We start from the raw sequence: 288,358 nt of genomic DNA, 5'->3' as shown, positions 1-288,358 counted from the left end.
GCCTGATACAGGGGGAGCCAGAGGGGTGGCCCTCTATGCCAGCTGCTCCTCTAACGCCCCCTGCATGGGCTGGGGCAACTTCTGATTGGACGCGGGGTGGGCTGTTCCCTGCTGTTGGTTGTCTGAGCTTTGCCTGAGCTCGCAGGTGCCCGCATTTGGGATAAAAAGCATTTAAAACATGCCGCAGTTGAGCGGACATCGGGTGGGCTGTTCCCTGCTGTTGATATTCTGAACTTTGCCTGAGCTCACTGGTGCGATGTTTGGGGGGAAAAAGCATGCAAAACGTGACCCAGCAGAGCAGACGTATGGCGGGCTGTTTCCTGCTGTTGATAAGCTGAGCTTTGCCTGAACTTGCAGGAGCTGGCGTTTGAGGAAAAAAACGTAATTGTGGTGTTAATTGTGTCACCTGTGCTGGATACTGCTCTCCTTGGCGGTCAATCTCCAGCCCGTGGAAGGTCGATGAGGGGCTCCTATTATTACCCCATTGTGAACACTTGGGACCGGCCTGAATAAATCTCGGCTTGGGTCAACGCCAAGTGCTTTGTCTGCAGTTTGCCAGTTGGGCAGGCGAGCAGTCGTTTGTCCACATACTTTTTCAAGCTTATTTAGCTTAACTTGTGTATTTGGCTCCTGGCCTGCATCTTGCCTACATCTCGTAGACGGGTTTGTTATACTGGGCTATGAGCCAGCACCTGCTCTTGTGCGCCCGTGCTCTGGCCTATAGTAAAAGGGAACCGGTGAGTGCTTGAGGTCTGTGCAGCTGAAAGTGGATTTGACCACTAGAGCTAGGCCAGGATAACGTGTGAGGAATCTGTGACCAGGTAAGAGGGGGTGGGACAGACTTGTGCAGCAGCCCCTTCAGCCAATTGGGGGTGCCCCCTTACCGGCAGAGTCTCATTTCTTCGGCTTCAGCTATATCGACCTGCCCACGGTCCTAGGGTACTGTGCGATGTAACTCCCGTTTTACCTGTGCTGAGCGGTCTTTCTGTGCAAACTGTGAAAAGGGACAACACCTGAATGATAAATGTTAGCTTTGCTATTGTTACTGACAGTGTTGTTCTTGGAGTTTTTGTCTGTTTATTAATGAACTAATACTGAGACACCTGGACTTGCTGGTGCTTTTACTCTCTCTCATTCCTAGCGGCTTTTCTATACCCCATTACGACTCAACTTGTTACAGCTTTTAACCACGTTATTTATATTGTTAGTATTATTAGCGCACATGCAACTGTTTTAACCTTCTAATCTGCATTACCTTTGTGATGAACTGATTACTATTTGAATGTAACCTGCATCAACGCACTTTAAGCATTTTTAAACATTTTAGGGTGGCATGCTTATTTGTACCATCTAATAGCAAACACCCTGGCCCTCATTACGACCCTGGCGGAGAGGGGTTTACGCCAGCGTAATGCATGGCGTACCTCTCCGCCTTACTACGACTTCCCGTAGCGCCATGGTGATTTTTACGCCCGGATTTTCCGGGCGGAAAAATCCATGGCGCTACGGGACCTCTTGTTAATTACGCCACCGTAATTTACGGTGGCGTAATTAACGCCTTCCCCACTCCCATTATACCCTATGGGGCAAAAATGGGAATGGGGAAGGGTAAATGGGGATTGGGGACTAACCGCCCCGCCAACCTCGGAATGGGGCGGTAAGTCCGCCAACCCCCATTGCGGAGTTGGCAGCTCTGCGCCATGGTCCATGGTGCAAATTGCACCATGGATCTCCGCCAGGGTCATAATGAGGGCCCCTGAGTATTAAGCATAAGCACAGTTTATTAGCATGTCTTCCCTTTTGCTCTCATTAAAATGTCTAAAAGGAAAGCCCTAACATCGATTTCACCCAAAGATATGTAAAAAAAATCTATAAAATGTTAGAGCCTATGTTAGAGCCTATAAATGACGTCAATATGCTAATTTCTGAGATCAAGGGCCCTATGCAAGATATTGATGGTTTAAATGACAATGGGACTGTCTGGATGATCACGTGATGGCTCAAATTGTGTGGCAATAGGAGGGTACCAAGGTCAGTGAGATCCCAGGTTGATTAGAGCTCCGCTGTGAATTGCAACATCCCCGGACAACGCCCATAATGCAAGACAACCTAAGGACCCTCTGTTATAATCTGAAGTTGAGAAAAGGCTGGGGCAAGAAGGGGGTAGGAACTTTATCCTGCCAACCACTTCAGCTGGAGCTACCAAAACCGCCACAAACAAAATCAATGACATCTACCCTCAACTGAAGGGGGATAGTTCCCCCAATTAAAATGTATTACCTGATATGGTGGGACCTCTGTCATCACCTAAGAGGAAACCAAATGAAAAACCATCTGTAGAGCAGGATGTGGTAGACCCCTCTGTACCATCATCTAATCGGTTTTCCCCCTACGTAATTTAAATAAACCTAGTCAGGGACTAAACAAGAAAAAGGGTTCTGCTGTAAAACAAATAAAAAATAAACAAGGAAGTTGCCCTTAAATCTAAAAGTACACAGTTGATTACTCCTAATGGGGATGGAGAAACACAAAATCCCAATATTTGTAAATGCCAGTGTAAGGCATTATACCAAGACTTGCTGGACGAATTTAGGCTATGGACGCAAAAGGTCAACTGAGTAACTTCTACCAAGATCTGATAAGTGAGATTAGATCCACCCAGAATGGGCTTTGCATCGGGATCTTTTGAAAGAACTAAGATCATTCAAAGATGCACAATCCGGTAGCTCCAACAAGTAAATAATAGACAAGAGACGATATCCTGCAAAGGAAGTTAGTGTGCCCTTGGGTGAGGGGGGTGCGAAGGGACAGCGAGGTAGTAATAGCCCCTTAGAAATCCGCCCATTGGGGAATATGGCCCCCATTGCTAGGTCTGAGGGGGACAAAAAAGATGAGAATCCTCAGTCGTGGCTAAATCCAATCCTTGCAACTATTAAACAGCATGTGGCTAATTACCGCCTAGCGTTTTGAACAGAAAGCCCCAATCTATGGGCCGGTGCCTGATGGAAAGCAGAATGTTTGGGGGGGCCTAGTAGTACTGGGAGAGGGCCCCAAAAGGTAGAATAATTGTTGACAATGTATAATGCGCAGACGATGCCACCACGTGTATACCAAACTCATGACTCCCTAAATAATAAATGCATCCACTGGATAAGATCGGTCAAGGGACATGTTTCATTTATCAGGGAGCACATTATTAGATGTGTGCAAAATAGTATGCCTAATATCTCTGAGGGCTGTATCGAAATCTTCTTCAGTAGCAAGTATGTAGCAGAGGGTCTTCTGTCTATTGACTATCATACATACCCACCTCAAGGGTCGGTAATTACTTTAAGAGCACTACCACCAAATCAGGAGCATATAGTAGTCTCCTGTGGACAGGGATTGAGAAGGGGGCCTAAAATATCTGGGTCAGCTTGCCCACCCACTGCATTCCCTCTACCCTCACCTCAGAAAAAAGTAGGGCAGATTTGATCCTCTGACAACATCAATGGGTTAGAGGGTGCTGATTGACCATTGAAGGAGGCTAGAGTGTATACCTCTCTAGATTGTAAATTATTGTCATGGAGTATAGCTGGTATTTAGAAAAATCAAGAAGAACCTATTTGGTGTGATTTTATGAGGGTTATCAGCAGGGCCATCTTAAGGTTTTTTGGGGGCCCTGGGCATGGACATCTTCGGGGCCCCCCTCAATCAAACCAAAGGAATGAAGTGATCAAGTATATCTGGTGGCACCCTCCCACCCCCCACCGTGAGCAAAACCCATAGGTAGGCATGCCGCCTCCTAGCATTCAAAATAAGCATGTGTACTCCCTTTAAATCCCCTTACCCTCTTCATTCTTGCTCTGATCAGATTGATAAACAAGTAGCATTTGAAGGCCAACATTAGCAATCTACGAAGAGGTTACTTCTCTTCTAGTAAAGAAACAGGATACTTTTATCAATATCATCCGGGAAGGTATGCAGTCTGTAGTATCAATGAAGTACTGTATGTAAAAGGTACATGCAACCCAGAATAGGCAGAGAGCACACATTAGCTGACTCAGAGAATGCAAAAGTGCTCAAGCATGGATAGAGTAGACCAATTGTAAGGAAGGGGAAAGCTACACGTACCATATCATGGATAGTGGAGGCAGATTAGAAGCTACCAGGATGGTGCCTCTATCCAGACAGACTGAGATTAGAAGTGGGACATGGTTTTCAAATAGTGTTGCCATTAGAGCTTAGGGGTACAAGTGCCTGTGGTGTGCAGTGTATCAATGTTCACTGTTATAGTGGAGGCAACCCTATAGCCAGTGAAACCATGAGTGAGGCATACCCTGAGAAGGAAATCACACTGAGGGGCTGACAATTTTGAAAGGTTTAGGGACTGGCAACACTGAGAGGTTAGGCAATACAAGATTAAATGAGATGCCCAGGATCACATATTGCTTTACGGGGTGAAGCTGGGATTTGTGCCAACTCTGCAATTTCTGCATATGAACACTTTCTTTTCCAGCTCTTACCATGTACTAAAACTATCTCATTTTATAAAACTGACTTGCAAAGTACATAAATCACATTTCTAAACCTGACAATTTCTAAAACCAAAATATTACGGAAGGGTTTTACGCAAAAATGGGAATGATTCTAGCTACATTCTCTCCATTATCCAATCGATGTGATATAACAGATTTAATCTAGGTATGTCTTTTGTACTTTTAAGCTTTAAATTCTTCCAAAACAATGGCTTGTGAAATTATCATCCATAAACGTGCAGAAAAACCATTGACCTTTATACAAAAAGCAAAAAGTTGTTTGTGTCAAATGAACAGACCTTAAAATATGCTTGCCCAATGCCTACAACATCTGGTCCGCTCTCTCTCTCTCGTGTCTACCATCCCTTCCACTCAAATGGCCTACATAAGAAGAAAGATCAAGTAATGAGCTAAACGATGCCACCAGCATGCAAGAAGGCAAACCTCACAGAAGACAGCACAGTAATGAAAGAGATATATGATTTGACCAGGATCATTATCGTCTGCTGGCAAAGCCTGGATACAAGCATGAACACTTTGGTCCCACAGTCTTTTATTCACCCTTTGGACTAATAGTTTATGCTTATCTTTGGAGGGGATTGCCTAGGTTTTAGAATGCCCCATCTGAACAAACCAATTTCTAGACCATCACCATACAAATGACATGTTAGTTGTTATAGCAACCCCTATCTGGTGCAGGAGCATTGCTGATAATAGCACCTCTTATGTTGCAAAACCAAGTACATATGCAAGTAGGTTCATAAAATTCAGACATATGAAAGGTTCAGCCAGCCTTGCTGGAATGTGCTCTTCTAATCTTTCATATGAACACACATCTCTGCAATGTGTGCTTAGCACACTGAGCTAACGTCTGAACCATTGTGGCACTCAATTTATCAATATGGATTTCAACTTTGGCTATTGCACATGAACGACATAATTACCACAAGAAGGAAAGAATGCTACAGAAGTTGTGCCTTATGAAACACACAAATTTTGTATTCCGGCAGTGAACATAGAAAGCATTACATGATTAATTGATCAAGGCAGAATGTACTTGTCAAAACAGACAGACAATAGGTAAGCGCCTCAGCAGCATGCCAAAAAATATCCTGGCGTGTGCTATTTAAGTCTGGTGAACAATGGAATCTTACTTTAGATCAGGCAGCCTTGTGGAGGGCCCCTCCAAGGTGGGGGCCCTGGGCAAGTGCCCCTTTTGCCCTCCCATAAAGACGTCTCTGGTTATCAGTTAATCTTATTCCAAGAAACATGGGCCATAGAGAAGGTTAAAATCCAAGGGTTTCAGTCCTACCAGATTATGGCCCAGAAGGGATTGAGAGGCATACCTAGTGGTGGCCTTTTAACAGTGATGGGCCCCACTTTGAATTGGAGTATAGTGAACAGACCAACAGAAATACCAGAGTTACATTATTCAGTGGTGTTTATGCTGGAAGGGCATCACATCTTATTGTTCAACGTCTATAATAGGCCAAGCTCTGCTTCACCCATGTGCATTATAAATAAGATCAATGACTTTTACTTCTTTCCTGGGCAAAGATGAATGTAAACAACACCCACCTCATCATTTCTGGGGATTTTAATCTCCAACTAGAACCATTGAGAGAGCTACAAGGGATATGGGAGGACCAGGATGAGGCCTTTGAAGTGCATTTGTTGGTTGCACATTTTCCAAAAAGGACAGACAGATATGTTCTAGATACGTCTCGTGTACTTTAAACTTTGGAACTGAGGGCCTGTAATGGACGGTATGCCAAAGATCAACCTGATGGCAAGACGTTTTGGGGGCTAGATAGTTCTTGCCACATCAATTATATCTTGGTGCCAGTTAGAGACTGGAAAATGGTTATTAATTTTGAGGTCATTGAGTGGTGTGAAAGCCACCACAAGCCATTGACCATCTCCTTTAATTGCTGGTGCATCTCAAATTCCTTAGGGGCTGGTAGTAGTAATACACAGACTACATCTGTGGTGGGCCACCGACGTAGATCTGTAAAATGGCTAAGATCTTAGAAAGGGATCAAAAACCTAGGGTCTATGGAGCCATTTTGCCTTGCATCGACAACATTTGTATAAAAGGGACTTCTGATATGCAGATTTTGAATGTATTTGGTGGCATGGTTAAAGGTAGTTTTCCTCACGTTACGGATTCATGGTCGGCTGTAAAAAAAAAAGCAAGCTCTTGTTAAAACTAAATGGTTTGATCATGATATATGGGGTTATGGAACTAGTATCAAACACTGAGAAAACAAAGACCATGGTTTTTAGACCCAAATGTACCAAACATCATGATCTTGATATCAGAATAACGGGCGGCAGGTTAGGGCAAGTTGTGTTTTGCGATTATTTAAGGATCAAATTCTATGAGAAGCGTTTCTGGTCTGAGCAGCTCGATACAGCTTGTGTTACCCTTCAGAGTTATAGTGGACAGTGGGGGGGTTTCTTTAACCGACATCGTTGGCTATTTCACCAGCCCTGCAAATGTATAAAAACCAAGCTAGTACCTGTTCAATGTTCGGGACTGAAATTTGGGGTAATGCTGATGCTACAAACATATCAAAAGTATAGAATACATTTTTTTAAGTCTGCTTTTGCTACCCCAGGGATCACCAAATGCCCCCGTTCATATGGAAACAGATGTGTCTCCTATAGGGGAGGCTGTGGCTTTCAGACCGGTATTGACGGGTTGAGGCTCTGCTATACCCCGGGCTTAGAGAACTATTGAAAATCATTGTCGCGTGTATTATCACTGAATGGAAGAATGAGCATTCCCTGGTGAAACATGTGAAAAATACACTAAGCATCTTGAATGAGCTTGCATTATTGTCGTCCCCCATGAACATTGACAAAATGATCGCCAATCGGGCTAAGAGGGCTATTTTTATTTACTCTAGGACTAAAAAAGGAATGAGAAAGTAATAAACTGTTATTGGGCCCAGGCTACTTACAAATAAAATATACCTCGGGTTTGAAAGGTTTCTTGATATTGTCAATCCTCCCTATGCACCAGCATTATACCTGGGGTTCAGGATGGGCATGTTAAGGCTTGCAACACTTGCCAAATCATGGACCAATGCAGAGACAGGTACCTGCCCTTTGTGGCAGGTACCTGTCCCTGCATTGGTCCATGATTTGGCGAGTGCTAATGGCTTGGCAGGCTGAAAAACGATGGTCTGGAGGGTTGCCCAGAGCTTTGCCAGTGGTTATGATTTATTCAAAACCTTCCAGCCATCACCTTTCTGTTTTGCGCAAGCCTTAAAAGGCCCATGAGGAGACTATTGTTCATTTCATGTTTCTTTGTGCTAGGCTAAGTTCATTGAGAAACTATTATTTGAAACCAATCCTGAGAGTAGAAGGCTCCCAGGCTGTACAGGCTGTGGGGTTATTTAAGAATGTCAATGCCTTCTCACTTGTCTGTACTATAACGAAATACATTCATCGGGCCTGGATGCTAAGAATGAAACTGCTAAATACCGAGATATGTGACAAATGAGTAGTCTTGAAGTAGCCTGTTTGCCCGCCATTTTTATTATCCTCTATCTGCTCTCAGTTATGTAAATTGAAGTTTATTCCCCAGTGACTATGGTCTCTTTTCTATGTTCATGTATTAGTGACATGGCAACTGTATGTTCAAGAGGTGGCGAGCATTCTCTTCCCTGAACACTCATTTTCCTTTTATCTAACTTTCAGTTTTTAGATTTGAGAATATGAGTATATTGATGTGGTTTTGTATTTTATTAAAAGTACATTTTGTATTGCATTGATGTTCTTGTCTTTTATGGTACTTCGCCGAATAAAAGTAATTGATTGATTGAAAAAAAACAAAAAATGACTTTGCATTTTCCAACCATTCATAGATTTGTTTCTTAAAGTTAATTATTTTTTTAAACAGGTGAGTTAAAATAATAATTAAAATGGTTTCCTATACGGCAGCAGTCTGCATGACCACACAGCCGAGATGCAGCGCATGCAGTGATACTGTGAAAGTTTGTCTAAAAAGAAGAACGTTTAAAATGTATTTATGGGAGGTGGGTATGGAAGGGGAAGCAATGCAAGTTTGTTTGAAGTAGGTGCATTTTTGTTTTAGTTGTGTGTAGCACAGAACATCCTTGTTTTAAAGGCAAACAAAGGTTATTGTAGGAAAAGTGAAATGCATGAATGATAGAAGATGGGGTAAGTAGAGTTACGCAAGATCAGTGGGAATGAAGGGGCAGAGATTTATGGAATTTCGCACAGAAATCAAACAAGGGCCACGCGCCATGAAGGACACTGTGCGAGCCTGGGCGCAGAAAATAAAATGCATGCCACACATATTCATGGAATTGACAGCGCAAAATAAACGCATTCGCAAGTCACGCCCAGAACTCCACCATCACGCCCACACGCAAAGCATTAACAGCTACCTTTGCACGCTTCCCGAGCGTGAATAACCGCACCCTTCAAACAGTGTTTGGGGTCCCTCTTCAGCAGGCCTGTGACTCAGGACCGTGCACGGGGTGCCCCGTAACAATATCTGCCACCCCGACAAACATGCGTATAAAAAATCGCAACTCAGCAATAACTTGGGAAATCTGCATGTGAACCCACGTAAAACATACCTGCACCCAGCGACACTGCTTACACACACCCATACGTTACATCGGAACCCCGATTGAGTACATGCATCCCCCAGAATCTGACATGCGAGCCCACCTGCATGCTGGAAATCCTACGCGCAATGACTGGTGGATCGTATGAAGGACTTGCGTGGCCATTTTCCAGCTGAAATGTTGCTCGATCGAATCCATGAATATGTCTTGTACCACGCACACACAATAGTGGGCGTGCGAGGAACGCCCACCTTTTTTTCCCCGTTTTTTATATTCCGCCCCCTTCCCAGCTGTCTACGCAAGTCACACCTACACTCTGCTTGGAGTCTCACGCAAGGCCTTTGACGGCTCGCACAGACGTGCCAAGCCAGCGCGGACTCCACCAAAGTCCAGGGAAAGTACTGTGCATTCGATTTCCATGAATCGACAAAGAGGGATTTGCATGCAGTTGCACGCCTATGTACCCTATTTTCTGCGCCGATAATTCCATGAATCTGCCCCGAAATGTCTCCTTCCAATTCCCTTTCCTGAGAAAAAGACAAACGTTTATTCAAAAAAATGTATTTTTTATTTTTATCATTTCGTTTTTTTCTTCACTGTTTCATTTCGGCAGGTTTACTCCACCAATGCAAATGGATTTTTTACTCATATACTTTTATCCCACGGTTTGGCCCTAGTTTTTTTCTGCCTTTTGGTGAGTACTAAAACACCCTGCTACCACCCACCCCAGCTTCTCTGGGCGATGTTGGGCTGTTAGGGAGAATTCTCATAAATGTGCTAATTCCCTCTACCTTAGAGCCCTCCAGCTCTTTTGCTAAACATTGGGGCTTTGAACTTTTTTATTCTGTTTGTTTTCTATGTTTATGTCTTTTGGTTATGGAGTTTTAGATAACTCCATAGGCATCATCTTTTCATGTATGTTACACAGTACCTTCAGTGCTGTGACACAGGAATGTCTTTGAGACTTCCCAAAGGTTTAAATACCTTCTCTGGGATAAACTACTGTTTTCCCAGAGGATGTAAAGTGAAATTGACTTTACTAGTCTTTCCAAATTCATAGACCCAGCACACACCATCTTACTTTGGAGTGCTGTAGGGGTTACATAGTATCCCCTGTGTCTAAATAATCATTTAGCAGTCAAATGCTACCCTTTCCTATTGAAAAGGCTGGTGGCAGTGGTTTTACAACAGACTATCATGATTTTTCCCGACCGCGAACACCGGTAGCTAAAAATCCCAATCAACTCGTAAGACACCTGGATACCATTCTCAAGGCTGGTTAGGATTAACCAGCGAGAGGGACACCAGCTGGTGTTCTTGAATCTACAGCTACTAGAACTGAAGTGACTGCATCTTGTTTGCTTTCTTCCATTATCCCGTGCAGTGCAGGAGTCCCCCGACGTCCTCCCTCTTGTCCCGAAGACTGAGGCTCAGGAACAGTGAGATCTGCAGGAACTGCCAGGAACCAACAACTTCAGTAGCATTTGTTTCTTCAAATTAAGGTACTGTGCCAACCCGATTGAGAGAGCGCCACTCTTGCGGTGAAAGTTTGTGAAACTGTCCCAACTTGCGGGCCTAATCAGCATGTGACCATAAATATGATTCTTTTTTCGTCTAAACTACTTCTGCGAACTTTTGCAAAGACTTTACCGTTTGATACCAGAACTGCTCTTTCCTATCCAGAACACCTGCCGATTGACTTTGGCCTAGGCCTATTGACTTGGATTGAACTCTTCTAGTGAACCGAAACAATTTGGACTGTCTAACATGTACATGGGATCTATTCTACTTACCTTGTCCCTTTGCTCACTTCTAAGTAATCGAACTGCTATTTTGCTCCTACTTCGGGGGAGCTCAAACTGTCTCAAATCTTAGAGTCTTTTATTGAAGTGTATTGGTGTATGATATTAAGTTGCCTGCTTCTAGTGTAATGTTTTATAAATGATTGTGTAATAAATTAATAAGTGTTTTACCAAGAACCCTTGAGTATAAGTGTCTACTTGAACCACTGTGATTGAAAGACCTCTGTGTAACCTCTTGTACTGCTCACATGCACTCTTGAGATAAGCCTGAATGCTCAGCTCACTCCCAAAAACTGTGTGGTACAGACTTATACCAAAGGTTGGTTTGACTTGCACCTGTAATCCTAATTGTATGTGTTGGTCCTAGAGGGTACTGCATGCAATTCTGCCTATCACTGGTGTACAGCGGTGAGGATACAGTATAGTTGTTACATTGAGAGTGCTGCTCTTACTTTTGTTCAAATAACCTTCACAAGGCCAAGCACCACTAGAAAAGCAATTGTTTTATAATGCCAAATATGGATAATTTCAAGCAGGAAGCCCTGATCATTCTTACAGTAGGTAAACTGAAAGATATGTGCAAAGTCAGGTCTCTCCCTGCTAAAGGCAAGAAACATGAATTGATTGAGAAATTGTTGAATCATCAAAGACTGGGAGGTAGAGCTATAACCCCTACCCCCTCAGCAAATACGGATAGAGTTGATGAGGATGATAATGATTCAGAGTCCAACTCTAATGTTATTGGTGAGCTAGAAAAGTTAGAGGAGTCTCAAGATGTGCACCCCACTGCCCCTCTACCTGCTTTAGGCCCTCAACCTGCAGCCACAGGGACCCTACCAGGTCCAGTACTGAGTACAGAATGTGTCTCTCTTGAAAAAAATAGACTTGAGTTAGAGTTCAAAAGGGTCCACATGCAAACTGAAAGTAAACATCAAGAAATCAAACTCAGAGGAAAGGAAATGCACAATGCTCTTGAAATGAAGAAATTGTCTCTTGAAAATGGTTCTATCCCAGAGTCTTCTAGGTCTTCCAGTCCTATGTATGAGGTGAGACTTGATATTTTGGATTGGTTGGCTGCTTTTTCAGGGTTTCACAGGGAATAAGTTGATTCCTTGGCTTTTGTCTAGGCTCCCCCAGGTTGCAACTGATGCTGTAATGGAGGTGGGGGAACTTGAAAGATTGGAGTATGAACATTTCAAGCTAGCTTTGATAGATTTGGGAAAACTCCTTCCCAGTACCTTAAGAGGTTTAGGATCCTCAAAAAGACTGAGTGTACCCCTTGGGCTACCTGGGTGTGTGAATGTTTGAAGATCTTAGATGGTTGGGTTAAGGTTTACAGAGTAAACACTTTTGAAGGAATGAGAAATTTGTTTTTATTGGACACTATTTTTGGATGCCTGCTGTCCTGAGCTGAGACAGCACTTGGCTGACTCAAAAGAGATGGATCCCAAGAAGTTAGCAAGAGCAGCCAACAGGGCCACTCGTAAGGGTTCTGGGGCTACTCACAAAAAGGATGAGGGGAAGCAGCACAAAGATGAGAATAAAGATAATTCTAATTCCAACCAACCAGAAGAGGCCCCCAAACCACATAAGGGTAGATCCCATGGGAAACCTGGTAGATCTAATGAATCCTCTGGTGTCCAACAAGAGGGAGGTCAGCAGAAACCCCCATTCCAGAGAGCATTTGGTAAATGCTATGTATGTGGGTCTGTAGACCACTTGAAAGGAGATCCCAGATGCCAGGGTAAACCTGCATGGGCCAGCACTGCCTCCTTAGCCTTCTCCCCAGAGGAAGAAATACAAATGGCTAGTGCCCACTTTCACTTATTGGCTGAAGAACCCCTGGGTTTTCAGGCCACTGTATCCTTAGAGTCCATGGGTCTGTGTAAGAAACAGAATATGGATTTGTACAACTACATTCCAGAGCACTCTAGAAGGTATTATCTGGACAGTGTTCTTGTAAATGGCCAGGACACCCTTGCCATGAGAGACACTGGGGCCAACAGAACAGTTGTGGTTGAAAGCTTGTTCAGGCCTGAGGATGTTGCTAAGGCACCCAAGGCTCCCACTAGATTTGCTGGAGGCCATGTACAACTGGTTCCAATTCTACCATCTCTCATTCAGTGTACAAATATGACAGTGAGTGAAAGAGCAAAGAAATATCGAGGCTGAGTACCATAAAGGAAATACACCAATCACGGGCTAAAAAGATTTACAGATCTTTTATTACTGTACAGTTTACAAAACAAAACAGATATCTATCTAGCTCCCAACACCTTGCAGTGTGTACCAGCCGACAAAGAGAGGTGAGAGAGTGCTGAACATCTAAACACGCGCGTATTTATATATTTCATGCAATATTGTCCAGCCTCTCTTCATGTTAATAATTCGTGGTCTAGAGTTCGTGGCTAGTTCAAATACAGATTTTAAAATATCATGTTAAAGATTATATGAGTTTGTATTTCCATAAAGACACAATGGTGATGTATGTTCTCGGATCCCGCGGTAAGCCTTATTCCAAGTTTCTTCATAATGTAGTTCAGCTAAAGCAAGGTTGTCCAACATACAGCCCGCGGGCCACAATGCGGCCCTCCGAGCCATTTCATGTGGCCCGCGAGGCTCAACAGACAAGTTTAAGACAGTTACAGTACAGGCCCTGTGATTTTCTTTTTATGAATGTCAGGTCCGTAGACCCGAATTCTGGGCCGTGGCGGGGAACTGTTACTGCCTGGTTTAATTATTTATTTGTGTGATGTTTGGTCGGGTCCGTGGGCCCGATTAATTTATTTATTTATGCAATGTTGAGTCCGACCAACATTGAGGAAATAAATAAATTAATCGGGTCCACAGACAGATCCGACAAACATTCAACAAATAAATAAATATACCGGGCCGTGAATGGCAGAGCTGTGTATTTACAGGCCCAGTGCATTCTTTTTTTTTTTATGAATGTCAGGTCCGTAGACCCGAATTCTGGACCGTGGTGGCGGACTGTTACTGCCTCTGGTGCCCCCCTGGTTTATTTATTTATTTGTTTGATGTTTGTCGGGTCTGTGGACCTGATTAATTTATTTATTTATGCAATGTTGGGCTCAACCAACATTGCGGAAATAAATAAATTAATCGGGTCCACAGACCCGACAAACATCAAACAAATAAATAAATAAACCAGGCCGTTTCAGAGTTACTGCCTCTTTGGTGCCTGGAAGGGGGCACCAAAGGCAGTTACAGGCCCGGTGCATTTTTAGACTTTGCCAACTTTGCACCAGACCTGCAGATTAACTGAACTGGTCTGCTGTTAAATCTCAGTTACCAGTTTAATGATATCCACTACACTACAGAATAATTTCTCATTTTACTATAGCCAATATGATAGCTCAGTGGGTTGAGCGCTCACTGCTGCGATGTGTGTGTGATCTGCATTTTCGAATCCCTGCAAGGCCATCTCAGCCTTTCATCCTTCTTAGGTTGATAAATGAGTACCAACAAAGGTTGGGTGATATTGTATGCAAATTTGTTCTATAAAAAAGAGCTTTAGTGTAAGTGCCATACAATAACATATTATCATTTGGCCTTGGACGTCTGTTTGCATTCACGGTAATTTGACAATATTGATCTATACACACAGATATTAATGATTCATATGGTGTTCCATTATTTTATTAAATGTGTTCAATGTTTGTCGGGTCCGTGGACTCGAGTAATTTTATTTCTGGGCATTGGAGGAGGACTGTTGCTGCCTCTGGTGCCCCCTGGACCAATCACTTATGGTAGCAGACATGCAGGCTGCAATGTATCTAGTTGCAGCTCACTCATTGTGCTCCCTGCTCCTCATGAACCACCTAGTTGGTCAATCTAGTGGTGTCATCAGGAATCAAATTTAGGAGGGTCATAGACGGGGCCAAAGGCAAAAGAAGGGGACATGGTCAACATAGATACAGAATATTTACTTGGCAACACTGGTCAAAACTATTATCTGTATAGTGAAGTACCTAATCACCAGTGCCATGGTATGCTCAGGCAGCATCAATCATGCTTTGTACAGGACAATGCTGGTCTAAATTTGGAACAACCAGCATAGACATGTTGCTACAGAGGCATATTTTGGGCACAACCAGCATGCCAATGTGTTACATCAGTGACAGTACTGTTTTACAACACTGTGGACACATTGATCATTAAAACGTGTTGTGTTCTACAATGTTCTTGCCTGCTGTTGGTGACATGGAATGTACGTATAGCTCCCTCGCTATGCTTGGTCGCCCCCACTGTTTCAGAAAAATATAAACACATACACACTGGTGGAAGAAATCACAAGAAACTAACCTTTGATCACTGTCCCTGACACCAAAAGCTATCTTTGGGACTGCAGGGCTATCACTGCCTGTGATGCTATTGTGTCAAAGGTCACACACCATCGATTTTGAATATACTGCCTTGGGTAAGGGTGTTGACTTTTGGCTCACGGGCCCACCGGGTAACAAAAAGTTAATGCATTGGCCCCACATTCAAAAAGGTTGAACAAGCCTGAGCTAAAGCATACGCTCAAGGTTTGTTCTTCATCGTCCCAATGTTTATACAAAGATGAGGCTTGTGAGCGCAGACAACACTTGAATGACAGTTCATATGAAGCACAAGGACTCTTTGCTCAGTCTAAACAGTCGGCTCTCGGACAACCTAAACATTAACAGAACTCAAAGTCGGAAGGCTTGGCTGCAAGTCGAAAACATAGTCCACCATTTTAGAACGTAGAACACACGAGTGAAAATCAAAATGGCAAATGAATCTTAAAATGACAGCGAAGTTAACCCAAAAATCGGAACTTTGCAACGCGGTTTTCCGTGTAGCGCGAATAGGCTTAGGCCAATATAAATACTAAGGAGGTACTATATAATAACTGTTTAACAAACCCTTCTTTTGGCCTAAGCCAAGAGCCTTACTAAAAATATTCACTTTACTTGTAACTCCACGTTTCAGTGTCTGTACATCCTGAATCACATTCATCAGATATATCGATTGCTATCAAATCTTTGACAGTAATATCCTCCATTACAAAAACATTAGTCATTTTCTTGGGTGCGTGTATTTTCGGTCCTAATGTTCCTACAGTTTGCATACAACATCCTCCTAAACATCAAACATATGGCAGGAAGAAATTGTATGAAACAGCAACAGAACAACAGAATACCAAGGATTACCATTAAGACTGAAAAGAGTTTCCATCCCCAAGAACCAAGTACCAAGATCCCAGTTTCCGTCGGGAACATGTACTTCTGTACTTAGGACGTGCAGATTTTGTATTGCCTTGAATATGGTAGGGGAGGAGTCAGGTACGAAAACGCATCAAGCAGATCCCACCAATTTACATACTCCAGCACGCTCAGCCAGGATGACGTCTAACACCATCCGGTTCTGTAGAGCCACTAATCTAATTGCTTTTTTTTATAACGTCATGTTGTAGAATATATTGGTGGTTCGGTTGATGGTTCTCTCCAATACTCTTGCCAGTCTCCTAATATCCTCGGAATTCATGATCTGCCCCTAAAATGGCACAAAGGATTTCACTACATCACCCATGACTTGTGAAGGAGTATCACCATTCTCGTCCCGCCTTGGACGAGCCCTAGAGACCTCAGGGGTGCTAGCTACATATACCCCTGGTAGCAAGATACCCAAATAACAAGTACCCTGCCAATCCCTAGGTAGCCAAGGACAAGCTTCATTGCCACAAATGAAATAAACAGGATCACCTACATACAAGTGTCTGCCCTCACTAGTCAAATTCGCAATATTGGTACAACCCTCAAAAGTACCCATTGACTGAGAACCATTCCTTTGTATGCAGAAGGAAACAAAGTTGGAGCTGTGATTGATAGTGTAGGAAGGAGGCGTAGCATCCCGGTTGCCTACGGGAACAATCTTGAAAGAAATTAGCGATTGGAAAGGTCTAGAAAGTCTATCGGAAGGCCTAATAGAATAATAGAAGCAACATTAAGCTTGCTCCTATTTGCGAAAAGGGAGCATCCCAGAGTCGTCAGGACTCACCTTTCAAATTCATTTAAATTAGTCCCGTCAAAGTTCCCTGAGATGCTATAATTCCAACGATCAAAGAATAATGCCCTTAGAGAGGCATAGCATGCAGTAGTTAGAGGCAAAGGACGAATATACCAGCCCAACCCTTTTTCCCCGTGTTGTGGCAGATGCGAACATATCCACCAATTATTTCTGTTTAAGATTGCATGGGTCGCATTAATAATTAACAAAAGCGTATTGTTGTGATAACTCTGTCTGTGTTGGGAATCCCTAGGAGATAGAGTGTGCAGATGCATGAAATGAGAAGACATAGTGGGAACACTCTCAGTGGGCATAAAGTTTCAAGTGTACGCACCCCCTCAATGTACCAAAGCCCAAGAGCAATTACTACTGTCAGACCAGTTAACATAATTCCACGAAAACAGTACATCCTCAAGGACCATGTATTTTTCTGTCCAATGTCTTTGTTAGCCACACAATCGATCGGTTGCTCTGTACGAGTGGAGATAGCGAAAGGCATTTTTCCTCAATGCTCTTTCCCGGAAAGTCTCTGTGATAGACTCCGTAAATTCGGTTGTTGGTGATCTCCTGACCACGTGATTTATCTTGATTGAGGATAGCTTTTGCCGGTCCCAGCCACTCACTTATGTCTCAGCAAAAGAGTGGCAAAGGATGAGCTCAACAGTCGTTTCCTGTGCGAACAGCCATGCTGTGCTGTAAGTCTAGTGCCGTGGACGCAGATCGTACCTTAAGACTCCAGGCACTGCGTGATCTGCAAACAGTGTGTCGTTGCTTCCTGATGGAAGTGGTGAAACAGAGGCAAGGTCGCTCAAGCGTACAGAAAGATGTGAATAAGAATTCAGAGACAAAGCAGAAGTCTCCCCAGGCCCCACGGGCTCAGGAAGAGTCTCTGAAATACCCTTGATGTTAGTTTCCTTCTTTTCATCTCCGTCATGTGGCAAAGGGAAAGGTATCCTCTTCATGTGTGTAGCATGTATCCAGTGTCGTCGGCCAGCTACTCGTACAACAGTCTGTGCGGCTAACAGGACCTGAAACGGTCCTCTCCAGCATGGTGCAAGGCTGGATGCTCTCTCAAATGACTCTGTGAGCACCCAGTCACTGGGTCGAATTTTGTGACCTGGCCCCTCTTATTTAACTGGGAGGGCTTCTCGCACCTGTTGATAAATCAATTACAAGTTTTGAGTTAACTGGTCACAGTATTCAGCAAGAATCAAATGCTCCACATCTTTCAGTTTCTTAGGTTTTGGCAGGTTCCAAATGTTACCTGGCCTCCCCATTATAATTTTGTATGGGGAGAGTCCAGTTCTACTCGGTGGGGTTGTCCGCATGGACAGTAGCACTATAGGTAAGGCGTCTGGCCATTTCAGATTACTACTAGCACAGACCTTTGCAAGTTTATTCTTCAGGATAACATTATGGCGCCCTACAAGTCCAGCATTCCGAGCGCGTCTAGCCAAATGGAACCGTTTATCGACCTGTACTCCCGCGCATACTTGCAGAATAACAGCAGCGATAAAATATGGACCATTATCCGACCAGATGACCCTCGGCAAACCAAACATAGGAAAATATTCCTTAAGCATGGCTTTTGCTGTTGTCATTGCTGTAGCATCTTTCAGAGGGAAGGCTTCAACCCACTTGCTAAAGGCACAAATGACTACCAAGACATATGTGTAGTTATAACAGCGCTCCATCTCGATGAAGTCAAAATGAATCATCTCAAAAGGCACAAAGGGGGGACCAAAACTACCCCTCAGTGCCGTCATACTCTTCCGCGCATTATGCTGTAAGCAAACCATACAATTCTGGACAAAACGCTCAGCAGTTTTTGAGATGTTGACATTTACCCAGACGGATTCTAGTACTTTACAGAGTTTCCTAGAACATATGTGAGTGGGACCATGAGCCATTGTGACCATGGCGATGACATATGCATCGGGTAGCATCCATCTTCTTTTTCAACTGTCTACTCAACACCCTTCCTCATTCAAACTTGCTAAACCCTCAGCCCAGTGTTTAAGTTCGTCTGGAGTGGCATCAGCTTGAATATTCTTTATCGAGTCAATCCCTTGATCTACTGTACAAGTTTTTGTGGCTTCCTTCGTAACATACATTTCTGAATATAAATCAGTAGCAATCTGTTTAGCTATCCTGTCAGCCAAAGGGTTCCCTCTCCCTACATCATCTACTACCTTCTGATGTGCTGCGCACTTCATGATTGCTAGTAAAGTAGGAAGCGCAAGTGCTGAGAGTAGCTGAACTATCAAGGTGCCATGTTGGATTTTCGTTCCGTGTGAGGTCAAGAAACCTCATTCTGCCCATAATCTACCGAAGTTGTGGACCACCACAAAGGCATAATGGCAGTCGTTACATATATTCACTCTAAGCCCTTCGTAAAGTTCACAAGCTCAAATCAGTGCGATAATCTCTACGGCCTGCGTGGAGTTAGGCGAAATTCTCTTGGTTTCCACAATCGTGCTTAGTGTAGTGATGGCATAAGCAGCAGTGGATGTACCATCCGGAAGTTTGAAGCAGGAGCCATCACAAAACAGCTCCCCTTGTGGATCATTCAGAGGTGTATCATTTAAATCAATCCTGCCTTTAGTTTCTTGCTCTGTGATATGAAGGCATTCATGTGACATTTCGTCATTGCAAGCAATTTCTTGCGGAAGAGGTAACAATTCAGCCGGATTCAATATGCAACACCTCTTAATTTGGATATGCAGTGCAAATAGGATCAGTTCATATCTTGTTAATCGTGCGGAAGTAAGGTGTTGTGGTTGCGTTCTATTTAATAGAACGTCTACAGAGTGAGGTACCATCACGGTTAAAGTATGTCCTCGTACCATGCCCTCACTTTGTTTTACAGACGCAGCAGCAGCGTCAGCTCTCAAACATCTCGGCAAAGCGCATGCAACTGGATCAAGTGTGGAGGAAAAATAACTGCACGGTCTATTTTTCCCCCCATGTTCCTGCGTTAACACAGCCAAAGCACATCCATCCTGTTCATGCACATACAACTCGAAGGCCTTATCATAATTTGGTGTGCCCAAAACCGGTGCTGAACACAGTGCAGTCTTGAGCAAATCAAAAGCTTTCTGGTGTTCCAAGTTCCACGGTAGTGGCAAAGAAATGCCCTTCTTTGTCAATGCCAACATGGGTTTTATCACTAGTGAAACGTTTGGGATCCACTATCTACAGTAAGAAGCCATTCCTATGAAGGCTCTGACTTCCTTCTGTGTATTTGGGAGACATGGTAGAAATGCTTTTAATTCATTCAGGTGTCAATCTTCTTCCCTCCTTTGACAGGAGATAGCCTAAATAGGCGACCTCCTGTCGACAGTAATGAAACTTTTTCAATGAAGCTTTCTGCCCATGCTTTGCTAGATAAATAAGCAATAACACAGTGCCTTCCTTGCAAGTACTTTCTGAGTCTGCAGCTAAGAGAAGGTTGTTGACATATTGTAGCAATGTACAAGTAGAAGGCAAGTCAAGTGTATTGAGCTGCTCCTTCAAAGCCCTACTAGAAATGCTCAGACTCTCCGTGTACCCTTGTGATGCACGTGTGAATGTAAACGAGCGCCCCTCCTTGGGTGAACGCGAACAAATATTTACTATCCACGTGTATAGGAATGCTAAAGAAGGCATTCTTAAGATCCACCACACTGAAATGAGTAGCAGAAGCTGGAATCATTGTTAGTATTGTCGTTACATCAGGCACTATTGGAAATTGTGGAGCAACAATCTTATTGATAGCGCGCAAATCGATAATGAAACGGAAAGGAATCGCATTATCCCCTTTTTTATACACTGGTAAAATCGGGCTATTGCACAAACTGCCTGCAACTTCGTTGATTACTCCACGATGGACAAAATCTGAAACTATACACTTCAAAGCTTGCTCACCATCAACTAAAATCTTATATTGTGGAATTCATGGCAACTTAACTCCTGGTTTCAAAACAATTTTAACAGGCTCAATTTGCAAAATACCAACATCATTATCGTCAACTGCCCATAAAAACGCTGGAACTTCACTAAATTCTGGCAGCAAAGGTCTATTCAAAAACTGTGAGGCAAAAAATTGCTGAGGTGAAATCGCCAAACGTACTCCATCCAAAGAATAATGAATTAACGCATTTAATTCCTTCAACAGATTCAACCCCAACAAATTCTCTCCACAGTTTGTTGTCAGAAGAAACGGACAGTGATCGGTAAATGGCCCCAGTGAAATCGGTACCGCCAGAGAAACCGGACTAACCACTGGCATGCCAGAAAACCCTACAGAAACATTATTCTGCCCTGACAGTGGAATGTCTGGAACTCGTGAATGATCAATGGAACACTTCTGTGCTCCTGTGTCTATCAAAAATAGATGCTTCCTATTCCCCACCATCATCTCAACGTAGTGACCTTTCTGATTAACGGGAATAGGTGTCGGTTCTAGACCCTGCTTCAGGCTGTCCTAACGAAACAATATATCATCAAAGACAAGATCTTCAGAAAGATAGGCAGTTGAAGGATTATCAAAAATATTTCTGCTATCTACACTAGGTTGCTGATTATCTTGTGAGAATGACTGACAATTTTGAGCAAACTGACTTCTACCAGGACCCCCTACCCCAGGGCAGCCTCTGGATCATCTACCCATGACACCATATGTGTAATTTGCTGAAGGATCGGGCATTGTGCTCGCCAATGATCCTCTTGTCTGCAATAAGCACATTGTTTCACATGTACAGGACCCAACAGCGCATTACTTTGTGGAAGGAAATGACCTTGAAACTGTGTACTGCCACCTCTAGGCCCTCTGACCATCTGTTGCAATAATACCTTGGTATTTAGATCTCCCCTTTTCTTTTCGATCCTTTCTTTTTCATTATTGACTCTATTCGCGTAATACTGAACCGTATGCAATTCTTTGGACTGTGATTTAGCTTGCAAGCGCTCTCGGAAGTCATAATTTGTGACTGGATATCAGGCAACAATCCACGCACAAACCTATCCACAAAGAATCTTTTCCCTGACGCGGTAAATCCTGTCTGCTAAAATCTGAGAATACTTGTTCGAACCGATTAAAGAATTTGGTAGCATCTTCAGATTTTCCTTGGGTACAAGCAGTGAGTTTGTCCAAGACAATCCTCTCTAGAATCAAGTCTTCAATTTTGTTACTATTCTATCGGGCAAAGTCAGTATCACTTGCGGTGGTCTTTCACCAGCTTTCCTTTCTCCATCTAAGCTAACTAAGTTAACCCACGTGTCACCTAACCCTGCTGTATCATCTACAGTCCTAATCTGTTTCCGTAAATCAGCAGGTGGGATCACAGGAAGCAACAAATCTATATCACCCAAAGTGAACACTGACGAATGCAGGATAGATTCTATTTCTTTGTAAAACCCTGTTGTATTTTTCCTTAGGTCTGGAATCGACTGTCTAATAGTATTCACTTCCTGTCTTGAGAACGGGACGTGAACAAACTGCGTTACATAATGAGCTTCAATATCAATGGCTGCTGCACCCGTTGCAACATTAGCCAGAATCTCAACTGTAGGAACGAATGTCAGAGGAGCCTCTCTCATAGGTAGCTGAGAAGCAGGCAACTCCGAACGTTTACTAAGCAAGAGAGCCAAATCGAGCGCTAAAGTGGTGGAAGCAGTATCAGACGCAAAAGCTCTCTTATAAATATTCAATAATTCTGTGGGACAACAAACCTCTTTCTTTATACATTCATCCTCCAGGTATTCTACCATTACCTGTAATAATTTCCTCTGCATTTCTGGAGTATACTGACTATACGTATCATATACTTCTATGGGAGAAATCGACATATCTGAAATCCATCTAAGCACATCCCTCGTGCAAATTCGCGTTTCTTCACTCATTGACTTACAAGGAGGAAGGAACCGTTTCTGCACGTAAATAGAGTCCAAACTATCACCATTTATTTCATCATTCTGTAACCGTTCTAAATCCCTTCTAAACTCAAAAACCCTCTCGACATGTTCATGTACTTTCTCTGCAGTATCCCTTGAATAAGCTAAAATCTTTCAAATCCCTCAACCCTTGTGGGACATCTGTGTCTGTCAATCTATTCCACATTACAGCCAAATGTATCCTCATCCCCTCAATAAAGACATTCTGATCGGGAATACTTTCTAGATTAAGGAGTGTAGCTAACACAGTAGATTTATCACCTTTCTCTATACATTGCGTAGCCCATGCATTCATATCTCTCCTCGTGTCTTTGGAAACTGTGTTCCGCGTTAGAACTTTTGATTCAGCACTCGCCCCTTTATCAGCTACACATGGAGCAGAACCACTTGGGAAAGAGAGAGTAGACAAATCCTGTACAACAGGTAGTGGAGACACTACCACTAGCAACAAAGACGGATTTACTGAAACAGTAACAGTCAGTAAAGGTGAAGGTACAGGCGGAGGAACAACAACAGGAAGCAGAGCAATAACTGGCAGCGGAGGAGCAACAGGAAGAACTGGAATTGCTACGGGAGGAGGAACGACAGCAGGAAGAGGTAAGACAGCAGGAATAGGTACATACGGAGGTGGCACCAGATGTACGTTCATTTAAGAGTTTATCAATTAGCTCATCTGAGGCATGAAAATCTTTAGATGGATATATTTTCTGTATACCAAGTTGAAATTCCCAATCCATGTTTCTAACAGACTCTAACTGTTTTTGTTGATCGTACAATAATGCCTTTTCAGAATTTGATGTATGACAGTGTGCATGCTTCTCTTTACACTTAAGTTTCTGCATATCTTTCTTTTTCAAATTCTGTGTTACATCAAATGCTGCAGGTCTTGCTTTTTTATTTAAGAATATGGATTCTAAATACTCTATTCGGGCAATCTCAAAACTACCGGCCACTGAAGTTCGGAAGCATGTCTAGTTTGTCTGTGCCAAATATCGTTGAATACTATACTACCAATGTCGTACTTACAGTGCATAGTACATGCCGGCGACCCCTCCTGTGGTGCCGGTCGGCCAAATTCCAAAGATTGTCTGTCTCTGCCGAATAACGCCCTGAAACAGGCACACAATTTCCCAGGTATGTCAGATTACTGGTGTTACCTGGCAATGTTTGTGCTTGTGAGTACAAATCTACAACCAAATATCAGGATACTTAGGAATCGGGGCACGACTCACCTGATTCAAAGGACAAAAGGAGGTCCGATCGGATTACAAAGGACAAAGGACCCTCGTGGTTGGTGATTTTGGCAAAACTGCCCGCCTCGATATATATGGACCCTCGTCAAGATGCCGTCTCGGACCACATGCTCACCGTCCAGGGATCGGAGTGTGCAGTACTGTTGAGGTGTTGCGTCTCATCAAAAAGGGGTCCCCTTTTTCTCAATGTCCGATCCCGGTCCGATAGCCGCGTCTGCTATTCAACGAGGTGGCATCAATATTGAGAGTCCCTATTCGGGCGCCATCTGAAAGAACAAAGAAATATCGAGGCTGAGTACCACAAAGGAAATATACCAATCACGTGCTAAAAAGATTCACAGATCTTTTATTACTGTACAGTTTACAAAGCAAAACAGATAGCTATCTGGTTCCCAACACCTCGCAGTGTGTAGCAGCCGACAAAGAGAGGTGAGAGAGTGCTGAACATCTAAACACTTGCGTATTTATACATTTCATGCAATATTGTCCAGCCTCTCTTCATGTTAATAATTCGTGGTCTAGAGTTTGTGTCAAGTTCACATACAGATTTTACAATATCATGCAAAGGATTACATGAGTTTGTATTTCCATGCAGACACAATGGTGATGTATGTTCTCGGATCCCGCGGTAAGCATTATTCCAAGTTAATTCACAATGTAGTTCAGCTAATGCATACGCTCGAGGTTTGTTCTTCATTGTCCCAATGTTTATACAAGGATGAGGCTTGTGAGCGCAGACAACACTTGAATGACATTTCATATGAAGCACAAGGTCTCTTTGCTCAGTCTAAACAGTCGGCTCTCGGACAACCTAAACATTAACAGAACACAAAGGTCGAAAGGCTTGGCTACAAGTCGAAAACATAGTCCACCATTTTAGAACGTAGAACACACGAATGAAAATCAAAATGGTGAATGAATCTTAAAATGGTGGTGAAGTTAACCCAAAAATCGGAACTTTGCAACGCGGTTTTCCGTGTAGCGCGAATAGGCTCAGGCCAATATAAATAATAAGGAGGTGCTATATAATTACCGTTTAACATGAGGATGCCTGTCAGTATTCAGATTGAGGTGCCTGGGAGAGTCCTGTTGGGGAATTACTTAAAAGCTCTATGAGTAGTGTCCTGTTCCCCCAGGCCTCCCAGTAAGAGGAAACAGAACCAAACCAAATTGGCTAGAGGGGCAACCTTAAGAGACCACTCTGAGCCTGTGGGAACCTCTACAGACACCCCCACTGTAAGCCCTTGTTTTAGTAAGTTGACCTCTAACTAAGGCAAATCTAAGGCTAGAATAATAAGGAAATGGGAGTCTGACCAAGCTCCATCATTGCCCATCCAGTTGTAAAGTCTCTGACCCCCCCCCCCCGCTTCTGATGAAGAGGTGGATAGACAAATTGGAACCCTCTCTAGGCCTGTGATAACTGGTAATTCTCAAAGCTGGTGGAAAACAAGGAAAAATAGGTCTAAGGCTAAACACCTTAAGACTGTTGGATCTTCTACTGAAGACTCCAGTATAAACCCTAGTATTAGGAGGGAAACTTCTAAGCCAGGTAAAACCAGATCGCAGAGGAAGTGGAAGCATGTACCTTGCTTGACCACAGCCCCTCCAACCAAGATGCCTGAGATCCAACCTGCTCTTGTGAGAGAGGTGGTGAGGAACCATGGAGGCCCCTGTAGGTCTAAGGGATTCCTTTCTAAGGCCCCATGAAAATGCCTATTGTAGGTTCAGAGGTTGTAACAACTTCTGAGGGACTGTTAGATCAGATCCCATATACCTTAAATAAGAAAGATGTACCAAACAATGTTTGTAGGTCATATAGTTTGCAAATGAAAACACCTGATAGAAAGTGTCATAGCAAGGGTTACAAAAGGTTGCTGGTGAACTCAGCAGGCCATTTAACCGATTGCAACTTTTGAATTCTGTTTGTTTTCTGTGTTTATTTCTTTTCGGTATGGAGTTTTAGATAAGTCAATAGGCATCATCGTTTCATGTGTGTTACACAGCACCTTCAGTGCAGTGACACAGGGATGTCTTTGAGACTTCCCAAAGGTATAAATACCTTCTCTGGGATAAACTACTGTTTCCCAGAGGATTGAAAGTGAAATTGTCTTTACTAGTCTTTCCAAATGCATAGTCCTAGCACACACCATCTTACAATGAAGTGCTGGAGGGGTTACATAGTATCCGCTGTGTCTAAATACTCATGTAGCAGTCAAATGCTACGCTTTCCTATTGAAAAGGCAACAAACTACCATGATTTTTCCAGACGGCGAACACTGGTAGCTAAAAATCACAGGAGCCATGTTTTTCAAGTTGGCGCCTTAAGCCCCTTTCTTTAAACAGGCCCTGTCTTCTTTTTTCCCTGTTTCTTTTTGGAAAGGTCCTTCTAGTGTTTGTCTCTGTGCGCCAAACGAGGTTTGGTACCTTTATTCATGTGCCTTTGGCAGGCTTCAGGAGTGAAGACCGCCTCTGGCGTCTGAGTGTCTGGGGTGGGCAGGAAGTGAGGGAGGTTGCCGAAACTCCCTGTGCTTAGTCTCCTAGGAGACCCAAATGCACTCTGACGTGATTGGCCGGCTGACTGGCCGGCAAGGATAGCCACTGTGCTGTGTGAGTGACAACTAGGCTGTAATGAAAGGGCGAGAACTGTTTAAACGGTGAGTCGCTTGGACTGGAAAGCAGAGTCGACCACTGGAATGTAAGAATCAAAGAAGAGCTGGAAGAGGACGGCTGCTGCAACTCCTGGACCGTTGGTTTGCCCGGTGAAGCCCTGCTTCAGGACTGAATTGCCAAACTGCATTCGACAGAGAAGTTCCTTCATGGACGGCTTCTACCTTTGAGTAGGTGGGACCAATCAACTCATGAGACACCTGGATACCATTCTCAAGGCTGGTTAGAATTAACCAGTGAGAGGGACACCATCTTGTGTTCTTGAATCTACAGCTACTGAAACTGAAGTGACTCCATCTTGTTTGCTTTCTTCAATGCTCCCATGCAGTGCAGGAGTCCCCCGACGTCCTCCCTCGTGTCCCCACAACTGAGGCTCAGGAACAGTGAGATCTGCGGGAACTGCCAGGAACAAACAACTTCAGCAGCATTTGTTTCTTCAAATTAAGGTACTGTTCCAACCCGATTGAGAGAACGCCACTGTTGCAGTGAAAGTTTGTGAAATGTTCTCAACTTGCAGGCCTAATCAGCTTGTGGCCCTACATATGATTCTTTTTCGTCTAAACTACTTCTGAGAACTTTTGCAAAGACTTTACCGTTTGATACCAGAACTGCTCTTTCCTATCCAGAAGACTCGCCCATTGACTTTGGCCTAGGCCTATTGACTTGAATTTAACTCTTCTGGTGAACTGAAACTATTTGCACTGTTTAACAAGTATATGGGATCTATTCTACTTACCTTGTCCCTTTTGGTCACTTCTAAGTAATTGAACTGCTATTTTGCTCCTACTTCAGGGGAGCTCAAGCTGTCTCAAATCTTAGATTCTTATATTGAAGTGTATTAGTGTATGATATTAAGTTGCCTCCTTCTAGTGCAGTGTTTTATAAATGATTGTGTAATAAATTAATAAGTGTTTTACCAAGAAACCTTGAGTATAAGTGTCTACTTGGACCACTGTGATTGAAAGACCTCTGTGTAACCTCTTGTACTGCTCACATTCACTCTTCAGATAAGCCTGGCTGCTCAGCTCGCTACCAAAATCTGTGTGGTACAGACTTATACCAAAGGTTGGTTTGACTTGCACCTGTAGTCCTAATTGCATGTGGTGGTCCCAGAGGGTACTGCATGCAATTCTGCCTATCACTGGGTTTAATAGCAAACCCTGTAAAAATGTATGCATAATCTATAGCTTTTAAACTAATGTGAGGTGGGGCACACTGATCGTGAGAGTTGTTTGTCTATTAACCCACCCGGTGACTGCCCATCGCTGTGATCATTCCTATGGCCATTCCCACCCACTACCTGCCCTACCCCACCGAAACCACATCCACTGGGATCACTTGGTGCTACTCTACGAAGCAGTAACATCAATCCTTGGCTGGCCAGTGTTATTTTTAAGAAGTGAGTGGAGACTTAATAGTTTAGTTGCAGCTGTTCCTGTAATAACAATATTTTAACCAAGTGGGTCATCCCCTACTTCATTTATATCTTTTCTTTGCACTGAAGTACTCTTAAAAAAAACCATTGACAGAGCAAGTAGTTTTGGCGTGTTTATAGCTATTAGATGCACATGTTCAAGGTATGTCTATAATTGCCCCAGTAATCACACCATTCCCCACTTGTTGTCATCTTGTGGCCAGGCAGTTCAATAAGGGCAAATGCCTACCCAGTGCCTTCGCAAAAGCCTAAGCTGTTGGCTTTGCCAATACTTGTTTTTAAACAGATTCCTATCTAGAAAGTGGAAGAGAGTGGGGAATCGACTGCACACATTCCTCACTCTATGCAAAGAAGCCACCAGAATGTCCACACGCATCTGATCGTGATGGGGCAGACAGACTTGAACTCCTATGGGTTGCCACTTGTAAAACAGTCGTAATCCATAGGAATCCAAGATGGCTGCTATGTTTGCACATGTCAGTGGCCATTAGTGATCAATGCTGTGCGAGAATGCGTGCATAGGAGATGTAGGAACATGCTCCACCTTGTAAAGAGGTAAGGCACAGGAAACCAAAATCCTCCCTCGCCAAAGATGTACGTGCAGTTACCACCTGAAGGGGTGCATGCAGTCTTGAGCAATACATGGTCTGCTCCACCGTATTTAATGGCTAATATAAAGTATAGGTGTAAAGCTACTCTGTCAATTAAAAATCTACTCCGAAATGTTTGATTTAATCAATCAGTAGTTTTCATTTTTCTCTATTTTCTTATTTTAATAAACAAGCAATTGATCTCTTTTTAATGGTTTTCATCACAATAAAAAGAATGTATTATCTTAAAAAGTGAGCACCGCATTAAGATAATTGTGTGCTCTACTTCTGAAGGGACAATGGCCCTCATTACGACCCTGGCGGAGATCGCGGTGCAATATGCACCATGGAGCACGGCGGAAAGCTGCCGATACCGCCATGGGGGTTGGCGGATTTTCCACCCCATTCCGACCTTGGCGGGGCGGTAAATCCCCAATCCCCATTTTACCCTTCCCCATTCCCATTTTTGCCCCATAGGGTATAATGGGAGTGGGGAAGGCGTTAATTACGCCACCGCAAAGTACGGTGGCGTAATTAACAACAAGGTCCCGTAGCGCCATGGATTTCTCCGCCCGGAAAAACCAGGCGGGAAAGGCTCCATGGCGCTGCGGGAACTCGTAGTAGGGCGGACGGGTCCGCCACGAATACCGCTGGCGTAAACCCACTCCGCCAGGGTCGTAATGAGGGCCAATATGTTGATTGAATATGGTTGATGGTGTAGCTTAATTTTTAGCGACATGCGTTGTCTCTGCGGTATTTTCATGCATTATGTCCCCGAGAGAAATCACCACGATTTTCTGTATTGCTAACTTGTCTGTCAATTAAGAGAGCAAATATATCTGTAATTTAAAACAACAATGTGCAACTCGATGCATGTGAATTTGAAGACAATCAAATATGTGTTGTTGCAATTTCAAAAGGAGGCAGTATCATGCACCCCCTTTCAACCGTCTCGGGAAGATAACTCAGGGGCAATGTGCTCGCCTTGCAAGCAAGACCAGACGGAGCAACCAGGTTCGATCCCCAGGTCCGTAGTTTAGAAACATCTGGGTATTAAGCACCTTATAGATAACCTATCATATCATAACTCGACCCCACCCCACGATATTCTGATATTGATTTCCACATTTTGCGGCACAAAAAGGAAAGACTGCAGCAGACATATGTACATTCTCTGGCATTTCTTCTTAATGAAAACAGTGATAGGTTGGTACTAAAAACGTAAACAAATCTATTTTTAAAGTCCTTATTGTGCCAGAGGATTACAATCAATCTATCACAAATGAATTTGCTTCATATAAGTGATGTGCAGGGCTTGTAGCCACTTTTGTTGTGGGCACTGGAGACTCGAAATTGACATGGATTTGCCGATCAGACTGATTATAATAAGTGGCAGATGGGTAAAAGACTATGGGCACAATTCATGGAAAAGTGCGAATTTCTCCCACAATTACTGCGCGCCAAGAACAACACTGCGTGCAGAGAAAAAAATGTGCAACCCCTGCATATTCATGGAATTTAAATGCGCAAAGTAACCGCATTCACAAGTCGCTCCCGGAACGCCCCGACACGCCACCATGCAAAGCATAAACAGCCAGAACAGCTACCTTTGTGTGCTCCCCCAGGCAAGAATACACGGACCCTTCAAAAAGTGTGTCGGGTCTCCCACAAGCAGGCGTGCATTGGGATGACCCTGCGCAGGGCCCCCGTAACTGCAGCCAGCACCCGGACAGTATGCGTATGATACTTCATAACTTGTGTTAAACTCAGAAAATCTGTGTACGAAACCCCGTAAACTGTTCCCACAGCCCTCTACCCTGCATAGGTGCACAGCTAATTTAGATCGGAACCCCGGTTGCATACACGCACCCCTATATTCGACATGCAAACCCACTTCTGTGCTTTGATTCCTATGTGACATAGTGATCGAGGGATTTGGGTGGCCATTTCTATGCCGAGATGCTGCGTGGGTGGTTCCATGAATACGTGTCGTTTGGCGCAATTGTGGGCGTGGGAGGGACTGACTGCCGGCCGTCCCTCGGAACACCATCTTTTTCACATTTTCTTCCCCATTTTCTGTGTTCCACCCCCTTCCCAGCCCTCTGTGCAAGCCACACCCATGCTCTGAGTGGTGTATCGCGCAAGGCGCTCGACAGCTCGCAGAGACTTGCCAAGATTGCACAAACTCCATGCAAGTCCTGGAAAAGTCCCGCATATTCGATTCCATGAATCAGCTAAAGGGATTTTGCACGCAGTGTGGTGCGCATGTTCCCTATTTCCCACGCAAATAATTCCATGAATGAGGCCCTGTATATTGCGACTTTTTAGTGGCATTACAATGGCATTTCAAAAAGGTTGCAGCACATTTAAAAAAGACTGTTTGTATTTTGTGCGGGTGCAAAATTATTAGAAACTGTATGGTTCATTATAGCCTACCTTTAAGGTTGGTGAGAATGATGTTAAAAAGAGTTAACAGAAGCAGTTTTGTGGGCTTCATTCTGAATTTGGTAGTACTTCCTCTGAAATAATACAGCATACGGGAAGCATGTAGAAGTGGGAAAGGTTGCCATGATTCAAAGTAATGTGGACCATTCACTTTTTCTCCATTTTGGAGTATTGCTAGATATGGAAATATTACATGTGGTAATGCTTTTGAGTCTAGGAAATTTCATATACACAAAAGCAGGTGGTTTTTGCGAATTTCATGTATAAAACTCGTATTTTGATGTTGTGGTAAAACATGTGCTATTCGGAAATACTACATATTTTACCACTATTGACAACTTTAATGAGGATCTGTGATTTGAATTGCATTATTATTAGTATTATTAGTAGTATTAGTATTATTATCATTACTGCTACTACGGTTACTATTACTAGTGTTGTAGAAGTAATTCATGATAGTAGTTGTAGCAACAGAATTAATAGTAGCAGCAGTAAAAGTATATTGTGAAACCATACAACCATTTATTATGTGAAGTGCACGACAATAATACAGGAATCTGAGTAGAGAGCTATTCTGAAGTCTCTATAATGCAAAACGCACACAGTTGCATGAAACAGACGTCTTTTCTTTACCTTGATCTTTTTAATGAAATTTAAATCGGTCGAAATGCTCTATTAGGAATTTGGTAAAACAGTGGAATGTAAATGGTGAACCTTGGAGTAGGAGCATTCATCTGAGCTCTTACTCATTTTAATTACTAATAACTATGGAGATTGTTTTTGCTGTGCCATTCATCATCCATTTTGAATGGTTCCTCGTTGCCTCGTACAATATGTCACAGTGGATAATGAGTAATGGCTGACAATTTCACAAGTGCAACTCATTTAACTTTTATAATTTAAATGTCACGGCCAGATGGAAGATGTCTCTGTCATGCTGGTATGGGTGCTAGTCCATGTTGAAAGCATTTCATTCTGATGAAATATATACGAATAAATATTATCTCTCTGTGGATATGAATATGATTTAGGTGTTAAATATGGGTATATTATGCACCGAAAGCTTTTTAGGAAAGTTACAGGGACTTGAATGTGCAAAACGAAAATGTATTCTTGACTTTACTGGGTTCTTCAATTAACGGGTAACCCCAAGGTTCATAATTCCATGCACCCCACATTTTAAACCAATCACGAAAAGCATTGAAGTTTTTTAAGGTTTTGAATGAACACAAAATGGGCAATTTTTGTTTCTCCTTGTACGTTTATCACAGAGGACGGGGATTCTATGAATGGCAGGGAAGTGAGTGCTGTGCAAGATAACACATTTCTTTTAATGCAGCCAGAAGAAATTACATCACATAGAAGATAAAACGATCATTGCCATAATCCATGTAGTCCCCCCCATGAGCCTTATTGCCTGTAAACAGTCTATCTACTATCCACACTTCCTCTTTTCACGAGTGACTGCCCCTATCCGCAGCCACCAGTTAGGGAAGAAAACAGGAATTAAAAACACATTCCACAGCTGTCTCGTCCTTGGTGACCAAAGACTTCCCCTCATTTTCATCCAGAACAGAACTGCGAGACTTGTCCTTGGCCTCAAGCCCAGGGACCGTATCTCTCCAGGACTGAAATCTCTACACTGGCTCCCAGTGGCTGCGAGGATAAAGTTCAAAACCCTCTGCATTGTCCACAAGGCCTTCTGGGGCCTTGGTCCTAAATACCTTCAACTCTCTCTTCCCAAATATCTTCCTTCCCGAGCCCTTCGCTCATCCGCCTCCAACTCCCTCAGGGTCAGCCGCTTCTCGAAGCAACGAGCTGGGGGTAGATCTCTCTCCGCGGCAGGGGCCTCCCTCTGGAACAGCCTTCCTGCCTCCCTGAAACTTGAGGAGAACCATCTCCGGTTCCGGAAGCACCTCAAAACCTTCCTCTTTGCTTCTGCTTTCTCTCTCCCTCTCCCCTGCTGAACAGCTAATATTCTTCACTGAAACTGCACTGATTCTGCAACTGGACCACTCTTAACGGCCTCGGTCCTGGGCCCAGCCACTCTCCACTTGCACTGATGCCCTAGAATCCCCTCTGCACTGCGGGACTGTCTCTGTATCCCTACAGCCCCCCCCCTTTTCCAGCACTTGTTCTGCACTTACCTTGCACTTGCCACCAGCTGGCCCTATTTATTTATTACCTTACGCCACTTACCTTGTACTGCACTTCCCCCCTCCCCTTCCCCCTGCACTTTTCCCCCTCCCCCACCCCTGCACTTGCGCGATCTGAATGACACCTGGCCTAGTAGGATCGTTGTCTGTCTCCCCTTGTTTCCTCCCCTCCCTGCCTCGTCGCGCCTTGAAACACCTGTGTATAGGCGCGTTACAAATGCCATATCATATCATATCATATCATACTGCTTAGAAGAACTGTTGGCCTCCACAAGTCAATGGTGATGAAAAAAGGTGACAGAACACAAGTGTCAGGATTGGATGGGTGGGGTAATACTCAGATGCCTGCTATTAAAAGATCCTCCATTCTCTGTCATAGAATTACTAGGACCACTTACATTCTACTTCATGGCACATAGGCTTCCCATTCTGCAATTTTAAAGCATGAAAACCACCCATGTGGCATGTACAACAGAACTGCAATCACATTTCTAGAAGACATGTTCGTGAGACCTGCTGGCTGCCCTAAGGGTATCATCAAGTCTGGTAGACAACCAAAAGGTTTTAGATACCATGGCTCCTAAAGCAGAATGATCCCCAAATTTGCAAAACATTGACAACGGGATATTCAAACAAAATTAACAGTTGGTTCCTCTTTGAGGAACTGTGTGGGTCTCAGTACCAGAACGTTGTGTTGTGTTGCCCATTATTTGAAGGTATATGACACAAAGGATTCCCATTCAATCCACCCAGACCCCTCTCTTAGTCCTACAACAAATACAGAACTGACCCCCATCTGGACGAAAGGTTCTTGCGACTAAATCTGAAGCTCTTAGTTTAGAAATCCAAATAAAGACACTAAACACTTTACTCTGATATGTTTTGCTGACAATTCCTGCAAAGAAAGTTGTGCATTATATGGCCATGATCAAAAAACATATGAAGGCCGGGTCATGGTAGTGATATTGGCAAAGGTTGGTGGTTATAATGTGCAGATTCTATATGATAAATAGATTCTGGGCTGAGTGCTGAGAAAACTAAATATGGAACTGCAAGCTGGGAGGCTGGACCTTTTTTTTGTCTTTTTACTCTTTCTCTTGGCTTTTGGACCTGTTGCCCATGAGAGGCAGGTCCTGACTTTCTTGCGGTCTTTGGCCTGTTTGCTGTGTACATGGGAGGGCCTTTTTGGCATTGCTGATTTCACACTGAACCAGGAATCAGGCTAGTTTTCAAAGGTAAATATTTTTTTTATGTATTTAAAATGTTATCACAATATATTTTAATAGGTAAACAACAATCACCAATGGGTTGACAGACACTGAGTAATATCATTAATACAATAGGAATCAAGGAATGAGCATAAAACAAATGCAGCACAGAAAATAATACTTTTCTGTTGGTTTGGTATAGATGGCACTATGGTTAGGGTTTCCCCCTGCAACACCGCTCAACCCACCAATAGGCAATGTAAAGAGATGGAAGGGGAGAGCATGTATTCAGGAATAGCACCAATCAAATATAATATCACTCCCACCTTCCCCCTTCAAATACAAAAGAAAACGGAATTGACTTTTCAATTGTCAGGATGGCTTTGAAATTGTCTTTGGAATTGGCTGAGCAAAAACACCAAATGTGGTCAAAAATACTTAAATTACTATATATTCCTATGGGAGCCACTTTGAACAGTTGCACACAATCACAAACAATGATTTAGTCAAAAGAAAACATTTGAAATCTCAAATTCCAAGTAGGAAACAATTTAAAGCTATTTCACACGTGTAAAACCTTTCAGAAGTTCAAATCGTGGCAAACTTTTCCGTGCGTTATTTTTGCTATAACGGGTGACTCGCACTGTTTTGCACTGCGGTTTTGGGATCTATGGATAGCTAAGGATGTTAGGTACAAGTAGGAGTTTCTATCATAAACGCTGAGGGAGTTAAAGAGGTTTTAGTGAGAGGTGTTCTTGCAAAATAGGCGGGAGAATGGAAAACAGAAATGCACTTTGAAAATGACAGATGGGTTTGATTACACTATATTATGACTATAAGAAAGAGGATGCCACACATGAATCTCCACAGTTACGTGGCCAGTGTAACCCTTCATGTGGTGGATACTCAATTTCTTTCTTGGATTTCCTTTAGTTATTCAAAATCACTAATAACCTATGATTTTATAAAACAAATGAGAGAAAATCAGTGCAAGAAAGGTTCCGACAATACTATGTTTCTGAATTTAAAGATAGGATGGGTTGAGATTGGGATAAGACAATGCAAATATACTATGGGTCACTGTTCTTCCTATTAATACTTACAGTACCTTGAGATTAAATTGGACCATCAAGTTCTGGTCATGGATTGGATCTGTCACATCAGGCGCGAGACTGGATCAGCTAGGCCGCTCACCGGATTTGCACAGGATCTGCCCTTCTTGTTTGTGGGTAGTTCAATCAGCTGGATGGCGAGTTCCTCAGGTAAGACTTGCGGTAGCAAGCCAGAGAGTTTCAGGATACTAGTTCAAAAGGCCTTCTCACCCCACAGCGCTTCACTGGGTGTTGAGAACAAGTTTGAGGATTTGGCCCTTGCTGAAAATCAATAGTTCTCTATTGCTGGCAAGAGTCTTGGCATCCGGATCTGGAAGGATGTTAAAGGTTGGATGTAGAATGCTGGATCAGAGTGCTTCGCCGGAATCAGGAAAGTGAGTGAATCAGTGAGTCCCTTTGTGTTGTCAGCTGTCTCTATTTATCCTTTCAAATGACATCACACAATGAATATATGGGCCTGCTTAACTAAGCTTGCCCCTGTGAGCTGAGATTGGATCAAAACCTCATCTCCGCCTTGCAACTGAGTGATTGGATCAAGGCCGGATGATGTCACATTTTATGGTTTGCTTTACAGTTCTTAGAAACCTACCGTTAGCTACTGGTCTCAAAATCGGATTTCGTCCTAAATACATATTTCTACATTGGTCACTTTTACACAAATCACACACAAAGATGACATATTTTATGTAGTAGCTGTTCCTCACAATCCCGCAGCTGTGGGATCTTGTTTCACCTTTTTACAGAATGTTGTCCTTTTCACCATGAACACATTTCACAAATTTTCACAATTCTAATATTAATACATTTCACATAAAACCACATATATTGCCATTCCTGTCCAGAACATGTTACACGGTTCTGCCGCCTTTTGAAACGTGCAGCCAAACATTAGACTAACAGATATGTCCTTGGTATATTTTTCACCACTTTGAATCACAAGTTATGAGTCTTTCAAAATTGTTCATTGTTCATGCTTAACAGCAAATGGTACGCCCTTTTATCTCTCCCTGGAGTCCAGGAGCATCCCCCTCCTCGGGGAAGTTCCTTCCAGGAGCCATTCACGACCCTCTCACACCTCAGTTTCCTGAGCTGAAGGGTCTGCTATTGTTAATTCTCTTTCTGTAGACAAAAGTCTGGGCTAACCCACAATTAGATTCCCCAGTGAGTTTCTGCTGAGAGGATTTTCCCTCCCCCTGGAAGAAACCTGTTGTTCCACTTCCAAAAGGTTGCAGCTCAGCCATGCTAATTTAGTCTTAATTAAAAATCCAGAAAAAAACAAACGTGTTGCATCAAACATAAATACATTACTTTCTTAGCTTCAAGTCTGTGGGATCACAAACACAACTGAAATCTGTATTCATTTTAGCCACAATCCTTTTATGTTTGCTGATCCGACAGATTTTTTGTTTAGATCACTTTGAAGTTTCATCAGGCGAGCTCATCTGACAGCTTTCATTCACAGGTGGCCCAAGGTACTGCACCCAGATTCTGACAGGGGCTGTCAGTTTATAGACAATCCAGTTTGTCTGAGGAATGTTTTGCTCTTCACATTAGGACTTTATATATTCACCATGCTTCATTGGATTACATGACTTTTAGTGCCAAGCAAGATTTTGAATGTTGTGAAGTGTTGTGTTATAGGCATTTTGGAGTTTTTAGCAACAAAGCAAATGTCATTTAGAGGCACATTTTGGAATTTCATTTGCAAAGCACTGCTTCTCTCCCTGCACTCTGTTAGCTGGTCATAGAGCCCACTGGCACATTTTCTGCAGTGTGCTCTATTCCACCACACATGGACCATGGGTGGCAGGTTGTGCATCCATTCTTTTGTGTGTTGCAGGATGCGGTTTTTGTAGGTTTTTGGTGCGTACAAGAGTTTTGCCGCCATTGTTGCTGCTTCTTGCACCATAACTATCAGAGTGATGCCGCATAGCACAGCAAAGTGGGTCAATACTTCCCAAAGGGGACAGACAGGAGGTCTGTGTGCCTGGGTTCGCAACGCAACATTCCTTTAAGCTGCAGTGTTTTCCGAGGCCAAGAAGTGGGGGCTGCTGCTAGCCAATGCTGAGATGGGCACCAGGCCGGGCAACAGGGGAGGGCTCCAAAACTCTGCTGTTCTTTTTCTTTTGCTGTGCCTGCCAGCAACCAGTTCCAACTGGGAGGCTCGCTGTCCTTACAGCCACTACCCACAGTTTGAATGGGCATGGGTGCTGGTTGACTGGGTTCCTGCATAAGAGGCAATAATCCTGAGGCTGAAGACAAGTTGACCCCTGTAACAGAACAGTTCATGAGGAGGAAGAGGAGAGATGTCCGCAGCCACTTCTAGGTGACCGAAGATGCCTTCTGAGTAATCGCTGCTGTCCGACCCCTTGTTTCAAGCATTGGGAGAGCCCCGAAAAGGACAACTCTCTCCCTTAGACTCATGGATTTAATCAGCTTGGGGACAACCTGTATTTTGAGCCATCTGACGATGAGGTGTGATCTTCACAGGCTGCTAACACCCTGGGACCTGTGGCCACTGTGCAGTGCATCACCTTCCGAAGCTTGAATTCTCCCAAAACTTTGGTGCACTCCTTACAGACCTTCATAGGCAAGATTCCACTACTTGAAGTCCCCTCAACAGAGTTCTGGACCGAGAAAATGGGAGTAAAGAACTGGGCGGTATTTGTTCTTCACCAGTGTCTTGAAAATCACAGAAACATGAAGAATCCTTTGTCTGAAACATCATCACTTGACTGCTGCTATGAGATCTATTCCAGTGCCCCTTCTTTTGCCTGCCTGACCAAGAATCCAATTACCGGGTCTGCTGCTGCCACATCATACTGCATCCCCTTTTTCACTTTTTAGGTACTGTGAGACTCTTGGTAGAACTTACCTAGAGTTGCTTTGCTGCTGAGGAGTTGCTGGAGTGCTGATTAAAGTGTTTTGGAGTTTGCCCCTAGATGTTCACCCAGAGCTAATGCCTGTGTGCCTTCGGGGATCCTTCTCCGAAGTCCCTGAACCTTTTCCCCAACAAAAAGTGTTACTTACATGCTACTGAAGACTTCCTCTGGGTCCTTTGAACTTTCTACAGCTTATGCGTTGCCTGTTTTGCTCTCCAATCTGACTCTGAGACCCTCCTAAATAGAAAGGAATGGAATCCTAAAGCCTAAGGCCTCTATGAAATGTATTAATTTATTTCATTTATAAAGCACACAGCAACCCAAAGGCATCGAGGCGCTGTTACGGTAACCAGTTACTTGCAGAAAGATCTGAAATTACAGGGGAGCGTAAAACATTTCAAGCAATCAAAACAGTAAAGGCATGAAGTAACAATAGGTGGGATTTTTGGATTAGTCAAACAGCCAGGTTTTGAGGGATCTCCGGAATACCCAGTATGAGGGATCAGCTCCCAGGGTAAGCAGCAGAGAGTTCCCCTGTGACAAGTATTTACCTGCTTTATGTTGGTTTTGTTTCATCCATTTGCACCTGAAACAGATATTCTGAAAGTTATTTCAAATATGTTACTTACCTTTGAATTGCATATTTTAATTATTTGCATTTATTCATTACAAAACGTTTGCAAAATTACCAAGTCCTCCAAACAGTATAGAAAGACACTAAATCCTGACAGTCAGTAAACACCAATTTGGTTAAGATGACTGCTACTTTGATTCTTATTTAATATATAAGCAGCAAGTATTAAACACACAATCGATAAACATGGGATACTCAACAATTAGCTCTGCATACATCAGCAAATAATTTAGTTTGACACAGTGTGTTGGTATTTTACCTTCTGCAGGCGGTTGGCAGTGGAGTGTGGTGGTTTCCAACAATCCATGCATTTGTGTCGACAGACCTCAGTTTGTGACAGCTTGGACTGTATTAAATTACTAAATGGCAGAAAGTGTCTCGCTTTATTTTTCAAGATGACATGATCGTCTTCACTAGGTGATGGCCTAATTGTTTTCCTGATCAGAGCAGCACTAAAGTTAGCTAGTTCAAGATTTAACACCATTTCAAGGATTTCTGCAGTGAAATTGTGAGGTTCTCAGTGGATGTGCTTGCAAACCAGAGACTGGTATGGCATGCACCAAAATCACATCTTCAGCATTGAGTAATTATCAAGACTTAGCGAGATACTTGGGCATGAGAATTCTCCATCAAAGCATAAGCTCTTTGAGAAGTGCAACTGCATGCAAAATCATTCACAGTCTGGATTCGGGTGGGGGTAGTGTGCAGTTAGAAGAGCAGTGACAAGCTTGTAGTCAGTGTCTGACCAAGTTTGGCAGCAATAAGACATTTTGTTTGTACATCAGCCCGAACCAAAATCAGTATCTTGGATTGCTTTATCACTTGCTCATCTTCACGTGTGGCTCAAAACATTTCTATACTTGGCATAGCAACCAAGACAGCCAGATGCCTTTTGACAAGGCACTCACGCCAGCACAAAAGGGAGCAGGTTGCACCTGAGGAACACTCTTAACCTTGACATTCATCATGAAAGAATTGGCTGCTGCAAGGGCAGAGGCAGTGATTTCTAGGAGGCTCAGGAGACCTTATTTGAACTCAGCCAGAAGAGATCAGTTCACATGAAGTTGGGGGAAATGTTTGGGGGGTAGCATAATGGGCTCCTCTATGCTCATAGTCTTGCTTGGCAATTACACTGTATTTTGAATGTAGGCTTAATTGTCTTCCAGATTCTGCTCCACTCCACCAGCTCTGTGCAACCATAGGTGACAGGTGAAAAACTGACAGTATGGCTTTGCTTAGGTGTGAAGTTAACACTTGTTTTTTTAGTATCTGGGATTTTTAAGAAAATAAAAACAAGTAGATTGAAAAAGGGGGACTCGAGGAATAAAAAAGGTGTTATGCATGACAACCATTGTTTTGAAAAAACAAATGTTAGATCATACATAAAAACATCTCGGTCGAATGACCACCAGCAGTCTAGGCACTGATAAAAATACATGGACCCGTCACCATGTCTTTTGACTTTTATAATACTGCACAAGCTCATCTCTTTTCCTAACATTCCCTATTCTCCTGAACTAAATTGGAATTGCCCCGAACAGACAGCGACCCAACGTGCAACACCCATCACACGTGACCTGCGCTCTGCTGATCTCTTTTTACTGTTCCCCCACCTCCTTGTGCCTCTTCTCGTTTCTGCTACTTTCAGCTCCTTGCCCCCCACATTGGAATTCCCTTCCTTTCACTATCTGCTCCATGTCCACCTATACCTCCTTACCTTCCTCCTTAAATTCACTCCTTCACCCCCCTCCCTGACTCCTCTCCCCTTCCACCTCTTCTTTCTCCTCCCAACACCATCTTCCTGTTTCTTTATCTTTCCCTGTCTCCCCTATGATCTCCACCCTCCCTACTGCTCTCTTTACTCCCTTTCCCCTTTCCCTTTTCTCCTTCCCATATCTCTCTCTTTCTCTTCCTTCTCAAATGCAAATTGTTCCACATGCTGTTTTTCTGGTTTGATTTGTGTATATTATTATTGCTTCTATGTTCCATGTTTGATGTTTTCTTGTTGTTAAACTGTAAAGCGCTTTGGAGGAAAGCGCTATATAAGCAATAAAATACAAATACAAATATGTGACCAAAGACCTCTCACCCCCCACTTGAACTATTTTCTAGGACCCTATCCTCCAACTGCAATATGTTGCTGTGATACCCGTATAACTCATCTGTACATGATACTCCTGTTCTGGGTACAACTCATACTACTGTCTTAACTTTCATGTGCAACTGGACTTTACAGCTTAGTGAGCCATGGAAGATCATGGTATATGAAAGCAGATAAATAGATACGATTTCTCCCTGACCATTGCATCACTTGCCTTTTGTGTTATATTTTGTAATCAGACTGATGAGTAGTCTCTCCTATCATTTGTGATGTTTGTGAATACCTTGCTTGATGCTAGCATTTTACCTACAATTCTGGATTCAATGTTTGAGGACTGGTTTCTGTCCTCCATTGAACCATTCTCCGTAAAGTTGCATTACTAGAACTGTATGTTAGATATATTATAGGACATATTTGTGTTTTCAACATGACCCGGTTTGTGGTCTGTTTCCTTTTTGTTCCTGTCCTTATAGAATATGCAGAAATCATAGTCCACACTGACCCATATAATCAATACTTTAAAGAAAACTAGTCACAGCTGCCCTCAAATGAGGCATCGGCAGACCATGTGGCAATTCACGAAAGAAGTCCATGACCCAATTATCCAGAACAACTCGCCAGCCTCCATACGGATTTCTAGCTCAACAAGGAAATAGTTGTTGGCAATGTCCACCTTGACATTCATTGCTTTCCAATCCTTTAGAACGAAGCTTGTACTCAAGGCATTTAAACAACCTTCCACAAAATATAGGACCCGTCTTTGAAGCAGTAATTATAAACAAGATATGTCAGTTTTTCTACATCCCAAAACCCTGTCCTGTGACTTCTCAGGAATAATGGGAATCGTGGTAACCTGATCTCGCCCTCCTGTCAAAATCATAGGGGTGCTTTATTAACTCTACCACTCCTATGCAGGTGACACAAAATTCTGGTGGCTGGTGAGTTGTTTTTTCGGAGGGTGTCAATATTTGCCACAAGTATGCGATTGTGACCGAGCGTAGGGAGGGAGCTCGAACTAAAGAAAATGAGTTTGGGGGGTCAGGAGTGATTCCTCTCCCTCCTCTGAGAAACTTTTTGAATAATGGGTTCAAATGGTACCATACACAGCACACTTTCTGTGAAAATGTTGGTAATGGCCAACAATTTGGGTAAAAGGCCAACAATCGGTTTTGTAGAGGGTAGGGTAAATCATGAAAAAAGTACAATAGATGCAAGTCACCAAAAGTGCACAAGGCATTTCCGATGCATTATCCTGCCAGTCCATGCAATATATGCCAGTAAAAAATATTTTCATGCTGGCTGTGCCCATATATTTCCATGCTGTCTCCACCAACATATGCAAGTATTACTATATAAGACCATACTCATGTTTCCTTTAAGATGTTTTTTATAGTATCATTACTGGCACTAGGCACAAAACTGCCTATGCCAATATATGCCAGTACTCCTATGTAAGAACATAATCCGGTTGGTTTAGCCATTAAAAGTGACATGCCACAATATGAAAACCTGTGCCAATGTAAGCCAGTCTGGACCCATAAGAACACTTATCATGCTTGGTTCATCATAGATGCTCAGTTAATAAAAAGTCATGCTACAGGAAACAAATATACTGGCTGCTACACCAAAACATCAGTCTAGCAAGATAACACTACTTATCATGCTTGCTTTTTTAAAGATGCTGAGTAATAAATGTCATGCCACAGTAAGCAATGGCTAGACTGACTGCACCAAAATGAAAGTCTAGCCAGGTAATTACACACAAGACCTTGGCTCTGCCCAAAAATACCTGTAAAACATGCAAAGTGAATAAAGGATGTGACAAAAATGTTCCAGTGATCCCCAGTCTCCCGGGGCCTTACACACATGCTTTCACCCACCGGTCACTCACCCGTACATCCCCTCTCACATTCATTCACACTGCATTCACCACACAGGCACACACCCAACACATTCAAACACACACTACAACATGAATACTCATTCAACCACTAGTCACTCACTCACACCCACTCATTGCATTCTCATCATCATCATCATCATTATAACTTTATTTCGATCTGACAGCTCATAAAAGTCACATACATAATCATCAAAACATTAGTAACAGTTTGTGACAAATTATAGAAATCAGCAGATCCTTCAAAACTATTTTTGATTGAATTAAATTGGTCATAAAACAGATGATACAGCCGGCAAAGTTAAGACGTCCTTCCTCGAACTAGTATAAAAATGTGCTGTAAGAGGATTCAATTCAACACTACAGCTAAGTCAACGCCTAGTCTATAATACTGAATGAAAACCCTTATTGATATATCTTTAGTCCAGTTCATGCGTTCTGGATGACTACCCCTATATAACACCCCTCTCTTGGAATCCCCCTGACCCCACTGAGCCAAGAAGTAGTTCTGTTTTGCAAGTTTAAAAGGTTTATTTGATAATTTAAAATATATATATATATCACACTTTATAATAAATTAATAATTGAATATCACACTTAATCTGATATGATAAAGATTAACAACGGAGAATCTGGCACTAACACGCTTCTCTATAATCAATAAGGAGTTGACATGAAATGGATAAGGTAGCACAGTGGTAAATAGGTACAGAAGTATAATGTGGTAGAGAATGCTTTATAGAGTTCAAATGGATGGAATGTTGAATGAATGAAATGCAGTATAGAAAATACTCAATATGATTTCAACAAAACAATGTAATCACTTTTCTCTGGCAATCCCCTCCCCCCCTTGATGCAATGCAAGGAAATGGAAGGAAGCACACAGTTCTCAGAAATGCAATCAACTGTAATTCAGTTCACCCCAGCAAGCTTACACTACAGAAAACAGATAGGAGTTTTGAAAACACAGGCAAATGCTTTGATATGTGCTAGCAATGGATGAGAAATATGCTGGAAATGCTTTTAATTCCCTTTCAGAGGTTCAGGGTGAGTGGTATCTAGTTAATATTAGTCCAGGCTCACACTAGCAATGAGGCAGGGATAGTTAGCAGGTTAAACGAATTTCTGGCAAATGGAAGGCAAGCAGCAGCTGATTTTACATGTGGAGAAATTTGCAAATCGCGGTAAAATTTGCGAATGCGTGTTCCGCGATTGCGGTAAATCTATAAGGGGTAGGAATGCGGTTCTAGGTTCGTAGGAAAGCCACGATTCTAAGCTTTCAGATAAAAGTTATTGCAAGTCTCTAGCACAAACGGTTGCGGAGATATGAGCGATTTTGTGAAGGTCGTTTTTCAGATTTGAAATTTTAAAGTTCAAAAAGACAAGTGCAGCTTGCAACTAGGAAATGACAAGTGACAGCTTTACAAATGACAGGTGACAGTTTCGGAGGCAGTTCTACTTAGATTAAAATAGCTTGAATTATATTATTTTAACTAAGAGATTGGTTCTGCACAGTTTTGCTATGTACTCACACTATATTCTTGAGCGAAATAGGCCTCATCACGGATCTGGTCAGGGTTTTAGACTCGCCTCTGGTCTCTGCACTTCACAGTGATCTGGGTCAGCTCTCTCTGGTTCTGCTAACAGGTCAGCTCTGCTCTGCTTCTGGTCTGGCCTGATGGATTTGAAGTCTCTATGTTGCTCTCTGAAGGTTGATGGAGGTAAGTATGGATTTTTCCGGCAGAGCGTCCCGCTGCAGATGGAATTGAAGGTCCCTATCTGTCCTGTCTGTCTGCTTTTATGTGTTTAGAATGTGGGTGTGTTCTAGCATCACTGACCCTACCTCTCTCTCAGCTTCTAATTGGTCAAACTTCCATTTATCATTTGATTGGGGAATGAACTGTGAGTCAGAGGGATGTCATTTTATGGCTTGCAGATAGGACACTCCTCTGTCAGATTGCACACATTCTATATTTGATAATAAAAGACATATTTCACAGTTACACAGTTGCTTGAAATTACATATACATGGTGTGGCTGAATTTAGCCATGTCTCTGTCCAAATCTGCTGTTTCTAAGAGCTTGCATTCAGAAATGGCACATAATTGACTTTTTAACTGATTTTTCAATTTCTGACATTGACCCAACTTTACATACATGTGCGCAGGGAGTATGGACATTAACTGATGAAGTTTCAGATTTTTAACATGCATACATTTAGAGTAATATCCACTTTTCCGCTAAAACCCCCCTGAACATGCCACCGGGTCGAAAAACCTCTTAAAACGTGGGCAGAAAAATCACAAGAATTATGGTGTCATTTATAAAATTTTCACATGTCCGTACTATGAGTGATCCATCTTTTTAAAGTTATGTTCTGGCTCCAAAGGGGTGTGGTTTCCTCTCAGCACAAGGTAGAAATACTGGTTTATCCAGTTCTGCCAAGCCAGCTTGCTCTCACAGGCAGTGCTCCTCCCAGCTTCTGCCAAGAGGAAGCTACATTTTACGACTGCTGTAATAAAACCTTTGCCTGAGTCAGGAGAGGCTCATTGTTCAAGAGGAAGCCATTTATGATCCTCTCAATAAACCCTCTGCCTGGGTGAAGGGAGTTGCATTGTTCACTCTCCTGCAGAGCACAGGTAATTCAATTATCAGATAGATGGCATATCCTTAGTGTGAGCAGCAAAAGGGCAGCTAGGCCTGGGAACACAGCTGTGACTCAAGTTTCACTCCTGATGGGGGTAGTTGCCAGGCAAATTGGAATCTCTTTAAGCTGTCATTTCTGTTCCCCAGTTTCTGCATTCAAATAAAACTAAACATTTTCACATATGCAGCTAGAAGGCTGATTCTAAGTTTAAAACTATGACATTTAAACAATTGCAACCTATGTGACACTCAAAAGTAGGTCACTCAGTCAATTTAAACATTTAGATTTTTTTTTAGTGTCTTCCAGTCCAAATTTACTTAAACTGCTGAAATCCACAGGTCAGCCAGTCTTGTTATAAACCTTCAAGTCACTTCAGAATATAACTTTACATTGGATCCACCTCTCAGTAAGTCTTTCTTTGGCATGTTTTGGGTTCATTTATTCAGTTTTGCAAAAAGTAAAATCTGGTGTTGTTTTAAAATGCCGGCTTTTGGATAGTGGTGAGTACTGGTACTGCACCCATTTTTGGGATTTAAGAAAATGAATTCCCAACAGTTATGGGTTTGCTTTTGGCAATCAGCATTGCCATTCCCAATGGTTTCAGACTACTGTGTGGGTAGTCCAATGGTGGTTTTAGGCAGTGTCCTTCTGTGCCCATAACATCGGCAAAAATGAGTGGCAGCCTATTCTTCATGCATTTCCCTGTGCATTTTCTGGGAAGCTCTGGCCATCATGATGTTTTCCATGTCAGTACTGCACAGTTTTGAGGTATGGCTCGGATGCATGGGTAAATACATCCCACAAGCCCCCCTCTTGCGATGGCCATTCTATTTCACGAATGGGACTCGCAAGACCTGGGATGTTTCCTCATCTTCTTCCAATAGATGGCACAGTTCAGCATCTTCTTCTCCATCCGGTACTGATCGATCGGTTCTCCTCGCCGGTCCTGATGGGAATATTGGGCGGTCCACTGGGCCCATTGGATCTTCGTTCCTGGTCTCCGGATCGCCCTCCTTGGCCCGTCTCCAGGTTTTCTTTCTCCTAGGACGACAAAGGAAGAGCGGCAATACCTACTCATAGACGTTTTTCCACCACTGTTGAGATAGTGGGGCAGCATATGCATTTCATCATAACGAAACATTACATTCTTATTTTGAAAAAAAAACAGTATAACTAAGAGACAGTTTCATGCAAATCACAATATTTTAGAGACTAGATGTGGTATGTTTTATGATTGGAACAGAATTAGTCTGAGACAGTACCCGCTAGGATTCCAGAGGATTCCTCCAGTTGTTGCAGAGCGTGCCTGGGATGGCAACATTTCAACTGGTTTATGTGGACCCACTTGTCTTCCCCCTCTGCCAAAGGACCTTTGGGGATGTGGATTTTGTAGGCCACAGGGGAGATCTTGTCTATGATCTCGAATGGTCCCTTCCATGTAGGCAAAAATTTGCGCTGCTTGGCCTGGTTCCTTTGGAAGTTGTATAGATAGACCCGGTCCCCCACCTGATATTCCTTCCTGGAAGTTTTCAGGTCATAATGGGTCTTCATGCTATCAGCTGATCTTTCTAGATTCCGCTGAGCATACGCAAAAGCATGTTGGAGGTGTTTCCTTAAATTCTCTACATACTCATGAGTTGTGGAGGCATTTATCAGTGTCTGCTCTTGGGTCCTATAGAGCAAATGCTGAGGAAGCACCATCTTGCGCCCAGTCATCAACTCAAATGGTGACATTTTGGTTGCAGAAGAAGGGGTAGATCTGATAGCCATTAGGACCAGAGGTAATCGGATATCCCAACTTGGCCCAGAATCTGCCACAAACTTCTTTAATATGCTCACAATTGTCCGGTTATATCTCTCTACTGCCCCAGAAGAAGCTGGTCTATAAGCAATATGCAGCTTTCTCTTGACCCCCAATATCTCCCACATCTTTGTCATTACTTCACTGGTGAAGTGGCTACCTCTGTCTGACTCAATCCTTTGAGGTAGACCAAAACGGGAAAAGATGTGGTTGATCATCAAGGCAGCTGCAGTTTCCGCCTTGCAATTTGGGGCTGGGAGACATTCCACCCACTTGGTAAACAAGCATGTCACAGTCAACATGTACTTATTCCCCCTAGCCGAGCGAATCACAGGGCCTACAAAGTCGATTTGTAAATCTGACCATGGCAGGGTCATCCCCCTCTTTTGTAAAGGCGCCCGGTGTGTGAGGGATGTCGGCTGAAATTGTGCACACACAAGACAACCCTTCAAATATTGGTTGAGGTCCTGGCCCATGTGTGGCCAGTATGCAACCTCTCTTAAGATTTCCAATGTTGTGTGAAACCCCCTATGACCGGCGGTGGCCGCATCATGGGCGTGACTTAACATCAGGCTTCGGAATGAGGTAGGAACCACCCACTGATCGTGGCCAGCTTTGGATTTCCTTACCAGCAAACCGTCTTGGATTCGGAACATTTTTGGACATTTCATCAACACTCTTAGGTCCTCTTTCCCAATGTAATCGGTATCCGTCAGGGGAAAGTTCTCAGGGTCCTCAAGGTGCTGGTAAAATTTACCAATTATTGGATCCCCCTTCTGAGCTGTAATCAAATCAGCATCAGGGGTCTCCTTACTCCATTGTGCAATTGAAAGGTCGTTGTGAGCATTTGTCTGGGACCTAGTGATAGCAGTGACCTGGATTTCCCCCAACAGGGACTCAATCTCAATTAGATCCCCTTGGATGGCCCCGGTTTTGGCCAGCTGATCAGCTAAGTCATTTCCAGTTTTGTCTGGTCCCTCTACTTTGGAATGACCCTTGATCTTTTTCCAATAGATGGTCATCTCATTCGATGTGACCAGATCATCAATGTTTTGGATCAACTTCCCATGTTTCAAGGGTTTGTTGTTAGCACATAACATGCCTCTGGTTTTCCAATTAACCAGGTGCTCCACGAACCCGTTCAGTACATAATCCGAATCTGTGATTATGACCAGTTCGTGGAGTTGATGCTGGATAGCCGTGAGGATGGCCTGATGCACAGCCATCAATTCTGCCACCTGACTACTTCGGGGACCAATTTTGTATCCAGCGGAGGGTTCTGGGGACTCATTCACCCATGCATTCCCTACGCCGGCCACCAGTTCTTTCTCCCCGTTGTTGTCAACATGGTAAGAGCATCCATCCACATAGACAGTGGGCATTCCCTCACACTTGTCCTCTTCAAAGACTTTGTGGGGGGAATTAAGGTATGCCTCCATGTTGTCCTTTATTTTTAGACTTTCGTCCTCGAGACAGTTTTCTCTGGCACAATCATGCAAGTCAGCCAGACCTTGCGCGAGGGGACTCTTCTTGTTTTGGCCATATCTGACCTCCACAGGAAAGCCTTGCATTGACAGAATCCAGGAAGTAATTCGGGAATTACTCACATTTCCGGCCCGGATTCTGTCACTTTGGAGATATTGCAGAGGCTGGTGTGGAGTCTCCGCTATAATGTGTTCCCCCTGGATAAACGGGCGGTAATTCTTCAATGCCCACACCGTTGCCAGGAGTGCCTTCTCACAATCGTTGAATTTTTCCTCCACAGAGGATAAAGTTTTGCTCGCATAGGAGATTACTTTATTGACCTTGTCATGCTTTTGGTATAATACTGCCGTCAAGCACGTATTAGAGAACCCTGTCTCCAGGAAGAACTCCTTGTTTCTGACAGGGTAAGCTAGGCAAGGCGCTTGTGAGAGGCTTCTTTTGGGTTGTTTTACTGCCTCGGTTTGTTCTGGACCCCATTCCCACTTGACCCCCCCCCCTTCAGGAGATGAATCAGGGGTCTGGTGATCTCTGCGTAGCCCTCAATGAACTTTCTGCTGTAATTAGTCAGTCCAAGGAGGCTCCTTAGTTCCCGCAGAGTTGTGGGGTCTTTCAGTTTCTGAAGTGCTTCCACTTTCTTTTCCTGGGGACAGAGACCCTGAGGAGTAATCTCATGCCCCAAGAAATTAACACGGGTTCTACACCACTGTGCTTTCTGAAAGGAAAGTTTTGCTCCGGCGGCTCTCAACTGGGTCAGAACATAACGGATCTCCGCTATGTGTTCCTCCACAGATGAACTTTTGATGAGGACATCATCTACATAAGCCAGGTTACCCCTTGCACCCAGGTCGGGCATGGCCTTATGTAGGAAAATGTTGAATTCATTGCCGGAGTTGAGGTATCCGAAGGGAGTCCGGGTCCATGTGTACTGCTGGCCCCCAAAGGTAAAAGCCAGTTTGTATTGGTCCTCCCTACTGACAGGCACGGTCCAGTATCCATTGGTCAGGTCTATTGCAGTGAATACCTGTGACCCCTGGATCTGGGCCAGCCCTTGGTCAATGTAGGGGAGAGGCCATCGGGAAGTATGGACCCGTTTGTTGAGCTCCCTAAGGTCGGCGCAGAGTCTCCACTGGCCGTTTGGCTTCAATATTCCCAGCACCGGATTATTGAAGGTGCTGTGGACTGGACGGATTATTCCCCAGGACTCAAGGTTCTTAATTATTTCAGTAAGGGACTCCATTGATGCGAGAGGCAAGCGATATTGCTTCACAAACACAGGAGTCATGCCAGGGTCCGTGGGGATTGTTGTTGTGTGGATGTCAGTGCGACCACAGTCATATGAGTCTACCGCAAAGAGATCTTGGAAATCCAAGAAAACTTGTTTCAACTTTTGCTTTTGTTCCAGAGTCACACAGGCATCAGCTAGGTTGACTCTCTCTTCCACCATCTGCCTGAAGCCTGGAAAGACTTCTGGTTTGGCTATCTCCGCGGCCTCCTCCAGCTGGGTGGAGAAGTCCCTGGTCAGAGTGCTGATTTGGACCGGAGGCTTCAGGTGGGAAAGGCAGCCCTCATGTACCTGGAAAATCACCTCATCCCTCCTGAAGTCACACGTCACATCTTCCTTACCATAGGGGCAGGAAGTGTACACCAGGAAGTTCCCCCCATGCCGGGTAAAAATCCTGTCTGGTGTTGTATTGTCATCACTGTCACTGTCAAAACAGTCCTTGGGGATTGGTCCTAACAGTTCATTTAATAAGTCGATGGAAAAATGTCGGTCATCAACCGCCATTCCAATAATGGTGCCTGCGGCTAGAGTAATACTCTTTAAGTCGCTGTTATCCACCTCTATTAGAATGGTGTCATGTTCTATGTTGACTAATGGAGTTGGGTTTACCCCCAACCCTTGCTGTTGGAGAGAAGCATTTAGATGTATGTAAGCATCAGGGTTTTTCAACTCTTGTCCCCTTTTAACTTTCACTTCCAGGGAGAATTGTCGGGTCCTTTCTGGGATGGTGACTTCCTCTTTAACCTGAATTTCGACTGCATAAGGTAGCAATTGAGCTGACCTAAATGCTTTTTCTGGATCAACAAAGCCCATGGGATTATCCGCTAATCGGGACCAAGCTTTGAAGTTTATTAGGTCCAAACTAATGGCAAAGCGATTGAGAATGTCACTGCCTAAGTAAAAGGCGGCAGGGACGTCTCGCACGACCCAACAATTGTGGACTATGCTCTTGTTGCCAATGGAGATTTTGAGCATACACCTGCTTGGCAGGAGATGTTTGGAATTAGGTGCTTCCAGGTCCATTTCCCATTTGTCTATCAGTTTGAAGGTGGGAATGGCTGGATCTTTTGGGAGTTGGTGAAACATGGCTTCGCTGATGAAGCTCTTACCGTTGTTCACACACACTCGAGCGAGAACAGAGTCCTTCCCATCATTTAACTGAACAGGGATGAACAACTGCTCTCCAATTTGCTGAATATCAGCCAGGCTCTGAGCTGATTTCACATCTTTCTGGACTATAGGAGTGGGAGTTTCTGATTGTGGATTAGTATAGAATCTCAGAGTGTTTCCTTCCAGCGTGGAGTACCACTTTAGACTGGAAGGAAGGTTGATTTTCAGAAATAGAGAGGACCCCCCATCACCAGTCTGTTGTCCTACTGCTATTACTGTCACGTCTGGAATTTGGCTATTCTGGAAGTGAAATTCTACTTGGTCAGATTTTTGTTCAACCATGTGGCAGGTGCCGTTTAAACTAACATGGTTGACACTCTGTTTTAATTTTATTGGTCGGCTAGTCTGGGTCCAGAGGACCTTGTTTACACAATCTATTAGGGGTGACAACCTTCTCAGGAGGTCATTCCCTAGTAAACAAGGGGTGCCCTCTGGGGTCACAACTATGACCGGGTGTTTCAACTTGTGTCGCCCGATCTTAATGTCCAAGTCTGCAGTCCCCTCAACGGGAATTTCCTTCCCGTCAAAGTTCTGCAGTTGTCCAGGAAGAGAGGTGAGAGGAATTTGGTAATCCTCTCCCCTTCCTGCATTCAGTTCATCAAAGGCCCTTCTGGACAGAAGGGTAGCTTGAGATCCAGTGTCCACCAGTGCCGAGATTGTACCCTGCCCCTGTACTTGTACCGGGGCATAATATCTTCCCTCCTTCTCCTCAAGGGGGCACAGGTAATGTACATTTTTGGACAACTGGTGGGCTAACTTTCTGGTTTTGGACATTGCTAGCGAAGAGATTTGGGCAGAATTCTGTGGAGAGTCCTGGGAATCTGAAAGAAAAATTTGGCAACTGGAGATCAGAGCCATTGTGGGTTCCCCTGGTTCCAGTTCTGGGCCGCCCCCCCCTTTTTGGAGGCAGTCCCCAGTATGGGTTTGAACCCGGGGATTTTCTTGCTGTTGGTTCTGGGATGAGATAGTGGGTGGCGGTAGCATCCCTAGGGACCCATTTTTCTTTGGGAGGAGTTCCCCCCTCTCTGAAGGAGAAGATCCTTTTCCCAGGATCTTCTGAGGATCCCTCTCCCTCAAATTGGAAGATCTGTACCTCCTCCTCAAACTGAGTCTGTTTGGGTCTTTTGTTTCTCCTACCCCCCCTCTGCTCCTTAGGAGGCAGACTTTCAGGGGCAAGAGATTTTGTTTCCGGTTCCTGGGTTTCCAGGGGCTGTTTACAAGTGAGGAAGGAAGCTTCCTCCAAGGCTTTACACCCCCCTTCCCCTTGTGCCTCCTCCCTGGGAACCGGTGAGTTATCGGGGTGCTGCCCCCGTCATTGTTCTGGAGCACCAGGTCCAGAGTTGGGTGCGTTCTGCGCCGGCACGCCCATCTGAGGGTTCTGCTGAGCCCTCAGTATGTGACCCAGATCCCGCGCCATGTTTTGAACCTGGCGCTCTAACTGGGAAACCCGCTCAGGCTGATACGGGGCCCTGTTTTCTCCCCTGGGCTGATCCCGGGAAGGGTAGCTGTCCCTCCTCTGGTAATACCCCGGGTTGGGAAGATTTGGGTACCCCTCCACCCTTGGCCTCCCCTCTCCCGGATTCAGTGGTCTGGGCTCAGGGAATTGGGGAAAGAAGGATGGATGGTTTTGGGGCTGAAAGTCGGGTGGATATCTGGGGAAAAAGTTCTGCCCAGGGTTTGGTAAATTTCTGCCCTCCTGTGGGAAGTTTGGAGGGAAGTTCCCTGGGTTAGGTGCTTGGCTGGATCCCCCCCCTTGGGCTGGAGGAGTCCACACATAACCCAGGATGGGTCGATTTCCCTTGTAACGGGGACTTACATAATCAGGAGAGCGAGGGACCCCATTTGTGGGGCTGCCTCCTTGGCTCCCTGTCTGTGACTGACCCGAGGACCTCCTGGGCCTAGCATTATTAGGTGCAGGTAGGTTTTTAGGCCCCCCCATCTCCAAATCCAAAACGGGGGTGACCTTTACCTCTGCCACCTTGGCAGCAGCAGGGGTGCTGTTGGCTTTGGGGTTTTTCTGGGCATTACTTTTGCTATCTATCGGTTTCTGCACCTCATAGATCCGGGTAGCCTGTTCAATGACCCAGTCTAAAGATCTTTTCTCGTGAAAATCCCTCACGAGCTGGGTCATGATATATTTGGGCAAGGCATGGAAAAACGTATTAATAAATTCCCTGCTATCCGTGCGCACCCTTCTTGTGGTCTGTGCAAAAGCACGCTTTAACTCCTGCACAAATTCTTGTGGGGCCTGATCCTCCCCACATTGCAAATTGTAGGCTGCCTTGCGAGCCTCTTGAGGATTTCTGTGAACAGAAAAATGTTTCAAGATGGCCGCCTTATAGGTGGACCATCTTAAATGATTTTGGTCCTTCAGCCCCGCAAAGAAACTGGAGTATTCCGGGGAGAAGGTCCACTTTACATATTGAATACAGCTTTGGCTGTCCTTCAAATGGAAAGTCTCCATCATTTGTTCAAACAACTCTAAGTGCTCCCAAACAGAATACTTAGCGTTCTTATGGTAAGGCGTGATGACGCTCCTGATCGCCTTAATCTGCTTTAAGGGGTCCTTAAGCAAGGCCCTTTTTGCCTTATTGGCCTTTTTGGTTCGGGTAACCCTTGTCCATTCATCCTCGGACTCAGAGGCACTGCTCCCAGAGGTTCCCGTCTGTTCTTCCAGGTTTTCCCGGATTCTGCGAGCCTGGGAATGGCTGGCAGAATGTGGGGACCTGGTCTCCTGTGTCCTGCGCAGTTCAGAGGAGTCTTCAGATTCCTCCTTGCTGCCAGGATTTGATGGGTACCCCCTCCACTGACCTAATTGGGCAGAGGTTTTCAGGATGCCCTTAATGGGCCTACTCTCCTGGGGTTCCCCACTGAACTGTACTGTACTTGGGTGCCCATACCCGGATGCCCACCCCTCCATTCCTGGGTGGTACTGGCCTATGAGCCCCATGCTTCTGGCTGGATAGTAATCTGCTATCCCTGTGGTCCTGTGCTCACGTGCGCCAGGGGACATGGGGGTGGCAGAGTCCAGGGACTGAGAGGTATGAGGGCCTCTGGTACTAGGGCTCCTGAGGTTATGCTCCGGAGTTTCCATTTCCCAGCGAACCTCATCTCTATCCGCCCCTGCTCCCTGTTGCAATGCAAGAGCCTGCATTTGTGCTTTCAGTTCCTCTGTTAAGGCCTTACTCGACTCTATCAGTCTCTCCTGCATCGCTACCTGTTGTTGGAGCCTATCATTGTGTTGGCAGAGAGCCTCATTCTCTCTCTGTGCTTCCTGATTGGTCCTGGAGTACTGGGCCAGTCTTTGCTGCAGGAGGGTTACCTCCTGGGCAATGTCCCTATTGGCCTGCTCCTTTCTTGCCAGAGCCTCTTCCACCCTCCTGGTGTGCTCTAACAAGTTCTGGTTTTCTTTTTGGAGGTCACCCAGCCCCTGGAGGGACAGGTGATTTTCTTCCATTTTCCTTTTTAAATGGCAGACTTCCTGGCCTATGGCGTCTCTTTCCTGACTAAGAGCCTGCATTTGTGCCGCCAGGTCGTCCCTCTGCCTTTGGAAGGTACCAGCTTTCTGGCGCTCCTGGTCAAACTCTGTCTGGGTATCCAGGTCTTTCAGAATTAGTTTATTGCTCTCTGCCTTCTCTCTATCTAGGTGGCTTTGCAGGGTGACTACCTGCTCAGCACATGCCCTATTGAAGTCTAGCTGTTGCTCCAGCTTTTTCTGGCTTTGCAGTAGGGAGTCCAAACCTTCTTGGTGTTCCTTCTGCAAGGCCAGAAATCTGGTATCCTGTTCTGACTTTTCCTTTTGCAGCACATCCATATCCTCCTTTATTTTAGTGATGTACAGTCTGCTGTCATTTTCTGACTCCTGGCTCCTCTGCAGCCTCTGCTCAGAAGAGACCAGGTCAGATTGGACCTTCTCTAACACCATCTGTTGCCTATTTGCCAGATTTTGGCTTTCAGCACATCTATCCTGCATGTCTCCCATATATAGGTACAGGTATGCTGCTATCCTGGCAATCTTATTGTGTTCCTCTTTGGCTTTAGGAGCCATATATAGTTCACTCAGGGCCACATGTAATGGACCCTGATCTCTCCATAGTCTGACCCTGTTTCAGTGACCTGTCGCGTGATGGCCTGCAACCAGGCATCCTGGCCCTGCTCAGCCCATTCACCTCTCACAAATAGTTTATGTAAGAAGTGCTCTCTGGCTATTTTCATATCTACCAAGGTCGTCATTCTAGAGATTGGTCTCTGTCCTGACTTACAGAAGTTAGTATTTTATTTTTGCAGAACAGAACTTTTCTTGGAGTGTCCCTTTTGAGGAATGCTTCACAGCGTAATGCAGCGTGGTGATCCGACCGGATGTATGTATCCCGTCAGTTAGCACACTGTATTAAGCTGCACAAGTGGTAAATCTAACCCAACATCCCGGACGAGCCCCCAATTTGTAAGAGGATTCAATTCAACACTACAGCTAAGTCAACGCCTAGTCTATAATACTGAATGAAAACCCTTATTGATATATCTTTAGTCCAGTTCATGCGTTCTGGATGACTACCCCTATATAACACCCCTCTCTTGGAATCCCCCTGACCCCACTGAGCCAAGAAGTAGTTCTGTTTTGCAAGTTTAAAAGGTTTATTTGATAATTTAAAATATATATATATATCACACTTTATAATAAATTAATAATTGAATATCACACTTAATCTGATATGATAAAGATTAACAACGGAGAATCTGGCACTAACACGCTTCTCTATAATCAATAAGGAGTTGACATGAAATGGATAAGGTAGCACAGTGGTAAATAGGGACAGAAGTATAATGTGGTAGAGAATGCTTTATAGAGTTCAAATGGATGGAATGTTGAATGAATGAAATGCAGTATAGAAAATACTCAATATGATTTCAACAAAACAATGTAATCACTTTTCTCTGGCAATCCCCTCCCCCCCTTGATGCAATGCAAGGAAATGGAAGGAAGCACACAGTTCTCAGAAATGCAATCAACTGTAATTCAGTTCACCCCAGCAAGCTTACACTACAGAAAACAGATAGGAGTTTTGAAAACACAGGCAAATGCTTTGATATGTGCTAGCAATGGATGAGAAATATGCTGGAAATGCTTTTAATTCCCTTTCAGAGGTTCAGGGTGAGTGGTATCTAGTTAATATTAGTCCAGGCTCACACTAGCAATGAGGCAGGGATAGTTAGCAGGTTAAACGAATTTCTGGCAAATGGAAGGCAAGCAGCAGCTGATTTTACATGTGGAGAAATTTGCAAATCGCGGTAAAATTTGCGAATGCGTGTTCCGCGATTGCGGTAAAACTATAAGGGGTAGGAATGCGGTTCTAGGTTCGTAGGAAAGCCACGATTCTAAGCTTTCAGATAAAAGTTATTGCAAGTCTCTAGCACAAACGGTTGCGGAGATATGAGCGATTTTGTGAAGGTCGTTTTTCAGATTTGAAATTTTAAAGTTCAAAAAGACAAGTGCAGCTTGCAACTAGGAAATGACAAGTGACAGCTTTACAAATGACAGGTGACAGTTTCGGAGGCAGTTCTACTTAGATTAAAATAGCTTGAATTATATTATTTTAACTAAGAGATTGGTTCTGCACAGTTTTGCTATGTACTCACACTATATTCTTGAGCGAAATAGGCCTCATCACGGATCTGGTCAGGGTTTTAGACTCGCCTCTGGTCTCTGCACTTCACAGTGATCTGGGTCAGCTCTCTCTGGTTCTGCTAACAGGTCAGCTCTACTCTGCTTCTGGTCTGGCCTGATGGATTTGAAGTCTCTATGTTGCTCTCTGAAGGTTGATGGAGGTAAGTATGGATTTTTCCGGCAGAGCGTCCCGCTGCAGATGGAATTGAAGGTCCCTATCTGTCCTGTCTGTCTGCTTTTATGTGTTTAGAATGTGGGTGTGTTCTAGCATCACTGACCCTACCTCTCTCTCAGCTTCTAATTGGTCAAACTTCCATTTATCATTTGATTGGGGAATGAACTGTGAGTCAGAGGGATGTCATTTTATGGCTTGCAGATAGGACACTCCTCTGTCAGATTGCACACATTCTATATTTGATAATAAAAGACATATTTCACAGTTACACAGTTGCTTGAAATTACATATACATGGTGTGGCTGAATTTAGCCATGTCTCTGTCCAAATCTGCTGTTTCTAAGAGCTTGCATTCAGAAATGGCACATAATTGACTTTTTAACTGATTTTTCAATTTCTGACATTGACCCAACTTTACATACATGTGCGCAGGGAGTATGGACATTAACTGATGAAGTTTCAGATTTTTAACATGCATACATTTAGAGTAATATCCACTTTTCCGCTAAAACCCCCCTGAACATGCCACCGGGTCGAAAAACCTCTTAAAACGTGGGCAGAAAAATCACAAGAATTATGGTGTCATTTATAAAATTTTCACATGTCCGTACTATGAGTGATCCATCTTTTTAAAGTTATGTTCTGGCTCCAAAGGGGTGTGGTTTCCTCTCAGCACAAGGTAGAAATACTGGTTTATCCAGTTCTGCCAAGCCAGCTTGCTCTCACAGGCAGTGCTCCTCCCAGCTTCTGCCAAGAGGAAGCTACATTTTACGACTGCTGTAATAAAACCTTTGCCTGAGTCAGGAGAGGCTCATTGTTCAAGAGGAAGCCATTTATGATCCTCTCAATAAACCCTCTGCCTGGGTGAAGGGAGTTGCATTGTTCACTCTCCTGCAGAGCACAGGTAATTCAATTATCAGATAGATGGCATATCCTTAGTGTGAGCAGCAAAAGGGCAGCTAGGCCTGGGAACACAGCTGTGACTCAAGTTTCACTCCTGATGGGGGTAGTTGCCAGGCAAATTGGAATCTCTTTAAGCTGTCATTTCTGTTCCCCAGTTTCTGCATTCAAATAAAACTAAACATTTTCACATATGCAGCTAGAAGGCTGATTCTAAGTTTAAAACTATGACATTTAAACAATTGCAACCTATTTGACACTCAAAAGTAGGTCACTCAGTCAATTTAAACATTTAGATTTTTTTTTAGTGTCTTCCAGTCCAAATTTACTTAAACTGCTGAAATCCACAGGTCAGCCAGTCTTGTTATAAACCTTCAAGTCACTTCAGAATATAACTTTACATTGGATCCACCTCTCAGTAAGTCTTTCTTTGTCATGTTTTGGGTTCATTTATTCAGTTTTGCAAAAAGTAAAATCTGGTGTTGTTTTAAAATGCCGGCTTTTGGATAGTGGTGAGTACTGGTACTGCACCCATTTTTGGGATTTAAGAAAATGAATTCCCAACAGTTATGGGTTTGCTTTTGGCAATCAGCATTGCCATTCCCAATGGTTTCAGACTACTGTGTGGGTAGTCCAATGGTGGTTTTAGGCAGTGTCCTTCTGTGCCCATAACATCGGCAAAAATGAGTGGCAGCCTATTCTTCATGCATTTCCCTGTGCATTTTCTGGGAAGCTCTGGCCATCATGATGTTTTCCATGTCAGTACTGCACAGTTTTGAGGTATGGCTCGGATGCATGGGTAAATACATCCCACAGTGCTCTCTTCCTCCATGATCGGTAAAGAAAATTCCCCATACAGTGAGTAACCAATTCACATTGCCCTTTCAAACATAAATGTAAAGCCTCATTCAGCCCTTGCACACAGAATTTTTTAGAAAGGGGAAACAAATATTTCTTTCTGATGAGGCTATATTCTGGACAGAAAAGATAAATGGCCAGATTCATGTAATATGGCACAGAAATGGCGCAAGGGCCGCACGCATAGAAAGATACTGCGCGAGCCGTGGCACAGAAAAAATATTGCGCACCACGTGTATTAATGGATTTCAAGGCGCATTACAAACCGTTGAACAAGTAACAACAACCTTTGTGAGGAACACCCACAACACACCCCCACGCACACTAAAAAGCAAGCTAAAGGACTAACACTGCACAAGCCTCCACGCCACTCATGGCCCAGCATCCAGGACCCCAGCGAAATCAAGCGCCTCACCTTGCAAGCCCAGTCCGTACCTCAGCAAAATCGCCCGCCTCACCTCGCAATCCCAGGCTGCACCCCAGAGAAAACACGTGCCCTCCCTCACAAGCCCAGGCCGCACCCCAGCGAAATTCTGTGCCTCACCTCAGAATCCTAGGCCGCACCCAATGGGGAAACCCTGTGCCCTACCTCGTAAGACCAGGCCGCACCCCAGCGAAATCGCGTGCCTCACCTCACAATCCCAGGTCGCACCCCAGAGAAAACACGTGCCCTCCCTCGCAAGCCCAGCTGCACCCCTGCAAAATTGCGTACCCTCCCACGCAAACCCAGGCTGCATCCTTGCGAAATCGTTTATGTTCCGCAACGTGAAACTTTTTTCCAACATCAAATGTAACCTCATGACTTGATCGGTAGTGCATTCTCTGGTACAACGTTTATTCATCGCCTGTTTTTTTCACAGCATTTTTGCATTTTTGGCCGAAAATGTTTGCCCGTAAAAAAACGATTGAAAAATATTGGGGCAGGGGTAAGAGCATATAAGGGGTAAGGCCGGTGGGAAATAGGGAATAAATAATAGGGAATAAATAATAGTGGAGTTGTCTTGGGAGGACCCCCCAAATAAAATAAAAAATTTACATTTTGATTTTTTCGGGCAAACAATTTTGTTTGAAAATGCTGTGGAAAATTAGCTGAGATAAATTAACATAGAACTGCATTCTCTACACAGGTACATACTTCCACCCCCCAGAACATTCAAAAACACACCATCACATTCATATTCATTCACCCACCAGTCAATCACGCCTTCTCTTATATCCACTCATTGCATGCTCTACACAGGCACACACCCACCCACAAATTTCAAAAACACACCATCACATTCACACTTATTTCATACGCCAGTCATTCACTCACACCTTCTCTTATATCCACTCATTGCATTCTCTACACAGGCACACAACCACCCACCCAGCCAGAACATTCAAAAACACACATCACATCACATTACATTACTTCTAACTCACCCACCAGTCACATACATACATCTGAAACGCACTTCACGCATGCAAAATACACATCATATTTAAAATAATACCTTCTTACATTTTTCTTGCAGCTCCGGTCCTTCCTTCCAGGACACCCCTGGCACCTCCATGCTGCTCACAAACTGGAACCAGGAAGCCGAGGGAGAAGGGGTTGGAGCTGAACATGGCATGTGAGCTCCAACACTAACCCCTACTGAGCACCACCCCAGCCCAGCCTTCACCCTAATGGGTGAGGACTTGGCCGGGGACGCAACATACCTGGTGTGGTGGGGGCCCCTGCACCACAGGGGCTGCCGCTACACCAGGAGCTTGTTTTTATTTCTTTTTTAAATGTGGGGTAGCAAGGGAGTCCCCAGGGGTTCCAAATGCCGCCCCCAGGTGTCACAGCTGCGACCCCCAAATGACATCCCTCACTGAGGAGTTCATATTCAAACGTCTCATAATGCACGCAGAGGGGACCTGTTATATTTACACTTTGGCGTACACAAATTCCTTCTGCATAATTTTCATCTTTTGAATGGATGTGTGCACAAAGGGTGTGTAAGATGCAGGCATACTCACTTTTGCATTACATTTTGGCACTCCGTCATGCAAAATTAGTAAATGCGGTCTGCCATTTATGCATAGCAGACAGCCTTTAAAATGAATTCCTCTGGAATCCACCAACTTTTTTGCTTGTGTAAAAAGTAGTTGGATTCTACGGGAATCCACAGCATTTAATATAGCATGAAAATGTCATGCTGGCATAAATTCTGGAGTATTTGTATGGTGGAGAGGAAGGGGACAGGGGCACAGTAATTTACAATATGTGACTCATTTCCAACAAACAAATGAATAAAAATTAGGTCTAATGTCAATTTAATAGATACAAATCTTATGCATTACTTTTATGCATTGAATTAGCATTTTTTTTGTTTTCTTTTTTATTGTGTAATAATGGTTTCTTCCAAACCTTTCACACTCCTTTAGGCGCTGCACAGGGATAATCGCGCGTGTGTGCCTTACAGTGAGAAGGGCCAATGCACACAGTATTTTGATGTTAAAAAGGGAGTGCATGAAGGCTGTGTTTTAGCCCCAGTTTGGTTCACTCTCTATATTAATGGATTAGAAAAAGCCCTTCTAGATTCTAATACGGATTAACCAGAGACTACGAGACAGGGCCTTCCCTATCCTGGCCTATGCGGATGATACCGTCTTAATAGCTTGCACTTCAAAAGCTGATAACTACCTACACCCAGTTCATGAATGATCTGGACCTAAAAGCCTCAATATATATTATGCTTAACTGGACATAAGCTCATGAAAGCAGAGTAAAAACTGAAATCTTTATCGTAGCACACCACCATTTGCCCATAAGAAAGTATTGCCCCCCACAATAGACTAATAATGTTTCTTTGCACAGAGGTAGTGGATTTGCGATTGTTGATTTTCTCTTACCAGAGCCTCTGATAACCAATGTAGGAAGTATAAATCACCAGATGCTTGGCTTCAAAGGGTCCCACTTTGCTGCCTGAGCTCTTATCTGGGTTTCTGGGAACACCTGGAAAAAGACCTGAGATATCACTGGGGCCTCACATGAAAGAAGGCTCTGGTTGGTGCTGAGCATAACTGTAAATCTGCATAGCCACAGATTATTGGCTCCCTGGAGTATTGATGCTCTGAGTTTTCAGTTTGCCCAACATGGTCTATTGTCATTTCTAGATCATTTATCTGATTAAGCGGCCGGCCAGCCGGACTGGGCTACCTAGGATACTGATATCGTATCTCTGTCCACAGTCCAACCATATTTCGATTCCCCCCTGCAGTTGTTTAAAGCATTGTACTGCACATTTTGGTCAAAAGACTTCCCTCATATCTTTGAACATGATCTGTTCAAACTCTGGACCCCTCAAGGTTTGGTACTCGTAACTCTGTAACTGTGCCATTTGGAAATGTCGCTCTAGTCCTCAAATACTGAGACCAATTTACTTCAAGGCCTGTGCTAAGTGTATACGTCTATAATAGGTAATTGGCTTTCTGCCTACATGCAGTCCCTGCCAGATATCCTGGACTTATGTCAATGGCAATGATATGCAGATGACCTGCAACTTCACATCCAGCTAAATACTAACCCAGACATACTAGATTCAATCACTCATTATATCAACTAGATTTGTGACTGGATGAGAGAGAATTGTCTCTGACTGAATGGGCAAAACAGAAGTCGCCATCTTCTTCTCAAATGTCAATAGGGACCTATCATTCCCATTGCCCACTGTACTGGTCCCCTCAGCCCTCAGCGCTAACCACACAAACAAAAATCCTGCAAATCATCTTTGACTGCTCTGTGTCCTTCAAAGCCCATGTCAATGCTATCAGCAGAAGAAAAAAAACGTTTACCTCCACATGCTTAAAAACATCACCTCACTCCTGGAGTTTGCCCAGAGGAATAATTCAACCCCACCTAGAATACTCCAACAGTCTTCTCTTAGGCACTCATCAATATCTTATCAATAAACTGCAGCTGGTCCGAAATAAAATGGAAATTATAAGAACCTGGCCCAGAGTATCTGAATAAGCTGATCCGATAGGACAAAGAAGGAAAGAGAGAAAGAAAGAGAGAAGTAGGGGTGGCCAGGTCTATCCGGAGCAGAAAGTGAGACACTGAGAGAATTAACAGGAGCCGAATGTAAGTGAACACACAGGTGTAGTGGGAGAGATATGACACTGGGGTTAGATAAATAAAGAGAGCGAGAGAGCGAGAGAGATCTCACATGTGTATCTTGAGATATCTGATGTGGTGGAGAGAAATATTACAGGTTAAAAGAAAACAGGACATTTGACAAGCAGCAATATTGGCTTGATAACGGGAGAAAGATCTGAAAGGAGCAGAGAGACATCTGCCGGATGCAGAGAGAGAAATCTGATTGAAAAACAGTGAGATGCATCTTCAGGGAAATAGCAAAGAGACACATCACAAGCACCCACTCTCCTTTCACCCATAAGAGAGACCATTTTCAAACTAATAACACTTTGTGTCTCTGCCAAGAAGAAAGCTTCAGAATGTGTCAATGATGTTAAGGTTTAGTGACATTGTATTGTGAAATGATACCTGACCCCGCCTCCCCCGCATCACATGAGAATTATTCTCAAATAGTGAACGGAGGAATGCCAGCTCCAAAGCCAACACAGCGATTCTGCCTCTTATTGCCATCAAATAGGAGCAAGTCTTCCTGTCATCTTGTTTTAGCTAATGTTAAGCCACTATTCTTTGGTAGAGAGGCAGGGATTGTGATGTGCCCCTTCCCTAAACCATCTTGCTTTTACATCGAAACAGGAAGTGTGGAACTTAAAGTGGATGGACCAGAGTGGACTCCACAAGTTTTAAGGAATACTTAAGCTGTCTAAACATCCGGAGGAATATTACACTGTTGCAACATACCCTGAGCCTATTTTATTTCTTCACCTCTTGGTCTACCAGTCTCACAACTCAACAGCCCACAACCCAGACATCCAAATGAGATTCCCCCGCTACCACTCTCCCGGAATCTTCCTCTGATCCTCAGCATCTGACCGCACCTCAGACATTCTGTGTAAGCTGCAGTCTCTGCTCCATAGTGTGAGCAGGGAGGCATTACTACTTTGACCTTACCTCAGAGTCTGCTTTTGCAGCATGCCACTTGATGGTTTGAGTGCATTCCTGAGTGCATAGCTGATTCACAGAGGGATGTGCCCAGGAAGGAACTTCCAGCCACTCCAGACATTCTCTGTGCACGATCTAATCTGCTCAAAAAGCTGGGAGTCTTTTCAGACCTCTAGTTGCCCTGCCTTACCCATACAAAACCTGGTTAAGCAGACAATGACAAGCGCTAAAGGACAACACAGACCAAAAGAAACACACCAAGGAACGCGGTCAAAGATGATAACGGTGAAACCAAGGAGGACCAGAATACCCCACTGCCCACCTTTCCTGCCTCCCCAGTCATGCTCCACAGCTAGCGATAAATGCAAATCCAGAGACAGATCCAGGGAAAGACAATGCATGCACAATTCACACACTCAGGAAAGCCCAGACAGGTAATGCATTAATTGAAGCATCACCCTAATATTTACTCAACACATAACTAGCATCACCCGGTAGATCACCATATAATACCAGCTGTGCACCAATTTTAGCTGTTAGATGAACAACAGGCCAATACACAACTACCCACACTAATCCCAGCCGAAGAACTAGGAACACACTGGGTATAACCAAACCATGTCCTCAACCCATAGGGGAAGTCAGCCCGATGTTTGGAGAGGAGGCGGGGCAGACCAACGGACCCTGACCAAGAACGTGGGAAGGTACCATCAAGCGGCAACCAAATACACACTTTAGAGGCACTGTCAAACTAACTGATGTACTAACCAATCCCCCCTTCCTGCTCCTCCAACATAACCAACACCACTATACATGACTAGGAGCTAGCCACACTACACATAGATACACTGAGAACTAATCCAATCCTCAAACTCAACAAACAGCTCTGAGATTCTGGAAGTAACCTTAGAGGAACACAACCATGCACATAGCCCATAAATCCACCGACACTGCACGTAGGAACACCAACATAATACAATAAAACACTGAACAGTCATCTGTGAATGTGGACCCCCTTATGGATGCAACTAACCAGTGCGTTAGAGTACAACCCCGCTCCAAAACCCAACACAAACACTAGCACACATCCGAGGCACTGAGCCCTACCCTTACAACAGGCAGGGCCTCTCGAATCAAACCAACTGCCACACGCAAAGCAACACACACAGACGTCAGTTCCTCCTGGCTCTGAACCTATTCTATCATCATATCCTCACTTACATACCCAGCCCTCTTCTCTTGCAGAGCTACGCGAGCGTCTGGAGAATGCCCTCAGGTGATAGCGGTGCACAGTATAAATCAACATAACATAACATAGGATAGTAAAATAACAGTGATGCACAGGATGAGCATTTCTGTTTTGTTTTACATTTACACCCCTGGAATAGGGAAAGGCATTTAGAACCAGTCTTTTATGGTGCCTGAAACATTAAGCCTCATCACCCGAAATACGCACCCAATACCCACCAGGGTGAAGGGCTGCTGACCTGATGATGTCATAATGCCACCAGTGCCCAACAAGTATGCGTGCTCTGAGGCATGGAAGGCAGGTCTGCGCGGCACTATTCCTGCAGTCCAGTCCTCCCAGTATATGGAGGAATCCTGAATGCACCATAGGACCTGCATTTAGGTATACGAGGTGCAAGGTAAAATTATCAATGTGATCATCGCCTCCTGCGTACAGTAGGAATTGTACATTGGCTGTGGTATGTGCGTACCACCACAATAAACAAGCTAATGTTAGTGATGCTTTAATGGCACTTAAAATATTTCTTTCTCAAAATCACTAGACAGGCTCCTGTGGAGACTGTAGTATATCATTGACTTAAGACCAACAACAGGCCTTCAACAAAAACCATCCTCTCGGCAGAAAGCGATATTTATTTCTCATGACAATGCACACACACACACACACACTTGATTAATCTAGCCAGACTGTTGCACAGGCTCCCTTTTGCTGACCATAAAGATCGTTTTATTGGTTATGTAGCGAGCTGATGAGAAATTATGTGCAGTAAATATTTCCACCAATTGAGTTGGCATGTCCCCGAAATAAATCTCCTTTAAAAATACATTGTTCCGAGTTCACTTGCTGCTATGTTGTGGGACTTGTCTATTAGAGAAAGATATTGCCTCGCAAACAAATGGGAGTGAATGAACTAAACGCTAAAACGCCACCGAGTCCGCGGTGGGCGACGTCATTGCGTAAATCACGGCTAATGATTTAAAAGGAAAGAGTTCTGCTGCGTCTCACGGCCCATCTTCATTATACATGTTTTAAGTTAGGGCTCGCGTGTGCGTCCTGATTTGTCGGAGTCGCCTAGCGCGTTCCTTTCTTAAAACACCCACGTATCTCGTCTGCATGTATTGTACACTGCGGTTTTTATCCTGTCAGATGTTGACGAGTCCTGATATGCGTTCTTCCTGTTTCCCACATGAATGACACATCATATGTAATTGAAAATTAGCAACGTGCTAACACCAGACCGGAGGTAACTAACTGCAGTGCTTATCATGAATGTGTAAATTGGAAAACAAATTAGTATTTAATGGAGTGCTAATTCGCTGCTTTAATAAGAGTAGAAAGAAAAAAAAACGTATGAAGCTCTTCTGAGGAGAACCTGGAGAGGTCAAAAGTCTAAGCATGTCTTCTGTCAACAAACAGAATTTGTTGAAGAGCCCTTGCCTGTTCCCAGGAACGCCACAATTGGACTATCTTAGGGGACTCACTGGGTTATCCAAAGGGCTCTTATCTTCTAACATTCGAATTTTCCCCACCTGAGGCGTTCACCCATCCTGGAATTAAATGAATCTGTACCTCAAAAAAGAAAATAACTGTGCATGGGCGAATAAAGTGAGTTATGGCTGTTGCCACGGACGTGGAACTGTCACTCCTCATTTAAGTCCAAAGCTTCAAGAGGTACAAATAGTACTGACTGGTCCTCTGTTTTTATATGGACTGAAGCCCACCCTTAACCTGTGGGTATTAACAACCAACAAAGCGCTATGCGCCCCTCCCAGCCCCCAAAGCGAATAGTGGCATAGTCATTATGGATTACATTGGTCACATGTAATAAAATAGGTCGTCATGGTGCTTTGCACTTCACGCCCTGACCTGGATTTCCATACTGGGGCTGTGAGGGAAGTCCTTGCAAGAGATCCGGCTGGCTGGCTCCTCCTTGATGAATTTAGCACTCAGCGTACAGGCAGGGCATCCCCCGCATGTTGACGTGGCATGATTGTACTGTTTTTGACAAGATGCACTTCACCAAGTTGCACCTGGAAACAAGTGAAGGTGGCGCACAGAAAAGGAGTGGCCGTTCACAGCTTGATGTATCGCAGGGACCCTGCATGCTATGTGCCAGGGGCCTAGATCCTTTGGGTTTGCAGATTGTATGGACTGCAACTTCAATGAGCTCTAGACCGCTTCGTGACAGGTTAGGGATCTTGGGAGTCGTAGCTGGAAACATTTGGAGAGCTGCAGGCTGCAGACCCCTGCCATGTGCTTTCCCTCTGACCTTCTGCTATGAGCTCTGCTCCGGCAGTGTTAAATCATAGGTGGTGTTATTGAAATTCTGTATGGGGTATAGGATTTCTCAGCAAAACAGATGTTGGATGATTTGGAGTCTATGCTTTTGGTCTGGTGCATTCTGTTGAATGTGTAACCCATGGTTAATCTTTTCTATGACTAACTCAGAGATTTTGGTGTATTAATTTATGGTTGATATATCCTCATATACTGTATTTCTGGTTTGGTTCTGCAGTTTTCTGGTCATTTTGAGCAAGATCATTTTAAGGGAAGAAATACAGATCCACTGGCAGATGAGAAGCCACTATCAGCTTATTTATATTCTGAAACTGTGGTTGAGGAATGTCAGAGTGGAACCTCTTTCTTTCTTGTGTTTTGTGAATGAAAGTTAAAACCAGATAATTGTCTCCACATTCTAAATCGGAGATCTGCAAGTGATTTGGGCTGCAGCTTGCAGGAGCCCTCACCATTAACTATAATGTACGATATGATATGTCATTCATAACGATCTTACTAGGCCTTGTGTCATTCAGATCGTGCAAGTGGCAAAGCAAAGTGCAGGGGGGAGGGAGAGTGGAAGTGCCAGGTAGAGGGAAGGGGGAAGTGCAATCAGGGCAGCAATGATCTAAGTGCAGCCAGGGCAGCACAGCTCTGGATAAGTGCTGGGAGCCAGCAGACTGTAGGGGTTACAGTTACATCCCCTAAATGCACTATAGGCCAGGAGGCAGTGCAGGGGGGACTGATCATGGAGGAGCCTTGTACCCAGTGTGACTCTAAGGGTAGCCAAGCAATCAGTCGGCACAGCAGACAGGTAGGTCAGCAGGGAAGGGAGAGAGAGAAAGCAGAGGAGAAGAGGAATGTCTTGAGCAGCTTCCTGAACTTCAGGTGGTCAGGCTCAAACTTGAGAGTTGCAGGGAGGCAGTCCTTGAGGGAGGCACCTGCAGAGAAGCGAGATCTACCCCTGGAGAAGCGTCTGGCCCTCAGAGAGTTGGAGGTGGCTGAGCTAAGCACTCGAGAAGAAGGTATTTCAGAAGAGAGAGTTGGATGTAGTGCGTGCCCCGACCCCAGAAAGCCCTGTGGACGATGCAGAGGGTCTTGAACTTGATCCTTGCAGTCAGAAGAGATATGGACCCTGGGCTTGAGGCCAAGGATAAGTCTTGCAGTCCTAATCTGGATTAGTTGCAGAGGGCGGAAAGTAGTGGAAGGCATATTGAAAAAGAGGCTGTTGCTGTAGTCCAGTTTAGAGAGAACCAAGGCTACGGAGACAGTGAGCTTCTGGTGGAAAGTGAGAAAAGGAAGAATACCTCGGAGGAAGGGCAGCTGGTAGTGGGCCTTCTTGGCAAGGTCTGCAATAAACAGAACTGATAGGGGTTGTGGTCTAACATCCAGAGAGTCAAAGGTTGTCAGACCTCCATTCTAAATGATAGCTGAGTTGGAAATATTTATGGCAGGAGCAATGCTTTATCGGATGAAAATGTAGCTGAGTATGCATTGGGCTCTAGAGTAGGACCCTCTCTGGGGAGTTCGGAGGCCCCTGGTAAATTCTAGAAGAAAATATTTCACAGGGGTGTTTCAATAATTGTCTTTTGCTGGATAATCATGTTAGAGAACCAGGGCACACCAAGCCTACCTTGGTTTCTTCTATATTCATCTCCATCGTTTCCTCATTATCCTAGTATTCCACAGTAGTCCCCACCTGATAGGACAGGATTCAGATTCCCATTTACCACCTTGTACAAAATATCCTGTCAGAGATGGACTTTTGGGTGAAACAACTGTGTGGATATTAGAGAAGCCCAGTCATTGCTGAAAGGATGTTCATGTTAGAAGTGAGTATTTGCCCAAAAACACATTTCAATGAAAATCAATTGCAAAATAAGGACATCTGGGAAATGCACATAAAGTACAATGTAAAACGTATCAAAATTTAATAAATGTATATTACCAAAGTGTCTTAAAATCAAAACTAAATTGTAAATATGTCAATAATATACAGTGCAGGGGATAAGGGAAAAACCCAAACAATAAAGACCAGCGAAGTAAAGGGGAGGAAGAGGTCAGTATGGCCAAAATGTAGGTTACCCTAAACTGCAACATAGAAGGTTAAAATAGAACAAAAAAAGAGTATTATCCCTGCCTCTCCTTTACTTACTCTGCTTTTTTTCCTCATCCTGTTTTCTGAATTTTGTCTTCCATTTTTCTGTCCCTCTTATTATGAGAAAATATAACAAGGTAATTTAGCTGCATTGCTGTATATCAATACGAGTTGACCTCTATTTGTCAAAATGTGCCCCCCTCCTCATTTGCATGCATTCCTGATGCATTTAGAGACATTTCATAACAACGCTTGGAAACATTTGTTTTTAAAAAACGAACATTTAAAGAGGAAACATACTCAGAAGAAATGAGCTGGCTTGAGGTAAAATGGCCAAAATCAGCACTTCATTGACGACTGCATTGAGGAATGAAGCTTAGGATAAGATGGCTCTCAAGGACCTGTCAGATATCTCAGCATGTGTCTATTAGGACCACTTAGATGGGTACTTACTCCCCCAAAATGGATTCTTGCACAATTCTATCTGTAACTTATCAGAAGGCTTCCAGTGTGTTGCCCTTAATTAAATTTGGGTTGGCTTATCCGTTCACATTACTACAAGCTTTCCATGAAATGATAGCCCACATCTCCTGAAGAATACTTTCTGAACGTGCAGGTCAACACATCATATTTGCTGTTAAAAGAAAGACGTTGGTTGGTGGATGAGAGTGGGGCTGCTGGGATTCCTCATCTTGGTTACAGGATCAGCCAGGCATGTGGCTGAACCATGGCTGAGGCTGCAGTTATGAGATATCGACACCTGATAAGCTGCCGCTTCCCAACAGCTCACACTTATACATCCAGAAAGACCATGACATGTACCAATTTAGCATGATCGTCAACAAATGGCTGACTACACTAAGAAGGCTTTAGTGAATGGGGGAGAGGAGAAGCAACCATCACAAGTCCTGGTGCAATGCAAATTCATTGCATTATCCCCAAATAAGGAGCAAAGCAAACGTGCCACCTTTGTTGCTTATGCTTATGGCACTTGCAGTAAGTAATCTGATCAGGTTTCAGCGGTGATATCATCTCTGCCAGGTCCCTGGCGAGGGTACAATTGTTCGGTTGCACCAGCTGGCACCTGAAATGCAAACTGATTCCCTTGTGCTTTTAGATGCATTGTAACAAACCCTTTCTGTAACTTCATACATTTTCTCTCATAATTGTGGATTTTTCTGGTGAGAATAGAGATTTCTTTTCTCAGCGTGCAAGTCTGTGGTTAAGCACTGTCGGCATAGACTGGCCACGTCCCCCAAAGGGGTAACATGATATGCCAAATACGTATCTGCTTTCATTATTGTTTTCAGCTTGAAATTGTCATGTGTGGTTTATTTGTAATTTGGGGTGATGTGTAAAAACCACAGGCAACATTATCTCAGAAGCAAGAAAAGGTAAAGTCTTGACAAACATGCAATACTAAACATGCCATAACATCTTGCGTTATCACTGTAGTTTGTGGTACATTTTATCTGCATTCGTAGATTGGTAAATTACACTAATTGTGCTATTGTGTTTCTTTCTTCATAATGCCACTATAAAACAGAGTGATTGTTTTTTTTCTTCAGAAGCATGTTCTGGCAAATGCAGGGTAGAAGCTGCTACAGCCAGTACAGATCCCGACTGCTCGCTATGGATCCATTTCTGTGGTACAGGATTATGGGGCTCCAGAAGTGGTCTGCTTAGTTGTTTATCAGGACTTCAGGTCAATGCACAACATCCGCTGCAGAGAGAAACACCTATGTTGGAGAATGAGGTGAAAGCTGCCTGGATGTGTGAGCTTGGTTGCAATATTAGCCAACTACTTGGATAAATGAGGACTGGCGGTTGGACATCTTGAAGTAGTCACACCCGAGCAGCTGTTCCCTTCTGAGCACCTTGCACTAAGGCAGGTTCCAGGCAATTACACTCCTCGCCACTTTAATTGGTAGGCCTAAGCAAGCAAAATCATTATTTGATTTTGACTTGCAGTTATTGAATTCACAAAAATTACAAACTGTGCTGAGAGACAACCTCTCAAGAATACAAGGGGAAGTTATGTACAATAATTAAGCAGAAACAATGTCAACCCTGACATTGAAAGAGGAAAATAAAGTTTGTTTTGGGGCAACAGCTAGAAGAAAATCGAAGCATTTACACATGCTAAATAAAAAGTAAACAAAACTAGGACCAATAAAAGTTGGTTCAGAACTGAATGTATTATATTGCTTTTTTCATGAAACCTTCCTCTAATGTTAAGGAGGGCGCAAACTGGCAATAGCATAAAAAACAATTCTCAGTAATGCAGTGCTCGAAGTGCATGGAAAAACCCAGCTTTTTTCAAACCACAGATTCTCGGCCGGGATAGTTTACAAGAAGCTCTCAGTTATTACAATGAGTGTGAGCAGTTTTTAAATAACGCGTCATCAATGATGTCCTACTACAATATTGATTACGAAACGTATGAGTATTTTGGATTGGTTAGTATCCCAACCTACATACAGAGTATATAGGTGTTAGTTCCTTCATTGGCTAAAACATTTCTGATGGCCCCTACTGAGTCCAGCCCATTACAGATAGTACTTTCATGACAGCATTACAACTGCACTTGATTTGTTGGCTCTGTTCATTTTAGACGATGTGGCAAGAGGGATTTGCATTGGTTGGCCATTCATTCACCAACCTTGGACACTTGACGAACATCAAGCTATGCGGGAGACATATGGTGGGGGGAGAGAAGTCATGGTCTGCAATAATACAAATTAAAAGTACTTCCCTTTGTTCCCAGGCCATGTGCTCTATCTGCTTCCTTTGTGTTTGCCCTTGTGTCATTTTGTGTCTGTGTGTGTGCTAGGGAGTTCTGCAGGTGTCTTATCTGTACTTATCTCATAATGAATAACCAGTGTTCTTCATGTCTTGATCACGTGTTAGGGCACCGTGTTGGAGATTGATTTTCTTCCTATTTACTGAGTTTTTAGCTAGTTCTAACATGCATGCTGTATTCATTGTGACCACTTGGGACACCCTTTGTGTATTCTCTATGAAATCCTTTGGTATACTATTCTCATGCACCTGGACATAAATGGCTGTCTGTGCTCCTATTCATTCAATCAACTTGGAACGCTTCTGTTTTACATCCTGGGAAATGTTATCTCGTCCCTGTGTTCTGCACACTCACTACTCCCTTCCATGAATCTGTTCTTGGTGTGTGCCACAAACTGCTGTCTGGGCAGCTTCAGGCTTCTAGAATAAATGTGTTTTATGTATTTAGCATCTCTTCTGAGGCATTGCTAACTTCTATGCCTGCTGTTGCCTCTGTGCTGAGAAAATGGCTCTACTCCTGTACATCTCGCCTCCATTTTGGCAACCTTTATTCATGTCTTGGTCATGTTGCATTAACTTGGTGTATCTGCCATACATTGGTTTCCCTGCCCGTGTATGCTGCATCTAACCTGCTTGTGATTGCTTCTGCCCTATCAGTGTAGTGAGTCCCTCTCTTGGTATTACAGAATCCTCCTCCCTTCTATGCTATATACAGCACACTACTTGTGCTTTCTGCTATTTAACTGTGATCCCTACTAGTGTTGCGCAACTTAACAAATTCTTTATGGCAGAAGCATATACATTGATTGTTTAAAACATTGTTTCTTGGAATCTTTCTTAGTTTGTCTTTCGCCCCTAGACTCATGGAGGGTAGAGCTGCCTCAGCTGGTATTTTCTTTCACCTGTACAGTACTGGTGAGTGTAGGGGCAAGAGTTTCTACTTGCCTATTTATCAGAGATGGGGCAGTAGGTGATACCTGCATATTCATCGGCCCAATTACACTAACATTTGGCTGGGAAAATGCACTACATAAAAAAAAAACCTGCGCATGGTAAACTTAGTGTGTGGGACTACTGCATACAAACTAACGATGCAAAGTTACACTAGCAGCTCTCCAGGTGCAACATCTTCAACATGTGTGGCACCTTTTATCTTAGAGCCCTTTCTTTTTAGTCAGCAACACCATTGTGGAAATGTATTGTAAAGATATGTGTCTTGGGGTGGTCTACGTTCCATTGTGCTATCGTTAATAGGGAATGTTCATGCACTACATTGGTCCATCACACTTCCGTGCAACCTAAGACAGTGACATTCTTGAGCAACTATTTTTGCAACTATTTACTATCACAGAACAGCGACATCTAACGTATGTCCTCAGTTAATCACGCATAAGCCGGGTGCTACATATGATCAGATGTTTTCTGCAGCCCGCCACATGCAAATAGAGAACATAAGGGTGCAATAGGATTGTGTCCTGCACTATTTACAGAACTGCCCCTAAAGAATATTCATAATGATGGTGAATAGAATCATGTTGAGTACAAGTGACTGAGTGCAATAGGATATCCGCAGCACCCCACAGGGTATCAAAATCTGAAAATAACTGGATATTTGCGGGTTTCCGTAAGAGTTTTAAATGTTGGTTGCATCACTTATGTCAATGAGTGTAGTGATGGATTTGGAAAAATTATGAATTTTAAAATGTATTGGTGTTATTGAACTTATTTGTGGTGGGTGTTAAATAAATTAATATAACACACGTTTTAGGTGTGTTTGTTTTAATATATTTATCTAGTTTTGATTAATATTAGCTTTGCATTTTTCAATTTATGTATGAATAAATGCTTTATTTAAAGTGGTGTGTATTGATTGATACCTTCATATTTGGAAGGGATTTGTTGTGTTTTCTAGTAAAAAGAGTGTTCATCTTTTCAAATACACCCTTAATACTGAAGTTACCCATCTATGTGTTTTCTTTTTCATTATGATGTTTCCACAAAAGGATGGTGCATATCACACACAAGCTCTGGCCATATGTGGCTAGCCACAGAGGAATCACTGATAACCATGGTTTATTAACTAACATAGAAATCTACCAGACAGAGTCTCCTGTGTTTAGGTAAAAAATGCTTTAATGATATAAGTCCCACCTTACAATATTCAAAGTAGGACTGCTTGAAAGTGACATGCATGATATGAGGCGACTTGACAGCTCTGCACCTCTTTTAATGTATATATATCTTCATAAGGAACCTCGGAAATATGAAAATAATGTCCCAAGGAATGCAGTCATAAGGGTAAGGGACTGGGCTTTACAAATGTTAAGTGCGATCTCCATGTTATAGAAGAATTGGCAGTTCTCCAGCTGTAGCAAATGCATCATGTGCAATCACTCATCCATACACTCACTATCCATCTCATTCTTCCTTCTCTGTTACTAGCACTCAGCAATATGAACACGTTTAACAGTGGCATACATTGGTCAGGCAAGCATTATGGTGATCTCTGGCCCCAAGCAGCATAACAATGATTTGCAATGGCTTATATTGTTGAGACAAACCCCATATGGTCTTGAGCACAAGCTGCATGAAAATGCTTTATAGTGGCAGTGCTGGTATATATTATTTGGATGGGATTCCAAACATTCTTTGAGCACTCCTAACTGAAAAGGAGGCCTGCGCTGGCATATAGCCTCAGGTTTGTCTATGCAACTTGTACATGTTTTATAGAGGCCATGCCTGCATGTATAATTTGGACAGGACCTAGAATTTTCTGTGGGTACACCTAACTTAAAAGGGGGTACTGCTGGCTTATATTGGTAGGGAAAGTCCCACACTTGACAGCGTTCTAGAGCATCGGGGCTACTAAAGGAAACAGGTTGTTCTAACTACCAGAAGTAAACATACTGTAAGTAAAGAGATTTAGAAACTGCTTCGTATGTCCATTCTCTTACATTATTGACTACATCTGTTTCGGGAACATTATAAAATATAAGCATTTAAAAATGGTGTCTTTTGCTCCACCCCAAAGGGTTAGAGGCCCGGGCCCCAATTCCATGACTCCACCCCCTTGGTGTTACACCTTTCCAAATTGTCGAGAGCGGCCAGTGCAAAGTTATACACTACACACTCAAGATGCTGCTGCGAGTCGAGGCTATTAACTTTAAAAGTGCAACCACCGATTAGTGAAGGGAATTGGGGGCAGGGAGAGACATGACCGACCCTCACAAGGTCCTCACTAGTGCGAATCTATATGTGGTACAATGCGGTTTAAGAAAGAAGGAGCTACTTAGAGCCAACAGACTTTATTAACTGAAAATATACAAGTGTCCGTCCGGTCAAGGAAGGCACAGCAGGACCCTCATCCCTGGAATACATTGGATGTTAACTTGTGATTAATCCCCAGTCTTCCAACCAGACTTCTAGGGAGCAGGAGCCCCTAACACTGCCGGAGCAGTGCAACGCCGCTGCACGATGAGAAGCAGGAGCTTCTCCCACCTGAGGAGGTAAGCCCGTGGGCTCACCAGCAATATTTTCGACATCGCCACCTCGCCACCTGAAAGCGCTACTTTATCGTGTTTTGCGCTGCATTCAACAAGCGTGTCACTTTTCCATCCACAACGCTTCATATCAAGTGATGTTTCGTGATTTTTGATTGAGTCCCATGTCTCATCTGATCGCCGCTGCCATTCCAAGATGGCCACTCGATACCATCAGCTATTCACCTCTCCTTAACAGGAGTACCCCACGCTGTTGCCGCGTCTGATTGGCTCTCTTGCCCCCTAAATCAGCCAATCAACAAGCCGGGAGGCGTAGCCGGCCTTGCACTAAGGCACTCTCCCCTGTCCCAGCCTGTCCTTGCCTTTCCGGCCGTCGGCCAGAAACTCTGCAGCCTGGAGCCTTTGCAGTTACCGCAACAGGTACCACTCTACTGGCTAACGGCAAGGGAACGCTCATCAAGCACTACATTACGCCTGCTCCATCCCGCGTGCTGCCTTTAACGTGGACTATTAACGTGAACTAATCTTACTAGCTGTACGACAGAATAAACTATATCCGCCTGCTACCGCCGCACCTGCCCACTTGTATAATCAGACCGCATATTATAAATGTGCTCCTACAATTTGGCTCTCCATGAGTTTCCATACGTTACATACTACTGTCCTGCCATCATCTGCTTCGCCCTACCGCATTGCATGTTAGCATACATAGTTAACTGTGTAGCCTCAATCTGCTGCCTATGTATCGATTGCAACACCATGGTCTGTTTATCGTTCCTTTAAATATCTCGTGGCCTTTTTAACAAAACACTGTATCTTAAGGTCTCTTAGCAGAATAGTACCTAGTTAAACCCTTAGCAAACACTGTATTCCAGGTTTCTGAATACATCAAGTCATACATGCCTACTTTCGACCCTAACAGACTCTGAGATAGGCACTCTACGCAAGACATGCTTGACCCTAATACCGTTACATGTAAACCCATGTGATTTTAGCTCTTCGTGTGATTTTCGTATTTAGGTGAATCTCTGCCCCACCTTAGTCAACGCAATCTAGTGTGATTCTAACTGCTTATGTGATTTTCAAACTTAGGTGAAACGTTTATGTGATTTCTAAACTGAAGTGAAACTCTGCCCCACCTTAGTCAATGCAATCTGATTCTAGCTGTTTATGATACTTTCAAACTTAAGTGAAACTCTTCCCCACCATAGTCAATGCAATCTGAGTTTAGCTGTTTATGTAACTTTCAAACTTAGGTGAAACGCTGCCCCACCTTAGTCAATGCAACCTGATTTTAGCTGTTTATGTGACTTTCAAACTTAGGTGAAACGTTTATGTGATTTTCAAACTTAGGTGAAATGCTACCCCACTTTAGTCAATGCAATCTGATTTTAGCTGTTTATGTGATTCTCAAACTGTAGTGCAACTCTGCCCCACCTTAGTCAATGTAATCTAGTGTGATCTTAGCTGTTTAGGTGATTCTGAAGCTTACTGCCCAAACCTCATGTAGGCCCTTCTAGGAACCAGCAGATAGTAGACACATGTCCATTGCTCCTCACCTCTGCCCAACAAAATGTACCTACCAGGTATCTACTCAGTATTGCTGAGAGTCATTCTCTACCTTATCCACATATCTAGTCATCTCAGCCCCCTCCCCTGCCCGACGCACATGGTTACCACCTCCACACTTACCATGTACCTTTCTACTCCATGCAGCCTCTCTGCCAGAAACTCCAAACTACGCACCAGACTACCCAAAATATATGAGCCCAGAGCAAGGGATACTAACCAGACCAAACTGACCAACTGGTCCCAGTCACCAGTTGTGGCTAACCCTACCAACAACCGCACAGACTTACCAAAGCCTAGCCGAACTAATACTACAACCAAGCACAAAGCTCGCAGATTAACCACTACACCTACTGTTAGTAAAACTACCACTATGCCCATAAGAGGCGCTCTAATCAATGTGAGATCTGTAGTAGCTCATGCTACAGACATTGCAGACCTCATCCTGACTGAAGAACTAGACTTCACAGCCTTCACCGAGTCCTGGCTTCATGCAGCCGCTGGCCCAGCTCTCGCGCTAGCCATCCCTGAAAATGTCTCCATCCTCCGAGCGGACACAATAAAATCCAGAGGCGGAGGCCTCGCCATAATCGCCAAAACCCACCTCAACCTCAAACTTGACACCACCAACCGCTACCCATCATGTGAATTTCTTACAGCTAAACTCCCCACCGCTAACTCCCAAACCATCACCATCCACCTACTATACAGACCCCCGGGACTCGTAGGCTCTTTCGAGGAAGACCTCAACTCCATCCTCTCTAACAACTTAAAAAATACTTCCCAAAGCCTTCTCCTAGGAGATTTTAACCTTGGCTATAATGACCGCAAAGACCCCCTAGCAACAGACATTAACAACACATTGTCAGAATTAGGCTACACCCAAAGAGTGTCTACCCCCACTCATAACAAAGGGACAACCCTTGATTGGATAGCAGATCATAACTGTGTGATTTCCATCACTGCCATTACCCCGCAACCTTGGTCTGACCACCACCTCCTCTCTTTTACACTTGAAGCTTCAAGCCCCATTTCCAGGAACTCACTAGCCACAGCTATCCAGACGAGAAGTAAGAAAAACATAACCGTGGAAAAACTCATCCCCCTCATTCTGCCAGCCCTGAACCAACTCTCAGCCAACTCCAACCCCCACCACCTTGTTGAAAGCTACAACAATAGCATGTGCTCAGCCTTAGACGCTATCGCACCACTAAAACTGAGAAAATGCAAGCCGATAAAACACCTGAACACCTGGTTCACGGCCCACCTAAAAGCCCTTAGATTAGAGAAACGTAAAAAGGAACACATTTGGAGACAATCTCCCACAGACAGTAATAAACTGATCCTCAACAAAATAGTTTCCACTTACAAAAAAGAAATCCTCCTTGCCAAACAAGAATCGTACAACCAGAGAATACTCCATGCCAAATCCAGTACTAAAGAACTGTTTACCATCTTAAAAGAGCTAGAAACTCTTATCCCAGCCCCAGACACCTGCATGAAAGATAAACAATGGTGCACCAGCATCCAAAATGCCCTTTCCAATAAAGTTGCAGGCCTTCAAATCAAAATTAATAATAAGAAAGAGGCATTAACCAACTCTTTCAAATCTAACAACACCACCCCGCGCACCCCTCCTCAGTACCCTACCCCAGCCCTCACCCGCTTTAGTTTTTCCAAAGTTTCCACGTTAGAAGTGGAAAAAAACATACTTAGCCTCAAACCATCTAACTGCCAAGGTGACCTCTGCCTACCTCAAATCATCAAAGACACAGCAAGAGACCTCTCACCATTCATTACCAAACTCATCAACGCCTCTTTTTCATCAGGTACTATCCCTAACAACCTTAAAGAATCCTGGGTCTTCCCCTTACTAAAAAAACCCTCACTAGACCCAGCCGTACACACGAACTACAGACCCATCACCACCATCCCCTTCTTGCTTAAAATCCTAGACAAGACAGCCTATCAACAAATACAAACATTTCTTGAACAAAATCATCTACTAGGCGTCCATCTAATCAGGCTTTAGACCCCAACACAGCACAAAAACTGCTCTCATTGACCTTAAGGCCCAAATTGACACTCTGAGAGATAATGGGAAAACTGCCTTATTGCTTCTCCTAGACCTTTCGGCAGCATTTGATCTTGTTGATCACAAAATCTTATGCAACCACTTAGACTCGGCTGCCCACTTCTCCCAAGTAGCCATTCGCTGGATTAAATCATTCTTGAGTAATAGATCCATGCGCGTCTTTTCCACCTCGGCTTCCGCTGACCCCATCCCCATCACATGTGGGGTCCATCAGGGGTCATGTGTCTCCCCTACACTGTACAACATGTTCACTAATTCCCTGTTTGATGATCTCGACGGTCTGGGTATCACCTACACTAACTATGCCGATGATACTCAGATCCTCATACCGCTGACGGGAGACTACAACACGGATTTGGCCTTGGTGAACAAGGTGTACCTCGTCATCCAGGCATGGATGGCCTCCCATAGTCTATGCCTGAATGATGACAAGACTGAACTTATCATCCTGGGTTCCGCCACGAACCTAAACAAATTGGACCACAACTACAGCAGTTTCACCATAGACGGCAACTCTATAAAGGTAGCCAAGGAAGTGAAAACCCTCGGTATTTACCTCGATTCTACCCTCTCCTTCCACAAACAGGTCAGCTCCATGGCCTCCACCAAAGCTTACACATGCAAGCTTATGTGATCAGCCAAACCCTTCCTCTCTACCCAAAGCTGCATTATTCTAGCCAGAGCCCTCATTTTATCTAAACTGGACTATTGTAACTCTCTCTATGTAGGTGCTAATAAACATGTTATCATCAAAATCCAGATCCTACAAAACAATGCTCTTAGAGCAGCGCTTAGCTTCCCTAAAAGAGAACACATCTCTAATACTAGGAGAACCCACAATTGGCTCACCACCTCTGACAAAATCCTGCTTAAGGTTGCCTCCCTTACTCACAAATGCCTTAACAACGCAGCTCCCCGTTACCTAGCCCACAGAATAACTATATACACGGCCAATAGACACACTAGAAATAGCAATGCAAACCTGCTCTCGGTTCCTAGATTCAAGCTTATGAAAATGGGAGGCAATAGCTTCCAGCTGAAAGCAGCCCAACACTGGAACACCTTACCACCCTCCGTAAGAGCACCACAAACTTACCACCAATTTAGATGCAACTACATCCAGTGGCTAAAGAACAAAGGCCAATAACTGACATCTCTGTTGTAAATATTGTAAAAATGCATAATTTGTAACTGTACCTCATTGTCCCCTTGGAAACTGCATTAACCCATGTACACAATGTAAACTATTGTACAGCACTGTAACCGTAACTAAGCTGAGAATATACGTGTAATGTTTGCGCCCTCATACCTTCTGGTCCGGTGCGCCATATAAATGAATAAATAAACAAACAAACAAACAAACCATCAAAAAGAAAATGTAAACATGATTGTTCAAAAGACCATACCACAAATGTGCTCTGCCCTCCCCAAAACACTATTGTGATCCATCTGTTGCAACATACACCCATTTATCAACCATAACTCTTTAAGATAGCTTTTACACGATCCACATCCGCAACACTATGTATGTGTGATGCTACTTGTTGGCACTGTGCATATCACCTAAATAAATAAACCATTTAAATTGCTACCACTTCATGCTAAAAGGTTTGCTGTTGCCCAGACAACCGTACACGTTATACTAATTTTAAGTAAAGAACATAGAAAAGCATAATGGACCACAGCAGGCTGCTTATGAGTCACAGAATGGAAACGACACATTCTTCATGGCACTTACCATAGAAGGGAACACACGAATTGGAGGCTTGCCAAGGCATCCTTAAACATTTAAAGAGGTTGAATAGTTCAAGATATTTACAAGAATATGCGTGCTCTCTAAAGGAAAGTCGTCTGAGTTCTCTCTGAAGCGAGGGCAAAGAGCGTCTCTGTTTCAAAAAGAAAAATGAGACCCCACAGGGCACCTGGTAGCAATTCTAACAATCCCAATACGTGTCAATTCGCTTTCAAAGGGAAGTAAGCGAGGAGCTTGGTGCTGAAAAAAAGGTCATAGGGTCAGGGACATCCACTCGCTGATAGCATTAAGGATCTACAAATCACTGCACTGCTCTCAAGATCCAGCAATCCCTTTTAACAGCTCAGAAGTGCATTCAGACAGGCTGCTTCTTCCCACAGCCTTTTTATGTCTAAATAGATTATCTGCTGCATTACCTTTTAAAAGAAGGAAGGAGGGCTAATCTTCGTGGATATGTCTCACCGAATCCCCAAAGCTTTTCCAGTGCACTGGAATTAAGAGCTAAGAAAGTGACAGAAAAGCAATGTTGCTTTCCTTTTATTCAGAGTAGCCTTAAATTGCACTTCATGTTAAAAAGAAGTCCTCGAAAAATATCCTCTCCCACTTGCCTGTCAGGACCATTGAAGTGGGAGGACCGCTCTCAACCTTTGCTCTTTCCTTGGATGCTATCAGACACCACATAAATAAGACCAGCAGAGGAGCGGGCATTTCAAATGCTATAATACCTTCCTAGCAGCAAAAGTAGCTGCTGATGCCAAGGGAGGGACCCACTGAGCTAACTGGTCGGCGGATACATTGCTGAGGCACAATCTTTGTAGCTGATGAGTTCTATTTTTATTTATTTTTGATTTTAGAAGGGGGGGCAGGGGTTGGGAACTCAGGGGGGGCATGCAGTATCATAAGAAAACAACAAGAGCAAAGAAACTGTTATATTGGCCTTGTGACAATCCACCATGCAAGTGCATGACGAGATGATAAGTGCAAGGAGGAACAGGGAGAAGTGCAAGAGTGGGGAAAAACATTTTTGTTACAAGTCAAATCCCGGGCAAATCTGCACCCTTTTCTTCCCACATGGAGGTTGTCATAATGCCACCAAGGATTCCTAGTTTGATTTTGGGGGGTGGGAGACAATAACAAAAAAATGACCAAATAGTGTGTTTTTCAGAAAATGGCAATACAATGAAGTACAAAGAAGCCTAAGCTAAGCTGTAAGATCTAGGAACAAATGGTTTGCTGTTCTGAATTCACCACTTTCAAAGCTTTCAAGAACAGGTTCACTGGAAACGATAGAAACCTATGTTTTATAAGGTTACCATCAGTTTTGTGAGAGGTAGGCGATTTTTCCCATTTTATTCAGTAGCACATGCTTGGACGGAATGGAAGAGGAAGGTAGGAAAGCTGAATGAGAAGACAGAAAGGCATATATTTCTGAAACTAAATGGTTAAACAATTGAAAATGGTAGCAGGGATAACCAGTATGAGGAAATTAAATATGTTTGAACATTCTGAGAGTTAATAAATAGAATGTAGATGCTCACTTGTATATGCTGCTAAGCGGACAAACCTACACGTTTATATTAATTTGACTCGCAAACTACGATGCGTTGCTATGGTTACTTGCCGATAGACGGAAAACAAAATGGTGGGGGTTGCCATGACAACCCGATGCTAATATGTGTTGCAACAGCTCGTATTTAGTCATTAGGAAAACAACAGTAGTATTAATTGATAGATTTCTAATAGGGACTGGTGCCGGTTTTTATCAATAGCAGTACAAGAGTCAGGCAAGGGACTCGAGGACCTGGGACGCCTCTTTGTCATGGAGACCGTATAACAAAGGCTCCCAAGATGGCGCTGGCGTTCCAGGAAATGAGAAGACAGCCAACGCGGATGACATAGCGGATCGAGGTAAGCTGTGTCAATTTAACAATATGCTATTCCCTGGCAAAGGGGACTCTAATATTGGTAATCTGAGTTAATGAATGCAGTTAATAGAGTTAGAAACAAGGCTATTCGTTATGGAGCTACGGAACTTTCATTAAACAGTTTCTTTTAGTACGATCAGTCCGCAACACCGCAGCAAGCTACAAATATACAGGTTATTACTAACCGGGAAGTGCAGCGGACTATTTGACTAATTCAAACAAATATGTCTATTTAGACTTAACTTAGAATTCGGATTCACGTATTGCTAAAAAATATTTACTGATGTGAAAAATTTCTGTGATTTATCCCGTGACATAGTCGAGCAATTTTAATTATTATGTCTAAGCAGACTGAATTGGAAAAATTCAGATTCATATATTGCGAATACATTATTGACAGGATGAATTCTGGCATATATCCCGAGATTAAGGAGCACCATAATTAATAAAGAGGACAAATTCAATGAACAAATTGGGTAAGTCACACACATTAATCTCTCTTAGTTGAAAAAGGAGCTAAGTAATATGACTAGTACTCTTAGAAAGTATTGGTCTATTTATTAGTGGGAAGGTAGTTAACTAATTATACTTTATCTTTATTGTTTTCTGTTTTCTCCTCCTTTTCTACTCTTTACATATATGATTTATATCTCCTTGCAAATACCTGTATTCTAACTCTACACAATCCTCCCCATTTCCAAACCTGAATATCTGTCTTGTTAATTGTACAATGTATGTACTGTAATGTGAATATGGGGATGGTTCAATGGATTGTGGGGTATTAACTGTAGAAAATATTAATATGATGAGATATTTGTGTTTGTAATAATCAGCCCAGATTTGAGGAAGGCTTGGAAGTGCCGAAACACGTGTAATCAAGGGCTTTACCATTAAGGGTGTCAACCTTAAATAAAGAGAACAGGTTTTTGAACATGTGGCGCAGAGTCAAGGAGTCTTCTCTCATTCTGTTTCCTAATTGACCAGTGGGTTAGGCTTTATACCGCTGTCTCCATTTGGAAATCATTAATAATTCGACATTTTGGTTAACCAATCACAAGGTGATAAAGGGAGTCGCCTAATAGGCTAACTTTAACAAAAAAGAAAGATTCTTATGTTTAAATGTAGGTCACATTTGGGAAATGAGAGGGTTGTGTAAAAAAGTGCAGTAGAAAATGTATGAAAACGTTATCATAACCAAGAGAAGACAACAGATATCCTACCTTCCCATATTCCCAGGGGTGCCCCAATAAAAATGTTACCTCACATGTGTCGGTGCACTGACCTGGGCACAAAGGGAAAAGGCTAAACAACTGGCACATCAAATGCCCTGGGGAATACAGGATTTGGACGTCTGGACAACCCAAGGTTTTGGCACCGGGGTGTTGCAGAAACAAAGGGAAACAGAGAACCCCATGCATTTTTTAAAAGACAACATCCGTGGGAATTCAAAGAGGTCTGACACTCGCGCACGCACTACAATGTATTTCCCACAAGGCCCGGGAAAGTCAAACATGTAGGGAACAAACAAAATGTTAAGATATTTGCCACCAGGAAGCTACCGAAACACGCCAGCAACAACACATGTCCTACTTTCCTAAGTTCCCACAGGTGTCCCGACATAAATGATACATCACATGTGTGGGTGCACTTGCCTGGGCGCAAAGGGAAGAGGCTAAACCATTGGTTTACCAAAGGGCCTTGGAAGACAACATTTGTATGGTATTTGGTCTTGTGGACAACCCACAAATGTGGCCCTGGATAAGAAAGAACCCCATGCATTTTTTAAAAGAAGACATCCATGGGAATCTGTTCAGGAGAGGGCAGGAGCCCCCACAGCCCCTACATTCGACCAGATTTCCAAGCAAAGCCTGATGACCTCGACCCGAGCACGGCTGAACACGTGCGACTGCAGAAAAGATCGCCAGTGAAATCCATTGAAATCTGCCCCCGGCCCTGCCTGGGACTTTACCTGTGCCACCTTTGAGGAGCCTACCCTCTTGCCAGGCCAGAATTTGCTACAGGTCCGCACGTGCCGACATTTGAAAAATCCAAAATGTCGGGCGCGATGTGGCCTGAAAACGAGGCTAGGCTTCTGCCTCGTTGCTAAGCAACATGTGTGTATCCCTATTTAAATACACACTTCCGCCGGCAGGCGGAACAGCCGGCAGCCTCCTCCAAGGCCTTTATAAGGCCTGCTCCCCTTTTTGCCCAGCTCAGCACATCACCTCCATTGTGGAGAGGACAGGAGCCCCCACAGCCCCTACAGCCGACCAGATTTCCAAGCGAAGCCTGATGACCTTGACCCGAGCACGGCTGAAAACGTGCGACTGCAGCAACGATCACCAGTGAAATCCATTGAAATCTGCCCCCGGCCCTGCCTGGGCCTTTCCCTGTGCCACCTTTGAGGAGCCTATCCTCTTGCCAGGCCAGAATTTGCTACACGTCCGCACGCGCGACATTTGAAAATTCCAAAATGTCAAGCGCGATGCGGCCTGAAAGCGAGGCTAGGCTTCTGCCTCGTTGCTAAGCAATGTGTGTGTATCCCTATTTAAATACACACTTCCGCCGGGAGGCGGAACAGCCGGCAGCCTCCTCCAAGGCCCCTATAAGGCCTGCTGCCCTGTTTGCCCCAGTTCATACCAGGAGAACTTTCATCAGCCCCCCTGAAACTTATCATGAACGCTACGTTGGACATACCCTATGCTAGAGGAACATTACTACGCAATAGACGTGGACGATTGACCTAAAAACTGGACCGCAAAACCATGTGAGTACAGTCACTGGCTGCTATAATGTTGCACCGCTGATATCGAGCTGATCACCACGAACATGTTTACTATTCCACACCAGTTTAAGATAATTCCAAGGTACCTCTCGTTTGTCGCTCATTAGTATTGAATTGTCAAGCAGGCAACTAGTACTTATTGATGGTGGCTTATGCTCTGAAGTACGTTGCAAGTACCACATACTGATTTATCACACTTTCCAGCTTGGCTTGTACTACTATGCAGGCAGGTCACCAATTGTCTGAGCCTTGAGCCCATATGTCCATATGTGGTGCGCCCACCCTTTTGGTCATAAGTTGCTTGCTATTTTTGAATATAAATATGCCGATAAACCTAGCCCATTTCTAACACCCTATGTAACTGACATTGTGTTACAGTGCACCTACCTAGACAAAACGCAACTATCTTTTCCTTACCCCTTCTATTAGTGGTGACTAGGTGTAGAATTTGGATAAAGCCGATCCTTTTCAACTGTTTTATTGACTACTATGTGCCTCATTTAGCCTAAAGTGAACTAGCCCATCCTTTCAACTGTATTGATGGTTATTGTGCCTTATTTAGGAAAAGTGAAATTGGCCTATACCTATTAAATGTATTAGTGGTTACTATGTGCTTCATTTAACCTAAAGTGAACTAGCCCATCCTCTCAATTGTATTGATGGTTATTGTGCCTTATTTAGGAAAAGTGGAAATAGCCTATCCCTATTAAATGTAATAGTGATTACTATAGGATTCATCTAATCATAGTGGCATTAGCATCTGCTCTAAGAACTACTTTTGTGGTGCCCTTATTTAGTGCAAGGTATAACCTAAGCCATATCATAGCATGCGCACCATAGTATACTGCTTTGGCACCCCTATAACTTTACTGCTAATTACCCTCCTATCGCTTCTCACCAGCATTATAACAGCCAAAGAGCGTTCCACAATAAATTCTTCCAACAGACCTCGCGACAATCGTCCACTATGGAGCACCCTGCACTGGGTTTACCGAGCCTACCTCAAAGCACTCCTTGCAGCCTGACCTCCAGAAATTCTAGACTTCGATCGAGATTAACTAGACTGTTTGAACCTCTTACTAGATCACTATCTACAGCCAACAAAAGAACTATTCTCCAAAAGGTTATGCCCATCAATCACAATAGTGCTAAATTACTACCCCTAAATACCAAAACGAAACCCATGCATACCCTGACCACATCAGTGGAGCCCCACCTCAAAGGAGAACCATGAGAATTACACCTTCACCAACCACCGACTCTTGTGAAGCACTCACAGTTAAACTTCCGCCACTCAACTCCCAGACCATTACTATCCAGATCATCTACAGACCCACGGGACCCTTTGGCAAATTTGAAGAGGATATCAACACCTTACTCTCCAATAACCTTAAATTACATCTCAATTACTTCTCTTAGGGGATTTCAACCTGTGTTTTAATGATCCTTTAGATAAACATGCCACCTCCATTGCCAGTACCCTTGACGAACTCGGCATAACCCCAAAAATTACTAAGCCCACACACACCAAAGGGAGAATCCTGGATTGGGTAGCAGACTATAATTGCACTGCCAACATCACCAATATCTCCCCGCAACTTTGGACTGACCACTTCCTTCTAGCCTTTGTACTGGTCACTACCAGACCTCTCCCCCTAGCCCCTATTATTGCCCCACCATGTTTAGCTAGGAATAAAAAGAGTATCACTGTGGACAAAGTGATCCCGGCTATCCTACCCACCCTTAACCAGCTTGCCGACCACCTAGACCCAGAAGCGCTTGTCAAGGAGTCATTATGCTATCCACACTCGACAACATTCCCCCTATGAAACTTAGAGCAAGTAAACCCAAATCACCCAAATCACACCTAAATTAGTGGTTCACCCCACAATTAAAGGACCTTCGACTCCTGAAAAGAACTTGTGAAACCTCATGGAGATTACACCCTTCAGATGACAGCAGAACTAAATTAAGGGAAATATCATCCCAGTATAAAAGGAAATTTACCTGGCCAAGCGCAACTCCTACAACAAACGCATTTCCAATGCCAATTCCAGTATGAGGGAATTGTTCGCCATCCCCAAGGAATTAGAATCTCCCATCCCCATTCCGGACACATGTACAAAAGATAAAGAATGGTGCTCAGATATTCAACAGGCACTGCACAATAAAATTTCCACCTTGCAAAATAAAATTGCCCAAAAAAAAAGCTACACTTAAAGTACCCTATTCTAACAACAATACCTGGACTATCCCTTGAATGAAAACAACTCCACAGCACGCCTCAAGTTTACTAAAACCACCAATCTTGAAGTAGAGAAAGTCATCCGTTCACTCAAGCCATTTAACTGCCACAGTGACCTCTGCCCAACCCAGCTCTTAAAAGATGCGGCTAGAGATCTCTCTCCATTTGTTTCTAAACTTATCAATGCCTCATTTGTATCAGGTTCTGTTCCCACAAATCTTAAACAATCTTGGGTGTTGCCCCTCTTAAAAAAGCAAACTTTAGACCCACTGATACCCACAAACTATCGGCCAATTACGACAGTGCCATTCTTGCTAAAAATTCTGGACAAAATCACCTATAATCAGATAAAAGCATTCCTGGAACTCCATAAGCTTCTAGGAGCGCGACAATCAGGATTCCAGCCGCAACGCAGTACCGAGACCGCCCTTATTGATCTGAAGGGACAAATAGATGAGCTACGAGACAAAGGGAAAACAGCCCTCCTCTTATTGCTTGATCTCTCAGCTGCATTCGACCTTGTTAACCACAAGGTATTATGCAGCCACCTAGATTCTGCAGCCCACTTCTCCAAAGAGGCCATAACATGGATTGAGTCCTTCTTAAGTGATAGGACTGTGAGGGTGTTCTCCACATCAGCCGCAGCAGACCCAATCCCCATTACCTCCGGTGTCCCACAGGGCTCCTGTGTCTCCCCCACCCTATACAATATATTTACTAAGCCCCTCTTTGACGATCTGAACCTTCTGGGTATCACCTACACTAACTATGCGGATGATACTCAGTTTCTCCTCCCACTTTCTGGGGATTACAACGAGGATTTGGCCTTGGTAAATAGAGTGTATCTCATCATCCAGGCATGGATGGCAACACACGGTCTATGTCTGAATGATGATAAAATGGAGTTTATCATCCTAGGCACCCACCCCAATCTGAAGAAACTAGGCCAAGATTATTCTTCATGTGTAATAGATGGCAATCTCATTCAGGTGGCTAAGGAGGTAAAGACACTTGGCTTCAACCTTGATGACACCCTTTCCTTCTCCAAACAGGTGAAGCCTATGGCCTCAGCTACAGCCTATACCTGTAAGCTCATCAGATCCGGCAAACACTTACTCTCGGAAGATAACTGCACCATTCTGGCTAGAGCCCTTATTCTTTCTAGGCTTGATTACTGTAATGCCCTATACATTGGTGCCAACAAATCTACTATCCAGAGGATTCAAATCCTCCAGAATAATGCCCTGAGAGCGGCTCTCTGTATGCCAAAAAGATCACACATATCCTTAATATTGCGCCAAAACAATTGGCTATATACTCAAAACAAAATTCATAAAAAAATTGCATCCCTTACTCACAAAGCGCTGAATAATGCAGCCCCTAGTAATCTGACAGACATATTCTAAAGCAGAATCTCCTCTAGACCTTTAAGATCAACAAACAACAACAGCCTCATTGTACCGAGATTTAGGTTGTCTAAGTCAGGGGGTGCCAGCTTCCCAGTCAGAGCGGCACAACACTGGAACGCCTTACCACACATTCTAAGAGAAGACCAGCCCTACCTCAAATTTAGAGTTAATTATATTAGCTGGTTGAAATCTGAGGATATTTAGCCCTACCTAAGTGTAACTAACTCTCCCTGAGTTACCTTATGTGTGCCACCTGTCTCCTGATTAACATGCATGCTCTTCTATATGCAGTACTTCCCTGTCTCATCGCTGTTATGCCCTATATTGCTATGTAACATGTAACCCTAAGCCTTGCATACTCTGTACTGTTTGCGCCCTGATACCCTTGGGTCTGGTGCACATCATAAATAAATAAATAAACAAACAAACAAACAATCCAGGAAGGTCTGACTTTTGTGCATTGCCCTAGAATGTTGAACCTGTAGGCCCTTTTAATGAGGTAATGCTTAATTGGATGGATGGGGATGCTGAATTTGCTCTTACACCAATAATAAGACAGACTTAGGACGTTGACAAAACATAACTGTTTTATTGTCACTTGTCTAAAACAGGGAGTACAACGGACATCAACTGACGTCTCACAGCATATCTCTCCAAGTTTTACATAAACAAATACACTTTTATAGCAAAAACTCGTCACACTGCGTGGCAAACTAAGAAAAACTGTCTGGGATTGTGGTTGGTCTATGGGGTACATCTAGGTATACTTTCTATGGGGGATAGGATTATGATTGGGTCTCTATAGTCAGGTGTATAACTATGCCCACCCCCAGCACAGGTCATCTTCATTGTCATCAAATACACAATATTTCATTAGCTCTCAAACTATAGGGCTCTTCGCTACGTGGTCCTCTATAATTGGTTGGCACGCTTGTACCCTTCTGGAATATTCCACTCTCAAGCAGCACCCAAGCTGGTACCCCATGTGCTTGTGGGTGGACTTGACTGTGCCTCCCCACCCAATTAGCCCACCATCCATCAGCACTCCAGCTGTCTGCCATTCGAATTTTCTTTGAACTCGGCCTTGCAAAGTATCACTGCACCTAAAAATAGAAGGGAGTGTGAGTATGTTCTTATCTTCAATTTCGATGTAGCTTGCCCAAAGTCTTTTTCCATTTACCCCATGTGACAGGAGACCATGTTTTAGCTCTTTCTTTGCATTTAATACTATTAAATGAATAACATTTGCCACTCATAGTGTTTTTCCATTGCAACTCAACTGGAGTTCTCCTCGCTAATCGCATTCATTGTATCTTCTTGAATAGAACCAGTTTCTTGGCTGCCTCAACCCTTGACACTGGGCCAGACTAGCCTTCTCGATTCTTCCTCCATCTTCAGCTGCTTTCTCTGTTGCGCCACACTTTCAGCCCTTTTGCTACTGAGGTCCTGGTTTGCTAAAATGCAACGTGGAACATCCAGATTCCATACATATATATATTTTAGTGGCACAGCCTACAATCTATTCACTACGTATATCCAGTCTTCATGATTACTTAGTCTACTTGCGTTGCAGCATCTGTACAGTTATAAAGCGACTTATATTTTCTTCAGTGTTCTGCTCACGTGCAATCGTCATTCCGCACATGAAATGTTACTCGACTCTTTATTTCGTCATCAGATTCTATAAAGTCCATTCGCCTTCTCTCTTGGCATCGCTTCTTGGTGCGTCGTCTTTGCTTCATGTAACGTCACCAATCTCCTCTTTCATTCATCTTTACACTTCCGTAAAGCTCTCTGAGGATACATGAAGAACAGTTTTCTCAATGGATACCTTGTCTCAAAGGCTTTTCATGTTGTAGGCATCATTACTGGTGTTTTGCATGTCAGAATTTCCGGTTCCCAACATATAGGCAAGAAAGGGGCGGGTTTTCCGGTAAGGGCATTTTGTTCCTCCTCTACAATGTATTACCCACAAGGCCTGTCAAAGTCCAAAATGTATGAAAAAACTAAATTTTCTGACATTTGCAGCAGGAAACCTCTGAAACACGCCAGCAACAACACATGTCCTACCTTCCTACGTTCCAACAGGTGTCCTGACAAAAACAATACCTCAGATGTGTGGGTGCACTTACCTGGGCGCAAAGGGAAAATGCTAAATCACTGGCTGGGAAGACGAAAGAGTCCCTATCCCTACCTGGAGGGAAAAGCTATAATGCAATGCATCCAGAGCTCTAGGATGGTCTGGGTGATGTCACCGGCCATGGGCACCTGTCTCTGATGTGGGATGACCATCCCCAAGTCCAACAGCGGCCCCAGGGAGCCCTGGCAGGGTCCCTGTCCTTTCCCAGAGGGAAAAGCTGTAACACAGCGCCGCCAGAGCTCCACGGCGGTCGTGAGTTATGTCCTTGTCCATGGGCGCCTATCTCCCATGTGGGTCGATTGTCCCGAAGTTCAGCTTCGGTCCCATGGAGCCCAGGCAGGGTCCCCATCCCTCACTGGAGAGACAAGCTGTAACACAGCCCAGCCAGAGGTCCAGGATGGCTGGGGGTGCTGCCCCTACCATTGGCATCTGCCTTGCAAGTGTGTTGTCTGCCCCCCAGCCCAACGGTGGACATGCAGTGATTCAGCAGGGTTCTGGTCCCTCCCAGGAGGGAAAGGCTGTAACTTAACCCGGCCAGAGCCCCAGGACAGCTGAGGCTGCTGTCCCCGGACTTGAGCTCCTGCCTCCCATGTGGGTTGACCGCTCCCAAGTCTAGCTGTGGTCCCTTGGGAGCCCCGGCAGGGTCCTCATTAAAGCTTTAATGCGGCTTGGCCAGATCTCCAGGACAGTCAAGGGTGCTGCACCCTCCTTGGGTGCCTGTCTCCCTTGTGGGTCAACCATCCACAAGTCCAGCCACAATCCCAGGGAGCCCTGACAGGTGCCCATCACTACCCGGATGGAAAAGCTGTAATACAGCCAAGTCAGATCTCCAGGATGGCCGAGGGTGCTGACTTCGGCCTTGGGCGCCTGTCTCCCATGTGAGTCGACTGTCTCAAAGTCCAGCGGCAGTCATGGGGCAACCCGGCGGTGTCCCCCTCCCTCCTTGGAGTGAAAAGCTGTAACGAGGCATGGCCAGAGCTCCAGGATAGCAGGGGTGCTGCTCCCAACCTTTGGTGCCTGTCTCCCATGTGGGACAACTTCCACAAGCCTATCGTAGGTCCCTGAAAACCCCAACAGGGTCCCCATCCCTCACTGGAGGGAAAAGCTGTAATGCAGCCCAGCCACAGTTCCTGGACAGCCGGGGGTACTGCACCTGGCCTTGGAAGCCTGTCTCTGATGTGGGATGACCATCCCCAAGTCCAACAGCGGTCCCAGGGAGCCCTGGCAGGGTCCCTGTCCTTTCCCAGAGGGAAAAGCTGTAACACAGCGCCGCCAGAGCTCCACGGCGGTCGTGAGTTATGTCCTTGTCCATGGGCGCCTATCTCCCATGTGGGTCGATTGTCCCGAAGTTCAGCTTCGGTCCCAGGGAGCCCAGGCAGGGTCCCCATCCCTCACTGGAGAGAACAGCTGTAACGTAGCACAGCCAGAGTTCCGGGATTGCTGGGGTGCTGCCCCTGGACTTGGGTGACTGTCATCCATGTGGGTTGACCATCCCCAGGCCCAGCGGCAGTCCCAGAAAGCCTCAACAGGGTCCCCATCCCTCACTGGAGCGAAAAGCTGTAACACAGCCCAGCCAGAGGTCCAGGATGGCTGGGGGTGCTGCCCCTGGACTTGGGTGGCTGTCACCCATGTGGGTCAATCGTACCCAAGTCCAGTGGCAGTCCTAAGGAGCCCTGGCAGTGTCCCATCCCTACCGGAAGGGGAAAGCTCTAATGCAGTGCAGCCAGAGCTCCAGGATGGTCAGGGGTGATGTCCCCTACCATTGGCATCTGCCTTGCAAGTGTGTCGTCTGCCCCCCAGCCCAAAGGTGGACATGCAGTGACTCAGCAGGGTTCTGGTCCCTCCCAGGGAAAAGCTGTAACTCAACCCGGCCAGAGCCCCAGGACAGCTGAGGCTGCTGTCCCCGGACTTGAGCTCCTGCCTCCCATGTGGGTTGACCACTCCCAAGTCTAGCAGTGGTCCCTTGGGAGCCCCGGCAGGGTCCTCATCAAAGCTTTAATGCGGCTTGGCCAGATCTCCAGGACAGTCAAGGGTGCTGCACCCTCCTTGGGTGCCTGTCTCCCTTGTGGGTCAACCATCCACAAATCCAGCCACAATCCCAGGGAGCCCCGACAGGTGCCCATCACTCCCGGATGGAAAAGCTGTAATACAGCCAAGTCAGATCTCCAGGATGGCCGAGGGTGCTGACTTCGGCCTTGGGCGCCTGTCTCCCATGTGGGTCGACTGTCTCAAAGTCCAGCGGCAGTCATGGGGCAACCCGGCGGTGTCCCCCTCCCTCCTTGGAGTGAAAAGCTGTAATGAGGCATGGCCAGAGCTCCAGGACAGCGGGGGTGCTGCTCCCAACCGTTGGCGCCTGTCTCCCATGTGGGACAACGTCCACAAGCCCATCGTAGGTCCCTGAAAACCCCAACAGGGTCCCCATCCCTCACTGGAGGGAAAAGCTGTAATGCAGCCCAGCCACAGTTCCAGGACAGCCGGGGGTACTGCACCTGGCCTTGGAAGCCTGTCTCCCAAGTGGGTTGACCATCCCCAAGTCCAGCAGCAGTCCCATGGACCCCTGGCAGGGTCGCCATCCCTCCCCGCAGAGAAAATCTGTAAAAGGCACAGCATGAGCCCCAGGTTGGCAAGGGGTGATGTTCCCGGCCATGGGCGCCTGTCTTCCATGTGGGTCAATCGTCCTCAAATCCAGCAGCAATCCCAGTGAGCACCGGCAGGGTCCCCATCAGAGAAAAGCTCTAATGCAGCGCAGCCAGAGTTCCAGGATGATTGAGGGTGATGTCCTTGGCCCTGGGCACCTGCCTCGTATGTGTGTTGACTGCCCCCAGCCCAGCAGTGGTCATGGGGTAACTCAGCTGGGTTACTGTCCCTCTCAGGAGAGAAAAGCTGTAATACGACCTGGCCAGATCTCCAGGACGGCCAGGGATGCTGCCTCCAAAATTAGGCTCCTGCCACCCATGTGGGTTGACGTCACCAAGCCCAGCATCAGTCCCTTGGGAGCCCTGGTGTAGTCCCCATCCTTCTCTGGAGGGAAAAGCTTTAACACAGCCTGCCCAAATCTCCAGGACAGCCAGCGGCACGTCCCCCAGCTTTGGGCATCTGTCTCCCATGTGGGTCGACCGTCCACAAGTCCAGCCACGATCCCAGGGAGCCCCAACAGGGTCCCCATCACTCCCCAGAGAGAAACGCTGTAATGCAGCCCAGCCAGGGAACCAGGACGGCCGAGAGTGCTGCCTCCGGCCTTGGGCGCCTGTCTCCCATGAGGGTCGACCATCCCAAAGTCCAGCAGCATTCATGGGGTCACGCGGCAGGGTCCCTGTCCATCCCCGGAGTCAAAAGCTTTAATGCGGCATGGACAAAGCTCCAGGACGGCCGGGAGTGCTGCACCTAGCCTTGGACGCCCATCTCCCATGTGCGTTGACCATCCCCAAGCCCACTGGTGATCCCAGGGAGCCCCGTCAAGGTCCACATCCCTCACCGTACAGAAAAGCTGTAACACAGCCCAGCCAGAGCTCCAGGACAGCCGAGGGTGCTGCCCCCAGCCTTGGGCGCCTGTCTCTAATGTGGGTCAACTGACCACAAGTACAGCGGCAGTCACATGGAGCCCTGGCAGGGTCCCCATCCCTCCCTGGAGGCTAAACCTGTAATGCAGCCAGGCCAGAACACCATGATGGTCGGGGTGATGTCCCTGGCCTTGGGTGCCTGTCTCCATTTGTGTTGACCGTCCCCAAGTCCAGCGCAGTCCCAGTGATCCCCGGCATTATCCACATCCCTCACCGTGGAAAAAGGTGTAACATAGCCCAGCCAGAGCTCCAGGATGCCTGGGGGTGCTTCCCCCTGCCTTGGGCACCTGTCTTGAATGTGGGTCAGTAGTCCACAAGTCCAGCGGCAGTACTAGGGATCCCTGTCAGGGTCCCCATCCATTCCTGGAGGGAAGACATGTAACATCGCCAGGCCAGAGCTCCAGGATGTCCGGGGATGATGTCCCCGTCCTTGGATGCCTGTCTCCCATGTAGGTCGACCGTCCCCAGGTCCAGATGAAATCTCAGGGAGCCCCAGCAGAGTCACCATTCCTCCCTGGAGGGAAAAGCTGTAATGCAGCACAGCCACAGCTCCAGGACAGTTGGGGATGGTGCCCCCGGCCTTGGGCGCCTATCTCTAGGGTGGGTCGACAAATCCACAAGTCCAGCGACAGTCCCTGGGAACCCCGGCAGATTCCCCATCCGTCCCCAGATTGAAAATCTGTAATGCAGCCCAGCCAGAGCTATAGGACAGCTAGGGTGCTGGCTTTGGCCGTCGTCTGCCTTGCATTTGGGTAGAACGCCCCCCAAGCCCAGCGGCAGTCAATGATAACCTGTCGGCATCCCTGTCTCTTCCTGAAGGGAAAAGCTGTAACATGGCAAGGCCAGAGCTCCAGGACAGCTGAGGGTACTGCCCTTGGACACCTGTCTCCCATGAGGGTCGCACGTCCACAGGCCCAGTTGTGGTCCCAGGGAGGCCCGGAAGGAAAAGCTGTAATGCAGCATGACCAGAGTTCCAGGACAGTGAACGGTACAGCTCCCAGCCTTGGGCTCCTGTCTCCTATGTGAGTCATCATTCCCCAGGTCCAGCGGCATTCCCAGAGAGCCCTGGCATGGTCCCCATTCCTCCCTGCAGGGAAAAGCTGTAACGCAGCCCAGCCAAAGCTCTAGGATGACCGGCAGTTGTGCCTCCAGACTTGGGTGTCTGCCTCACATGTGGATCAACTGCCCCCCAGCCCACTGGCAGTCATGGGACATCCCGGCAGGGTTCCCATCCCTCCCTGGAGGGAAAAGCTGTAACACGGCATGGCCTGAGTTTCGGGAGTGTCAGGCTGCTTCCGCCGGGCTTGGGCGCCTGTCTCCCATGTGGATCAACCTTCCCAATGCCCAGCAGTGGTCCCAGGGATCCCCAGCAGGATCCCCATCTTTCCACAGAGGGAAAAGCTGTAACTCAGCACAGCAAGAGCTCTAGGACGGCCATGGTAGCTTCACCTGGCTGTGGCCTCAAGCCTTGCAGATGGATCGACCGCCCCCAGCCCAGTGAGAGTTCCAGGGAGCCCCTGCAGGGTCCTCATCCCTCCCAGAGGGAAAAGCTCTATCATGTTCCGGCCAGAGACCAGGACTGCTGGGGTTACTGGGATGGGCAATGGGCGAAACAGCCCCCAACCTCAGAATCTTTTCCCTGGTGGCTTAGTGCTCCATACTGCTTCCCAGGGTTGGCAAAATTGGACCAGACCCTCAATTCCCCCCCCCACAGGGAAGCAGAAAAGATAGGCCCCTCCATGAGGGAATTCCTGAGGGAGGTGTCGCTACAGGCATAGGGCCAGCCACCTGATGCCCCAAAATGTGCCTCTGGCAAAATTGCCCTGTGTTGTTTTGCCTTCTTTGGGGGCAAATTGGTGCTAAATCAGCATTAATTTGCCCTAAATAAGGCAAAACAACATTATGCAATCTTGTTGGCATATTTTGGGTATGGGGTGGTGGCAGATTGGCCTGGGCCCCCCCACCCAAGATCATATTCCTGGTGGCCTAGTGGCCTAGACCCTCAATTCTGCCCCCCCTGGGAAGTAGCAAGAAAATGCCCCTACCTGGGTGGATTTCTGAGGGTTGTTCGCCCACAGGCACAGGGCCAGCCCCCTAATGCCCCCAAGTGTGCATTTTTGGTGGCAGATTTTTTTTTGCCTTCCTTTGTGGCAAATGGGTGTGACGCATAGTGCCCCATTTTTTTTTTTTTGGGTGGGGGGGTCTGTTTGGCTTGGGTGGCCCAACCCCAAAATCAATTCCCTGGTGGTCCGGTGGTGATTGGTGGTCGAGTATTGAATGATCCTCCACCAGCAATCTACTTAAGTGAGGGCCTGTTGTAAAGGGGAGAGTCTCTTCTTTTCAATGAGCCCCCGCCCAAGTAAATCAGGATAGAAATGCCCGAGCAGCATGCAAAAGCGTAGCTGCCATATTTACATGCTGTAGCCTTTCAGCTTCAGGGTAATTCTCACTTGTACATTTTGGTGATGTTATTTTTTGCATGTACAAAACAGATGGTGTCAGCTATGGTGGATTCGGGTGCAACTGGAAACTTTATTGATATCAGTTTTGTCAAACGATTGGGGTTACCGTTGAGAGAGAAGACACAGGTGGAAGGGGTGCAGTCGGTGGATGGTTCCCCATTAATTTCCGGGCCCATTTGTCAGCAAACTCAACCCATAACAATGAGGTGTTAGTCAGGGCATGTGGAAGCGATAGTACTGGATTTGATAGCTGCACCTCAGTTTGGGCTCATTTTAGGAATCCCTTGGTTAACACAACATAATCCAAGAATTGATTGATGACTAGAGAAGTTTTTTTTGAGGGTCAGGAATGTATGGGTCACATGGAGGAGGAGTTGGGCCCCGCTTGTTTTTTGGCAGATCAGACATCGTCATCGCAAATAGTGGGGGCGGCGGGACTGAAAGTTCCTGATCAGTATCAAGATTTTGTGAGCATGTTTGATAAAGGGGGAGCAGAAAGATTGCCGCCCCACAGACCATATGACTGTGTAATTGAACTTGAACCAGGGGCCAAGTTGCCCTGTAGCAGGATATATGCTTTGACAGAGACAGAATATCAGCACCTTCGAGAATATCTAGATGATATGCTGAAAAGGGGGTTTATTAGACATTCCACCTCACCAGTCTCATCTCCATTGTTTTATGTTCCAAAAAAAGAAGGAACACTTAGGATATGTATCGATTATCGTGCTTTGAACAAGGTGACGATAAATAATAGGTATCCATTGCCTCTAATTTCAGGACTGTTAGATCAAGTCAAGACAGCAGTGGTATATACCAAACTTGACTTACGAGGAGCATAGCATTTCATTCGTGTAAAAGAAGGAGATGAGTGAAAACTGCCTCCCAGACAAAATTTGAGTTATTTGAGTATTTGGTTATGCCTTTTGGTTTATGTAATGCTCCTGCGGCCTTTAGGTATTTTATGCAGGAGGTTTTGAGTGAATGTTTGGACATTTTTGTTATTGTATATGTTGATGACATATTGATTTACTCCACTTCAAAAGATCAGTATGAAGGCCATGTGAGAGCTGTGTTGAAAATAATTGCACGAGTATCAGTTATATGTAAAATTAGAAAAATGTGCCTTTCACGTCACACAGGTGGAGTTTTTGGGGTTTATTCTGACTCCGGAAGGAAAAATTATGGACAAAAGTAAGGTACAGGCAGTGCTTGATTGGCCCACCCCCCAATGTGTTAAAGATATTCAGAGCCTCATTCCGAGTAGGGCTGTAAGGGTTAACGGTCACCGGTAACGAGACCGGTGCTGTTAAACCCTTACCGCCCTACTACGAGTTCCCTTTGCGGGCGTTAAGGATGGGATCCGCAAAGGGACTCTGGGGTCAATAACGGTACCGTAATTTACGGTACCGTTATTGCCGCCTCCCCCTTCCCATTGAGCCCTATGGGGGCCAAATGGGAATGGAGAATGGCCCTGGTGAATGGGGAATTACCGGTCCCTCCGACCTCAGAATGGACCGGTAATTACTCCATTCACCAGGCCTGAGTTTGGACGTGTTCGGAGGCAGCCATGCCGCAAATCGCGGCGTGGTTACCTTCGAACCTGGAATGAGGCCCTCAGTCTTTTTTGGGTTTTGCTAACTTGTATAGGATGTTTATTGCTAATTTTTCACAGATTGTTACACCTATAACAAGGTTGTTAAGAAAAGCAATGAGTTTTTGTTGGAATCAGGAAGCTGAAGAGGCTTTCCAAGAGTTAAAGCAGGCATTTACGTCAGCACCAGTATTAAGACATCCTGATCCAGAGAAAATGTTCCAAGTAGAGACTGATGCATCAAATGTGGCGGTGGGGGCTGTGTTGTCCCAAAAAGATCAAGAAGGGGTTTGGCATCCAGTGGCTTACTATTCACAGAAACTCACTAACTGTGAGCAAAATTATTCAATCACTGATAAAGAGCTGCTAGCTATTCGGGCGGCGTTTCTGGAGTGGAGGCATTACTTATTGGGAGCTAAGCACCAAGTATTGGTTGTTACTGATCATAAAAACTTACAGTACTTTAAAACCGCTCATACGTTGAGTCCCCGGCAATTGCGTTGGTCACAATATTTCAATGAGTTTGATTTCTTGGTGACATTCAGGACAGGAAAGAGAAATGGGAAAGCGGATGCTTTATCCCGTCAGCAGAATTTAGAGAATATGGTGACTGAAGTTCGGCCCATAATTCAAGCTGAGAACGTGGTAGGAGCGGTGATGACAAAATTATTGAAGCAAGTGAGACAAGAAATGAAAAACAAAGAAATCTGGACTGGGGAGTGAAGGATCATTTGGAAACCTTTAGAAACAAGCTTCCTTATTATGATGGATGATTATATTTGCCCACACTTGAGTTACAAAAGAAAGCAATGCATTGGTGTCATAATTCGCCTTTGGCAGGTCATGCGGGCAGTAAAAAGACACAGAATTTGTTAGAAAGCTATTCTTGGTGGTCAAGTTTGAGTCAGGATGTCATAAAGTATGTGAAAAGATGTGAAACCTGTGTAAGAAGTAAAACTGATCATACTAAGAAAGCAGCGCTACTCAAACCTCTGCCCACGCCGGAGAAAGTGTGAACTCATATATCTATGGATTTTATCACAGATTTGCCTCCGGATGATCAGTATGATACTATATGGGTTGTGGTGGACTACTTGTCTAAACAAGCTCATTTTGTGCCTTGTAGAGGAATTCCAGGAGCAGGAAAGTTGGCAGAACTATTTTTGCAACATGTGGTCAGGTTACACGGATTACCTCGCAGTATTGTATCAGATAGGGGTCCGCAATTTACATCTAGATTCTGGCGTGCCTTCTGTCAGATGTTAGGAATCAATTGTGCCTTGTCCACCAGTTATCATCCTCAGACGGATGGACAGACTGAAAGAGTCAACAAATGCCTGAACAGTACTTGCACTGTTATTTACATGAAGGCATGGAGTCATGGGTTCAAGCATTATGGTTAGCTGAGTTCACGTACAATAATACGGAGCATGCATCATTGGGTATGGCTCCTAATGAATGTTTGTATGGGCAGGTACAAGAGATGTTGCCTGAGCAGTTACCTGAGGTGACAAACCTTCCAGTGCTACAAGACAGAAAACAATTGCTTCTGACCATCAGACAGAAGTCTTGAGACAATTTAGAACAGGCTAAGGAACAATATAAGATATATGCAGATAAAAGGAGAAGGAAGATCCCTAACTACAGGTTGGGGGATAAAGTATGGTTGTCCACATGAAATTTGTCCTTAATTGGATCTCGCAAATTTGCCCCCAAATTTATTGGACCCTACGAAATTATGAAATGTGTGTCGGAAGTTGCCGTGAAATTACGTTTGCCTCAAACTTTAAAGATACATCCAGTATTCCATGTGTGTTTGCTTAAACCCGCAGTGCCTGGAACACGGGTGCAGAGACCTCCAGCTATCCACAAGAAGGGTCAGACAGAGTATTAAGTGAAGAAAATGTTGGATTCGAGGAGAAGATGGCAAGGTTTGTGGTATCTGTTCCAATGCAGATTTGGTAAGCTTCAAACATTCATTTGAGCCAATTCTCATTTTATTCAATTCTTATATCAATTGATTTTTAGTGATGATTCATCTCAATCCTTGCTGCATCAGGCTCCACCCTGAAGTTGGGCTTTGCGTCTAGAAATTCTGCCTTTGATGAATTCCTCCCACATTCACTTTGGGTAAGGTTCCCCTCTTAGGTAGTTCACAATCAGTAGTCTGATTAAATTTACAATTGTTTGGCCTGTACGGTTAGGGCCCTAACACTTAATAAACCCATGTCATGTGTTTGAGAGACACATAGCAAGTCACAGTGTCATTTCTGTATATTATTCTATGTACATATTCATTATGTGATGGATTGTTTTGTCTGCTTCCCGGAGGGAATATCATCAATTACTCAGCCCCGAGGAAGGCGGTTCTTTAAAAAGGCCTTACAGGTGGCCCGCCGAAACGTAACAGTGGTCTCATCTTGTAGAAATTCATTTCCTTGTCTGATTTCTTAAAGACATAATTTGTGTTTGAGACCCTGAATCCTGCACTAGAACAAAGTGTAATGTTTACGTAGGCAGACCTGTATTATGTATTTACATTATTTCTGCACAATTGGCAGACCTGCACTACCAGGAAGTTGTACCTGGTTGTTTTTATGCACTCGTTCCAGGCATACTTAAGTTTTTGTTCTAAGCACAATATTTGGCAGACCTGTATTATGTATTTACATTATTTCTTCACAATTGGCAGACCTGCACTACCAGGAATTTGCACCTGGTTGTTTTTATGCACTCGTTCCAGGCATACTTAAGTATTTGTTCTAAGCACAATATTTTCTGCATATTTCTGCATGGTAAACTTTTGTTCTAATCATAACATTTCCTGCATATTTTACATGGTAAACTAGGATATTTACCATAAAAGCTGATCCCTCTTTTCTTTCTGCATCTGTTGCAAATACTTCTATCACATTCTTGTCAAAAGTATAGGAATTTGTGTATTTGTTATATGTATTTACTTTTGTCAAATAGAAAATGGTAACATATATATTTTTCCCAATAAGTTGTGTGTGATGTGATTTTGCATTGCTTTGTGTCTCTCTTGGACAGTCTGGGTAGTTTTAAGTTAGGATATCCATTTGTTGGCTACCAAGCTAACTAAAATCAGTAGCTTTCTTCAAATGTATTCTCTACAGCTTTTTTGTTGCGAACGGAGTATCTGATCCAATGGGCAGGCTATGGAATGAAAGACTGCTCCTGGGAACCTGCTAGTTCGGTGAATGCTCCGCACCTGGTAAGACTGTTTCATTTATGCCATCCTGAAAAAGCAGGGCCTGGGAAGAGCCCTGGGAGAGGAGGTACTGTCAGGAGCCTGGGTTGGGGCAGAAAGAGGTGATTTGTGTGCCCGTGAGTATGGGAACTACATTTCCCAGTAGGCAAAGGGAATTGGGCGTAGTTCCCTATGCACGCCACTAAGCAGCTGCAGTTAATTGCAAGATGTGTTTATAACGGCAGTCCGCCCGTGCTCCGGTGCTGATGATTATTATTGGTGAGCATGGGTGGCGGTGGCGACGGCAGCAGCGGCGGCGGTGACAGCAGCGGTGCGGTCCTCATACGGGAGAGACGGTGAGGCGGGCAGGCGGGCACATATAACGAACTACGGCGGGAATGCTGAAGTAGCATTCCCAGTTGCTTGATTGGAGTCGTGCATGAAAGGACCCGGCTTGCGGCGGTGAAAGGAGCCTGCAACGCTGCCATTCCGCATCATGTCTTCAGGTCCGGGTGCTTTACGAGACGCCCAGACATCCAGTGAAGTGGTTTTCTGTATCTGATTCCTTTGTTGCCATGCCTGGTGCGAGTAAAACTCTACTTCACTACTTCGGACTCGGACGGCCTTAGACGGCATCCAAGCATGCATTACGTGCCTCCTGGTTATCATTTGTCTTTACAGATTCTCTATGCATAAGGGGCTTTTAGTGTACTACTGAAAGACATTCTAGATGTAAACAAACATTGAACAGAATTGATTTTGTTCAGGGAGGTGTTGGAGGTGTTTGGACAAACATGGAAAATTGCCAATAGTGCTTTCACCCAAACAATGGTTACGTTCATGTCATGTACAGCTCTATGTTTCTTGTTTCTTGCTTCTGCTTGCCCATTTAGGGCCATGTGTCTCTGTCACAGTCATTACAGGGAACTCCCTGTGTTTGTGCCATCCTGGTTATGCAATATAACGGTCCGTGTATGAGAAGTTGGTTATTGGTGTTATATGTGTTTTAAGTCAAGATCACTAACCTCTATGTTTCATGTGCTTTTGTAAGTCTATTATGAGTACCAAATATTCAAGTGGAGAGTAGGATTGAGGAGGTAATAAGTCAGGAGTATGTTTTTGGCAGGCAGGTCCTAGGAGTAGTTTGGTTTTCTATTTATGTATGCTTGTTTTTCTTCCCTACCTTACCTTTGTTATTCCATCCCCTTTCCCTAACTCTGTCTTCCCCCCATTGGCTGCCACGTGGTTCCCTATATTATTTATATTCAGGCGCCCATGCCAACCACGGTGGGAGGATCGATCTATTCGGCTTCTGTGGTTTGGGAGAGGGGATTGATTTCCCACTCCTTATGCATTATTGACCTAGAGGGCTTGTTGGAGCGACAGGTTTGGCCGGGAGCCCCTAGTCCAGTTGCACTGACCGCTGAGTCTCCTACACTTGTGAGAGTGGGGCCAGTAGCCACTTAGGACCCTACTTTGGTAGCAGGGTACTCAGTGAGTTCAGAGTTGCCTGGTGCAATGCAGGAATTTGAGGTGCAGGACCAGGTGAGCTTAGATCTCAAGAGCCTGCCCAAGCTGGATGAGTTTGCATCAGCTGGGGGCCCAGATCAGACTGACGTATTTAAAGCTCAGAAAGAGTGTCCCACTCTGGCGAGCCTGCAGAAGCAGACAGAGGAGCATGCTAACCGTGAGTCCCTTGGACTGTTCAAAGTGTACTGGGAGGATGGAATCCTGTACAGTTAGGCAAAAGACTCTGAGGGTGAGGGTGCCAGAAGGTTGGTGATTCCCCAATGCCACATGAAGTTCCTTTTGGATTTGGCTTGGCAAATTCCTTAAGCGGGTCACTTGGGAATGCCTAAGATATCAGACTGTTTGTGCACTTTTACTGGCTGCAGTTCGGTGTAAAGGTTAAAGAATATGTCCGGTCCTGCCCGACTTGTCAAGCTTCTGCCAAGTCAGGTGGTGCCACAAAGGCCCCCTAATTTCCACTACACGTGGTTGGGTGGCCTTTCGAGAGAATAGGCATGGACAATGTGCATCCTTTGGATCCTCAAACCAGCTCAGGAAACAGATACATCTTGGTGGTGGTAGACCACGCCACAAGGTGCACAGAAGCTGTCCCTCAGAGGAGCTTCAAAGGCCCTGTAGTTACAAAGGCTCTGATTTGGATATTCACCTGTATTGAATTCCCCAACAAAGTCATTTCTGACAGGGGATCAAACTTTACATCAGCATATGTGAAGGCTATGTGGAAAGAGTGTGGAGCCACCTACCAGTTCCCTACATACTTCCATTCCCAAAGTAACAAGCTTGTTGAGCAGTTCAACAAGACCCTGAAAGGTCTGATAGGTGGCTTGGAAGAGCACCTGAGGAGAAAATTGGATATTATCCTGCCATGCCTACTGTTTGCCTAGAGAGAGGTGCCACAGAACGTAGTAGGGTTTAGCCCCATTGAGCTTCTGTTTGGACACCCTGTAAGAGGTCCCCTCAGTCTAGTGAAAGAGGGATAGATGGGCAACCCCTCCTCCCCTACACGAGATGTAGTGGACTATGTACTTCGCCTTTGGTCTAGAATGGCAATATACATGGAACAGTCAATGTAAAATCTAAAGGCCAGTCAGGAGATGATGAAGCACTGGCACGACCAGAAAGCCACGGTGACAATGCATGACCAGAAAGCCACAGTGACAGTTTATTCTCCAAGCCAGAGGGTGTGGATTATGGAGTCTGTCAATCCCAGTGCCTTTCAGGACAAGTGGATTGGGCCTTAGTATGTGCCGGAAAAGGTCAGTCAGGTGAATTATCTCATTGACATGAAAGGACCTAAACAGATGTGCAGAGTCTATCACTTCAATTGGCTAAAACCCCATTGTAGCCAGAATGTCTTGGTTATGGCATTAGTGAGTGATGAAGAGACTGAGGAGGAGACTGATCCCCTCCTAGACCTCCTGCACACTGAAGCGACAGATGGGTCAACTGAAGGCGTCAACCTTGCAATAGACCTGTCAGAACAGCAACTGACAGACTGTCGCCATTTATTGGGATAGTTTGCGGGCCTGTATTCACTAACTCCAGGTCGCACAGATTGGGGCACCCATGATATGGACACTGCAGACAGTAAGCCGGTGAAGAGTAGGATTCACTAGGATGTCCGATAAGGTCAAGGATACCATCAAGGTGGATGTTTCTAAGATGTTGTCCATAGGAGTGATAGAGCCATTCCACAGCCCTTGGGCTAGCCCAGTGGTACTGGTCCCTAAAAAGACCAGTGTTGCGAAGAATGAAGTTCGCTTTTGTGTGGAGTGGAGAGAGGATAATTCTGTCATGAAGACAAATGCTCACCCCATTCCTCAGGCAGATGATCTCATTGACAAGCTTGTTGCTGCCAAGTACATCAGTACTTGGTAAAATGAAAATGCAGACAAAAGTCAACCTAATTGGTGAATCTGTTTGTTGTTAATTTGTAATCCACTGTCGTGAAAGAATGTCCCAATATTGCGGCTGCCCAATTTTCACAAAGGAAAATGTTTACAAGGGGGTAATTCAAATTGCACCCGCTTATGTGATTCAAATGATCACTATAGATTCAGAAGGGTGAACTACATAGTCTTTAATTGAATTCATTGATTATGATGAAATAATACATATTTTACACCATTGTCTAAATTGTCAGTACACATGAGTAAAGTTGCTCCAACTGTTTTTATCCAGTGTACACAAAATCAATCACTTTTCAAAAAACAGATACTCAATCACTATTCAAAAAATATAAATTTGTTTCTTCACTGATTTATAGTCTCAGCTTCTTATTTATTTTAATCATAGGAAAAATGAAGAGTTTCATGAAAATAAATGTATTTTTCACTAATTGGTAACCTCTTTCAATCATTTACAACCTCAACACATGTGTCTCCACTTTATCTCCAGTGGGTCATCAGGAGGTTATTGTGCTCAGAGTTCTTAATGTATCAAGAAAATGTATATTCTCAGAAATGACAGTCCTGATTTGACAGGGTCTAAAGGAAAAAACAAAAGACAGAAAAGAGAAGAGAAAAAAGATGTTTATTTTATGGTAGCTATTCACATATTATATGTTTAAAATATCAAATAGTACATAAGCACTCACCCCTGTTGTGCTTATTTGTGGTTCAAAGCAAGAAAGTTGTCTCATCAACTGTCTTCTTAATAAGATTTGATAGTCTGAAAATGTTTAAAATAATGCTTTTAGTGATGTCTTGTTGGCTTGTCCCAAAGAATAAATATGCTGCACCCTGGGATGCACATACTAAATAGTGCCAAATTCAGCTAATTTACCTGTTATCAGATGAATGATCACTAGGATCCGATTGTCCTCAGGAAATGCTGATCCGCATAAGGCATCAGCATTTCAAAATGGCCGCTATTTGTTTAGGTGCATGCAGACATCATCACGCTCGTGTGTGTGATGACGTTATCACGCAATTGTATCCTGTGGTCACCTAGAAGTAAAACAAATTGTGTTTTCACATAGATCTAATGCAGTGACAAAAATACAAGTAAATAAAATGAGTGTTACCAAACATGATCTAAACAGCCTATACATTCCTCTCACAAGTCCAGTAAACCATGTTCTATTAATAAACAATAAATCTGTGTAAAAGATACTTAACTGAGTTCTCTCCAGATATTCAGGGAGATATACAACTGTTAAACCCTTATGTACACATAGTGAGTCTGCTCATATCCCAAATGGGAATTTTATCTATGATGAGTTACAGCTAATTCAACCATGTTTCAAATCACAATCGGTGCATGAGTACCTTTGACCTCACGGCAGGGTACTGGCAGGTAGCCTTGACAGATGGAGCGAGAGGGAGTTCAGAAATCTGAACCACAGAAGGACATTATCAGTTCACTTTCAAGCCCTTCAGATTGAAGAATGCCCCTGCCACTTTTCAGAGGATGGTTAACCAGGTTTTGGCTGGACTGTAAAACCTCATTGTCGCCTATTTAGACGACATTGCTGTGTTCAGCCAAACCTGGGAACATCCCTTATTCCACCTAAAATAAGTGCTTGAAACCCTGCAGAGTGCAGGTCTCACTATCAAGGCCACAAAGTACCAGATCATGCAGGGCACAATGACTTAGCTAGGCCGCCTGGTCGGTGGAGGTAAGAAACAACCTTTTGAAGCGAAGGTACAGGCTGGGAAGGATTGGGAAATCCCCACTACACAGACACAGGTGAGAGCCTTTCTAGGTCTCATTTGGTTTCCAATGGTTATTCCACTGGTCATTTCACTGGTTATTCAGGGGTATGGGACCATTGCCCCTGAATGATGTAACTTCCAAGAAAATGCCAAAGAAGTTAACTTAGAACCCTGCCTGTGAAAACTCCTTTCAGGATTTAAAGGATGGATTGTGCAGGGCCTCAATTCTGAAAGTGCCAGACTATGGCCAGGAATTCATTATCCAGGCAGAAGCCTGTGATTTTGGGGTTGGAGCAGTGTAAACGCAGCTGAACTCTCAAGGGGTAGAGCAGCCTGTTGCCTACATTAGCAGGTGATAGACAAAAACTGCAAAGGAACTGGGCCGTCATTGAAAAAGAGGCTTACGCAGTCATGTGGGCAGTAAAGAAGCTGAAACCCTACATCTTTGGGTCACACTTCACTATCCAATGGTTAATGGTCATGCAATGGGAGAACCCTAAGCTTTTGCATTGGGCCATATCCCTACAGGGATTAGATATGGATATCCAGCACAAGCATGACTTCCAGCATGAAAATGCAGATGGCCTCAGCTGGTAATGTCACTTTGATGATGAACCAGACCCTCAGTAGGGTGGTGGGTTCACATGTTGAGGCTGGGGGCACGCAAGGAATTCAACCATCCGCACAATGGGTGTGGGCTTGTCTGGGCTTTTTTGAAATTGTAAATTAAATTGAAAGATGGTAGATCATCATCTGGAAAAAAATGTGTGGGGCTAATCCTAACCCCTTTTTTCTATGCCTACCACGTGACATACGCATACACCTGTGTACTCTGGGTGGACACAGCCTACAGATGCAGTCCCCCCTTCATATTTAGTTGGGATATGGCAGGAGGAGTACACGATGCATCTTCAGAAGGGGGAGGGCCAAACCTTCCCATTGCCATGGCCAGCCTAATTAACAAAAAAAGGCTCTGTGGGTGGATCTGCCCTGCTCTTTTGTTCAGCCCTGCAGCTTGTGGCAGCAATTAACATACAAATAGAATGTACTTCAAACAGGCCCAAATGGGGCCTGGCTGCGGGGGTTAAAAAAGGAGACCGGAAACCCCAACTACATTTCATATGCAACTGTGTCAACCTGAAGCCAGCTTCTATCCTCAGTATCAATTGACAGTGAGCTGTCGTGTCTGGGACTGCCTATTTACAGCAGTCAACCCTGCAGGGGGACCCCATTCATAAGGTCTGAGTATGTGGTTTAGCAGAGCCAGAGAGTCTATTCTCACTGCAGGTTCAAGGGAGACCTGCTGCTTTAATCAGGAACCACATAGAGCCCCATTAACTAGAGAGACCCTTTGATCCACAACAGACAGGAAGATAGGTGGGACTTGGTATTACATGTTTTCACCCCTTTATCTTTTCTGTTGCAAAGCACTTTGGTTATGACCTCACGCATGCAGGAGATTGTTGGTGGGGGCCCAGGATTGGTTCATTAAGATACTACACCAATCCCTGTGGGCCATTTCGCTTTAAAATAGGCCTGAGCCCCTCTTTTGGCAGATCATCTGAAGACTTCACTAAAAGCAGAAGGAAGAATTCATCATTGGACCCTGTCTGAAGGTACAGTCTGCCTTACATCTTCCGCTAGTGTAGAAAGTCCAGGACCTTCAAGAAAGAGGAAAGCAAGATCCCTCCCCTATACATCTCCCAGGGAACAGACGAGGTACCGAATCCAGGGTGCCCTCCAGCAGCTCCAAAACCGGTACACAGCCAGCGCACAGCATGCCCTGCTAGCCTCTGCAGAAAGCTTCCTAAGTGAGAAGTGTCATAGAGTCTTTGAACCCGAAACCAAGGACAAGGCAGCTGCCTGCAACACACTCCTCAACTTTGGGCCGTCCACCTTAAAGAATGACACAAGCCCAGTGAAGAAGCTAAGAGAAATGCCTCAACGAGCATCTACCAACATCTGCCTAAAGAACACTTTTGAGTCAGTTGAGTTCCTCGAGCTGCAACCGACTGCAACACTGATCGTTGTTGCACTGTAGTTGCTTAAATACATCGGAGACATCTCCACCAGTGCTTATGAAATGGTGACCAGTACTGAGACAATTCCTGACCTGAGCCGTCTTGTAGGCCAGCCTGCAGATGATATGATAGGTTATTTATAACACACTTAATACCCAGAGGTTTCTAAGCACGGACCCGGGGATCGAACCTGTGTTGCTCCGTGTCGTCTTGCTTCCAAGGCGAGCACACTGCCGCTGAGCTATCCTCCTGAGTTCATTCAGCTTCACTCATTGAACTGTCTTGTCACCTGATACCTGCAGCTGTCTCGCATCTTGAACTCTGGCGCAAAAGCCTGCAAAGTGCCCTGAAGCCAACTCAACCCTGTTGAGCACCAAGAACACCTACAGCACAAGATACCCTGTGGTTATGTCCCTCTGGTCCTTCCGGGAAAGCCCCTGGAAACATCTTAAGACCCATTGCTCCCTTTGTGCTAAAGCCAAGTAACCATTGAACTGTTGCGATTATTTAACATAGTGACTACCCTCCTGTCATTATCCAGAGTGCATCGATTTTCCTTCTTTGAAACTGTCTGACCTCTGCATTTCTTTACAGGGTGGGTCATATTGTGCATTGTTGCTAGAACTGTCTATTGTGATAATAAAGATCATCCTGCTTTCTGCGCAGGGAGTATTAATTCTATTAAAGACTAGGAGGCGAGCATTATGCTTCATCTTCATTTATTCTACTCTTCAGCAGTTTCAACAAAACACATATAAAAAACCATGAAAAGTGTATAACAAAACTTTTCTCCTTTCAAAACTACAAAATCCATAAGTCTCTGTAGTCCATGCTCTTTCCACTAGTCACAACCCACTTCCTGTGCTTGGACTCCTCCTCTGCTTTTACTCGCTCTGACAGTCTCTCATGATCTTTAACTGATCCTCACCAACGGTGTGAAGGCTCTCCTGAACTTTACAACTCAACTCAACTGCCGGTGTGCTCCTGATCTCCCGACACTCTCAGCCATGGTACTGGCTTCAGCTATTCTTCTGATCTTCCCCTACGAAAAACAACAATAGAAGAATTTAGGGTGGTGCGTACGTATTGTACTTACTCATATAATGCATTGACATTTTAAACATATACAATACTCGGGTGGGAATTTAATGCTCGCCTCCTAGTCTTTAATAGAATTAATACTCCCTACGCAGAAAGCAGGGGTAATCTTTATTCTATGACAAGACTGGAGGCAAGCATTATGCTTGTTCAAAGCTTCCCTAACACCGTACTAGCTAAACTCTCTGCTGGCTTAAAGTAAAATTCTTTAAATGTGTGATCGCTTGACCAGTCTGCTGCCAGCATAATGTCACTCAAGGGAACTCCCGCTCTCGCGGCTGACGAGGTCATTGCCCCTCTCACAGAATGGGCTCCATACGTTCACATTCACACCTGCTGCTTGCATGACCTCCTTGACCCATCTTGCGATAGTAGCTGATGCCACTGCGTGATAAGGCTTCCTGCGCGTCAATATCAACTATCAATAGCTGAGTAGTATTTGCTGCTCTATTCTCTGCTGTTCTATTCTCGTACTCCTTAATGCATCGTGCTACGCACCATTTCGCATTGTTCGAGAAATATGGATAATGCACCGTAGAGGTCCCTGTCTTGGTCCTTCTGACAATGGAAAATGTGACGCCCACCGGTCCGAAAGACCGTCTGTTAATCTCCAGAGCTCTGACGTCTGATACCCTTTTGCAGGAAATTAAGCATAGTAGCATAGCTAGCTTGCCTGATAATTGTTTAAGCGAAAGGTACTTATCTGACTGCCAACTTGCTAATAAGCGCAGTACTGCCGCCACGTCCCACATTGTGCTATATCTGGGCTCTGGGGGGACTTTAAATCTTGCCCCTCTGATGAGCCTCACTACTGCAGAATGTTCTCCTGCTGGGACTCCCTCTATTGGCATGTGACCAGCTGAAATTGCTGATCTATAGACTCCTATCGTATGGAAGGCTCCCCCGTTCTGCAACAGACTCGCTAGAAAGTTCAGAATTTCTACTACAGATGCTGAAACGGGATGAACACTTCTGTTCTTACACCAGCTTGTCCATTTTGCCCAAGCTGCGTCATAGCTCCTCCTAGTGGAAGGAGCCCAGGATTCAGCCATGGAGCAGCCTGCTCCGAAATTCCTGGCAGCGCCCAACGCTTCCTGATATCCTGCACGCGACTAGCGGGAGTGTCCCTCTCACTCTCACAGGATGACACGAACCAGCTGGGTCCGTGAGGAGTCGCTCTCCTTCGGGGAGAACTCTGGGTACGTCCGACACCAGCTCCATTAAAGTGGGAAACCACACCTGAGATCTCCATAAAGGCGCTATTAATACCAACTCCGCTTTCTCCCTCCGGCATTTCGCCAGCACTCTGCTCAACATCACGAAGGGGGGGAAAGCGTAGTGTGGACCTCCTGTCCTCTCTTGTAAGAACGCATCCATTCCTTGCGCTCCCGGATCCAGCCTCCAGCTGTAGTAAAGGCTCCTCTCCGCGTTGAGCCGGGAAGCGAAAAGGTCCATCTGCTGTCACTGATGTCCCTGAGCGTAGGCAGAAATGCCACAGATTTTCCGCTAGCTCTGCCAGCATCTTGGACCTCGTACCACCTAAGTGGTTGATGTATCGCAATGCTGAAATGTTGTCCATCTTCAGCAGGACACAAGACCTTACTCTTTCTTTTGTGAAGGCCTTGATTGCGAACGACCCTGCAAGCAGCTCCAAACAGTTTATGTGCAGACGAAGCTCTTCTTCGCTTCACTTGCCTCCGGTCTGAAGAGACCCACATCTGGCTCCCCAGCCATTCCGGCTGGCGTCTGATTCTATTATCAGATCTAGCTTGTCTCCAAATATAGCTCGCCCATTCCAGGCATCCATATTCTTTAACCACCATTGTAGCTCTGTAATGGAGTCTTGATCTAGAGGTACCATTTGATGGTACTTCAGACCTTGCTGCAGATGCTTTATTTTCAATCGCTGCAGCGCTCGGTAGTGCAGTGGGCCAGGAAATATGGCCTGGATTGAAGCTGCTAGTAGCCCTACTATTCTTGCTAATGTTCTGAGAGACACTTGCTGCTTTTCTAAGCATACCCTGATCTCTCTCTTGATGTCTCTCATCTTCCGAGCTGGAAGTTCCAAAGTCGCCTTCCTGGTACCTAGGACAAATCCTAGGAAGTCTAACCTTTGCGCTGGTGTGGCATCTGACTTTTCTGTGTTCACTAGGAATCCTAGTTAAGACAGAAGATCCTGCACCCATCTTGTCTTGTACACCAGCACCTCCCGATCTTCTGCCATGAGTAAAGATCGTCTAGGTATATGATCAGTCTGACGCCCTTCTCTCTGATTGCAGCTGCTACTGGCTTCATCAGCTTCATGAATGCCCAGGGTGCCGAGGCAAGCCCGAATGGCATTGTCTTGAATTGCCAGAATTTCTTTTTCCAGCGAAAAGCTAGGAATGGTCTGTACTCCTCGAGCACAGGTATTGTAAGGTAAGCGTCTTTCAAATCTAGACGCGTCAGCCAGTCTCCTTCTCTTAGGGGGTCTCTGAGCTGATGGACTCCCACCATCTTGAAATGCTGATTTATAATCCAGCTGTTTAGCCCCATGAGATTTATAACCGGGCGAACCTTCTCCTTCCTGTGCACCAGGAACATATTGCTCACAAACTTCGGGATATCATGCATTTCTCTATTGCTTGCTTGCTGACTAGCTGCGCTATTTCGTTGTCTAGACATGCCTGTTCTGCTTGCGCTAATTTCTGCCCCTGCGGGCTGCTCCGCTGTACCGGGGCCTCTATGAAATCTATCTGTAGACCTCTGACGGTCTGCAATATCCAAGAATCGCTTGAAATCTCGCACCAATTCTCTAAAAATATGCACGTCCTCCCCACTACTGGAGGATACTGAATCGCTCTCACCTGGTGTAAATCCTTGACCTCGTCCTGATCCTCTGGACCCACGGCCCCTCGGGAATCTTCCTCTGGACGGGAAGAAGGTATCTTGGCTTTTGTTCTCCCAGTATTGCGCTCTGGGGTTCTGGGGTCTTCTGCCTCCTTGATTACGAACGGCTGCACGACCCCTGAAGCGGCTGGTCCCTCCAAAAACTCTGCTGGGGAAAATTTTGCAGATCGACGCTTGTGCTTTTTCTAGTGAAGCGTATGTTCCGACAAACCGGCCCATCTCCTTCCCAAAGGTCTCTCCGAACAGGAGGCCCTGGGCTCCTTCCCCCACTTCGTACGATGATAAATCGCTGAGCTTCGAATCTATCTTGAGTAATAAACCCTTTCTTCTTTCCGACGCGATGGCACAATTTGCGTTCCCGAGAAGACAGACTGCTCCCTGAGCCCACCCTGCGAGGGCCTCAGGGTCAACTTCTTCTCCTGTGTCCTTTGCCCTCTCTGCGAGGTCCATAATTTTGGCAAGAGGCCCTGCCAAGTCTAATACCTTTTCCTGGCAGCTTTTCCAGGATCTATCAATACCCTTGCGGGAGTCCTTGCTCGTCTTTGACACGAAGGTCAACATTTTTGGGTCGAGCTTGGGGGCTTTCGCCACTTTCCCTGGCAAGTCTGGTCGCGGGCACTCCGCTCGTAGACATTGCCTCACCTCTTTGTCTAGCGGTTTGCATAGTCTTGCTGCCATATACTGTGCCACCCGGGGGCGGTGAACCTCGGGTTGCGGATGCTGTCCGGGTCGAACATATCGCCCTGCTCTTCTAGGAGGTGCTTTTCCTTCTGTGCTCTCTTTCTGCCACTGGGTCTCGCCCAGTCCTCATCCTCGGCCTCCTCTTCCTCTTGTGAGGATTGGTCCTCTGCCGGCTCCTCTTCCGAGCCAGGGTCCTCTCCGATGTTGTCATCCCCTGGAGTGGGGGTCATGAATTCTGGCACAGCCTGCCTTTGCAGATAAGCTTCTTTGAGCTTCGCGAAAGCGTCAGGCACCTCTGAGGCCTTTTCTACCGCCTCTTCCAAAGAGCCCCGTGGGTTGTCAGAGGCTTTCCTCTTGAGGGCTAGCTTACTCCCCTTATGTCCCTCTTTCAAGGGTTCCGTGGGCGTGCGCTTACAGACTTTGGTGCTTTTATCTGGCTGCGAAAGCATGGCTTCCAGTGTCTCCAGCCTCTCCTGAAGGGGTCTCACCCCTTCTGCCACTGCATCAATAAGAGAGCTACCCAGCACTTGCTTAAAGCTGGCAGCGAGGTCTTGGGACTGCTCCTCCTCACTCCACTCGAATTCTGACATTTTCTGGTGTGCTGTGTGCCCAATATACCTGAAACAGGTGTCTTAGCACGCCCGCTGCTCTCTCTTGATGTTACTGTCTTTTATTATATATATTTTTTTTTTCTTTTTAGTGGCTGCACCTCTGTATATATATGCCTTCTGGCTCCTGAGAGGGTCCTCGCTCTCGCTGTGCCAATCTACTGCAATCCACAGTGTCGGGGGAAACCACAGTCCCTTGCTCCACAATGCTCTTGAGCTCGAAGGATTCTTGAGATTTATGTGGGTGTTTTAAATAAACACGGCGCGTGCGATCTGAATGACCGCTGAAATCTGATGCCGAAGTTCGTATAAATCAGGGATTGTAATTGTATTGAAATGCTCTAACGAGCGATTCGAAGCAGTGCGTGAGTAAATGTGGCTGGCACTGCTACGAAGCACTACGTGACTCCTCACGCTTAACTCCTCCCAACCGCAGGTGGGGGCTAGGTGCTAGGAGCGAAGAGCTCCATGGTCCGCTCAGGCTAGCTCCGCCCACCTGCGGGTGGGGGCTGCCGGCACACGTCCGTGCCGAAATACCTTGTTACGCTGCGAGGCTCGGGGGCGCCGGCTCCTCTTTCCCAAGGGAGGGGGCCAGGCCCTGCGAGTACAGCCTCGACCGTTGCCTGCGGGCTGACTGGGAACCCCAGGGGTGCTGGAAATACAGCACGCGGCCATCAGCCTCGCGGCCCAAGAATCTTCCAAAGGAAAAACAAATCTACCTAAGGGATTCCGAGACTATCCCTCTCAGCGGGGTCGAATGAAAAAGCCTGAACCAGCGCGAATGTGCGTCCATAACCACAATTAGTTTCCACAACTCTATCAATGTATAAACATATTCTCTCACATTCACAACTCATGCGAACATTATGCTGCCATTCTAAAAGGGTTAATGCTCTCTTATAATGGTACTTTCCACTCCCACACAGTCATTTTGCTACTGCCATACGGAGAGGGAAAGAAATGGCACTTATCTGCATGAAGAGCAGTAAAAGAAGAGGAGGAGTCCAAGCACAGGAAGTGGATTGTGACTAGTGGAAAGAGCATGGACTACAGAGACTCATGGATTTTGTAGTTTTGAAAGGAGAAAAGTTTTGTTATACACTTTTCATGGTTTTTTATATGTGTTTTGTTGAAACTGCTGAAGAGTAGAATAAATGAAGATGAAGCATAATGCTCGCCTCCAGTCTTGTCATAGAATAATAAAGTAGATATTTTAATACAACCATGACTGGACAGTCCCTTTTATCATTGGGTAATAATTGTATTTTCACTGTGTTGAAACTAAACAACTATCCACAACCTTTCGGAGATAAGTCTGCTGTTCCGTCCACATTGCCAAACGTTGACAAGGAGGTTTATAATTTCCTTGTGTTCCCAATCTGTTTGGATCCTTTCTGGTGTACTAGAGGTGTAGGGCTGAATGATGGTTTAGAAAACCATATTCATTCCCGGACCACTGGTGACCCGGAAGTTGATTGTCACAGCTCCACATCCCCTATCCTCACTTCAGATTACAGACCATATCACATCAGTAAACAAAGGAATTTTATTGTGCAGGGAAAGATGGGAATATCACTGCTATCCCATTCAGGCGGGTTTACGTTTCCCAGCAAAATGATGTTTTCCATAAGTGTTGGGGGCTTTGGTCACCATGACATTGTACGCAGTGCTGGAATTCTCTGGGATATTCTTAGATCTGAGATAAGGAAAAATGTGTCTGGGGAGTTCTCTGATCCAACCGTGGTCCTGCACTGATGCAGTTTGTTGAAGGTTCAGAAACAGGTTCTGTGTTCTTGATCTGCTCTGTGATGCGGCATGGCATTATGAACACAGTGGTGTGCTACAATACTAGGCTGCTCGCAAACCCAATGCCTTCCATGGGCTCATCTTGATTTAAACTTTAAGCTGTGACACCACAGCACAGCGCATTGGAGCCAGCATCCCACCATTTTGTACATGTGTGAGTCAGTCAGTGGCATGGTGAGAATATCCATTGGGAATGGAGGCGTGTCTGTCTGAGAAACTCAGTTAGAACTCTGAAAATGATAAGGGATCTTTCGACTCTCCTTCCACACACCTCGGATCACTGAGCACTGGAGTCATGGTCTGAGCAGTGATGAGGCTGACAAGCAGGAAGCCTGATTCAGGCGCAATCGTTATTTGCAGCAGCGTTGAAACCAGCAATCGGTAGCTAAATGCTGGCCCTCCAAACCCGCAGACTGGGCAGAACCAGTGTTGATGGCATCCAACCCACTGAAGGGACACGTCATCTAAGGTACATGATGTTTCTTTTAGCCATGGTGGTCTTGTGGTGGTCTTGGGGTGACAAGTAAATGCTATTTTCTAATTGTCCAGCTGTTTTTTGCTAAACTTAACCAAATCTGTTGGATTTTATACAGCTTATTGCACACAGCACTAAAGTGCAGGATATAGCTCGTACCTCCGATTTACCTTGGGTATATAAGCACTGTCCTTTTGGCCTCCATTCACCCAGCTGTCCAGAGCAAAGGGAAAACAGAGCTAAAGGTTGCTACTTAATCCTTCTCTATTTCATTCTGTGTTCCCTGCTATCCCGTTTGCCACATGTTTTGTTCCTCCCCTCCCTTTCTACACCCCTCTCCCTCACCTTTTGTTAATCTCTCGGTCTACCAGAAATGTCGTCAGGCCTAGTACGGTAGTCGCCTGTCTCTTTCCATTTTCTTCCCACTCATCCCCTCCCTCCCTTATCTATTTCTTAGCTCCTGCTCTATCTTAAATGTCGCCAGCCCGAGTACGATAGTTAATTTCACATTCTTATTGTTCATGGCCATGTAAGAATGTCACTGTATTTTCCCTTGTTGCCTCCCTTGCCTTGAAGTGCTTTGAAACACATTTTGTATAAGCTCTATATAAATAAACTATCATATCATATGATATCATCGTGCCACAAAAAATGCTTTGCACACAGCACACAAACACTCCACTAAAACAACTATTGGCATACACATGCACCTAGGAGTGCCCCTTGCTTCCTAATTACTGTACTGTCTCGCCACACTGCTACTGACCTATAATGCATTCACTGCTGCTTCTCCTGCTGCTCCTCCTACTCACCTCCCTATGCTTTCTCCAACCATGCTACAACATGTGCCTTGGTGTAAAGCGCTCTATAAATAAATAAATAAATAAATCAATCAATTTCCACATTTCCTATCCCTATTATAAGACTCACAACTCGAAACTTCCACTATTGCATCTCTCTTCCACATTCTTCCAACAAACAAAGCCGTCAAGCTAACCACACCTCCTCTAGCACCTATCCACCTCACCTCTGAGCATTGCACTCTGGAATGCTCAGTCTGTATGCAACAAAACTTGCTTTATCACCGACTAATTTCACTCCAACTCTCCTCCCCTAGACCTTCTTGCTATCACTGAAACATGGATTTCTCCATCTGACACTGCCACTTTGGCGGCCCTACATGACTCCAAACTATCCTTCATTCACTCTCCTCGATTGACTGGAATAGGTGGAGACATCAGAACACCTACTCTCTTCCTGCGTCAAAGCCTCTCAAATCTCCAATGCCACGTCCTCTACCTCTTGAATTCACCATCTCTACTATTACTCTGCCCTACTAGATTCACATCATCTCCATCCATCACACCCGATGACTCTTCCACCAACACTGTCTTCCCAGCTTCCAATTCCTACTATTTGACTAATTCTCCTCTCACTTCCCACTGCTCACTTTCAACCCCTAAGTATCAGCATCCTCAGCAATGGGTCACCCCACTCAAACACTCTATCTGGATAAACATGCATCTTCTGCTGCACACATTTATTTATTTATGAAGCGCCAAAAAGCCTACAGGCAACAGGGTTCTACAAAAACACACAACAACAAGAAAAAGACGGGACACCCAGAGAGAGAAAAAAGAAAAAAGTAGAAATCATGGGAGCTCAGAACAAGAAATGTATTCAAACAGGAAGATCTTCAGTTGTTTCCTAAACTTTGGGTAGTTTGCTTCCAGATGTAGATTTACTGGATGTGAGTTCCAGTGCAAGGTTGTCAGAACGATAAAACAACGCCCAAGGCCTCTTGCTCTTTTGGCGCTGGGCATTGCAGTAAGCCTCCTGATCCTGAGCGGGGCTGACGCTCTGAGAAGTACTTTTTAAATTCTGCTTCAAATATACTGGAGCATTACCGAACACACATTTATGGGCTACTGACAGTGCTTTATAGCGGATTCTGGCTGCTACGCTCAGCAAGTGTAGTCCCTGTCTGGCCTGTGTAAAATGGTCTCTTCTGGGAATGTCACAAATGACACACACAGCATCGTTCTGTAGTATTTGGAGTTTCCTTAGGCTATTGCTATTTGCACCAACTAGGAGAGCATCACAGATCAGACCTGCCGGGCGCAACGGCCCCTGCAGGCAGACTTGTAGTGTGGTCCGGAAAGGGAATCAGTACATTGCTACTAGAACCCTTATTTCCGGACCGCCACACTTGTAATGAGGCCCAATGTCTATAAGAGCAATGCAAACCAAATGGTTCTGATAACTGAATTGTCAGTGATGCATGAAGCAAATTATATAGGTGAGTAAGCTAAGTGCTTGAAGTCTGAATCCCTACTGGGATGACTCAGTCCTTTATCCTCCCAAGGCTGAAGTATCACTAATCTGTCATAAAGCGCTATAGAAAAACGTTATATTTCAAAATCAATGTGCAATGATGGTTCAAGCTGGGACTTTTCCCCACAGTATTACCTTCAAATAGGCCGCTAATTCATGATTGCATGCATCTGTTGTATATCAAAATGGAACATTTTCTTCTTGTTTATAAATCTCCTGTATAGTTGTCCTTTTGATATTAATCTTCTGTGTTCACCTTTGATGTTCAAATTATTTAAAGCACTAGCTCACGCTCCTGACTGTCACCTCCCTCAACACACACACACACACTTCCTGGATTATTGTTTGACGCAGAGCATTTCAAAAGAGTAGTTGATACACGTCTGAACATTGGGCGCAGCATGTCTGCCTCCATTAAGAAGCAGGTGTGATCCACAGATGAATGTAGTAACTTCCACCGACTGGCCATACTGCGAACCCTTTATCCCCCCAGTGCTGATTGCTTTCATCCCCAGCAAACCCAAATCCCAAAATATATATCCGTGCAGGGAGCACAAGAGTTCATTCTCTGCTGTTTACCCAGAATGATGCGGCTGCTACATAAGGGATCCATTTGCACTGCTGTTTGCTTCCCTCCCTGGGGAAGACAGGGGCTTGCAATATATCTTCCTGTGAAACAGAAGATACCAGACTTTATGGCTAGTCCAATATCACAAAGCTACACTGCAGTGAACTTATCGGCCTGCCAGTATGTATTGCTCTCCTGACCTCAAAACACAAAGCCTTAAAATATAACGTTTCTCCAAAATGTACAAGGATGTACTGTATCCCTAAACCCCGCCATTTCTGATTGCTTTTCCTATGATGTGCTCTGGATAATTTACATTGAGGTGTATAGATCTAATGAAATAGTATATCTATATTTTCAATGTTGTCTTACTACAGGGATATTTGTATTTAGTGAATGTTTCTGTTATGTTGAAGGATGATGTTTCTGAGATTAAATCAAAGACATATTTCAAAGTTGATATTAATTACTATTCCGCTGGGTAATGTTTCAAATCTATGGAATTTTGTGTGCTTCATCCGCATTTTTCTGCAGGTGTATGTGCGTTAAACTTTGCTGACCACAAACCCTCATATATGTTCTAGAATGCAGGAGGTAAATACGCAAATGTTTATCAGCAATGTTTGCTGTTGTATAGGAACTCTTACGAATGTTTCACTTCAAATTGCATCTTTACAGTACTTGTCATGGACATGGTGATGACATCTGACAAACCACTGTAAATATGACTGTAGATGACTTCATCTATGTTCCTCACCCAGATTCTATTTATCCTGTACTGTATATATGTTTTACTGCTTCCCCTGTATCATGCGTTTTCATGTACTTTGTAATATCTGTCTCTGTAACCCAAGATATGCACCTAGATACCTTTGAGTTAGGCGCGCTATACAAATAAAGAAATACGAAATACACCGTTCCCTTTGCCTGATACAAGACACATTGGGCCTCATTACCTTACAAGGTTGGCGGTAACCCGCTGGTGCGACCGGAGCATTGCCGCCGGCCTTGTAACACAGTTTCCGGCACCTAGCTTCTCGGTGCCACCGGGACATTACAAGTCCCGGAGGCCCGGGAAGTCAGGCGCTGGAAAATGTAAATCCCATTCCCATGGCGTCCTAGAGGGCTGCATGGGAATGGGGACTAGGAAGCACCAGTACTGTTGCTGACAGTGCCAGTGCTTCCATGGCAACTCTGCCTGCCAGGGCTGCTAAACCCGGCAAGGTCAGACCTGTCGGGCATAGCGGCCCCTGCAGGCAGACTCATAGTGTGGCAGTCAGTAAACAAGGTTGTCAGTAAGCTTATCGGCACCATTGTTTCCGGACCGCCACACTTGTAACGAGGCCCTAAGTGTAATATTTGACCAACATCTAGACATGTAAGCTCATGTGAAAAGTCTGGTTTCATCCGCTATCTACTTTATTAAATTGCTCGCCCACTTGCGCCCTTTCATCACTCAAGCTAATGCTGAGACTCTGGCTAGAGCTATTATGGGATCAAAGATGGATTACTGTGGCAGCCTTCTCATTGGATGTAGAAAAAATATCACGTATAGACTTCAAGTGGTGCAGAATGGGGATGTATACGAATAGTAGTTGGATTGACCCGCTGCAATCACGTTTCTCAAGCAAGAAGGTCTCTGCATTGGCTCCCCATGGCATCCCGAATCCAGTTTCGGCTACTAACAATAACCATGAATCGCAAGCTTGGTTTAAGCCGAATTACCTTCAAGTTCTAATTTCGAAGAAATTGAACAGCCGCTCACTTAGATCTAGCTTCCTGAACCTAATGAATATTCCTAGAAGCAAATCTGGAAAGATGGAAAAGGGAGCTTTCTTTACTGCAGCCCCAGCAGCCTGGAATGCGCTTCCATCAGATCTGCGGGGTCACACATTGCTTACTAGCTTCAAGAAGAAATTGAAGACTTGGCTCTTTGCATAGATCCCGCTTTGACGTTTGTTCCTTGGCCCTACACTATGATCCCTCTCTCTGTGTTTTTTGTTGATGTTCCTGTCTAAGTTTTCACTCTAACGCCTATGGGTTCAAGGTTGCGCGGTATAAATGATGTAAATTTAAAAAAAAGGATAAAGACAGTGTGGACATACCTGACGAGGGTGGGGATGCTGAGCCCCTCCCTCAGTCTCCTGTCAGCACACAGGCGACCAGTGGAAATCCCGCCCCCGAGGCGAGCAGGAGGTAGCCCCTGAGGACAGGGCGAGGGAAACTGTTCGCCTCACTGACTATATGTTGGAGCAATGACTGTGTCCGACCCATGCAGGATCTGCCAGGCGTGGGGGGGTGGAGGTCCTGGGGGTGGCTGTGAATAAAGTGGTTTGGTGGGGTACAGTTGTGTGATTTAATATGGTTAAGGTTTTGAGTTCATTGTGATTATGTTAGTTTATGTGTGTAGTTGTTTGTCCTCATGAAAAAGGAGAAGTGTGGTGCTGCCCCTTTAAGGGTTTCGGCACGCGGCGGAGTGATGTTGCACTCCGCCGCGTGCCTTTAAATAAAGGGGGCGTGCCCGAGTCGTGCAGTGTGACCGGGGAGTCCGAGCCTGCAAGACATCTCCGTGTGAGTCTTTGTCAGAGGGGGATCTGGGGGCTCACGGACCATCAGTTGGGGGGTATGAGACACCCCCACAACAGCTGGTAACCTGACAGGTGCACAGGGTGACGATCGAGGAGCTGAGCCCAGCGGAGCGGGAGACTGAAGTAAAAGAAAATGGTCACTTACAGAAGAGTGGGATGTCAGGGAGCCAAACGATGGATGCCCAGCAGCTGGCATGGGCAAAGCGGCTCTGGAAACATTTGGGGCTGACTGAGTGAAGAAACGGCTAGGCCAATGTAGCAACCCAGCAGGACATGCGGCCTCACAGAGCTCGTTTGAAGGCAGTGAAGAGCAGGGCTCAGAGGAGTCTGAGGTCGACAAAGCACTGCAGTCTAAGAAAACAAAGTGCAGCGAACCGCCCGGGGGAGCAGTGTGGAGCATCACAAATGAAGACTGCAGGCAAGGCAAGTACTTCCTCAGAATAACTTTAAAATACATTTGAGGAATTCCTGTGCCCCACTTTCACCGGGCAGGGATCAACAGGTTAACACAAGTAAAAGCACGACTACGGCGGCAGGCAGATCGGCAGAGGACAGAAAAGAGATTGCAGACACTCACTAACACCTGGGAAAAGTCCCTGCGCTCCTCTGACACGGAATAAATAATGGATGGGGAAATGGACTGGGAAAGGAATTTTTTAACTGCGCTCCTGTTATGTGAAGCGGGGAAAAGCGGCAGAATAAGACAAATTCCAAGAAAGTGAACAAGGGAGATTATGTTTATTCCAAAATAATTGAGATTCAGCGGGGGAGCTGCTAGTAGTAGTGCCAAGGTTTATGTCAGCGCGACTGCGAATAACATTTTATTCTCGTTCCGGTAAAATCAGGCCAATGTCAAATGTCACACAGGTATCAATTTATAACAAGGAAGAGTGCCGCAGATGAGCAGTCTGCGATAAGGGAGCACGGGACCATCACTGAGCAGTCGGTCACTGTTTTCAACATTTGCAGGCGAAAGGGGCATTTTGCCGAAGGGCGACACCCAGCATCTGCCTCCATATTGTCTGTCAACAGTTGAATATTCCTGTTTTATGGCTTACATTCTGGGGCATGAAAAGTGCTCCTGCAGCACCCGCCTTACAAGCCAGTTGCGCCTGGCCGTATCTTCCATTATGGTAAAGGCAAGTGGTGTCACCTAGTTGCCCATCAACACTGGCGGCTCATCCTACCCCCACCCACCCTACCTCCACTCTCTAACCCCACCCATCCTATACACACTCTTTACCAACCGCCACTGTCTCTACCCTCACCCCATCCTACCCCACGTTCTCTACCCCCCACCCTCCCTACCCCACACTCTCTAACCCCACAGATACACTCCACCTTCACTCCCTAACCCCACCCAACGAGCCTATCTACACTCTCGCTAATCCACACAGTCACCCAACCTTCACTCTCTCTATCCCCACCCACCCTAACCCCAGTCTCTATACCCTTACTCACCCTAACCCCACTCTCTATACCCCCACCGCCACTCTCTACTTACACCCACCCTACCCCCACTCTCTCTAGTCTCACCCACCATACCCCCGCTCTCTCTGCCCCCACCCACCCGATCACACCTCTCTACCCCAACCTACGTCCACTCTCTCTACCCCCACCCTGGCACCCTACCACCCCTCTCTCTAACCACCCCCACACACTCTACCACCACTCTCTCTACTCCCACATATCCACCCTACCTCCACTCTCTACCCCACATACCATACCCCACCAACCCTACTCCCAGTCTCTTTCCCCAACCAACAACCCTACCTCCATGCTCTTTCCCCACCCACCCAACCCCCGCTCTCTCTACCCTTACCCAACCTCTGCTCTCTCTACCCACAATCAACCTCCCCACTCTCTCTACCTCGACCCCTACTCTCTCTACCCCATTCTCTACCCCAACCCGCCCACCTCTCTCTGCCTCCACCCACCCCACTCTCTCTACCTACACCCACCCTATGATATATTTTATTTGTATTGCGCTCATGTACACCACACCCTACCCACACTCTCAACCCTCACTCACCCACCATACCGCCCACTCTCTCAAACCTACCCAATCTACCTGCACTCTCTCTACACACACCTTACCTCCACTCTCTGTATCCCCACCCACCCGAACCCCACTCTCTATCCCCCACCCACCCCATCTCCACTCTCTGCCTACACCCACCCACCCTACCCCCACTCTCTCTACCCTCACCCAACATACCCCCCACTCTCTTTACCCCCACCCACCTTACCTTGCCTCTCTACCCTGCCCTAACTGTGCTCTCTCTACCTCCACCCATGCACCCTACCACCACTCTCTCTAACCTCACCCACACACCCTACCACCACTCTCTACCCCCACCCTACCATCACTCTAACCTCACCCACACACCCTACCGCCACTCTCTACCCAACCCTACCATCACTCCCTCTTACGTCACCCACCTACCATACCACCACTCTCTCTAGCACCACCCACCCAGCTCCCACTCCCTCTACTCCCACACATCCACCCAACTTCCACTCTCCCCACCTACCATACTCCACTCTCTAACCCCACCAGCCCTACTCCCAGTCTCTTTCCCCAACTAACAACCCTACCTCCATGCTCTCTTCCCCCACCCACCCTACCCATGCTCGCTCTACCCCGACCCAACATCTGCTCTCTCTACCAACACCAAACCTCCCCCATTCTCTCTACCTCTACCCCTACTCTCTCTACCCCAACGCTATACCCCACCCACCCACCTCTCTCTGCCCTCAACCACCCCACTCTCTCTACCTACACCCACCCTGCCCACACTCCCTACCCTCACTCACCCACCATACCCCCCAACTCTCTGTAGCCCATCCACTCTACCTACATTCTTTCTACCCCCACCCACCCTATCTGCACTCTCTCTACCTACAGTCACACACAATACCAACACTTTCTCTACCCCATCCACCCTACCTTCACTTTCTCTATCCCCATCTACCCTGCCTCCACTCTCTTCACCCGAGCCACTCTACCTCCACTCTCTCTTCTCCCACCCATCCACACTACCTTCACTCTCTAACCCCACCCACCGTACCCCCAATCTCTACCCTCCACCTTACACCCACTATATACCCACCCACCCTACCCTGAGTCCCTCTTTTCAGAACCAATTAACCTACCTCCATGATATCGCCCCCACCCACCCTACTGCTATTCTGACTATCCCTACCATACCCTACCCACACACTCTCTACCCCAACCACCCTACCCCCACTATCTACCTCTGCCTACCTTACCCCCGCTCTCTCCCCCAACCAACCTCCACTCTCTCTACCCCCACTCTACCTACCCTCACCCTCTCTACCCCCATTCACCCAGTTCTCTACGCCAACCCAATTCTCTCTACAACCCAACCCACCCCCACTCTCTATCCCCGCTCATCCTTCCTCTCTTACTCTCCAACTTTATCTCTTCCCCTCTTCTTACTATCAACCTTTCTCACTCATATTTCCTCTTCCTCATCTTCGATGGCACCCACTCTCAATCACTTCCTCCCTTGCTCTATTCCCCTTTCTCATGCTCTTGCACACCTTATCACATCCTTCGTTGAAACTTTGCACTCTCCTGCGTGCACTCTGAACAGTAGTAAACGCAAAAACTATTGGCTTTGCCAATGCTGGTAGGAATTGGCCTTGTATTTTGTATTTTATTTTATTTACTATAGAACTGCAAAATTAAAATAAACGGATGCTCGTATGTACTTCACAATATAACAATGGTGTGGTGGGCAATGCAGCATGATGTCGAAGCAGAGTGAGCAGATGTATCCTTAACACTTGCTTAGCACATTGCATTATTTTGCTGCAGGTAATCTCATGGCGTTAATGGCCCTGCTATATGGCAAATTTAAAAACTAGCTGCTTACCAGCGCATGCCTTTTTTATTTTATGTGTTTTATTTTGCTGTTTTTGTAATAAAAGGCAATATGGACCCAAAGCTAAATCCACAAACAGAATAACAGAAACAGACGTGCTTGAAGCGGCGAAGATCCTTACAAAGAGTAGTAGGATGCAATGTGAATGTAATTTAGCGTGACAACCAACGCATCTTTCTCTGCTTTCTTGCACTTTATTGCACTGCACTTCCTGATAATTCACTCCTAGACACTTTAATAGTGTTGGTACTTTTAGGGAAATATCATTTCAATTTCTTTCATGCTTTGACTCTCTTTTTTAGTTTTTCATCCTCCTATTTCAAATTTGGGTTTGGGCTGCAGTGGGCAGGAGCTCCCCTCTGCTCTGTAGATAACTTCCCAGTACCACCTTGGATCTCTTGCAAGGTGTTCACACTTCTTCACATGGACAATTCCATACCAGACGGACTATTTTTTTTTTTAAAGCCCTGCATTAAGGCACCAGGCCTTGATGGCTGTACTTAAGACGGTGCTCGAAGAAACAATACAACTGCAGACCTTGACCCACCTTATGGTTATTCATTATACACTGCGAATTGTGAGTATTTGCATCTGCTGTGCCTGTAGCTACTGTTCTCACAATGCCTAACTGCACCAGCCAAGAGATGAGCGGCTAGGAAGGGGTGCTTTTTGACACTGGGTATTCCAATATGGCAATGCATCAATGGCTCTTTCCCCCCAGGATTTCCTTAATTCAATTTGCAATTTATGATCACACCTGTGAGAAAGCACACCTAGTGTACAAGATGACTAGGCACCAGAATGGGTAATTGTTCTTTGTCAACTTGATTGTGCACAGCAAACTGGGAATATTTTATATATCATGATTTGCATCTGGTAACAGCTGGGATTGTGATAATTGAAAGTACACTGACACTGGCACTATATCTCTGTGGATTGCCGAACCAGAGTTATACAACAGAGGCCTGGAACAAAATGGTATGTTGTGGTTACAATTACCTTTATTTGGTCACTGAATTTTTGTATTTTCGGTGTGTGGGTTTAGGGTTGTTAGAAGGTGGGGAGTGGAGAGGTGGGGAGCAAGGAGGTGCAGGTACAAGGGTGGGGGATCAAAAATCACCCTTGTAATGCTCCTCATCAAATTCAATTTATTTCAAAGGTGGGAGCAAGCACCCTTTTGCTCTCCACAAGCATGTCTAAATTATCACTCATTCAATCAAGTTACTCAGTCAATTCACTTTATTTTGGGATCCAACCAAATCTCAGCAATGTTAGGCACAAGTTCATAAATCCACAAAGTGTACGGAAGTGTGACTGCAAGTGCAATAGCTGCAGTTGGGGCAAAGGTGCACCAGTGTGGACTCTGTTTTTGGAGAGGTAAGACTGTGCAGTAAGAAAGCGTACAGGCTCTTTCAGTGTTATCCTCTATCTTGCCCTGCTACAACCTTCACACTGGACCAGTCAAAGGGATCCCTACTAAAGCCCAGGCCGAGGGGCTATTGGAGTCAGACAATGTCAATACCAATCAAGCAAGGAGAACCTTAATGGAAGTCCTGTGGCAGGAAAAATGAAAAATTAGTATTTCTTAATGCCCCTATTAAACAACATACAAATGCTATACTAGAGCCCACCGTGGTGATTTTACTTCACTTTTCGTCACCAGGCTCTCACCTCACACGTTTACCATCTGGCTCCAAGTTGCAAGGAAGAAGAGGACTCTTATCTCCAATGACGTAAGTGCATTGAAAAGGAGTTGGCACATCATTTAGGAGATTTTTTTTATTTTTTATTGTTTAATCAAAAATAAGATTTTTACAATATAAATGTCTCTTCGTGTGTCTCAAGACTTGTCCCAATGGTTAGCTGACTTAAGTTTGTGTCGATTGGGCTTGTTGACTGTGGTAGTTATGCGACAGCGTGTCCATCGAGTCATTACTTGTCTTTTAGTAGATCGGTCGCAATGTATTCTAGTATTTTTGCTGTGGCTATTTGCCAACTGGTTCTGTCATCTCCTATGAGCCTACACCACCACGTTTGTTCTTCCATCAGTGGATCATCTCTTGATGCATGAGGGATGTACCGTTGTCTTATTGTGCGCGTCGGGAGACAGATCATCAGGAGATGTCGAATTGTTTCTTGTGGTGGAGGCACAGGGCTTGACAGAAACGACAATTGGCTGTTGAGGACAGACTTCTTATGAACAGTATTTAATATGTTGGTAAAATATTTAGGCGTGCGCTTAGTATCAGATTGCGTGCACGTTTGTTTGGAAATTTCTTTATGAAATTTTGCAACTCGTTCAATTTTTTTGTTTTGGCAGGGAGATGAGAGGTGAGCTTTTGGTTCGCAGCTGCTTCGGTCCTCTTTGCCCAGTCTGCTTCCTTCAGTTTGCAGAGGATTTGGCATAGATTGTGGATGAGCTCTTCTTCATTTGAGGCGATGGCATCCAGGAGCATGATGTTTTCCTTTTGCCAGGTTGTTAACATCGCAGATTTACCTGCATCCATCTCGCGCTTGATTATTTTGTAGATTTCGTTGCCATCAACCATTCTGCACTTCCTGTAGAGCATTTGTGTGTTGCAGCTTCTCGTGCACTCCAAGGACTGGAGGCTCAGCTCACGTCTTATTGCCACTTCCGAAGTAGAATTCGGGAGCTTAAGCACTTATTTCCAGAATGAGGCTTCCAATTTGGGCCAGATGTTCTTTGGGATGGTCGGCATGGCCTCAGCGCTGTATGTTACAGCAGGTACCACTTTCATTTTGTAAAAGTTGATTGTTGGTTGTAGTGAGAATTTCCCAAATTTACGATCAATTGTCTTGGCCTGAACAGCTTGTTTTTTGATCTTTTTGAACAGTTCTGTTTGCATGGTAATTTCACTTTTCGTGCTAACAAGTTGTACCCCCAGGTACTTGAATTTCTGAACGGTTTCGATTTTTGAATCTCCAAGAAACCATTTTAGGTTTTCGATTTTTCTGGAGGATCAAGGCCTTGGTTTTATCTCTATTGATTTCCAAAAAGTTTTCACTTACGTACTCTTGGAGACCGTTAAGTTGCCGTTGCAGGCCAACTGGAGTCTGGTCAAATAATGTGAGGTCGTGAGCGTTAAGTAGTCGTTCTATCATGGTGTTTCCAATTTTAGGCGGGAAGGCACGCGTGGTAGTTGTGCTTTCTTGCAGGTCGCCTATGTAGGCTAAGAATAGAGCTGAAGCTAGTGGGCAACCCTGCTTAACTCCCTGTGTGATCAGGATTTCGTCAGATAGATCTCCTTCGCGACTTAGACGCACCCTCATTGAGGTGTTGTGATGCAAGGCTTGTATGGGAGCCAATATATCTTCCGGACAGTTCCAGTGTCTCAATTTCGTCCAAAGGCGGTGTCTCTCAATGCGGTCGAAGGCTTGCGTGAAATCGACGAACACGAAGAATAGACGTTGACCAAGTTGTAGGGCTTTACTTTTCAGTATACTGAATATTAGTATGTTGCCTGCTGTCCCAGCGTTTTTTTAAAGCCTGATTGCAGAGGGTCATTGTAATTAGCTGACGTGGCCCAAATTTGAAATTTCCTTAAGAGTAAGGACCCATAGACTTTGCCTATACAGTCGAGTAGCGCTATCGGACGAAAGTTCAGAGGGTCCTTTATGTCTCCCTTTTTGTAAATGGGAATTATCGTTGCTGTGGTCCATGATTTGGGCACTGAACTCGACTCTGCACAGTGTCAAAAGATTTCACTGATCAGGGCAGCCCATTCTTTTGGGTGCACTTTTAGTTCAAAGTTGGTGATCCCGTCAGGTCCGGGTGCTCATGAGTTTTTTATTTTTTTGATGACTTCTAGGATGTCTTCTTTGTCTTCAAGATTGATCAATTTTGCATTATTGTGCTGGCGCTCCACTGTATTTTCAAGTGTGACGGATTTGAATACTTCAGCGAAATGTGTTTTCCAGGTGAGCTGAGAGATATTGTTTGTTATCAGGTTTTCCACTGGGGATTCTATTGCTCTCAGTAAGGACCAAAAATCTCTGGTGGAGTTCGTTATTAGCGCTTTGGTGATGTTTTCTGCATCCAACTGATATAGTTTGCTTCGATGGATTCGTACCCAGGCTTTGTACTCTGATTTCAGGACTTTGAGTCTGGCGTTGCCGTCCGCAGTTGGATGGCGTTTTTTTAAGGTCCTTGTGACTCTTCTGTACTCACGTCTTCTCATGACCAGATCTTTGTTGTAATTGTGTTTTTGACACTTGTGGTCTTCAAGGTTGCTTTTGGACGTGTGTATGTCACTAGCAGTGGTAATCAACTGCTTTGGTTTCTGCCTTCTGGGCGTCTCCTTTGTATCTGTGCGTTAGATCTTTGATCGCTGAAGCATTTAGTTTAAGCTGTGTTCCCTGGACATTGTTCTCGATATCCATGCCTGCTCGAAGATTCTGTGTACTTGGAATTAACCAGCAGGTCTCCAAGAGATTATGGTCACTGGCAGTTGTGCGTTGCACGTTGAAAGAGATGGTGGCGCTTAGCAGTGGTTTGGAGACAAATATGTAATCAATTGTCTCCCCCTAATCTGCTCGTTCCCAAGTGGATATTCTGTTTAATTGTGGAAAGGCAGCATCGAGATTATGCAGTTCACGAGATTGAGTTAGATCGAGCCATGCTCTGCCCCGCTGTTCAGCCGCTGAGGGCTGTTTTTTTTCTCGAGTTCTCATGTGGGGTTTGCAGACCACATTTAAATCGCCGCATATCATTAGGGAGGTCACCAACAACTTGCCCATTGTATCGTCAATTACATGTTCGCACATTGTGATGAATCTTTCTTCACTAATTGCGGCTGGGTTCCAGTATACATTGGCAATGACTATCATATTTTCTGTGTCTTTGGTGTTGTTTTTTTGTTTCCAAGTGACACTGACTGCCAGGATGGACAGGTTTGCGATCAGAGTAGGTCCAATGGAGAGTCCACATTCAGTGCGGCAGGCGATCATGAGCCCTGACATCGGGCGTCCCAGATGGCCCTTAGCTGCTGGGGCTAGTGCAATTTGGTATCCCTCTATGTTGGGGGGCTTGTTAGCCAAGTCTCCTGGAGACATATGATGTCATATTATCCAAGGTTGACATCTCCTGGTACAGTTAAATGCGAATGTCCTCTTGTGTTCCACGAGCAGACTTTAACTTTACGGTGAAGGTCTTCGTCTTGTGGCGTTGCTGTTGTGTTATTCTCTCTGTGGATGGATTGCTATTTTTTCCGGTGCATTGTGAGGGCTTTTGGTAGCCAGTCCCAGATTCATTGTTTATTACCTACCTGACGGGTCGAATCCAGTTGTGTGGAACTGTTTTGCACTATTTGTGAGACCGTCCTCGTTGCTACACTAGATTTGCTTTGTGATCTCTGTTCACTATCTCCTCTGTGGTTATGGGAGTGGCTCGTGTTTTTCGAGTTTTCCCCCTTCGTGGCTTCAACTTTTCTCTTTTGTCGTTCCTGTCTTGTGTTAGTGGATTCTGCGACCTTGTGGTGCTTTTTCTCTGCATACTGGTTTTCCTGCCCTTGTACAGAATTGCGCCGATTGTTGCTGTCATGGTCGTTTGTGCGTGATGTGTGGTTGTCATTGTTTGCGTGCATCCTATTATTCTCTCTTTTTGTGTGATTCTCTTGATGCGTTATCACTTCTAGTTTGAAGCCAAGACTATAGATTTTGTGTTTACTTTTGGAAATCTGCTTGTATATTGTGGAAGATCCAATGTACAGAAGTGTTGCCATTTTATACTTGTCATGCCAAGGTTCAACAATGAGTAGATCTTCTGTCTTTATGTCTTTTAGTTTAGCGATCTGGTGGAAGATCGACATGACTGCTCTTCTGTTTAGAGTAAGGTCGTCTTTGTTACTGGATCGTTGTTCCATTTTTAATGTCCACTTTGTCTCTGTGCACTTGTCGTTGGGTCTCTCATGAGCATCTGTTCTTGATCTGTACTAAACTTTCTTGATGACCCTGTCAGGTTCTTCTCTGGACCTTAGTTGAGCCTTTTCGGTCACTTCTTTGAACGTCGCCGAATTTCGTGTTTCTTTCCGGAGATGTTTGTCTTGCGTTTTGAGAAACAAGACATTTTACATCTATTTCACGAGGTTGTTTAGGGGTGTGGACTTGAGCCCTCTTATTTTTGGCTTGGAATATTTCGTTGGATAAACGATTACATCTTTCCTCTAGGGTTTCAAAATCTCGCTCGTGATGTGCCATGCTTTTTTTTTCTTTTGGTTTTGATGGTGTTTCACTATCAAATGAAGGTCTATGCGTCTTGTCTTTTAGGCTTGCTGTGGGTGTTAAGACTTGCGATGCATCATCATCTGAATAGACGCTGACATTCATTAGAATGTCGTCTTTTAGAAAGTCTGCTGCGGACTTAGGTGAGTCAGGTTCCAACTGCTCTCTGGAGCCTCAATGACAGTCTTGGAGTTTGTGTTTTTTTTGTCTACGACTAATACCACCGTAGGTGTATTGGATTTGACAGCTGTATTAGCTGTTGATTCGCTTTCAATTTCTGGACTTGTGGGATTCTGTCCAGGAATAGGTTTCATTTTATTGTCTATGGTTAGATCAATGAATGATGCCGTTTGCAATCCTGAGTCTTTGGTTGCTACTGTAGTGATCAGCTTGCTGTCATGTGTAGCTTGTTTTGCCATTTTTGTTGTGATTTTGTCTATTAGATGAGTCGCCAAGATGTCCAGTTTATTGTCGTTGGCGTTATGCTCTTCTTTTGCTGCAATATAGCCCTCCAGGTAAGTTAATTTGGTCAGGATAATTGCTAACATAGTTTGTTGATCCTTTGTGGTGTCGTTAAGCATCTCGTAAAGTCTACAGAACGGGGCAAGGGCTATTGTGATTGCAGACATTATGCTCAGCAGGTCTGATTTTTTATTTGGCTCGCTAGATCTTCGTCTAGGCGTTTGGGACTAGTTAGTGGAACTGTGTGGTTTGTGGACTGAACTATGACCGGGTAACTCTAAAGAGTTTCTCCTTTTGTCGAAGGTCCTTGCCAGTTCTTTTTCTTCACCCCATCGTGGTCTTCCAACGAGTGATTTTGTGATGGTAGAGGCTTTCTCTACAAGTGGCTCTTCTTCGAGCAGTGGTGTTATGATTGTCAGCCCACTTTGGATATCTTCATCAGGGCAAGCTCCTGCATTTTGTTGCTTCTCATATGGCTGCAAGGATCTGCCGCGGAGTGGGAAGGCTGAGTCTTCGTTTTCAGTCACTGGCCAAGGCTTCTCCATGGCTACTTTCAAACCTGGTGTGGCTTCCGTTGGTTCAAGCCACGTCTCATTTATGCTTTCCTTGTTACAAGCGGTATTGCTGTCAGTTTTGCCATCTGACACTATTTTTGCAGGGATCTGTTATGGAGTAACTGGGCGGATTTCTTGATCAGTTTCACTGTTGTGCCTAAGAGACAAGTTTATCCCTGGCCGCACTTCTGTCGAGGCCGCACATAATGCGATCAATCAGGGGGTTTGCGGTGTCACCAGAGGATCTTCGATTGCAATTTTTCCATCATCAATTTTGCGATGCTTGGGCCAAGGGAAGTTTTCCTTTACCGGAGCAAGCATTTCAGCGTCGGACAGTTCTCTGTAATCTTTATTTTTTGTTGACATTTGAGCTTTAAAAAAGTCAGTTAATATCCGCATTGTGGTTGGTTTTGCACTGGCTCCGTCACTGATGGTGGCAATTGCTCTGCCTTTTTTATTCTGCAGTTGCAGATTTTTTCTCTGGGTCTCTTTTTGGAGTTGTGAGTTGGAGTTGTCTCTGTCACAGGCAGCTCTATGAGTGACAGATCTAGTGTAATGACATTATTCGGTTCTGTCGAGCTGTCTGCTGGGGCGTGTATTTGTGCAGATGTTGTTAGCACAGAGCTATGCTCCGCCCGCTCCCTTTCTGTAGCAGGCACAGTGCAGACCTCGGCCGCAGCCGCACGCTCGTGGGCATGCTCAACCCCCACCTCGAGTCTCTTGTCCACACTGTGCTCGGAGCCCGAGGGTGATGGCAGGGGCAATGAGGTGCCCACCACTGGGCTTCTGCCCAGGCCCTGTGGCGAGACCCCTGCGGTCCACTCGCCGACCAGCTCGGCATCCGCTGCAATGGCGCACTCCGCCGTCCCTCCAGAAGGCGTGAGCGAAGCGGTCGCAGAGACATTTGGCCGCGGCAGTATGGTCTCTGCACTAGAATCTCGGCTATATGGTCACACGGGCGTACCGCTCACGTCCAGCCTCTCCCGGTCCCCAAGACTTCTAGGTAGGTGGGGAGGACATGTGTGAGGGCATGTGTTTGCAGTTGTAGTGAGAGTTGAGTCTAAAGTCTTTTGCGTGCCACTCAGCTGGTTATGTTGTTGTGCAGATTTGGTGATAACTTGGAGCCTCTGCGAACTTTGAATAAATGCTCCCTTTTCACTTGGATGATTGGTGTGGGGTTTACCTCCGTCAAGTCTTGGGCGTGAGCATCTAAGGTAAGGCCCGTCCTCTTCCTCGGGCCCCAAGGTGGCTGACACAGTTCTTGTATGTTTAGTCGACATTGACTTTGGGACGTGCTAATTTACCGGTACTGGTGGGTGCGCAGTTGTTGTAATTGGAAATGTAGTGTGTTTGCAGATGTGTGTGTTGTCAGAGACACACACATTCAGGTTCCACTCACACCACTTACCGTGGTTGCTAGTATATCGTCTGTGGAAGGTTTGCGCATTGTACTGCAGATGTTATTTGATGGTCGCCTCCGTCCTCCGACAGACCATGACAGACCACTTGTCACCCACTTTCTGCGCACGCTCCGCGCTGTAAATGCTCAGATATAGTCTCTGAAGAACTCTGTGAGTCAGAGTCTCTGCCTCCTCAGCAATGGAAGTGGTAAGCAGACTGTCCCACGACTCCACAACAGACCACTTGTCGCCCACTTTCCGCTTTTTATCCAATCCTCCAGCATTGACTTAAATCTCCCACTGGATCAAGCAACATTTGGTTCACATTTGATAGTTGCTTCAACTCTTTTCCAACAATCCTTGGTGAGATTGCATGACATTAGTTTGGTGACAAAAGTGCCTTCATCTTTAATTAAAATAAATCTGTGCATGTTTGTGTCATGTGGACACCACTAGAAATAAAAGTCAAAGCAATTTAAACAACTCAAAATCTCACTGAAACGTACTAATGAATGATGATGTGAGACTGGTGGAATTGTGTATGCATCCTATGCAACTCGATGTAATTGATGAGAGGTCATACAGAGGTCATACAACAAAGAGATGGATGCAAATTAAAAATCTTTTTGTCTTTCATTTAATGGGGGAGCAATCTGCAACTTCTCCTCATTCCTAGAATAGAACACGCTCTGCAACAAGCAGAAACACAAAATCAAAAAGCATATTTAAATAAAGAGAAAAAGCAACATCAAATAAGTCTTCTCACATCGAGTTGTTAAAAAATAGACATTGACAAGGGCTTTTAAGACCGTTGACCAAAACATCCAATTTTAGAATGGTTATATACCAGGTAAGGAGAGTCCTGACACCTCTACAAAACATGAACTCCTAAAGACACAAGAAGAAGTCAGCAAGAACAAAAAAAAGAAACAGACATTGGTAGATTGTAAAAACATTGCTAATATGGAATATGTAAAGGATTGGAGAGATCTGACGATATTGCCATTCTTGACAGAAGCTCATACATATAAAAAAAAAGACTAAGGGCCTCATTATAAGTTGGGCGGTATCCCGGTGGTAAATACACCGGGATACCACCCAATGTTACAGGGGGTGGTAAATTCCCATTTCCATTGGGACATTTTGGGCACTATTACCAATTGCACAGGTTATTAGCATGGGCGGATGCGCCAGATTTACCTCCGGATCCTCCCAATTTATGATGAGGCCCTACATTTTTCTCTTCACATGAACCTGGCATTGTGGACATTTTGTATCTGTCCTGTGTGGATACGTGTATTATAAGTCCAAGATCTTAGACAGATAGAGTTTGTTGAAAATGATTGTCTTGTTTTTGTGACAATGCACTTGAATTCTAGGCTTATTTATAATTTAATTTTGAATGAGACTAAAGCATTTCTGTCACTAGGATTTGATAGGTTTCCTTATTGTGAAAGATCTGTGTCATGTTTATGTTGAAACACATTTTTGAAACTAGCCAAAATGTGCAATGCAGCACATAAACCTGATGAAGAGGGTATTAGGACACCCACCCATCAAAGGAGACCAGGGGGATCCGCACGTCGGGTCTGGTCCTGGAGGCTCTACCGCCATTATTGTTGGTGGGGTCCACGCTCCTTGGCATCTTCCTTTGCTGGGGGCAATGGTTGTTGGATCGCGCATGCGCGCTTTGCCGCGTTCGCTCCTCCGCGCATGCGCCTTGGGCGGCGGAGCTTCAGCTTGTGTGTCAAGTCTGGTTTTCGCGCTGGCTTGCCAGCACAGATTGGTGGAGGCGTGTTGCGTTCCATGCCTCGGTTTCCCGATGGCTTCCTTAATTAGCGGTCGTATCAGGAATTAGTCGCGTCTCAGCACGGCTTGGTTCCTGACCCTCCATTTCGCTCCTGGCATTGTTTGCTGCCTGCTGTTCTTGGTTCCTCTTTCCTTGCTCCTTGGTCCTTGGGCCCCCTGGGGTCTTGGGTCCCTGGTTCCTTGGAACCCCCTTCTTGGTTTTCTTTCTTCCCTGCTCTGGGTTCCCATCTCTCATTCCCCTGGCTCTCGGTTCCCTTGTTCTTTGGTGCCTTCCCACGCAGGCTAGGTCTCTCCCTCCTTTTCTCCTGGTTTCCAGGCTCTTCTCCCTGCCCTGGTTTATGTCATTGTCCCAGATAGGAGACCCTCTGCCTGAGCTTGCCTGCTTCCTGCCTCCAGCTTGGGTACTTGCTCTTCGTTGATTCCTACATTTTTTCCATGCCTCAGCACAAAGCTACATTCATCAACCAGCTCTGCACAGCAGTTGGAGACAGCCTTCCCTGTCAGTGCTTGCACTGTTCTAGCGCCACGTTAAAACACAGGGAAGTGCCCATTTGTGGCGTCAGAAGCTGGTTCCCCTTCAACCCTGTGCAATAACGGCGGAAGTGGGGCTGATTCTCTGTGCTACCCCTCATCGTGCCATCATCGTGCCATCAACCTACTGGACAGACTGGCTTTGCCGCAACGCGCTTCCCTGGGAAGTTCAGGTACACAGCATCCCCGGGACGCACATCTTAACAGAGGATAGCAAAGGACAAATTGTGATGTACAATATACTTAAAGGGTTTGAGTCGAGGTCTATTATGAAATAATGCTCTTGTATTGTTCATTCAAAAGATGGAGTTGATTGGTCCTGGCTACCAGACTAATTATCAACTAAGGAAGGGGTATTTCAATTACTCACAATCTTTAACAAAAATGGTATAAGAATTATTGAATGGTACTCTAGAGTTACTCTAGCTTCACAAATTCATACCCAGAATGTCCTACTCGTCGAAACTTTAATTGTTTTATATTATAAGAAGTATGGTTAAGAGATATGCTCTATTTAGATGGGTATACTATCTTCCTAAAAAAAGCAGTTAAAGGCCCCAAAAGCCAACCTTCTGTTGGCTTACTAATTGGAATAGACAATTCATTAAGTTTGTCCTTACTAGAATGGCGCTTTGTCTCTGACTCTGCCAGGGATGTGAGTATTAGATGGGGAAACTGTCCCATTTTGCTGATCAACATGTATTGTAACCTGAGAAGAACCAATAAAGATCTAGTATTTACTTCCTTGGAAGATTTATTTTCAGAATGATATTATGTAACAGTATCTGATTTGATTATTGTGGCGGGTGACTTAAATTGTTGGTTTCCCAACATGCCTTCATTGGATAAAAGGGTAACTTGATTTATAAAGGCCAAAATTTGGACCAGAGGGGCCTTCACTGTGGTGAGTTAATGTATTACGTGCAGTTCCAAAATGTAAATGGTAATGTTCAAGGTGACTTACCTAATCACCTTAAATGGTGAAGTCAATGGAGTACTTTGATGATTGATTACAAATGTATCTCCCCTACAATCATGTCAAAAGCGGCTTCTGTACATATGAAATAGACTACACTAAGTGATCACACATGCTTGTTGTTACATTTAGAACTACCTGCAGACATGCGATGAGCATCTCTGGAAGTAAATAACCCAGGCAATCAAATTGAGTGGTCTGACCCTGCTGTGAAAAAAAATGCAACAAAGCCTTGCACCAACCTTTATATGATGACGCTGGTTTTGCAGAATTTTTCAAGTTCCCTATATCTGAATTAAGGAAGGTGATCAATCAAATAATGAAGATGTGAATCAAATGATTGAAAGCCTAATGAAATGGGATTTATTAGATTGCATTCCATTGACTTGAAAGTATTACTAAAGATGAGTGAATGTTGTAGGAGTGTTAGGAATCTAAGGATTTATTGGAATACATTGGGGAATTTTATATGTTAAGGGTAGTAGCAATTAAGACAAAATTGCACAAATTTGCTAAAGTCTCACAAATGAGTACTACATCTAAGTGATCGTGAATACATGATGGGAAACTGATATGCTAAAAAGTCACAACATTTTTGGAAGTGCCTCAAGAATGTAGGGAGAAATCAAACATTTTTCAAACTAAACTGATTTCAGAACCTTCTTCGGTGGTCTACTTCTCTGGTAAGTTTGGTTGTGTATTTGACACTAAAGACAATTTTGATTTCAAAGGTCTACATGTATGGTAGCAGTCATTTACTAAAGAGGACATAGAAAGGAAAATGTTGAAATCTAAATGCTGTAGAGCATAGGAGCCAGATGGTCTATCCAACTTTGTATTAAAATTGGAAGCTTCTCCGTGGATGGAAAATGTATTCTGCTTGTTTGCTGAAATTGTTTCTAGGTGCATTCTTCTGGTCATGTAGCATAAAAGTTAATCGCTCTATATACAAAAAATGGGCTCATACTAACCCTGATAATTACAGCTCAATCGCTCTTTTGGACAATACAAGCAAGATATTTCTATCTCTATTATTGCCTGAGATTCAACAATGGGCAATAGACTCTGGACGCTTGTCCGTGTTTTAAACTGGATTCAGGATAATTGACAAATCTTTGGATGGTTTAATGGTCAACTTCCTACAGGCTCGGGATTGGAAAAAGTTTCATGCTTCGCTTTATGTGGTCTGTGTAGAATTAACATCAGCTTTTGATTGTGTCGATAGGCAAAGGCTCTGGAACAACCTTCTTTGGAAATGGAAATCAAAGAAGGGCTTCTCAAAATGATAATAGAGCTGCATATATCTACAACCATAAATATGTGAATTCATGCTTGGGGATATATTCCATAGAGATTAATACATTCATAGGTTCATGGCATGGATGTGTCCTGGAATATTGCCTCTTCAATTTGTATATTTTAGAACTATTTGAGGAAGTTGGGAAAAGAAGAGCTTTTCATCCGAAAAACAGGGTTTTCACTTTTGTTGATGATTGCATGCTTTTCTCAAACCCTCAGATATGAGTCCGACATTCCTTATCTGGTCTGGGGTTACACTTCAACAAAAGGAAATGACAGAATCAGTGATTATGGCATTTTAGAATAACAGGAAAGCCCCAATGCATACTTGTAACTTGTATGGTAATTGTTTAGCTATAACAACTCACCAAATGTATATTAGATTTCTACTTTATGATATTTTAAGGAACAAATATATATTCCTTAGATTGAAAATGAAGCATGCCCCGTTGATGGCTCAAATGAAAAAATCTAAACAAAACATTGTAATGTTTCGATTTTCCCTTTGATTATGTTTATTCCAGCAATAATATATGGTTTGGAAGTTCTACATAACCCTGCCTAGAATAAACTGGATGTTAATAAGGGTAGTCTTAGGAAGAACTTTCTAAGCTTAGCTGCATCTTTGCCTATGGAATTTGTTTGGCTTAGACTGGGTCTACAGTCAATAACTACATTAATCCTTTGTAAAACAATTGATGCTTAATCTTCATATATTAACCCCACAAAGTTCTTGTTATATGAAGATCTCCATACAATTTTTGTCAAGGGTACAGCTCTGTCTAAATCTGATGGTTTACTTGATAAAATAGGTTGAGATTATTCAATCTTACCAGAATAAACAGATAAAGTGAAGGCAAAGTTAAGATATTTTGATTGCTGTCATCGGGCAAATCAGATTGCAAAATATGCCTTTTGTAGTGAATATGTAAATATCAATAGAATATAATATCACCAAGATAAACGCACTTTTAAAAAACATGTTGTGTCTGAAAAATGTTTGTGACAGTTGAGTCACTGGGGCTCATTACAATTATTGCAGAATGGGTTTAACGGAGCCGGTAATGATGCCGGGGCCGTTAAACCCACTCCGCACCATTACGAGGTTCCCATTGCGCAACCCGTATCGGACGCCTGGTAAAACCAGGCATGCTTTCTGGGTCCCACGAGGGGAAGAAGGAGGTAACAATGGGCCAGTCGTAATCTGCCCGTTGTTACCTCCATCCCCATTCCCATTAAGCCCTATGACGGCTCAAATGGGAATGGGTAATGGTACCTAAAAGGAGGAATTACCGGGTCCTCCAATGTTGGAATGACCCGGTTATTCCTCATTGCAGTAAATGGGCCCGGTTTGGTGGAAGCCATGGAGCTAATAGCTAATAGCTCCATGGCTGCCACCAAACTCGTAATGAGGCCCACTGTGTTTAAACTGCTTATAACGGCAACAGGGGAAAGGCTTTCATGAAAGTGATGCTTTGTAGGCAGTAGTTACACAGAGAGTGTGAGTTCGGTTTTCAGCTGGGCATGCTTACAGCTGAGAAGATCTGTCAAAGACAGTAGTCCAGCCTCGAAGACAAGTGGCTGTGGTGACAGGTAGCACTGTCAAAGATTTCAAGTGTGTTAGGCCCAGTGATCTGTGTTTAGCGTTGACCCTAAGTAGAATACAGGTAATGGAGGGGAATCTTGTCACATCATATAGGGCATTACCATAAGCCATGCTGTCCCACCATTTTACCACGATAGTAAAATACCACCAAACTAGGTATAGCCCTCTGACAAAATCCCTAACATATTTAGGTGCTTTGGCCTGTGGGAAGGAATTTTAAAGCAGTTACTGGGCGTGGCAAGTGTGTTTAGCACAGCCATTTGGTGCACTTAAAAAGGGAACTAATTCTGTGAGGTGGTAGTGTGGCGCTGCACGCAGTGTCTTTATATCACAAATTGAAGCACATTTTTCTCAGCTTTTGAATTATCTGGAGGCAAATCTATTTGCCCATGGGGTTTGGTCATCAGAAAATGCTGTGTTGTGGTGAGATCGCATATGTGGGGAGGTGCAAAAAGAGTCATTGCATGACATTTTTGAAGAGGGCAGCATCGTACAGGTCTGCCTGTTAAGACTTTTCAGGTTTCAGACAAAAATGCAGAAAAAGATTGCATAATAAGATTGTGTGCGAAGCTTTGATTTCTCTTAAATCGTTCTTTAAGACTGCAGGAGAATGATTCCTAAGTAATTAGTAAATTACAGACTGGTTTGGAGGAGGCAAGTGAGCAAGTAAAGTGTTTAAAATTTGAATTAGAGTAATCTAACACAGGCATGCAATCTAAATGCAGTGAGTTGAACAAACAACTGTCTCAGAAAAAAACTCAGTTTGAGGAGAGAGAACAGGAACTGATGCAATTAAAAGGGTTCATAGACGCAATCAGTCAAGACAAGAATGACACCATTTTGCAAAAGAATAACATGAAAAGAGAAAACAAATGTCATGCTATAGAGCAGGACATGGGTAAAATGTTAGAAGAGAATGAAAAGAAGGACAGAGAGTTTAATCAGTGCCAAATGCAAATAAATGAAGTGCAAGCCGTGATTAATAAGATTAGCAATGAGAATTCTAACCTTTGTCAGGAAGCAGACTGACTTCATAAAAGGTGCAAAGATTTGGAACAGCAAATATTCTGTTTCAAATCTCAAGAAAAACCACAAGGCACTATGTTTAATGGAGTTGAGATTAGCCTTGCCCAAGGAAGCAATCTACCAATAGCTCTACCTGTGGCTAGATCTGTGTGTAGCCCGTTGGGGGGATTTGATTCACCCACCGGTAGTTATCATCAGTCCTACCCACCAGAGAAAAGAAATGAGAGGCCGAATAATGTACCCCAGAATGTGCCAAGTATTCCCATCAAAATAATGAAGTCCATCAAAACTTTGATTAAACCATTCAAAAACGGAGGCGATTGTTGTATAGAAGACCACTTAGAAACAGTGCATGATATATTTAAAGCTCTTCAGATACCTAGGGAACAGTATAGACAATACTTTCACCTAACATTTGATTCTGCAACTGCTAGTGTCATTAGAGGCCTTAACGAACAAGAAAACCCGTCATGGGTAGACTTTGAAAAAGAGGTTAGACATCATTTCTCACCTTACCAGTCAATACAAGACGCTAAGAAAGCAGTGTATACAATGACAGCAAAGCCAGATATGTCCCCTCGCAAGTTCTGCCAAGAATTAAAAAGAGCATTTTCCCATTTTGATGTGTCTTTTAGCCCTAATTCTGCAGAATCTAAGACTGCATACTTTTATGGTCTCCAAAAATACATTATATCACAGTTAATTCGCCAATTTGACTGAGAAAAAGCCTGAAAGTGGATTGTTGAACAGGGGACTAAACTGTACGAGGTAATCTATTGTCAAAGAGAGGAGTGATATAAAATGAGGGAAGTAAAATCGAAATCTAAAGATTTCAGACCAACAGTAGTGGAGATAAAATCTGCAAAAATGCCACTTGAATCAGCCCAAATTCAGGCAGGAAACAATATGACACATAATCAAAGGGGAACGTCACCGCAGAGGACACCACACCAAAACCCTGTATTTCAATCACATGACCTGCGCAAAAGTTAGTCCTAGATATTTGGTTGACTGACCTTGAGTAGGATACCAGTCCGATATGTCAGGCATAAATAACAATCAAAGTAAAAATCAAAGGAACAATGGCCCATACCAGCTCTGGGGGCGCAGAGCAGATTTGACCCTAAAACCATGGTATATGGCCAGTAAAACAGACCACGGTATGTGGATAGATTCATTGAAAATGGAAATCAGCATAGGGGCAGTTCCACCAAATGAAAGACACAACATGAATTATGTCCTGCAACATTATAATCAGTTACCACCACCAGTCGACCAGAGCCAAAGAATGGTCACAAAACGTTCTCCACTTCCTACGGCACATGGATTCAGAAATGACCCAAATAGAAATCAATCTCCTGACAGATACCAAAATAGTCCCAATCACTGTGAATCTAACCAATATCGGCCTAAGCCGCAAAGAGAGGAATCAAGCGACATGGACAGATTTCAATGCCTTGAGGCCCGAGTTAAAATGTTGTCTGAGCAAATAGGAAAACTGTGCAGTCCAAAGACAGCAGCCAAGTGAAGGTGTGGAATGTCATAGGAGTGATCTTGTGCGTTCTGACAACAAGTGACTATGTAATAGCACCTGCAATGATAAAAACACAGAATCCCATGAACCAGTTTTGTGTAACAGTCCGGAATTGCTTGCTGATCAAATAATGAAAATACCCACCAGTGAAAGTGAAACAAGTGGTGCTCAATTTAGAGTTGAACCAGACTATTGAAGTGTGTTCGGATAAAGAACAAAAAGAGGAAAATAAATAAGAAAAATCTAAAGAACAAACAGATTTAAAAAGAACGTTTTGTGTGAAGATAAAACATCTGATGAAGAGGTAGAGGTAGCTGTTAAAATATTCTTCCTTGATAGTCAGAACACTAATGAAGCACAGACAGGAAAAGTGGGTGCTCAAAGGGAGGGTACAGCCCAAGTCACGTGAGGACTATTTTAAGCCACACATATTCCAAGAGACCGAAAAGACAGATGCCATACCAGATGCAAATAGGTGTTTTGAGCCAGAAAATGACAGGCTACCAGGTGACCTTTCTGAAAATGTTCAGTCAAAAAACTGCAGTGTAAACACTGATGGTCTCAGAGGGGTGGACAATGTCTACACTCCAAATGAGTTCTGAGCATGGGAAAACAGACAAAGGTGCCCAAAATGAAATGGACAAAAAGGAGGGAAAAATGTAATTTCACTTGGCCACGTGTTTGGCAAAAAATGAAAAGGGACAGAGAAAGGTGAGTCCTGAAATCAGCAAAAATTCACACTTGTGTGTGCAAGAAGAAGTTGAGGACAAGTATTATGCTTCTATCTCTGTGTAAGAGAAATGCAATGCATTTGCAATGATTGACAGAGGGGCACAGGCCACGATCATGTCCAAAGAGTTGGTAAACAGTATCAATGAAGGAAGATCCCCACACAATCATATCAAAGGGAGACAAAATGAAGGCCATGTGCACAATTTTAATGATGAGGAGATACCAATTGAAGGTGTGTAAGAGGATTCAATTCAGCACTACAGCTAAGTCAATGCCTAGTCTGGGATACTGAATGGAAACCCTTATTGATATATCTTTATGTCCAGTTCGTGAGTTCTGGATGACTACCCCTATATAACACCCCTCTCTTAGAATCCCCCTGACCCCACTGAGCCAAGAAGTAGTTCTGTTTTGCAAGTTTAAAAGGTTTATTTGAGAATTTAATTAAACAGTATATATATATCACACTTTCATAATGAATTAATAATTGAATATCACACTTAATCTGAGCAGTAATCAATAATGGATAGTCTGCCACTAGCACACTTCTTTATAATCAATGATGAGTGGGAATAGGATGGATAAGATAGCAACAATACTTTTTTGGTTTCAAATAGATGCAATGTGGAATGAAAATGCAGTACAGAAAATATCTTGATAGGATTTCAGCAAAAGACAATGTAATCACTTTCTTGGACAATTCACCCCCCCCTTTATGCAATGTAAGGAGATGAAGATGAAAAGAGGAGCACACAGTTCTTAGGAATGCAATCAAATAGAATTCAGTTCAATTCCCCCCCAGCAGCTTATACAACAGATAGGAGTTTTGAAACACAGGCAAAATGCTTTGAATATGGTGACAATGCAGTGAGAAATATGCTGAAAATGCTTTTAATTCCCTTCAGGAGGTTCAGGGGGAGTGGTATCTAGTTAATATTAGTTCAGGCTCACTCTAGCAATGATTCAGGGATGGTTCTTAAGAGGCAAACGAAATTTAGCAGTTCAGGCAAAAGCAGCTATCTTTTTACAAGTAAAGAAATCGGGCCCAATCGCAAATCGTGGCAAAATCTGTGAATGCGTGAATCGTGATTGCGGAAAAAGTATAAGGAAGTCGGTTCTAGGCTTGTTGGAAAGGTAAGATTCTAAGATTTCAGAGGAAAGTTGAACCAAGTTCCTAGCCCAAACGGTTACGGAGTTATGAACGATTTTGTGAAGGTTGTTTTTCGGATTTGAAATTTTAAAAGTTCAAAGCGACAGGTTACAGCTTGCAGCTAGAAAATGACAGGTGACAGCTTTGCAGCTGCAGAATTGACAAATGACAGTGGTGCAGCTTTACAAAATAACAAGTGACAACTTCTAGGAGGCAGTTCTGGTTAGATTAAAATAGTTTGGATTAGATTATTTTAACTAAGAGATTAGTTCTGCACAGTTCTGCTAGGTACTCACAATATATTTTTGAAATAGGCCTCGCCACGGATCTGGTCAGGTTTTGGACTGGACTCCGGTTCTGGTCTCGGCACTTCACAGTGATCTGGGTCAGCTCTGCTCTGCTGGTCTAGCCTCTCTGGATTCTGGATACTGCTCTGCTTTCTGGGTACTGCTACAGGTTCTGGTGATTGATGGATTTGAAGTCTGGATCTCTGGATGTGAAGTCGTCGGTCAGCATGCTCCGCAGCAAATGGAATTGAATGTCTCTACCTGTCCCAGCAGTCTCTTTTTATGTGTTTTGAAAGTGGGTGGAGAGTTCTGATAGGTTGGAGAATTCTTTGCGTTCTCACTGGAGAGCAGGATTGTGTGTCAGAATGATGTCATTTAATGGCTTGCAGAAAGGACACTCCCCTGTCAAATTACACACAAATCTATATTTGACCTAAAGACATATTTCATAGATACACAGTGGTTTGAAATTACATGCACCCATCACGTATCACATGAGGTATACTCTGTTCAAACTCTGATGTTTCTAAGAGCTCGCATTCAGAACTGGCAACATTTTGCGTTTTTTAACTGGTTTTGCAATATTGGGTTTTCATTAAAAATTATACACAGTGTTTCTGTAAAATATATATTTGCTTTCAATTCAGTTCTCAGAGTGTTGGCGTCTGCCTCCAAGACTTGGGTGGGTCAGTGATCACATGTGTCTCCTGGCCGGCAGGTCTTTGTTGACAGGAAACAGTCAAAATCAACATATTCTATTCAAGTGCAAGAGTCTATTGTGTGGTCTCCAGGAGGCTCCCAGCTAGTCTGCCTTCTATCAATCAAGAGGTCACGTGAGATTCTAACTCCAGGTGTGAATCTCTGGAGGTGAGAGGTTTCCCAGCCTTTGGCCTGTTAATTAAATCAGATTGTCTTCTGGGAACAGCATGTGGTTAAGATTTTAATTAACTCCCAGCCTTTGATGTAAAGGCCTCTCCTGCAACTCCTGACATGCAGTTTCCCTGTCAGAGTTTAGACCGCTAGCGCCGCCCTCAGTCAAAAGCGGGTACTGCATGCAATTTTTTTGGATCAGTCTTGAATTCAAGCATTTCAAACAAGAGATATTACATGGAAGTATATTGTCCAGGTTCAACAAATGGCATTGGTATAGTTCTGCAGTAAAATAATTTTGTGCCCATAAATTAACCATGTTTGACCTGAAGAAAACGAATTCCCACCAGTTATGGGTTGCTTTTGGCAATCAGCATTGCCCCTTTTACAATGGTTTTAGGCTCTGTGCCCTTCTTTGCTCACAACATAGGCAAAAATGGATGGCACCTTGGGTGACCACCTTGGTGTGCGCAACTGCGTGGTTCTCCTAGATCCTGGCGTGGATGTGGGTGGCGACAGCTCAACCCCACATCTACCCTGTCTATTGATTTATTTTTATTCCGGGATAGGATAATGGGCAGCGACGGCTTAATCCCCATGTCTATCCAGTCTATTGATTCAGCATGGGTCAAAACCCTGCACAGGTGTCGCTGAGGTTGACATGAAGATAGGGAAACACAGGATGAGACAGGAAGTATTGATCACATCTCTCAGTGAAATACCTTTCCTCATGGGGACAAATTGCCAGAAAAGGTTGTCGCCCCTCATTGATGGGTTAAATCGGGTCTTATGGTCCCTAGCCAAAAATCCTTTGAGGCCTAGGAAAGTGGAGTCACAAAACAACAGTGTAAAAGAATGCCATACAGTGGCTAAGTTAGATGATGCAGTGGAAGTGTATCTTCAGAATAGCTGTGTGCCTAGTGTCATTGTCATTATAATATGTCAGGGTGAAATGCCAGGTGGAGAAGAGAAGCAGTCTCCAGAGATTTATTCGGACCCCAAGAAAAAATGGCAAACAGAAATAGATCAGAACACATTACATTTTTATTTAAAATAAGAAAATGAAAGCCACCTGTCACTCCAGAGATGAACACAGAAAAACACATTTCAACCCTTTCTGAAATATGCATGGGAGATGGGCAGCCATGGATTCCTATCTATGTAAATTGTCATTCTGAAATGATAGAAGCCACTTTAGCACTGGCGCAGGAAAGAAGTTTCATTAATGTGAAAATACCTTGGCAGATAATTCACAGGGAGTAGATCCCAAAATTCAGAATAAAAAACCAATGCATTTTTAGGTTGGATGATCCGGACTCAGGGAATAGAATCTTAGGAAGATGCATGTTAAAAAACATCATTGGTCCTAAAACTATCTGTCACAACGTGTGGGAAGTGAGTGGAGCACAGTACAACTCTTATTTGGGAAATGACATTATGCACAGAATGTGTATGGTGCTAGTCTTCCTTAATCACAAAGTCTGGTCCAGATTGGGGGTCCTGCACCTGAATTTTAAGACAAAAGACAAGCGTGTCATTGTGCACAGATGGTACCTTATGCGATTGAATTACAGGTGAAAAAGGATGTTACCATTCCTGCATTTACCAGGCAAGGTACAATAATGAAAAAACACAGAAAGGGACAACAGATGAAGGATTCCGATGCATTTCTGTCCCTTAATGAATCCATGAGGCAGCAAGAGCTAGAATGTGAATATACACCACTGGTAGAGATTGGGGATGGACCCATTAAGATACTGGTGGACAACAAGGGGTGCAAGCATTACAAAAATCTCACTATAATGCACTATACTGCAGATTTCCATAATGCAGTGATTGGGAATATCCCTAATAGATAGATATGTGAATGTGCAGGGTGAGTTGCCAGAGTCTTTGGATTCTCAACCTAAAAGAATATTTAAAATTCAGTCTGTGTATCCTTATTATTCAAGTAAGACAGTGTGCTGTCACCAAGATAATTGCATTCTATTTGATGTAAAGGAAAATAAAACAGAAAAGCAGCATATTGAAATGGAAGTCAATATTCCAAAATGTTTAAATATGTCGACTCTCCAAAGAGATACAGCCACACGGTCAGAGCAGAGTACAGAGGTTCCTCCATTAGAGTATTTCCCAGAATTTTCAAAAATGGTAGAAGAGCAGGTTCAGGCTGTAGATGCATACACCAACGAAGAAGAAAAAGATCAGTTGAGACAAATATTTATGGAGTTTACAGAGTTTTTTGCCAAAGACGCTTATGATTACGGCCTAACCGATCAGCATGTTGCCACATTGGACATGGTAGGGAACCAGTATTTGTGCATCAATATCGGTTGCCAGTAGCATGTTTAGAATCATTGGCTGAGATAATTTAAAATTTAGAATCCAGAGAAATCATTAGGCCCATTCATAGCACATCAAATACTCCCATTTTGGGTGTGTTAAAACCTAATGGCAAATGGCGTTTGTCTGCAGATCTACGAGAGTTAAACAAGAGAGTACATGTTTCCAGGATCAAGGTATCATACAGGTCCATGGGTCAAAGGTGTTTACCACATTAGATCTTACAGCTGGTTATTGGTGTGTGCCACTGGCTGCAGACGTTCAAAACTTGTTTGCATTTTCGTTTGACAAATCCAATATGCATGGTCCGGAAAACCTTTTGGTTATGTCAATAGTGGGAGTGAATTCGGAATATTTTTGAGGAAGGCGCTCCCAGTTGCAGCAGAGAGGGGGACAACAGTTTATGTAGATGATGTGCTAATTGAAAATGATATCTGAAAAGTCATTTTGATGAGATTAGACATGTGCTTGGCCAGTTCCAGAAGGCGGTAGCAAAAGTATCTTTGCAGAAAGCACAATGGTGTAAAAAGAAAGTGTACTTCTTAGGTCATGAGGTGACTGAGAATGGGTTGAATCCACAAAAGAAAAAGGTGGAGGCGAAACAGAAGTTGAAAGATCCCACTAATTTGAAAGGATTAAAATCTTACATGGGATGACAAGCTATAACAGGAAATGTATTTAGAATTACGCAGAGATTACCAAACCTTTAACCAGATTATTAAAGCAGGGTGTACACTGGAAGTGGGAAAAGGAGCAGTGTAAAGCGGTGGCTAGGCTGAAAGAATGCCTTATGAAGGCGCAATGTTTGGCATATCCTATAAAGAACCAGGATTTCTTTGTAGAAATAGGGGTCACTGATCAGTGTATGTCAGCAGTGTTATCTGAAATTCATGATTTAAATAACAAAACTATTACTTATGCGAGCAAGGCGCTATCTCAGGTTGAAACTAAATTCAGTGGATGTGAAAAAGCACTCCTAACCATTGTTTGGGCATTGCAACATTTCCGTCCCATCTTTCAAGGGGAAAGAGTAATTATTGAAACAAATTGCCAACCCCTATAGTTTCTGCAAAGTAAAAGAATTAGGTCAGGTAATTTGGCACAGTCCAGAATTACTTCTTGGACATTGGCATTCCAGGGGTTGCTGTGGAAGTAAAATATGGACAAAATAAGAAGAGCCCAGTCACTCAAGGGCTGGCGGATCTGCATGATTGCGTGGCTGAATGTACACCCGATGGAACAGAAATAGAATTAAATTTGAATGAATTTGAACAATCTCCCCACAAAGAATCCAATGAGGATCTTTATAGGGAGTTTTCAAAGTGTATGTAGATGGTTGCGCATATCATGTTGAAAATAATGTAGAAAAAGAGCAGGAATAGGAAATATCTGGTTTAAATGTGACAACATCCCAAGAGTGAGCATGAGGATTGGACCTAGGAGTAGTCAAATAGCAGAGTTAGCTGCTATTTACAAGGAAATTGCTACTGCAGTTGAAAATAAACTAAAAGAGATAGTTTTAGTGACTGATTCTGATTATGCATGAAATAGTTTTGGGGAATATTTACCTGGCTGGAAGGTAAAAGGTATGCTCACATATAACAATAAACCTCTTAATCATAGGAAGATGATTCAAGCCATAGACAAACATGTGTCAGAAAATGATCTAATAATATATTGGAGACAAATCTGAGGCCATTAAAGACGCCAGGTGAGGACAAGGAGGGGAATGACAAAGCAGATCAGTTAGCCAAAATTGGAGCTGTAATGGGAGAGTTTTTCCCAGTGAACACCTACTTGGTGAAATACAGGTAGATGCGATCACACGCTCCAAATCTCCAAAAGAAGTCAAACAGCCTACAGTGCAATGGAGTTATGATACCCCAGATCAGGACCTGATTGATGCGCAAAAAGAAGACCCAATTTTAGGCATATTTTATAATCACCTGGTAGATACAGAACAAAATCCTCTGATGGAAAATGATTGTAAAGGGAAAGAAGAATTGAGAGTACTGCTGAAGAACAAAAAGAGAATTAGGCTACAAGATGGATTGATTATTAGAAAATCTGTAACAGGTCAAATCCAATGGGTGGTGCCCATGTCATTTCGGGGACTGCTGTTATATCATGCACATGGTGTAATAACTGCAGGACACAGGGGTTCACAAAAAACTTTGGAAATTTTAAAAGATTATGCCTATTGCCCACATATGTTCCAGGATGTTGAACTATACACCAGAGGGTGTCTTGTATGTGCACAATTTCAGCCTGCTTCACCTATGCATAGAACACCATTAATGAAAATAGGTTTGACCCTTCCCTGGTCTGATTTGCAAATCGACTAGGTTTGGCCTGTAAGAAGGTTAGCCAGGGGAAATAAATATTTATTAACGGTGGTTTGTTTAATTTCCAAGTGGGTGGAATGCATTCCGGCACCAGATTGCACTGCACAAACAGCAGCCATGCTATTGGTAAATCATATTTTTTCAAGATTTGGGTTACCCCAAAGGATAGAGTCAGACCGCGGAAGACATTTCACTAGTGCATTGATGACCAAAGTTTGGCAAATATTGGGTGTAAAAGGAAACTGCACATTTCATATTGGCCTTCTTCTTCAGGTGGGGTGGAAAGAAACAATAGATCCATTGTTGACATATTAAATACATTTGTAGCTGAGGCCAGTTCTAGTTGGGATCTTCGGCTGCCCTTAGTATTGATGGCCATTAGACCGACCCCTGCTAAATCAACAAATCTCAGTCCTCATGAAAAATTGACAGGGAGAAAAACGGTGTTGCCACAACATTTATTGTACAGGACGCATGAGCAAACACTGATAGATGCCTCCACAATCCATGAATATGTGGAAGAGTTGAGGAAGTACTTAAAACATGCATTTGCATTTGTGCAGCGGAATTTAAAGAGGGCTGCTGATAGTGTGAAAACATATTATGATAGGAAGACTTCTATAAGGGAATACAAGGTCGGAGATCAAGTCTACAGATTCAATTTTGGGAAAAGTAAGCATAACAACTCTAAGCTTCTTGCAGCATGGCACCGGTTTAGAATAATAGACAAGGTGTCCCATGTGGTATACAGGATAGTTAAAAAGGTGGGTGAAATGACAGTTGAACAGTATGCCCATGTAAATCAAATCAAGCATTTCCACCCGAAGCATGAGGTGAGAAAGCTTGAACAAGTTGAGGCTAGTTGGGGAAAATAATGTATGAAGTGAGAATTGGACTAACCGGAGAGTGTAAATGGGAAATGATAAGGGTTCTGATAGAAAGAAATATGATCTGTTATTATACATTTCTGAAATTGTTTTAGTTGTATGATGTGGGATGTATGTTTTGAATTATGTAATAATACATTTATTTTCAGGTGTTCCAGGGAGGCAAATCAGTATCCATGGAGCCACCATATTACTAATGACAGCAGAAGAGGGATATAAAATGTGCTGTGCTAGGTACTTTATTTGTTTTGTTTCTTTTTACTTTTACTCTGGCAGAGCCGGATCCTTGGAACGTTGGACCCCTGGAGGATGTCACAGGATTGGAGGCCCCGGGAAAGCCACCGGACCGAGAGAAGGGGGTGAAGATAAGGAACCTTAGATGCCATAAAGATGACGCTTGTGGAGGAGATTCCATGGAGTGCCGGACTAGAGGACTTCTAATGATGACAGCGTTGTGGCTCGGACATTCCACAGATGTAATCCAGTATATTTGGGGTACCAAGAATTGAAAAGACATAGGGACTCATAACGACTTTGGAGGTAGCCATGGAGGTATTAGTGCATGGCTGCCTCCAAAATCATGTCCGGGTCCGTTCTGGTGGAGAGGGGACTTACCGGGACATTCCGCCCTAGGAGGACCCGGTAAGTCCCCATTCCAAATGCCATTCCCCATTCCCATTTGAGCCCCCATAGGGCTCAATGGGAAGGCGCTAATAACGGGCCAGTTAATCGCGGGCCAGTTATTAGCTCCAAGGTCCCTTAACAGGTCCCGTAATGGACATGTAGTCACACCACACGTCCTTTACCGTTCCTGCTAAGGGACCTCGGAATTGGGCGGTAAGGGATTACCGGCACTGGTCTCCTTACCAGTGCCCGGTATCCCTTACCGCCCACTTCAGAATGAGGCCCATAATCTTCACTATTATTTTTATTTTTCATTTATTGCATATGGAGCATATTGCTCTGCTGTTCTCCACCAAAATGGTGATCGGACCACTGATAAAATATCATGAGATCTGAAAATAAAACATTAAAAAAAATATATGCTATTTGTTGATGTATTGAAACATCATTGATGTATCTGTGGTAGGAAATGTTTTACGATCTATGAAGCTGAAGTATGTACATAATTAATGACGCCTGTGGTTTAATGTATATGGTGGGTGTTTGTTTGAAATATGGACATTTCAGTTGTGAGTACACACATTTTATTTATTCTTTTGAAAGTTGCTTTTTTCTCCTGCAGTGATGACCCAGGAGATCCCAGCAATAGAACAGCAGGGGTATATAAGATTAATGTATATGGAGGCAGTAAGTCAGACATTTAGATGAGGCAGTGAACAGTGGTAAGGGAATTCATGTGTGAAAGGTGCACATTACAGATGGAAATGCACATTCTTGTGGTAAGCACGTTTTAAAATGATCCACTTCAGGGTGAGCAGGTCATTTGTCCAGTTTGCACTATGTACATATTTACCAAAACTAACCAACTATCACTTTCCCATTAATTGATCATTTACCTTTAACAAAGCAGTGCAAAATGCTTCAGATGACATGTCAAAAGTAAGGTGCTTTTTGCAGTGGAGTTAAAATGTGCAGGCACAAGTTTGCTGGCTGTGATTTCATTGCACAAACGGTGAAGAAAAATATGCACTCTGGAGAAAGTCCTATTGTACCAGAGGAAATAATTATTACCAATCCATTCATAAAGCTATACTTCCAGAGAAACCAGATTGGGTGATGTCAGAGGCAGGTTTTTAGTGAGATTGACAGGGATAGCATATAAATTCAGGAGACAGAAGGGGTGTGGGCAGATGTTGTTCAGAGAAGAATGGGAGACATCCAGGCAGACGGGCAGTGGAGAGGAGCAAAGGTTCTTTCCAGGCAATAGCGGTTATTCTGTCATAGAGTTCGCATCTTTCCTGGGGGCTGGAGTTCAACTGTGTTTGCTGCCAAGCTGACACAGAGGGAGAATCTTCTGTGTACTAGGTGAGCATGCCAGTAAAACATGAGGGAATGAATGAATGCATTTTTCCTTAATCAGCCAGAAGTTTCAATGTGCATTTGCCGAATGTTAGATGCAAATATATTAATAGAAGGCACCAGAGTTGGGTTAGTGTGGCTTATCCCAAGTCTCACGGGCCAAGGTCGAGGGAAAATGGTTACAATTCATTATTATTGAATGGTATTTATTTCTGAAACTGTTTTTTTTCCTGTAACTGCTTTTTCACATTTGCACTACCGAATATTATCATGTAATGATTGCTGTGTACCAGTGGTAAGTTATCCACCAAGATAAACACATTTTGAAAAAACATTTTGTCTGAAACATTTATGTGAACAAGTATGGGGGTAAGACAACAACGGTGACGGTAACGCTAACGGCACCTTTGCTACCGTACCGCCATACTATGAGTTGTGCTCGTGGGTCTCGCTCTGCTCACCAGGTCCGACCTGCCGGGCAGTGCGGCACCCACGAGCTCCATGTGTGGATGCAGCGGCACCATTATGAACGGTGCTGGTGCATCCGAGCTCCCCAATCCCATTCAGCCCTATGGGGCCGAATGGGGATGGAGAGTCGCTTATTGCCGGCACCCGCGAATGGGCAATTACCGGGTTCGCCAACCTCAGCATGACCCGGTAATTGCCCATTCGCGGGTGCCGGTAAAATCACGGGTCCGGCGGCAGCCGTGCCTTTGTTACAGGCACGGCTACCGTCAGACCCGTATTAAGGCCCAATGTGTTTAAACTGCTTATAACGGCAACAGGGGAAAGGCTTTCATGAAAGTGATACTTTGTAGGCAGTCGTTAGACAGAGAGTGTGAGTGCAGTTTTCGGCTGAGCGTGCTTACAGCTCAGCAGATCTGTCAAAGACAGTAGTCCAGCCTTGGAGATAAGAGACTGTGGTGAAAGGTAGCACTGTCAAAGATTTCAAGTGTGTTAGGCCCAGTAATGTGTGTTTAGAGTTCACCCTAAATAGAATACAGGTAATGGAGGGGAATCTTCTCACATCATATAAGCATTTCCATAACCACGCTGTGCCACCATTTTACCAAAATAATAAAATACCACCAAACTAGATATAGCCCTCTGACAAAATCCCTAACACGACTGACTGTGATGTGCTAAAAAAGATGCAGTACGTTTGAATCATTTAATTACTACCATGTACTAACTGTCCTTGTTCCATCCAGAGTGTGATTAGAGCTTGTAACATATTCAAGACTTTGGGCCGCATTCAGTGTGTGGTGGTGAAGTAAAAAAGTGGCAGTAACTGGATTGCCATCACTTTTACCACACCGTCAAATTAAGTATGTCTGCCAGTAATGATCACTTTAAATCACGTGTAACTCTTTAAAAACTGCCTGGTATTCCATGACAGAAATTTCCTCCATGCAAAACCATTACCAGATGTAGTAATAACCAATCCACAAAGAGCCACAGGGGACTGCATAATGGGGAGTAACTGAAGGGTCTGCTCAGGGCGTGCAATAACAGTGATCCCGTGTGGTGGTATTATCAAAGGTAGTACTGCCAAACTTTGAATAATGCTCCTTTCACCTTGACCCCTCCACTTTGCTGATTGATATACTCAAAAGAACTATACCTACACGCATTACATTGTTAAAATGTATGGCTGTTTTATTTTCCCCTATTTGCCATTTCCTCTTATTAATCTTCAATGTCACAATGACTGGAACGACAGCCAAGGGGTCTTTCAGTAACTCTAAATACATTTAAAAAAGTGCTGGATTGACATGTCTGAAGCCCCTTACTTTTAAAATGGGGCTCAGAAACTTCTAGCTAGACACAACCAAGATCAAATTGCTGGAAGAAGCTATGCAGCCTTCTTTCAGCATGGGTGTAAATGTTGTGATGAGACTCAAAGCCAACTAGCCTGACTATCACATCAAAGATAAAAACGGGTTTGGAATGTGATTCATGTTTCAGAGACAGCTGGTGAATGTGTGTCTTTATGTGCACAGCTGACGCCAACACTGCCTTGAGAGGACACGTGGTGCAGGGCAGTTATGTGTCCTTAAATGTTAAGGCCTGGGAACGGGAAAAAATATCGGATTACTTTTAACCCACCTCAGATTAGGTGACCCTATGACAGAAGCAATAATGTTTAGTATTTTCTTTCTCAGCAATGAGGATAATTGTATTAATTTATTTATATTTATTTGTAAGTAGTTATTAAACGTTTACAAAATATCAAAATACAATTGTTTTAAAAACACATATACTAAGTAACTCCTTACCAATTTCATATTAATACAGTTAAAACAGTTACACAATCCATTCCAAAATAATCACAAAAAGTGTTACAATCTGTCCATGTTAAACGTTATTAAGATTAAAGTACCAAGCCAATTTGCAATACAGAGTCCAAATCCTGGTACTGAACATAGATCGTAACCCATATACCATTCGTACAGAAATCCTGAATCAGTGCACCATAAGCACTTCGGTCTCCTCCAGCATGAATTAAAATGTCCATATAATTTAAAATTTTAAAAATGAATAGTGAATATAATATTATAAATAGTAAAAATGCGTATCCACCAGTCCAGAATATTAAGAATATTAAGAGAAAAACCAAATTCTATGTCAAGACCGGAGGCTCCCATTATGCTTTTCTTTCTTTATTTTAAAATCATAGAGAAAGCTCAGCAGCAAGATGTTTGTACCAGAGTTTAGTTATATTACGAAAATAACTTGAAAAAAGGTGCAGAAATCCCATGAGACAAAACCATTAACATATTAATAACTGTAGTCCATGAAACAAAGTCACTGGCTGGGAAGAAAAACTCAGTTCATAACTGGTCACAGAACATGTGACTGAAGTAACCAATATGGTGTAGGTAGTCCCTCCAAATAGGAGTTAGCACTGAACCATTTCCTCTTTCTTTGCTGCTCACAGCAAGAGATAAGTGGCAATTTGCTTACACTTTATAACGTTGTTTAGTGTAATTTATATTAAACGCTTTATAAATGTGTATTTATTGCTTACAGTCACTCGACTGCACTATTGTGGCTTAGTTATTTCGTAACAGCCTTTATTTCAACGCTGCAATAACAACGCTGGTTTTTTTTCTGCCTTTCCCTCCAACACCAGCTGATCTCCTCAGCGGGTGTCGGAGGACTCGGATTGTATCACAGAGGCTTGCCTTTTTACTTGTGGGGTCTCTGGTGATTGCTTTCACGTTTTGGCGTGTTTACCTGCCTTTCATTTTCTCGCGCTCCTCCTCCCACACCTTCTTACCTTAAGGTGCGGTAGGAGGTTGCGCATATTGTCTGCATTCAGCAGGTCCTTTCTGGCATTCACAACCCACCAGCAGAGAAGCCTGCACACGTTCTGGTCCTTTCCTCTTTTCTCCGGCGCCCGGTGACGCATTTTCTTTGAATTCAAAGGATTTAACATGCAGCGAGTGCCGGATACACGGATTACAGAGCATTTGCCTCATTATTTGACAGGAATTAAATATTACATTTAAAAAAATGTGGGGAGGAAAGAGAAGGCTTAATTATTTTACCCACAGACTTAAAAAAAAAAGAAAAAGAGTGGAATATTATTACCTTAGCATATATGGCAGCTCATTACTCTCCCCAAGGTGATCAGGAATGGTCAGAGGAGGAGGAGTTATATGATGAAGATGATGTGGCTATGGAAGACATCTTTAAAAGAGTGCTGGGCTCCTCGGCGGAGACCACTATCAAGAAAGCTCTGTCAGACATGCTGATGCCTATCCAACAACACTTGGATAACATGGAGGCCCCCATGAAGGCAGCACCCCCGCAGGGGAAAAAGAGAACTCAGAAGAGGAAAAACTATTCTGAAGGGGGAAGTAAACCTGCTCCCAAGAGTAAAGAGGACTCTTTGACCCCCCGAGCCAGCCAGAACCTGCAACGACCACAATTACGGATGCCCTCTCCAGGCTCAAGAAAGCCTTTTGACCAGGAAGGACACCCTTCCGATCCTAGACCCTCTCACCTGGAGGAGGATAATGCAGGTGCTAGACCCTCAAGCCCAGAGGAATACCATCAGGGCACAGATGACGAATATGAGAATAAAGGGGAGGATCACAATGGTGATCAGGCTCCCCAATCCTCAGAAGAAGAGGACGAACAGGGTCAAGGTTTAGCACATCTGGGAACGGGGCATCCCCCATTCCCAAACAACCTACCGGCCAACAATCTGCTCTTCAGGGAATGTTTATTCCAGAGGATCTGATTCACCCCAGGTCATCTGACTGGGCACAGTAATCCAGGGCTATGGAATACAATAAAACAAGGCTCCATCGGCCCCTGGAAAAGGAAGTCAGGGCCAAGCTTAAAGCTGAATGTCCCCGCCCAGAGATTCCAGGAAAAGTAGCCCTAGCACTCAAACTGGATGCTAAGATGATTACATTTCTGGGGAAGAACAGCAAGAACCCCAAGAAGGGCATACAGGGCCTGGAGGTCCTGCTAGGACAAGGTCCTAGATATCACTGGGCCTCTAGTAATGGATTTGGCCGTAAAGTCCATAGACACAGGGAAACCAATAGACCACCCATCCTATCAGGATGGTCCCAGAGAGCACTCTGCTTGCTGGCAACTCCAACTGCGCCATTTCAACAGAGCGCAGGAAGGGTATCCTTTTGACGATTGACCCTAAACTTGGGGAACTTGCCAATACCGAATCAGGCACAGCTGTACAGGGACTGCTGTTCGGGGACCTTTTTATGAAGGAGATGTCCAAATTTGTGGGCACGTTTACCACCTTAGATAAGGTGCAAGCATCGATTAAAAGGGTTTTTGCCACTAAGGCTTTTTCTCGGGCCGGACGGAAGACCCAGCAATCAAGAGACCAGCATTCCTTCTGGCAATATCGAACAGACACCTTATTCCCTTCCAGAGGAAGAGGGAGGGGCCGTGGCTGGAGAAGATCGGCAAGATACCCAGCTCAACAAGCTACAGGTCAGTGCAAGCATGGCAGCGCCAGTGCCAGAAACACTCATAGTAGGGAGGATAACTCTCTTCGCGCAAGCGTGGGACTCTTTATCAGGAAATGCCTGGTTCAGAGACACCGCAAGGGGGTTTCGACTAGAATTCTTTGCCCAACCCTTTCAAGCGTGTCATCCTGCACAGATAGTAATGTCACATGCAGATGCCTTAGCACTAGACAGCGAGGTACGCAGTCTACAGCTAAAACACGCTATATGCCCTTGCTCAACTCAGGGCGGATTCTTCAGCCCGATAATTCTGGTCCGCAGGAGGTAAAAGGTTCGACCAGTAATAAACCTCAGAGCCTTGAGCGACTTCATCATTTACCGCCATTTCAAAATGGAGGTAATTCACATGCTCAGGGACATTCTAAGACCAGGTGACTAGCTCATTCCCCTAGACCTGAAAGACGCATATCTAGTGGTGCCCATCCACCAAGCACATGTGAGTTACTTGAGGTTCACATGGAAGAATCAGTATTGGGAGTGCACAAGCTTGCCCTTCATCACCCTGGGCATTTACCAAACTCCTAAGGCCGGTTGTAGCACACCTCAGGGAGAAAGGTGTCAGGCTTATCATATACCTGGACGACATCATTCTCATGGCTCAGCCCGAGGACCTGGAAAAGCAGCAAGCCCGGTTCGCCATAGACCTATTTCACAACCTAGGCTTCCTCATCATTTGGGACAAGTCAATTCTCTCACCCTCCAGGAGCCTGGAATTTCTGGGTTTCATAGTAGACACTCAAAACTCGCAGCTTCGCCTACTGATCTGACCAGCCGTTCATTGCGGGAACCGTTAAGGGACCTTGGAGCTAATAACGGGCCCACAATTTGTGGGCCTGTTACTAGCACCCATTCCAATTTGAGCCCCCATACGGCTCAAATGGGGATGGGGAATGGTTTACTGAATGGGGACTTACCGGGTCTTCCAAGGTTGGAATGACCCGGTAAGTCCCCATTCAGTGAGACCGGACCCGGACCCGGGTTTGGAGGCAGCCATGGCGCTAATAGCGCCATGGCTACCGCCAAACTCGTAATGACCCCCTTCGTCTTCCCAGGGGCTAGAGATGCACATAAACTGCCTGGAACTTCTAGCAGGTTAATTCGCAGTGCAATCTTTCGCGAGAGGCAGAGTGAGTTGTTGTACCTTACTCAAGATAGACAAGGTCTCTGCCGTAAGATACATCAATCATTTTGGTGGCACACGGTCAAAGCCTCTAGCTAGCCAAGGACTTTTGGCATTTCTGTCTAGAACACCAGATATCCGTTACAGCGGAATACCTCCCAGGACTCAGAAATTAGGTAGTGGACTGGTACTCTCGCCACTCCACCGACTACAGCGACTGGAGACTCACCAGCGAGATCTTCATCCACCTCCAGAAAATAAGAGGCCCCTTTTCCAGGGATCTGTTTCCTTCTCGCCTCAACACCGAGCTTCTGGAATTCTACAGCTAGAGGCCGGACCCAGCGACCTCAGCGACAGACGCCATTCTACAACGGTGGACCGGGCGTATCGCTTACGCCTTTGCCCCGTTCTCCATGATAGCGAGGACCCTGGTGAAGGGCCATCAGGAACAAACAGGCCTAGTTCTCATAGCCCTGGTTTGGACCTCTCTGACTTGATATCCAGTTGTTCTGGAACTTTCATCATATTTTCCAATTCTACTAGCCCAATCTCCAGAACTGCTGTCAGGTCTGACAGGTCAACGCCACCCCCTTCTACTCAGTGGGTTGCTGACCTTAGTAGCCTGGAGGACTTCAGGGCAAGATGGAGGGTCACGGGCATTTCAGTCATGGCAGTAAGCCTTATCGAGGAGAGCTGGGCCCCTGTTACCTCTAAGAGGGACTCTAACTGCTGGAGTGCCTGGGCGCGCTGGTGCCTGGAGCGGGAACTCCCTCCAGTTTCAGCATTGGCAGAGGATATTCTAAACTTCCTAGCTTCATTGGTAGATCATAGTCTAGCTTATAGGACAGGGAATGCCTACTGTTCTGCTATTTTAGCCGGGCACGATCTGATTGAGGGCTGCCCACCAGGACACACCACCTCGTATGCAGGCTACTTAAAGGTATTCACCTAACAGTTCCACCTCCGTCCCTCTACAACAAACTTTGGGACGTAAACAGAGTACTTAACATTTTCCTTTCCTGGCCTCATAATGAGGAACTATCTCGTACAGCCCTTTCCGGCAAACTCACTACTTTACTATGCTTAGTCTCCTGCAGAAGAGTCTCGGAAGTCAGAGCTTTCAATCTAGCAGGTAAGACTTTTTCTCCAGATAGAATAGTATTCCCGATATCCAGAAGAACCAAGTGCAACTCAAGAGTGATATCATATCCAGCCTTCACCGAGCAACCTAAACTATGGGGGTCATTACGAGTTTGGAGGTAGCCATGGCGCTATTGGCGCCATGTCTGCCTCCAAACCCGGGTCCGGTCTCACTGAATGGGGACTTACTGGGTCATTCCAACCTTGGAGGACCCGGTAAGTCCCTATTCAGTAAACCATTCCCCATTCCCATTTGAGCCCCTATAGGGCTCAATGGGAATGGGGAAGGCACTAATAACGGGCCCAAACATTGCGGGCCCGTATTAGCTCCAAGGTCCCTTAACGGGTCCCGTAAAGAACGGCTCATCAGGCCAGCCGTTCCTGCTGGGACCCGCTAAGGGACCTTGGAATAGGGCGGTAAGGGTTTACCGGCACCGGCATCCTTACCGGTGCCAGTAAACCCTTACCGCCCAACTCAGAATGACCCCCTATGTCTAGTAAAGTGCCTAAAAGTCTATGAAGAGGTGACTACATCTCTCAGGACCAATATCATCAGGCAGCTATTGATAGCTTTCCGCAAACCACATAAAGCAGTTTCTGCCCCTACGCTAGCACGCTGAGTATGCTTGACTCTTGCTCAGGCGGTAATTGATACTAATCACTTTGGCGCGCACTCTGTAAGAGGAGCCATGGCTTTCAAAGTTTTCCAGGTAGGAGTCCGGTTAGAGGACATTATGAGAATGGTCGACTAGGCAGGTGAGTTGGTTTTCAAACAATACTTCCTAAAACCGGTCGAACAACCCGCGACTATAGTGGTAAGTAAGCTTTAAACTAGCATAATGGGAGCCTCCGGTCTTCACATAGAATAAAGATTTTCCAGAATAACTTTTAAGAAAGTCTTGATTTTATTAAAGACACAGAGGCGACCATTATCCCGCCTGATTAAAAAAATTAACAGCACAATTACGAGAGGGCGCACAGTTATTGAATATGTTATTTGAAAGCTTATGTTTTTGCTTATCGTATACTATGTGAACTTATTAAGTAACTTGACTAATTTCTTTTCCTCTCATGCACATTTAATAGGGTTATTATACTCATCAAGTAACCCGTTGATGTTTCTCTCTCCTACCGATAGGGACTTCGGACAAGCCCTCTTGACCTGATTAGGGTTCTGCAGAATGTCCACAGCCTCACAACTTTGCCAATATCTGTTTTTCCTTTACCATGATTCGCAGCATCGAAAGGGGAAGTGGTTCAGTGCATGTTCCTATTTGGAGGGACTACCTACACCTTATTGGATACGTCAGTCACATGTTCGTGACCAGTTATGGACTTTGGCTAAGCCCTCTGCGAAACTGAGTTTTTCTTCCCAGCCAGTGACTTTGTTTCATGGACTAGAGATATTAATACCTTAATGGTTTTGTTTCATGGGATTGCTGCACCTTTTTTCACGTTATTTATGTAATATTACTAAACTCTGGGGCACAAATCTTGCTGCTGAGCTTTCTCTATGATTTTAAATTAAAGCAAGAGAAGCATAATGACCGCCACTGTGCCTTCAATAGAATCAAGACTTTCTTAAAAGTTACTCTGGAAAATCTTTATTAACTGGGGAACCAATAGTCATTCTACCTAACTTCATTAAAGTGTATCTATTCATTATCATCATCCAGGTCTATAGTACCATGAGATAATTCATAGAATAAATGTGCGCCGAAATTAGTGGCGCTAGCTGGCGCAAGCGTGAAAAAGCCGCCACACGCGTGTGATTCGCAAGTGTGCGATTCATGCAAGGCCCTGCGCGTGTATTTCCCGGGATGTGCGCCAAATCTGCGTGTGGCACACACGGCGCACACGTCACTGCAACATCCCAAACGCCATGCACGATGTGAACAGTGAAAGTGCACAACATTAGCGCACACACCAAAAAGGGGGCAGAACACGTGGAATGGGGAACAACGCATGAAAATAAGGGCGTAACTGGGGAAGTACTGCTGGGAAATACACGGAACGCCCACACGCACGCGAACTACACGTATTCATGGAATGGAATAGGGGAAACACGCATGCCAAAACTCCACACAGGCCTAAACATGTCCCCCACACGAAGGCAGGCGGAAGCATCCCCGCGCAGTATAAAAGGGCGCACAAACAACTAACACGTACATACAGCTATGATGAATGTCCCATTCTGTGGCCCCTTAGGAGAAATGACGTGTCACGCAACACTCAGGCAACCCAAAAAAGCAAGCAGAAGAGATACGCGACCCCTGTAGCCCACGTGCCTTTAAAAAAACACACGCAGTACGCTGTGGCAGCCAGGAACACATAAAATGCATACATGATCAACACGTAGGCTAGTATGCCCCAAAAAAAAGGGGTACTCGTCTAACAGGGACACCCACAGTAGGAAAAATAGTGTGTGACACTCACCGTCTGCCTTGCGTGTAGAAGAAGAACGTGTAGCCAACACCCACCCCAAAAGAAGAAGTACTCACTGTAGCCGCTGTGAACTAATCGCGTGTAAACCCCAACGTCTGGAAAACACACTCACCGATTTCCACGAAAAGCATGTACAGAGCGATGGAAACCCATGTGGGACCTTCAACCCATGCTGAGGGAAACGCCCGTGCGCACATTACATCACCTACACGGTTACGCGCTAAGGGCCTTTACTCGGAATTCACGCAAATGTGCTGTTTTTCACGTGCCAAATCACTCTGTATCAAGCTGGCCACGCGACAACACACGGAAGACCACGCTCCTGCCCAGAAGGCCAAATTACTGCCCCCCAGACCCCCGAGCAGCCTCCCACGAGCCATCTGTTGCTGCCTGCCTGCCTGCTGCCACCGTGCCCTGCCATTTGGTGCCTGCACATCTGCCATCTGTAGGGGTTCAGTTTCTGTGACCACCCCTGCTGGAACAGAAGACTCCTGACTGGTGTTCCATCACTCCACATCCACAAACCAGCCCCAGGACCCAGTTGCCCACCCACACCTGCCTCAGGGATTGCCATGTCTGAAACAACACCTTTCCGGCACCAGTGGCAACCCCCAGCAGAGAGACAGTTGGCTACCAGCTTCAGTAAAAAGGAAGTAGGTATCCTGGTGGCGCAAGTTCTGGGGCATTATGATGACCTCTTCACACCAACGTGTGCCGACAAGGAAGGACGGAAGAGGATCTGGAAGGACATAGTGGGTGCCATCAACGTGGAGGAGGTGGCACCCCGTGACATCAAACACGTCCAGCGCTGGGAGGACTACAAGTCCAGGACCCTCAAGAAGGCCTGGCACCTCTTGGAAGCAGTGGGGCGCCGGGCCCAGCTTACCACCCAGCAGATGAGGGTCCTGGAGCGCATTCGCCCAGTGCTTCACCACCAGATCCTCAAGATGCAGGCCCGTCTAGAGTTGAGTGGTACGTGGCCATGCATTCACGTTTAAAAAAGGGCATGTTGCAGTGTGCTGGTAGTTAGCTACTTGGCTGCATGTGTGACATAGTTCATGTTTGGATGTGTGTGTGCAGGGACATGATGGTGCCGCATGAAAGTCCAGTCAGGCGTGACCCACATGGATGGTGTATGTGTTACAATGTATTATGCGGATCAGCATGCGGAACACACACATGTATGCATGCCTGTGTCTGTACTTTGACATGTTTGGGGTGTGAGAGATGTGTGCTGCTGTCATGGTCATGCATGATGTACATGTCCGTGTGTCCGTGTAGAGTGTGCACCATCGATGCATTACACATGTCTGTGACGATGTGTTGAATCACTGATACAGCCTAGTCATCCTTGTATCCACTGTATCTGGCGGTATTTTGGGGCAGATGCATGACTCTCCGGTGATGTGTGTGCATGTGACCAGCATGTCCCAAGATGCATGTGAGTATCATCCCACCATTGGATGAATCTATGGTGCCTTGGACATGGATGCCAATGTTTGTTGCATGTGCCATGCCTGTTCCTGCATGTGTGTTGCCTGCACTGACCCATGTGTTGTGCAGGGACATGATGGAATTGACATTTGACAGTGCCACTCATTTGCTATTGCTTTGTGTCTAGGGGACTATTGTTCAGTAAACTGATGCTTGTGTTCAATGTCTCCCTTCACACAGTGGCGAGTGAAGAAGAGGGCGGAAACGGCGCTGTGGAGGAAAGCATCAGGGATGCCTCCACCAGCCCCACAGGGGCTTGCAATGGTGGAAGACGGAGCGGAGCCACCCAGGTTGGTGGTGAATATAGAGGAGGAGGAAGCCGCTACAGAGCCGCACATGGGGCCAGGTGGGGATGGAACCACTGGTGCAAGTGGTGCAGTCCAGGGGCAGGAGGCAGCACAGGTTGCCGCGGAGATGCCTGTGCATGTCTGTCCCTGACACTGTGACTGCATCGCCATGCACCAGCAGGGATGCCCCGTCCCAGGCCCATCCGCAGGTAGGGGTGAGGTCCAAGTCATCTGGCACTCCTCTACCTGCGTATGTGGGGACCCATGACCAGATTGAGTCCGTCCTGATTGGTGTCACGGTGCGCACACATGACATTCATGATGACGTGCATGCTTCCTGGGGGGACCACGCACGTCATCACAAAGAGCTGTGTGGCAACGTGACCCAGTTGGGAGGGACCGTGGTCGGGGGTTTCCTCCATGTGTCAGCCAGTCTTGCGGCCCTCTCCTCCTCTGTGCGCACTATACGCCAGTCATTCTCTGTGTCGTCTTCCGGGCCAGATGCCACCAGGGCCCCCTGTGGATCTGCCCCAACCAACGCAGCCAGCCTGGTGGAGATCCCATCCCTGCCACAGTCGGGAGTCAGAGGTCCAGCAGGGGTGGCCACCCCACCAACTGGACCCCAGCAGATGGAGGATGTGCCGGCATCATTGGGCTGGACATGTGGACGACGGCACCGGTAGATTCCATCAGCCCGGAGGCCATTGTGGTGGCAGAGGCAGTTGCGTCGGAGGCAGCAGCAGGCTCAGCGTGGGAGGCATCATGGCTCGGGCCATCAACACCCCGGGGGCAGGCATCGGCCAAGAAGCAGGAGGACCCCGCACTGGGAGTGTCTTCCGTGTGGCAGCAGTTGGGCCAGCAAATAGATGCGGAGAGGGCACGGCTCACTATGGTCAAGGCAGAGAAGTCCATGGGCAGGGCAGGGAGGCGGGCTGAGTGCCTCAAGGCAACTCGCAGGGAGTTGGAGGAGGCCATGGATGCATCCCTGTGAGACCTTGAGGCCAGGGAAGAGGCCTGCCTCCGGAACATTGACGTGGAGTTCGATGATGCCCTGGCCTGGAACATCAACAAGTGAGCCGTTGGACTTGCCCGCCGCCTTTGTACATAATTATTTAGGGTTAGGTTTCCTTTGTTTTTTCTTATTATTTGGAGTTAATGAACATTGCTCCACCTTATATATATTTTTTTTTATTCATAGGACATTTTGTAGGTTTCCTTTTGTTTTGGGATCATGGACCCTTTGGACTTGGATTGTATATAGTTGAAGACTTGTACATACTTTCTTTTTTAACATTTCCCATGGATTAATGGTTTTCTTTTTTTTGGTTATTCAAATCATATTGACATTGGCGATGGACCACTTTTCTTTTTTCATGGCGGGATTTTTGTTCATCATTGGATTTTCTATTTGTTTTAGTAATAGCTTTCATTATTTATTAATTTGCAAGTTTGATTTTTTTTAATGTTATTTCATTATGTTTTTAATACATTTATTCTAACTTCATGATTGGTGTTGTGTACTATCATTGTTTTTGTGCATGTCTCAATGAACATTGCCTCAGCCATGTGTTGCCACTGTGTGGCTCTGTTGTGCATTTATGCATGGGCATGGTGGTTCTTTTAAGACTGCCATGGCATGGGTAATTTGGGAGTGGGTGCAGTGGATGGTTACATGCTTGTACTGGAGGCCAAGGGGGATTTGGGTTGGCATTAGGGCCATGGGTCTGTTTTGTTAGGACATTTTGTTTGGTGGGCCATGAGTCGGGGCCTGCTGGCCGGTGCCCATCAATGGGGGTGGGGGAAGTGGGGGGACATGAGTCGGGGCCTGCTGGCAAGTGCCCGTCAATGGGGGTGGGGGGTACATAAGACGGTGCTCCTGAGTGCATGGTGGCATGTGGCCTGCCTGTGGGGCATGGTATGGGGTGATGGGCTGCCTGTGGGGCATGGTATGCGGTGATGGGCTGCCTGCGGGGCATGGAGAGGCGGGGCACACCCAGGTGGGCACACATTGCCAAATCGCGGGTGAAAGTCCACACGCACCCGCGGAATAGACATACCCTGCTCGCACTAGCGAAAATACGTGTGAAAGTCCACGCACACCCCCAGAATACGCATACCCCGCTCACTCTAGTGAAAACACATGTGAAAGTCCACGTGCACCCCCAGAATACGTGCTGGCAGCCCATCCACCCACCCCATGGCCCGCAGGCAGGCCATCATCCCTGGGCATGGCCAACAGGCAGCCCATCACCCCAGTCCATGGCCCGCAGGAAGGCTACACCACAATGTGGACTTTTTTCACAAATTTTACCTGACGCAGCGGCTACGTGTATTCCGGGGGTGCGCATGGACTTTTACAAACGTTTTCGCTAGCGCAAGCGGGGTACATGTATTCCAGGGTTGAGTGTGGACTTGTACACATGTTTTCGCTAGCACAAGCGGGATACGTGTATTCTGGGGGTGCATGTGGACTTTTCCACATGTTTTTTGCTAGCGCGAGCGGGGTACACATATTCCGAGGGGTGAGTGGGGAGTTTTCCACACGTTTTCATGCTTGGGGGGCTGTATGCTGCTCCACTGGCCTTTGCGCCATGTAGGGGATTTGTGCAATGTTTTTGGCGCATGGGGTGGGTTTGGGGGCATAGGGCATAACTGGCACTGCTGCAGGGTCGCTGCGCCACTCTGCACCACGGCTGGTTATGGATGTTAGTATCCATGAATACCCTGGGCACCAAAACGGGTTTCGGCGCACGCGGCTGGCGCAGACTGTCACATGCGCACTCTATGCACGAGCCGCGTGCACCACTGGTGCGCTAAATTCTATGAATTACCACCCTAGGGTTCAAATTCTTTTCAGATACAACATACCCTGTCTTATTCTCACCTGGCTTTTTAACGACACCAGGCCGAGCACCAACCTAATATACTCAATGGGCATTGACTGCGACAGACCAAGGATCCTTCTCCAAAATTGTCCCTCAATGATAACCAGCCAATGCAGGTTCACCATGGCCAGAGCATCCAAGCCATATAGTACCATTGTGCATAAACATTGAGTATATAGTGTCAGATCTCCTTACAGGGAATATCCCGCTGTCTGATTCACAAACCTATTTATCACATGTGTTAATCTTTTGGATTTAATACCCTTGGTTTCTTTTATATAGCAGTACGATCTTGAGGGGCTCATTTCCAGACCCAAGTATGGGTATTTTTCCACTCTTTCTATGGCACCATGACTGGTATAAAAAACAGGAAATGTTATAGATTTGGGTGCAACAACCATTAACTTGGTCTTGTCCATGTTTATCACCAAGTCCTTTATCTTAGTATACCCAATCAATTTCTCAAACATGGCCTTGACTCCACTGAATGTGAAGTTAAATCAATCAAAGTCATCTGCATACAGCATGCATGACACGGTATGATCCCCCACTTTCCGGCAGCAACCAATTGTCGGGTTGAAAATTAGTGGGAGATCCACTGTATATAAGCTATATAGTAATGATGTGAGTGTGCATCCCAGCTTAACCCCAACATTGGTCTGGACGGGGGCTGACAATCTACCATGATCATCTATTCTTATCTGCACCACTGTGTCATAGTGAAGGCCTCTAAGGATACACAACAGCCATCCAGGACATCCCCATAGCTCCAATTTTGACCAATGCTTCTCCTGGCAAACCCCATCAAAATCAGCCCTCAGGATAATTGTTCTTGGTAACTCTTAGTTTATATGCCCTCTTCATAAAGTGTGAACACATGTTTCTGATCTACATTAAATGAACAACCAAGCAAAGACGACCACTATTTAATAAAAGTTTAGCCCTTCCCCCCACCGCACTCCCCTGTGTTGGTAGCAGTAATTGATTGGACTTCTTGTTTAGTGATAAGTCAATACATGCATGCACAGAAATGAGGAGGACATTCCTCGATCGTGCTAAAATTCCTTGTCTGCTCACCCAGGCAGGTTTGGATACCAGTGGTAAAAGTGTAAGAAAAGAAGTAGTGGAACTATGTTCCCTGCATACTCATCCCCCACAAACCACATCACCACGCCTCCTCCAACGCGCAATAGAAACCCTGTTCCTGGGTTCTGGCTTTCCTCCATTTCACCCCACCACTGTATGCATTTTAAACAACCTTCATTACCTTTATTCATTGTCACCCACAGCATGCAGCTTTATGTACTCTCCCCTTTCTAATCACCCATCATTCGGTAAAAATGTATGCCACCCCCTCCCATCTACCTCCGATGCAGTTCACTGAAGTGCAAGAATCAGCTTCTTCTTACACTTTTATTTTAAAACGAAATCTAATTAAAATAAGGTGAGGAACACCGCTCCCAACCGCCCCGCCCACTTCGACCACTGATGGGCACTAAGCAGATGTCTAACATCTAGACTATTTCTACTGACATCAAGGATAGTATTTGAAAAACAGACCCACATTGGTCTTCCCTCCCCTGCACAACTCTAAATATAACTTTAAAACCCCTTATCAACATTTTTTAAGAACTGTCCCCGTCCCCGTTGACAGAAATAGAAAAATACTGTTTCTCTTGGTCCTGGTAAAATTGTTAAAATGATATGAACGAACTTGTGGAGAGGGTAGGCCTCACAGGACAGTAGGACTTGTCGTCTTCTTATTTTATTGTATTGATTAAAGTGCGGTCCTAGCTCGAGAGCAGCAGAGCGCAGTACAGAGTGTGAGTAGCCACCGTTTGGGCTGGCATCTTTTAACGAGTTGAAGCCTGTGTGTTGTTATGTGTGTCCCTTGGAACTAGACCTTGGACAGGTATTGTTGAAAAAGCCATGTTTTGAGAGTTTCTTTATGTGATGGACCTTCCTGATCTCAATAAGATACAGTAAACACTCTATTCCAAACAGGGCCCAGGAGGGTTTAAAAAAACAAAACATCCCGGCATAGGTATACCATATTCCTCAGGTCCAAAATCCCATACCTGTAATTCTCTTAGTACGTCTATTCACTATTACCTCACTTCTAGTAAGGACGTGCAATTTTCAGTGATACTCCACTGACTACACATTTCTCTTTTGATATAACCAAATAGGCACAATTTGCAATTGGAGCCTTAGGGTCTGATTCATGGAAAAGTGTGCATAGATCCCACAAAGTCTGCGCACCGAGAACGAACCTGTGCAGCCCATTGTGCATAAGAAAATATCTGCCCCACAAGTCTTCATGGAATTGTCCATGCAAAGTAACCCTATGTGCAAGACGCGGCCGGAACACCCACGACACGCTCACAAGCAAAGCCATTCTAGCCATGGAAACAGATCTTTGCGCACTCCTTGCATGTGTAGCAATGCACCCCAGAAAAACAGCCTGCATACCCCCCCACAACAAGGCCAGCACCCCGGAGGGGGTGCATGGTGTAACTATTCCAAGCACACCATCAAAATGCATATCACGTATCGTAAAAATCATCATTTTCCAGGACGAATGCATGCGGACCCCCGTAAACGGTTCCTGCACCCCGCTACACTGCTTACGAGCACCCTCAAGTGCGATCTGAACCCCAACTGCAGCCTTGCACCCCTGAATCTGATGCCCGATCTTACCTCCGTGCTGAGATTCCTATAAACAAGTGTGTGTACGCCTGGCTTTGTTGGAGTGCCTTGCGTGGCCATTTCCCTGCCGAGAGTCCATGAATACGTATCTGCGAAGTGTCTTGTGCAAGGCGCTCGTGCCGAGCCCATGTGAAATCCCCGCCCAGTATGAAAAAGTCCAGCAAAGACGATTTCTATGAATTGATAAAGTGAATAGGTTACGCAGTTTGACGAGTAATGCCCCGATTTACCGCGCAAATAATTCCATGAATCAGGGCCTAAATGTGCAAGTGTGCTGCATTTGCAAATTTCATTTTCATATGATCCCAGTTTTCATACTATATAAAATATCTAAGGCTCCCATGTAGTATAGTCACATAATCCGAGCCTGTCAACCTGACAACGTTGAGATAGGTGTTCCCTGATATTGAAAATCTCAACCAACTCTCAGGCCGATTCATGGAATAATTTGCGCGGCGCAAGTGGGCAAAAACGTGCGATTCGCAGTGGAATAGCGAAAATCGCAGTGCAAGTGCGAAAATCGCACGAAAAGCAGCGGACATCGATTCATGGAAGTCCGTGCGCGAGAAAACCAGCGGATGTGCGATAAAAAAGTGCGCGGCGCATGTTGGTGCACAGGCCATCAAACAGCGTGCACCAGGTCACAGCGAAAATCGCACAGGCCCGAGCGAAAATCGCACATAGCGCGGCGCACGCAACAAAAGTAGGCGGAACACGGGGCGTACCACTCGGAATGGGGAACAACTTGCCAAAATGTGGGCGTCACGGGGGAAGCACAGGGTACAAGTGCGCGGAACGCCCACACGCTCGCCTACAACACGTATTCATGGAATAGAATAGGGCAAAAAAGCGCACGCTCAAAGCAGCGCACAGGCACAAACACGACCGCCACAAGAAAGCAGGCGGTAGCGTCTCTGCGCGTGTAAGAAATGTGCGCCAAAAGGTGCGCCAACAAATAGCACCTATATACAGCCATGATGAATGCCCAATACTGTGGCCCTCCAGGACAAATGACGTGCAAAGGGGTACCCACAAACACAGACACGCGCTGACAGAAAAAAAACGTGTGCATGTATACCGGGGTGCGTGGGAAGTCTCACACGCGAATTGGCTGGGTACGTGGATTACAGGGGTGCGTGGGAAGTACCACACGCGATTTGTCAGGGTACGTGGATTTCAGGGGTGCGCGGGAAGTTCCACACGCGATTAGGCAGGGTACGTGGATTTCAGGGGTGCGCGGGAAGTTCCACACGCGATTTGGCCGGGTACGTGGATTTAAGGGGTGCGCGGGAAGTTCCACACGCGATTTGGCCGGGTACGTGGATTTCAGGGGTGCGCGGGAAGTTCCACACACGATTAGGCAGGGTACGTGGATTTCAGGGGTGCGCGGGAAGTTCCACACGCGATTAGTCAGGGTACGTGGATTGCAGGGGTGTGCGGGAAGTTCCACACGCGATTTGGCCATGTACGTGGATTTCAGGGGTGCGCGGGAAGTTCCACACGCAATTTGGCTGTGTGCTCCCAGGTATTACCTGTACACCCTCCACGGCCCCTGCAGGCAGCACACACCACAGGGGACTACCCTGCACACCTGCTCATGTCACCCACCACCCCCACCCCCCAGCCACCAGGGGCACCCTCCACCAGGCACCCACCCATGTCTCCCACCACCCCCACCCCCCAGCCACCAGGGGCACCCTCCACCAGGCCCCCACCCATGTCTCCCACCACCCCCACCCCCCAGCACTGTGGGGCACCTGCCAGCAGGCCCCCACCCATGTCACCCACCACCCCCACCCCCCAGCAGTGCAGGGGCATCCTCCACCAGGCCCCCACCCATGTCTCCCACCACCCCCATCCCCCAGCACTGTGGGGCACCTGCCAGCAGGCCCCCACCCATGTCCAACCCATGTCTCCCACCACCCCCACCCCCCAGCCACCAGGGGCACCCTCCACCAGGCCCCCACCCATGTCTCCCACCACCCCCACCCCCCAGCACTGTGGGGCACCTGCCAGCAGGCCCCCACCCATGTCTCCCACCACCCCCACCCCCCAGCAGTGCAGGGGCATCCTCCACCAGGCCCCCACCCATGTCTCCCACCACCCCCACCCCCAGCACTGTGGGGCACCTGCCAGCAGGCCCCCACCCATGTCCAACTCATGTCTCCCACCACCCCCACCCCCCAGCTACCAGGGGCATCCTCCACCAGGCCCCCACCCATGTCTCCCACCACCCCCACCCCCCAGCCACCAGGGGCACCCTCCACCAGGCCCCCACCCATGTCACCCACCACCCCCACCCCCCAGCCACCAGGGGCACCCTCCACCAGGCCCCCACCCATGTCTCCCACCACCCCCACCCCCCAGCACTGTGGGGCACCCTCCACCAGGCCCCCACCCATGTCACCCACCACCCCCACGCCCCAGCCACCAGGGGCACCCTCCACCAGGCCCCCACCCATGTCTCCCACCACCCCCACCCCCCAGCAGTGCAGGGGCATCCTCCACCAGGCCCCCACCCATGTCTCCCAACACCCCCACCCCCCAGCACTGTGGGGCACCCTCCACCAGGCCCCACCCATGTCTCCCACCACCCCCACCCCGCAGCAGTGCAGGGGCATCCTCCACCAGGCCCCCACCCATGTCTCCCACCACCCCCACCCCCCAGCAGTGCAGGGGCAGCCTCCACCAGGCCCCCACTCATGTCTCCCACAACCCCCACCACCCAGCAGTGCAGGGGCAGCCTCCACCAGGCCCCCACCCATGTCCCCTATCACCCCCACTCCCCCGCCACCAGGGGCAGCCTCCACCAGGCCCCCACCCATGTCTCCCACCACCCCAACCCCCCAGCAGTGCAGGGGCAGCCTCCACCAGGCCCCCACCCATGTCCCCTATCACCCCCACCCCCCAGCAGTGCAGGGGCAGCCTCCACCAGGCCCCCACCCATGTCCCCCATCACCCCCACCCCCCAGCAGTGCAGGGGCAGCCTCCACCAGGCCCCCACTCATGTCCCCTATCACCCCCACTCCCCCGCCACCAGGGGCAGCCTCCACCAGGCCCCCACCCATGTCTCCCACCACCCCCACCCCCCAGCAGTGCAGGGGCAGCCTCCACCAGGCCCCCACCCATGTCCCCTATCACCCCCACCCCCCAGCAGTGCAGGGGCAGCTTCCACCAGGCCCCCACCCATGTCCCCTATCACCCCCACTCCCCCGCCACCAGGGGCAGCCTCCACCAGGCCCCCACCCATGTCTAATACCACCACCCCCACCCCCCAGCAGTGCAGGGGCAGCCTCCACCAGGCCCCCACCCATGTCCCCTATCACCCTCACCCCCCAGCAGTGCAGGGGCAGCCTCCACCAGGCCCCCACTCATGTCCACTATCACCCCCACTCCCCAGCACTGTGGGGCACCCTCCACCAGGCCCCCACCCATGTCACCCACCACCCCCACCCCCCAGACACCAGGGGCACCCTCCACCAGGCCCCCACCCATGTCTCCCACCACCCCCACCCCCCAGCACTGTGGGGCACCCGCCACCAGGCCCCCACCCATGTCTCCCACCACCCCCACCCCCCAGCAGTGCAGGGGCATCCTCCACCAGGCACCCACACATGTCCCCCTGCCCCCAGGTCCTGACGATACTCAATCATGGCAGTAATGGGCAGCATACCCAGCACAAACACCCAGGCAAGGATTGCATCCACCCACATAGTGAATGCAATTACATGATACAACCCCAATGGCAAGTATGTAAATGAACACATGTCCGTCACACACACATACACAATGGGTGCAAGTGAATGTCAAAACCCATATCATGACATGTATGAAACCAATGTGAAAATACCACAAGTGAAAGTTAAAAAAACATGTATTAAAGATGAAAAATAAGTAAACAAATCAAACATACAACAATGGGGATAACAAAATAAATGGTCCATGTCCGAGAACAAATGTTAAAATAAAAAAAACAAAGTAATCCAAAAACAAATGTTGTCCAAAGCAATATCATGTGGAAGGAAAATAATGAAAAACCATTTCCTCATGGTGAACACAATAATTAATAAAAAAAAAATTTCTTCAAAAAGCAAACTATATACACGAATATTCCAGGGTCCATGAACCCAACACCATAAATGAAACCTACTACTACCTAATGAAAAAAATATATACAAAAAAGTGGCCATTGTCCGAGCGGTCCAAAAAAATAAAAATTAATAAAGTAAACCTAACACTAACTAACTAAATAACTATATACAAAGGCAGCGGGCAAGTCCTGCGGCTCACTCGGTGATGTTGCTTGCCAGGGCATCATCGAACTCCATGTCGATGTCCTGGAGGCGGGACTCTGTCCAGGCCCCGAGGTCTCGCAGGGATAACCCCATGTCCAGCTCAAACTCCCTGCGAGCTTCCTCGAGGCACTCAGCCCGCCTCAACGCCCGACGCATGGAGAACTCCGCCCTGACCATGGTGAGCCGCTCCTCTTCCGCCTGCTGCCGCTCCGCACCTATCCGCTGGACCAACTGCTCCCACACGGAAGACACCACCATCCCAGGGTTGCCCTGCCCTCCGGCCGATGCCTGCCCCTCTGATCTTGATGGCCCCGAGCCATGATGCCTCCCACGTCGAGCCCGCTGCTGCCTCCGGCGCCACTGCCTCTGCCAGCACGACGGCATCCAGGCTGATGGAAACCACCGACGCCGTCGTGCACGTGCCCTGCCCGATGATGCTGTCACATCTCCCATCTGCTGGGGTCCAGTTGCTGTGTTGTCCACCCCTGCTGGACCTCCGACTCCCAACTGTGGCAGGGATGGGATCCCCACCGAGCTGGCTGCATTGGTCGGGGCAGGTCCACAGGGGGCCCTGGTGGCATCTGGGCCGGAAGACGGCAAGGAGAACAACTGGTGTATAGCCTGCACAGAGGAGGAGAGGGCCGCCAGATTGGCCAACACATGCAGGAAACCCCCGAACATGGCCGATCCCAATTGGGCCACGTCGGCACGGTGCACTTCGTGATGACGTGCGTGCTCCTCCCGGGAAGCACGCATGGCATCACGAATCACAGCCGTGCGCATCGCGACCCCAATCAGGACCTTCTCCACACGGCCAGGGGTTCCCACGTCCGCAGGTGGAGGGGAGTCAGGTGACATGGACATCCCCTCTACCTGCGGACGGGCCTGGGACGGGGCATCCCTGCTGGTGCATGGTGGTGCACTCACAGGGTCAGGGACAGCGACATGCACTGGCCCCTCCACGGTGACCTGTGCTGCCTCCTGCCCCTGGCCCTGGACTGCACCACTTGCACCAGCAGGGATGCCCCCACCAGGCCCCATGTGTGCCCCAGTGGCGGCCTCCTCCTCCTCTGTGCAAACCACCAACCTGGATGGCTCCTCACCGTCTCCCACCGAAGCAGGCCCCTGTGGGGGCTCACCCACCCCTTCCGCTGCAGCCGTGGGGGCATCCCCGCCGCCTTGCTCCACAGCGCCGTCTCCGCCCTCTTCTTCACTAGCCGCTGCGTAGAGGGAGACAAAGAACACAAGCATCAGGGCACTGTACAATGGTCCCCTAGACAGGAAGCAATAGCAGATGAGCACCACTGTCAAAGTACACTTCCATCATGTCCCTCCACAACACATGGGTCAGTCCAGGCAAAACACACACAGAAACAGGCATGGTGCATGCCATGGACATTTCCATGCATGTCCAATGGACTCTTGAAACATTCAATGATATGTAACTCACATGCATCATGGCTCATGCCTATCACATGCACACACTTCACCTCAGTCACATCCATCTGGCCCCAAACACACCAAACACAGCGGATACAAGGGTAATTTGGCTGCTTCACTGAATCTGTGCATTGTCACACACATGTGTCATGCATCCATGGCATGCACAAGTCACAGACACGCAGGTCAGGCACACAGACATGGCTACCATATATGTACCTGGCATCAGCACCCATCCCTCCCCCCCACCCATGTCCAGGTACAGAGACTGGCATGCTCTCATGTTCAAAATTTGCATAGGGCTCCCCATGCGGCATTTGAACACATGCAACAACCATGTGGGTCACACATCACTGGTCGCACATGCATTACCATGATTTCCCTGCACACATACATGCATACATGGCCTATGGCACACATACAGGCAAGTATCATAGAACCAGCACACCGCAACATGCCCTGTCTCACACAGTAATGCTTGGACACTTACCGCTCAACTCCAGACGGGCCTCCCTCTCAAGGATCTGGGCGTGGAGCGCTGGTCGTACGCGTTCCAGGACCCTCACCTGGATGGAACTCATGCGGCCCCGGCCCCCCTCCACGAGGCGCCGGGCCTTCACAAGGGTCCTGGACCTCAAGTCCTCCCAGCGCTTCTTGATCTTCTGGATGTTGCGGGTTGCCACCCCCTCCGCGTTGATGGCAACCACACAGTCGGCCTAGATCCTCTCCCGTCCTTCCTTGCTGGCGCGGGACGATCCAAAGAGGGCATCATACTGCCCCAGGACATGCTCCACCAGGACACCAACTTCGGTGGCAGTGAAGCTGGTGCCCCTCTGCCCCTCTGGCCTGGGGTTGCCACTGGTGCCAGATGTGGAAGTGCCCGACATGGCAACCCCAGAGGCAGGTGTGGGTGGGCAACTGGGTCCTGGGGCTGGGCTGTGGAGCGATGTAATCCCAGTCGGGAGTCTTCAGTTCCAGCAGGGGTGGACACAGCAACTGGACCCCTGCAGTTGGCTGATGTGCAGGCACCAAATGGCAGGGCAGGTGGCAGCAGGCAGGCAGCAGCAGATGGCACGTGGGAGGCTGCTTGGGGCACTGGGGGGCAGTAACTCGGCCTTCTGGGCAGGAGCGTGGTCTTCCGTGTGTTTTCACGTGGCCAGCTCGATACGGAGTGATTTGGCACGTGAAAATCCGGCACGTCAGCGTGAAATCCGAGGAAAGGCCCTTAGCGCGTAAGCGCGTCAGCACGCATACGCGATTCTATTGGTCCAGAGTCCCTCAGCGCGTAAGCGCGTATGTGACGTGACCCGCACGGGTGTTCCCCACTCAGCACGTGATGACGGAGCACACGTGTAAATACTGCACGTCAGAGTGTCATCGCGTGTAATTGGACAAAAGTGCGCATACACGCGATTGGCCTATGCACGTGTATTTCAGGGGTGCGCGGGCACTTACACACGCAAGTACGTCAGCGCACCTGTATCCCGTGGTGCGTGGGAATTTCACACGCTATTGGACTGGGAACTGGATTCCAGGGGTGCGCAGCTCACACGCTCGCCTAGAACACACGCAAAGCATGAATTTGCGCACTTTAACAATAACAAGCTCAGACGCCAGGATGAACATACCGTTCCTAGCAGCAGTGGCAGTGGGCTACCAAAGGAGGAGGAGGAGGATAGTCAGGGCCAGAATATTCACACCCAGAACCAGCCTTTTCGGGATGCCTGATGACCAGGTGTATGGAAGGTACAGGTTTCCACCACACATAATACTGGACCTGGTGAGTGAGTGGGAGGATGACCTCACATCACCCACCCTGTGCTCCCAAGCACTCAGCCCCCTGGAGAAGGTCCTCAATGTACTGCACTTCTTAGCCACTGGATCATTTCAGCGGACAAGTGCCATAGTGGGTGGGGTGTCACAGGCCACCCAGTCACGCTGCCTACACCAGGTCTTGAACATCATCACTGCACGCCCATCAGTCGGCAGGCACATATACCTGCCCAGAACACCTGCAGAAAGGCATGCTGCCGCCCTGGATTTTTACGGTGTGGCACGATTCCCCAAAGTGCTAGGTGCCATCGACTGCACCCATGTGGCTCTACGTCCCCCCAGGGCATCTGAGCACACCTATAGGAACCGCAAGCACTGGCATTCCATCAACGTGCAGGTAGTATGTAATGCCAAGGGAATCATCACCTCAGTATATGCCAACTATCCCGGGTCCACCCACAACAGCTTCATTTACCGAATGTCCACCCTATGCCGGGACCTAGAAGCTGGGCGGCATGGCGATACATGGCTGCTTGGTGAGTATGTATGCCACTGCACATGCATGCATGTTGGATACTGAGCAAGGTCACAACCCCACCAATGATACCAATCACCACCTCCACAGGGGACAGTGCCTACCCTCTCAGCCCCCACATGATGACGCCAATTCGGAACCCCACCACGCCACCCGAGGTAAGATATAACACAGCCCACATTACAACCCGGGGCATAGTGGAGCGCACATTCGGAGTGCTAAAGTCACGCTTTCGCTCCCTTGACCGTTCTGGCGGGCAGCTGTTATACGCTCCCCCAGTAGTGTGCAGGATCATAGTGGCAGCATGTGTCCTGCACAACGTTGCAACACGCCGGGGCCTGGCCGTGGACATGGTGGTGGCCCCACATCCCCAACCACATGCACAGCCGCTGCGCATGGGAGGGGAAAGGGCACGGGGGGAGGCAGCCCGTACACAGCTAGTGGCTAATTACTCCACATAGTAATCACACCCCTGTGGACTGCACACTGGCCTGGCACATTCCATCTGACAATCAATGATGACTCAACCTGACACTGATCCTGAATGTCTGGAGATTCAACCGTGAAAAGCATATCAGCCTGAGATTGTTCACCTGGAAGTGTTACAATGTGTGCATCCCTACCCACACACACCACCAATGCAGTTTTGTGAAGAAACACATTCAAGCAGCTAAAATGAATACCCACTTGCTAAATGCAACAAGAGGACAGTGCCATGTCACCCAACCCATCCCCAGCACCGCCACACAACACACCGTGCCATGTCATGCTATGTGCAGGTAAACAAAGTAATCCCCACAACATGACAAGTGTCGCGATGTACAGTGTCCCCAATTGAAACTTGCTACACCTGAAATGCTCACTGTAATGCAGGACCAACAACAAACTTGAGCAGGTACTACCATTGACATGACTTCACTAATGTAATAAATCAGTAGTCTCACCACCTGGAAATGCCTGCACTCCCACCACTTCCAACTGTACAGTGTTGGCGCCATGTAGAGTTGTAGGTGCACTGCTGCCAACAAGGACCCCATCTCCAGACTAGAGGGCCTTGTGTAGACATGAGGAAGGGACCTGCAAATTGGGAGGCAGACACAGATGATGAGTTACACATCAATGCAACATGCAGTGTACAACACAACAGCAATATGCACTAGGAATGTATACACAGTATTGACTAGACTACCCACACATGTAGTGGGAGTCCAATGTCACCATGTACTTCAATGTCACTTGGGCACACCCTTTGCAAGCCCATGGAAACGGGAAGCAGGAGGGGTGTGTGTGACTCAAACCCAGGCATCTGAACCTAATACATGACAAGCCTGCATGTGCCCAGCCACAATGCAGCGTATGCCCACAGGAACCACGGAAGCCAACATATTGTCCCAAAAAAATTGGGAAAAATATAAAAATAAAAATAAAAATAAAAATAAAAAAAAATAAAAAATGGCCATTAATGGGCCCAGGGGGTTGGGGAGGCCACCCAGGAGGTCCGAGGACAAGGTGCACACCAAAACCCACCTGTGTGGATCCTGGGAAAAAAAACACCTCCATGGGCTCATGGCCCACACGGCTACCCTATTGTGGGAGTATCACTGCTCTCGCTATTATCACCCTGTGCAGCTGCATCCGGAGGTGGTTGCACTATGGGAGGCAGCCCACGCAAGGCCCTACTCTGTTCCTCCATGGCTGCAAGCATGCGGTTGTGGTAGGTCTCGTTCTGGAGGATGAGGGTGCGGAGGTCCCCATGCAACAACTCACGGGATGCCCGGACCTCCGCCCTCGTTGCTTGCATCTCAGCTGAGAGCGTACGGGTGAGACGCTCCAGCTGCTGTTCTGTCCTTTGGTGTGTTGAAGCCTCAAGCTCAACAAGAGTCGTCCTGAGTTGATGTAGCTCCTGCCTCAGGGCTTCCCTGTGGCCCTGGGACTCTATGGAGATGGCCTCCTGCAGAGTCGCCAGTGCCGCCGGCCTGTCCCTGTTGGACGCCAACATGTCCTCCCTGTGTGACTGGCAGATGGAGTCGGTTGCCTGCTCTAGTCGCTCCATCAGCCTTTCAGGGGGGACAATGGAAGTGGCCACCCTATCCATGGCCTGAGCCATCATCTCGGATGATGCTGCCTGTTGGGTAGCCATACCGTAAATGGATTGCTCCCATGCGGTATTGCCAGGTGGCGTATGGCCACCACGTCGGCGGGCACCACACCTGTCTGGGGCACGGCGGACTGCGCCTTGCTGTGCCGGCACTGCCTGAGGCTGCAGGACTGCATTCCCCCTCTGATCTGCTGGCCCAGGAACAGGATCAGATGTCGCGGAGTGTGACCCTGCATCCGTAACCACCAAAGGCCTAGCTGCCAACACTGACATCCCCATTGAGGGTACTGACCCTGGTGCAGGTGGGTGGGACAGAACAGAATCCCTCCCTGGAACACTCACCTGCGACGGCACGTAGGTCTCATCATCCGAATCAACAGCTGAGTACAGCTCGGGGGAGGTGCAGCCAGAGACACCCCTTGAGAGCACGACCTGCAGCACTTGTGGGTTCTCACCCACCAGCACACCACGTCCCTCACTGGTGGATGGTCGGCCCTCGGACCCCTCCTGGCTCTGCACCATCTCCACAACCCCAGCAGTATCATGATATGATATGATATGATATATGATATGATATGATATGATATGATATGGTATTTGTAACGCGCCTATACACAAGTGTTTCAAGGCGCGACGAGGCAGGGAGGGAGGGAGACAAGGGGAAGACAGACAAATGATCCTACTAGGCCAGGTGTCATTCAGATCGGGCAAGTGCAGAGGTAAGGGGAAAAGGAGAAAGTGCAGGGGGAGGAGGTGGGGGGGAAAGTGCAGTACACGGTAAGTAGCGTAATAAAATAATAAATAATAAATAAAAGGGCCAGCTGGTGGCAAGTGCGAGGTAAGTGCAGAGCAAGTGCTAGGAAAGGGGCTGTAGGGATACAGTGACAGTCCCCTGCAAAGACATAATAACAAAGAAATGGAAACAGCCATTAGCACCATGGCACACAATGAGGGCTGAGAAGCAAGAGAACCAGTACTTGATTGACACATGTCCCACATGACTAAGACCCTCCCATGCATGCACCCTCACTGCGTATGAAGGGCAGGCAAATGGCACACACTGATGACACAAAGATGGAAGAAGAACACATTTTCTGCATGCTGCCTGGCAGTGGCATCACACATTGGCCTCTGATTGCCAGGTGACACACACATGCCATCACACAGATGGCATGTACCATTGCTATTGAGTGAAGATGGAGAGGAGGGCAGCACTTATTCATTCAGTCCAGTTCCCGCATGCAATAGCTTTTCTAATTCAAACAGGTCTGATTTTTCACCTGGAGCTGCCAGTCCAATATGGTCCAATTGCACAGGGACATGTGTGAACATATGATATCCAGGTAACAAAGTCACTCCACTTTACCATAGCCATGCCAGACATGTGACTAGAGGACTGAGGAATGCCTAGTATAAGTGGTGGAATGCAAACAATCTGTCTGAATGAACATAGAAAAATAAGCAACAATTTTGTGGCAAGGTGACACTTCAAGGGCAACTGGGGTGCTGTTGGGCTAGATGTCTACTGTTGGCAGAAGGGATACTGCAATGGCCATATGCAGCTGCGCAGGATGTATTGCATGAAGCACATGGCTGACCCATACGACTCAGGCGCACACACTCTCACCTGGCACACAAACAGATGCCCTCACACACACACCATGCACATGGATGACACACACATGCATGTGCACTCACCGGACAATGCCTCGTAATCAGGCAGATCTCCCACGCCTTGGATCTGTTCCTCCGTGACGTAGGTCCCAGCGACTGACTCATGTGGAGTGAGTTCCATGTCTAATACTGGAGACCCACCTCCAGTCACTAGAGTTGCGGCATGACTTGAGGCCAGCTTCTTCTTTGCCCTGCGCTTTAGGTCATTCCAGCGCTTATAGCAATCATTGGCTGTGCGCCTCACGATTCCAAGGGCACTTACGATGTCCGCAACGGTCTGCCAGTGTGCCTGGCGTTGTGCAGGTGTGGTCTTGGATCCTGCAACAATGACCATCTCGTTATCATGTCCGGACACATACTCGACAAGTGCATTCAGTTCGTCATCCGTGAAGCTGGGCTTCCTCGACGGGCCGGACTGTGTAGCCTCAATCTGGGGCATCTGGGGCATCAGCCTGTGCCGGACGAGCACTCTTCCTCTTCCGCTTGGAAGGTGGTGGTGATCCTGAGTGTCCTGCGCCGCTCTGGACACTAGGGGCAGGAGCCCTGGTGGGCTCTGTATCAGGTGTGTGGGATTGCACACTCAGCATGGGAGTTGGTGCAGGCATTGGCTCAAGTGTAATGGTGTCAGGGGGAATGTCAGCAGGATGGACTAGGACCGACACTGTCCTGGCTGGGTGTGTGAGAGCTGGGGTGGATGGAGCCGCAGCTGCCCCTGCAGCCTCTCCGCCCTGCCTACTTGGGGCAGCAGATGACCTTTCTGCCCCAGATCCACGTGGCATGATGGCATCAACGTGCACCAGCGCACGTGTCGTAGCCCTGCTGACCTGGAAGTCAGCCATGGAGTCAGCCAGGTCTGGTGGCACAATGGGCTGGTCCAACAAGGGCTGAGCATGGATGGTGTCAGCCACATCAGCCTCAACGGGAGGGGGGGGTGGGATTATGGGTGCCCTTGACTGGTCCTCCACACATGGGGGGCAGGCTCACCCTGCAAGTTACGACCACGTCCCCTACCGGATCCACCATGGCCACCACTTGTGGCTCTTCCACCTTTGCCACCCTTACGGAATCCTCGCCTCCCAGCCATGGCACTGATATTAATGTGCGTATGGGAGTGGCTGTAGACTATTGTCCTGGGCAATTGTGGGTCAAAGGGGTTGGGTACCAGATGGTAATTGTACACTAGTGCTCTAGCAAGGCTGAATGTAACCCCTGGGGAAAGATGACGGGTCACGCAACGCACAGGAGGCCCAAAAAAGGGAGATGACGTGCACGCAACCCCTCCTAGACCACGTGTGCAGAAAGAAAAACCTGCACTACGCTGTGGCACCCAGTAACACAAGAATGAACGTATGCGTGTCACACGCAGCCTAGAATGACCTCTGAAGGGGTAGGCTACACACGGGGCAAGCACAGATGTTAGATACGTGCGTGCTCACCGTCTGCCAGGTAAAAGAGCGTGAAAAATGAGCGCGTTTGGTTGGCAACACCCTCGCCAAAAGAAGATATGTACGCTGTCTGAGGAGACAGGACAACAGTAGAAGGGAACACTATTTGAGGGAACAGGCCCAGATAAACCAGTACAAGAGAAAAAAGAGTAAAAGCTGTCAGAGGTAACAGGGAGTACGAACTGGAAACGCCGTGAAGTAAATCGCGTGTGAAACGACAAGAAGTACAGAATTCACCCACTCGGTCTCCAAGAAAAGCACGTACAAGGAATTGGTGTTCTACACATACCTTATATGCAGGCCCACACGTACAGCGTCACTTACGCGGCGTGTACGTGCTAGGCCCATTCCCACCAATTACACGCTTTGACACTTCTGTGTGTAGGTCCATTTTCACCAATTACACGCTTTGACACTTCTGCGTGTAGGTCCATTTTCACCAATTACACGCTTTGACACTTCTGCGTGTAGGTCCATTTTCACCAATTACACGCTTTGACACTTCTGCGTGTAGGTCCATTTTCACCAATTACACGCTTTGTAACTTCTGCGTGTAGGGCTATTTCCACCAATAACACGCTTTGAGACTCGGACGTGTCACGCAACTTATTCCTACGCGTGCACGTGACTTCATAGACGCGCATACGCTGGTGACGCGTTTACGCGCTAAGGGCCTTTCATCGATTTACACGCAGACGTGTGGGATTTTCACGTGCAAAATCACTCTGTATGAAGCTCTCCACGCGTACACACACGAAAGACCACGCTCCTGCCCAGGAGGCCAAATTACTGCCCCCCAGAGCCCTGAGCACACTCCCACCTGCCATCTGCTGCTGCCTGACTGCCTGCTGCCCACGTGCCCTGCCTTTTGCTGCCTGCATATCAGCCAGGGGTGCTGTTGCTGTGACCACCCCTGCTGGAACCAAAGGCTCCCGACTGCTTTTCCGTCGCCCCACAGCCCAGCCCCAGGACCCAGTTGCCCACCCACTCCTGCCTCTGGGGTTGCCATGTCGGGCACTACAACATCTGGCACCAGTGGCAACCCCCGGCCAAGGAGGCAGAGGGGCACCAGCTTCAGTGCCAGGGAAGTTGGTGTCCTGGTGGAGCATGTCCTGGGGCAGTATGATGCCCTCTTCGGAAGGTTGCGCGCCGACAAGGAAGGACGGACTCGGATCTGGATGGACATCGTGACTGCCATCAACGCGGAGGAGGTGGCAGTCCGCGACTACGAACGTGTCAGGAAGCGCTGGGAGGACTTCAGGTCCAGGACCCTCAACAAGGCCCGGCGCCTCATGATGGCAGCAGATGCTAAGGGGCGGGCGGGGCCACTTGTCGGAAGATCAGATGAGTGTCCTGGAACGCATATCCCCAGCGCTCCACATCCAGGTCCTTGAGAAGCAGACTCCTCTGGAGTCGAGCGGTAAGTGTACATGCATTCTGATTGTAAGCTGTGCGTGTGGTGGTGTGCCAGGAGTGTGCAGGTTGAACATGTATTTTTATGTGGCCAAGTAGGGGGTGTGTACAGGGCTGTGAGGGTGACACATGCGAGGGGTCTCATGTGTGACACATGGATGGTGCTTGTGTGTGTGGCCTTGCAAGGTATGATTGTCAGGTGTGACATGGATGTCAATCGAGACACTGCGACAGTTGGCGGAGGTGTACATATGCATGCAGGTTTGGTGTTGTGTGTGCATGTATAGTGTACTCCCTATGTTGCATGTGATGTGTGGATGACCTTTGGCTGCCCATGCTGTTGTATGTGAATGGATGGTGCTTGCTGTTGCATTATGGCTGTGGTATGGCTCATGTGTGCAAGTTGAAATGACATGTGTGTTGGGGATTGTGATGCCATGTGTGAGGTTTACCAATGCCACTCATGTATACCTGTCATGTGTGTATGAGTCCATTTTACAGTGCCCTGATGCCTGTGTTTTCTTTCTCCCTGTCTGCAGCGTCAACTGATGAAGAGGGCGGAGAAGGTGCTGTGGAGCACAGCGGCAGGGGTCGCACCACCAGCCGGAGACGCAAGGCCCGGATCCCCTCCCAAGTTGTGATCTCGTCGGGGAGTGAGGAGTCTGGTGCCACCTCCCAGGCCGCAGCTGGCGAGGGGAGGTCCAAGAGGCGGAGGTCGGAGTTGGACTCCTCGGCAGCAGAAGGGGCAGCTGGGACCCCACAGGGCCCAATGGGGGAAGATGGCACGGAGTCATCCAGGTTGGTGGGGGCCTGGTGGAGGGTGCCCCTGGTGGCGGGGGAGTGGGAGTGGTGGGAGACATGAGTGGGGGCCTGGTGGAGGCTGCCCCTGGTGGCTGGGGGGTGGGGGTGGTGGGAGACATGGGTGGGGGCCTGGTGGAGGCTGCCCCTGGTGGCGGGGGTTGGGGGTGGTGGGAGACATGGGTGGGGGCCTGGTGGAGGCTGCCCCTGCACTGCTGGGGGGTGGGGGTGATAGGGGACATGGGTGGGGGCCTGGTGGAGGCTGCCCCTGGTGGCGGGGGAGTGGGGGTGATAGGGGACATTAGTGGGGGCCTGGTGGAGGCTGCCCCTGGTGGCTGGGGGTGGTGGGAGACATGAGTGGGGGCCTGGTGGGGGCTGCCCCTGCACTGGTGGGGGGTGGAGTGATAGGGGACATGGGTGGGGGCCTGGTGGAGGCTGCCCCTGCACTGCTGGGGGGTGGGGGTGATAGGGGACATGGGTGGGGGCCTGGTGGAGGCTGCCCCTGCACTGCTGAGGGGTGGGGGTGGTGGGAGACATGAGTGGGGGCCTGGTGGAGGCTGCCCCTGCACTGCTGGGGGGTGGGGGTGATAGGGGACATGGGTGGGGGCCTGGTGGAGGCTGCCCCTGCACTGCTGGGGGGTGGGGGTGGTGGGAGACATGGGTGGGGGCCTGGTGGAGGCTGCCCCTGGTGGCGGGGGGGTGGGGGTGGTGGGAGACATGGGTGGGGGCCTGGTGGAGGCTGCCCCTGGTGGCGGGGGAGTGGGGGTGATAGGGGACATGAGTGGGGGCCTGGTGGAGGCTGCCCCTGCACTGCTGGGGGGTGGGGGTGGTGGGAGACATGAGTGGGGGCCTGGTGGAGGCTGCCCCTGCACTGCTGGGGGGTGGGGGTGTTAGGGGACATGGGTGGGGGCCTGGTGGAGGCTGCCCCTGCACTGCTGGGGGGTGGGGGTGATAGGGGACATGGGTGGGGGCCTGGTGGAGGCTGCCCCTGGTGGCGGGGGAGTGGGGGTGATAGGGGACATTAGTGGGGGCCTGGTGGAGGCTGCCCCTGGTGGCTGGGGGGTGGGGGTGGTGGGAGACATGAGTGGGGGCCTGGTGGAGGCTGCCCCTGCACTGCTGGGGGTGGGGGTGGTGGGAGACATGAGTGGGGGCCTGGTGGAGGCTGCCCCTGCACTGCTGGGGGGTGGGGGTGATAGGGGACATGGGTGGGGGCCTAGTGGAGGCTGCCCCTGGTGGCGGGGGAGTGGGGGTGATAGGGGACATGAGTGGGGGCCTGGTGGAGGCTGCCCCTGCACTGCTGGGGGGTGGGGGTGGTGGGAGACATGAGTGGGGGCCTGGTGGAGGCTGCCCCTGCACTGCTGGGGGGTGGGGGTGATAGGGGACATGGGTGGGGGCCTGGTGGAGGCTGCCCCTGGTGGCGGGGGAGTGGGGGTGATAGGGGACATTAGTGGGGGCCTGGTGGAGGCTGCCCCTGGTGGCTGGGGGGTGGGGGTGGTGGGAGACATGAGTGGGGGCCTGGTGGAGGCTGCCCCTGCACTGCTGGGGGGTGGGGGTGATAGGGGACATGGGTGGGGGCCTGGTGGAGGCTGCCCCTGCACTGCTGGGGGGTGGGGGTGATAGGGGACATGGGTGGGGGCCTGGTGGAGGCTGCCCCTGCACTGCTGGGGGGTGGGGGTGGTGGGAGACATGAGTGGGGGCCCGGTGGAGGCTGCCCCTGCACTGCTGGGGGGTGGGGGTGATAGGGGACATGGGTGGGGGCCTGGTGGAGGCTGCCCCTGCACTGCTGGGGGGTGGGGGTGGTGGGAGACATGGGTGGGGGCCTGGTGGAGGCTGCCCCTGGTGGCGGGGGGGTGGGGGTGGTGGGAGACATGGGTGGGGGCCTGGTGGAGGCTGCCCCTGGTGGCGGGGGAGTGGGGGTGATAGGGGACATGAGTGGGGGCCTGGTGGAGGCTGCCCCTGCACTGCTGGGGGGTGGGGGTGGTGGGAGACATGAGTGGGGGCCTGGTGGAGGCTGCCCCTGCACTGCTGGGGGGTGGGGGTGATAGGGGACATGGGAGGGGGCCTGGTGGAGGCTGCCCCTGCACTGCTGGGGGGTGGGGGTGATAGGGGACATGGGGGGGGCCTGGTGGAGGCTGCCCCTGGTGGCGGGGGAGTGGGGGTGATAGGGGACATTAGTGGGGGCCTGGTGGAGGCTGCCCCTGGTGGCTGGGGGGTGGGGGTGGTGGGAGACATGAGTGGGGGCCTGGTGGAGGCTGCCCCTGCACTGCTGGGGGATGGGGGTGGTGGGAGACATGGGTGGGGGCCTGGTGGAGGATGCCCCTGCACTGCTGGGGGGTGGGGGTGATAGGGGACATGGGTGGGGGCCTGGTGGAGGCTGCCCCTGGTGGCGGGGGAGTGGGGGTGATAGGGGACATGAGTGGGGGCTTGGTGGAGGCTGCCCCTGTACTGCTGGGGGGTGGGGGTGGTGGGAGACATAGGTGGGGGCCTGGTGGAGGCTGCCCCTGGTGGCGGGGGGGTGGGGTGGTGGGAGACATGGGTGGGGGCCTGGTGGAGGCTGCCCCTGGTGGCGGGGGAGTGGGGGTGATAGGGGACATGAGTGGGTGCCTGGTGGAGGCTGCCCCTGCACTGCTGGGGGGTGGGGGTGGTGGGAGACATGAGTGGGGGCCTGGTGGAGGTTGCCCCTGCACTGCTGGGGGGTGGGGGTGATAGGGGACATGGGTGGGGGCCTGGTGGAGGCTGCCCCTGCACTGCTGGGGGGTGGGGGTGGTGGGAGACATGGGTGGGGGCCTGGTGGAGGCTGCCCCTGGTGGCGGGGGGGTGGGGGTGGTGGGAGACATGGGTGGGGGCCTGGTGGAGGCTGCCCCTGGTGGCGGGGGAGTGGGGGTGATAGGGGACATGAGTGGGGGCCTGGTGGAGGCTGCCCCTGCACTGCTGGGGGGTGGGGGTGGTGGGAGACATGAGTGGCGGCCTGGTGGAGGCTGCCCCTGCACTGCTGGGGGGTGGGGGTGATAGGGGACATGGGTGGGGGCCTGGTGGAGGCTGCCCCTGCACTGCTGGGGGGTGGGGGTGATAGGGGACATGGGTGGGGGCCTGGTGGAGGCTGCCCCTGGTGGCGGGGGAGTGGGGGTGATAGGGGACATTAGTGGGGGCCTGGTGGAGGCTGCCCCTGGTGGCTGGGGGGTGGGGGTGGTGGGAGACATGAGTGGGGGCCTGGTGGAGGCTACCCCTGCACTGCTGGGGGGTGGGGGTGGTGGGAGACATGAGTGGGGGCCTTTTGGAGGCTGCCCCTGCACTGCTGGGGGGTGGGGGTGATAGGGGACATGGGTGGGGGCCTGGTGGAGGCTGCCCCTGGTGTCGGGGGGTTGGGGGTGATAGGGGACATGAGTGGGGGCCTGGTGGAGGCTGCCCCTGCACTGCTGGGGGGTGGGGGTGGTGGGAGACATGATTGGGGGCCTGGTGGAGGCTGCCCCTGCACTGCTGGGGGGTGGGGGGGGTGGGAGACATGAGTGGGGGCCTGGTGGAGGCTGCCCCTGCACTGCTGGGGGGTGGGGGTGATAGGGGACATGGGTGGGGGCCTGGTGGAGGCTGCCCCTGGTGGCGGGGGAGTGGGGGTGATAGGGGACATGAGTGGGGGCCTGGTGGAGGCTGCCCCTGCACTGCTGGGGGGTGGGGGTGATAGGGGACATGGGTGGGGGCCTGGTGGAGGCTGCCCCTGCACTACTGGGGGGTGGGGGTGATAGGGGACATGGGTGGGGGCCTGGTGGAGGCTGCCCCTGCACTGCTGGGGGGTGGGGGTGGTGGGAGACATGGGTGGGGGCCTGGTGGAGGCTGCCCCTGGTGGCGGGGGGGTGGGGGTGGTGGGAGACATGGGTGGGGGCCTGGTGGAGGCTGCCCCTGGTGGCGGGGGAGTGGGGGTGGTGGGAGACATGGGTGGGGGCCTGGTGGAGGCTGCCCCTGGTGGCGGGGGAGTGGGGGTGATAGGGGACATGAGTGGGGGCCTGGTGGAGGTTGCCCCTGCACTGCTGGGGGGTGGGGGTGGTGGGAGACATGGGTGGGGGCCTGGTGGAGGCTGCCCCTGGTGGCGGGGGGGTGGGGGTGGTGGGAGACATGGGTGGGGGCCTGGTGGAGGCTGCCCCTGGTGGCGGGGGAGTGGGGGTGATAGGGGACATGAGTGGGGGCCTGGTGGAGGCTGCCCCTGCACTGCTGGGGGGTGGGGGTGGTGGGAGACATGAGTGGGGGCCTGGTGGAGGCTGCCCCTGCACTGCTGGGGGGTGGGGGTGATAGGGGACATGGGTGGGGGCCTGGTGGAGGCTGCCCCTGCACTGCTGGGGGGGGTGGGGGTGGTGGGAGACATGGTTGGGGGCCTGGTGGAGGCTGCCCCTGGTGGCGGGGGAGTGGGGGTGATAGGGGACATGAGTGGGGGCCTGGTGGAGGCTGCCCCTGCACTGCTGGGGGGTGGGGGTGGTGGGAGACATGTGTGGGGGCCTGGTGGAGGCTGCCCCTGCACTGCTGGGGGGTGGGGCTGATAGGGGACATGGGTGGGGGCCTGGTGGAGGCTGCCCCTGCACTGCTGGGGGGTGGGGGTGATAGGGGACATTAGTGGGGGCCTGGTGGAGGCTGCCCCTGGTGGCTGGGGGGTGGGGGTGGTGGGAGACATGAGTGGGGGCCTGGTGGAGGCTGCCCCTGCACTGCTGGGGGGTGGGGGTGATAGGGGACATGGGTGGGGGCCTGGTGGAGGCTGCCCCTGCACTGCTGGGGGGTGGGGGTGATAGGGGACATTAGTGGGGGACTGGTGGAGGCTGCCCCTGGTGGCTGGGGGGTGGGGGTGGTGGGAGACATGAGTGGGGGCCTGGTGGAGGCTGCCCCTGCACTTGTGGGGGGTGGGGGTGGTGGGAGACATGAGTGGGGGCCTGGTGGAGGCTGCCCCTGGTGGCTGGGGGGGGGGTGGTGGGAGACATGAGTGGGGCCCTGGTGGAGGCTGCCCCTGGTGGCTGGGGGGTGGGGGTGGTGGGAGACATGAGTGCGGGCCTGGTGGAGGCTGCCCCTGGTGGCTGGGGGGTGGGGGTGGTGGGAGACATGGGTGGGGGCCTGGTGGAGGCTGCCCCTGGTGGCGGGGGGGTGGGGGTGGTGGGAGACATGGGTGGGACCCTGGTGGAGGCTGCCCCTGGTGGCGGGGGGTGGGGGTGGTGGGAGACATGGGTGGGGGCCTGGTGGAGGCTGCCCCTGGTGGCAGGGGAGTGGGGGTGATAGGGGACATGAGTGGGGGCCTGGTGGAGGCTGCCCCTGCACTGCTGGGGGGTGGGGGTGGTGGGAGACATGGGTGGGGGCCTGGTGGAGGCTGCCCCTGGTGGCGGGGGGGTGGGGGTGGTGGGAGACATGGGTGGGGACCTGGTGGAGGGTGCCCCTGGTGGCGGGGGGGTGGGGGTGGTGGGAGACATGGGTGGGGGCCTGGTGGAGGCTGCCCCTGCACTGATGGGGGGTGGGGGTGCAGGGGGACATGAGCAGGTGTGCAGGGTAGTCCCCTGTTTTGTGGGCTGCCTGCAGGGGCCGTGGAGGGTGTACAGGGAACACCTGTGAGGAGCCACCCAGCCTAATCGCGTGTGTGACTTCCCACGCACCCCTGTAATACACGTACCCAGCCAAATCGCGTGTGATAATTCCCGCGCACCCCTGTAATACACGTACCTGGCCAAATTGCCTGTGAGAATTCCCGCGCACCCCTGTAATACACGTACCCAGCCGAATCGCGTGTGAAACTTCCTGTTTACCCCTGTAATACACGTACCCAGCCAAATCGCGTGTGATAATTCCTGCGTACCCCTGTGATACACGTGCCCTGCCTAATCGCGTGTAGAACCTCACGCGTACCCCTGTAATACACGTACCCTGGCCAATCGCGTGTTAAACTTCCCGCGTACCCCTGTAATACACGTACCCTGGCTAATCGCGTGTATAACTTCACGCCTACCCCTGATATGCACGTTACCCGCTTTGCGTTCCTTGTTTGCCAGCCCTGTAAACTGGTCCAGGGTTAGCGCAGCCCTTTGCGATGATTTAGCGATTTTGATGGCTTTTCCTTGCGCGAGGGCGTTCTTGGGGGCGTTACTGGCGCTGCTGCAGGGTCGCTGCGATACTCTGCGCCACGGCTGGTTTGGGAGCCTAAAATCCATGAATACGCTGTGCGCGGAAATCGGTTTTAGCGCACGTGCCTGGCGCAGACAATCGCACACGGACACTGCGCCAGCCGCTTGCGACACTTTTCTGCGAAATTCTATGAATTACCCTGTCTATCTTTGCATTAAATTGCATTAGTCTGGGTGAAACCTTTGCAGGATGTCAGCAGGAAAATTATCATTATTTTTAGCAAAGATTAATGAGACTAAAGTGAGGTTTATGCAATTCTTTGAGAGCTCTGAACTCTTATAGTCTGATATTTTTACCCTATCATTGCTGGACCTTCCACTCTTTGGAATGCTCCTTCATGCCCGACTTCGCACATGGGCCTGATTTACCAAAAGTCTATTCAGGGGATTGCACCATTTTAAAATGTTTTTGTAAATCATTTCCATTTGCTTCCATTTGTGCACTTTGCATTTGTGCATTCCAGGCCATAAAGCCTTCAAATGTCTAATATATTTCAGTACCCTTGCTAATATTTGTGTCCCATCTAGCACACATTTCAAGATTTCATATGCCTCCAGGAGCCAGATAACACTACCTTTGCACTGGTTCAATGCAACTTTGCAAGGTTTTACCACTTTGCCCTGAACAAAAATCTATTCTTTCAATGCACTTTTGCACCAGGGCAATTTTTACTCTAGTGCTTATACCATTTCCTATTAGCACTAGGGCAACATTTTCCCTGATGCAAAAATGCATTAAAAGAATTGATTTTTGCCCATGGGCAACCTTTTCACTAGTGCTAATACCGGGCAAAGTTGCACTTGCGCCGTTGAAAGTTTTCTGTAAACTGGCCCCATAAGTACCCTGTAAATGCTTAAAGATTGCATAGTGCACTTAAATGGCATGGTTTGCATTAAACCACATATCATATGGCCATGGTCATGACTCAGCTAGACATCTCATTTCTACTGATTATTTGGAGGGTGTTACAGTGTCCTATTCCTTTAACCTATTTCACACTTGCAAAAAGTCAAATGCCACTGACAGTCTTCAACTGGAAAACTATGCTACCATGCCTTCACCAGCCTGCAGTACAAAATCTGATTTCAATTGACTGCAAAAAACATACATCACCAAGTTTGGAGCAAGAACAACTTTAGATGCCTGATGCAGCCTACTAGCACCCACACTTTCATAAATATTCTACTGTCCCGTGGTGGTTGATAGGCTGGTAACTAGGCTTCGTGATGACATTGTTAAGGATTTCAATCGGGCGGCACACATCTTGGTCTCAGCCTAGGATGTAGCACTCAATTGATATGCCTTTCTCCTTATTTTATGCAGATTCAATTTGAGATGGTACACAACTCGTATCACAACCTCTTATTCAAATACCCCAGGTCACAAAGGACCATGAACCAGGCTGGTTGGTGACATGCAATATTTATTTATTTATTTTAAAATTCAAAAGAAATCATACCATTTTTAATATGGGGCAGCAATCACCAATGGGGTGATAGTTACAATGAAAATGAAAGCAATGCACTTGGTTAACCTTCCGCCAAGACAATATATACAGCACAATTGAATAGGAGCACTTTTACATTTAGGAAGGATAGCACCCAAGTTACGATGTCCCCCTGCAATGTTCCCTCAACCCACAGAGTGGATAGAAAGTAGCAGCAGGTAATCAGGAATAAGAGGCAGAAGACAGAACAAAAATCTGACCTTCTCTCACAGAATAAGAGGCAAAAACGGTCTTTAAACTCAGCAAAGGCGTAAAATAACACTCGAATTTTACAAATAATTAATTAATGTGTGGTTAAATTATAATATACATATGTTTTAACACAATATCATGTATGTTATATCACTGGCAATCACAAGGCAATGGATCAGCAAAAGGTAGACAATTCGAAAAATGAGTGGAACGTTTAGAGCATGCTGCAACCAAATGACAGTGGGAAAACGTGCAATTTTCTCAATTCCCGCTTTAAATTACCCCAAGGGTTTTTAATAAAAACAGGTGAAATACTGATTTGGAGTGCGGTTTCGGGGCTGGGGAATAGATATATATCAAAGGTACAATATAGAGGTGAGAAAAGGTCTCTAGCTATGAAACTGGATGAGATATGCAAGATATAGAAGGGTCAGTTTGAGTAAAATTAAGCCGGAAATAGGAGAGGAAATCAGTTGTGACAAGAACGGTTTTACTTTAAACTAGAGCATTCAGACTAGACCACCAAAGATGGACACAGTAAGATCCAAGGTTGATTCGCAAGTTCAACCCTGTCACTCCAGCGCCCAACCCTGGCAGAAACCAGTCTGATCACTCGAAATATGACTTATGGTTTAGGATTACACAAAACAAAATTGAAAAGCGATGGCGCTAGCACTTAAAAATTAAGGACAGGATATAGGGATAATTTTAACAGTTTCACCAAGTTATCCGGGTAAGATAGGATTGCTTAGCCTCTTGATAGGCTCCTACGCCTCACCGGAGGTGTTAGCCGAGCCCACGACACCGAAGGCACTTGAACATAAGGCCCTCCTGTCTGGACCTGAATCTGCACTCCTCTCTGCTTTTAGGCAGGAGCCAATGCCGCCTTCGACGCTGCAGGAGCAGCTCGCCCACCAGCTGACCTCGCTGTACTTCAATCGCTGCAGGAGCAGCTGTTTCCTCCATTGAGCACCCGCGATCACTACTCAACCAGCACGCATCCAGCAAGGGTCTCCCCCACATGCTTGAGGTGAGCCAAATCACCCCCACCTGCCGCCATTACCCGCGTGGCATCGCCCTCTTCACCTGTGGTGCACTAGAAACAATGGCTTCCCCAAGTTCCACCCACTTGTTGTGAGTGGGTTGATAAGCAACCACATCCTAGCCTCTTGATAGGCTCCTAGGCCTCACCGGGAGGCGTTAGCTGGGCCCACGACACCGAAGGCCCTAGAACATAAGGCCCTCCTGTTTGGACCTGTTTGGACAGCTACAGCCGCAGGCCACAGCACGCTTTCCATTCATTTTACACTACAGACTCCTTCATTGCCACAGAAAACTATTAAGGACACACCCCCGACCTGCTTCACTTGTTCTTTGTGCATGGAGGTCACTTATTGCCCAGACCACCCCTCTGACGCTCCCTACGGACCGTGAACTCTATCCTGCTAACAAGGCCCTAGTGTTCGAAACCCTGTATGGCATGTATCACCTCCATCCGGGAATCGTATGTATTTAATCCAGCCTTGTATACGCCCTATACTCAGAACCGTTCACCAGCCACTAGCTGCCTAACCAACATGAAATGCTTGCCAACAGCTTATGATATCATGATGTTCTAATTGTTAAGTGAGGTCGTGCCCTAGGCCCCCGAAACTTACCCATGCCCTGTGCCTACTTATCATTGTATGCCCCACGTGGTGCCGCTGTAATAACGCATGACTCTCCAAAAAGTACTGCAATCTAATTCCTTGTTCGTCATATAGCATTTTTATGCTTGCTAACCAATTATTGCCACAACTTCACCCTCCACCAACCTGATCTATATCGTATCCTCTGTAGGCTACGATGTCTACAGTTGCCGCCATGGTAATCGTAATTCACGCACTGACCACATCAGGGTCTAAAGCATTAGATCTGATTCAACTGTAGGAACATATCTAGCCAGCATGTCGGCTGAAATTGAAACATGTATCTGCAATTTAATGTTTACTACCATGCCATGTTATGGACCAGCCTATTCCATTTATATTAATTAACACACATGAATGTCTCACTCTCTTAACGATTGTAATCAGCCAAAACAAATATACGATACTGATCACTATAATTGTATGCATTTCTAGGGCCTACCCATGCTTCAAAACAGCCAATTTTTTCGAAGAAGATCACTGCATCAAATTGCCTCATTACCTCCTAATTGACTAAATCTGCCTGTTTCCCGAAACTATCACTGCATTTGAATGCTCATTGTACATTATTTAGTCATACATTGAAATAGTTTAGCTCTACAACAGTATGCCTCACTAATGTAGAACACGGTGACTAGCCCACCATTAATTACGAACCCAGTGTCTAGCCTGTAATTGATTCTATGCACCCTGCCACTAGCACACTGTTGACTGCTTGAACCTTGTGTCTAGCTTGTAATTGATTCTATGCACCCTGCCACTAGCCCACTGTTGACTGCTTGAACCTTGTGTCCAGCCTGCAATTAATTCTATGCGCCCTGTGACTAGCCCACTGTTGACTGCTTGAACCTTGTGTCTAGCCTGCAGTGAATTCTATGCACCCTGCCACTAGCCCACTTTTAATTCCACTATTAATTGGCCCTGTGACTAGCAACTACCCTGTGACTAGCCCACTACTGTCTTGTTAATTCCGGTACTACATGCTCAGTGCCTGACTGACCCCACACTTCTAGAAACTCCCTCCTTGAAACATGGCATCTACACTTCCATGCCCCTACAAGGTACCACCCACACCCTTCCTACCAGTGCTCAGACCTAACTTAAATCCTAACCCAGTAAGCCATAGCATGCTGCCTAACCGCATCATCTTCCGGCCTAGAACACGCCACAACACACAAAATCACATGCACCCTATGCCTCTCTACCAGAGAAATCTAAGGCTAGGCTGCCACTCTAACTGCTTCATAGCCCCACCAGGACACCCCCAACCACAACTGAAAAGCAGTCCACCCACCGTTTCCAACCACCAAGCCAGAAATGTCCAGTAATACTGACATTCCCAAGAGCACCCCTGCAACAACTAAATCAGGGGACGTCCTGAAAACACAGCTCCAATGTGCTCTTATCAACGCCCACTCCATGCCAGCACATGCCGCTGAGATTCATGATCTCATCACAGATTTAGATTTAGACATACTAGCCATCACGGAGACCTGGCTACAGGAATCCTCCGGTCCAGCCATATGCCAATCTCTACCACTAGGATACATCATCCTTCGTCAAGACAGAACATCTAGCAAGGGAGGAGGTGTTGCCTTAATTATTAAGGAAACCCTCAATGCTAGGCAATTGAAGACCACAGAGGCTGACAACTTTGACATACTATCAGCTAAAATATCTCCTTCACCTAACAACACCGTAACAATACACATCTACTGGCCACCAGGCCCAACTCTCGACTTCCAATCTAACATCACTCACATCCTAGGGGACAACCTCAAAACGGAATCAAGAGTCATTCTCCTAGGAGACCTCAACTTGGCTTTCAAGGATCCAAAAGATAAGAACAGCAAAGCCCTCGCCAAAGCTCTCCTAGACTTAGGATTCACCCAACTGGTGAACGACCTGACCCATACAAAAGGTTGCATATTAGATTGGATTGCGGACCACAACTGTGGTGCTGACATCAGCTCCAACACCCATCGCCCATGGACTGACCACCATCTATTGCACTTCTTCATACCCCTAAAAACAGGAGGAAACCACAACCCTCCCGCGCCACCCACGATGGCAAGATTAAAAAAACTGTCCCTCCTTGAAACCTGCATACTAACACAGCCCACATCTAAAGATCCTACGATACTAGTTGAGATCTACAATGCTACCCTTAAGAAGGTACTAGATGAGGTAGCTCCACTAGAAAAAGAAAAAAGTCAAACTTATACTCTATGCGAAATCTTGGTTCACCCAAGAACTCCAAGATGCCCGAACCACAAAACGAGCAGCATTAACATCTTGGCAAACCAAGCCCTCCACCACCACAAGAGAGACCTACCTTATAGTCACTAAACAATATAACAAGGCCATCACAAAAGCTAAAGCACCACATACAACTCTAGAATTGAGAAATCCAACTCACAATCCAAAGAGCTATTCACCATCTACAATGAGCTCTCACCTCCACACAACATACTGATAAAAACAAAACATGGTGTAACAACATCCAAGATGCAAGGATAGACAAAATGAAAACACTCCAAAATTTGCCTAAAACCAACCCACCTAAACCCCCACTCAACCAGCCAGCTGGAGGCACCCCTCACAGCAAAAAAACACCTAAACCATTGGCATTTAGGGATGTAACAATTCCTGAAGTCCTCCTTATCATGAGGCATACCAAGCCATCTTTATGCAAAGGAGACATCTGCCCAGCCAACATAGTCAAAGACTGTGCAAAGTTATATATACAATATTGAATATTGATATATCTAAGATGCACATTAAATAATGTGATATAGGTCTGGAAATATTAAGAAGTATGTGGCAACATCATAAACACTATTCGTGATGAAGCTGTTTTTAATACACTTTCCTGTATGTTTGTCTAGATACACTGGCTAAAATAATGCATTCCTTGTGAAAAACATGACATCCTACTTCAGTTGTCTTCTTTGTGTCCTGATGAAAGCCTTATTTGGACCACTAGCTGTCCAGGGTACAACAGTCGACATCTATCATCTTGCAGTCGTACATACCTAAGGCTGGAAACAGAGTCATCCCTGTTGACACATTCCCCATAGGGGCTTCCTTGATAAACCAGAGATAAATGCCTATGATTGGAAGTCACCTTGTTTTACTAACACCACTTTAAAGTAATAATGGTTTTGAGTGAATTTTGACAATTGCCAACAGATTTATTTGAATGCCTTGAAATACAGTGTTTCATTCATTGTTGTTATATGTTGTTATACATTGTCTTTATAAGTATTGGATCCGTTGTTGGCCCTGCTTTTTTAGCATATATCAGATAAATAAAATTGAATATATATATTTTTTCTAAATACCAGCCTTCGCTTATATCTTGTGACATATGTTTTCACACAAGATTTTGACTTACAGTTGCCTCATGTTAGTTTGAATTTCCAGCCCAGATGTGTGACATCAATAGGTAGCTTGCTCTGGGATCCCCCCCTTTTGTTCTTGCATTATTGACCACATCCCACAAGCCCCTAACAAAAAAGTGGTCTCCCTTGGCTCATGTAGCATTACCCTTGTCCTGAAAGTTCCATTGAAAGAGGGCTCAGCCCAGACCAGATTCTGTTCAACCTAGTAATTATCACTGAGGTGTTAGTATCTACTGAGAGTTTTGGTGGTTCCCTTTCTTGGGGGAAGCCTTAGCTCTGCCAACTGGAATAACCTGTTTTTGGAAGCTTGCAAAATCTGGCCAAGGCAGTTTAAAACCTTTATTTTATTTTCTTTGTCCTGAATCAAAAAAAAAAAAAACCTGTTGAATAAACAGCCCATGTGTGTTTACCAGCAGCCAAGCCCTTCACATTGCTAGGCACAGACAAGCTTTCATTCAATATTTTACTTCTCAAAAGGGGCATTTTTTTTCTTTAGTTTGCACAAGCCCATTTTGACACATGGGGTGAAAGCTGGCATTTCTTTTTAAATTCGGTTTTTGCATCTGTCTTTGAAATAAGATTCTGTAGATGTAGCCAGCTTGTTTTACACAACAGTCTGTACAAGGCAAAGGTCTCCATGAAATTGACATGTGCACAGAAAGCTATGATTTCTTTTCAAACAGTGATTTTGACCATGGTAGCAAAAGTTAAGCGCTTTTCCCTGTTGCTGAAATAAAGCTTTTGTGAATTTTTCTCATATTTGGTTTGTCATTCAGAAGTCATGCTTGTCTGCTGGAGTGCAATGTGAATGTGGATAAGTATAGCAGGTACTTATTAATAACATGTTGTGATAAGGAATCAGAGGAAAAGTGCATTAGAGCGGCATCATTTTTAAATGTGAATAATTCCCTTTTTCCATGGAACTTTGGGATGGCAGCAAAACAGCACTGCTTTTTCACTCTATTTCCTTTATATATGTTAGAACACACTGGCACACTCCCTCAGTGTGCCTCCCTTGTTCCACCCTGCCCAACGTGTGCTTGCTAAGATGGCGCAGCCATCTTTTTGTCACTGCAAAACGCAGTTTTTAGGCCATGGTGCGCACAGGAGCCAGCGCAGCCATTTTGCTGTTTCTGCTGAAATGCAGCTTTGTTATGGATGGGAGGAATTCTGTTCAGTGGGTCAATGGAGCTCACAACATTGAGACCCCGTCTGCCTGGCAGTGAAGACAGTAGGCTAGCAGCGGTCATTCTCAATTCCATGGCATCCCATAGGACTCCATGGGTGAATTGCCGGGATTTTGTCTGAGGGGGCCTGATTTACCTCCAGGTCTTGTCCGGAGGTAAGTCTGATAACCCCCACCTGTAAACCTGCAGTTTTGCAGTGAAGGAAGCGTGGCAGTCATAGAATTACTGCCACTTTTCCTGCCACGTTTCCCACACCAAAAACCTTATAAGGAAGGCCATTATCTCTATAATAAATGAGGAAGATGGGCCCCTCTACCCAAAGGGAATTACAAACAACACAGCAATGTTATCCTTACCTCTAAATCCTGATGCTTCCTGAATCAATTCATATGGCTCATGGTTACACGCATACACCTAAAAGTAAATGCATTGCATTCACAATAAAAATGTAACTGATCTGTAGTCATTTTAATGTTACCAAAATCCTCCTTAATTGTATGTAATGCAGTCAGGAACTCTTGTTGTTGCAATTAGTCCCCTTCTCCTTTCTCATAAAGGCATTCCATAGGAAATTACATACATGGTTATTCTAGGTTTCAGTGATGTCGCTTTCTCAGTAAACAAGTGTGTCTTTTTTATTATGACCTAAGTTCATACTGGAAATGATCATGGGTCATTGGCATTGTAACATTTTAAACAAAAAAGCCTGTTTACAAAGGTGGCACAATTGCATTTCTTTGTTTTTAAGCAATTGCTTCCTTCGCCGAGAATCTACAATATATTGGCTCTCAAAATGTCCTTTGTTCGTGGAAAAAGTCACGCTCAGATTAAAACTAATTACCTGTTTCTTTTGTGAGCACCAAGACAGCAATACATGTGTGCTAGCTGCTGATTCGTTTGTAGTGTTGATGAACCTTCACATGTGTTACAGTATGCACAAACACTAATAAATAACACATAGAAAATAAAGAATGCAGTTGAAGACCATGCTGCCTGGTCCGCTCGTCCCTTACAAAGTCTCTCAGCATCCTCTGCAGAACCTATTGACATGCCCATAAGCTCTGCCGTACGGACAACGCTCCGTTAGTGTGATGGTGAGAATCATGCCGGGCACACACAATGACAATGTATGTCTCCAAATACAAAGCTTCTCCCCACCTGGCGGAGGACTCTGTCACTTCTACTTTTAGCCATAAAAAACACTGACACATTCAAGATATCTGTGTTTTTTCTGCTCCCATTGCTGTCAGCAATGGCTTGTGAGACTCTAGTAAACCGAGACCAAGCAATGTGTGAGGGAGGAAGGGGGTTGAAGTAGTCACTGTACAGATTGTCGATTTTCATTCCAAAAAACACTTGTGTACAGGTGCGTTATAAATATTATATCATTCGATCACTACCAAAATCATGGCATTACAAACTAGATAAGATTGTATGTCCCACCCCACGCTACTGAACTTTAGACCCACTTTTGTGTTGGCAGCCACTGTCAAGACATAGTCCATCTTTTGGGCCTGATCACGACTTTGGCGGTAACGCCAGCAGTATTAGCCCTACCACCGAACTCCCCGGCGCTAATAGCGCCGGGTCATGAGTTCGGGGTAATGTAATTCCCCATTCCCCATTGAGCCCATTTGGGAATGCCCCATTCCCCATTGGGCTCAATGGGGAAAATTTGCGCTCTTACCGCCGGCGGATTTCCCGCCGGCGGTAATAACGCGCATTTTCGGCGGATTTCCCCCCAGCCAAGAGCTGGGGCGAAATCCACCAAAGTCCTGATTTGGCGGACCCTTAAATCCAGCGGTAATAGCGCAACCGCCGGATTTAAGGGTTACCGCCAAAGTCGTGATGAGTCCTTTTATGTTGACGGCCTGTCCCAGTTTTTGATTTTGAAAATCTAGTCATGCCATTTATACAGCCAAATTCCGCCTCTCAGACCCTGCTCTCCAAAAGTTATACATCTTACCTCACCACCCACTGCACAAATGAATACCAAAACAGAGCATGTCTCTCCATATAGTTATAGCTGCGTCCCTCTGCTCAGCCACCCCTTACCTCACATCCCAGGATACCTTCAGCGAGTGGGAGAGGAAGGAAGCTCAGCAAAGCTCTCTCACTGATATATAGAGTGAGAGATAAAGGTTGAGATAAGTGAGAGACAGAGCTTAAGAGAAAGTGAGAGATAGATAGAGCGCTAAATAGGCGTACAATACACTGTTACAGCTGGTAATTGATAACATAAAAGTCGCAACAATTTATAATTTCAAATATATGTTGTGTACATGATGTTTTTATTCGTGTGTGCTGCACCAATTCCTGAAAAGCAAAGTTTGAAATCATACCCTCAAATGGCGAAAGTTATTTCAAGGTCAATATGAGCTAATACGAGAACAAAATGATCTTTGCAAACCGAGACCTTTTGTTTGTTTCAACTATTAGGTAGTCTGGCCCTGGAGCTTCTAAATTGATGTTGTGCTGAAAGTGCTAGCCTCTGCCGATTGTTTTCTGATGCTCAGGACAGGCTACGCCGTGAGGTTGTTCCTTAGGGTCATATCAGAGCACGGAGATGTTAGGATAATGCCCCACTCACACTGTTATAGACCAGCAGGACGCATGCATTGCTCACAGGAGAGACCTACAAGTGATTGCAGTGTGTGGCTTAGATCGAATTTCCAAGCCCTAAGGTAGGTTCTGCAGAAATGGAAAAACTGATAAAAAGTATTGTGATCACTGTACAGTCCTAAAATGAGTTATTTCTCAAATGACCAACAGTTTCTGTTTTTCCATAAGAGATAGCCATGTTAGTTCCAGTTGTTGTGTTTACAAACGGCGGTTGAGAATGGCAACGTTAATCAAGTAATGGGATAGTAGTAACAAAGTAAACAGTCATTTTCACAAATGAATTCAAATATTCCGTGACTTCTGAAAACAGACTTGCAGCTATTTCCTCGTTTTCTGCATCCAAAAATGGAAATAGGGCACTTGCACTCACACTAATATTTCACCCCCCTTCATGTCAATTACATTCCAATTATACCACGTTTAGCGCTTTTTCCATCTTTTTATATAACTATATTGCACGTACTGTTAGCTTTATTTTTCCTACATGTTCCTTAAAGGTATTTTTTGTAATATGAACACTAAACATATGTTGCAGCCGCTTGCCCTGTTTCACTTTATGCACTTTTTGTAATGACGCCCAGAGGCAGGCAATGCATCCACCCCATCAGTTTTAGCAAACCCGTTGCCTCAAGGGTTAGTGTGATGAGGGAGATATTCTGTATTCCTGCTTTGCCTCTTGCATTTCCTCTTTTACATGGTGCATCAGCCACATTTTGCCTGCGGTTTGAGGACCTTACGTAAAGGCAGCAGGATGTGTTTCCTGATAGCATATCTGGAACCCTCCCTTCAAATTTTACCACTTATAATCATTACTTGGTGCTTATTCATTTATTTATTTATTTTATTTATTTATTTATTTATTTATTTATTTATTTGTTTATTTATTTATTTGAATTTGTAAAGCTCACTAGCAGCCCATAGGCATTGAGGCGCTGTTGCATGTGGGTGTCTTAGTTACAGGAAGATTACTTAGATCAAGGTTACAGTGAGCGTGTAGCCTAACAGTGAGAATTTAGTAGGTGATTACAGGTTTGGAATATCATACAGTCACAATGAAGGTTACATCACAGAGCTTAAAAACGTGCAGCCTAAATGGGAGCAAGGGTTTAGCGAAGGCATCTTTAGTACTTGTTTATACAAACAGCATCGTTTATATAGCTTTCCGGAAGGCTATATGCAACTATATGCGACTTATGAAGATCTTTCAAGCAAAGCACTTTAAATGCCATGCTGAATGCAGTAGTCACTTATCCCAAATACAAATTGATATCCAATGTACTGACTACTCGTGGATGAAAGAGTTCAGTCTGTGACCCTAAAGTTGGCACCCTATCAATCTTATTGAATTAATATCTTCCATACTATTACCACTTTGGTTCCCAATATCCCCAATGGCCCAAAAGTTGCATACAATCAGTTTTCGAATGTATGTGTGTTTCAAGTACCTGTACACTTTATAGGGGAGAGCAGAGAAATGCAAGTTGCCAACTAAGAGATGCTTTTTGGAAGCCGTTCATCGTGCACTAGTAGAGCATTGGATCATCGAGAAGTCCCTGTGGAGAAGGTGAGCCCATCACTTATTTATTAGAGAACCCAAGTTTATACTCTAAACGTTGTTCAGGTAAAGTAGACCACTTGAGACATTAGTGAGACATAAGGACCTGGTGAGACTCATAGCTGCACGACAGCCATGAGTACAGGCTGGCTAGAGAAGGCTGTGGGGCAGAGCTCAGTTACAACCTGTATGGAGACTGGACGTATTGTTCCAGAGCAACAGACTATCTGGCAGCAATAATCCAGACACTGGTGGGAGAGCAAGGCCAAGAGTCAAGTACAGAAAGCTTGCTAGAAAGAAAGCTAAGACCAAGATCCACACTCTCCACTCCCCAACTAACCTGAGACCGGGTGATCTACACCCCCCCTCTGCTTCCTTCCTTCCCTGGTTGTTTGCAGATTCCTTACTGCCAAACTGCCTGACATCCTCCTCCCCCATTGTTAGCCCACTGCTCCCTTATATCTCTTCTTTCCTCACCGTATCCCTCCACCTATGACTTGTAAATTGCTTTGTTGCTTCCTGCAGCTAGATCCACACTCAATAAATACTATAATAATAATAATAATAATAATAGAAGGGAAAACATTTCTACAAGACTCAGGTGGAGGCTGAAACCTACTTGCTGTGTGCTTTCACCCTATGGGAAAAGCAGTGTAAGGACTTGTCTGGTTGCTGCAAGAAGCCTCTGCCTTGTCCAAGAGGCACAAAGGCAGCATCTGCTGCAAGAGGCTGTTGTCTTATCCCCGTGGGACAAAGTCATTCGGCCTCACTATGATAGTGGCTTTCGGAACGCCACATTCTGAGTCTGCCTGCCGGAGCCGCTGCACCTGACTGGTCTGACCTTGTCGGGCACAGCAGCCACGGTAGGTAGAGCCGTCACAGAAGCACTGGCACCGTTAGCAGCAGTGCTGGTGCTTCTGTGAATCCAATCCCATGGAATCCTGTGGAACTCCACGGGAGTAGGGAACAACATTTACCGGCACTTAGCTTGCTGGTTCGACGGTGCCTGTAATGTCCCAGTGGCACTGGCAAGTTAGGTGCCAGTAAAATGTTACAAGTCCAGCGGCAACCCACCGGTAGTACCGGTGGGGTTCCGGACAGACTCATAAAGAGGCCCCTTGTTATCACTGGATGCCAAAGCCAGGATGAGCCAGGACCATGACTACAGTTTGGATGTCTGCCCAGACATGAAAAGTCATCAACCATCATTAAAAAAGTGTGCAGAGGCCATACCCTGCTAGAGACTGTAAATCAAATCGAATATTGTTCTAGTGGATGCTTGGAATCCTCAGAAATTGGGATAAGACCAGGTAAGCACTTAGGCCCAGCAGACCGTTAGACTAATAACTACTGCAGCACAGACTTTGTGTTACTCCAGGCTCTTTCTCCATTTTTCTAAGCCATTTCTCCTCCTCGGGTACACATATCCTTCCAAACTATCCTTGAGAAACCCAATAGGGTGAAGAGAGGGATCTTGTGCACCCTGAGAAACTGGAAGGGTTGTTGTGCATTAATATACTATGTAAGGTAACACCCAACTGTGGGGAATGTCTCAACGCCAGAAGACCTCCTTAATGTTATGTTATCTTTTCTTTGCCACTGCCTATCTGGCATCTGAAGACCCATTGTCGAAATCCCATTCTCTGTTGTTTCTCCGTTTGTATTGCTTGTTATTGCTTGTTATACTGACCCATAAAAAAAAACCTTTTGGTAACCGTGATGAACCTAAATTTGTGTCTTATTTTGCTCTCTACTTGTGACTGCAGGTATAGCCCGTCAGGCTTACTGGATTGAATACCGGCATGATCTGCCCTGTGGGCATAGCCTCTGGTGAGGTAGGTGGGCTGGGAGATGGCTTATAAGTTGGTATCTTGGAAGAAAGTGTTTTCCTTGGATATCACATATCTCATGGGCATCATGATTCTGCAGTGATTTCCGTGAAAAAGAGGTGATCCAGGATGCAATTTAGGAATCTGTGATATTCCACAGACAAATAGCTGGCATACTGTAGTGTTAGAGGTGACATCCAAAGTCAGGTGGCCTTAGCAATATTGTCAAATCTAATTATTTACCATCTCAGATTAACTTTTAAGTGGATGGGAAAGCCAGAGGAGATGGCCTGCTGCATGCTGGTACCCTCCCCTAGTGTTAGAATATGCCTAAAATAGAAATTGAGGTGTTAACACTGAATATATGGTATGTTTAATGAGCATGTATTGGCTCCAGAGGCGAAACCTGATTTCCAAGTGTGGAAGACAAACCACATAAAGGTATGATTGAACGAACATGGCCAAAGGCTTCTTGAGGTGAAGCAGATGGGCTCCAATCTAGAGGACACCCAGAACAACAATAATACAACCATCAAAAATCTGAAGGTGTCCTTGAGAGCGGTAACTGTCCAGAAGGATGACCTTCAGGGGAGATTCTGCCACCCTTACATTTGCTTAGTGGGCCTGTCGGAGACAATGGAGAACTGAAACATTAAGATGGAAATCGCTACTTTTGCACATGCCTTTCGTTCATTGGGTACATGGTTTTGGTATGAGGTGGAAGGCAGGGGGAATGTACTCACAGGCAAGGGTGGTTGATCTGTGTTGGAGGAGTTAGGGTGGTTGTGAGCCTTCAATTTCTGTCTGTTTTTACATTCATCTGCAGATGGGGACTTTTATGGAGTACCTGGTCTGGCATTGGTTACCATGATCTACAAACATCATGCTTTCAATACAAGTGCTTGTAGGAAAAAGTGGTGCAAAATTTATCCGGGCCAAGAATTGTAGCAGCAACCCAGACCCCTGTACAAAGTGTATGATGGTGTTGAAGCTTGCAGCCGGTGTCTGTGGCTTAGCACTGATGTGAGACAGTGATGAGAATTCATACACACCAAAGAAAGGTAAGAGCATAGGGTAGCTTGAATTGATTGAATAGAATACCATAGCATAGTGTAGCATAGCATGGAATTGCAGTGTAGTGTAAAAGGAGCATAGGGACTAACAAACATAACACTACTGACATACTAATAATTAAACCTAGCATACTAAAATGATTATTGTTTAGAATGGTGCAAACCGTGGGTGCAAACTGGGGGTGTAGATACTGAATGCAGGCACAGACTATGCTGGTTTGGAAATAAAATGCACAAATTAAAACTATTTTATGATGGGGCCGTGAGGCTTAGAGTACGAGGAATTTGAAGAATCACTCTGCCTAAAGCAACCTTTGTTTAGAGCTTCCAGCGCAGGAAATTAGAACGAAAGTGTTTCAAATATCCATCCAGGGCCACTGAGCTAAACCCTGTACAAAGGTAACTGTGAAGGAGCATGTGTTAGCTATCTGGACAATTACAGGGAGCTAACATGACAGGCACAAGTTTGATTAATGCATGATGTCATGAAAGGAGATGTGAAATTGCTGGTGAAAACATGTTTTCTTTAGGCAGATATAAGGGGAGGGAAGCAGAAGTGGACTTAAAAAGCTGAGAAGGAGGAGTGTGAGAGGCTGGCAAAGCGATATTGTATGAAAGAAGATAGAAGAGTCGAGAAGAAAAATAAAATTTGAAGGGATGCTAATATCTGTGTGCTGAACTGAGTGCTTGGAGACTGCAGCCGATGTCAGTGGAGGAAGGAGGGGCTGCTCCAATGGGTAGTGGCTGTTACCAGAGGCTATGATAGGGGGGGGGCAGAGGGGGCTATAGCCCCAGGTCTTTTGGTTGCAGCTCCGGGTAGAAGCTTAGGGACTACAACCAAAAGGCTATAGCTGGCCCCGAATCCCGCCAGTCCCGACATAAGCTTAGCCCCTGATCTTTTCCAGACCTAGCAACACCCCTGGCTGTCGCAGACCTGAATGAAGGAGAGGCAGCCGGGTTATCGAAGACTTCCAATGCAAGCTGAGTTTCCTCACTGAATTAGGTGAGAATGCCCTGTCAAAGTGATTATAATGAATGAAGCAATTGATTAGCAGTATCTTTATCTTGGCTTGGGAGGTGTGAGTTTGGGTAAAATTAAAAAAGCGACATACGCACATATATTTTCAATGTGTCTTTCCCTTCTATGTGAAAGGCACAGATATTCCACTGCATGAAAATCATGGTATACAAATTTGGTAAACTGCATGCAACATATGCAAACTATAAGTTCACTAAGGTTTACGAGTATTTGAAACCATTTTTGTAAACCTTTGGTTTACATTGGGTTTACACGTAAGTAAACCGTGGAGTTATGCAAGTCCATTTGGACTTAATATTCCAGAGATTTGTAAACCCCAAGTTTGCCATGGTTTACAAATCATAAATACTTTGTAAACCTAATGTACACTAAAGTTTCATGCACAATTGAACATTTCACTTACAAAGAAAACTTATTTGTAAACCTTTGCAAACCTAGTGTACACCTCAAATTTGTGAAGATGTGTAAACATTTGGTTTACACCATTTACTATTGTTTGTAAACCTAGTGTGCACCTCAAAACTGCCATTAGTAAACAAATGGTTTACAGAATTTACAATGTGTGTAAACCTTTGCAAATGGTGTTCAGGTCAGTCTTTTGAGTGCTCTTTCACTTTAATAGTAATGTTGTGTACCCCTTAAAACACAATGTTTTAAAGGTTTTGTTTTAGGAGTTTACTAACAAAACCTTGTATAACAGACCTGGAATCTACTGCCGTAGCTGTCCTCCCCTCTCTGCAGTGACTTAAACAAGGCACATATGATTTGAAGAAAACAACTTGATGTGATGCACACCTAAATAAAAGGTTATACAAATATATATTTAAAGCCTCTCAACCATGTGACTGCAAGCCAACATTACACTGCAGACATCGCATAAGCTGTAGATCCATACAAACCATGAAAAACAATAGCAGGGATCGAAATTGCCAGGTCCTAAGAGTTATTTATCTCCTGGTTATAGCCAAGGAGATCCTGGTTACCTCGAAACCAAGAGCTATCAGGAGCTTCTTCTGACACCCCAAGCAAGTGACGCTATACCAATATGGTATTGTAATATTAACTGGGTAGGTTTGGGTATGTGTATAAAAGAATCATGGACAAACAAGAGACATTTAAAGCATATTGGATAATATATAAATGGACAATAAGCTAGAGTGTGTGTCTCACGCAAAGTTTACATTTGCTGTGCTCTATGCACCAGCTCCTGGTTCCCCTGGTGTAGCTCCTGCCTAGTTGGTGATGCCTGATACACAGGAGCTGAATTTTGCTACTGGTCAAGAAATCCTAATTTTGACCCCTGCAATTGTAACCACCAATGTTCTCTAGGACGCTAGATTCTTGCTACACCACACCTAAATGTGTTATGAATTGTTGGTTAATTGTCCATTTATGGCTCTTTACTCGTCTTTTTTAATCTAAATTCACCAGTTGCTCAGATTTCATAAATGTCCTCAGTGTGCCCAAAGTACGAAAACTTTCACAGGGTAAATTAATGTAAGCAACAGCTACACATCATGTTTACAGCCATGTGAACCAATAGGATAGTGGGTTTAAAAGTTAAAGAAACAGCTGTAAAGCTGACCATTAGGCATATAGTGGCCACTGACAAATGTAATAGAAAAAACAATGATGAAGCCAGATGAGGTCCTACAGCACATAGAAGAGATCTATAGGTGAAGCCAATGTATGCTATATTGGAAACCCACAATAAAAACAATTTGAAAAACAAGGTCCTCTATTTAGACAAGTCCAGCATATGCTTCTCCTAGCCTGTAAAGTACTGGTGTGCACCTCAACCCTGCTTCGATGCAGAGCATCAGCTCTGACCTCCCAGAGGTTTCATCAAAATCACAATTCTAATCCCAGTCAGTATCCAACATGATTTCATATCTTTTGATTGGATTAGGGAAATCTGACTAAAACGCAAGCAATTTACAAGGCACACGCGTTCAAAACAGAATAATAGCAATTACATTGTGTGTGACTGGTCAGGTAGTTGTACAAATAAAGCCTTCCAGGTAGTGGGGAATGTTCAATGCGGTCATTAGAAATATAGAAACAAACCAATTGGGCAGTTAGGCACATCTGTTCTGCCAATTCACTGATGAGGCAACAATTTAATCATTTTAGCTTCCACTATATCAGCCACTGATTACTTGGCAGAGTTCACAAAATAGCAATATTAACCACTTACAAAACAAAAATAGCTAAACATTCCAACTTGGGTCTTAAAGTGTAGAGCATTTAATAATTTTTCTGAAGAATATTTCCTGTTGGAAAGCAACATCATTTGTCCCATCAAAGGTATTAGACATAGCGATTGGGCCAGGATCAGAGTTTTGTCAAGTGGGGACTTAAAAATAAAGTCTGCAGATTTTCCAGTTTATTGAGGCTGTCACTTACTCCTCCAGAACCAAGTGTCCACAACAATGTGTTCCAAATACACACTTTGTAAAGTTTGGACTCGCCATTGTGAAGGTGTTAATTCTCCGTGCCCTCATCATGGAACTATGGTTGTGAAGCACTGTATCCCCCCTAAGAATGTGGGTATGAAATTAGCATGTTGTGAATGACAACATACACATGCATAGCTCAAATTCTAAAAGAGCAAAACGAGGACCATTAGCTAATTGTGACTTATTGAGAAAGAAAGAAAGAAAGAAAGAAAGAAAGAAAGAAAGAAAGAAAGAAAGAAAGAAAGAAAGAAAGAAAGAAAGAAAGAAAGAAAGAAAGAAAGAAAGAAAGAAAGAAAGAGAAAGAGAAAAAGGGAGAAAGAAAGAAAGAAAAAGAAAGAGAAAAAGGGAGAAAGAAAAAGGCAGAGAGAGAAAGACAACCATTTGCCAAGAGTGGCAGACCGCTTATAGCGAGCGCCTCCTCCATGGCAGATTGTAAGGAAGTAGGCTAACCATTAGCAATGAGTGGCAGACCGCTTGGAGCGAGCGCCTCCACAGTGCCTCTGATTCAAAGAAAGGAAGAAGATGACCATTAGAATAGTGTGAGACTCCTTAGAGACAGATATTTATTTTGATCCAAGGAGTGGAGGGAGGGCAGAGAATCCCAAGCTGGAGGTGAGAGAGAATTGCAGAAGGAGGGCACAAATAAGACCAAGCTTTAAATGCTGAACTGAAATGTTCACAATTTGGGACAGTGGTGCAGTTCACATCATTAAGCCTAAATGCATGTGCATTGTCAGACATTGAGCAGCCTTGTATTACAATAGCCGTTTATTACTTTGCATGCGTGTGAAGTCTAAAAACATCTAACCCTTCAAGCAAATTCGCCTTACCCCTTCATTTCAAGTTAAATATTCTTCAGTGAATGACGTGTTTATTGTGCTTTTAATCAACTATCAATAAACGCCTACCCAAATTCGAACAGCCTTCCCAAAATAAATAGGATTTATTACCAATCCTGGTTAGCATTAAAATCCATCACCAACATAAGTCTGTGTAGTGCTGCTCTTCCCTCGTACCTAATCAGAATTCCAGGAAACCAATTCATGCTTGTAAAACACAGAAGGTGAAAACCCTGGCGTGCAACTATATTTCATCTATTTACAGGTACCCATCTTTACACTAGCAGTTGTCTTGCTCTCTTACCGGGAAGCTGGAATGGCATAGAAGTAACTCTTGGAACACAGACTGGGTAAAGGCAATCTGGCTTGCAACTCATGTCATCTGACTGACTATCTACTACCTGTTATTACCAGCAATGAAGTTATGAGATTGTTACTGGGAACATGTTCCTACTAATCAAAATGAAGATTTGATGGCCAGGAGCAGCTCTGGTATCTTGCATCACCTAGTATACAGGAAACATATCTGGAGAACCAGCAGTTAGTACATGGCATGCTACAAAAGTAACTTTCATTTGAGATCCAAACTATTGCCAGTATATATGCCTGATTGTAATTGTGTTTGATGATGCTTTTCTTTTTGTTATGGTGTGATTGGTTTGTGGTTTATTTTAAGCTATACACTAGGTTTTAATATTAATATGCTGCATTTTACTTTTAAATGTCTTATATGTGTCATAATGATCCTCTAAACACATTCCCAAAACTAGTTATTTTCACATAGGTATATTTAAAATCGAAACGGTTCGACTAGGGAGTCAACTGTAGCTCCTGGTATTGCTTGGTTTGAAGCTAACTGGGCTCTATGAATTTACAAGCATGAGATAAATAGCTCCCAGCAATTTCACTTGCTGTATTCCATTTGATGAACAAAATGGTCAGTCTTGCAAATTTGCATGCAAATACACTTATTTATGTATTGCTTATTTATATAGCACCTATACATCAAATGTTGTTTGAAGGCGCCACAAGACAAAAACAGTGTGTGGATGAGGGGGGAGACAGGGAAGAAAACAACAATAATGGTCCTACTAGGCCTTGTGTCATTCGGCTCGTGCAAGTGCAGTAACAAGGAGTGCAGGGGGGAGGAGAGTGGGGAGGGGTGCAGGTAGAGGGGGGGGTAAATTCTGGGGTGGGAGGGAAGTATGGGGTAGAGCGGTGGCATACAACTTCAGGGGAGAGGAGAGGAATAGGAGGGCCCATTGGGCTAGGCAAGTGCCAGGGGATGCAGGAGAGAGATCCACATGCTAAGTGCAAGGACGGGGGTGGACCAGGCTAGGTAAGGATGCACACCCCATCAAGCTAGTGAGTGGAAGGGGGGCCGGAAGGGAAAGTGCAGGTTAGGGAGACCAGACTGCTGGGGAAGACTGGGTGAGGAAGGCCTGGTGCCCTGTAGGACTCAGAAGGGACCAGGCAGCCTGTCCATGAGACAGAGGGGGGAATTAGCAGGGGAGGGGGAGAGGAAAGGAAGAAGAGAAAAGGAGTGTCTTGAGAAGCTTCTGGAACTTAAGGAGATCTGGTTCAAGCATGAGAGGGGCAGGGAGGCCATTCCACAGGGAGGTATTTAGGGAGAGAGATTTGGATGTAGCATGGTCCCATACCAAAAAAAGCCATGTGGATGATGCAGAGGGTCTTGAACTTTATCCTCACATCCACAGGGAGCCAGTGGAGAGATTTTAGGGCTGGAGAGATGTGGTCCATGAGTTTGAGGCAAGGATAAGTCTCACAGTCCTATTCTAGATTAGTTGAAGGAGGTAAGGGAGGATAAATGTAGATTGAGGAAGAGGCTATTGCAGTAGTCCAGTTTAGAGAGGACCAAAGCTCTGGAGACATTGAGTTTCTGGGCATAGGTGAGTAAATGAAGAATGCCTCTCAAGAGGTGCAGCTGAAAGTGGGCCTTCTCAGCAAGGTCTGTGATATGACCAGAGAAAGCGAGAGAGGAGTTGGAGATGTCGCCAAGGTTTTTAGCCTCACAAGAGGGTGGGGGGAGGGGCCCCATGGAGGGTGGCTAGAAAGTAGGAGGGAAGGAGGAAGCAGGTGTCCCAATGAGAAGTATCTCAGTCTTACTGGCCTTAAGGCAGAGATTGTTTGCAGTGCACCATACCTAAATAGCAATCAGGCAGTAAACAATGAGAGAGGCAGAAGAAGAGGAAGTGGAGGGAAGCTTGAGGGAGAGCTGCATATCATCCAGAGGAAGAGTAGTTTGCCCGGGGGTGGGGAGGTAATGGAGATAGGGCAGTAATTAGCAGGGCAGCAAGGGTTGAAGAGGGCTTTTTAAGGAGGGTGCACAAGTGAGTGCTCGGGAGCCAGTGGTCAAGGATTGACTGCAGAAATCAGCTAAGGCTGGAGGAAGGGTGGCAATGTTGTCCTTGATAGTTGGGAGCAGGGGAGCACCTGTTTGGAAGAGACATTTATAGAGATGACTTGTTTAGAGACCTCACCCGGTGCTATGGGCGTGAAGGAGGAGAGAAGGAAGGAAAGGGGGGCCAAGCGAAGCCTGAGAGCATGTGAGGAAAAAGTGAGTACAAGAGAGTGAGCACAGTTTTAGTTTTGAAGTGGGAGGCTTGTGCAGTGCAGAGGGCCTGGGATTGTAGAGGAGAAGTGGAGACTGCAGTAGGATTGGCAGTTGTTGGTGGTCCCAGAGATGCAGGCTTGAATATGGGCCCTCTTCTTTGAGTGGATGGATAGAGAGTCTGTATTGTCTTTGGAGCAGGCGGCAAGCCAGTCTATCAGTGGATGTGCTTAAAGCCAGCAACTCTGCATTTGCGTTTGAGAGAGGCTAGGTCGCAATCATAACTGGTGCGGATCGGTTTGTCCGGCTGAGTGGGTCAGACCGGAGGGTAGAATGGTGAGGGAAAGAGTCAGAGGCTGTGGAAGAGTCCAGTGGCTGCATCAGTAGAGTCAAGGTGAATATTGAAGTCTCTGAGGGGAAGCTTGGAGGCAGAGACCAGGAGAGACCAGTGAGGTCAGACCACTCCGAAAGGAAGTAGGAAACCGTACCAGCGTCATATAGATGGCGGCGAGAGTCAGTGAGAGGACAGAAGAGACAGCAAGCCTGCAGAGGAGGCATTCAAAGGAAGAGTAGGACTGAGTGGGTATGATAGTAGACTCATTCAGGGAAGATCAGGGCCGCTCCGCCTCCAGCACATTTAGACCTGGACCTATAGAGGATCTTGAAGCCCTCAGGGAGGAGTGTGTCAAAAGCAGTGACAGAGCTGCCAGTGAACCAAGTCTCAGTGAGAGTGAGGACGTCAAGGTCAAAGTCTTCAAGGAGGTGACAGATAGAGGAATGTTCAACAGCAGAGCAAGAGTTGTGGGTGGCTAAGTGAAGCTCGTTGCCACCTTTTGAAGGTCTTCCGAGAAGAGGTATAGGAATGTGGTACACTCGTCGGTGTTGACATAAGTGTCAGAAGGGGTGGCAGAAGGAGTGGTAGGATAAAGGAGGATGTTGATGAGAGATGGAAGACACCTATCAAGAAGGAAGAGGTTGGGCTGAGAGACCTGGGCCATGGCAGTGCCATTCAGGTGGACATTCATGATGCACCTAGAGGATGGGAAGCGTGCCAAGAGTATTTCCCATCTGCGTCCACAATTAATGGGTGAAGAGTCCAAAGGTCTGGAGATGGAGCGACAAAGAGGTGGTCAGTGATGGTCTGCCTAGAAGAAGCACCAACATAGGCATCAGTGATGGGCATGCCTGCATTGGAGACCAGGAGATCAAGGTTGAGTTCTTTCAGGAGATGTCGGCAGATGTCAGAGGAGTGTTTGACGGCTGAATGAGAGTTGAGAGTGGCAATCTGGAGAAGGTTGCCAACCTTGAGAGACTTCCGGGGAGGGGCGCAATCAGGAGGTACGCCCTGCAGAGGTGAAGGAGCCTGAGAGAGGGCAAAAGAGTAAGGAGGAGAGGGCAAAGTGGCCAAGGAGGAGGCAGAGGGCGAGGCAAGAAAGCCAAAGAAGGGAGAGCAGGGACAGCAGAATTGATGAGGTACGGGAAGCGTCTATCAAAGAGGAGAAGAATGGCAGAAAATTAATTTGAATGTGGAAATAGAGACACACAAAGACTGCCTGATATCTAAAAATACAGATAACACACATGACCAAATAATGGCACAGAAATTAACAAATAACGTACACATCACACATTGCACATGCAGATACAAAAACAGCCCAATGGCACCAATCTACTTCTGTCACGGCATGGATCAATGTGTGGATGAGTGACATTGGTGCAAAGAACAGTGGTAGAATTACATGGGGTTCTATTGATGGAAGACAAGTTTAGTACCTAAATCCAAGTTAGGTGTTTGGGCAACCAGGCTTTTAATCTTTAATTGTTTGGAGGAATTTTTCACTATGTGGCCGAGTCAGGGTCTTGACCCCTCCCAACCAGTCATAGGCTTACCAAGGCGTATGCCAGAGCCGATCCTATCGCAGAGGACGGGTGAGGGAGTTGGGGGGGCTTAGGCCCTGACCCCCCTGGGCATGTACCACAATGTGTCTGGGTTTCTCCTATTTCTGGACCTATGGCTAAGACCCGGTACAGAACAGGAGGAGCAAACTGGTTGCCCTAATGGACATTAGCAATCCTTCCCCATTCAGGAACAGAATGGGAGATCCAGCACTCACTGCACAAAGCACAGAGCTGCTGAGGAACTGGAACTAGCAAGAGACTGAACAGGAATAGGGCAGACCAGGGAGCACTCCACAAATCGTGTTTGTAAAGTGAGGCACTAAGGATATAAGAGGAACAGAAAACAAACAATCAAGGTGACCTCATGGCTGGCAGTAGAACAATAGGGATAGAAAAGGGATGCAGAAAAAGGCCCTCATGAAGACTTCCAGGGGAAGTCCCAGCAAAGAAGGGAAGGGTATGGGAGGAAATGACAGTAGATCAGCTAGTGAATGACAGGGGAAAACAAGTGAGCCAAGTGTCCAATGGAAGCACAAGGAATTATCTAGACAGGAAAGGGAGGACTATACAAATGAAGTAGTGTCAGCTGGCAGTGAAAGATGCTTAGGCGAGGTTGGGAGGAATTGAAGTAAGACCAAAAGACCACAGGAGCATATGCAGTAGGTGGAGGATTTGTAAGAGGGTTTTGGTGTGTTTGGATGGAGGGAAAGTAGAGCTTTGGGAATGAGTAGCTGGTATCAGTTTGGTTGTTTGTATGTTCTTGAATGAGAGAGCAAGAAAGAGAATGAGAGGGGGAGACATAGGGAGAGGTTAGATCAGGATATTAAAGGCCAAGTAGAGATAGGAGGGATGAAAAGGTACACTAAGAGGACAGAATAAAGAAGGGATGCGTGGTGGATGAAAGGAAGCACACTAGACAATGTGCAGTGTACAATCTCCAAATAAATACATTTAACATGCGTGTTCTGAATGGCATTTATGTACCTTTTATAGCTTCTTGTCGATGACAATCCAATGTCAATATTACCTTTTCTGCCATTTTGTTACATACAATGTCCAGCAGGTAACGTGCCAAGTTGCTCATCTGTCTTTGTTTTGCCATCATCACTGTTTACCTTGGTTTCCCAGGGTTCACCACGAAGTCTGTAACAAGAAGAAATGTCCTCTGTGAATATAAGAAATTAAAAATGATTATAAATGTATAAAGATATGGAAATTATCCAAATATTTAATAAAGTCACATCCACAAGAATATTTTCTCTTTTTGGTGGTCTGTTCATCTTGTTTCCTTACTGCTTTTCTATTTTTCTGCCTAATTGGTTATTCATTAACATTGTATCGTGCTTTGGTGAAACAGTTTTGTAAGCACAATTACATAAAATTATAGCGTTGTAGGCTTATGCATATAGTCTATTGCTAATTTTACACGGGTATCGAGCACAAGATGTCTTAACAGGAATGCAGGGGAAGTGGGGAGAGATGAGGCAGGAGACTACTTAGATTTCACTTGCATATTGACAGAGAAAATAAAGCATTACTTTTAATAGGGGTGTCAACCAACTTTCTTTTTTACTCAAGGGGTGCTTACTTCTGATGCTGTTGCCGAACCAGGACCGGGATCAGATTGAAACACTCTGTGGTTTCCGGCCCCCCTCTTTTTCCACTGAAGAGCCAGTTCCAGGCAGTGTTCGATGACCAGCTTCTGATGCAAATCCTTTCCATCCTAGTACACTGCAATATTATATTACACATTCCATAGCAACAAATGGCATTTCTTACTGTAAAATAAATGAAACTCACTACCTATGGTGGCTTCTAGTTTGACAAAAATAGTTTTATTATATCTGGATATTCAAATGTGTTGAACACCATGCTTAAAAAAAGCTAGTATTCACCTGAGACATGGGGCCAACCCAGTGGGGACAATGAGTGCTGCAAGCACACACCGCCCCATGCACAGGCCTGCCAGTGTTTTTTAAAAGCATTCTTCAGAGAGCTAATGACTTAATTGAAGTTTTAAACCCACTATTGGTGTAATAAAAATGTCTTAACCAGGTCTGCTTTCAGACACTCAATTTAGAACTGGTGCAGCAAGCCTGCCGCTTCAGATAGTTTGCATTGAGACAGGTTGTGAGGTGTATAGTTAGTGCTGTGACCAGTGACCAAATTCCCTTCTACTCCAACTGCTTCTCCCGAGCCCACTTCTTCCCCCAACTACCTCCCCTTCTGCCCCTACCCTTCTTACACCCCCATACATACAATATCTCCCAACAAAGCACAGACAATATCTTCTACCCATACTCACACTCCCTTCCGGACAACCTCTCCTTCCCACCCATCTACTCGATGACTCTCACTATGCAGTTGCACACCCATACATACAATATCTCCCAGTAACGCGCACTATTTTCTACCTACACTCACACTACCAACCGCACAACTTCTTCTGCCCACCCAGCTACTCGATCACTCCCTCTATGCAGTTGCACACCCATACATACAATATCTCCCAGTAACGCGCACTATTTTCTACCTACACTCACAGTACCAACCACACAACTTCTTCTGCCCACCCAGCTACTCGATCACTCCCTCTATGCAGTTGCACACCCATACATACAATATCTCCCAGCAACGCACACTATCTTCTACCTACACTCACACTACCACCCGCACAACCTCTCCTGCCCACCCAGCTACTCGATCACTCCCTCTATGCAGTTGAAAGGGCCAAAAGGTACAATATAAAACACCCAAATGAAATAACCAAGTCACTCAATCTACCTGCCGCTCATACAGTCACACCATCACTTAGTTACATTCAGTCAGTAACTCAATATTAGTCACACAGTCAGTCGCTCCCACACAATCCCAGTCATTCAGTTACAAGTGCTTGGCATGACTCAGTCATGCTTACTCTGTAATCGTCACAATTTGTTACACTAAGTCACTGATTAAAAATACAGTCATGCTCACTCAGGTAAACAGTCGGTCATGCCCAGTCACTCAGTCAGGCCCACTCAGCCTGACATTTCCCAGAAAGCCCTCAAAAGTAACATTCAGTTGACACTCCCCGTGTTTAAATTCTATGTTTCACAATGTGAAACACCTTAATTGTAAAAAAAAAACAAATCATGTCTTAAAAACAGGTGGGATCTCTATGAAAAAACAATGACCAAATGGCATAAAAGAAATGCAAGACTGAAAAGAGCAGAAGTTTCAACAGATTGGATCTTTCAAACCAGGTGGCAGGGTGAGGGTTGCACCTCAAAATATATCTGCATCCGATGACTACATCTTGGTTTCCGGCACCCAGTGGTGGAAGTGGAAAAAAGGAAATAGTGCATCCAAAAAGGATGGAGTTGGATGGTCGGACAGATTGCTGCTGGTATGGGTGTCGAGTGATGGGTGACCAGGCAGGATTGCAATCTTTGGTCCAGATTGTTACATTTCAAGGTCTACAGTTATGTCTTATAGAGTTTACTTACAAAAACACAAATTGCATAATAAAGCCACATGACAACATGTACATCCTTAGAGTAACATGTTAAACCAAATGAATATCATTGTGGCTTTAGTTTTCATATGCTGAATGTAAAACTATAAATCCCAGAATGCAAGATGTAAACCTGAAAAAACTCTTTAACTCCACTGTATTTTCAGTGATTTAAGACATGCAAGAAGTTGTGAAATAAACAAAGATAGATATGCAGCTTCTATGTCACAATAACGCTGTAAACGTACATTAAAACAAAGTCATTTGCTTCTTGAAAACCACGCAGCACCCAAGAAACGCCACGTGACGTAGTTTTTTTTTAAACATGAGGGGGTTGCTAGTCGTGCTGGGGCAAGTAGGTCAGATTGTGTATGCATGTAGTAGAAGAAAACTCATATGTATTAAATGTAATTGCGGAAGCCCCAACACTCTCTGCACATGCACAAACACTTAACATGTGACAAATTATACCTGCACCAGTGCAATCACACGTGCTGTTTTTGCGCTGGTGCAAAAAAGTGATGCTCAAATAAGGCGAACAGAACACCATCTCAGATTCTTCATTCTGTTGCCGTTTATTTAATATGGAGCAAAGCCAACAAATGTTGCTCCACCTTGCGCATCTGAGTGATGGCACCCTGCTTCAGGACCAATGTGTTTTCTATACATCCAAATGCAACAGGAAGCAAACTTAGTTTGTCTTCATGTTTTGCCCGCCCGCAAATACCTTTATGTAATGAGGACCAGAGCAAAAATGTATCCGATTTCTATTATACAACTGGTGCAGGCAGGTATATGTTCCATCAATACCTACAGTGCCAACTTTATTTGATCTGTTCTGTGTTACCAAACACGTAAGATGCACAAAAACAAGCATTTGGGATGGGGACTCCCCCACCCCCACACACCCCTTTCCCCCGCCCAATTTAATGGCAAAGGGCACACCTTGGTTGTTCTTTCTTTACTTGGCTGATTTATTTGGTCGGTAACAGCGGTTACACAAGAGCAGCAAGTTTGAAAAGTCAATTCTGTGTCACTAATGCCTGCCCAAACGTCCCTGCGTAATTAGGGAAATGTGGCCTGAAGGCATCGTTTGTTTTTCCTGCGAATGTTATAAATTCCTTGCTTTCTTTCTCTTGTAGGTTTTTTAAACATGCACACTGAGCATTTTGAATTAACACTTATTGTTAAGAGTGCTCCACAAATCATGTCAGACATTCATTATTTTGAGTACGTTTTCCAAACAAACCCCCAGTTTTTACACTAGAATCCGGTCTGCCTCTTAAATCAACCTAACGTTTGCATGCGCACTGAGAGACACGGATATCATGAACAAACGCGGTGAAAGCCTCACTCTGGAATTAACAAGCCTGAAAACGTGTGCCTCATCATCTCCTTAACTTATTCTGGTATTTGTTTTTCGGTTCCCCCGGCCCACGTTGGAATCTCCATCGGCCATTGCTACTGGTTCCCAGACTCCCAGTGCTTCCAGGCCGGAAGCAGTATTGCCAGGTCAGATGGAAAAAATACGCTGAATGTCCCTCTAAAACAAGCACAAAACACGCTGACTCCCAACCAGATACGCAGAAAAAACGGTTCTACGTGATTTCGCCAACCTATTTTTGGTCGTGGTACTTTTCATCGCCGGATTTTACATCGCCAGAAACCCTGTTTTTTTTTTTTTTTTTTTTATTCATGGGGGGTTCCCCCCAGACCCCACCCTTACTATTATAATAATACCCCAACAAAACACCCCCAAAATAAAACGGGGTTTCTGGCGATGTAAAATCCGGCGATGAAAAGTACCACGATCAAAAATAGGTCAGCGAAATGCGTGTATACCGAAAAAGCAAGTGCACTTATAAACCACTGTGGATAGGCCTCTAAATGAAAAAATACAGTAACGCAATCATACATAAAGATAAACCAGATATGCTAGAACTAAAGACATTTATTAAAATTGCATTTTATTTTCAGGAAAAAGTGTGCACTTTAATTTCTCATCTGAATGGGGCTTCTAAAAGCACATCTTTGACAATCACGCAATTTACTTTAGTAACCTGGAGTGCACATCATGTGGGGCAGTACTCTGGATGGCCCATGCAACTCGTGAATGGGTGCAATAGGCGTGAAAATGAATCTTGACCCTGCTAAGGTGAGTACTCTATACTTGTCCAAGAGCACACACCTAGAGAAAGGAAAATGTAAAGTCGTGCACCCTGCCATTATCAACGAGGTCACTGGAAGGGATGAAGGAAACACAACTTTACAGAAACCACCTACCCATGGTCAGAGGCGGTTGTTGGAAGTAGGTAACATGGCAAAAGTTGAATTGCCCACAATCTCTAATATGTGCCTTTCAAAATATTGAGTCTTCAAGAAAAATAAAAGCTGCACATTTGTAATGTGATTCCAGTAAAGTCAAATACGTCTGGACGAATAGCACCTCTGACCAATTCAAATAAAGGTTGGTAGAGGGATTTCTTTATTTGGTGTAAGGGTTGCGGCAAAAGCTTCACATCGTAGGTAGAATCACAGAAGGATGGGGAATGTCCACTAGGTTGTTCACCATCTTATTCCCCCAACATCATTATATTGTACCTTTTGTTTTTCATTTTCATTGCTACTGGCTTGTTTTGTAATATTCTGGGTCACCCGCCTTCCTTCCAAGATCTCCTATTCTTGACACTATCTGCTTGTCCTTTCTTTCTCTGGTTTCCTCTCTTGCACCTGCACTATCACACATTTTCCTCACCTGCCCTAGCTCCATTCTTCACCCTCACCTTTCATCCACCTATCCTTTTGTACTCTCTTCAGGGACATCATTTAGGGGTCGCCAGGGGTCTTATGCGACCTTTGAAGTCTCCCTTGCTACCCCTGTGGTTTCCCTAGTTAACCCTAAAAAAATGTGTTTTATTGTGGCTCCTGGGCTGTGGCCAGCAGCATGTGGCTCTTTGTTTCTGGAGTGGCTGGTTTTCTGGTAGCTATAACTGGTAAGATAGCTCAGTGGGTAGAGCGCTTGCTACTGCAATGTGTGTGTGTGATCTGCAGGTTGCATCAACTGGGCTTTATTTGCTAAATAAATAGTTAAGTGCATTTGAACTTTTATTTCGCCAATAAAATCCCAAATAAATAAAACTAATCAGCCCAACCCTATTACCACCCAATATCTCAACCACATAACCCCACCCAATATCTCAACCACATAACCCCACCACCTATGGTGGCTGGGTTAAAATCAACACTGGCCACAAACTTAAAAGTAGGACTACACTTCCAATATACACCATCCTTAAACCCCCTCACAACCCACATGTCAATGGGAAACCCCACATTAATAATGTCCATCTCCACCACTGGACCTGGATTCGAACAGTGCTGATTTGGATGTGACTGTGAGAATTGCTTGCTCATAATCTTCATTACTCCTAGGCCTGTTCTTCCTCATCGCAGTACTTACTCATTGATGCCCCGCCTTCATTAGCAGGACAAATCTTCCATCTTTTTTGTTGTTCCACCTCTATCAGTCATCATGTACATTATTGTGCCCGCCGATAAGCCTGTAGTTCCATACCTCATAATCATATGGACCCAGACATCTCCACTGGGCCTTACGCAGTGGGTTATAAGTACTGTGTCAAGCAGGAACAGGACTAGGAGTAATGAAGAGTATGGTGGTTGAGATGTGGGTGTGGTTTTGATGAGGATATAATGTTGTGATATTGATGTAATGTCTGATGTGAGTGTGATATGGAATGAGAAATCAAGGAAGTCCCCCTGAAATGTGCTCTCAGGGGACAATCGGCAGTTTAGGCAAAGGCAGTTGACCTAATTATTCTCTCACTTAATCGCCAAGGGCACATATTGCACACAGCCTGGGAGGCCATCCACACGCTTCCCTGAAAACGTGAGTGAGCACAAAGCAGGACCAGCTTAAAATGCATGGGGGTTTGTAGCAGGGCATTTCCAAATTATGTTTGGTGCTCAAAACCCATCTGAGGTGCCTGTCAGGTGCATACATTATAATGGAGATATGTTCCAACCATCAATCACTCCCTGTGGTTTTATTCGGAGGAAAAATCATAGATAAAACAAAAGATTGAGGGTTGAATAACTGCAGCTCATCATAGGAGACGTTTATTGGCCTCTGCATGGTAAAATAAAGATAGGCAGCCAACAAGCTAATAAACTCTCTTTGTTAGCAAGGTGCTAGTGTAGTTGAAACCGGATAGAAAGGCAACAAGGTGAAAGGAATGCTGCTGGATACTGCAAGGCCGGAGGGAGTGGACGGCCTGAGGGTGACATCCTCTGTAATAATCACAATCTGTTACACTAAGTCACTGATTAAAACATATGGTCAGTCATGCTCGCTCAGGCACACTGTCACTCAGTCACACAGTCAGTCATGCCCTGTCACTCAGTCGTGCCAACTCAGTCACACTCAGGCAACAGCCAGCGTAGCAACCCCACCAAGGAGACCACCACGACGAACCATCACTGCTGCCATTCTGACACTGCTTAGTTCCCGTCCCCTGCTCGACAACAACGACGAACCAGCAACATTTTTCGTCAAGAAGGAGTCTATCCTGGAAGGGTATCATCAAATAAAGGTGAGAGACTCCACCACTTGGCCCTCCAAGGCACCCAAGGTACTGTGACGAGGAAAAGAGACTTCCTGGAGGGGTAGCACAAGGGTCCTGGATTTGTCTGGGCGGGCCCTCCTGCTGCTTTCCACGTACTTTGTGATGGTGGGACCTGGAGAAGCAAGAACATACAATTATTCAACATATAAGGACTGGGCTCTAATACAAAAGCAAAGTATAACGAATCCTGGTGTGTTTTAATATCTCTGCACCCCACTCTCTCAGTAAGTACACACCCTCCAGATCTTTATGTTCCTCCGGCACCAATTCTCTGCATGTCAAGCGAGCGAGTCGCCAAACAGAGAGCTGGTGGACGATCTCTATCCTCGGCTGGCTCCCTCTTATGGAACAGCCTCACCCTTCCTCTTCGCCTTGAGCTGGATATCCTCAAATTCCAAAAGCTCCTCAAGACTTTCCTTTTCACCTCCTTCTTCCCCCCTCCCTCTTTTACTAAATCCCACAATCGCTGAGATTGGTGACTATGGCCCTTATGTGTCCACCTGGATCCTGGCTTCACCCCCACCCAATCGCTTTCAGGCTCCGTCCACTCCCAGCACTTGCTTTAGGCACCCACTGGCCTGTGCTATCACAGGCCTGCACTTATTTATTGGCATCCGACCACTCACCAAATGATCTCTGCCAGTCACTTAACAGCTTGCAACTTACTCCCTATCACTTCCCTCCTTTGTAATCCTAGCAGTTGCCCCCTCATCTCTCTCTCTCGGCCCCTGCATGCTCCGAGTGCTCACAAGGTCTAGTAGGACCTCTCTCTTTCATTGTTATATTTGCCTTTCATTTCCATGTTCCCTCCCTATTGCCCTGTGGGGTCTTTGAAGCACAATTTACTTGATTGTATAAGCACCTTACAAATGCACAATAAAAACAAACAATAAAAACATGACTTACCTTTTATTGCAGGTTGCCCAGGTTGGGGCGGGGTGGCGGGGGATCCACACAGTATTGCCTTTTTATTGTAAAAAAAAACATTCTGCCAGTGTTCTAAAGTAATTGCCTACATTTCTACATTTATGGTTTGAAGTTAAACAGTGCTTAATAATTTTAGTGCATTGTATGACATATGCCCATTTAGGCCTATTGATTAAGCTAAGAATAACTGTGGCACCACATAGTACTGTATATATTGTTTTAACTATTGCAGTAGAGTGTTCTGAATGCAAAGTGATTGTTATTTATTTGTATCTATTCACCTAAGCCTAATGTTGGCTAATAAAAGAACTTTGTTAGCACATAACAGTTTGTAGACATTCCTTTGTGGGGGCTTGGGGATTCACTGTACTTAAGAAACATCCTGCATCACTGCCCTTGAGTCTCAGCATTGGTTGCTCGTCCATTGATACCATTGGAGAACCCTGGCTCCGGTGCCTCTGCGTCTCTACCCAACCATATAGTGGATAGTATCACAGATACCCCCCCCAGTCTTTATGCCTAGATCATACTGCAGTCAATTCTACTAGTTTACCAGACAACTGTAAATAAAACGATAAGGGCATATGTACACTGGGGAATTTTTTTTGGAAAGAATTAAATGAAGAGCACTTCAAGCTACTGAAAAACATGTACGAAGTAAACAAAAATAGAGTAAAGTGATTCCTAAGAGCAAACATGTACAGAAAGGGTTTTTTATTTTTTCAAGTGCCCTATGTGTAGAGTGGGTTAAATTCCCAGCATCACTGTTTAACCAAGTGTGTGATACTGAGCTTCATGTTCTTCCTCTTTTGCTGCCAGTCACCAAAGTGTCTTGACCCATCCAAAGTACTACCCCAAAGGAGAATGAGTGAAACCATTTTCCAAACCCTGTTAGGCTATGTTTTGAGTCTTGTGTAATACACAGCAGCTATTTTATGTTCCCCAGTAAAGACTGGGTCCTGTAAGCAGAGACCGCCTGCAGGGGAATCACCCTAAACCACAATGATCCCTTCAAGGTTAGGCCTATCACACTCATGCATATATCCTGGAGGGACCTCCTCTCAATGCAAAGCTGCCCGGTGAGTTTCGTGAAGAATGTGAGAGAAACTCGGGAGCATACATTTGGATGAGAGTGGAGGGGAAGAAAGGTGTGAACAGTAAAATCAGCAGATAATTGAAAGGAACGAAAGTATAGAAAGTTGAATGCACAGCTGAAAGCAAGAGCAAAGCAGAAAGTGCAAAGTTGATAGAACGGAGCAGAATGTAAAGCAAAAAGCAAAAAGTGAGCAAAAGACTGATCAGAGCGGAAAATGAGTGAGAGTAAAGTGTGCACAAAGGTGCGTGTGACCCATAACAGAAAAGGGTGTGTAAGGTAACACGACAAGAGTAAAGGAAAAGTGCTAGGGGCACAACAAAAAGGAAGGCAACAGTGCAAGTGTGCACAGGGGTGCGAGTGACCCGTAACAGAAAAAGGGTTGCAAGGTAACACAAGAAGAGTAAAGGAAATGTGCCAGGGGTACAATGAAAAGGAAGGTGACAGTGCAAGTGTTCACAAGGGTGCGAGTGACCCGTAACAGAAAAAGGGGTGCAAGGTAACACGAGAAGAGTAAAGGAACAGTGCCAGGTGCAAAATAATAGGAAGGCAAAAGTGCAAGTGTGCTTGGAAAGGAAAGAAAAAGTAAAGGAGTGCAGGAGGCGCCTGAAGAAGACAAAAATAGAAGAAAAAAACATACAGAGGAGTCATAGGTCAGAGTGGTCGCGCTGAGTAGGAACCTATACCCTGGCGTTTTCAAAAGTATCTGGCTTCACCACATACGTGAATATTATGTGTAAGGGACTAATGGAAAAGGCAAGGTTCATCCTGACACCTGGAACTGAGCTATTGAACTTGTGTTTGAAACTGGAAAGGGGCCTGAGAAGGGGAAGGGAACCCTGAGAAGCCTATTGAAGAAAGCAAAGTACATCCCGATAAAACTGGCTTTGTGTTACAAGTTGGAAGGGGCCTGAGCTTGGGCAAGGGAACCCTGAGAAGCCTATCACAGAAAGCAAAGTGCATTTTGATAAAAAAAATTGAACTGTAATATATTTTGTTTTGTGTTGAAAGCTGGAAGAGGCCTGAGCTTAGGTTGAAAGGAGTGAAGCATGAGGAAGGGAACTCTGAGAAGCTTCAAAAGGAACTGTGGTACATTTCTTTTGTAGTGTTTGGAACTTGAATAAGTTGGAGCTTGGGGAAGGGAACCCAAAAGAACTCAGAGACACTGAAGGTATTTGAAATCACAGCAAGGGCCCTGTGGAGGTCTTAAGAACAGCCCTATTGATTGAACTCATTTTTGTGACATTGCCCAAACTGCACCTAGTGAGGGCAATCATAGGTTTAGACACAGGGCATCATTACAAGGTTGCCGGTCCGGTTACAACGGTACCGGTAAGCTTGCCGGTACCATTGTTCCCGGACCGGCAAACTAGGAGGTCTGCTCACGGCACCCATGAGCAGATCTAGATGGTAGCACCGGCACCATTATTAACGGTGCCAGTGTTACCGGCCTCCCCATTCCCGTTGAGCCCTATGGGGCTCAAATGGGAAATGGGGATTAATAATTACTGGCAGCCGGCAATGGGCAATTACTAGGTCCGGCAGGGCCGGAATGCCCAAGTAATTGCCCATTTTCCGGGTGCTGGTAATTTCATGACTCCGGCAGCAGCCATGCCGGTGTTTACCGGCACGGCTACCACCTCAGTCATAATGAGGCCTGCAAACTTTTATTTTGGACTATTAGAGAGCGACAGCCAATGGAAGCTCAGTTAAGGGAACCATCCCTTTAGAGTTAGGGCCAGACGGACATTACACCAACCCAGGAACCTTAGTTAATAAAGGTTTTGAAACAAACAACCTTGAGCCTGTGTCTCTCTGTATACCATGCCTGTCTCACAATACATCAAATTCAGAAAAGGAAGAGTGGACAAAGGGCAACCTTATGGGTTTAGGGGACAGAAGAAAGTACAGTAGGCATTGCGTAGAGATGTCAGGAGAGAGGCAGGATAGGTGAAGAGGTGTTAGAACTGTGGCTTCTGACAGTAGAAGGTCTTTAAGGTTAGATTTAAATAGTGGTAGAGAAGGAATTGAGCAAAGCGTGAGAGGAAGACCATTTCTGAGTAGGGGAGCGAGAAGAGAGAGGGATCAGAAATGAGAAGGAGCACAGGGGGCTCGAGAGGTGTCCAGAAGGTGGGCTAAGGATGATATTAAAGTGCGAGGGGGAGACAAAAGGGGGAGGTGGGCAGTTAGGTAAGGAGGGGCATTGACATATATCGTTTTGAAGATGATGAGAAGAAGTTTGTATTTAGCTCTAAGTTTCACCAACTAATTTAGTGGCGGGCCAAGGAGGTAGAGATTAATCAAGGAAGGTTCAAAAGTGTGTGGACAACAAAGTTTTGGACTTTGTCCAGTGGAGTGGAAGCATGGTTGGGAAGGATGTAAAAAAGACTAGCACAGTAATCAGTTTTAGAGAGGACTACAGAAGTTATTAGGTGTTTGGTAGTGTTGAAAGGAAGGAGATGCTGTATTTTGCAAATTTTCAAGAGGTTCAGTCTGGTCGGTCGTAGAAGATTTTAAGATAAAGAACAAAACATTCCGATGTGAGACAAATACAACACCAAGGTTGGAAGCAGAAAGAGAGTAAGGGCGGTAGTCAGAGGAGGAAAAAAAGAGAGGAGAGTGGGGGATCGTGTATTTGGTAGGGAAGTAGAGAACTTTGGTTTTCGTGGAACTGAGCATGAGTCAGTGAGATGCCATCCAATATTGTATGATGGTGAGACAGTGAGAGATGTTGGCTGTCAGTTTGTCATATAGGGAGAGAAAATCAAAGAATATGTGGGTGTCATCAGTGAAATGCTGATATGAGAAGCCGTAGGAGGAGATGAGGGCACTGATAGCAGAGGTATAGAGGGAGAAGGGAAGAGGACCTACGACTGACCTGTGGGAAACCTCAACAGCGATAGTGCTGGGTGTGGAGGAGAGGTTGTTCCAGGACACTTGAAAGTAGTGTCTGGGAGCACGATAGCAGGATATCCAATCAAGGTCTTTATCTTTTGTGCCAAGGATAGACAGTGGCCTCATTACGAGTATGGAGGCAGCCATGCCCTTAATAAGGGCTTGGCTGCCTCCATACCGGTTTCCAGTACTGAGTTCCTCCAATGAGGACTTACCGGGCTATTCCAACCATGGAGGACACGGTAAGTCCTCATTGGAAAACCCATCCCCATTCCCATCTGAGCCCCCATAGGGCTCAAATGGGAATGGGAAGGGAGCTAATAACGGGCCCGTTAATAACGGAAGCGCCATGGCCGTAATGAGGCCCAGTGTGTGTGAGGTCAGAATGTTCGACAGTAGCAAAGGCAGCAGAGAGGTCAAGAAGAATGATAGACGACAGGTTGTCATAGCGAGTGGAGGAAATGATGTTGTTTTCATTGAGAATGGATGGTTCAGTAGAGTGGAGGGGTCTGAAGCCAGATTGCAGTGGGTCCTGAAGGTTGTGTGTGTCCAGAAATTTGGAGAATCAGTTAAATACAATTCTTTCCACGATTTTGGAGTAATGAGGTAGAAGGGAGACAGGATGAAAATGGACAGGATTGTTAGGGTGAAGGCTGGGTTTTAGAATGGGGATGACACTGGCCGATTTGTTAGATGGGGGACAGTGGCCATGTCAAGGGAAGCATTGAAGAGGGACGTATGGTACAGGAAAAACGGGAGTGTTAGAAGTTTCACTAATTGAGGGCAGAGAGGGTGAGTTAGGGAACAAGAAGGTTTTGCTGCATGGGGAAGTGCATACATTTCTTCACTGTCAGTGGGGTTGAAGGTGAACATGGTGGCAAGAGTGGAGGATCGGGTGAGGTCATTTTCGAGGGTATCTCGTGTGGTAAATATTTTAGAAGCAAAGTATACAGCGAGATCATTAACAGAGGGAATGGAAGATATGGAGGAGGATTTCGATTTACGGGGAAAGAGAATAGAGTATACAGATTTTTTGAGGCATCTAGGTTGTTAAGATTGAGAGGAAATAAGAGAATAGTATAATTCACGTTTGGTAGTGTCAAGAGCCAAGGAGTAGATTGAAAGAGCTGAGAGGTAGACTTGGAGATCACTGGTGAGTCTAGATTTTTGCCTGGTCAAAGTTGATTTTTAGCATTGCTGTTTTCAGGCTGTGTGTTAGAGGTGTGATGGCAGGGAGGGTTTAGGGCTGAAAGGGTATAGAGGGAAATGAGCACAGCGAGGAGCCTGAATAACAGTGTTGAAGTTGGAGAAGGCTTCATCAGGGGTTGGAAAGGTGAGTTCAGAAAATAAGGAAAGCAAGTGTTGTAGGTCAGAGAGGTAAATGGAGAGTTCAGAGGAATGAAACTTGCTCTTAGTAACAGTCATAGAGGGTGGCAGGAGGAATGAGGAGGCGGAGGAGGGTGTCAAGATAGAGGCAAAGACTATTGAGTGGCCAGATGGAGAAGGGGCAGTATAGATTCTGCTGGCTGAGACTAGAGATGAGAATAAGATTATAGAAGTTCCCGTTAGTGTAGGAGGGGAAGGAGTGGATGGAAGAGAAAGAGTGATGATGGAGAAGGTAGGTAAAGTCGGTGGATGTGGCCGTCGAGCGAGAGTAAATGTTAAAGTCGTCTAAGACAATGAGATGCTGATCTGGAGAGTCGATTAGTGGGAGAGGTGGTCAAAGAATTGGCCTTCCAGAGGTAAAGTACAGACATAGTAGAGGTAGTGTATGAGGGAGAATTGGTAGGGGATTGGGGTGAAGCAGAGATGGGGACTTTCGAATATGAAAATAGAGCCACCACACCACCCCTACCCATGAGGCGGGAGAGTGGCAGAAGTTATATAGTGGGTAATTGTGGGTAGCACATGTAGCAGAATCAGAGTGAGACATACAGCATTCAGTGAGGGCAATCATTTCAAGAGACGGGGAACGAGAGTCCTTATCTCCACGAGGGGTGTCTCTCCCTGTGAGGTCCCACTTACCACCAATGCTAACAGAATATTGTACAGCGGGCTCACACTCCCCTCATCTGGTAAAACCTGAGAATGCTGCAGCCCCATAAACACATAACCTTTGTATTCACTACTCTTTTTCCCACATCATATATGTGAAATACAGGTATGAGTGGTCTGCCACCAGACACTTCAGCATATTGTTAGCATGTGCATGATGTCACTCTTTGACAGTTGATTTAAGTTAAAACAAAAAAAGGACATTGGGCCTCATTACAACGAATGCGGACCTATAATGGACGGTGCCGTTAAGGCGACCAGCATTGTTCATTACGGGCCGCACTATTACGAGGTCTGCTCGCGGGACCCGCTAGCAGACCAGGATGCTAACAACGGGCCTTTCATTAACAGGCCCATTGTTAGCATCCTCCCCATTCCCATTGAGCCCTATGGGGGTTCAAATGGGAATGGGGATGTACCGGGTCCGGGTTCCAGGAAAGGGAATTACCGGGCCCTCCAAGGTCAGAATGGCCCAGTAATTCCCCATTGCTGGATCCCAGTCCCGGTACCCTGTATGGGGGTAGCCATGCCGCTAAAAGCGACATAGCTACATCCATACTCGTAATGAGCCCATTGTGTTCCAATAAAAATTATAGTTTGCCAATGTTGTCAGATTTATAAAGCATTGAATACTTCAGTTTTGCAACTGTTTGCAAAGCTCCTTTAAACATTTCACAAACTTAGTATTTACTCATGTTTGCACACTATTTAAATCAGTGTGCCCCCTATTTGCCAATGTTTTACAAAAATGTAAACTGCATGTAATACATTACATTTACAATGTTTGCTCTTTTGTAAACCTAACCAAAATTATGGTTTGAAAGGTTTACACATTTTCGTGAGCCATTAAAACAAACGGTATGCAACATTGTTGTAAACTATGTAAATCTTCTGTTAATGATTTACAGAACATTTGTAAACCTTTCAAACCATAGGTTGGGTATGGTTTACAAACAAGCAAACCATTGTAAACTCAAGGTTTTGCACATAGTTTACATTGTTGTAAAATGTTTGCAAACATAGTGTTCACTCCTTCAAATGTTGTCTAAACTGCAGGTAGACATTATGTTTGCAAAATGTTTACAAAAGCTGTGTAAACTGTTGCAAAGTTCAGGTTACGCAATGGTTTACCAATCTTAGAACATTGGTAAACTATCGTTTTCATGCAGTGTAAAAGTGCAAAATGAGAACAATGTAAGCCTGCAAAGATTACTAATATATTTCAAGCTTACAGATAGCTATGTGCTTCCAGCCAAACAGTGAAGTCTAAAGAGAATTACTAAGAGAGAAAAGAGCTTTATTGTGGGCAGAGGGGTGGCTTTGAAGCATTTCTGCATCGCTCTCTTGTCTGAAAAATAGAGAATGTGTTCACTCCAATGTACAATGTGAGATTACAATTTGTGGTTTTTATTTTTACATATGTCACATACTTTCAAACTGCATATGAAGTATATGATAACGAATTAGCACAATGCTGGTCTATTTCGTGTGTGCTCTGTTTATTCGTGTTGATGCATAGATAGATACAAAGCTTAGGGGCTTTTGATACCGTCTGTGGTAAAATTAGTGTGCACCGACCTATGCTAGCTCTGGCAATTGAAGCCAGAGAGGCCCTGAATAAAAGAAAATCAGAGGATGCTAATTCCCCATGTTTAGATGCATGCTTTAGCAAACACGTGACAGGCATATTATTGCATACGCTTTCAGGTGGCGGTAGCAACTTAGTGAAGGTAAGCAGAGGTATAAAATCCTATAGGCTGCAGGTAGGAATTTGGCTGCTGGGAGGTGGTAGATTGCACTTACTTTAAAAAATGTGGAGTGTCTGGGAATCTTAATGATCCCATTAAGACTAAAAAGGCGAGCGCTTATTTGTCCAAGCTTAAGATCCATATTGTGTTTCTGTAGGAAGCACACCTCTCAGTGTTGTGACAGAATGACCAGACCCATGGGTGTGATGCCACCCATCATACTTTTCATATTTTTCTTTTTCTGGGGGTTGAATTGCCACCTTTATTCTCTGAATTCTAACGATAATAAGGAAATTGATAACCAGCAGGGAATTCCTGGTGGCGAACGATATCTGGAAGCACAAAATCACACTGGTTAATGTCCATTAATCCAATATTGACAACCCAAATTTCATTAGTCAGGTTGCTCCTAAACTGCATGCCTTTCTCGGGTCTGTTTTCAAGCATGGGGTGTCTTCTGCATGGCTCTCAGGCTTGATTTGGGTAGGTCCGGGTGTGCAAGTAAATCTCTGTTATTGGCTCCTCAGGAAGTCGAGCAGATATTGAACCATTGGACTTCTGGAGGTAGTTGTCCATGATACCTGATGAAGAACTCTGTCGAGAAAATGCGGTTTGAAAGGGGGAAGAAGAAGAAGAAAAGAAAAGTTGGGACTGTTTATCTTACCAAAGGCCCCGTGGCATTACCAGACTTGGTAATGCCCCTGCTGCGAGGGGCATATTGCTATTAGTACCCCGGCCTACGAGACCGGGGTACTACTAGCACTCTTTTCTGTTTCCGAAAAGAAAAAAAAAGTCTAAGGAAATGGCCGCCGGAAAAGGAAAAACAGAGTCCGTTTTCCCTTTCCATGGCGGCTATCGGGAGCGGATGCGCTGGGAACAGAAGTGTTCCCAGCACGTTCGCTCCCAAAAAAAAGGAGAAATTAGAAGGTAAATGAGGTTGGGAGGGTGGGGAGGAGGAGGAAAAGAAATACACTTACCTGAATCCCCGGCGGGGGATGAAGGCGGCCTGCAGCCGCGTGGGGGCTCGGAGCGGGGATGGCCCCGCTTCGAACCATCTCATTGGCGGAGGGGCCAGGGACGTCATTTAGGGGTTGCCAGAGGTCGCAACTGCAACCTCTGAGGTCTCCCTTGCGACCTCTGTGGTCTCACTTGCGACCTCTAAAAAAAAAGAATTTCAAGCTCCTGCGCTGTGGCCAGCACTATGTGGCTCTTTACTTCTGAAGTGGCTGGCTTTCTTGTTCAGGCCCCTTAAGAAAATAAGAAAAATAAGAACAGGAGTGCCACAAGTCTAACACTTTCAGCACTGACCCTAAATAAGAAAGAATAGGAATACCAAATAATGTGTCTTTCTGGAATTCTATACAATAATTGCTAGACTCATTAAAGGTTTATTTCAGGCACACTTCAGGGGGCGAGTCACTAATTTAGTCTTTTCTTAAACACCTCAACTCAGCCTTTCATCCTTCTGAGGTCGATAAATGAGTACCAACACTGGTTGGGTGAGATTGGGTGTTTATTTTTTATATATAAAGTGCTTAAGCGTAAGTGCTATATAATAACACATCATTATCATTTGGTCATGGACGTCTGCTTGCATTCACTGTCATTTGGTAATATGGGCCTATACACACTGATCTTAACGATACATATGGCGATCCATTCTTGTATTAAATGTACATCACATTGTAGTGATATCGTAACCATATTTTTCGTAGTGTACAATGCGATGTGATGCCACTTCCTGTTTTGTCAACGGGTGAAAGGTCGTGTTCCATCGCTTCCCGCGATATCACTTTGTGGTGGGGTCAAATGACATCACTTCCTGTGTTGTTATCAGGGGTCAAGGGTTGTGTGATATCACTTCAGCTACCCCTGGCATTTTGGTGAAATGACATCCCTGGGAGGGGCTGCCACGCCCCCCACCAGGGACAAAGCAGTGATATCCGAGGGATTCCTGGCAGGATAATGCCCCGGCGAGGGCCAATCAGTATGGTTCTTCCATTCTGATTCTCCCTTGCCAAGTACTAATAGTCCATCCTGTGACCAGTGGAATACTTCCCTTAAAGGGAACATCCACTAATAGCATAACCACACCACGTCGAAATACACATATTTAGCCGCCATTTTTTTTAGCAGAATTACAGTAGAGTCAGTTGGTTGCAGGAAAGATAATTCATCATTTCGAAAATGGAGAGAAATGCACCCAAGAACGTATACGTACACACACAGGCGCCAACAGACAAATACCATGCAGATCTAACCTAGACACATTATTAGGGAGCATACATTCGGCCCCGATTTTAATGTCGAATTCCAAATTGAACACGTGTAAATCAACAGCACATTAAATATGTGTTCAGTTAGTGCTCTACGTAGTTTTTCCTCGTGCATTTCATCAAAACCTGCATCATTTTCGCGGGGCAAAAGAGCTGCAAGACTGTTTAATGAAGGCGATTCCTTATAGTCCACTAAAGGGCGCGTGGACACGTTACTACGGTGTTGTTTTAGTGCGCGAGGAATCAATCAGCGAGCTGCAGCCAAGGCATTTCTAATGAATTTTTCTCTTGCTGCCTGTGTCTAGTTGCTGTTGATAAATAGCGCAATAATAGGGATTTTGGCTTAGAGCAAATTAAATGCTAATGTTGCATGTATGGGAAACAGACGGAGTTTTATTTTTGATAAGTTACCTACATGCTGATTGTTGTTAGCTGGGGAAACAGTAGTGTTCTGATGCTTGGCCTGAAAATTACATTTCAAATTCTGTAGGCTTGCATGGGGTGTTGTAAACGCTTTGCTGCACTGCCAAATAGCTGGGCCTAATTAATTGTTTTTTGTCTCTTTGGAAAAGTATTTTCTTTAGTGAATATGAGATTTAGTTTGCAACCCGCTAGCAGAGGTGTTTGGCTTCGATTGTAGTGATAATTTCAGTTTCCTATGGGCATCTAATTAGTTTCGATTTTAACATGCTCTTGAAATAGCATAAAACATATTGTTTTACTAAAAAAACTCTCAAGATCAACAGATATTGCGATCTCATTACGATATGGTGTGAAGTGGTAATATTGGCGGCAACTCCATTACTGCCAATTTTACCACTATGCCAAATTAGAAGGTCAGGCCTGGAGTGGAGGATTTACCTTCAGGAAAAACCTGGTGGTAAATTCTGCCACTCACTGCCGAAAAATCAGCAGAATTGGCTGAATTGCTGCCGTGGAAATTCCGCTGCAGCAATACCGCCAAAAAAACCATTGACTCCAATGGACTAAAAAATTATGGAGACTTACACCACCGCGGCCACTTGTAGCCTGCCGGTAATTCCGCCGGACCAAGTGGCAGTAACGGTAATTCAGTTGGGTGGTTTTCCAGTGGATTTACCACCAGGATACCGTGCAACTCATAATGAGGCTAATTTGTACAACTGTGCAAGTTGTACCTATTCATTGGGAACATTTACCATGTGAGCCTAGACCATGAACAAGTGGTGTGTACTCCGAAATGTGATATTATATGCAACAATGATGTTGAACATGAGCGTGACCTGTCAAATAATCTCTCCCTGGGATGCATGGTCACTGCGTTCCTCTAAAATTCCGCATTACTCATCTTTTATTCTGAGCGTCTATGTGAAGATTGTCATCAGGAAGGGTGTAGAAGCCCTGGAGTTTTTGATTTTTATTCATAATAAAATTAGGTGGATATTCCATCTCAGAAAGAGTGGCCAGCTAAACAGACCTCACTTTTAGAAAGCTCGTTGCCAAGAACACAATCCCACCTGTATCGTTCTGCATCAGTCTACTGATTTACAGCCCCTGCTCTTCAGTGGCACAGAGCAGCTTCATAGTTTGGAGGTGCCCTGTTTGACAGCCGCTATGACAGCAAATTCACTGTAGACCGAGGTTACGTTTAAATCTGCACCTTTGATGAAATACCATAATAATTATGAAAAAACAACCCATCTGATTGCAGGGTAATCTCTACTAATAAGCCATATCTGGGTTTTGGTATGGAGAATGGTAGTCCACACAATTAATAAAACCACATCCTATTTGTATCACACACATCAATACTGTAAGCCCAGGCCAGCAATGGACAGGGTAATGTGGATTTTAGGTAGATTGCGTGCATCTGTTCAGTCAGCAGGACAATGTAGCGGAAGGTTGTGTCTTCTTTAATTACTTTGGAGGCAGGGTAACGCCTCTCCAACCCAGGAAGCTGAAACAAGAGCACTCCGGCGAACCACGCTTCAAAATGGCCAACTTCACTCCAGGATGTTGCAAAGCATAGGGCCTTTGAAGCTGCAGACTTTGGAAGGGGGCAGAGGTAGGACAGTCAGATAGAGTTGAAGGGCTGGGGGAAGGGTCCCCACATCATGGTTTTCTGTGGGCTTCTCTTTCCTTCCTTTGTTCTAGACTTTCTGCAAAAGAAAGCACTTAAGGCATGATAGAAGAAAGCAAAAGTCACTTGTTACCTTACAGGGCTTGGACCCCTTAAATTAGGCTTGCTACATCCAATCCTGGATGACCTTTTTGCCTTTATAAGAAAGGAGTGTCCCACTCCTTTTTTTGATGATCTGAAGAATTTGTTTGGAGTGGCTGGGAAAGCAGTTCTTTCCAAATCCCACTGTCAGAAGTGAAGACAGGTGTTCCAAGGTATAAGCAAGTTCTACTTCCTACCCATCCCAAAACACATCAGTGGTGGCCTGTTTATGGACCAATGTTCTGCACTCTCTGCCAGCTGCACCGGTACCTAGGATCTTCACTTAAGTTGAAATATTCCTGCAGGTGCCAGCTAGCCTCCTGAGGTTGGCGTGAATAGGAATAGAACCACTCCTGTCCCTGAGCTACTGGATTAGAACTCACAGCACCAAAACAAGCCAAGCTGCTGGATTCCAGCATTCATTGACCCAAGCATGACCGTCAAACTAACCCATGTGTCCTCCATGATCCACATCACTAGAATGCTGCATTGAACCACACAGAGCTTCGTCTCAAACCCAACTTTACCCTGACTTCTTGTCTGAATCAGTGTGACTTGCTGCATCCAAACCCAGTTCAACCCACACACACATCAATGAGCAGCCTGGTTTGACACGGTTGAACTTCCTAAGAACTAATTCTGCTACCTTTGTGAGGTCTAGCCCACCCTCCACCCCCACGATCCACTTTTGGAGCCCTAGAGATTGGAAAGCCACCCATGTGCACCTTTAAGTGACATTTTTGCCAATTCTTACCATTCACCCCTGCTACATTACCCATAGTGCTTGATGCATTTGCAATGTGCATATTCTGTGTTCTTTCAACAATAGTGGTGGGTCTCCCTTCCAAGCTTCAGAAGGTGAAAAGATAGATCACTTTTATCGGCAAGACTTGTTTACCCCATCTCAGGATATTACCTTCAGATTACCAGCAGGAATATCATATCCCCTCTCCGGGTATTAACTTGATCTTATCAGCAAGAATGTCATCCTGTCTGGTCAGCGTATTACCTTATGCTACTAGAAATATTTCTTCCCTCTTGCCGAGTGTTGGTGTCATGCTGTGTAATGCAAACCCTGCATCTCATGGTTTCCCTCATGTGCCAAGGCCACTAGCATCAACATATTCTTTGCATTCCCAGGGCTTCTCTGGCTCATCCCAGCTGTGTCTCTGCCACTCTCCTCCTTTCCCTCGACCTGGCACCTAAAAGCAGTTTATTTATAAGTTGTAGCAGGCACCTTAAACTTCTCCTGTATCTTTTGGTTCTGGTCTCCACAACTGCCTGTGAAACTGACCCCAGCAGGATCCTTGAATCTCATATTCTCTTTAGTCATAGTCACAATCCCCAGTAAGTTCTTTCATTCTTTATTTGGCTTTTGGGTCTAATCATCACCCCTCGAGCATTTGTCCTAGGCTGATCTCTGTCAGGGTCTGGGGGAATGTTCCCAGCAGCGTCCTTGGCCTCCTCTTTCTCAGGCAGATCCCTGCTGGTGTCTTGGCCATAGCCTCCAACAGAATCTTAGGTTTTCTTTTCCTCTCTATTAATCTGGTATCTAACTGTGTGTGGGTCATAGCCCCATCAGTCCCTTGAGCTATCTTTTCTACTTGCTTAAACTGGCTCTACCAATATCTGGCATATATCCTCCAGCAGGCTTGTTAGCTTATTCTCCCCTTCTTTGGCTGGTCACTGGCATTGTTTGGGTTATGAGAGCTCATTTAGAGTCTGACAGAATGTGCGTTTCTGGAACATATCCATTGAAAAACGGTCGGAAGAGTGGCAGTTTTGAAATCGCTTTCTTTTCGCTGATTCCGGGCACATTGAAACAGGTGTAATGTATGGCGACGGAACTAACGTCAATCTGCTATTGGCACTGCCACAAGGCCAATGAAACAATGGTGGTCTTCAGTCGAAAAGTCTCTCCGTTAGCGTATATGCATCTGTCAATAAGGAGCAGTCATTAAGCCACAAAATTATCCTAAATACTGCCTGAAAATGTACGCCACAACTGATGTGGCAGGAATGGTATCAAAGCAATGGAGCAAGTCCTGACTATCCACCAGAGCAAGATGGAGATTGCAATTTCATACCTAGCTGTAGTGGCCATCCACCTGCAGACAGAGAGAGGACAGCAAGCAAGAGCGGGACGGGCATCTGAAGGCAGAGCTGGACCAGATGACAAAGCAGCACAAAATGTACAGTGAGCGCAGCAATGTAAATGCACATATATGTGGGGGACAATGTGCTAGGAAGGACATGGAAACAGGCATACTGCAAAGCAATTTAGCAGGGCAGGTTGAACATCATGTAAACAACAATACACCCATCCATGTGCTGCACCAAGGACTGACTGGCCAGCATTACATTCTACTCAGGGAAATGGATGAAATGGGGTGTGAATGAAAGATATGTAATGCACACAAGCATGCACACTGGTAAATAAAAATTGATATACAACATTGTGTTTCCTAGAAGGCACCTTGCAGATGGCGCTGAAGACCACGTATTGATCATCCAAGGACATGTCTCCAAGTGATGTCAGCAAAGTACACACTCAGAATATACAGACTCAACCAAAGGACCATAATGGACCTGCCAGATAGTATACCTGCTGTCCTAGAGGTGCAGATCAACATTATCACATCCATTCCTCCAGTACTGAAGGTGATGATTATATTGCATTTCTATGCCAGTGGATCTTTCCAGGCATTTGTGGGATGTGTAGCTGGCATCCCACAGCCGGTATTTAGTGGCATACTCACCCAGGTGCTGGACTCCATCATCGCACGTTTGGGGGATCACATCAAATTCCCAACAGATGCCCCCACCATCAACACCATGAAGATCAAATTTTTATAGAGGGGATGGCCTATCCAACATGGTAGGTGTAATTGATGGGACACATGTTGCCTTCAGACCCCCAGGGCACATGAACTCATCTATTGGAATAGAAAAGGTTTCCAAAGCATCAACCCAACGGCTGTGTGAGATGCAAACATGACAGTCACTCACATTTCTGCAAAGATCCCAGGATTCACCCATGACGCCATGGAAATACAGAACAGTAGTGTGCCGCAAATTATATGTAGCATGACCCACATGAGGACATGGCTAATAGGTAACGTTTAAAACACAAGCAGGCCATGGATGTACTGTACTGTCAATAAGCATGCCAGAAATCTAACATAACCATGCTAATGTGTCTCCCAATTAACCCACAGGTGATGCTGCCTATCTCTGCAGACCATGGCTACTGACACCTGTGCGCAATCCACAAACAGCAGCAGACCAACGCAAAAATCAAGCACACATGAGGACATGCAATGGCATTGAATGTGCCTTTGCAGTGCTGAAGGATCAATGGTGCTACCTGTAAAGTATCAGAGGCACGCTCATGTAGGCTCTTGAACAGGTGTGCTGCATCTTACACAAGATTGAAATGCGTAGGAGGGTGCCATTGCAAGCGAATCCCGACAGTGATGGCAGAGGCGACCCAGCAAATGAGTGTTCCCCGACACACCCGCATGAATACACAACCATGCAGTAGGCACTGATTCGTGATTATTTCTGGATGTGTTCATAGTGGCACAGAAATCAGCCCACATCTGAGACATTTCCATCCCACAAATCCTCCACATTCAGCAATATCTGTATGGGGCTATATGGCATAGCACACATGCATGCTGGGTTTCACTACCACAAATCATGTCTACCACTCAACATTGGCATCCCATCCCAAGACCCCCACCCAGTAGGTAGCGGTGTTCAGAAATGCATTTCATGTGCACATCTGTTGCCACATAGAAGGAAAACTTGAAGTACAGTGGACATGTGCACAATGTATCACAAATTACCTCTTGTAGTGACATGTTCCCCTCCAGGAGTGTCATCTAGGTACACCTTATATGGCACAGCAAGATCAATGGCAAGATCAATGGCACCCCAAAGACATAGAATTACGTGCCACATCCTGGCCTTGTAGGTATCTTGTGCAACCAGGGCTTTGGATCCAATCAGCATGCACATTGTCTCATGTGCCACATCCTGGCCTTGTGTGAATCTGGCCCCACTGGGTCTATGGGTCAAAGCAACAGACACATTCTGGCCTTGTGGGAAGATTTCCCAATTGGAGCTATGCATGCAAGCAGCACACATGTTCCCTCACATATGTGTGGAATGCCAATGTCTCTGTGAACGGTATAGTGCACTCTTCTGAATAATGCAGTGGGGCAATCTTCAGCCTGATCTGAGTATAGAGTATTCTTGCATGGGAACCTGGGCAGATGGCACCTCCTCCTTCTGCTCAGTTGCTCCCACCTGTGACAATGTGGGTTGGGTCGGCTGGGGTTGGCCGGGTGGTACCAGTACTGCTTCCGCGCTTCACTGAGGCTGTGGCTACTGGGTTGCACTGCTGTCACTAGCATGTGTGATGTCGCCGGAGGTGCTGGCTCATAGACACATGACATCACATGGCATCAGCTTGTGCTTAGGTGGTATGTTTGTATCTCTGTTTTTGTTGTGTTGTTGATGCATGCCTGGGTGTTGCAGGAAGGTGAGTGAATGTGCACCTGGCATAGGGAAAATGTTGGTTTACATTTGTACATGCTGCACCAGTATGTTCACATGTTTGTTGATGTGCATATATGTGTGTGCATGGCCTCTTTGTGTATGCCAAGATTTGTTGGTCTGCACTCACCTGTGCCATGTCCCTCCTCTAGGCCAGTCACACTTTTCACATGAATCAGTGGGAGCACCATCTGCTCCCATACAGTTAATAATATTGACTCAGGTCCCCTCCACCCCCCCCAACTGCTGTCCTTGGTGAAAAGTGGGGACCATGCACAAGCTATTTCTAATGTGTGGGAATGTGTCTGGATCGGCTATTTCAAGCTGTTCTCATCTTCTGCAGGGACTTCGCAGGAGACCTGTAGCAGTGGTTGTGTCATTATTGCTTCTGCCAGTGGTGTCAGACAAGTGCCAGAACGTTTCTGATGTCACTTCCACCGGTGGTATGACCACCACAGGAAAGAGTTTGAAGTCATGTGTGCCGGCGGTCTGACCTCTGCATCTTCCATCGGTGGCGGCAGCCTTACACCATTAATGTCGTTGGTGTCTGCCATCAGCCACAGCTCTTCCATCATTGTTGCTGGTGCAAAGGTCATGATACAGAGGTACGCTATCATTCCACATCGGTGGATGGCTATGTTGGCGGACTTTTGGTGGTTTTTTCCACCACATTCGAAATAACCTCCATAGTTTACAAGAGGTTTCGAACTCCTTTTCCTGTTCTTATGCTGGCCTCTGCCAATGTCTGGGATAAAACTACAGGGCGGCTATGAACCCACTCTTCCTACTGAATGGGATCCAGATTGATATTCATTCCACTTAACAGCCTGGGTACTTATATAGTAGTCCGAGTTACAGTGGTTTTCAAAAAAGCCTGAATTGATATTTCCCTGTTAGTGTTTTAATTTAACTTGTGTATTGACATGGCCCTATTTGACAGTGAGTATTACTAGGTAAAGCTGTTACACCTATTTCACTCATCAGATGAGGGATATCAGACCTCACAGGGTAATACATATATCCACCTGGTTAGTACCATGATTTACTGTTGGTTGTAGCAGAGAGTGCTTTACTCGGAAGCGCTTGATCCAACTTTTCTCTATGCTGTTGATGGTTGTGTGTTTTGCCCACTCGTCCCTTGCTGCCCCTGACTGACCTTAATTAGTTACCTTAGTAAGAATGACGTGGTTTGTCCCCAATCAAAAGATGTGGTTTTGCACAGGGTCCATAGGAGAAATCGCTAGAACAATGGGGCTCTCTGGTGCGCTGGCAAAAAGCCTTCCCAATCTGTGCTGGAAAGACTGTTAAGACCCAGGTGATCAGGATTCGAAAAGAGGGGATAAAAGGGATTCTGCAGCAAAGCACGTAAGGTAGGGCCAGCTAAAATATATCAGGGAGGATTATTTGATACTTATTGTTGCTTTTTTTTTACAAATCACTTGGGACCTAATCCTCTCCATTCACAAAGATACACTCAGTAAGAGTCTACTGTAAATGTGTCTCAAGCCTGATACAAGGTTCACACATGTCTCAGTCATAGATGTTGGACTTTTCAGATCTTTGTTTTTCAAATATTAATCAACAATAATGATTTACTGTATTTTTTTCTATTTATCTTTTTCTATTAACTTGTCAACACCTTTGGCAGATAACTGCAATAAGAAATAGAAAGAGACGTTAATAAACAAAAGTCAAAAACTTTATTAAAAAAAACTGTGCAACGGATGTCGGGTTTCTTGAACCGGAGTCAAAACATTATTCAAATCTATGGCCTTAGTGTAAACACAGTCTATGGGGGTCATTCCGACCCTGGGGGTAAGGGATTAAAGGTGCAGGTAAAGGTGCCAGAGCTGTCAACCTCTTACCGCCTCATTACGAGTACTGCTCGCGGGACCCGCTAAGGATGCCTGGTTTTACCAGGCGGCCTTAGTGGGTCCCGCGAGCAGCCCAGCATGCTAACAACAGGCCTGTTTTTAACGGGTCCATTGTTAGCATGCTCCCCATTCCCATTGAGCTCTATGGAGGCTCGAATGGGAATGGGGATGTTCAGGGTCTGGGTTCCTTGAATGGGGAATTGCCGGGCCCTCCAAGGTCGGAATGGCCCGGTAATTCCTCATTCAAGGAACCTGGACCCGGATGCATGCCACTAATAGCATCATGGTTACCTTCTACCTCGTAATGACTCCCTATATGTCTTCACAGAGAGTTTAGTTTAGTTTGTTTTATTTATTTGTATCGCGCACCAAACCCTAGGGTAACTGGGCACCTGAGCTTAACAGAATAACAGAATGTTACAGGCATAAAAAAGGGTAACAATAGACAGAAAGTGCTGGTCGACCAGTGGTTACAGGAAGGTCGAAGTTGATGCAGTATGGAAAAAATACAATTGAGCCACTAGACGAGCCACCGGAGGGTGACAGTTTGGACGACAGTGCCAGGCTGACATTGTTACATATAGAAATACAAAAGAAATTGAACAGGCACATGAGGTTTTGCAGAGCAGGTTGGCCGTCCGTTAGTGTTTCTTATCAAAGAGCCAACTCTTTACTTTGGCTCTGAAGGTCCAGAAAGATGGTGCCATTCTGATGGTAAGGGGAAGGGCATTCAAATATTTGGCAGCCAATACAGGGAAACTACCTCCACCTGCTCTTTTCAGTTTGAACCTCGGGATAGTGAGGCAGTGTGAGTACAGCTCTCTAGTGGGTCTGGCTGATTGGTGTTTAGTAAATTTGTCTGACAGGTACTTGGGGACAGAGTTTGTCAGACATTTTTGGGTAATGACTAGTGTACGGAGGGATATTCTGTCATGTACCGGTAGCCAATGGGCATCCTGTCTGAAGCTGGTGATATGGTTGGATCTCGGGATGTTCAATGCAGATCTCAGGGCGTTGTTTTGCAAGACCTGGAGTCTATTGAGGTTCCGTTCAGATGAGCCTAGAAAGAGGGTGTTGCAGTAATCGATCTTGGAGAGTACTAGGGCCCTGGCTAATGTAGTGCAGCTGTTAGGTGACTGAAATTATTTGCAAGCGTTAATCAGCTTGTTGGTGTAGGCGGTGGTGGAGGCTGTGGCACTCCCTTGCTTCTTGAGTGAAAGGGTGGAGTCTAGGTATACTCCCATGGTTTTAATTTCCTTGGCAACTTTAATCAAATTTCCATCAATGTCAAAAGGGCTGTTTCTGTGCCATGTCTTGGCCTAAAGCCCGATTGTCTGAGGCCAAGTAACTTGTTGTCCTCCAGTTGTTTATTGATTTGTAGGTAGGCAACTCTATCTAGTATCTTTAAGAGGTAGGAGACAGTGGTGATAGGCCTGTAGTTGGTGGGTATATTTGGGTCGAGATTTTTTTTTTAAAGCTTTAAAGCAGCATAACTCAGACCTCCTTAAAGTTGTTGGGGACTGTGCTAGTCTTGAATGAGGAGTTTATCAGGGTGGCAATGAAGGCGGCCTAGTCCTTGGTGGCCTTCCTGAATGCTTGTGGCAGGACAGATGATGATGTTTTCAACTTCATTGGGAGAGACCGGTGAGAAGGAGAAAGGAGACTGTGGGGGGGTGGTTAGGTAAAGGGGTAGTGTTAGAGCTCTTGACCAGGCTGTTCTTTTTTAGCTCAATTTTAGTTTGAAGCAGTGTGATTTTGGTGCACCAGTTTGCGTCTTTCACACAAGCTTCCGTGGGTGGGGCTGGAGACTCCAGTTCCTTTAGGATGCTGAAGAGCTCCTTGGTCTTGGATATGGCATTAAGGATTCTATTGTTATAGGTCTCTTTTTTTGTGTTGTGAATGGCAGATTTGGACCCAAAATGGGTTTTGACATCTATGTTTTTTTTCCCCGACACAGAATCTGTTAGCTGGTGCTGATACTTGTGCCCAGTCATTTTTGCTTGGGGAAATTGTGGAAATACGTTGTTGCGATTATGGTCGTCTAGAGGAGAAGAAGGAAGGTAAATGGTTTTCTCCTCCCTCTCAGATCCCATGTTGAAATCCGGACACCAGTAGAAACGCCATTGTTAAGGTCATGTCTTGGTACTCGAGAGGTAATCATTCATTTATGTATAATAATTATGTATTAGACTTGATGATGACAAATGAAATTCTCATTACAGGAGACATGGTTTACCATTTGCTTTGATCTGGATGCCTATGCTATGGTTTCCTTTTGTCTTCTTCCCCTAAGGCTAGCCACCCGGTGGGGGGCTTATGTGTGGGCGTAAAATTCAATATTCAGCTAAGGAGATCAGAATATGGGACCTTAAAGATTACTAGCTTTGCGTTGAAATAGCTGGGTTGCCCTTTGGGGTGGGCACTTGTTGATAGCTACTCTGTATGACCCTCCTGGTGATATGCAGACTAAATGGTTGAAAGAGGCACTTATTACCGTCCTTTGACGATGGAAACTGTGGCACCCAAAGAGGAGGGGACGTTCTAGTGGCAGGGGATTTCAAGGTGGACTGCTACGAGCATGGGCTGGCCAGACCCATCGGTCACGCTGCAAATAGAACAAAGCAAAGCGAATTTGATTTACAGGTCCAGCGTCCAAGTCTGAAAGATGTTTCATATAAATGGTCTAATGGCAGACAAATCAGCTTCGTGGATTTTATGTTTGTGAATGCTCCAATAAGTAAACAGTCTCCTTCTCTGGTAATCATGCTAGTCCCTATGAGTGACTAGGCCATCTTAAACTTAGCCATACAGGTCACTACGCCTGATGATGTCCAACAGTTAGTAAGTGAGCCTACGGTTAATGTCCAGGGAAATAGACTTCACTGGACGATGGGCCACAACAGAGATCTAAATGATAAGCTGAATAGGGTGGAGGCATGGGGCCCCTTGGTCTTGCAATCGTGTGGATGGCAGCTTAACAGTTTGGTTACCTGGTATGCCCTACAATTTGACAGACCCATTATTGCTAGTTATGGAACCAAAACATCAGGAACTCCCTATGATGCAATTATAGCCTGCAGGAAGAGAGAGCTTAGGTTGCATGCCACTAATAGCATCATGGTTACCTTCTACCTCGTAATGACTCCCTATATGTCTTCACAGAGAGTTTAGTTTAGTTTGTTTTATTTATTTGTATCGCGCACCAAACCCTAGGGTAACTGGGCACCTGAGCTTAACAGAATAACAGAATGTTACAGGCATAAAAAAGGGTAACAATAGACAGAAAGTGCTGGTCGACCAGTGGTTACAGGAAGGTCGAAGTTGAGGCAGTATGGAAAAAATACAATTGAGCCACTAGACGAGCCACCGGAGGGTGACAGTTTGGACGACAGTGCCAGGCTGACATTGTTACATATAGAAATACAAAAGAAATTGAACAGGCACATGAGGTTTTGCAGAGCAGGTTGGCCGTCCGTTAGTGTTTCTTATCAAAGAGCCAACTCTTTACTTTGGCTCTGAAGGTCCAGAAAGATGGTGCCATTCTGATGGTAAGGGGAAGGGCATTCAAATATTTGGCAGCCAATACAGGGAAACTACCTCCACCTGCTCTTTTCAGTTTGAACCTCGGGATAGTGAGGCAGTGTGAGTACAGCTCTCTAGTGGGTCTGGCTGATTGGTGTTTAGTAAATTTGTCTGACAGGTACTTGGGGACAGAGTTTGTCAGACATTTTTGGGTAATGACTAGTGTACGGAGGGATATTCTGTCATGTACCGGTAGCCAATGGGCATCCTGTCTGAAGCTGGTGATATGGTTGGATCTCGGGATGTTCAATGCAGATCTCAGGGCGTTGTTTTGTAAGACCTGGAGTCTATTGAGGTTCCGTTCAGATGAGCCTAAAAAGAGGGTGTTGCAGTAATCGATCTTGGAGAGTACTAGGGCCCTGGCTAATGTAGTGCAGCTGTTAGGTGACTGAAATTATTTGCAAGCGTTAATCAGCTTGTTGGTGTAGGCGGTGGTGGAGGCTGTGGCACTCCCTTGCTTCTTGAGTGAAAGGGTGGAGTCTAGGTATACTCCCATGGTTTTAATTTCCTTGGCAACTTTAATCAAATTTCCATCAATGTCAAAAGGGCTGTTTCTGTGCCATGTCTTGGCCTAAAGCCCGATTGTCTGAGGCCAAGTAACTTGTTGTCCTCCAGTTGTTTATTGATTTGTAGGTAGGCAACTCTATCTAGTATCTTTAAGAGGTAGGAGACAGTGGTGATAGGCCTGTAGTTGGTGGGTATATTTGGGTCGAGATTTTTTTTTTAAAGCTTTAAAGCAGCATAACTCAGGCCTCCTTAAAGTTGTTGGGGACTGTGCTAGTCTTGAATGAGGAGTTTATCAGGGTGGCAATGAAGGCGGCCTAGTCCTTGGTGGCCTTCCTGAATGCTTGTGGCAGGACAGATGATGATGTTTTCAACTTCATTGGGAGAGACCGGTGAGAAGGAGAAAGGAGACTGGGGGGGGTGGTTAGGTAAAGGGGTAGTGTTAGAGCTCTTGACCAGGCTGTTCTTTTTTAGCTCAATTTTAGTTTGAAGCAGTGTGATTTTGGTGCACCAGTTTGCGTCTTTCACACAAGCTTCCGTGGGTGGGGCTGGAGACTCCAGTTCCTTTAGGATGCTGAAGAGCTCCTTGGTCTTGGATATGGCATTAAGGATTCTATTGTTATAGGTCTCTTTTTTTGTGTTGTGAATGGCAGATTTGTAGGGGGAGGCAGCGGAAGTGAATAACGCCTTGTAGATAATGGTATGCGATTTTCTCCATGTAGATTCAGCTGCTCTTTAGCATTCCTGACGATCTTTACTTCTGGAGTGAACCATTTGTTGAGGTGGGCTATAGGTTTGGCTTTTTTTAGCTTGATAGGGACAATGATATTTATGGCAGAGCCAAGTGTGTCGTTGTAGAGGTTTTCTAGATCGTTTGAGTCTAGGTCTTTGTAGTTAGATGAGTCCAAGATATTATGGATCGAGTATTTATAATGTCTCTAAATTGAGATCCTTGTATAGAGACATTAAAACACAGATACATAACTTGTAACAATGGTTCGAACCTGGACAAACATGATTCTCTGCAACAACTTATGATGGCCTTTATTCGAACTGGACCCTTTTGAAAAGCTCCTATGGTAGCCCATCTTCATATTTGTGAGGTAGCCCTGTAAAGTGCTGTCATCATGTCCTTTTTAAAGCCTGCATGTAAAGGCATACAAGTAGGTGGTGTCTAGAACACAATTTTAACTTACTTAGGAATTTTAAGTCAATACACAGACAAAGCTAACCTGGCGCGGTGTGAGGCCAGTGTGTTTGGTGTTACTGGTGCCTCACGATGATCTCTGTTCTGCTTCATCATTCCTGGAAACCTGCAGTCTGCTATAAGCTTCGCTGCCTGGAGGAGGAGCCCAATCCAAACATAATCACTGAACCTGCGTGGAGCGTGGTGTGTGTGAGGCCAGTTTGTGTGGTGTTCGGTGTGCCGTGGACTTTTTCAGTATTGCCATGTCAGCTTGCAAGAAACATTGTTATGGGCTGCGCTATGCAGCTTTCTTGAGAGAGTCACATGCACGGGGAGCTCTTGTGGTGAAACAGAAACACTCTGCCCCTCGGAATGTACTAAAGGGAATAGGGGGAAAAAAGGCTACTGGCTCTGCAGCGCAGCCTGAGATTACTTGTTTTTTTGATAAATCTGGGAACACTGCCTCCAAGGAATTGCCTCTCCCTGTGTCTCATGAAACCCCTGTTGAAAATGGAAATCAAGACAGAGTGCCCTCGCTTCAAGGTGACTGTCTTGGACACTCTAATACCATCGACAACAATGGGTCCATTTTGAACTTATACCTATCACTAAAAAAGGAATTCACTGGGCCCTTCCTGTAACAGGTTTAGTGGGGACTTGCCTCCCAACCTCTCTGCTTCCCCGGAACTGGATAAATACATGTCCTCTTCTGACGATTCTAGTTCAGATAGTGAAGGTAGAGCGTGTATGCTGTCTACTGTTTTGGGGGGCATAAGTCCCTCCCTTCTTCCATTACTGGCTTTACACAGCACTTAGAGGCCAAGGTAGAATCCTTGCTACAGCTGTGCTCCAGCCTCTCAATGGGTCAGACTGACATCAAGAATAGTGTGTGCCAGCTGATAACTCAAGTGTCTGACATTACTACTCACAGTGACCAGTTGATCCAGGGCCCTATTGAGGACACAATTGATGATCCGAGTGCATTTGGTCATTAGAAGTTCGATCCTCCTCACAAGGTGTTTCCTTTAAATCAATATGACACTGTGCTCATTACTGCCTCTTACGGAGGATCAAGCCATGGACGAACTATGTGCGTAATAATCCATGTTGGCCAGCCCTTTGTCTCCAAGCGAAGAGCGTATTAAAGTTCCTAGTGTAAAACAGTCTTTACCCAGTATCCAGGTAATACTCAACGGCAAGCCGAAAGAAATCATATAAGGCCAATGGGAAAATCCACCTCCCTATACTTGGAGAGTGTGGTGGTTCCCCCCGCTCTGTCCCCACTGTGGGCCATTATACCATCAACAGAAAGGGGGGTGACGGCATGGTTCAGCAAGTTCTCTTGCACAGCCCCTTGGACAAATGGTTAGGGGATGGCTGCCAACGGATGAAAAAACAACTGCCTAATCTTGCCAAATTTGGCAAAGGACCTCCGTGTGATGTGCAGCCTTCTGCTCAGTGATGGTTTGCTAAAAACTGCCAAACAAAAGAGAGTAGCAAGAAAGGACTTACATCCTCCTAGTCTCGAAGAGAGCTATGAGGGATATCCCTATCTACAGCATTGACTGAACCCCGGAGCGCCTGGAACGAAAGCCAATGGGGGACTCCCGATTCCTGTGGCTATGCTGGCAGAGGGCTCAGGATGTCTGGAAAAAAAACAATACACAAGCATATAATCATGACAACTGGCTTTCCCATGCGAAGGCCACCAGGAATGTCAGATCTGCCTTTGTTACATCTTTGCCCGACCCCACATGCTATTCAGGACTAAAGCTCATAAAGATTGGGACTGAAATTACCAGTCTTTAGTATTGTGTTAAATTGGGTCTTAGCTGCCTTTGTCTCTCCCCTGGTGGTGGAATTCATATGTAACCATTCTGGGGCTTTTTCGCAAATGGGTTTTGACATCTATGTTTTTTTTCCCCGACACAGAATCTGTTAGCTGGTGCTGATACTTGTGCCCAGTCATTTTTGCTTGGGGAAATTGTGGAAATACGTTGTTGCGATTATGGTCGTCTAGAGGAGAAGAAGGAAGGTAAATGGTTTTCTCCTCCCTCTCAGATCCCATGTTGAAATCCGGACACCAGTAGAAACGCCATTGTTAAGGTCATGTCTTGGTACTCGAGAGGTAATCATTCATTTATGTATAATAATTATGTATTAGACTTGATGATGACAAATGAAATTCTCATTACAGGAGACATGGTTTACCATTTGCTTTGATCTGGATGCCTATGCTATGGTTTCCTTTTGTCTTCTTCCCCTAAGGCTAGCCACCCGGTGGGGGGCTTATGTGTGGGCGTAAAATTCAATATTCAGCTAAGGAGATCAGAATATGGGACCTTAAAGATTACTAGCTTTGCGTTGAAATAGCTGGGTTGCCCTTTGGGGTGGGCACTTGTTGATAGCTACTCTGTATGACCCTCCTGGTGATATGCAGACTAAATGGTTGAAAGAGGCACTTATTACCGTCCTTTGACGATGGAAACTGTGGCACCCAAAGAGGAGGGGACGTTCTAGTGGCAGGGGATTTCAAGGTGGACTGCTACGAGCATGGGCTGGCCAGACCCATCGGTCACGCTGCAATTAGAACAAAGCAAAGCGAATTTGATTTACAGGTCCAGCGTCCAAGTCGGAAAGATGTTTCATATAAATGGTCTAATGGCAGACAAATCAGCTTCGTGGATTTTATGTTTGTGAATGCTCCAATAAGTAAACAGTCTCCTTCTCTGGTAATCATGCTAGTCCCTATGAGTGACTAGGCCATCTTAAACGTAGCCATACAGGTCACTACGCCTGATGATGTCCAACAGTTAGTAAGTGAGCCTACGGTTAATGTCCAGGGAAATAGACTTCACTGGACGATGGGCCACAACAGAGATCTAAATGATAAGCTGAATAGGGTGGAGGCATGGGGCCCCTTGGTCTTGCAATCGTGTGGATGGCAGCTTAACAGTTTGGTTACCTGGTATGCCCTACAATTTGACAGACCCATTATTGCTAGTTATGGAACCAAAACATCAGGAACTCCCTATGATGCAATTATAGCCTGCAGGAAGAGAGAGCTTAGGTTTGCTATTTATTTGGTTAAAAGACACATTCATCTGACATCTCTGTTTTGAAATGTCAGTATAACAGTTGTCTCAGAAACCATTGCTATAGTAAGGGCAGTGCTGCTTGGATGATGGTGTATAAGCTCATCCAAGTAAGAGATACTAAGAAATGTGGGCACCTATTTCGCTGTAACCTTGCACAGGATAGGGCCCTTGAAGTTTGTGCTGTAGATCGGCACTGTTGGGAGATTTATATTCAGGATAACTACTGGGTCCCACAGGAACTTCCCCAGACCCTGACTTGTAGGTCTACGAAGGTGGGGCTGCTGGTCATGGATCTAGATTTACATCTGATAATTGGCCAATTGGTTGCCTCTTGGTCAACAGGTCCTGATGGACTATGTAACATCATATTCAAAAGTGCACCTGAGTAGTGGGCGCTGGTTCTGCGTCAATTATTTTTGCATGTATATGAGACAGGCACCATCCCTAGGACGTGGCAGCAGTCAGTCTTAATACCTGTCCATAAGAAGGGCCCTCAGCTTTTGCCTGAAAATTATAGACTCTTGGCTATGTTGGATAGCGCCTCAAAAATATTTGCCAAGCTGTTACATGAGGCATTCCTACAATGGGTAGAAAACTGTGCCCTGCTTGATATTATTCAGACTGGTTTTTGGAAGAACTGTTCTACGAGTCATCCTTTGTGGGTCCTTCATACTGTAATTTCTGATACCTTATTGGCCCTGGACCAGGCATTGTTTGCTTTGTAGATTACAGTACTGCTTTTGACAGCATATATCGGGAGTTTCTTTGGTCGAAGCTGGAGAGTTGCGGCATGGATGATTCCATCTTATATTCTTAAAATTGCTGCACACAGACACTGAGGTACAGTTTCGCTTGACGCAATCTGGTACTTTGGGGTCCCCTATTCCTACTAATAGAGCCCTAAAGCAGGGCTGTATGCTTGCCCTGACTTTGTACAATCTGTATGTTTCTGATTTTGTAGAACGCTTAAGATCCTTAAATAATCATTCCCCTTGATTTGGTGATGAGGCTATTCATTGTCTAACTTCCAATGGCAACACTGTCATTTTTGATCATACAGCCATGGGTCTGCAACGCTCTCTAGAGGCACTGGCTGTCTATGCGCGTGAAAATGGTCTCAAGGCGAACATTTCCAAGACAAAAATGATGACCATTGGGAAGCAAGCATAGAGCGCTCCTAATTTTGTCTGGAAAATAGATGGTCAGCCCTTGGAACAAGTTGATAAATATAAATATCTGGGTATCTTAATCAAGGCCTCCAAGGATCAGTCGCAATTGGCAGATACTGTTTGTAACAAGGCATGGACTAAATGGCTTGCCCTTAGGAGCATCATCAAAAGACAGGGCGGGGTGGTCAATCGAGGCAAAGCTCAAGGTTTACAAACAATCTATTATCCCTGGAATTATATATGCACTGGAGGTCCTCCCGGAGAGGTCCGTGTGCTGGCTAGATCGGCTTGAGGCGAAAATTCTCCGCTTATTGCTGGGCATGCCCTGTTCTGTACCTGTGCAGGCAGTTAGGCTTGAGCTTGGTCTACAGTCACTGACCTCTTTGTGGAAACTTGCTATCTGTAGGCTTTGGGCCATGATCATGCTAGAAATAAATTGTGAGTCAAATCTCCTGAATCACACGGCAGAACATGCATTGATGGTTTCCCAGAGCACCTGGTTTCGTGGGCTTCTAAAAAAGGTGATGTCCCATTGTTTGGCCATTGGTCTGAGCGTTGTCCCTACTTCTATGATTAAATATAATTTGGCAAAAACTGAGGATAATACGTCGGTCTATGATCGTGCTATGACCACTGACCAATTAGCACTACGTCCTAGAAACATACAGTACACTCATCAAGGTCTTCCTGGGAACAGCCCAAGTAGTTACCTGATTAAATATCATTCACCTCGATTGGTACAATTTGTACTATATCTAAGGTTTGATATTCTACCGGTGCTGTCCTAAACTGGGGCCTGGATGGAAATACCACACAAATTTAAAATCTGCAAGCTCTGTGGTTACACAATTGAGACTGCTCGACATGTCCTGACTCAGTGCCCGACACTCCAACCTATGTACGACAAGGAGTATGCGCCATATCTCAATATAGGCTCTGACCAATTCTGGAGTCTTCTGTATGGGGCGAATGCTCCTGTAGTTAATTCAGGGGCTTACTATATTTGGAAAAAGTTAAACTCAGATTAAGTGACTAGGCTTCCTCGTTTTTTTTTTTTGATTTTCTAAAATGAAAATGTTTTTCTATTTTAGGATCTGTGTAACTTTTTTATATATCATAACTGAATGTATGTAATTTTTTCCATGTTTTATAATTTTAAGTGTAGTGCAAAAGGTTAATTTACCATATGCGCTCGATACAAAAAAAAGCTAACCTAAAACTGATTTTGGGTAATGGAAAGAATAAAATGAATCCAATGTCCTTGAGTACCTCAATAGATACATAAACTGATCAAAAATCTTCCAAATGTGAACTCTTGTGTAATTCCGTCTCCAAATATCAACACAGATTCTTTAACCTTGTCAGCCACTGCTACCCCTGTTCAAATGTTTGCCACCAACCAAATAAGTACTAACAAGGTGGTTAATTTGTTTACTCTGACTACATTTTTTAACAATCCTTCAATTGGCACTAAAAGAAAATCAAGTACCAGTCATTCTGAAAATTGTAAGTATAACTCTTGTAATATAGAACTGGGTGGTGGTGTGAACACAAAACATAGGGCCTCAGTTTTTCATTGTCCCCACCAGGCTATGTCATGCCATGTCCATCTACTCCTTGATAATGAAAGTGTATTTCTGGCTGATGAATTCATCAATGAATATTCATTTTAACATTACTGACATTTTAATGGCTAGAAGGACATTATAGGTTCGGCCCTGGCACAAACAATTTCAGGCTGACTGTATTACAGCGGCTTTATCCACAGGTATCTACATCCAAACTTTAGGTTTGGATGTAGATACCTGTGGATAAAGCCGCTGTGGCTACTTTATGCCATTGACATCGACGTGGCTACTTTATTCCATTGACATCAACGTGCAGCTACCAAATATACAACTGTTTTTTTTTTTGCTTGGCCAGCAATGGATTTGACTCACATTCCTCTGTAGAAGAGGTTGATTGGCATAGTACTTTCATGTCTCCATATGAATATAGAATTCCACTCAAGACCTTACTATGAATTAAAGACGTCTGTAAAAAATAAATTATTAAGATGATCTGTTTCACTACAACCCTCTCAGTGGAGAATGTACAGAAGGGTTTAAAGACGATGGAAGTTTTTAAGAGTCTGAAAATCCTGTCATGGAATGTTACAGGTCTGTCCTCAAAAACAAATGATACTGGTGTTATAAGGTTTCTAAGACTCCATAAAATACTGTTTCTTTTAGGAGACCTGGTTAGTGAAAGCAACTGCTTTTGAGCTTCACTCTGTATATGCAATTCCACGTAAGAATGCAAAAAGAGATCATATTTTGGGTGGACCAGCTATTTTTTTTAATTTCTTTAGAAATTACAGTTTCTAGTGATGAAGAAAGATGACTCTGAGGTCCTACTTGGCATAAAGGTAATAGCTCTGGGGTCATCGTAATTTTCTTTTACATTTTTATAATTCCTTCTGAGCCTCAACCCTTAGTCGGGCTTGTAAGACTTTACATGAACCCTTGGAACATGTGAAACGGACTCACATTTTAATAAATCCCAACATAGGTTTATTTTAGTCAAAAATGTCTGAAATCTTAAGGCTGTGGAAAAAGAAATTAGGAGGAGCATATTTACTATCATTGGGTCTTCGCGTAGTTAATAGTAGAGTTAAATCTGACAATCCGGCACATTTTACTTTTATGGATGCAATTGTGTCAAGTACGTTTGATTATTTTCTGGTACCCATTCAAAATTGGTTCAGAATAATAGATACGGAAGTCGTATCTTGCAAGCATATTTAGCAGAACCCTTTGATATTGGTTAAAACATTGGGTAATAATGTAGCACCAACTACCTTCATATTGGGCAGGCTTTGAGGGTATCGGTCCACTAACCTGAGCCTGTCCCTCGGTCCTCGGTGAGGGTTCAGGGCCATTATTGACAAAGCCCACCAGAGAAGGAGAATTGTATTAGCACTCCAGGCCTTCGTTCATGGTATTAATAGTGCTTTCTTATTTTGGGACATTTGAACCCGTGTATCACTGGGACATGGAGTGAAGAAATGCCATAGGAGAGGTAAGTGTGATCCACTGCCGCAGGAAGTGTGAGCAGGGGCTGACAGGGGCCATAGAGAGTGTGAGATTAGGCTCAGCGGCTGTGACAGGGTGGAAAAAGGGGCATGGAATGGCATATAACGAAAACATGGCTGATCGGGGATGCAACAGAACAGGTAAGAATTATATTGACACATAAAGCCCAGACTCTAAGCCTCCTGATTGAATGTTGCAACTCCCCATGGTACTAACCCTACTTACATTGATTCAATGTTGGGAAGCACTTACTGAAATGGGCATATAAGTCTTTCTAGATGTCAGTGCTAAACAACATCATCTACACGATTCATGGTTCAAGGCACTGGTCTCATACTTGGATCTCAGAGGCCCTAATTTGAAGGTGCTCGATAACGAGGAAATGAGTATAGGTCACACCCCTGTCTTGGAACTACCACCAGCACTGTTGCAAGGCTTGTTACAGGCGGGATGAACCTGTGAAATTGTACCGCTTTGTCCAGACATGCTTGTGATACTGTATTCAGCTGCATGAATAATACTCCCCCTACTCATCTGTAACTGCTCAGACTGACTGATATGATATGATATGATATGATATGATATGATATTTATAACACACTTAATACCCAGATGTTTCTAAGAATGGACCCGGGGATCGAACCTGTGTTGCTCCATGTCGTCTTGCTTCCAAGGTGAGCACGTTGCCCCTAAGCTATCCTCCCGAGACCTTATTTAAATTTGCTGTCTCAGAATATCGCTGGGCTGAGAGCCAAATTGCTGAATGGGGAATGGCGTGCTTATATTGCACAATTTCGTATCATTTGTTTGCAAGAAACATGGACAACAGAGGATCTTCCACCTAAAGGTTATATAGGCTTTACAAACCTGGCAAAAAAAAAAAATGCCAAGGTGCACCCAAGCAGTGGCTTAATAATCTGGGATCATGTATCCTTACCTTTTAATATAGGCAGACTGCCAATTGATTTAGATGAAGTTATCGCAATTAAACTTGGTGGATCAGCTGGTTCTCAAACTTTTCGAATAGTCAATGTTTATTTATCTCCCACCAAAAGGTAGGGGCCCTGCCACATATGATCTGATGAATATGTTTGACCACCTGGTTAATGTGGACTCTGGGGAGAACAGTATAAGTATGAGTGGTGTTAATGCCAAATTGAGCTTAACTCTAAGAAGATGTGAAGAAAGGGAACTCCTGTGTGATCCGGAGAAATTAATTTCATAAATAAAAATCAGATGCCAGGGGATGTATGCTTCATAGCTTTATGAAAGCTCATGATTTAGTTGAACTTTATGGGAGGTGGCCAGGTGACAGGCCCGCATGATACACATTCCCTAGAGGAACCTCATCCTCAGTTATAGATTGTTGTATGATAGATTGCCACCTGTTCCCGCAAGAAGCTAAGTTCTCAATAATGAATCATGTGGATAGCAATCATTTTACCCTCACACTAAAACTGCAAAATCAATTTCAAATGAATTGAATGCAGGAATCAATCATTATCAGACATAACAATATGCCCTTGCATCGAATGGGCAGGGCAGAATTTGAAGAAATCACACAGTCTGCACAAATCACGAGAATTACAGACTATTTAACGTCCATAAAGGTAGATTGCACATCAGTGGTGAAGGGCTTTCACTTTAAACAAAGCACCTGCAGCCTTAACAACACCAATTTGAATTGCAGAGGGGATGCTCGTTTGGTTTGACCATGAGTGTTGATCTATGAAGTCATTAATTTATAGGTAGGATACAGATGATGTTGTCCATGCAGGACTGTTATTTAGCCTCAAGAAAAGATATAAAAAGGTATTAAAGAAAAACGGGATTTTGTAACTAAAGAAAGGAAGTGTTTAGAGAGGGCAGGCCAAACCAATGACTGATTATTCTGGAAATTGGTGGAAAGGGGTTTGATAGCCCAGGAGAAAAGAATGATCCCCAAATTTCTCCTGATCATAGTGGACACACTTTCAAGGGATCTTCTTTGATGAAGATCAGGTGGCTATTAATAAATGGATTGATTTAAGTGCAAGAGATGTTGGGCCTCATTACGAGTTTGCTAGTAAAAATAGTAAAATACTGGCATGCCAGTGCTACCGTTTCTGTGTAGCATTGCTGGCCGAATCAACGGTTGATTTTGACTCAGCGCGTGCATGCTCATCCTGGCATGCCGGAAACGGTAGCACCGCCATTCATAGCCATGAGAGTTATTTCGTAAAATGGATTCAGAGATGGTCTTAGCCCAAATGAAGGTCTAGCCAATGGGTTAGCAAAAGTGGTTTCAGAGTGTGTGGGACTGCTGTTAAAGGTAACATTTGAATTTTCGAATATTACAGGTGATTTATATAAGTTAGAATTTTTCAAACTCATAGATTACTTTGGCATCTCATGATCAGGTTGTTCCGGTAGAGAGGCCAAGTCTACAACATTAAGTTCCATGGATGATAGATTACAGTTCACATTCATGTTGTTTCCTTCCAATTCAAGATTGATTAAATTCAAGGACTTCCAATGTGGGTCAGAACTTTGACTGGTATTAAATTAGCAGCAGCATTATTAGTTACCAAATTCACCGCTTTTATAGGTTCCATGAAACTGTTTCTTATTATTGTAGAGTACAGTGGGATATTTTGAAAAGCTCTACTTGCGCGACAAGGATCAATTTTTCTCATTATGTATTGTAGATTTAAAGGCGGGAAGCTGATGTTTTATGAATTCTGTCGACCGCGTTGTTTCAATCTGTGAATTACCAGTCCATTTTTCTTTGGCCGTGATAGCACATTCGAAGTTATTAGGCGCCCCCACAGTTTGATTTAAGGCATCATTTGAATCTAGCTGTGTGACTGCCTCATTCGAGTTTTTTTTAGAAGCGAGTTCATTGCCATTTCTATTAAAGGACCAGAATTGTCTGATGTCAGTCGTTACGGAAGCAAAACGACCCATTTTCCAATGACTTTTGGTCTTTTTTCCAGCCTGGGGGCACAGGGGATGTCAAGAGGCGGAGTTTCCATTTCGATTCCATTTTCTCTAGTTTTCAAAGGCATGTTTATTTTTAGGGTGTAAAAATACTTCCAGATAAACTAAATTGCATTACTCTGGTTGAGCGGATAGAGTTTCACACGCAACAAGAGGGAGCCTGTCGAGCGCTGCCAGCTGTCCAGCTGAACAGCACCTGGCAGGCACTCTTGCAGAAGCGTGCCTTCTAATATGGGCTTATATGTGATTGAAATCTAGAGGTCATAGGTTCTTAGAGAGACAAGACGTGGAATTTAGGAAACATTCTGATATTCTCGCACGTACAAAACAGTGGAAATTGAATTTCAGATTAAATGATTTGCCTGACGAGATAATTCCTTTGTAATACAATATTCTGCTATACGCAGACAACATTTAATACCGCATTTTAGGAATTTTAACATTAGGTTTTATCGGGATGCAGTATTTTTTTATTGATAATATATTGACTCACGCCCAGTCCTAAACATTATTATTGCTTGCTCAAACCTATTAAGGAGACGTTTCCAACATGCTTTTATCTATGTGCGTTTTTAGTCTTAAAATGTGTAGGTTGCAGTGTTGTGTGTGACTGTTCTTTTGTGTGTTATTTATAATGTGTTAATGGAGTAATCCAACCCAATAAAGTTTACATACATTTATAAAAAAAACATACATTTACATACATTTATAAAAATACATGTTCACCTGTTGGTGTATCCTCAAATAAAAGAAGATTAAGATATGATGTGTAGTTCCAGATATTTTGCGACAAACTATCCTAAGCTATTGTTTAATTTGGATTCTCCATTGATGGTCTAGGTCTTTCAAAAACTATAATCAAAAGCTCTTCTCCCTTGTACTAATACCACCAAGTTCCAATAAGGGGTTCCCAAAATGCATTGGTTCGATAACAAATGCAGGCCAGTGAGGCAATCCTTCCATTTGGCCTCAAGAACCAATCTCTGAATTCTGATAATATCCTAACTGAGGGAAAGAGCCATGTTGAAACTGGACGGATCCACAAGTTGGCGCTACGTGACAAAATATGTTTTAACAGCTGCAGAGACCAAGGATATCCAAACCCTTGGAAACAAATCTCTTGAGGTCTCTGTTCTCAAGGACTCTTCCCTAAAGAGCTAACTGTGTAATCTTCAGCTAACTTTGAGAGCCCTTATTTGGAAGTTCTATTAATCTATTAACAGCCTTATGGCTTAAATGTGTATATAGTTTCATATTCTTATAACAAGTCATTGGATGATTGGAACACTTTTACTCAATAAATTCTAAATGACAATTTTGGGGGTTTCTAGGGGTAGAGCACCTGATCATGAGTATCCCCCTATTGGCATATCTATGTATGACACTTCTGTTTGGGTGCTAATTTTCTTTCGTTTTTTTCTCAACAGTAATTGGTGTAAAAAATGTCCTGATTGGCTGGAAAATAGGCATCCAATCTTTAAAAAAGGGCCTATGGCTGATCTTATATTATACAGGTCTATTGGATTCCTTAAACGAGAGGGAAACATTTTTGGAAGAGCCATATATGCCACACATAAATCCAGGACAGATGGTGATTACATCAGTATTAATGTTTATGAATGATATGGGTTCTGAAGACTAAGTATTAAATCTTACATTATTAAAGGATAAACAACTTGAATTTTCAAAAGTACATATATACCTTGATTGTATAGATGTAGGTATGGTTTTTGACCATGTTAACCACAAAAAAATGTCTGCGTACTCTCTAGGACTTTGGATTAACCTGAATCGAATCACAATTTTGACCAATACGCATACTGATTGAAAATCAGTTTTCGATATGCTGTAAGTGGTGAGGTAAACAACCCCTTCTACACTGAACTTAGTGTATGCATCACTGCTCTCTTCATTATAAATTAATGTGTTAGCAGATGAATTAAGGTAACTTAGTAATGGTACACCACGTACTGGGAACAGGTATATGCCAGTAATAGAATATGCTGTCCTCATTGCTTGTATTCTTGCTGCATTACAGAAACCGATTAATATCTCCAATTAATGTATGGGCAGGGCTGTGATTTGTTAGTGAACCATACTAAAAAGTTCCTCATATTTATGAGGAGTATTACGTTTAAACCGAAAATAAATATATCCATCTGAAATTAGCCTTTTAAATGGGTTGATCAATTTCAAGAATTCAGAGCTATCTTTGTTATATAGGCCCCATGACGCACATATTGAATCGCAAATCCTCAAATTATCCCATATTGATGGAGAAATACATTTTAGCTATGGAGAAGGTAGTCTTCAAATCATTTATCTGTTGGAGGCATATAGGTGACAATATATTTAGGTAGCAACATTCCCTGCTAAGGCTTAGGGTTTTCCACTGGTACTCTTCTCCAAACTAAGGAAAATGAGCACATGGAAATCGTTATTGATTTCCTACCGGCCTATCAGAATCTTTAGAGCGTAGTCAATAACTACTGGTATTGACTCCATACTGAACATTCTGTTTTCAGAAGCACACACAGAAACAACAATGCAATTTTGAGGCAGGATTTTGGTTCAACAAGACATTTCCTCTCTGGGAGGACTTTATTTTGCTTCAATATGCTAATTAAAATAAAAAAGCGAAGATAAAAACATTGGAAAATGCTGGAACTTTGTTATGGAGAAACCATTTACACTTCATGCATGCTCATGTTGAACGTGTTCCAGAATGCTTAACTGGAAGAGAATCATAGTATTTAAATGCTATAAAACCACATTTAATTTACTAGCTCAGTTTGTCTATTTACTGTTCTAAATCTTAAAGTGCCATTTTTTTACTTCAGCACGAAAACTCCAAAACATGTATTGCTACTACAACCACATGGTAATAGCCTTGTAGGTCTCCGCAAGGGTCATTATCGCTTTGGGTAATGTCCATTCCCCAATTTATGGCCCTCGGCTTCATCTCAGGCAATAACTTGGGGGTAGGTCATTATACCACGATAACTACCCCTACCTCAATCTATAAGACTATATTAATTCCTTAGATTGTCTATTTACCACAATCAGTGCCTGTATATATTATGCATCTGGAGCTGGACCTCGATAGTCGTGAGGATAAAATCAAACTTACTACACCTTTGATGCGGGTGAAAATTGGGTGAACTCCATCTTTAGTACTCAATAGAAGGGTATCTGAAAATTTACAAAGAGATGTCCACCTCCATAGCTCTACCTAGCTCAGTGATACAGATGAAGAATTACATAAAATTGTGCTGGTTTCATGGTTTACGTTTCGTGATAAAATGCCAGACTCAGTATTAATAAAACATGTATCTGCACCATTTACTCTGTTAGACAGCATGGGCAAGAGATTATAAACCCATCTGTTAGATGGTATGTGCAACTGAAATCTTCTGAAATGTGTGAAATGGATATAACAAGCCTAACTTGGATGAGGATACGATCATTTTTAAGAAGGATGAGATAAATCAGTTGGCCATTGCTTATAATACTGTGAGATGGAGGAAATTAGATAGTCATGTGCTCTCCTGTTAGTGTGATAGAACAACTCATGAAGCCTTAGCACAATTTCTTTTTTCTGTATTCACTGTGCAAAATAAAGAAAGCGTACTTTCATTCAAAGTTTGAGGAACTCGATTTTATGAATGTTCATCTTCGTATTACTTTCTTGTCTTCTGCTTTGAAAAACTAGGCTACAGTCGCACTTGCCTTTTATGTAATGAAAGTTTATTCTATAAGAAAAAGATTTTTAGACATTCTTTAAGGGAGAATATTTTGTTTGGTATATTATTTGTGTGTATTTTTCTTGCATTGATAAGGAAGAGCACTCTGTCAATATGTGTTTAGCTGATTCCAATTGCATCTCGCCGCATAAGCAGCAATATCTGACAGTTCTCAGAATTTGTAACCAGGCTCCTTAGATCTCGAAGGACTTCAAGGTGTTACATTTCAGTCGAAGATAATCCCAAACCAATGAATTACCCAAGAAGTGGGAGATGTATCACAGAGCTGATTCCTGGTCCTGAATGTATTCAATAAACGTACCAGCGTTGGATTTGCTTGCCAGATTAACGGTCAGTTGCTCTCTGCTGTGCTGAAATAAAAGGGTCTTCAGCACATTTCTAAAATGGTTGAGCAGCAATGCAAGGGCATTCTCCGGGGCTAATCTAAGCCACCTATCAGCAATCGACCTGATTTTCACAAGAGAGCTAGTAGGCATAAGGCTAGCTCTGGACTATGCCACCCCATATATCAGCCCATTCACATTTCTTTCTAGGGGGTTAACAAGTTTGCAGTACATAGTCAAACAGCACAAGTGAAATTTCACATAAGTCGGCACAATATCACATTCTAAAAAGATAATTTCCATTGCAGTATGACAAGGCAATCTCAGTAGTCTCTTTAAAATTACTGTCTCAGTTGTGGTCATCTTTGGCATGTTCCCAAAAGCCCAAATCTCAGCCCCATGCGTGAGGATTGGCAGGATTTTAGCTTGATATAGCTTAGTCAGAGCACCAAGAACATAACCCCCATCCTTGTGGGCAAAAGAGCTGATAAAACCAGCAATCTGTGAAGTCGTAATTTTGACTTGTTCTAGATGCCCCTGCAGTTTAGAGCCCAGGTGATCTCCCATATGTTTCCAGTCAGAGACTTCTTCAATTGCCTCCCGTTCCATGTGCCAGTTCAAACTTTTCACCATTTTATGGACAGAGTTCAGGATCATAATTTTCTTTTTAGTAATATTCACTTTCAAGGTGTTTAATGAAGAGTGTGTTTTCAAGGAACTCAACAGTGACTGTAGCCTGCAAGGGGTTAAATCAAGCAATACCAAGTCATCTGTGTATCCCAGCCATTGCAATGGAACATTACCCAGTTTAGGGGGTATAGAGGAAGGGTTCATGGTGGCCTCTCCTAAATCAGACAAGTAAAGACTAAACAGCTGGGGGGCAAGAATTCACCCTTGCCTTAGCCCTTTCTGGGTAGGTAGCCAGTCAGCCCACCATATTTGTCAAGGCAAACCCTTGCCCTAGTTTGCTCATGAAGAGAAATTATAATTTTCAGAGGACCTAAGGGAATGTTCCAACTGTGCAGCTTTCTCCACGGCCTCCCCCTATCCACTGTATCGGAAGCAGCGCTAAAATCAATAAAAGCTGCATACACAGGAATTGTGTGGTTCAGCCAAGCATGCTGAATGATGGTAATCAGAGGTAAACCATTAATAGTGGTGTTAACTCCCTTCCTGAACCCAGTTTGATTAAACAGGATATTATTTAACAATCAAAACACAGACCTACTCTGATACACCATTGAGGTCTCAAACCAGAGGTTTAGTGCATGAATGATGTTCCAGAACATAGTAGTATTATTAATGAAAGATGAATTAACCAACGCCCGCCATTGAGAATACTCTGCCTGGTGTGTATGCCATTTGAGCCATGTACGATAGCTATTCTTCATGTTCTTTACCCTAGCAGCATGTTTAACCGGGTAGAGCACCAGGTATGCCTACCCCAACACTGCCACCTACCTTCTCGGACATCCGGCCCATGAAGCGTGTGTCAGTTGAGACTTTTGCCGCCACTTTCTCTCCCCCCCCTCCACCTTTGGCTGTCTTTCATCCTGATACAGCCCTGTCTCTGCTCTACTCTTCAATTTCTGATACGCTTGATGTTCTTGCCCCTGTCACGAGGATCCGTTTGAAGTCCAAAGCCAAGTGCAATTCCTGGTATGACTCTGACCTAGCTACATTTAAACGTAAGTGTAGGGCAGCTGAGAGGAAATGGAGGACTTCCTGTTCATCCTCTGACAAACTGGCCTGTCGCCTGCTACAAAGGCAATACCGACTCTCTGTCTTCACCAAGAAGAGAGTCCACATTCAAGCTCGTGTCTCTGCGGCATCTAACAACTCGGCCGAATTCTTTAAAATCTCCAGGGAGCTGGCCAACCCTGCTGCAGTCTCTACCCCTCCTGTTGCCTACCAGGCTCTTTGCAATGCCCTTGCCTCTCACTTCATTTCAAAAACCCAGGACATCCTGTCCACCCTCTCCACCAACACTCCTCCTCTTCCCTCTCCATCTGTGCTTGCTAACCCTCCTTTAGCCACCCTCCCACCATCCTTCTCGTCCTTTTCTCTTTTCACCCCTGAAGAGGTTGCTAGACAAGTGGGATCTATGAAAGCCTCTTCAAAACAGGTTCATCCCTGTTCCTCTAAAACCATCAAGGACCACATTGACACCCTCGCTCAGGCCCTTGCTGATTTTTGCAACCACTCCTTTGCCTCTGGATCCTTCCCCTCCCCTCTGAAGCACTCCTTTGTGCATCCTCTTCTCAAGAAACCCACAGCTGATCCTTCTTGTCCAGCTAACTATCGCCCAATTTCCATTACTCCCTTTCTTGGCAAACTCCTGGAAAAGTTGGCCATCTCTCAGTTTAACCTTCATTCCAATTCTGTTGGCTGTCTCCATGACCATCAGTCTGGCTACAGAGCTGCCAGAAGCACGGAAACTGCTCTCCTAAACATCCGTGAAGATCTGCTCACCAAACTTGACTCTAACATTCCCACTGTCCTCATCCTCCTCGATCTCTCTTCTGCCTTCGACACGGTCAACCATACCATCCTGCTCAACCGTCTCTGTGAAAACCTGGGTATCACTGATCAGGCTCTGGCCTGGATGACCTCTTTCCTCTCAGATCGACCCTCCCAGGTCCAACTTGGGTCCTTCCTTTCATCTATCTTTTTTCTCTACCTGTGGTGTTCCCCAGGGGTCTAACCTCTCGCCCTGGCTTTTCAACCAATACCTGGCAACTCTCGCCCACTGCATTGCCATTTTCTGCTCAAATTTCCAGTGCTACGCTGGTGATACTCACATCATTTTCAGGCTGCCCTCTGCCACCTTCTCTCCCTCTCTCATCTCTGATTGCCTAACTGCCATTCAAGATTGGTTTGCCGCCAATGATCGTTGTCTGAATGCCAGCAAGACGGAGATCCTCCTCATCGGCACACCTTCACCATCCTTTCCCCTCACTTTCTGGCCGGCCTCCCTTGGCCCTCCTCCTACCCCCACCTGCGAGGCTAAGAACCTCGGGGTCATATTTGACTCCACCCTTTCCTTCTCCGCCCACATGTCTGAGGTCTCTAAAAAGTCAAATTTCCGACTGCACCTCCTCAGAGGTACTCTGCCTTTCCTCTCCTTCCCCCTCTCCTTCCCCCAGAAGCTCATGGTATCTCAAGCTCAGGTTCTCTCTAGCTTGGACTACTGTAACAGCCTCTTTCTAAATCTACCTGCCTCCGCCCTCTGCAACTAATCCAGAACAGTACTGCGAGACTTGTCCTTGGCCCCAAGCCCTGGGATCGTATCTCTCCAGCTCTGAAATCTCTTCACTGGCTCCCAGTGGATGCAAGGATTAAATTCAAAACCCTCTGCATTGTCCACAAGGCTTTCTGGGGCCTGGGTACAAAATACCTTCAGCTATCCCTCCGCAAATACCTCCCCTCTTGAGCTCTTTGCTCCTCTACCTCCAACTCACTCAGGGTCAGTCGTTTTTCAAACAAACGATCTGGGGGTAGATCACTGTCTTTCGGCTGGGCCTCCCTCTGGAACAGCCTCCCTGCCACTCTAAAACTTGAGGAGAACCATCTCCGGTTCTGGAAGCACCTCAAGACCTTCCTCTTTTCTTCTGCCTTCGCTCCCCCTCTCCCCTGCTGATCTGTTCTCTGTTGGCACCGTGCACCTGGCTTTCCTCTGTCTTTTGGGCCCAGGTACCTGCTCATCCTGTCACCCTCCCGCACTGCCTCCGGGCCACCCCTTGCACTGGGGTCTGTATCTGTACCCACACAGCCCCCCCTTTTTCTTCCTGCACTTATCCAACCTACCCTGTCTGCTAGCACTTGCAAATTGCTGGCTGCATTACCACTATTTGTTGCCTTTATTATTTATTTATTGTTATTTATCTGTTTCTCCTCTGCTTCGCACTTTCCACCTCTCCCCCCTTCCATGCACTTTTCCCCTTAAAGGGTTAAAAGAGTTAAAAGCTCAGACCTCAGGGTTCTGTAAGTTATGTAAGTACCTGTATCCTGGAGGGCTGATCTAGAGGCCACCGAACCCCAGGCTGGGGCCGAGACCCTGCCCCACTCAATCCCAAAACAGTTACACCCGGGACACTGCTCTGCATACACATGATGGGATCAGATCAGAGACATGAACTCTCCTCACCATCAGACGTGAAGAGGAAAGGGCGTGACAACAGCAGGCAGCGGCTCCTCAGCCTGCACAACGTGTCAGGCTGAACCTCTCTCTCGAAACTCCTGTCACAATGGGGCTGCTTCCGACAAGAAAAAATCTGCCCGTTTTTACCATACGCATCGCGCATGATGTAGCCACGTGGAAACCATGCACCCTCAGGGTTCCCCTTCATTTTACTGTTGCATGCAGCAAATCCATGCAATCTCTTCAACGCATTCTGGAATTCAGCAATAGCAGCTGCCATGACACACATGATAGGCACCATTGCCTGCAGCTTCTTAATGAGTCAGACAGTTTTTTCATTGCTGGGTACAAATGGCCATGGTCTGCAAAGTGAAGACTCTCAGTGGAGATCACAATACTGATCACACCAAGGACCATCTACAATATTCCCTGCTCAAAGAGGCAACAATGCAGGCTGGCTCTCTTTTGGGTTTACAACACCATTTGGGAAAAATGGTAACAATTGTACATCACAGTGCAAATTGCTGAATTACTTTCCCCACAGCCTTCTCCTTGTGCGAATGTCAGGAGGAAGCATTTTGTTGACAAATGGTGCATTTGCAAAATACCAATCTATTCGTGGCTACATACAGGCAAGTCCATGTAGTACTTTAGGTGGAGTTTGTTCCTTCAACAACAAACCTACATCTTATGTCACCACACCTTCAGCAGCATCAATGCCAGCTATTTCCATGAGGATCATGCTTTTTCCTCCCACCGTTGCATCTAGCATGGTGCTGATGGGAAGTCACTTCTTGTGGCTAGGCACTCAACCGATGGTTCGCGACCAGGCTCAGGTTCAGACTCTTCAGGTCTTGGCAAGAGTTCTTGTTTTTGTACTAACTGCTGGGAGCAGCAGCCAACACGCTGACATTGCTCTAGGTGGCATTCCACAGCTTGGCTCAGATGAGAGCCCTAAGAAGTGGAAATTATACTTTTACAACTCTTCCTCCAGGACTCAGAGCTTGTCTTCATTAAACTTGGCTCGGTGCTTCTTGGAAGGTATGCTCAAAGTTGATGCCCATTGGGGGTGGGTGGGAAGGTAGCACAAAAGTTCTTGATCATAAAGATGTGTGGGCCCCAGGTCTGTTCCACAGAAGTAAGTCATTCTGTTGACTGGTGGAGGCAATGCAAGACAGAGCGCAATTTAAGGACAGCAGGGGTAGGGGCAGGCAACAGATGTGAGCCTGCCCATCCTAGATGGTATGCAGCTAGGAGTATGCAGCGGGGATGGGAAAGAGTGGCACAGCGGTCTAATGTAGTCTCCAAAGGTGCGTTTTCGGGCCAAGTGTTGAACAGAATGGAAGACCTGTGTGCTGGTTTCTCTGCATGGATTATCCAGGCATGTTTCCATTTGAGGTGGTTTTGCATGCAGAGTATCCGTGTCTATCAGCACTCCACAGGAATATCCACCTTACATAGTAGCACCTTGCAATCCTCCGTAAATAGTGCACAGGCCTGAAATGGATACGGACACGGATGTGCTTTTCCCTACGGATGCTCCTCATTCATTAGAATGAGGCTGAAAATACGGTTTCTTTAAAAAAAAAAGGGTGCTTAATGTAAGTTAACAAAGTCATATCAAACATTACAAAAATTGTGTCTAACTTCTAAGTTGATATGGACTCTTGCAGGGGAAGGAGTAAAGCTACATATTAATGCCTTGAATGCTTTCACTTCGATCCTTTAGAAAACATATTCATCTATTCAACAAGTAATGACATTTTAAATCATGTGCAAAATAAAGTTAATATCAATTGATCAAAATCTATCATTACATTGCTGATGATTGACACATTTTGAGCAGGAATACCATGCCTGTTAAATGAAGCAGAAATTACACCTGGGCTGCCTTTTTCCATACCCTATGACGTCAATGCATATATATGTCTTCTACCTACTGTTGTGACATAGGCTACGAGTGACCGGGCACGTGCCTAGTCACATGTAATGGGTCATATGCATGAGCATGTGACCCACACCAATAAAGGTACCGAGCTGGCTTCAGCACGGCAGTTAGACACAGAGACCGTGGGCCTCATTACAAATTTGCCGGTCGGGTGACAATGGTGCCTGTTAGCTACTGGCACTGTTGTTACCGGACCGGCAACCTACGATGTCTACGAGCGGGTGCCTTTCCGCCCCACCACGTTGGACCTGCCGGGCAGAACAGCACCCGCTCGCAAACCTTGACGGATGCAACAGCACCATTCATGAATGGTGCAGGTACATCCGTCCTCCCCATTCCCATTGAGTCCAATAGGACTCAATGGGAATGGGGAGTCATTTTTTTATGGCGTACGGCAATAGGGAATTACAGAGACCGAAAGGGCTGTAATGTCCCGGTAGGTCCCCATTGCCAGGCGCTGGAAAAAAAGTTACTCCGGCGCCAGCCGTGCCGGTATTTAATGAGGCCCTGTGTCTGTGTAGTTATGGCTGCGCTGCACAGTGCTCTGACAGTGGGCCTAAGCGGCCCGCGACACCCTGTGGTATCAAGTCATTAAAGTCTCCCGCCTGAAGGAGAGATGGTGCGTGCGGCCCCTGCTGCATCACAAAACAACATAAGGGATTTGAACCTCCCGCCTGGGGGAGAGATTGCAGCACGGCCAGTGACGGCGCTGCTAATAGCAAGGTCTACAAGCCCACTATGAAACTCCCACTCCTGCCTGGGGATTGGAAGCAGCCGCCGCACGGGAAATGAAACATGGAGAAATGCTCCTGCCTGGAAGGAGGAGCAGTCGTGACGTCTGCAGCTGCAAAAAAAAAAAAGTGAATTCCCTGCCTGGGGTGGAGCGAGCAGCTTGGCCCTGCCCTGCCACAATAAACATAAATGTACATGTCAATCTCTCACCTGGGGGGGACGCCGTGTAGCAGCCATTGCCACAGTGACAGTCCACAAAGAATGAAAGTGCACAGCTGGTAAGGGCACGCGTGACAGAGAGGCAGTCTGCCCCTGAGCATGCTGCCAAGGCACTCTTGCCTGGGGGAGAGCAGGCGGCCCATCCACCACATTGACTTTCACACCTCCTGCCTGGGGAGAGCAGGAGGCCAATGCCGCAACATTGACTTTCAGCACTCCTGCCTGGGCGAGAGCAGGAGGCACATCCACCACATTCACTTTTAGTGCTCCTGCCTGGGGGAGAGCAGGCTGGCCTATGCAGCTACAGTGACTTTTAGTGCTCCTGTCTGGGGGAGAGTGAGTGGTGCGGCCACAGTCACCACAAGTGGTGAACAGTAGAACTCCCAACTGGGGGGGAGGAGAAGTGGCACACTGCCACTCAAGTCGCAAGTTGCCACTCAAATTGACAAAGCAGCACGGCAAGGAATGCTGACACTGTTTTGCAATGAAAAGAAAGACCCCTGCCAGGGGCCGAAGACAGAGGAGCACCCTGCCCCTATGGACACTCGATACAGGCACTCCTGTCTGGGGGACAGTTGCACTACATCAAGTAGAGGCACTCCTTTCTGGGGGAGAGGTGCACTGCCAAAAAAGAAGCTCCTGCCTGGGGGAGACGCGCGGACCATGCCGCTACAATTGCTAAACTCTCCTGCCTGGGGGAAAACAACGGCTCGGCAAGATCCGATGTCACAGCGTCTTTCACAGGAAGCCACCTCCATGACTCTGCCTATCCTTGTGGCCAAATGGCCAGGAGCAGGTCCCAACACTCAAGGGGAGAAGAGCAGCATGGCAAGAACTGCCGCCACAGTGGCTATACCCCAGAGCCCACGACAGTGACCTCCCACCTGGGGGAGCTCGCAGGTGGTGCAACCTTGACCGCAGCCACAAAGAACTCCCACCTGGAAGGGAGGCAACAAAGCAAGCAACAGCAATGGCCCGATCGTATCTCTCCCCCGAGAGAGTGCTTGTGCGGCCAGGCAAGAGGCGAGCCAGGAAAGGTGGACCGGCCCAAGTGCACTGCCGTTAACTCATGCCTGAGGGAGTCTGGCCATGGCACGGCCTTTGCCACCACTATGTCTAAGTGAATATGACCGCCAAGAAGAGAGATAAGACGTTGCAGGCACTAACTGCTGCTTATGATAGCTCGTGCTGCAGAGAACCTCAATGCGTTGGGGCTGCCGCCACCGCAGTAGCGAGAAAGAACTCCCACCTGGGGGAACCCGGTGCAGCCCTGCCCACTGCCATCAGCTGGTCCCCACCTGGACGGGGACTCAAAGGAGAGTGTATTCCCCTTACCCCTATCCACATGATGAAGAGGGGACCCAAAAGACTCCAGACTACGGTCTGCCGCAAGGAAGGACAACCAAGGCCAGCTGGAATCACCATCCTACAGCATCCAGAGCAGGGGCCTGCACGCTCAGCCCAGGCATGGGAGAGCTAGTGGAACACCTTCCATCGTGGGTGTGCAGATCTGCTGTTGTGGCCCCGGTATCCCTGGTGCAGCTTTTCTGGCCTGTGGGGCGATCCCCACTTTCTTGTGGACTAATAAAATTTACAGTGGTAGTGCTGCAAAAGTGTGTTATCCACCAATGTACATGTGTTTTTAAATGTGTACCATGTCAGTGAGGCGTGCTTAAGATGCAAGGCTACTTTTATAGCAGGCCCTGTATAACAACAGGTCATCTGTGGTGGCCTGGAACTGCAAATGGACAAGTGTGTACTATCATCACTCAATCACTCACACAAGGGCAAACTGTACTGTCCAACCTCTCTTAGTATTCCTTCGCAGCTAATGGGCGTAGTAGCGTGTCAAAATGATCCACGAGGTCAGTGTGAGTTTTGAGCGGTTAGTGTGACCCATGCCATCTTACATAGTTATTGTGTGAATTATTTGTTTTTACCCTTGGCATGAGATGTTGTGACGTAGGCTTGTGCCTAGTCGCATGTAATGGGTCACCTATGTGAACACGTGACCCACACTAATAAAGGTACAAAGCGGGCTTCCACTCGGCAGTTAGACAAAGAGACTGTGGCCCTCATTACGACCCTGGCGGAGTGGGATACCGCCAGCGGTAATCGCGGCGGACCCGTCCGCCCTACTACGAGTTCCCTTAGCGCCATGGAGGTTTTCTCCGCCTGGTTTTACCGGGCGGAGAAAACCATGGCGCTAAGGGACCTCGTTGTTAATTACGCCGCCGTACTTTACGGCGGCGTAATTAACTCCTTCCCCACTCCCATTATACCCTATGGGGCAAGAATGGAAATGGGGAAGGGTAAAATGGGGATTGGGGATTTACCGCTCCGCCAAGGTCGGCATGGGGTGGTAAATCCGCCAACCCCCATGGCGCTATCGGCGGCTTTCCGCCATGCTCCGCGGTGCATTTTGCACCGCGAATTCCGCCAGGGTCGTAATGAGGGCCTGTGTCTGTATAGTTATTGCTGCGCTGCACAGCCCTCTGACAATGGGCCTAGGCGCCCACCCCGCACAACGGGACATCCTCACAACATGTGGGCCGTAGACCCCGGCCCCTAACAACTACCTTCTCAACATTTGAAGCAATCATTTGAGTAACTGCTGGTGTCGATGCTCATTAGTCCATAGTTCCGTTGTTGCAGTCAAACAATCAAGCCTTGAAAATTGTGAAAAGCAAAAGATCTGTACATGTGGCTCTAGCACCACCCCACAATCTGCTACTATCATTATCATTATTACTATTATTATTATTATTATTATTATTACGGTATTTATTGAGCATGGACCTAGCTTCGAGAAGCAATGGAGCGCTTTACAGAGGTATGCAACAGAGCAGATATACATCGTGGGTAGGATAAAGAGGGACACAGAGGTGGAGTACAGCTGTACAGGGTAGCGGGGAGGGGCGGGGCAGGCGATGTGTTGGCCTATGTGTCGAGGAGGAAAGACTCTTTGAAGAGGTACTTTGCAACGTGATCTGGGGTACCCTATAACTTGACAAAGTGAGTAGTGGCATGCCTCTAGATCCACTATCATCATGTCTCTTTACACTCTGCGCCCATCTATGCGAGGATGACCTAGTGGGACTAAACAACTACTGTTTGAGGAGTCTGGCACCTGTTCAAGCTTTACCTTGTGGCACGCAGAAGACCACCTAAAAGCCTTGTGTCATTATACAGTTGAAAACGTCATGCATCAAGCAGTGGCTTTGGATCTCTTGGGCTGGCCTACGCTTGTGTTGAATATAAATGAACTGCTGTCATTCAAGCTTAATCTGTTGTATCTCCATAGATTACAAAAACACGACAGGTATAGAGAAGTGAACCTATGCTATTCACGTTGATATCACAGAGATCCTGGACAGGGTTTGAAGCACACATACTAGTGACCTTCAGGGCAAGCTGCTAATGTTCCTGGAAACATTCGCATTCTTTGCACCTGAAAGCATAGTAAAGGCAAACTCTCCTTCGGTCTGTGGCCTTCCGTTTCCCCATCCCACACATAGCCTCTGCATACATTTCAACTTATTATATAAAAATCGTCCATCAAGAATGACATTTTCACTCTTATTTTATTGTTTACAGCTTGGACCTAGCTCAGGAGCAGTGGAGCTCTCTAGAGAGTTTGGGTAGCCAGCATTTGGGTAGGCATCTTTCAATAGTAGCATAGTACTGTGAGTTGGGCTCTGTGCATCGGTGTGTGCATCCATTGGAATTAGCCCTTGGTCAGGTATTGGTGAAAAAGCCATGTTTTGAGAGATTTGTGAAATTGGAGAATTGTGGGGGCATTCCGAGTCAACGCCAGGGTCAAATTCCAGAGGGTGGGTGCATGACAAGAGAAGGATTGTTTGCTGGTCCTCTCTTTGCGGACAATTTGTGATTGAAACCGGTCGGTCGATTTGCTGTGAGCAACTTTCCATAAAATGGCATTTGACTGGGGTAATATTTTGGAGGGTCACAATGAAAAAATTCTATTTATTTTCTAACAAGAGTGGAAAGAAGCCTACGGCCCTATAAATGAGGCTCACTTGAGAGTGATGGTCTTGTCATATGGGGTGGTCCATGAGTATCATTTTGTGATGTTTTTGTGATCTTGTATGTTTTTGTGATCTAGCATATAATAGTGACAATGATAATTTAGCTTTATAGACTGAGGGAGGGGTTGTTATCGCGGGATATTGACCCGCCATCAAGTTATGGGCCGAGGCAAAGCCAGGGCCAATAATTTGGGGAAGGGTCATTATCCCAAGCGATAAAAAACCCTCCTGAGATCTATAAGGCTGTACACACATGGTGGAAGTGGATATATATGTTTTTTTTTGTTTTCTGGTGAAGTTAGAAATGGTGCTTTGAGAATAACTAAAGTATGTAGACAAACTGAGTTGGTAAATTGCATGTGGTTTTATTTTGTAGTATTTAAATAGCACAGTTCCCTTCATAAATTAAGCATTTTAAATGCAACTTGGTTGAAATGGAACAGATTTAATATGAGCATGCTTTTGGTGTCACGTAAAAATAAACAGTTTCTCTATAAGAAAGCGAAAGCATTTTCCAGTATTTCATTTTTCTCTTTCATCTGTTAAATAGCATGTTGAAGCAAAACAAAGGTCCTCCCAGAAACAGATTTCCGCCGAAATTCGTGCTATTACCGCCGGCGGGAAATCCACCGGCGGTAAGAGCGTGAAAATCCCCCATTGAGCCCAATGGGGAATGGGGCATTCCCGAATGGGCTCAGTGGGGAATGGGGAATTCCATTACCGCCAAACCCGTGATCTGGCGCTAATAGCACCGGGGGGTTTGGTGGTAGGGCTAATACCGCTGGCGGTAATACCGCCGGCGTTACCGCCCAACTCATGATGAGGCCCTAAGCTTAGCTGTAAAAGGGCCATGTTGTTGGGCTCAACAGCATCTAACAACGTCTTTTGATGCTTTGCCAGCCACAATGGCACAGTGTGCCAAACTGGGTACAGTTTTCCCTCCCACAGTTCAAGTTACCAAGAACAACATCACTCATCCACTTGAACATTGGATGGACAGAGACCCTTTTAGGATATCTGTCCTTAATTCTTTGACCTCCTGTCAGATTTTATTTTATTACTTTAATCTTGTGATTGACAGTGGGAAGACCTCTTGAAATGTTCTTATGACCATCCCTGTGGCTTAACCACTGCCACTGACTAATCATCCCTGTTTTTGGGGCCCTGCATTAGCGCATGGATGCCTCTCTTATTTTATGCCATCAGGGTCTTCCGTGAATATTGAAATGTCTATACCTCTGCTGACCCTTTAGAACGTGTGTGCTACTTGGATACCTGGGAACAGGTTTGAGCTTCTCGAGCCCTAGGCGCCGATGGTTGCCCTGGTGGGGGTCATTCTTGGGTAACATGAACAGTGGGTGCAAATGTGTGACTGAGTAGAACCAGTTCACCAGGCTAACCTTTTTTCCACCCAAGGTTAGTCTGCCCTGAGCATAGGACATAGGGTATATTCCAGCGTTCCCTGAGGTGGGTACACGCTTGTCAGTGGACTCCGCATCAACTAGTTGGGGGGGACATAACTTCCTATCCCACTCGACCCTTTAGGTGCACTTTCTAGCCTGATGCCTCTTTTGGTGACCGGGCACCCAGAGAAGCCTGCAAGTGGTGTCAGGACAGACTGATGCCCTGATTCTTAGCACAACCATTTGCACCACAGGAAGCCTTATGTATGTTCCATGGTCCCTCATCTGGGTGGTGGCGGCTTCGACTTAAGAATGTAGCCTGATGTCATGTATCCATACCCTCCCTGATGCTGAGCTTCTTATTATATCTTATTGTGTTTGGTTGCTGAGGAAGACAACTCTGTCTTCCGGATTTTGATTCTCTGTGGCCCCCACCCATGCCAAGTCGGGTGATCCACATTGAAAGACTCTCTGGCTACTGCTCTGTGGTGGTAGGCTCACCTGAGGGTTAGGTTTGTTAAATTGTTGCTAAGCATTCTTGATAACCAGAACTCCTAATTATGTAACAGGTTGCAAATGTGTTGTGCTGTGATGTTTAGGCAACTTATCATAGGTAGTGAATCCAGTTCACATATTCCTTCGAACACTTTTCTAGGCCTGTTGTGATGTCTATTTCCTAGCAAGATCCAATCAATCAAGGGTCTTGCATCACAATGCGTGGCATGACAGTGAAAGAGAGAAACAGACTTTGTCATCAAAATCAGACAGAGTGATAGCTACTTGCCACCTTTGCACTTGAGTAGCTACTGCAACTGCGGCTTACTTTGAAGACAGAAGTAATGAATGGTGGATAAAAGCTAACCTTAATGAGATATGGCTCTAGGGCTCTGGCAACCATGTTCCCCACAAAGACATGGTGGAGTAATGCGCAAAAAAGGAGGCAGGTTGTTAATAATCTCTGTAAATTGACCATGGGCTGGTCCAAAAAATAGAGACCTAGGTTGCAGAGTGGGTGGGTGTCAGCCAGAAGGTCACCCTTTAGGTGGTAACTGATCACATGCCTCATAGATAGATATCCAGAAGAGCCAACAATGCATTCCAGAATATGGTTATGACTGTAACGAGGGGCCAAGCACCTTATAATCCTCCCTTTCTGACATTTAGGCAGAAGAGTCCCAGATCCGGCCAGTACAATGGCTCCTGGTCCTCAGTGTGCCATCTGCATGACACCAGGGCTTTGCTACATCCCAAGTGATGGTTCAGAATAGCACTGTGTGGCCCACAATCACACACACTCTGGTGGTCCTTTGATGGTTGTGCCACATCTCTCAGGTCACAGGCAAGGCAGGCACGACATCAAAGGATTCTCTGCCAATTTTTAGTGTGTCATTTTCCCAGGCAGGGATTGACTTTGCTGCTCACCTGGATCCTCCAAGTGTGAATGGCAAGATAATTATCCTTGTCATTGCGAATTATGCTACAAGATACCGAAGCCAACGGCCCTACAATCCTTCAACATGAAGGCGTTGGCAGAAGACATCTAGCCTGATCACGACTTCGCCGGTAACCCTTAAATCTGGCGGTAGCGCTAATACCGCCGGATTTGAGGGTTCACCGAAAATTCACGCTATTACCGCCGGCAGGAAATCCGCCGGTGGTAAGAGTGCGAAAGTTCCCCATTGAGCCCAATGGGGAATGGGGCATTCCCGAATGGGCTCAATGGGGAATGGGGAATTACTTTACCGCCGAACTCGTGATCTGGCGCTATTAGCGCCGGGGAGTTTGGCGGTAGGGCTATTACCGCCGGCGGTAACACCGCCGGCGGTAACGGCCAAGTCGTGATCAGGCCCATCATGTAGATATTCTAACTGGTTTTAAATCCTGTAAGAGCTAATCTCAAACTTAAGTGCTCAGTTTATGAACATTTCTGTGACGCACCTGCTGCACAACACAGGTATAAACCACCACCCAGTGCAAACTATCATTTGGGAACTCAGGAAATCTGTGAGTGATTCAATAGAACCCTATAAATTATGTTGAGGGCACTTTCCAAAAAGCACAAATACCATAAAGATTGTCACCAAGAAGCATGGCTGACAGATGAGAAATGTATTCAATACCTGTACTTTTCCTAGTGCAAATCGCCTCAGGAGTGGATGGAATTCAAGCCCTTCAAGCTCCTGTAGGGGCGGTGGACCAATGCCTCCGCTCTACTGGTCTAGCATGGCGAGAAGGGTAAACATGGCTGCAAGGTCCAGGCAATAGTTATCTATGTGCTTTACCTGAGGTAACATCTCCAGGAGTAAATTTATCTTGCAACCATCAACCTGGTGGAGGCACATAACACAATGCATACAATCAAAGAGTCCATTCTTACTTTGGTATTAGTTTGTATCTTCCTTGTTCAGAAGCAAGGACATTGTATGTGTATATCTTATGTAGATTATTATTGTTCAATATTAATTTTCGTTTTATTAATTTCAAGGTGTTTTTGGTAACTTGATCAATTAAAATATGTCAATGCTGTTTCATGAAACTGTGATTTTTCTATCTGTTCTTATTGTGTTTGTTGTTAAAGGTTATTTTCAACCATATAACAAATAAAACAAGATAACATAATCAAAATGTTTAATTGGAATAAATTGTCATTGAATACTTCATCATCCTGTAAAGGAATAAAGTGGAACGCAAATGGGAGCATTGCTGAATGTTGTCAGTTGAACTTTGCTGAAAGCTCCATTCGGACCGCGCATTGAAATCACAAAGGTCCTGGAAATCTCACTCATTGCGCTGTAACCCCATTGAATTTCTAGTATTCGTGGGCACTTTCCATTACAAATAGAAACATTTGCAAGGCTTACAGCGTGGACTCCGTTCTTTTTCGTGCAAATGATGTGTGCATTCAGCTTCCAATCGCTTGGGCAATCATTGAGCGCGAGAAAGCAGCTACTTAAATGAGAAGAAAGCAGTGAATGGAGAGTGCAGTACAGCAGGGCAATGGACGCGGCTTTGACTGCGTGGGGAATTTGTAGTTGTGTGCTGAAAGGTTTTCACTAAGACACGAGAACACAGAAGCCCTCTTCCCAGGCAACACAAAGAGCCACAAGCCGGCCACGATAGCAGTGTCTGTCCAATTCTCAGCGAACATGCGCAGGCAACTCGCTGTCCTTTAATGAAGACAAGTACTTTTTATCGTTTGTGTTCTGCCATATCTATACATTCTCTAAAGTCCCAGCACTTTTCTCTGCTGGCTCTTTTGTAAGGTTTATAATATATGTTTCTCTCCAATAGCCTAACACATTGTGGGGTACCTTTCTTTAGACTTTTTCAAATGTGGGAATTATGCGGTTTGCAGTTGCGTAGGCAATGAAAGAACAATATTTAATGGTTTGCCAACTTTTCAGATGCACGATGCTAAAATACCTTCATTGCTAATGTGCTCCTTTGTGTGTGTTCCATGATTTATCTGGGCATTGCCATTCGCTCATTAAACATTTGTATTTTGGAACACATCGGATAAAATGGATGACCAGGATTCAAAATCTCCTTTTGTAATGCACTGGAAAACTCTTTCAGTGTGTGGGGTATTTTTGTAGCACCCCCATGTTTGTGTTGACAGTGTTTTTTTTTTTAATTTTTATTGCGTTACAGTTCCAAAAGAACTTTTCACAAATATACATATAGAAAATATAAAAATATTACTTTAGCAGCACTTACAGATTGACTGATAGATACATAAAGAAAAAATATGCAACCATAAAATAATATATACACTAAAAAGAGGTTAGATATATTGCACAGCAGATTCAGATACAAAAGACTAACCATCGATATTCTCCAAACTCATAAGCAGTTTGACAATATACAACATATTCTACGTAACAGGAAGTAAAACGTATTTCATTACTTCGAGCCATTACGTTTGGCATAAATGTGGATCATGGGCTTGAATGTAATTTAAAATATCCCTAATCCAGTTTACCTTCACATACGACATTGGCATGTCCAGTTAGAGAAATGATATCCTCTTTAGATCTAATACGTATTAACACCACGTCCCTCTTCCTTGTCCCAGTACTTACTTGTGAGGTCCCAACTCCCCATCAGGAATCCATTCCAACCTTTTCAATATGCCACACATGCCCGCCCTTCGTTACTAAGAGCATAACACTCCCAGCCACCTCGACGTGTTAGTTTTAATTTTCCTGACATCCTGGCATGATCTATCGGTGCGTGGCTGGACTGCCTGCGCTGCATTGATGCTCTCCCTGCTGAATTTGGAGGGGCACCTGTAGTAGGCGTCTCTCCCTGCACTCCGGGATGAGCAGTGGGTGCCTAGAAGTGGGGATGCTTGCCTCTTAACCCCCTTGCTGAACAAGGGGCCTGGTTGAGTGTTTCCTAGTTTCTGGAGGACCTGTGTGGTGACTCCTGCCAGGCTGGCCTGTCTCTCCTACTGCCTGGGATAGAGCCTGCAGGGGTGGGGTTGTCAATAGCTGGAGCATTGGTTTCACCTGCTTAGCCATGTGTGGTCTGTAATTGCAGGCAGGTGCTTGGGTCTAAAGTGTTGTGTGCTGCTGACTCTTGCCTCATGCTCTTGTCTGCTGCTGCTTTGTTCTGAAGCTTCTTTCTGGGGCTCTACTGGTATCCTGCCAGGGCCCTGCTGGTGCGCTTTTGTGGTCTTGCTAATGCTCTGCACCTGTCCTACTGGTGTACTGCTGGTGCTCTGGAAGGGTCCTTGCCTGCCATTGCTCCAAGTTAAAGGGTTGCCAACCAGAGCATGTGTCTTTGTCTTTGTGGGAGGACACATCAAGATCCCCCTTTTCATCCCCGGGAAGAGTATGACGGATATCTTGGAAACATGAAAAGGATCCTAAGGAATCTGATGAGAAGCTGGACCGCCTTTGTTGGGAGGCCTAGAGGAAAGAGGTGTGCCTGCTGGGGAAATCCCAGATGTCCTGGGCACAGATGTTATCTACTTCAGAGGGTGGGTCTTCCACTTCCTGTGATGCCATGCCCTCTGATGCCGAGGATCTCAAAGGGAGGTATCTGGACAAGGAGGCACTGTCTGCTGTGCTCGTTCCAGTGGCATACTACATGGATTTTAAGAAAGCTCCAGCTGTTTCTTCTGTGGTCTCAGGTGCCCAGCCTACTCCTCTGCAATAAAGCTGCCTTTGCCTCCAGAGATTAAGGTGGAGGTTCTGAAAGACTGACAGGGGCATGAGTGAACCACTTCATGTGGTGCCCCACTTCATGTTAATGTTAAAGTGCCCAAGGTATATCCCTTAGAGGGGGAGGAGATGGCTCTGCCTCCGTTGCTACAGGTGGTTCTGTCGACTTTGGTGGGTAGCTCTTCTGTGGCAGCAGAGGATGTGGCTATGCATGAACAGGTGGAGACAAAGCCTGATTCTGCTTTGGAAGGTTCCTATGCCCGGTGCATATGGCGTTTTGGGCAGCTACATACACCTCCTACACAGCAGAGTCTGTGCTGGGTGAATTTCAGTGATCTCAGGTGGAGCTGTTCTTGGGTTTGGTTTATGATGGTTCGGATGACGGCGGTGACCATAGGGGATTCTGTGTTCTGCCACCATCACTTGCACCTCCGGGATTGGCATTCGGATGGGAATTGAAAGGCAGGGGCACTGACTATTCCTTTTGAGGGGAATATGCTGTTTGGCGACTCCCAGTAGGATGGGGTGCATTATGTGTTTAAATCTGACAAGCACAGTGATAACCTCTGGAGAAACTCAGATGCTAAACCCCAAACGGGGGTTTCGGGGGGATGCAGGAAGTTTCAGAGATGGGCATTGCTGAAGGGAGGTTATTGGAAACCCTCTGGCAGCAGTCGTTGGAAGTTAGCTCATACGTCTGGTAAGCCCTTTGCCCTGGCGACATCACAAAAGTCCTGACCCCAGGTTTGTGGGGGCCAGACTGCACTGGTTTTGACCTTCATGGATGGCTGTGTCCTCCGACATCTGGGTGAACAGGATTGTTTGGTGTGGATACAAGATGGAGTTTGCTTCTTCTCCCCCATGCTCAGTAGCATTTGCGACCCCTGTGCCCAGGGAAAGAAAGAATGCTCTGGCTATGATCAAAGGGATTTGGGACTTGTGGACGAAGGGGGACATCTGTGAGGTTCTTTGGAGGGGGAGTTTAGGGGATTCCACTCTGACATCTTTGCTGTCCCGAAAACCAAATGGCAAGTTCAGACTGGTGATGGTCTTGAAGAGATTGAATGTGTTTGTGCAGATTCTGCACTTCAGGGAGAGTCTGCAGAGGATTGTTCCCTTGATCAAAGCGTTCCACTTTCTGGTGCCAATGAACCCTCAGGACGCTTACTTTCATGCCCATTCGCAGGTCACATTAGACATATCTTAGGTTTCTTTTCAACAGACAGCATTTCCAGTTCAGGGCTCCCCCATTCAGCGTCAAGACTGCTCCCAGCGTCTTTACGAAGATGATGGGTCCAATGGTGACACACCTTCATGCCAGGGGTGGCAGATGTTTCTTACATGGACGATTGGCTGCTTAAGGCCGCCTCCATGGAGTGTTTGTGGGAGCATGTAGGCCTTATGTACAAGGTGCTGCAAGGCAAGTGCTGGGTTTTACTAAAACTGGAGAAGTCTCACTTGAGTGCTCATGGGATCTTCATTGCATTGGGTACACTTTTGGTCAGGGCAGTGCTGCTGTTGGATTGGGCAGTCCACCCCCAGTGTTTCTTGGGGAACGTGCTATGCAGATATTGGGCTTCTGCCACGGAAGTGTTCAGGGATATCTGGTGGCCTGCGTGTTTGTGGCTCCATGTGCAGGCATTCACAAAAAGCTGTTGGTGTCTCACTTGCACCACTGCTGCAAGACGGTTTCTCTGGCTTACAAGACCAGGAATGCCATCACTCTGGAGCTGAGGGTCCAGGTTCAGTGGTGGTTGGACTCTAGCAATCTTCTCTGAGGGTTTCTTATGCTTAGAACTTTGTAGAAAATAATTGGTTCTGACAACGTAGTGGCCTCAGATGGGCAGCGATTTTGGGGGACCAAAGTGCCATGGGGCATTGGATGGTTGCTTAGGCCGCTCTTTCCTCCAACTAGAGAAAGCTGGCTGTGATTTCCCAGGTTCTTCAGTTGTTCACCCATAACATCCATCAGTCAGAACTTCTTGTGTGGACGAACAACACATGGATGTGAAAAGCCAAGGAGGGACTCGGTCTCATCAGTTGGAATCGCTGGTGTTCCATTTGGGATACTGGGCAGAGCTCAACTTGCTGTCTCCACAGATGATTCACGTCAGGGGGTGGATGACATCCAGACCAACAGCCCTGAGCAGGGCGTTTTCTTCATCCTATTGGATGTTACATCAGAAGGTGTTTCACCTGATTTACAGGATTTGCCATATGCTGGTGCTTGATCTGTTTGCCTCTCCCCGGGATGCTAAGATGCCCCCGTTCTGTTCCAGGATTCCCTGTCCAGGGCTTTGGGGAGTGTATACCATGACGAATTCCTGCCAGGAGATTCTGCTCTGTGCCTTTCCTACTCTACCTCTGCTTCCCAAAGTGCTGGCCAAGATGCAGGATTCTGTGTTAGACGTGACTCTGGTGGCTCCAGTGAGGCAGAGAAGCTCTTGGCACCCTCTTCTGCTCGACATGGCGGTGGTGCTGGATTGGTTCCTGTCCTCTTCCCCGTGCCCTCTCAGGAAAGTTCTGAGGACTCCTCCCTCATGCATCTAATGTTGGGGTTTTTTGAAATTGAGAGGCTGGCATTGCTTTGGCAGACGCTGACCCCACAATTGGCTATGGCTGTACAAAGTTCCAGGATGTCTTCTGTGCTGAAGGTGTATGAAAAGCATTGGACTAATTTTTCACTCTGGTATGCTAAGAGGTCGTAACAGGCTGTAGATTACTCTATACCAATGCTTTTGCAAGTCTTACAAGAAGGCTGGGATATGGGCCTGGCTGTGGCCTCCTCACAGGCTCAGTGGGCTGCTGTGGAACGCTGTGTTTCTGGTGTTCAATACCTTAGCCCGCAGGTAGAGATTGGGGCATTACTGTGTTCAGCCCTGTTCCTGAAGCGTACAGTCAGATTTGCTGATTCTCTGGTGTGAACCGAGTTTTTTTTCCCAAGGGTTCTTTTTAAATTTCACATGTCATAGGGTCTTGTTCTTCTGTCCTTTTCCCCCAATCCCCACTTCTTCGGAAGTGGAGTGGTGGCACAAGTTATTTGTCAAGAGTTCTGTCCTGACAAATCTGGACAGGACCGCTTCCTTCAGACAGTTTGTTTGTTATTTTGAGGGTCTAAACCCTGGCATGAGGGTAACAGTCCCTACTATTAGCCGATGGATTCAGCAACCGATTGCTTTGGACTATTTAGTTACGCAATGCTTGATAAATGTGAGATCAGTGAAACGCATAGATACTTAAAAAAGAATAATGTGAATGAGAGGGAGTTTAGTTTGTCACTTACACAACCTGTATATTCTATTGAGACTAAACAATAGGGACCGTCTAATTCCACTCACTAATGCAACTTCACACATATCTGTTTTATATGAGTTTGCTCTCCGGAACCCGGTGAGGGCGCCTGGTTTCACCTGGTGCCCTTAGTTGGTCCCGCGAGCAGACCAGGGTGCTAACAACGGGCCTGTTATTAACGGGCCTGTTGTTAGCACCCTCCCCGTTCCCATTGAGTCCTATGGGAGCTCGAATGGGAATGGGGAAGGGTGTCATGATGCCTACCCCCGGGCATCCGGATCAAGCCCATCAGCCCCGGGAGCAGGCATCCAGATATTTAATAAAACCCCAGCAGCCCCGGCTGGGGGCTGTCTGGGTTCAGTCCTGGCGCCTTAGGCGCCAGGCTCATATTAGAAATCAGTCCTGGCGCCATAGGCACCAGGCTCATAGACTTTACTTACCTCATGCAGACCATGCTGCAAATGAATCCAAGCCAACGTGAGGCCTGGATGGGACTATTTTACTACAGAGACTATTTTTTACTCGGGTGTGGTTCTAGGGACTTCTTACCTGGAACTACTTTGGAGGCTATTTAAACCACACCCGAACAGCAGCACATGCTTCGCGTTATTCTGCATCCAGCAGCGTAACGCTCACCGTGCCTGCAGTCAGCATCCAGTCTACAGCCACGCCCGTCTCGAATCCAGAGCTCCTAGCAATAGAAGAAAGAAGAAGGAAAGGTTAGAAAACAGATATTATTTCAATCCTTACCTGAATTCCGGATCCATCACGTCTTCGAACTTGAAAAGGACATTATTCTACACGCGTCGCATCACCAGCTGCAGCGCCGTGCCATACTCACCAGTCTTCACAGCATTTTTCGATCCGGCGCAGCCTCCATAATTTTCTCCGCCGAATTCCACCATCTAGGGGACAAAAGAAACATAAGGTGAGCCGAGAGAGCCAACAAATACAACGTCTCCACCCTAGACTTACCTGATTAACAACCGGAGGCATTATTCTGTAACAAACCGCAACTTCTTACGCTTTACCTGTAAGGAGAGAGAAACCAGCAATTTAAACACATGCATCTTTTGCCGGACAGTGTTGGGTAATACAGACTCTTACCTGCACACCATCAGCTGCCACAAGACAATCTTCCCTTGGACCCAGCTGCAACACAAGAAAGGAATGTACAAGAGTGAACATCGGACATATTGAACTCTTTTAACTTTATACTTATGGGTTCTCGCCTGGAACCTCAGAGTCAATATTCATCCGGAACTCTTCCAACGCCTTCAAACCAGTGAAGTAACTGGTATCTACGCGCCCCTGCATTCCACGCAGGATGGAGAGCTCATCATTTACAAACATAAGGTGAGCTTACAGAAAGTGAATATCGGTGGTGATTAGTGGGGAGAACAGTGGGGTGCCATTACTAAAATCCACTGGTGGCTGAATCCCTTTCTCCACTTGCAGGAGAATATTTCTACGGGTCAAGCAGACGAGATTAGGCGGTCCAGTCCAGTCTGTCATCTCTGCACTACGCTTCACATTGGAGGAGGTCGCAGCTGTCCGGGTCCGATCTACGCCCCTGTGGGAGCCAGGTGAGCGTAACAAAGGGTTCCTCGAATGAGGAATTACCGGGCCATCCAAGGTTGGAATGGCCCAGTAATTCCTCATTCGAGGAACCCGGACCCGGTACACGGTCAGGGGGTAGCCATGCCGCTAATAACGGCATGGCTACCTCCGAGCTTGTAATGACCCTCATAGAATTGGGGAGCGAATATTCATACTCATATTCTTAAGCACCGACCATACCTTGTCTCTGTCCACCTTGTCAAAAGCTGTTTTAAAATCAATAAAAACAAGATATAAAAACATCTTCTTCTGTACACAGTATTTTTGCAACAAGGCACATATGCATACAAGGAAACAGAACTTCTTCTTCTCGAAAACCAACCCCACAAGATATTTAAAAGGTCATATTCCAGAACCGAATTTTCTAGCCAAGTGAGCAAACCTTTGCAGTAGATTTTAGCCATACTGTTAATAAGGGAAATGGGTTGATCATTTTCGGGAAGTTTCCTATCACCCTTTTTAAAAATAGGTACGATTTCGGCAAAGAGTGAACTATTAGGAGCAGTACCTCTTGTGAGAAACTAGAAGGTGGCTCACCCACTAGT

The 288,358-nt window shown here is 45.9% G+C and overlaps 1 long non-coding RNA gene across 2 annotated transcripts; it reads right to left on the bottom strand.

Moving 5' to 3' along the window:
- Positions 1-106,623: 106,623 nt before the first annotated feature.
- On the bottom strand, positions 106,624-218,952 carry LOC138491883 (uncharacterized). 2 transcript variants are annotated; one of them, XR_011276101.1, is made up of 4 exons: positions 218,778-218,952; positions 107,337-107,500; positions 107,149-107,222; positions 106,624-107,038 (listed from the first exon to the last, which is right to left on the bottom strand). It is a non-coding gene; the product is annotated as an uncharacterized lncRNA (long non-coding RNA). The 2 variants fall into 2 exon arrangements; XR_011276102.1 differs by having other exon boundaries at positions 218,821-218,952.
- Positions 218,953-288,358: the final 69,406 nt, after the last annotated feature.

Source organism: Ambystoma mexicanum, chromosome 10, assembly GCF_040938575.1.
Source record: "Ambystoma mexicanum isolate Mex_15411 chromosome 10, UKY_AmexF1_1, whole genome shotgun sequence".
Classification (NCBI taxonomy): Eukaryota; Metazoa; Chordata; class Amphibia; order Caudata; family Ambystomatidae; genus Ambystoma; species Ambystoma mexicanum.
Note: the sequence above shows the minus strand (reverse complement) of the source record. Positions and strands in the feature narration are given on the sequence as shown.